At 38.7% G+C, this 288,358-nt stretch overlaps 3 protein-coding genes and 1 pseudogene across 6 annotated transcripts; 3 read left to right on the top strand and 1 right to left on the bottom strand.

Annotated features, from left to right (window-relative positions):
- Positions 1-42,856: 42,856 nt before the first annotated feature.
- On the top strand, positions 42,857-103,915 carry TNKS2 (tankyrase 2). Of its 3 annotated transcripts, XM_023546927.2 has the most exons (28): positions 42,857-43,070; positions 54,387-54,611; positions 56,601-56,696; positions 59,014-59,050; positions 59,221-59,296; positions 59,870-59,964; positions 61,977-62,043; positions 64,232-64,418; positions 65,915-66,036; positions 70,549-70,640; positions 70,728-70,806; positions 73,493-73,664; positions 74,020-74,055; positions 76,328-76,407; positions 79,368-79,513; positions 81,085-81,250; positions 81,902-82,121; positions 84,129-84,238; positions 85,187-85,375; positions 87,212-87,464; positions 88,260-88,342; positions 89,476-89,596; positions 93,172-93,269; positions 94,103-94,177; positions 95,589-95,694; positions 97,547-97,733; positions 100,669-100,825; positions 101,532-103,915. In XM_023546927.2, the coding sequence occupies exons 1-28, from the start codon at positions 42,872-42,874 to the stop codon at positions 101,592-101,594; spliced, it is 3,537 nt and encodes a 1,178-aa protein (XP_023402695.1). In that variant the 5' UTR covers positions 42,857-42,871; the 3' UTR covers positions 101,595-103,915. The 3 variants fall into 3 exon arrangements, with proteins under 3 accessions (XP_023402695.1, XP_003409285.1, XP_023402696.1); XM_003409237.4 differs by lacking the exon at positions 74,020-74,055; XM_023546928.2 differs by lacking the exon at positions 85,187-85,375.
- LOC111750306 (barrier-to-autointegration factor-like) lies at positions 56,706-59,007 on the top strand (annotated as a pseudogene).
- Positions 103,916-148,169: 44,254 nt separating the features above from the next.
- Positions 148,170-149,434, bottom strand: FGFBP3 (fibroblast growth factor binding protein 3). The gene has a single exon (XM_010589325.2). It carries the CDS (start codon positions 149,432-149,434, stop codon positions 148,667-148,669), a length of 768 nt encoding a protein of 255 aa, XP_010587627.2. The 3' UTR covers positions 148,170-148,666.
- A 15,478-nt stretch (positions 149,435-164,912) lies between these two features.
- On the top strand, positions 164,913-287,199 carry BTAF1 (B-TFIID TATA-box binding protein associated factor 1). Of its 2 annotated transcripts, XM_010589112.3 has the most exons (38): positions 164,913-165,215; positions 180,887-181,010; positions 184,452-184,566; positions 186,477-186,623; positions 190,629-190,792; positions 192,768-192,904; positions 196,560-196,689; positions 197,362-197,430; positions 198,767-198,856; positions 199,524-199,619; positions 199,718-199,894; positions 202,697-202,837; positions 203,665-203,789; positions 206,919-207,039; positions 223,506-223,610; positions 225,208-225,357; positions 225,651-225,793; positions 228,191-228,365; positions 229,821-230,024; positions 237,715-238,141; positions 239,420-239,610; positions 241,105-241,258; positions 242,112-242,221; positions 243,618-243,819; positions 245,098-245,246; positions 248,773-248,925; positions 249,138-249,259; positions 249,346-249,513; positions 251,304-251,381; positions 251,502-251,631; positions 253,453-253,594; positions 254,162-254,292; positions 256,449-256,574; positions 257,961-258,113; positions 262,172-262,383; positions 264,828-264,987; positions 265,539-265,709; positions 266,931-287,199. In XM_010589112.3, the coding sequence occupies exons 1-38, from the start codon at positions 165,202-165,204 to the stop codon at positions 267,072-267,074; spliced, it is 5,550 nt and encodes a 1,849-aa protein (XP_010587414.1). In that variant the 5' UTR covers positions 164,913-165,201; the 3' UTR covers positions 267,075-287,199. The 2 variants fall into 2 exon arrangements, with proteins under 2 accessions (XP_010587414.1, XP_064125644.1); XM_064269574.1 differs by lacking the exon at positions 229,821-230,024.
- Positions 287,200-288,358: the final 1,159 nt, after the last annotated feature.

Here is a 288,358-nt window from a genome sequence, read left to right as displayed (position 1 = left end):
CATATCCCTCATTCGGGTATGCTCAGCCAGCCTATTTGTCAAGTGACTCAAAAGGCTGCTAGTTTCGAGTGGTGCCCAGAACAAGAGAATGCTCTGCAACAGGTTCAGGCTCCCTTTGCCTAACTAACTACTCTGTATCCAGGTCTCAGTTTAGACATCACTTCCCACAGGAAATTGCCTCAATTATTCCGCTTTCCCATTCCTGGTTAGATTCTGCATTGTAATTGTCCATTTGGTTATCTACATCCCCCTCTAGATTATGACCTCAGTCCTGCATCTGTCTTGTCCACTGCTGTTATCTCCAAGACGTAGCGCAGGATCTGTCATATAGTAGGTGGTCAAAAAATATTTGTGGAATGAAAAAAGAAAGGTACTGGGCTAAGGTAAGCAGAATTCCAATCCTAAATGGAATCCAAGTCACCTGGTCAGGGTCAGCTAATGTTAGAGAACCTGCAGGAAGGTGAGAGAAGACGTGCTTCTACCTTCTTATATCAACAGTTTTCAACGTGGAAAGCATGTTAGGAATAGGAAATTCTAAAATGACACACTACTAGTCAGAATCACACTTTGCTGCTGAAAATCTTGCAAATTTTTCTGTTTCCCATCAGTGAGGTGGAAATAATCAGATTCTCTAAATTGGCCTTAAGGACAGTACCAGTGCTATTTATGTTAGCAAAATTTCGGACAAAAAAGCAACAGTTACGTAAGACAAAGCGTCCAGTTTTCCATGTAGTTCATTGGCTTTTTCAGAAGAGCAGCCTTAAAAGTATCCAGAAATCAATGGATTAGGTAATGCATACTCAGCAGACCCAAAGTTGGCATAGAGCTTAAATCATCAAATGAATACCAGGGGGAACTTAATAGCCACTATTCAAATAAAGCTATTCCTTCCTGAGATCAGAGTACATCAAGTGGGGATGACTTATCATGTATTGATACAAATTCTATCACCAATGGTATGGTATGTGCTATTTTTTTACAATGACTATGTTACTGGCACCATAGGTTGACTCACTTGGCATCCATCCCTACCTTTTCTTCCTCTGCTTACTATAGAAGCTAGAAAAGGCAAATAATCACTTTCCCAGCCTTCCTTGCAATCAGGGGTGGCTAAATAAATAGTTTTGACTGAATAGAACACTGGGAAAGAAAGCATTTCCTGACAAAGGAGACAGATGTAACTGGCCCTGCCCTTTCCCCCATCTTTCTGCCTAGACCATGGATGAAATGTCTGGAACAGCAGTAGTCATCTTAAAACCATAAGGCAACAAACCAATATGCTGAAGGTGAATAGACAGGAGCCTGGGAATTTCATGACCCGTGAGACTTTTACACCTACCCTTAACTGCTTTAACTGCCTACCTCTACATTTTTGTTGGATAAGTGAGATAGACCCTGGTTTGTTTAAACCACTATTCTTGCGCTTAAAGCATTCCTAGAAGATACTTTATCTACAACAGTGCTACTCAATGTGTGGTTTACAACACAGTAGCATCAGCATCAGCATATCTGGTAGCTTGTTAGATACACAAATTATCGTCTCCCTATCTTCCCACCCTCACCCCTCACAACTGTTCAAGTTCTGTTCCCTGCCTGGTCCTTCTCTTCCAGTTTTCATGATTCTGCTAACACTTGTTACTTATTTCTCTCCTATCCTTCTTTCTTCTTCTTCCTTGTATTTTGTTTGTCCATGCCACCAGGCTCCAAAAGGGAAATAGTAGATGTGCATGACACATTGTTAGAAAGAATAAGGTGCTAAAAAGAAAAAACAAAACTCCTTTAAATGACTTTGACATCTCAGATCTACCTGCTTCCTCCGAATGAGGATCTAGCTGCTCTTTCTAAGCCAATGCCTTTCAATGCCAGCCAGTGCTAGGGATAACAGTGATCTCCAAGGCATGTAAAAACCAAACCAAGCCCGTTGCCCTCACGTAGAACTGCCCCTTATTTTTTCCAAGGAGCAGCCGATCTTTTGGTTAGCAGTCAAGCTCTTAACCACTATGCCACCAGGCCTCCCTCCAAGGTATAAGACCTCCAAAAATAGTACTGTTTGAAAAATAAGTTATCAAAAAGCACTTAGCACAGTGCCTGGCAAATAGTAGCCACATGGTAAATTTTAGTTTTTCTTTTCCTTCTTGCTATCCCTTTTTACACTACATCTCCAATCAGGCATTTGTCCCCAGCACACCACCAAAACATTTCAAGGTCACCAATGACCTTCTCATTGCCAAATCAAATGGTCAACTCTCAGTTCTCATATTACTCAAACTTTCAACAGCCTTTGTCATAACTGATCACTCCCTTGTTCTTGAAGGATATCTTCACTTGGTTTCTCCTACTACCTCACTGGTTGCAGCTTTCAAGAAGATTAGATCCTTGTTATCTTCCTGACCTCTAACGAATGGTGTTTTCCAGGGCTCTTTATAGTTCATTTCTTCCTTAGATACAGTCCCTCCCTGAGTAATTTCATCCAATACCATGTATTGAAATACCATCTTTATTCAATTAACCCAAATTTTATATCTCAGACCCTGATTCCTCCTCAGAACTCCAGGCTCATATGAAAACATCACCACTTGAATATCTAATATGTGTCTCAAATTTTGTAAGTACAAAACCAAATTCTTGACTGTTTTCTCCCAACCTGCTCCTTCTCTGCTCTTCTCCATCTCAATTAATGGCATCTCCATTCTCCCAATTTCTTAGGTCAAAAACTTGGAACCATCCTTAACTCCACTTTCTCCCACATCCCACATCCAATCCATTAGCAAATTCTATTGGCACGACATTCATGATATATTCTAAATACAAACATTTCTCACCACTTCCATCGCTGCTTCCTTGGTCTAAACCACCATTAGGTATTGCCCGGGCTGCTGCAATAGTCCATTTGATCTCTCTGCTATCATTCTTATCTCCCTAGAATCTATTTTCCAAAGAGCAGCTGAAGTGATCTTTTCAAAAATGCAAATGTAGATTATGGTAAGGAGTTTGTATTATATTGTGTGTAAAGATATTGGAAGGTTTTGAGCAAGGTAGTGATATCAGGGAGCCCTGGTGGTGCAGTGGTTAAGAGATCAGTTGCTAACCAAAAAAGATTGGCAGTTTGAATCCACCAGCCACTCCTTGGAACCCCTATGGGTCAGAATCGACTCTATGGCAATGGTTTGTATGTATGCGTGTGTGTGTATGTGTGTGTGTGGTTTAGTGGTATCAGGGCCTTTCCATCTGCCATTTCCTCTACCTGGAACACTCTTCCCCCAATACACTTCCCTCTCATTTTTTCAGGTCTCTGCTCTTGACATCATCCTATCAGAAAAGCCTTCCCTGAATCTTATAACTAAAATAGCATCCCCCATCATTCTCTACGCTCTTACCTCCCTTTTCTTCATAGCACACATCTCTATTTGACTTTAGATTAAATATGTTTTGATTTATTTGTTTATCAGCTCCCCCAAAATACACACACAATTTTATTTACCACTGTATCTGCAGCGTGTAAAATGTGTCTGACTTGTGGTATTAGCTCAAAAATTGTATTTGTTGAATTAATAAACTTCCTGTCCACTTGTACCAAAACACGAGTTAAACTATATCACCATTCTTTTCCATTTTTCCACTTTTTTTAATTGTTATGGCAGGTATTGTTCATTGCATGTCCATCATGTAAACCACCTACGCTCCCTTCCATGACAGTAATATCCTGATTTGGTCAGGTAACATAGAGCCCTTGGTCTATCCCAGGCCCAAAGGATGACTCATGATTGGCCTAAACCAGTCATGGTAATTCTATTCAGCTTTGCCATAGCTTGTTCTACAGAAGATATGTGACTTAATTTTGTCCAGTGAGATGCAAGGGGAAGTTTCTGAAAGTTTTCCCTTCTCAAATAAAAAGGCAGAGTCTTGGAAGGAGCTAATCTTTTGTATCTGTCTTGTCTTTACTTCTTAGGATGTGAATGTGAATATATAAGGTCCAGAGCTGTGGCCTTGTGGCCACTGTCTTGCAACTATAAGGTGATAAGTATGAAGACTAAATGTCAGCCCAATGAGGACAGCAGAATGGAAAAATGGAAAGACCCTAGGTCCTTTATGGCATTACTGAGCCACTGAATAATCCTGTAACTTCCTGCTTCCAGAATTCTTCTTTAGTAAACAATAAATGTTCTTATGGTTCAAGCTATGGTTAGTCAGGTTTTCTTTTATTTGCAGCCAGATGAAACCCTAGCTGATTCAATTATTGTATTTATGAATGTGTTTGTGAGGATGAATGTGTTTTTTCTATAAGTAAAGCATTCCGGATAAGAAAAGAGAGAAGAGAGGAAAAAGGGAGAAGCAAACCCAACTAACTGGAAACGGAGTGAATTACAGGAAGGTTAACGACGGCACTGGGGTTTGGGGGAAGAAAGAAAAAAAGATTTTCCATATCTTCCTCACTCATCTCCTCATGTCTAGTCTCAGCTTCATCCAATGTGCCTTTATCTGTTTCTTCCACCAGTATAGAAGTTATCTAGTGCTGCCGTAACAGAAATATTACAAGTGGGTGGCCTGAACAAAGAGAAATTTATTCTTTCTCAGTCTAATAGGTTACAAGTCCAAATCCAGGGCATCAGCTCCAGGAGAAGGATTTCTCTCTCTGTCCGCTCTGAAGAAAGGTCCTTGTCCTCAATCTTCCCATGGTTGAGGAGCTTCTCAGGCACAGGGACCCCAGGTCCAGAGGATGCAATCTGCTCCCAGTGCTTCTTTTTTGGTGGTATGAGGTCCCCAACTCTCTGCTTGCTTTCCTTTCCTTTTATCTCTTGAGAGATAAAAGGTGGTGCAGATCACACCCCAGGGAAAATCCCTTTACATTGGATCGGGGATGCGGCCTGAGCAAGGGTGTTACATCCCACCCTAATCCTTTTTAACCACAGCAGAGATTATGATTTATAATACATAGGAAAATCACAAAATGGAGGACAACTACACATGGCCTAACCAAGTTGACATGTATTTTGGGGGGACACAATTCAATCCATTATAATCATAAACTAAAGCACTGCTTTCATAATCTACTGCCATACTGAAATCATCAACAGCTTCACATTATCTATCAGATAATGTTGGTCTAGTTAGCATTCAAACATGCTAAAACCCAAGAACACCAACCCATTAACCTTGTTGTTGTTAAATGCCATCGAGTTGGTTCTGACTCATAGCAGCCCTATGTACAACAGTACAGAACACTCCCCTGTCCTCTGCCATCCTCGAAATCATTGCTATGCTTGAGGTCATTGTTGCAGCCACTGTATCAATCCATCTCATTGAGGGTCTTTCTCTCTTTCACTGACCCTTTACCTTATCAAGAATGATGTCCTTCTCCAGGGACTGGTCCCACCTGATAACATGTCCAAAATATATGAGATGAAGTCTTGCAATCCTCGCCTCTAAGGAACCTTCTGGCTGTACTTCTTCCAAGACAGATCTGTTTGTTCTTCTGGAAGTCCACTGTATATTCAATATTCTTTCCCAACACTACAAATTAAAGGCATCAATTCTTCTTTGGTCTTCCTTGCTCATTGTTCAGCTTTCTCATGTGTATGAGGCGATTAAAAATACCACGGCTTGGGTCAGGCGTGCCTTAGTTCTCAAAGTGACATTTTTTATTTTTAACACTTTAAAGAGGTCTTTTTCAGCAGATTTACCCGTTTGATTTTTTGACTGCCTTCCGTGGGCATTGATTGTGGAGCCAAGTAAAATGAAATCCTTTACAGCTTCAATATTTTCTCTGTTTATCATGATATTGCTTATTGGTGCAGTTGTGGGGATGTTTGTTTTCTTTATGTTGAGGTGTAGTCCATATTCAAGGCTGTAGTTTTTGATCTTCAAGTCCTCTTTGCTTTAAGGAAGCAAGGTTCTGTCATCCATATAACGCAGGTTGTTTATGAGTCCTCCTTCGATCCGGATGCCGAGTTCTTCTTCATATAGTCCAGCTTCTCAGATTATTTGCTCAGCACACAGATCGAATAAGTATTGTGAAAGAATAAACCCGTAATGCCCACCTTTCCTGATTTTAAACACCACAAATACCCCCTTGTTCTGTTTGAATGATTGCCTCTTAGTCTATGTACAGGTCCCACATGAGCACAATTAAGTCTTCTAGAATTTCCGTTCTCCGCAGTGTTACCCATAATTTGTTATGATCCACACAGTCAAATGCCTTTGCACAGTCAATAAAACACAGGTAAACACATTTCTGGTATTCTCTGCTTTGAGCCAACATCTGTCTGACATCAGCAATGCTATCCCTTGTTCTGTGTTCTCTTCTGAATCTGGCCTGAATCTCTGGCAGTTCTCTGTTGATGTACTGCTACAACCGCTTTTGAATGATCTTCAGCAAAATTTTATTTGTGTGTGTGATATTAATGATATTGTTCTATAATTTCCACATTCTGTTGGATCACCTTTCTTTGGAGTGGGCACAAATATGCATCTCTTCTAGTAGGTTGGCCAGGTAGCTGTCTTCCAAAATTCTTCGCATAGACTAGTGAGCATGTCCAGCATTGCAACTGTTTGTTGAAACATCTTAATTGGTATTCCATCAATCCCTGGAGCCTTGTTTTTCACTGATACCTTCGTTGCAGCTTGAACTTTTTCCTTTAATACCTTTGGTTCTTGATCATATGCTACCTCCTGAAATGGCTGAACATCAACCAATTCTTTTTGGCATAGTGACTCTGTGTATTCCTTCCATCTTCTTTTGATGATTCCTGCATCATTCAATATTTTGCCCATAGAATTCTTCAATATTGCAACTCAAGGCTTGAGTTTTTCTTCAGTTCTTTCAGCTTGAGAAATGCCAAGTGTGTTCTTACCTTTTGGTTTTCTAATTTCAGGTCTTTTCACATTTCATGATAATACTTTACTTTGTCTTCTCAAAAGACCTTTGAAATTTTCTGTACAGCTCTTTCACTTCATCATTTTTTCCATTCACTTTTAGCTGCTCTACTTTCAAGAGCAAGTTTCAGAGTCTCTGCTGAGACTTCTTTCTTTCTTTCCCGACTTTTTAATAACCTTTCACTTTCTTCATGAATGATGTCCTTGATGTCATTCCATAACTCTTCTGGTTTTCGGTCATTAGAGTTCAACGCATCAAATCTATTTTGAAATGGTCTTCAAATCAGGTGGGATACACTCAAGGTCTCTCACGGACTTGTTTTAGTTTTCTTCAACTTCAACTTGAACTTGCATATGAGCAATTGATAATCTGTTCTGCAGTCAGTCCCTGGCCTTGTTCTGACCGATGATATTGAGCTTCTCCATCCTCTCTTTCCACGAGTGTAGTTGATTTTATTCCTGTGTATTCCATCTGGTGAGAATGTATAGTCGCTTTTATGTTGTTGAAAAAAGGTATTTGCAATGAATAAGTCATTGGTCTTGTAAAATTCTATCATGTGTTCTCTGGTGTCATTTCTATCACCAAGGCCATATTTTCCAATTACTGATCCTTCTTTGTTTCCAACTTTCTCATTCCAATCATCAGTAATTACCAATGTATCTTGACTGCACGTTTGACCAATTTCAAATTGCAGAAGTTGGTAAAAACCTTCAATTTCTTCATCTTTGGCATTAGTGGTTGGTGTCACTAATAATAGTTGTATTACCTGGTCTTCCTTGTAGGTGTATGGATATTTTCCTATCACTGACAGCATTGTACTTCAGGATAGATCCCTGAAATGTTCTTTTTGATGATGCGTGTGACACCATTCCTCTTCAATTTGTCATTCCTGGCACAGTAGACCATATGATTTTCCAATTCAAAATGGCCAATACCAGTCCCTTTCAGCTCATTAATGCCTGTTGTTGTTGTTAGGTGCCGTCGAGTTGGTTCTGACTCATAGCGACCCTATACACAACAGAATGAACACTGCCCGGCCCTGCGCCATCCTTACAATCGTTGTTATGCTTGGGCTTATTGTTGTAGACACTGTGTCAATCCACCTCACTGAGGGTCTTCCTCTTTTCCACTGACCCTGTACTCTGCCAAGCATGATGTCCTTCTCCAGGGATTGATCCCTCCTGACAACATGTCCAAAGTATGTAAGATGCAGTCTCTCCATCCTTGCCTCTAAGGAGCATTCTGGCTGCACTTCCTCCAAGACAGACTTGTCCATTCTTTTGGCAGTCCATAGTATATTCAATATTCTTTGCCAACACCACAATTCAAAGGCGTCAACTCTTCTTTGGTCTTCCTTATTCATTGTCCAGCTTTCACATGCATATCATGTGATTGAAAATACCATGGCTTGGGTCAGGTGCACCTTAGCCTTCAGGGTGACATCTTTGCTCTTCAACACTTTGAAGAGGTCCTTTGCAGCAGATTTACCCAATGCAATGAGTCTTTTGATTTCTTGACTGCTGCTTCCATGGCTGTTGATTGTGGATCCAAGTAAAATGAAATCCTAGACAACTTCAATCATTAATGCCTAGGACGTTGATTTTTATGTGTTATGTTTCATTTTTCACAACTTCCAATTTTCCTAGATCAATACTTCATACGTTCCACATTCTGATTATTAGTGAATGTTTACAGCTATTTTTTCTAATTTTGAATCGTGCCATATCAGTAAATGAAGGTCCCAAAAGCTTTACTCCATTTGTATCATTAAGGCTGACTCTACTTTGAGGAGGCAGCTTTTCCCCAGTTGTCTTTTGAGTGCTTTCCAATCTGAGGCACTTATCTTCCGGCACTATGTCGGATAATGTTTCACTATTCAAAAGGTTTTCATTGGCCAATTTTTTCGGAAGTAAAGCACCAGGTCTTTATTCCTAACCTGTCTTAGTGTGGAAGCTCTGCTGAAACCTGTCTACCATGGGTGGCCCTGCTGGTATTTGAAATACCAGTGGCATACCTTCCAGCATCACAGCAACAGGCAAGCAACCACAGTACAACAAACTGACAGTTGAGTGGTGAGGGATAAGTCAATGGTGGTGGTGGTCGTACCACCATTAACTTTATCTCCTAATCTAAATCCTCCAGGTCAAATTAAAAAGAAAACAAAAACTCTCCTTATCACCTTATCACCTGTAAGCCTTCCATCCCTCCATTCCCAGTGCTGGATGACCCAATAGGCAAAGTATGTAGGCACTTATACAATAGCAAAGCAGAGGGGAGAGAAAGAAATGGAGGAGGGAGAAAGGAAGAGATTCAACACTAAGGACTTATCCAAAATTTTGCAGCCAGAAATTCTAGAGCACAGTAAACTGTTTTAATTTCATCATATATGCACATTTTGTGCTTTACAGTTTTAGCATTGCTTTTACTCTGAATTACATGTGATACACGTAAGTCATAAATTTTCTTCTAAAGGTTCCACCAGGTCCTCAACATTTGTAATACATGACTTTTTTTTTCCTTCCTGTCCAAATCCTGCTCTATTCCTTAAGCCCAAGTCAAGTCCAGTCTTCTCCAAGAAACTTTCCAGACCACTCAAGTTTTCATTAAATGTATACATTTATTTGTATTGTAAAGTGTTCTGTGTGAATTCTAGTTTATCTGCCTTATTTTACACAAAGCTTCCTACTCCCAAGTAAATCCCCTAGAATGCATTGTACTTTTTTTTAATGTCCCACACAGCAACAAACACCGTAAGAATGCAATGACCATTTGTTGAATGGAAGAAGTACAGAACCCTTGTCCTGCCAATTTACCGGACCAGTGTGCAGATAAATGTTTGAATATGCATGGCTTATGTTTTAAGAATTATCAGCAATCTGTTGGGCCAAAGATAAATCTTGGCTTAAGTTGTAAAGTTGGACACTATGATCAGCATCAATAAATGAAGAACCAAGTCCTCCTTTGAAAGTTCTGTAGGAATTTTTTTTTTTTCTCTTTGCGAAGTCTTTCCTGACAGGCAAGGGAACAGTCACACAAGAACTTATTTGATCAGACCTCTACCATCCCCACCCAGCCCCATGCCTCTTCCTCCCCCACTGCTACCACACCATCGCCAAATCAAAAATATGTGTTGTAAACCAGAATGGAGATGGGCAAACAAAAGTGTTCATACCATATCGAAATTGATTCCAATACATGCCCACCTCCCTGCTGCCTTTAACAGTCTGCTACCAACTCAGGGACAAAGTTTGGCAGCCAGCAACCTCCTTCCCCCAATTCAGCATTAGCTGCCTAACCTGCTCCCTCACTATTTGGAAACCGAGGTCAAAGACAGTCTCTCAGTGAGTCACCTCCAACATGCCAAAGGGAAGGGAGTAGGACCTTTGGCACCCTAATTTTTAAAGATGCCAGCCCACGATGTAAAAGAAAGACTTTTTTCTTCTCCAAATGTGGATACTGCCTGTTTCCTTTATCACAGTCATTAGCTGATGTGTTTGGCAGTGAAAATGTAGAGTAAGCTTTTCCAGGATGGGCTTGTAGCCTTGGAAATATATCACCCAAAACAAAAAGCCAATCTTTGGACTGTTTCTCAGTTTGCATCCACACATTCATCAAGATGCTTCATTTTTTTAAAATATTTTTTAGCAAAGCAAAGGCCTTCCCAATGACAAGTCATTCAGATTTCTACTTCTCTCCTGTTTCCTCTCCATTTTTTTTTCCCCTTACTCTCAATTAAAAGAAGAAAAAAAAAAATTGTCAACAGTAACCATTGCATTTCCCCCTTTCTGGGCCCTGAACTCACTTTTCCTGGCTTTTACCTGAACTACACAAATTTAAAAAAATAAATTGTGGTTAATTTATAATTTTTGTTTCATTATACAAAACCGAATATGGTAAGAATTGACTCTATAGATTTTTTTCTTTATAAATCTTAATACAGACATGTTTAGTACTCATTATAAAGTGCTTTTAAGGAGAAGTGTAAAAATTTTTCTCGGGAAAACTTTTCTTTTGAGAAGTTGCATACACACATTATGCCAGCATCACATTATGATGAGAGAATACAAATGAACTAATATAAACTCTTTTCTGCTGGAATCAATGACATAAGTTTAATAGGCAATCCAGAGCCCCAGTTTCAACTTCAATCAATTCCAGCGTCACATCTCTGATTATCATATGCCCTACTTAATAAGTAACTAGTTAGAGAGTAAGATTTCAATTTGATTGCAGCATGATATGTACAAACCAGACCACTGGTTTTTCCATTTTTAACATGGTTGAAGATTAACAAATATACTTTTTAAAGGCCATGGGAAAGTACTACATTGCTGATAGAACTGAAAAAAATAAACGCTTCTAATTATGGGTTAAGTTACTCTCATATTCTGGGCTTAATTTTTACCCTTAGGGTTTCAGGAGGATACCATATGATATATTGAGCTACAGAAACAATAAATGATTTATATGACCATCTATGTTATTTCAGCCTCAGGCATCTAGTGTGAGGACCAGGCCACATAGATTCAAGCATAGCCAAGATTTTCTTACCTTTTCCCTAAGAATTCATGAAGATTCGAGCCCCAATTCTACCACTCAGGAGCTATGGGTCTCAGTTTTCGAATCTGTAAAATAGAGATAATATTCCACCTCACAGGATGGATTAAATGACAGAATATATATGAAATACCTAGTTCAGTGCCTTGAATCTGCTGCGTTCCCTTCCAACCCCTTTCTTATACCCCCATTCCTAAACTGATTATGAGTCAATAGACGTATGTGAATATCCTCTCCAATCCTCCTTATCAATGAGTTGAGTATCCTGTTTATTTATAGGTGTTCTTATAAAATATATTGCTTTGTGTGAATATAATTTCAATTTATATAGTGTTATATAATATAGGACCCCTGGTGATGCAGTGGTTAAAGTGCTCAGTTGCTAACCACAAGGTCGCTGGTTCGAACCCCCTAGCTGCTCTGTGGCAGAAAGATGTGGTGGTCTGCTTCTGTAAAGATTTACAGCCTTGGAAACCCTGCAGAGCAGTTCCACCCTGTCCCATAGGGTCTCTATGAGTTGGAATCAACTCTACTGCAACCGGTTTGGTTTTCCGATTTGCTGATTACATCGTTCCCTGTCCTATCTTCCATCACTTATCCCTACTAGCTCTCATTGTTTTCTGACTGCCTTTGCTTAGACTCTCGCACTCTCATCTGTACAGTTAAATGTGCTCTTGCCTTTCTCTTTGATTTGTCAGCTTTTAAGGCTATCCTTTGACACCACATTATTAAAGATAGAGATATCAGCGTATTACTCTGTAATCCATAATCCACCCTCCTCCTTTTCCCTCCTAATTTTGGTTAGTTATGTCGTTTCTAGGAGCCCTGGTGGCGCAGTGGTTAAGCACTCGGCTGCTAACTGAAAGGTCAGTAGTTCAAACCTACTAGCTGCTTCACAGGAGAAAGATATGGTGGTCTACTTCTGTAAAGATTTACATCCTTGGAAACCCTATAGGGGAAGTCTACTCTGTCCTATAGTGTCGCTGTGAATTAGAATTGACTCAACAGCAGTGGGTTTGGTTTTTTGGGTTTATTGTATATCTCGTATTTCTCATTCTATTCCATTCCTAGTTCTATTTTGGTCTGGGGATTTGGAGTGCTTTCCTGTTGTTGTGGTTTGGAAAAAATATAAAATCTGTTATAACTTAGTCTTTCACAGCTCTATTTCAAAGGCAAACTCAAAGAGAGATTTTTAAAAGAAGCTATGCCCAAACTTGCTTGGAACAACTTTATTTGAAGAGATTAGATATACATGCAAAGCAAATACAGGATGAAAGGGTGCAGGAGTTTTTTGTCATAGGCATTTGGGGGACAGGGTGAGGGGGTGGATGCTCCAGGTGAATAGAGTTGAGTTAATCATATTCTTCACTTCACCACCCACTATCATTGCTCTGTGCAAGACCTTTTCCTATTTTATTTCTTTATTCCCTTTAATACCCATTCCCCACTCCAATCTCCTTCATTCCACCATGGGCAAACATGGCAGTGAGCAGAATGGGTATCTTTTCATTTGTAGGCATTCTTGCAAAATATATTGTTTTTTGTGAAGGTAATTTTAATTTACACAGTTTGTCTTTTATTTTTATTTCTTTTTTTTTCACTTTTCCACTAAACTATGCTTTTAAATTCATCTGTATTGCCATGTGTAAATCTATTTAGCTGCTTCTAATTCCTGCCTCCACCACTTGTCTTTCAGTTTGTCATACTTTGGTGGCTTGCGTGATGTGGTGATGCTGGAAGCTATGCCACTGGTATTTCAAATAGCAGCAGGGTCACCATGGTAGACAAGCTACAGTGGTGCTTCCAGATTAAGACAGACTAGGAAGAAGGACCTGGTAAGCTACTCCTAAAAAAATTGGCCAGTGAAAACCTTACAAATAGCAGTGGAACATAGGCATGCAAAAGCTGGACAATGAATAAGGAAGACCAAAGAATTGATACATTTGAATTATGGCACTGGCAAAGAGTATTGAATATACCATGAACTGCCAGAAGAAGGAACAAATCTGGAAGAAGTACAGCCAGAATGCTCCGTACAAGCAAGGCTGACGAGACTTTGTCTAACGTACTTTAAATATGTTATCAGAAGGAACCAGTCTGGAGAAGTTCATCAGTGTGCTTGATACATTGATGTATTGACACAGTGGCTGCAACAATGGGCTCAAACATAACAACGATTGTGAGGATGGTGCAGGATGGGGCAGTGTTTTGTTCTGTTGTACATAGGGTCGCTATGAGTCAGAACGAACTCGACAGCTCCTAACAACAAGCTCACTCTATTTAAATGGCACTCTATTCCCTCAACCATGTACAAATTACCAATATCTCCTATCCCCAACTTTTCCACTTTAGTCCTGGACATAAGGTAAGAAGTTTCTGAACGCTGGATACTTTTTTATGCTTCTTTTTTAAGCATTAAGCCAACACTGTAATTTGCCATTGAGCTGAGTGTTCACGTTCAATTTGCCAGTCTTTAAAAATCAGTAGATCTGTTTCCACTAGGTGGCTGTCTTTACCAAGAACTGTGAGAGCTATGCCAGTTTGTGGCAATTTGCAAGAGTGTAAGAGTTTATCTTTCACATAGATAAGCACATATGTAGCCATTTAGTAAATATACCCATACAAAGCTTTCATCTATTATTCTGGTTTTTGGCCTTTACATTGGAAAAAGTCGATAAATGTTAAAATGCAATGTGTTTTAAAAAAACAAAAAAAGAAGGGAAATTTTGTTTGTTTCAGGTTGAAAAGCTTTCTTAAAGACAAAAGGAGTTCTTCCCCAGAAGAAAGACTGAAAGATATATATAAACATTGTCTCTGTGTATATGCTATTGATAGTGTCAGATCAAAAAGTATTTGTTGATTACAAAAATGAAGTTTCCTTAATGTTGGGAGAGGAGATTGGCTATTGCTATTTATAGTTGGCTTTTTTTTTTTTTTTTAATCTGTCCTCCAGGTGAGAAAGTTTTGTTTTGTTTTTGCATTTTTTTAATTGAACTTTAGATGAAGATTTACAGAACAAACTTGTTTCTCGTCAAACAGTTAGTACACACATTGTTGTATGACATTGGTTAACAACCTCACAATATGACAACACTCTCCCTTCTCAACCCTGGGTTCCCTATTACCAGCTTCCCTGTTCCCTCCTACCTTCCAGTCCCTGCCCTAGGGCTGGTGTGTCCCTTTAGTCTTATTTTGTTCCATGGGCCTGTTCAATCTTTGGCTGAAAGGTGAACCTCAGGAGTGACCTCATTACTGAGCTGAAAGGGTGTCCAGGGGCCATACTCTGAGTTTCTCCAGCCTCTGTCAGGCCGGCAAGTCTGGTCTGTCTTTTTTTTTTAATAATTTTTATTGTGATTTAAGCGAAAGTTTACAAGTCAGTCTCTCATGTATAAACTTATATACACCTTAGAGAAAGTTATTTTTAAGTAAATATCTAACCTATTGAGCAGAATTTACCATCATTTCTCCCACACGCATGCTTTGCCCTCACCTCTTGCTATTTGATTAGTATGGAAACTAAGTGTCATGTTTGGGGAGGATTGCTTGCTTAGTTATTTTCAGTAAACACTTTATTGAAGTATAACTTAACTAAAGTACACAAGTCATAAGCCTACAGCTCAGTTAACTTTCACAAAGTAAACACACCCAAGGAACCAGCAAGTTCTAGATCAAGAACTCGAACACTTAATAGCAACTCCCAGAAGTCCATTAATTCTTCCATCTAGCAGCTTACCCAAAATGGTAACCATGATTCTGATTACTTTTGCCTGTTTTTTAAATTAATATGACTCTTTTCACTTCTTTGGCTTACCATTATAGTTTTTGAGAATCACCATGTTGTTTTCACTACTGTAATCACAACTTATTTATTCATTTGACTACTGACAGACATGTATGTGGTTTTTAGTTTGGAGCTATTATGAGCGGTAGAGAGAGAGAGAATCAATACCTGCATGCGTTTCTTTGGGTGGGTATATACCTAAGAGTGGAATTGCCGGGTCATGGAATGTACACATACGTTCAGCTTTAGCAGATACTGCCAGCTTTCTGAACTGGTTATGCCAACTTACACTCCCACCAAGAGAATGGGAGAGTCCCGTTGTTCCACATCCTCACCAGTACTTGATATGCATTCCTGTCAGTCTGATTATAATGTGGTGATAGCTCATTGCAGTTTTAAATTGCATTTCCCTGACGACTAATGAAATTATTTATATCTTATTGGTTAAGAATGTTTCAGTCTTTTGTTCATTTTTCTATGGGATTATCCATCTTTTTTTTAAATTGACTTACAGGAGTTCTTTACATATCTAGGGCTTGTCAAGTCAGTGGTCCTGTATAAATATATCCTTACTATCTACTCCCACTTTGGGTCTTACCTTTTCACTCTCTTAATGCTATCTTTGATTGACAAAGTCCAGTTTATCATATTTTTCTTTATGATTAGCATACTCTTTGGGTCCTGTTTAGTAAATTTTTACCTATTGCAAGTGTCATGGATTGAATTGTGTACCCCAAAAATATGTGTCCCCTTGGTTATGCCATTATTCCCAGTATTGTAAAATAGTTTACCATTTTGTTATCTGAAGTGATTTTCATATGTGTTGTAAATCCTATCTCTGTGATGTTGATGAGATGGGATTAGCAGCAGTTACGTAAATTCAATCTGCATGATTAATCTACAATTTAAGCCAATCTCTTTTGAGATATAAAAGAGAGAAGTAAGCCGAAAGACAGGGGACCTCATACCACCAAGAAAGTAATGCCAGGAGAAGAGTGAGTCCTTTGGACCAGGGGTCCCTGCACTTAGAAGCTCCTTGACGAGGGGAAGATTGATGACAAGGACCTTCCTCCAGAGTAGACAGCGAGAGAAAGCCTTCCCGTTGAGCCAGTGCCCTGAATTTGGACTTGTAGGCTACTAGACTGTGAGAGAATAAATTTCCCTGTTAAAGCTATCCACTTATGGTATTTCTGTTATAGCAGCACTAGATGACTAAGAATTTGGCACTGGGAGTGGGGAGCTGCTCTAATAGATTCCTAAAATGTGAAAGCAGTTGCCTTGAAGAGACTGTTAGTGGAATTATGGATGACAGACAATTCTGTTAAGAACTCAGACAGAAGTAAGGAGAGAAATGGTAGCAGCAGAGAACCTGCATCAACAGAGGACCCATAGCAGCAGAGAAATGGCAGCAACAGAACCAGGAGACTAGTGCAAGGTAGCACTGGAGCTGACCCACAGAGCGAGAGACCTGAGTGTCTTTTAGCAGGAGGCTTCCTGGCAAAGTGGGGTACCTCCAGGACTTATCGATGGAGCTAGGCTTGCAGACCCATGGAGCAAGAGAGTTGAGTGCCTTCCAGCAGAAGTTTACTAGTGGAGTGGGGTACCTCCAGGCATTTATCGGTAGAGACACAGAGCTTTGGAACACTTGCCCCAGCAGGGCAGATGCGGGCTGTGAGGCCGGAGAGGCCAGCCAAGAGGCTAAGGAATCAGGAAGCAAAAGCTGAAGAGACAAGGAACAAAAGAAGCAGAGCTGCCTCAATCTCAAAGGGTGGAGCCGTGGCCTCTGGGGTTTCTAAGGGTAGAGTCACCGCTCAGATGGACAAGGAGAATGGTGCTACATTCCAGCGAGCCTGGAAGGCAGAGCTGAAACCCGGGGCAGAGGGGCTTCCACTCAGAATCTGGAGAGTGTGGCCAATATCTAGAGTCTGGAGGGCAAAGCCATTGTATAAATGGTCTCAGAGAACAGAGGATTATTTTCAAACCTTGAGAGCTAATGTAATGTGTTCTGTTGATTTGCTTGGTGCCTGTTATGCCTTCTTTCCCTCCAATTTCTCCCATTTGTAATGGAAATATCTAGCTTGTGCCTGTTCCACCATTGTACTTTGGAAGCAGATAACCTGTATTTTAAATTTCACAGATGTTTAGACAAATTTCTGGATTTTGGACTTGGAGTTGATTTAAGACTTTAGCTATGATAGGTTGGGGTGAATATGTTTTACATGTGGCAAGGATGTGAATTTTGGGGGACCAAAGGGTGGGATGTCATAGATTGAATTGTATCCCCACAAAATATGTGTCAACTTGGTTAGGCCATGATTCCCAGCATTGTGTGATTGTCTACCATTTTGTCATCTGATGTGATTTCCCTACATGTTTTAAATCCTATCTGTACCATGTTGATGAGATGGGATTAGCGGCAATTACGTAAGTTCAGTCTACAAGATTAATCTGTAACTTAAGCCAATCTCTTTTGAGATATAAAAGAAGCAGAGAGACAGGGGACCTCATGCCACCAAGAAAGTAATGCCAGGAGAAGAGTGAGTCCTTTGGACCTGGAGTCCCCGTGCTGAGAAGCTCCTCGACCAGGTGAAGACTGATGACAAAGGCCTTACCCCAGAACCAACAGAGAGAGGAAAACTTCCCCTGGAGCTGACGTCCTGAATTTGGACTTGTAGCCTACTAGACAGTGAGAGGATAAATTTCCCTCTGTTAAGGCCATCCACTGGTGGTATTTCTGTTATAGCACCCTAGATGACTAAGACAAAGTTCAGGAATATATTCCCCTATGCTTTCTTTTTGAAGCTTTATTTATATTTAGCTCTAATCCATCTGCAATTGATGAGCACCATGGTGTAAGGCCGGGGCAAAGATTCATTTTCTATATGGATATCAAATTATTCCAGGACCACTATTGAAAAGACCATCATTTCATTACTCTACTGCAGTTTCGTCTTCGTCATAAGTCAGGTCCCTATATACCTGTGGGTCTGTTTCTGGACTTCCTATGCTGTTTCATTGCTCTACTTGCCCGTCCTTTCACCCACAGCCTTCATTATTGTAGCAATATAACAAGTTACAATATCTGTTAATCTAAGTCCTATAAAAAAAAAAAAAGTCCTATAGCTTTGTTTTTTCAAGAAAGTCTCACCTATTCTTGGTCCTTTGCATTTCCATATAAATTTTAGAATTGACGTGTCGATTTCTACTGGGGGAACAAAAACAACTGCGTGTTTGTGGAAACTGCATTGAATCTGTAAGTCAATCTAGGGAAAACTGACATCTGTGGTGGCTTTGTGTCAGTCTACTTAGGCTGAACTACATCTCCCAGAATTCTCTTCCCTGAAGGTGTTTGGTTAGAGTGGGCCACAGAGACTTTTTTTTTTTTTTGGGCATGAGATTTAGAGGATAGAAGTAAAGCAACGGCTATAATTCTTATGTTCAGAAAGTCAGCACAGGCGTTTTTGTAGCACATGCCTATTGTGGCTTATCTGCTGCCTCACTTTGGTAGCTGAGGTAAGAGGCAGTCTTGTAATTGCTCCACCTTCCCCTGAGACCACTTTCAATATCTCCCACTTTTGGGCTAAGAGTGAGTTTAGCTCCATGACAAAGAGCACCAGCTTCTCTTGTAGAAAGCCCACTTCCTCAAGGATGAAGGCAGTGAGCTGATCTAGGCTCCAGTCTGTCCTCTTGTGGTCCAGCTTGTCTTTGCTCTGTTGTTCTTTGCCATCAAGTCGATTCCAACTCATAGCAACCACTTAGGACAAAGTTGAACTGCCCCATAGGGTTTCCTAGGTTGTAATCTTTATGAGAGCAGATTCCCAGGTCTTTTCTCCCGTGGAGTCGCTGGGCGGGTTCAAACCACCAAACTTTCAGATAGCAGCCAGGTGCTTAACCATTGTGCCACCAGGGCTCCCAAATTTTCCAATGGTTTCTCTGGCTTCCAGAAGCAGCCCTCTGTCTAAGCCCTTTACTGGGTTTTCAGCCACTTTCCTTGTTCCCAGAATTGTGAAATTCCCCCCTGGGAAAACATAGCTGCAGAATGTGAGCTCAGCTCTCCTTGGTCTCTTGTCTCCAGAATCTTGACTCTCAAGTTCTAAGGTGCCTTAGCAGCTTCGCAATGCCCATAAAGGAGTTTTTTGGATTTTTTTTACCCAGGTCTTCTAGTTGTTCTCAAAGCATGCATTGTTCTGCCACAAGTTACTCTATCACACTGAAAGTTGAAGTCCTGAGCACAGAGTTTTAGAGCTGCCCCTTGAATTAAGCTATTGATGGTGCATCTGCAATTTAGACTACTGAATAAGAGAGTTTCTCTCTTCTTTTTCATCAGGTATATGACGGTCTCTAAATCCTTACTGTGTAATCGCTAGTGTGCCTTGTGGAAAAATACACATTTAAATTAATTAAGAGAACTTGTCATTAGTCTATTTTGTCAATAAAGTTACAAAATAAATTATACAATTATAAAGCACACTGAAAACCAGCTTGATTCAATATTGAAGCAAAATGCTGAATTTTTTTTAATAGTGGCAAAAAAAACTTAACCTAACTACAATATTTACAAAATAAATATAGAATTCTTTCAAAAAGTGTTATAGCTCAGTGAATTACTAGCAAAGACTTTTTTAACCTTGGGTATACAGAATTGAGTTGATAACATTTATTTCTTGGCAAGCTACCATTACCTATCCGTGTTAAGCACCATCTTTTAAAAATTTTAATATAGTTATTATTTCTTCCTCATCCCAAATCCCCAGCCCTCAATTCTATTTTCCTTCTGCATGCCATCACAAATTCTCTTACATGTTTAATGTCTAGTCTTCCAATCTATTTGTCCTTGAAAATATGTAGTATTATTTTGTGTTTTTCTTAATTTACATAAATTAAATTGTTCTATCAATTGCATTTTTTAATTTTTTCACACAATTTTTTTAATGAGGTCTATCATATTTCTGGGGAAACCCTGGGGGTGTAGTGGTTAAGGGCTACACCTGCTAACCAAAACGTCAGCAGTTTGAATCTACCAGGTGCTCCTTGGAAACTCTATGAGGCAGTTCTTCTCTGTCTTATAGGGTCACTAAGAGTCGGAATCAACTTGACGGCAACAGGTACGGGTACAGGTATCCATATTTCTGGAGCCCCAGTGGCATAATGGTTAAAGAGCTCGGTTGCTAACCAAAAGGTCGACAGTGTGAATCCACCAGAAGCTCCTTGGAAACCCTATGGGGGCAGTTCTACTCTGAGTGGGAATCAACTCGATAGCAGTAAGTTTGGTTTTTTGGTTTATCCATATTGCTAAGAGCCCTGGTAGCTCAATGGTTAACTGCTGGAAGATAACTAAAAGGTCGGTGATTAGAACCCACCAGCAGCGCTGCAGGAGAAAGATGTGGCAGTTGGCTTCTGTAAAGATTTACAGCCTTGGAAACCCTATGGAGCAGTTCTACTCCTTCTTTTAGAGTCAGCTATGAGTCGGAAATGACCGATGGCAATGGGTTGGGTTTGGTTTGTTTTTATCCATATTGGTATGGGTTGGAATCGATTTGACAGCAGTGGGTTTGGTTTTGCTTTGGTCCATACTGCTGTGTGAAAATCTAGTTCATTTCTGCTGATCACTGGATCCTATTTGATCATATGCTTTCGTATTTTCATTATCATTCTCCAACTCATCTACCATAAACTACAATGAACATCTTTGTGCATGTCTCCTTGTACATCTAAGTAAGCGTTTCTATGGGGTAAAAACTCATGAGAGAAATTGCTGGATCATAGTATATACACATATTTAATTTCATTAAATATTGCCGATTATTCTCCAGAACGGAGCCGTGGTGGTGCAGTTGTTAACACCTACAGCTGCTAACCAAAACGTCAGCAGTATCAGCAGTACAAATCCACCAGCTGCTCCTTGGAATATACCCTATGGGGCAGTTCTGGTCTGTCTTACAGGATCGTTGTGAGTTGGCGTTAACTCAACCGCAACAGGTGGGTTCTCCAGAATGGTAGCACCATACCTTTCAACCATAAACAGGTTCCCAATATCCCCATCAGCACGTAATATTATCTTATGATGTAATGAGTACAAGGTGGTCTCTCATTTTCTTAATTTGTGTTTCTATGACTTACTAATGGGAACCCTGGTGGCGTAACAGTTAAGTGCTATGGCTGCTAACCAAAGGGTCAGCAGTTTGAATCTGCCGTGTGCTCCTTGGAAACTCTAAGGGGCAGTTCTACCCTGTCCTATAGGGTCACTGTGAGTCAGAATCAGCTTGACGGCACTGGGTAACACTGAGTATAACATACTAAAGAGCCCTGGTGATCCTTAAGCACTGGGCTGCTAATCAAATGTTTGGTGGTTCAAATCCACCAGCCACTCTTAGGGAGAAAGATGTGGTGATCTGCAGCCTTGGAAACCTTATGGGACAGTTCTACTCTGTCCTATAGGGTCTTTGTGAGTCAGAATCAACTCAACAGCAACAGGAAATGGTAAGTGAGGTTAAGTACTTCTTCGGTTGCTGTTTTCTTTCTCTTTCTGTGAATTGACTGTTCTATATGTGTCTGTTTTTTCTATTGAATTCTATGGGTTGTTGTGTTTGTTTGCTTGTTTTTAACCAAGTTGCTGGCATTTCCTGGAAACCGTTGATATTAATAATGCTTCTTCAGTTTTAAATGTACCAAGTAGCTGCTCCCAATCAGTGATACTCGTATTAATTTGTCTGTCGTGTCTTTTCTTGAAATCTTTCAATGGGATGTAATTAAATCTACTGATTTTTGTCTCTTCATTCTTTTATTCCTCATCTGATTAATCTTCTTTAATTTGTCCCTGCCTTGTTACAAATAGGTCTTCCTACATGTGTGAATTTTATTTGAACCTCTGCCGCTTCCTAGCTCTACGACATTAGAACGGTTACTCTAAGTGCCTTCATTTCCTAAATTTTAAAATGGAGAAAACCGAAGTAACCTACCTGATAGGGAGGTCGTGAGGATTAAATATATAGAGAATGCGCACAACAGTTACAGATATATTTCAAGTACTTTATAAGTGTTTGCTATTAGTAAAAAAAAAAAAAAAATTTTTTTTTTTTTTTATTAGTAAGGTATTCTGTTCATCTAGAGTTTACCTGGGAACCGTGGTGGCATAGTGGTTAAGAGCCACGGCTGCTAACCAACAGGCTGGCAGTTTGAATCCACCAGGCCCTCCTTGGAAACTCTATGGGGCAGTTTTACTCTGTCCTATAGGGTCGTTATGAGTCGGAATCGACTCAATAGCAACGGGCTTTGATTTTGGTTACAGTTCACCTTTCAATATGGTGTGAGATAAGGATCACCGTATTTCTCCTTGTAGTGGGCCCATTTTCTCAATACCATTTATTAAATCATCCATCCTTTCTGCACTGATTTGTGATGCCAACTGTTTCATATACCAAATTCCCTTATAGACATAGATTCATTTCCAAACTTTCTATTATATTCTGTTAGCCTGTTTATTTGTTCCTGAACCATACTGTTTCTTTATCAAGATTTTCAATATTTATCAATAACAGGGCAAGTCCACTCCCTTTTCTTTTTTTTTCAAAATTGTCTTAGTCATAAATTTTTATTCTTCCGTAAGTATTTTGGACTAAGTTTGTGAAGTTCCTCCTACATATTCTGTTGAAATTTCCATTGGGATTGCATTGTATTTATAAATTAATTTGGGAAGAATTTCTATCTTTACAGTATTGTCATCCCACCCAAGAATGTGGTTATTTTCCCAATATTTCAGGCTTCTTTTGTGTCCTTTAATAGATTTTTAAATGTTTTCTCCCTGAAGATCGTTTATATTTATGAGGTTAATTCCAAGTTATTCTATAGCCTTTGTTACTATTGTAATTGGTAGCTTATTTTCCATTACATATCTTATTGGTTGTTACTCGTGGAAAGGAATGCTCATATACCAATATTAGAAGCAACAAACTGGCCTAGCTCTCTAATGTTCATCTATTGTTAGGTAAATGTCTATATTGCCTGCAAATAATGACAATTTTGTATCTTCTCTTCCTTATTTTTTTGTTTTGTTTTGTTTTCCTCGTTGTGCTGACCAATACTAATCTGAACAGTAGAGATGAGTACCTGAGATTAGCTCTCAGCCCACACCCATTCTTTTGTACTTTCCTGCAAACCTGCAAAACTGCACACCACATTTCTAGACGCCCTTGCCAGCTTGTTCTGGTAAAGTTCTGTCAGTGGAAGGCACTACTACTAAATTAGAAGCCCAGAGGAAGGTAGAAGCCATCCCTTTCCCGGCAGTGCTGGGCAACACAACAGCAGCAGTGACGGCCAGAGCAATGGCTCCTGCTCAGCAGCAGCAGCAGTTCTACTTCGAACCCCTGCTGAGAATTTGCATTTCTAACAAATTGCCAGGCAACGCTAATGCTGCTAGTTAGGGACCAATTCTCAGAACCACTAGTAGAAATTTGTTATACATAAGAATCACCTGGGGATCTTGTTAAAATTCAGATTATGATTCAGTACTTCTGCAGTGGAAATGCACATTCTCACAGGGATTCAAACCCGAAAGAGCCAGTTCAAAGCACCAGTTCAAAGCCCAAGTTCTGTGTCAACACCAATCGCCATGCTCCTGGGAAACATCATGGCCTTCCTTTTGCTTCTTCAGCCCAAATCAAGCAGCAGCTTCCTTTTTTTTTAATTGTGCTTCAGGAGCAACTTTACGAACAAATTAGTTTCTCATTCAACAATTTATAAACAAATTGTTTTGTGACATTGTTGTAATCCCGTTGATGTGCCAACACTCTCCCCTTCCACACCCCAATTCCCCGTTGCCATCCATCCATTTTTCTTGTCCCTTCCTGCATTCTCATCATTGCTTTTGGGCAGGTGTTGCCCTTTTGGTCTTGTATACACGATTGAGCTAAGAAGCACACACCTCACTTGTGTTATTGTCTGTTTAAAAGACCTGTCTAATCTTTGGCTAAAGAGTGAAATTTGGGAGTGGCTTCAGTTCTGAGTTAAAAGAGTATCCTGGGGCCATAGTCTCAGGGGTTCTTGCAGTCTCTGTCAGACTAGTAAGTCTGTTTTTTTGTTTGTTTGTTTTTGTTCTTGTGAATTTTAATTTTGTTCCACATTTTTCTGCTGCTGTGTCTGGGACCCCCTATTGTAATCCCCATCAGGGCGGTAGGTGGTGGCAGCTGGGCACCATTTAGTTCTTCTGGTTCAGACTGGTGGAGGTTGTGGTCCTTGTGGTCCATTCACCTTTGGACTAATATTTCACCTGTGTCTTTGGTTTTCTTCATTCTTCTTTGCTCCAGATGGGATGGGACCAGTAAACGTATCTTAGATGGCCACTCACAAGCTTTTAAGACTATAGATGCTGTTCACCAAAGTTAGATGTAGGATATTTTCTTTATGAATTTTGTTATGCCAATTGGTTTAGATGAATTTTGTGACCATGGTCCCCAACCCTCAGCCCCAGTAACTCAGTCTCTCAGGGTGTTTGGTGTGTCTATGAAGCTGCTACGACTTTGCCTTGGTCAAGTTGTGCTGACTTCACCTATATTGTGTACTTTCTTTTCCTTCACCAAAGTTAACACTTACCTATTATGTAATTAATAATTTCCCCTTCCCAACCCTTCTGTTCCTCCTAACCATCAAGGTTTTTTCTTTAGGTATATAAACCTTTTCTTGAGTTTTTATAATAGTGGTTGCATACAGTATTTGTCCTTTTGTGATTGACTTATTTCACTCAGAATAATGCTCTCCAAATTAACCCATGTTGTGAGATGTTTCACAGATTCATCATTCTTCTTTATTATTGTGTAGTATTCCATTGTGTGTATGTACCATAATTTGCTTATCCAGTCATCTGTTGATGAGCACTTAGGTTGTCTACATTTTTTTGTTATTGTGAATAATGCTGCAATAAACATGGCTGTGTGTGACAGCTGTTATTTCTCCAGGATATATTCCTAGGAGTGGGGTTGTTGGATTGCATGGTATTTCTATTTCTAGCTTTTTAAGGAAGTGCTGTATTCTTTTCCAAAAAAAAAAAAAAAATTTTTTTTTTTATGTTCTTTTCCATAGTGGCTCTCCCATTTTACATTCCCACCAGCAGTGCATAAGAATTCCAGTCTCCCTGCAACCTCTCAAACACTTGTTTTTTGTTTTGTTTTGTTTTGTTGATTGGTGCCAGTAATATCAGGGTGAGATGGTGTCTGAATGTAGTTTTGATTTGCACTTCTCTAATGGATAAACATCGTGAGCATTTCCTCATGTGTCTCTTAGCCACCTGGATGTCTTCTTTGGTAAAGTATCTGTTTATATCCTTTGCCCATATTTTAATCGGATCATTTCTCTTTTTGTTGTTGAGCTGTTGCAGAATCTTACAGAGATTGGACCTTTATTGGATATGTCATAGACAAAATTTTTTTCCCAGTCTGTAGGTTCTCTTTTCACACTTTTGGTGAAGTCTTTGGATGAGCATAAGTGTTTAATTCTAGAAGGTCCCAGCTATCTAGTTTGTCTTCTGGTGTTTGTGTATTATTATGGTTTGTATCCTATTTATACCATGTCCCTACTTTTTCTTCCATGAACTTTATAGTTTTAGGTTTTATATATAGGTCTTTGAATCATTTTCCATTAGTTTTTGTGTATGGTATGAGGGATAAGTCCTCTTTCATTTTTTTACAGATGGACATTCAGTTTTGCCAGCGCTATGTGTTAATGAGACTGTCTTTTTCCCGTTTCATGGACTTTGGGCCTTTGTCAAAGAGCAGCTGACTGTGGGTGGATGGATTTAAGCCTGGCTTCTCAATTCTGTGCCATTGGTCTATGTGTCATTGTACCAGTGCCAGGCTGTTTTGACTACCATGGCTGTATAGTAGGCTCTGAGATCAGGTAGTGTGAGGCCTCCGACTTTGTTATTCTTTTTCAATAATGCTTTATTTATCTGGGGCCTCTTCCCTTTCCATATAAAATTAGTGATTAGTTTTTCCATTTTGCTAAAAAAAAAAAAAATACTGCTGGTATTTGGATTGGGAGTGCATTATATCTGCAGATCGCTTTGAGTAGAATTGACATTTTCACCATGTTGAGTCTTATCTGTGACTTCTCTTTTGGTTTCTTACACTAGTGTTTTGTAGTTTTCTTTGTATAGGTCTTTTACATCCCTGGTTAGATTTATCCCTAAGTATTTTATTTTTTTTAGGGGTAATTATAAATGGCATTGTTTTCTTGATTTCATTTTTGAAGTTCTCTTCATTGGTGTATAAATACTCAGCTGATTTTTGTATGTTGATCTTGTATCCTGCTCCTCTGCTGAATCTATTAGTTCCAATAGTTTTCTTATGGAAGCTTCCTTGCTGAAAGTGAAGAGAACTTGAAGCACTTACTGATGAAGATCAAAGACCATAGCCTTCAGTTTGGATTACACCTCAACATGAAGAAAACAAAAATCTTCACAACTGGGCCAATAAGCAACATCATGACAAACAGAGAAAAGATTGACGTTGTCAACGATTTCATTTTACTTGGATCCACAATCAACACCCACAGAAGCTGTAGTCAAGAAATCAAAAGACACATTGCATTGGGCAAATCTGTTGCAAAGGACCTCTTTAAATTGTTGAAAAGCAAAGATATCACCTTGAAGACTAAGATGGACCTAACCCAAGACATGGTGTTTTCAATTGCCTCATATGCATGCAAAAGGTGGACAGTGAAAAAGGAAGACCAAAGAAGAATTGATGCCTTTGAATTGTGGTGTTGGTGAAGGATATTGAATATACTATGGACTGCCAAAAGAAGGAACAAATCTGTCTGGAAGAAGTACAACGAGAATGTTCCTTAGAAGCAAGGATGGCGAGACTACATCTCACATACTTTGGAAATGTCAGGAGGGAACAGTCCCTGGAGAAGGATATCGTGCTTGGTAAAGTAGAGGGTCAGCGAGAAAGAGGAAGACCCTCAAAGAGATGGATTGACACAGTGGCTGCAACAACGGGCTCAAGTGTAACAACGATTGTGAGGATGGTGCACGACCGGGCAGTGTTTCATTCTGTTGTACGTAAGGGTCACTATGAGTCAGAACCAACTCAATAGCACCTAACAACAACAATGTATAGGATCATATCATCCATGAATAGGGATAGTTTTACTTCTTCCTTTCCAATTTAGATGTCTTTTGTTTCTTATTCTTGCCTTATTTCTCTAGCGAGGACCTTTAGCACTATTTTAAATAGGAGTGGTGATAAAGGGCATCCTTGTCTTGTTCCCATTCTCAGGGGAAGTGCTCTCAGCCTCTCTCCATTGAGAATGATGTTGGCTCTTGTTTTGTATAAATGCCCTTTATTATGTTGAGGAATTTCCCTTCTATCGATGGCACTGGGCGGGGTGGGGGGATTCCTATTTTGCTGAGAGTTTTTATCAGGAATGGGTGTTGGACTTTATCAAATGCTTTTTTGGTGTCGATTGAAATGATCATGTGATTCTCTTCTTTTGTTTTATTTATGTGGTAAGCTATATTCACTGATTTTGTAATGCTGAACCACCCTTGCTTAAAACAAAACAAAAAAAAAACCCATGCTTGCTTACCCTGTACGAATCCCACTTGGTCATGGTGTATTATTTTTTATTTTTTGGCTAGAATTTTGTTAAGAATTTTTGCATCTACACTCAGGAAAGATATTGGTTGGTAATTTCTTTTTTGTAGTGTCTTTGCTGGCTTTGGTATCAGGGTTATACTGGCTTCATAGAATGAATTCGGGAGTATTCCTCCCTTTTCTATGTTCTGAAATAGTTTGAGTTAATACTGGTATGAGATTTTCTCTAAAATGTTTGGTAGAATTCTCCAGTGAAGCCCTCCAGGCCACATCTTTTGTTGTTGAATTTTTTTCTGTTATCTCTTCAATCTCTTGTTATGGGTCTGTTCAGATTTTCTATCTCAGTTTGTCTTAGTTTAGGTAGGTAGTGTGTTTCTGGAAATTTGCCCATTTCTTCTACATTGGAATATAATTTTTCATAGTAAAATGTTATGATTCTTTTTATTTCAGTTGAGTCTTATAAAATCCCCCATCTTATTTCTTATTTGGGTTATTTGCTTCCTTTCCTGTTTTTCTTTTTCCAGTTTGGCCAATGGTTTGTGCATTTTGTTGATCTTTTCAAAGAACCAGCTTTTGGTCTTGTCGATTCTATTGTTTTTCTGTTCTCTATTTTATTTCTGCTCTAATCTTTATTATTTCCCTTCTTCTGGTGGCTGTGAACTTCTTTTGCTTTTCTGTTTCTATTCGTTTGAGTTCTAGGGCTAACATTTTTATTTTTGCCCGTTCTTTTTTTTTTTTTGATATGTACATTTATTACTATAAATAGACCTCTAAGTACCGCCTTTGCTATGTCCCGAAGGTTTTGGTATGATGTGTTTTCCTTTCTCATTTGATTATAGGAATTTTTTTTGTTCCCTCTTTGATTTCTTCTATTACCCAGTTGTTTTTAGGTAAAGTGTTACTCAGTTATCATGTATTTGATTTTTTATCCTTGCTCTCCATGTTATTGATTTCTACTTTTATGGTGTTGTAATCAGAGAGATTGACTTTGTATTATTTTGATATTTGGCTTTTATTGTGGGTTCCTTTGTAGTCTAAATTGTGACATATTTTGGAGAATGCTCCACGTGCATTTGAAAAGGAAGTATACTTTGTTGCTGTTGCGGGGAGTGTTCTGTACACATCTATGAGATTCAGTTGGTTGATTTTGGCCTTTAGATCTTCTGTTTCTCTGTTGAGTTTCCTTCTAGATGTTTTCTCCTTTACCAAGAGTGGTGTATTGAAGTCTCCTACTATTATTGTGGAGCCATCTATTTCTCTTTTCAGTGCTGTTAGAGCTTGTTTTATGTATTTTGGGGTCCCTGTCGTTGAGTACGTACTTATTAAAGTTATGCATTCTTGGTGGATTATCCCATTAATCACTATATAATGTCCTTCCTCACCTTTTATGGTTGATTTTGTCTTAAAGTCTATTTTATCTGAGAGTAGTATAGCCACTCCTGCCATTTTATGGTTATTGTTTGATTATTTTTTTTCCATCCTTTTATTTTTAATAAACTTACGTCTTTGTGTCTAAGATGTGTCTCTGTTACACAGCATACTGATCAGTCCTGGTTTTTTTTTGTTTTTTTTTTATCCATTCTACCACTCTTCGACTTTTTACAGGTGCATTTAAACCATTTACATTAAGTGTAATTATCCACAGGTATGAGTTTATTGCTGTCAAATTGTTGTGCTTTGTGTGCGTGTGTATGCGTTGCTGATGTTTTCTTTGTTTTTCTTATTCTCCTGTGCTAAGTTCCTTTTGTTTGTGGATTTTTTTTTCCTTTTCTTTTATTATTATAGATTTTGTGTTCACTGAATCTTAAAAAATCTTTTTTATTCTGATGACTAAATTTGTAAACTTTCTATGTGGTTACCTTGAAATTCACCCTTACCTTCTTAAGTATGAACCAGTCTTTTTTTTTTTTTTAATTGTACTTTAGATTAAGTTTTACAGAACTAGTTTTTCATTTAACAGTTGGTACAGATATTGTTTCATAGCATTGGTTAACAACCCCACGACATGTCAACACTCTCCCTACTTGATCTTGGGTTCCCTATCACCAGCTTTCCTGTCCCCTCCTGCCTTCTAGTCCTTCCTTGCCTCTGAGCTGGTGTGCCACTTTAGTCTCATTTTGTTTTATGGTCCTGTCTAATCTTTGGCTGAAGGGTGAACTTCAGGAGCGGCTTCATTACTGAGATAAAAGGGTGTCCAGGGGCCATACTCTTGGGGCTTCTCCAGTCTCTGTCAGATAAGTAAGTCTGGTTTTGTGTGTGTGTGTGAATTAGAATTTTGTTCTACATTTTTCTCCAGCTCCATCCAGGACCCTCTATTGCAATCTCTGTCACAGCAGTTATGGGTGGTAGCCAGGCACCTTCTAGCTGTACTGGACTCAGTCTGGTGGAGGCCATGGTTGATGTGGTCCATTAGTCCTTTGGATTAATCTTTCCCTTGTATGTTTAGTTTTCTTCATTCTTCCTTGCTCCCGAAGGGGTGAGACCAGTGGAATATCATAGATGGCGGCTCACAGGCTTTTAAGACCCCAGACACTGCTCACCAAACTAGCATGTAGAATATTTTCTTTATAAATTATGCTGTGCCAATTGAGCTAGATGTTCCCCAAGACTATGGTCCCCACAGCCCTCAGCCCAGTAATTCAGTCCCTCAGGGAGTTAGGATGTGTCTATGGAGCTTCCATGACCTTGCCTTGTACAAGTTGTGCTGGCTTCCCCAGTATTGTATACTGTCTTACCCTTCACCAAAGTTACCACTTATCTTTTGTCTATTTAGTGTTTTTCCATCCCACCCCTCCCCTCCCTTGTAACCATCAAAGATTGTTTCTTTTTGTATGTAAACTTTTTCATGAGTTTTTCAGTAGTGATCTCATACAATATTTGTCCTTTTGTGATTGACTTATTTCATTCAGCATAATGCCCTCCAGATTCATCCATGTTATGATATGCTTCACAAATCATCATTGTTCTTTATCATTGCATAATACTCCAGTATGTGTATACCACAGTTTGTTTATCATTCATCTGTTGATAGGCACCTAAGTTGTTTCCATCTTTTTGTTACTGTGAACAATGCTGCAGTGAACATGGGTGTGCATATGTCTACCTACTTGTGTGATGCCTCTTATCTCTCTAGGATATATTTCTAGGAGTGGAATTGCTGGATCATGTGGTATTTCTATTTCTAGCTTTCTAAGGAAGTGCCATATCATTTTCCAAAATGATTGTATCATTTTGCAATCCCACCAGCAGTGCATAAGAGTTCTAATCTCCCTGTGGCCTCTCCAACATTCGTTATTTTCTGTTTTTTTTGATTCATGACAGTAATGCCATGGTGATATGGTATCTCATTGTGGTTTTAATTTGCATTTCTCTAATATCTAGTGGTCGTGAGCATTTCCTCATGTCTCTGTTGACCACTTTAATGTTTTCTTTTGTGAAGTGTCTGTTCATTTCCTTTGCCCATTTTTTAATTGGATTATGTCTTTTTGTTGTAGAGGTGTGATTTTCCTGTAGATTTTAAAGCTTAGACCTTTGTCAGATTTGTAATAGCCAAAAATTTTTTCCCAATCTGTAGGTTCTCTTTTTACTCTTTTGGGTAAAGTCTTTTCATGAGCGTAACTGTTTAATTTTTAGAAGATTCCAGTCATCTAGCTTATCTTCTAAAGTTTGTGCGTTGTTGGTTATGGTTTGTATCCTGTTAATGCCATGTATTAGGGCCTCTAGAGTTGATCCTATTTTTTCTTCTATGAACTTTATAGTTTTTGGCTTTATATTTAGGTCTTTGATCCATTTTGAATTAGTTTTTGTGTATGGTGTGAGGTATGGGTCCTATTTCATTTTTTTGCAGATGAACATCCAGTTTTGCCAGCACCATTTGTTAAAAGACTATCTTTTCCCCATTTGATGGACTTCAGGCCCTTGTAGAAGATCAGGTGACCATAGGTGGGTGGATTTACATCTGGGTTCTCAATTCTGTTCCATTGGTCAATGTATCTGTCGTTGTGCCAGTACCAGGCTGTTTTGACTACTGTAGCTGTATAGTAGGTGCTGAGGTCAGGTAGTGAGAGCCCTCCTACTTTATTCTTTTTCTTCAATAGTGCTTTACTTATCCAGGGCTTCTTCCCTTTCCATATAAAGTTAATGACGTGTTTTTCTGTCTCTTTAAAGAATGTTGTTGGTATTTGGATCAGGATCGCATTATATTCGTAAATCATTTTGAGTAGAATTGTCATTTTCACAGTGTTGAGTCTACCTATCCATGAGCATGGTATGTTTTTCCATCTGTGTAGGTCTCTTTTGGTTTCAAAAAAAAAAATCCTGCAGTAGTATTTTGTAGTTTTCTTTGTATAGGTCTTTTACATGCCTGGTTAGATTTATTCCTAGGTCTTTTACTTTTTTTAGGGGCTATTATAAATGGAGTTTTTTATTATAAATGGTATCGTTTTCCTGATTTCCTTTTTGAAGTTCTTTCTGTTGGCATATAGGAATCCAACCAATTCTTGTATGTTTATCTTGTATCCTGCTGCTCTGCTGAATCTATTAGTTCCAGTAGTTTTCTTGCAAAGTCTTTTGGGTTTTCTAAGTATATTATCATATCATCTGCAAATAGGGACAGTTTAACTTCTTCATTACCATTTTGGATGCCCTTTATTTCTTTTTCTTGCCTTATTGCTCTAGCTAGAACTTCCAGCACAATGTTGAATAGGAGTGGTGATAAAGGGCATCCTTATCTTGTTCCTGTTCTCAAGGAGAATGTTTTCAGCCTCTCTCCATTAAGAATGATGTTGGCTGTTGGTTTTGCATAGATGCCCTTTACTATATTGAGAAATTTCCCTTCTATACCTATTTTATTGGGAGTTTTTATCAGGAATGGGTGTTGGATTTTATCAAATGCGTTTTCTGCATCTACTGAGATGATTATATGATTCTTTTCTTTCCTTTTATGTTGGTTCTCTAACTAAAGGACTCCCTTTAATACTTCTTGCAAATTCAGTTTAATTTTTGGAAATTTCCTCCATTTCTGTTTATCTGGAAATGTTCTAATTTTCAGTCATATTTGAGAAAGAGTTTTGCAGGATATACTATTCTTCATTGGCAGTTTTTTTCTTTCAAGGTTTTATATATGTCATCCCACTGCCTTCTTGCCTACATAGTTTCTGTCAAGTAATCAGAGCTTAGTTTTAGTGTTTCACCTTTGTAAGTGACTTTTCATTTTCCTTGAGCTGCTCTCACAACTCTGTCTTTGGTTTTGATGAGTATGATTATGACGTGTCTTTTGTACATTTTCTTTTGGAGTTTATCCTACATGGGGTTTGTTGAGCTTCTTAGATGGTCAGCTTTTCGTCTTTCATGATATTTGGGAATTTTTCTGCTAGCAAATCTTCAACAATCTTCTCTGTGTTTTCCATTTTCTCCTCCTGTTCTGGAGCTCCGGTCACACATAAATTGTTGCCTTTGTTTGTGTCCCACATAATTCTTAGGTTTTCTTCATTCTTTTCTCTAATTTTTCCTCAAACAAAATGGTGTCCATGGATTTGTTTTCAATCTTGCGGATTCTGTCTTTCGTTGCTTCAAATTTGTTCCTAAATTTTTACATTGAGTAGCCCATTTCTGAAACTTTGTTATCTTTTGGATTTCTAGTTTTTGTTTTTGTATGATTTCTAATTGTTTATTTTGATGTTTTATTCTTATATTATTTTCCTGAATTCTTCTATTGCTTTATCTTTGTTTTCCTTGATTTTGGCTATATTCTTAGTTTTTTCTGTATTTTCCATGACTTCACCTATTTTTTCTTTGGTTTTGTCTGTGTTTTCCTTCATCTGTTTCCTAATCTGTTGGAGCACCCTAAATATTAGTTTTTTTAATTCCAGGTCAGGTAATTCCATTGCCTTTTCTTCTACTAGAAGGTTATCTGATTCTTTATTTTGGTCACTTGCTAGAGCCATATTGTCCTGCTTTTTTATATGTTTTGATATTACCTACTGTCTCTGAGACATTATGATATTATTTTATTTATTGATTGTATATTCATTTCACCCTCCTTTTTTGTTTTGTCTTGATATGTCAAGATGGGTGGGCCAGGCATGTTTTGCTATTTGCTCATATGTGGACATGACAGTTCCCACCACCTTGTCTGGGTGGGCAGGGCAGCAGCAGGCAGGGAAAGCCTACTTGGCTGTACACTGGTTTGTTGAGGTGGCTGAGGCAAGACTGGGTACCGTCTGTCTCCTAATGTTGGTCTTGTGATGTGGGAGTTTTCACAGCCCCTCACCAAATAGGCAGGGGTGTTGGTTGGGGAGTAGTGCAGGTTGATTTTCCAACCTTCAGCAGCTGGTCAAGTTGTGGGGGAACAGTGTAGGTCTGGTGTGGCAGCTGGCCTGAGCACCAGTGGTGCTCTAGCCACAGTGGGACATCAGAGCTGGGGCCAGTAGGAAGAGGGGGGTAGCGTATGGGGCTAAGTGGTGGGGGGGGACAGAAAAGATTTTTTTAAGTAGCCCACAGGTAGTGGCTGGGTGGACCTGGTGGACCACAGGAAAGGGGAGGAGGTGGTTTATGAGGCTAGGTAGGAGTTAGAAAGAAAAGAATGAAAGTAAAAGGAAAATAAAGAAAACAAGTGGCTGCACGGTGGGGGCAGGGCAGACCTGAGGCAACGGTGGGCCAGTGGCTCTTCAGCTGTGGCAGTGCAGCAGGGTCCAGCAGGAGGGTCATGGCATATGGGACTATGCCCAAGGGAGAAGGAAAACGAAGAGAGAAAAAAGAAAAACATAATAAAAGAAAAAAAATTTTTTTAACTGGCAGCACAGTAGGGACCGGTGAGAGGGTTAGGGACAGACCTGAGGGCTGGTTGGAAGGGAGGGGATATGATGTGTGGATTTAGGTGGGAAGGAGAAAAAAAAGAGAGAAACAAAAGCGAAAAAAAAAAAAATTGCGGCACAGCAGAAGGTGCCAGGTGGGATTGGGATGCACCCAAGGCAGCCATGGGCTGGTGGCTCTCTAGCCGAGGCAGTGATGCATGGCCTGGTAGGATCGGGTAGAGGAGGCAAATAGGGCTAGGTGAGAGGAAGAACAAAAAGGAAGAAAAGGAAATTAAGGGGGAAAAAAAAAAAAGAAAGAAAAAAATGGTGGCATGGCAAGAGCTGGCAGAGGGGGTGGGGCAGACCCAGGTGGTCATGTGCCAGTGGCTCTCTAGCCAAGCAGCACAGCACAGCCTGTGTGTAGGGCACAGAGGTGGCACAGGGTGCTAGGTAGGAGGGAGAAAAAAAAAATGAAGGAAGGCAAAGAGAGAGAAAAAATGGCACTGCAGGACCCTAGAATTGGGGGCAGGATGGGCCAGGGTGGGGGTGAACCAGTGCCTTTCCAACCAAGCACTGTAGCACGGCCTGTCAGGAAGGGAAGAGGTGATGCATGGGGCTAGGTGGGAGAAGGAAAGAGAAAAAAAATATGGCACTGAGGGAGCCGACCAGTGGAGGCGAGGCAGCACTGGGGTGGCAGCGAGCTGACGTCTCTCTAGATGGGCGGCGTGGCACAGCCCGTCAGGAAAGGGTAGAGGCAGCTCAGGGGACTAGGTGGTTGGGAGAAAGAAAAGGAAGAAAGGGAAAGGGAAAAAAAATGGCTTAGTGAGAGCTGGCAGATGGGGGCAGGGCAGACCCAGGGTGACAGTGAGTGGTCTTCTCTGGCCAAGTGGCCATGGCCCATTGAGAAGTGGCAGAGACAGCATACAGGGCAGAAGGGAGAAGGGTGGGAAAGCATGTTTCTCTGGTTAACAGGTGCTCTGTCTCCTCTCCGGAGCTCTGCAAAGTTGCCTTCCCGTACTTCCCATCCAGGGTAGTTGATGGCTGTGCTTCAAGATGGCAAAGCTGTGCTCCATTAGCTGGCAAGGGACCTCCACTCTGTACTTCTCCTCCTTCTCTGTCAGTTTCTTCTTCCATCTGGTGCTTGATCTAGTTCTTCATCCCTTCATTTGATGCTTAGGTTTCCAGGATTGACACTTGTATCTGTTTTACTTAGTTTTTCTAGTCTTTGCTACAGTGGGACAGCTTGGTGCTTCTGTCTGTAGCGTCATGCTGGCTCTGCTTCCCAGGCAGCAGCTTCTTGATCTATGTATAACATATTCCTGTCTTTTCTTCATCCGGCTTTTCCAATCTTTTAAAACCAACTCTTTGAATTGAATCCTTCCCCGCTTAGAATATCTAAAACATTTTTTGTTTTTTTCTCTGAACATTGACCAATACAAGCTTTAAAACAGGCATCTTTGTCATGTTCCCAACATTTAAGGAAATAGAAATTTTACAGTTGGGTACCGTGGCAAAGACTATTTGTTGTTGTTGTTTTCGCTAGTTGCTGTCAACTTGGCTCTGATTCATGGTGACTTATGTGTAACAGAACCAAATTTGACTGGTCCTGCACCACCTCCATGATCTTTGGTATATCTGAGCCCACTGTTTTTGTGTCAGTCTATTCCATCCAGGGTTTTCCTCATTTTCACTGATCTTCCACAATACCAAACATAATGGACACATCATCAGGAAAGAACAATCGCCAGAGAAGACTGAAGACTGCTATCAACTATCTCAAATTCATTCTTTCCTCTTTCCTTCCTAACAGAACTTCAATTATGTTGGTAGGAGCAATATAGTCAGCTAAAAAAATAATACTACATATTTCCAGCCAGGTTATGAAATAATATTATGACACATTATGTATAAAAATATATCATACAAATATTCAAAATTTGGAAGGATTATACATAAAATAATAAATGCAACAAAAATTTTTAAGTGTCTAGGAATTAACATAACAAGAATGCAACAGTTTTAATGAAGAAAAAATAATTAATCTAATCAGACATAAAGACTTAAACAGTACACAATATTGGGGATGTCGGCACAACTTGACCTGGGTAAAGTCATAGAAGCTTCACAGACACATCCAAAATGCCCTGAGAGACTCAGCTACTGGCTGAGAGCTGGGGACCATGATCTCAGAGGACATCTAGCTCAGCTGGCATAACATAGTCTATAGATAAAATGTTCTACATCTGACAGTGTTGTGAAGCATCTGGTATCTTAAAAGCCTGCAAGCACCCATCTAAGATACAGCTACTGGTCCCATCCTGGCTGTAGCAAAGGAGAATGAAGAAGACCAAAGACACAAGGCAAAGATTAGTCTAAAAGATTAATGGAGCACAACTACTCCCATAAACCACCACCAGGCTGAGCCCAAAACAAGTAGATCGTGCCTGGTTACCATCACCGACTGCTCTGGAAGAGATCACAATAGAGGGTCCCAGACAGAGCAGGAGAAAAAATGTAGAATAAAATTCAAATTCACAAAAAGCAGAAAAGAACAGGCTTGCTAGTCTGACTGGAGAACCCCCCAAGAATATGGCCCCCAGACACCCTTTTAACTTAGTACTGAAGTCGCTCCTGAGGTTCACCCTTTGGCCAAAGATTAAACAGGTCTCTGAGACCAATGGGAACCCTGGTGGCATAGTGGTTAAGTGCTACAGCTGCTAACCAAAAGGTCAGCAGTTTGAATCCACCAGGAGCTCCTTGGAAACTCTATAGGGCAGTTCTACTCTGTTCTGTAGGGTCGCTATGAGTTGGAATTGACTCAATGGCAATGGGTTTTTTTTTTTTTTCCCTTGGTTTATTGGACCAATGATAACAAATGTGAGAGACATGCTTCATAGTTCAATCATGTATACAAGGCTAAAACCAGCCCAAAAGCAAAAACATGAAGACTGGAAGGGACCGGAAAACTGGATGAATGGAAACAGGGAATGTGGGGTGAAGAAAGGGAGAGTGTTGATACATTGTGAGGTTGGCAACTAATGTCACAAAACAATTTGTGTATTAACTTTTTTTAATGAGAAACTAATTTGCTCTGTAAACTTTCACCTAAATCACAATAAATAAAGACTTAAATAGATGGTATAAATGTTTACGGAGAGACACCTTAATATAAACACGTCAGTGCTCTCCCAGTTAAGCAGTAAAAGGAGTTCTATTAAAATTCCAGAACTTCTGAGAAAATCATTTTTTCATTCTTCGTTCCCTTCTTGCCTTTGACATAGTCTCACTATGGGCAACCATGTTTACCCTACTGACTCTGGGCTTGGCCATGGAACTTGTGGGCAATGAAATGTGAGTGGATGTGACATGACCAACGCCTTTCCATGTGTCCTGTGGTTTGGCTTCTCTTGTGTATCTGCCACCTGGCATGAAAAGAACATGGTCTGTAATGGACGTGTAATATCACAGAAATAGTGAATACAAATAATAATAGCCAATGTTTATTGCTTTATGACCCGGGAACTTTTCTTAGTGCTTTAGATGTAATAACACATTTAAACTGCCCACTCACTTTATGAGGTAAGTACTGTTGTTATCACCATCGAGGCAACTGAAATACGGGGAGGTTAAGTAACTTGCCCTAGATTATACAATGAAGTAGGGATTCTAGGTAGCACCATAATACAATATGAAAAGAATGGACTGTTTAATAAGTGATGTTGATAAAGATAGCTTACCATATTCATTTGCATCAGAGTCCCACACCAAAAAAAAAAATAAAAATGCTTGATATGGATCAAAGACCTAAATATGAAAGGCCGAGAGAATGGAGCAGTACGTTTTTATGGCTTTTGAGGAAAGAGGCACTTCTTAAATAAGACTTTGAAACTACAAATCATAAGGTTTGGGCTAAAGAATTTAACTTTACCCAAGAATTTGGTCTTTCTCTTTCGTTTTGGAGAGATAATCTCTAAAACCTTGTAATTTTCCCAGTAATCATGTCTTTGATAAGGGCTCCAGACCACACCTAACCTACGTTATGCTAATAAGGTGACTCCTGGATGATTCAATCAATAATGCCTTCCTAACGAAGTTCCTATAAATGTTCTAGACACAAGAGCTCCATGGGCTTCCCGGTTGGTAAAAGACATCAGTGTACATGGGAGGGTAGTGCATCCCTTTCAGGGACATGGAAGCTTTGCAGTCAGAACTCTCTCAGGCCTTACCCAATGGGTCTCCTCATTTCTATCCTTTTTGATATAATAAAACTGACTGTAATTGTAAATATAGTGCTTTCTGTGAGTTCTGTGTCGTTCTAGTCAATTATCAAATCCAAGGGAGAAGTAGGATATAATAGGTTGAAAGTGAGGAGGGCCTCATGACGCCCAAGCTTGCAGCTGGTATCCTGAGGGGGAAATGGGGGAAAAAACTGAATTTGTAGCAAGCAGGTCAAAAGTGAGGGTGTTGGGGAACTCCCAGGCTTGCAGCTCGCATCTGAGGTCTTTGGCAGACTTGGCAGTGTCCTGGACTGTGCCCTTTGTCTTGCAATATCTGACCTTGTGAGGGTCAGAGGAAGAAGTGCTACACACGGAGCTGGTGTCAGAACAGAAGTGCAACAGAGGAGAATTGAATTGGAATTAATAAACAGATTGAATTGACTCTCTATAGCGTGGTGTCAGAGAAAGATTTGAATTTCCTAGCATAAGGTAAAAATTAAAGGATTTGACTACATTAAAGATTATTTGCAACAAAAGAAATCACAAAGTTAACAGCCAGAAATCCAATTTGCAGAACATATTTGCCGTGCCAACAAGGATTTAATAATCTGGACCAGGGGTCAGCAAGTTTTTTCTGCAAATGGCCTGATACTTAAAATTTTGGGCAACTACTCAACTCTCCACTACTCATCTGTCAGTTTGTTGTACTGCGCTGGCTTTTGTGTTGCAGTGATGATATTGTCACCAGCATTTCAAATACCGGCAGAGTCACCCATGGTGGACAGAACTCATCAGAGCTTCCAGACTTAAGAAAGACTAGGAAGAAGGACCTGGCGATCTGCTTCTAAAATAATTGGCCAGTGAAAACCTTATGAAAAGTAGCAGAATATTGACTGATATAGCGCTCGAAGATGAGCCCCTCAGGCTGGAAGGCACACAAAATACTTCCGGGGAAGAGCTTCCTCTCAAAGTAGAATTGACCTTAATTATGAGGATGAAGTAAACCTTTCGGGACCTTCATTTGCTTATGTGGCACAACTCAAAATGAGAAGAAACAGCTGCAAATGTCCATTAATAATCTGAACGTGGAATGTACAAATTATGAATCTAGTAAAATTGGAAGTTATCAAAAATGAAATGGAACACAAAGAGTGATATCCTAGGCAGTAGCGAGTTGAAACGGACTGGTTTTGGCCATTTTGAATCAGACAATCATAGGTCTACTATGCGAAGAATGACAAATGGTGTCGCATTCAATAAACAATATTCTGTCGTAATCAATAATGTTTTCATTGGCTAATTTTCCGAAATAGATCTTCAGGACTTTCTTCCCACTAAGCTCCACTGAAACCAGTCTACCACAAGTAACCCTGCTAGTATTTGAAATACTGGTGGCATAACATCCAGCATCATAGCAATATGCACACCACCACAGTACAACAAAGTGACAGACAGGTGAGATATATTAAGTGTATTTTAAACTTATAGTACATCTCAATTCAAACTAGCCAGCGTAACCTTAGAAGAAACTCAATGGAAAGTCAGACTCCCAGCATCACTATCCATCAGGTGGCGTGAGCAGAAAGGCTGGAGCCATTCCTGAAGGCTTTTTTTTTTTTCCCTGAATTTCCCAATCACCAAGTTCTATTAATTTTATCTCTTGCTAAAAGTCACTTCTTTCCATCACCACCTCCTGCGGCCATCTTTCTAGTCCAAACTACCATCATCTTTCAGTTGATACTTTGCAATCACCACCTAATTGGACAGCCTAAGTTAACACCAATGAGTAACATCATGATAAACGGAGAAAAGACTCAAGTTGTCAAGGATTTCATTCTACTTGGATCCACAATCAACAGCCAAGAAAGCAGCAGTCAAGCAATCAAACGACGCATTGCACTGGGTAAATCTGCTGCAAAGAACCTCTTTAAGGTGTTGAAAAGCAAAGATGTCACCTTGAAGACTAAGGTGTGCCTGACCCAAGCCATGGTATTTTCAACTGCATCATACGCATGTGAGAGCTGAACAACAAATAAGGAAGACAGAAGAACTGACGCCTTTGAACTGTGGTGTTCATGAAGAATACTGAATATACCATGGACTGCCAAAAAAGCGAACAAATCTGTTTTGGAAGAAGTACAACCAGAACGCTTCTTAGAAGCAAGGGTGGCAAGACTGCATCTTACATACTTCGGACATGTTGTCAGGAGGGATCAGTCCCTGGAGAAGGACATCACGCTTGGCAAAGTACAGGGTCACTGGAAAAGAGGAAGACCGCAATGAGGCGGATTGACACAGTGTCTGCAACAATGAGTTCAAGGGTAACAACGATTGTAAGGATGGCGCAGGACCAGGAAGTGTTTTGTTCTGTTGTGCATAGGGTCACTATGAGTCTGAATGACTCCACCACACCTAACAACTTAACACCCTAACTCAGAATGTATCAATTCTTCTTTAGCCTTCCTCATTGGCCAGCTTTCACATGCATATGAGGCACACCTAAGTCCTCAAACTGACATCTTTGCTTTTTAACACTTTAAAGAAGTCTTTTGCAGCAGATTTGCTCAACGCAATATATTTGATTTCTTCACTGCTGCTTCCATGGATGTTGATTGTGGATCCAAGTAAGATGAAATCTTGACAATTTCAATATTTTCTCCGTTTATCATGATGCTGCTTATCATTGCAGTTATGAGGATTTTTGCTTTATGTCCAGGTGTAATTCATACTGAAGGCTATAGTCTTTGATGTTCATCAGTAAGAGCTTCAAGTCCGCCTTCAGCAAGCAAGGTTGTGCCATATATGCAGGTTAAAAGTAAAGTATGTATGTCCCCTCTCCTTTGGCACAGGAATGAGTCACACTCCCAAATACTGAATTTCCTGAAAAACAGGTTAAAAAGTTAATACCACGGTGGGGGGAATGCTTATCAACATGCCAAAGGTCAACATACCATTTTATGTAAGTATACCTTTCTTTCAAACTGCAGTTCCTTGAGGCAAAAGGAGATGGGGTGGGGAATGACCATAAATTGCTGCATCACTATCTTAATTAAGCATTTTTCCTAGGGTTTGTTGGCCACAGAAAAAAATTAAAACTCAAATAACGCTCTTGGCGAGGTATACGCCTCGCGTATTCGCATCTCAGCCACATCCAATACAACATCGAATTAGGTGTGAATTCTCTAGTCAGTCCTGTGTTAACTATCTAAAGAGTAACTACTCAGAGCCATCCCTCTTAATTACTATTACTTTAGAATTGGAATAAACTTCCATCGCTTTCCTAATTTCTTTAAAAGGTCTTGGGGCAGCTCATACAAACTTCTCACTGAGTGGAAAGCAACTCCTCCTTCCAAGAAAACCACAATAAAAAAGGCAGTTTCGGGGAAAGGGAAGAGTAAGGAAAGCGAAAAACAAATCCCCAAGGAGAAAAGGGCTGTGGAAGCTGGAAAAAAAGGGAAAACTTTCACACTAAGACTTCCGAAATTCCTATGTCAGGGTAAGACTTTCAAGGGTTCATTTTTCACTGTAGGAAACAGTGAGGAAATTCAGCTCGGAAGGTTCACTCACTAAGAGAGAAAGTACCGCTGTTCAGTTTCACCAAACCTCACCACAAAGATGGCGGTGGGACGAAGCCCCTTTTCTCGCCGCCAAGGACTCTCGCCTCACATTTCCCACAAACCCCTCCGTGCGGCCCCGCTCTCCGAAACCCGCCCGGCCGGTCTACCGCCACTGCGCACGCGCGAGGCTACGTCACGTGCGCTCCTGGGTCTCCGCGGAGCTGGCAGGAGTGGCCCTGCCAGCTTCCGCCGCCGCGTCGCTTCAGAGTTCGGACAGCGCGTTCGTGTTGCCTCCGTCACCGGGGGGCAGCCAGGCTGCACTGGGCCGATTGGGGAATCGCACAGCGACTAGACCGTGGGACTGCGTGGGGGCCAGTGACAGCGGGGAGCCGAGCGTCCCGGGCCCTGAGCGCGTCTCCTCCGGGGGGCCTCGCCCTCCTGCTCGCGGGGTCGGGGCTCCTGCTGCCGTTGCTGGCGCTGCTGCTGGCGGCGGCCAGGATCATGTCGGGCCGCCGCTGCGCCGGCGGGGGCACGGCCTGCGCGGGCGCGGTGGTAGATGCAGTGGAGCCGGCCGCCCGCGAGCTGTTCGAGGCGTGCCGCAACGGGGACGTGGAGCGAGTCAAGAGGCTGGTGACGCCGGAGAAGGTGAACAGCCGCGACACGGCAGGCAGGAAGTCCACCCCGCTCCACTTCGCCGCAGGTAACCGGGGCAGCGCCGCCTCGCCTTGCTCCGGACCCCACCTGCGCCTCCTCCCCAAGCTCCGGGGCCCTCAGGCCCGGAGACCAAACACAGTGCTCCTCTGTCCCCAGCCTTTCCCCCCAGGACGCCGGTCTTGGAGATCTCGCTCTTATTGAGTGGGGATTGAGGGGATTGGTGGCTGGGGGGAGCGTGCCGCGCTCGCTGCAAGTTTTTTGTTGTTGTTGCTTTGGCTTTGTTTTGTTTTACAGTATCAACAATACATGTACCAACTTCCGGTCTTGCTATTCTAATAGGCCTGTACACACAAGCAAGAGTAGGAATGTAGTAAGCCTTGTGATTTGAAAAACTATTTCCAGAATCTACTGTTTTCTTGCAAGTTCCGCAGCCGAGTTGCAAGCTCTCTTACCATTCCTTGGGTTAAGGTTTTAATGTTGTTGGTTGCCATAGAGTGGATTTCGTCTTATGGTGACCCCATGTGTGCAGAATAGGACTGCTCCGTAGGGCTTTCAAGGCTGTGACCTTTCCGAAGCAGATTGCCAGGCCTGTCTTCCTGGAGACCCTGGGGGGTTCAAACCGCCAACCTTTTGGCTGGTAGTGGAGCACTTAACCTTTTGTGCTACCCGGGGACCAAGGTCTTAAAGGCCTCTGTAAAATTCAAGGAAGTTATTTAGTAGGACTGGCTTTCTTGGCAGTTGACATATAAGCGTTAATTGGTCACCACTCATTAGCAAGCCTCTGGAGAGAATATTAGTGAAAATAGGTAAGTTTAGGAGAACTGAGATCTGACTTAGACCAGTTGGCCTTGTTAAGTCTCTGCCATACACAGGAGTTGAGCTGGAAAGTAGGATGAGAGTAGAGATTGTGTGGGTAGGCTAGCTGGAATCTAGAATTTAGGTTGAGATTAACTTTGCTCCGTCCTGAGGTTCAGATTGTTTGAATTTCTTTTAATATTTATTAAGTTCACTTTACATAAACGTGTGTTAAATTTAATTGAAAATTTTAAAAGAACTAGACTTACATAAAGGAGTTAAGGTTTTCACTTTGAGAAAGATTGTGACTATCTCTAATTATCAAGTGAGCCATGCATGATTGAAAGCGAGAGTAGGTTCTCATACCTTTGATTATCCTGGTTTCTTATTTCGTGTATTACATGATAATTTTAAATAGTTTTTTTAAAAAGTAGAGGGATACATTTTAAAGCATTCCCGATCTTTTGGGGCAGGGGTGATGAGCAAAGTTTTCCTTATTCATAGAGAGTGCTTTTACACATTCTACCGATCGGAGGCAGTCCCTGGGTGGCACAAATGGGTAAGCATTGGACTGCTAGCGTAGGAACTACAAACTCAGAGGCGCGCTGGAAGACAGGCCTGGCGAACTGCTCCTGAAAGAGCACAGCCTTCAAAATCCTTTGAAGCAGTTCTATTCTGCACACATAGGGTTGCCATGAGTCTGAATCGACTGGAAGGCAACTAGCAACAACCAGTTGGAGATTTGTTTGCTTTAATCTGCAACCGTTTTAAAATATAAATAGTACCAGGAGGCATAAGGAGCCCTGGTGGTACAGTGGTTAAGGTGATTGACTGCTAACCGGAAGGTTGGCGGTTCAAAACCACCAGTGGCTCCGTGGGAGAAAGAAGTGGCAATCTGTGTCCATAGAGATTTGTAGCCTTGGAAACCCTATGGGGGTCACTGTGAGTGGGAATCGGCTCAAGGGCAGTGGGTACCAGGAGGTATGCTTCCTGATCAGTTTTACCTTTGTTGAGTTCCCACTGTGAAGAATCTTTGAGAGAAGGCGGCTTGGGGGACCACTGGTGGTGGACAGTGGAAGGGGAAGGAAGAAAGGGACTAAAGCCAGATCTCACTTATTTAGCCATTTTGCCTGAAATTTTGATGGTCATTGCTGCCTTCGTTCAGCTAGTTTGGATTGCCCTGTTTGAACATGTAGTCAACATTTGAAAAACTGATTTGGCACAGTGTCATAACCAACTGATACTTAATCCAAAGGGTAGTGTTACTTAGATTCTGTTCACTTGATCTGTGGATAAAAATAACCAAGGAAGATCTTAGTTGCTACCTTTCAAGAATTTGGTATATTAATGAGTTCATATCTGAGAATAGTAATATTTCAAGGTTTAAGGTTGAGGGATTGTTTTATTGACCTTGTTCCCTACCTCCAGCCCACCCCCAGTTCTGTCCCAACATTTCAAGGTACCTTTTACATAGATTTCTTGCTGTTTTTTCAAATTAAAACAGAAAAATTAATATTTTAAGAACCGATCCACCCTACAACTTACCCACATTATCAGGTACAGGTCTTAAGGTTAAGAATTTAAAGTATAAAAAAGGGAGTAACAAAAATTATTCAGAGATCTGTATTTCAACTGGAAGTTTTAAAAGTCTACATTTAAACCTAGGTGTCTAACAGACTTTAAAAAAAAAAAAAGCTCTGTGAGATCATTCCAAGTGATTAATAAAAGAGAACCTATTTCCTTAATTTTTAAATAAGAACATCCAGCTGCATTTTCTTCTGCTATGTGGTGAGGACAGCTACAGCTGCTAACCAAGAGGTCAGCGGTTCAAATCCGCCAGGCGCTCCGTGGAAACTCTGTGGGGCGGTTCTACTCTGGCCTATAGGGTTGCTATGAGTCGGAATCAACTCGACGGCAGTGGGTTTGGTTTTTGTAGGTAGTGAATTATTAGTGTTAACATGCAGATAAGTGTACTGTTGGAAGTTCAGCAGAGGTGGTGGTACTGTGTAACTGCCTAACTAAGCAGTTTCTTGTGTTTCTCCACTACAGGGTATGCTTTGAAAAACACCCGTTCTTTTTGACTTTTTAGCCAGTTAAAGTTTGGAGTGTTTTTTTAGGGGGAGGCATGTTTTTGGTTTGTTTTGTTTTGATTCCTAGAGAATATTAGGAGTGACAGATCTGTGCAGATCACAGAAAATGAATTGTAATAAAACAGTTTAGAAAAAAAAAATTGGTCTGTCTTTTCATCTAAAAAATTTATTTCAATTTAAAGACTAATCAGTCACCAGCCCCAAAGGAGTTAAGTTCTTCTGTTATTAAAAAAGGTAGTCATAATAAAATAAACAGGATTGTTTCTTCTGTTAGGTACTTTTTATTATTGAACTTGGTAGGTTATATGCTTCTGGATAAGTGTGATTTAAGAAGTTATTTCTTACGAAAACAATTACTCTGAAAATTGTTTCCCCTTTAATCTGCCACCACCACTCTGCCCTTCCCCCATCCGCCACACACAGAGGAAACGAATGATTTTTTTAATGATACATCACAAACTTGCAGAGGCAAGTTGGTAGTAGGGAGGCTGCAGCTCTAATTTTGCTAAAAGCAAGAGCATCTGAAATTCTTGACAGTGAAATTGCCTAGAAAACAGCAGATTTCAGTGAAGGGAACTGCTTCTGTGAACTTATTTCTGAAAAAAATGAAGAGATGACAAACTTTGGAGAAAGTCATCTTGGTGTCCCTTGGAGCAAAACAATGAAATACATAGCATTCCCTGGAGTCTTGAAACTCTGCAAGAAGGAATGGTAGAATTCTGTGGTTTGATAGTCTTAAATATTCTTTAACGTCTGCAGAGAAGTATTATCTAGTAAAGAAAAAATATAAAACCTTTTATTAGATTCAAGGAGTCTAGGTATATATATAAAAAAAAAAAAACCCATCGCCATTGATTCAGTCCTGACTCAGCAATCCTGTAGCACAGAGTAGAACTGCCCCATGGGGTTTCCAAGACTGGAATCTTTAGGGAAGCAGACTGCCACATCTCTCTCCCATGGAGCAGCTGGTGGGTTGGAACCGCTGACTCTTTGGTAAGCAACCGACTACTTAACCACTGTGCCTCCAGGGCTCCTTTCCAGGTATGAAACCAAACCGATTGCCCTCGAGTCGATTCCAACCCATAGCAGCCCTGTAGGACAGTAGAACCGCCCCATAGCGTTTCTAAGGAGCAACTGGTGGATTCAAACTGCAACCTTTTGGTTAGCAGCTGTATTGCAGTGCTCCTTTCCAGGTATATAAAAGGTTGTGAAAAGAGAGATGATGTATAGGATATGTTATGGAGAATAAAATGAAAAAGTGCTTGCATCGTAGAGGTCTAGGTAAACAAGGTAACTCTTTGGGGCTGTGTCATGGATTGAATTGTGTCCCCCAAAAATATGTATATCAATTTGGCTAGGCCATGATTCCCAGTATTGTGTGATTGTCCACCATTTTGTCATTTGATGTGATTTTCCAGTGTGTTATAAATCCTACCTCTATGTACATAAAAAAAAAAAAAAAAAAAGTACATATATGATGTTAATTAGGTGGGACAGGTGGCAGTTATGTTAATGAGTCAGGACTCAATCTGCAAGATTGGATTGTGCCTGGAGCCAGTCTCTTTTGAGATACAAAAGAGTGAAGTGAACAGAGAGATACGCGGACCTCATACCACCAAGAAAGCAACACCTGGAGCAGGATGCATCCTTTGTACCCGTGGTTCCTGCGCAGAGAAGCTCCTAGTCCGGGGAAAGACTGATGACAAGGACCTTCCTCCAGAGCCGACAGAGAAAGCCTTCCCCTGGAGCTACTGCTCTGAATTTGGACTTGTAGCCTACAAGACTCTGAGAGAATAAATGTCTGTTTTTTAAAGCCATCCACTTGTGGTATTTCTGTTACAGCAGCCCCAGATAACTAAGACAGAGTTTGGTACCAAGAGAATGGGGTGCTGCTCTAACAGATACCTAAAATATGGAAGCGGTTTTGAAACTGTGAATGGATAGAGGACGCAGAAGGAAGTGAGGAGAACTGTTAACACCAGAGACAGCACAGATGGTGAGAAGCAGCAGCAGAGGACCACATGCAGCAGAGCCAGGAGACCAGCGCCAGACGGTGCTGGAGCCGACCCACAGAGTGAGAGAGTTGAGCGCCTGTGCACAGGAGTCTTCCTGGTGGAGTGGAGTGCCTCCAGGCACTTATCAGTGGAGCTGGAGAGCTTTGGAACACAACCCAGCAGGGCACTTGCAGGTGTGAGGCCTGAGGGGCCGAGAGACCGAGGAACCAGGAAGCAGAAGCTGAAGAGACAAGGAACACAGGAGGCTGAGCTGCCTCAATCTCAAAGGATATGGCTACAATTTCTGGGGTTTCGAAAGATGGAACCATGGCCTCTGGTGTTTCTAAGGGTGAAGTCCCCACGGAGGTGGATTAGGAGAATGGTGCACCTCAAGCCAAGGGAATGGAGTTGCTGTTCCAGTGGGCCTGGAAGGCAGAGCTGAAGCCCAGAGCCAAGGGACCTCCACTCAGAATCTGGAGAGTGTGGCCAATACCTAAAGTCTGGAGGAGAGGGCCATTGTGTAATTGGTCTCAGAGAACAGAGGATTATTTTCAAGCCTTAAGGGCTTTTTTTTAAGGGCTAATGTAATGTGTTCTGCTGACTTGCTTGGTGCCTGTTACCCCATCTTTCCCTCCAATTTCTCCCATTTGTAGTAGAAATGTCTAGGTTGTGCCTGTTCTGCCATTGTACCTTTGGAAAAAGATAACTTGTATTCTAGATTTCACAGATAAAGGGGAATTTTTGGATTTTGGACTTGGGGTTAAGACTTATGCTATGATATGATGAGGTGAATGTGTTTTACATGTGGCAAGGGAATGTATTTTTGGGGGCCAAAGGGTGAAGTGTCATGGATTGAATCGTGTCCCCAAAAAATATGTGTATCAGTGATTCCCAGTATTGTGTGATTGTCCACCATTTTGTCATCTAATGTGATTTTTCTGTGTGTTGTAAATCCTACCTCTATGATGTTAATAAGGCAGGATAGGTGGCAGTCATGTTAATAAGGCAGGACTCAATCTACAAGATTGGATTGTGTGTTGAGCCAGTCTCTTTTGAGATATAAGAGAGAGAAGGGAGTACAGAGTCATGGGGGCCTCATACTACTAAGAAAGCAGCACTGGCAGCAGAGTGTGTCCTTTGGACCCAGGGTTCCTGCACAGAGAAGCTCCTAGTCCAGGGAAAGATTGATGACAGGGACCTTCCTCCAGAGCCAACAGAGAAAGACTTCCCCTGGAGCTGACACCGTGAATTTGAGCTTACAGCCTACTAGACTAAGAAAATGAACCTCTGTTTGTTAAAGCCATCCACCTGTGGTATTTCTGTTACAGCAGCCCCAGATAACTAAGATAGGCTGTGTTTGTAGGATGAGGATGAGGATGGCGCAGGACTCGGCAACTTTTCGTTCTGTTATATGTAGGGTTGTCAGAACCAACTCAATGGCAGCTGACAATAACAACAATTAGGCCATGGAGAAGTAGCCCAGTATACATTGGACCAGTCACACTGAACTTGGGTTTTATATTCAATTGTGTGAATTGTGTATAAGAGAGAATTTTATTCAGAGGAGGGAATTGGAATTAGAGCATTTGGAATTTATCCTACAGACAACAGGTACAAAGACTGGGGTTGCTTATTCTTGAGATGAAAGAAGACTAAGGCTAGACTGTGTTAGTGTTTCACATGTGGAAAACCATCACTTAGAAGAGTTAGTAGATAAAGTTTGTGTGGCTTTAGCAGTCAAAGCTCGAACGTGTAGATGAAAGATTACAAGGAGTAAGACTGCCTTTAACAATCCATTCTCCATGGTGCTGGCTGGAAGTATCCAAGCAGAGGCTGGGTTGACATCTTTCAGAGATGATTGGGCCAACAGGTCAAAATCTGACTGGTATAAAAAAGTGGAATGAATACCCCAGTGATACAACTGAAGGTTTTGACAACTCAGCTACCAAAAATATGGGAACGTTTGTGATTACTATTCGTATATTTTCCTGAATGGTACTATGAAGGTATCTAATAACTTTTCAATAGCATTTCTTTCTGGCTATAGTCCAACATCATAATAATAGAAGATGCACAAGCCATATCCACATTTCATACCTAGGACTACAATTATAGATTATTGTTTTCAGGATTGATTTTTGCTGTGGGAGATAATTAAATCCTACATCAGCAGAAAATCCCAATATTAAACAAAGACCAGTCTATTCAAAGCCATCTAAAACAACAGAATCTTTCTTAGCTCATAAAATCTAGTATATAATAAAGACTTGAGGTACATCTTTTTCCTCAGCTCTTGTTGAACCTGGAGGTAACAGCTAGTTTGGAGTACTCATTTTAGTACTCCTCCATTTAGATTGTCAAAGTTATATCACCCCAGAGGCCATGGCCTTTTCCTTTGCAAGTTTCTTCTAGTGTGGCCAATACATACAGATAGTGTATCTCTCCAAAGTTGAGTTGGGCAAAGCCTTCTCCCTTGTATTCCTCATTCTAAAGAAATAAATGTGTAAAAGCTCTTTTGTGGATCTTAGTAAACTAAATTTAATAGTAAATGAGAAGTTTAAAATGACATCCCTCAGAAGAACCTGTCAACAAGAGCCCTGGGTATATGTGTTAAAGCTGAAGGCTGGTTGCTTTATACATTCCCTTCTTCCAGACCACAGGAGCTTTCTGTTTTGTGGCTTTTGTTAACATTTTATGTTTTGAACTTTTCCTTCTAACAAAGCCCTGTGTGACACCAGCCTGCTTTTACATTGGCAAGACATCACCATCATTTCATAATGGACCGGTTGTGTCATCAGTGGCCCATCTCAGGGCAACTTCCTGAGTCTAAGTTGGTTTCTCTGTAGTGACTTTAGCTTTCTGGTATCACAACTTTCTAGAAGCCATTCTAATGAAATCATGTTTCCAGTGTAGCAGCAAAATATACTGTTAACAATAATCATAGTTGACAAGACAGTTCCTGGGACTCCTAAAACTGGTGGCACCTAGATGTTAATGAAATTTGACAAGAGGGAAATTAAATAGACTGGTTTTCTCAGTGGTCACAAATCAACTCTGTGCTTTCTCTGCGGGTCTTCTGCTTGCTATTCACACAAAATACTCAACATTCATTGAATATTTATCAAGCTGCACTGTGTGTCAGACACTGGCCTTGCCCTTATATAAATGGTGATGAGCAGAACATAGTACCTGTCGTAAGGTGACACAGTGTATTGATCAGTAAATCTACCTTCCAAATATCCTGCTTTGCTTCACTGTCAGTGCTTTATGTTGTTATTGTTGTGTGTGCTGTTGAATTGCTTCCTACTCATAGCAACCCTATTGTACAGAGAAGTGCTGCATGGGATTTCCTAGGCTGTAAGTCTTTACAGGAGCAGATTGCTAGGTCTTTTCTCCCACAGAGCTACTAGTGGGTTTGAACCACTGGCCTTTCAGTTAGCAGCCAAGCGCTTAACCATTGCACCACCAGGATTCCTTAGTACATTCAAATTCAATGTGTGATTTCATCAGGATTTTCACACACAGAGCAGTGATTGGAGATGAGCACCATTTCAGAATTATAAAATAATCCACAATGTGTCCTGATTAGCCATGACCACTAGCTTTAGGCCTCTGGTTCCTATGTAAAGAGGTCCTTAGGATATGGAGGTTCATATTAAATATAAGGATATGCCTATTCATGTTTTACCTGGCCAGTGAGAACATGATCAAAATATACTTTGCAAAGCTGTTTTTCTTCAAGAAATGGGTATTAAACAGAGGAGCTTTGAACTATTCTTGAGACCGTAAGAATGGAGATTTCATCAGGGATTAGCCTTTAGAGTTTGAGAAGCATCTTTAAGTTTCACCAAACTCCCAACAGTGGGAGATTTTAATTTGAAATAGCTACCTACTGAATAATTTCTTTAATTCCAAGAAGTGGCTTCAAACATGAAAAATCTGACACCCTTCATTTACTGACTCAGGACAGCAACATAACCTCCACTCACATGTAATAGTCTGTCCAGTGAAAACATGTTGATCTCTGCTGTCAGTCTGCAGGCTGGTTTCAAACATCTTAATGGCTAGGGAACCCTGTTGATACAGACTCATTGAAGTAGAAGTCACTTGTGTCTTGGATTGTCAAAAACTGTGTCAACAGAATTGGTTTGACCCATTCTACCCACATCTCCTCTTCAGTTAAAACTTCACTTTCAGTATTCAGTCATAGTCAGTGTTGAAACTATCTTTTTAACAGTTAAGCAGCCATCTTTTCCTCCCAGTGATATTTTGACAGAAGGCAACTACTTGACCTTTCTTCAGCTGGATCATCAATCCTGTGGAACAGACATCTTCCTAGTTTTTATGCTATCTTTTGATGTTCCACTGTAGTTATTTCTCTGCCTTCCTTACTGTCCTTTTTCGGGGAGCTAGCCTGTAATAGTCACCATTTTGATTACTTCAGATGTGTGGATTGCTGCTGAAGAAATAGTGATACTTTTTCTGCAAGTGTTTGGGTACATGAAGTAACTTTCCAAAGGGAGAGATACCTTTACTAATTTTTCTTTATTTCTTTATTCTGAATTCTTTTCTCTTATTTTCTAATTTAAAGAGTCCTGAAAGTATTTCCTCCAGGTGGGTGCTGAATGGCTGGGATACTAAAATCACTGATTGAGGTAACTATGGATAGTTCACCTAGGAAGGGACAATATGATCAGCAGTGTGGGGGCAGGCCTGACAACAGGTTTGGCCTTTCCATCCTTGAAATTTTCCTCCTTGATTTCTGCAATACCATTCTTTCTAAGTTTTACTTCTCAGGCTCCTTTTTTCATACCATAATATATTCAGCAAATATCAAGGAATTGCTAATTATAATTTATGATAAATGCTGGGGATACTGCTGTAAAAAAAAAAAAAAAATCCCTACTTGTATGGAGCCTGCATTCTAGTGGGTGAAAGGAGGAGACAGACCAAATAAATAGTAGAGTGTTTAAGATACGGGTGGGCTGAATGGATTGCTTTAGATAGGATAGTCAGGGATAGCCTCCTGTCTTAATTATCTGGTGCAGCTATAACAAAAATATCACAAATGGATGGCTTTAACAGCAGAAATTTATTTTCTCACTGTTTTTTTTTTTTTTAGAAGGCTAGAAGTTCAAATTCAGGATGCTGGCTCTGGAGAAAGGGCCTTGTCTCTTCAGCTTGTTTCCTGGTTCCTTGGAGATCTCCATGTGGTTTGACATCAGTCTTCCCCCATCTCTGCTTCTCTCACTTTCTTCACACTCCCTACATAAATCCTGCCCATTTACGTAACAAAGACAGCCTAGTCCCAAATGCGATTATAACCACAGGCATAGAGGTTAGGATTTGCAACATGTTTTTGGGGACCACAGTTCAATCCATAACACCTCCTTAAGGTGACATTTAAACAGACAAAACACTGAGTAAAAGCTAGGGATGGGAAGAGCATTCCACTCAGAAGGACATCTTATACCAAGTCCCTGAAGGATTTCTGGCATACTTGATGAACTGAAAGAAAGCTGGATCGTAGTTGAGAAAGGCAAGGCAGTATGAAATAAAGTTAGAGAAGTAGGTGAGGCTGTTGAAGAGTGGGAAGTGTTTGTACTTTGGGCTTTCAGTCACTTTTTTCGTAACCATCTGTCTTAGTTATCTAGTGCTGCTATAACAGAAATACCACAGGTGGATGGCTTCAACAAACAGAAGTTTATTCTCTTACAGTCTAGTAGACACAACTCCAGATTCAGGGCATCACTCCAAGGGAAGTAAGGCTTTCTCTCTCTTGTCAGCTCTGGAAGAACGTCCTTGTCATCAGTTTTCCCTGGTCTAGGATGCAGGAACCTTGGGTCCAAAGGACATGCTCAGCATCCAGCCCTGCTTTCTTAGTGGTGTGAGGTTCCCATGTCTCTCTGCTCACTTCTTTCTTTTATATTTCAAAAGAGATTGACTCAAGACACAATACAATCTTGTAGGTTGAGTCCTGCCTCATTAACATAACTGCCATAGTCCCATCTCATCAGCATCACGGAGATAGGATTTACAGCATATAGGAAAATCACATCAGAAGACAAAATGGTGGACAATCACACAATACTGGGAATCAAGGCCTAGAAAAACGATATACATATTTTGGGGGGCACAATTCAATCCATGATACCATCTGAGGCATTGGAGAGATTCTTGGAGAGATTCTTTGGTTAGCAACTCTGTAGGACAGGGTAAATCTGCCCAGTGGGGTTTCCAAGGAGCAACTGGAGGATTTGAAATGGTGACTTTTTGGTTAGTAGCTAAGCTCTTAACTACTGCACCACCAGGGCTCCCGTTAAGGTTGGTTAGTGATATGTTTCAGGTCACCTTCATCAAGGAATTCTTGAGTTGTTAAATCTGTTATTTTCTATCCAAAAACAGTGTTGCTTGTACTTACTGATTCTGATTTGATATATTTCCTTTAGAAAACTCAAATATAGATAATTTGTTGTCTTCCAGGTTTTGGGCGGAAAGATGTAGTTGAATATTTGCTTCAGAATGGCGCTAATGTCCAAGCACGTGACGATGGGGGACTTATTCCTCTGCATAATGCCTGCTCTTTTGGTCATGCTGAAGTTGTCAATCTCCTTTTGCGACATGGTGCAGACCCAAATGCTCGTGATAATTGGAATTATACTCCTCTCCATGAAGCTGCAATTAAAGGAAAGATTGATGTTTGCATTGGTAAGATTTTTTAATTTCCCAGAATTCTCCTGCATCTGTAACTATTCTGAGTCTAGGTTAATTCATTCATTAGTGTGGTCACATTCTGCCAGGCTTAATTTAAATATTTACCAACACCTAATGATTTATTTAACTACTATTTACTGTGTATGGCACTGACTCATAAGTTCTTTGGAGAATAAAGTACAAAGTTCCCGTTCTCTAGAAACTTGTATTCTCTTGGGAGATAAGACAAAAAGAACCAAATAAAGGCATAGCAAGCAGGGAGTATTAAGAGACTAAAGAATGCAGTGACTTGGCCGGAGTCAAGTCTCTACTTCCTAGAGCCTTTCTAGGAAGTAACACGAGAGAGGTTGCGAAGGTAGGGAGGAATTTCTTCATAAAAAGCTTTAAATTCCAGGTCGAGGAGCTTGATATTTGTTATGTAGGCAGTGTGGAATAATTGAAGATTTTTGAGGAGGGTAATGGTATGATGAAAGCAGTGTATTTTAGAAAGAGTTATCTGGTAGGGGGTTACGTAGGGCATATGACATCAAGGAGACTAGTTGGGAAACTGTAGAGTAATCAGGTGAAAAATGGTGAGGACATGAACTAGAGTTATTGTAGAAGAACAGATAAAGGAGCACTTGAAGGAAAAATTTATCAGTCATTTAGAATACTTAAACTAACACGTGAAATAGGATTTGCCTGACAATTTGGTCACAATGCCAGAAAATTATAATTGAGAAGGTTGGCTGTTTCAGAATTTTCAATAATCTGGTCTTTACTTTTCTGAGCCTACCAGATTCAGGAATGTTGGACTCATTGCTACCTTAGTTCTCTTATTCCCTGATGCAGAACAGTTAAAACCTTTGAGACAGTTAGAAAGCCAGTTATGTGCATTAGGAAAGGCCGAGGGGCTCCATGGTGTTGTTAGGTGCTGTTGAGTTAATTCTGACTCATAACAACCCCATGTGACAGAGTAGAACTGCCCCATAGGGTTTTCTAGTCTGTAATCTTTATGGGAACAGATTTCCAGGTCTTTCTCCAGTGGAGCCTTTGGGTGGGTTCAAACCGCCAACCTGTTGGTTAGCAGCCCTTCAGGGGCTCCATACTAGACTTAAGTTGTTCCCCCCAAAAATCCCAAATCACTATTCATCAGCTTAAATTAGGTAATTTCTAAAGGTAAGAAACAAATTATCTAGTTACTCTGCCCAGTTTACTCCTTTTCTATTATATTAAGTTCAAATTGCCCTCAGCTCAAATCTGTTCTTTGTACCGCTTCTGTTGATGAATTTATTCTGCTTATGGAGAGATGATGACTGATGACCTCACAGAATTTATTGAAAGCATAAGAGCCATATGTAGTTTTTTGTTTTTTTAAGAATTTACTTAAGCAGTATTTTTTTTAATCCCATATATCCCTATTCCTCGGCTATCTATAGCTTTAGGAATTTCATTTCCTCATGATAGAACAGTCTTTGTAACATACACAGTGTTCTTTTGAAAATTGAATGAAATGAGAAAACAAGCTTTCAAGCAAACTTGCCTTTTCTTACACATTTTTAAGTGTCCTTAGTCACTTGTCACCAGCTCTATAAGTAGTAAAGGAAAATCCGGCATTGAACTTCTGGGGAAACTTGTTTAATATGTCTGTTTAGTACATTAAGGAGCCTTGGTTGCACAGTGGCTAAGAGCTCAGCTACTAACAAAAGGTTGGCTGTTCACACCCACCAGCCACTCTGCAATAGAAAGTTCTAGGGCAGTTTCTTCTCTGTCCTGTAGGGTTGCTGTGAGTGGGAATCAACTTGACTACAACGGATTTTATTTAGTGCATTAAACAATGGAATATCTTAAATATTGTTACCTTTAAAATATAACACCACGATATCAGGCTATGAAGTGTTTTTATGTAACTTTGAGACTTCTTCTGGACCAGAGTATTTGAGAAAATGATTAAAACCAGATTTTCGTGACTACCATATGAAAGGCGGTGTTGCTATTTTGCAGTACTCTTACAGCACGGAGCTGAGCCAACTATCCGAAATACAGATGGAAGAACAGCATTGGATTTAGCAGACCCGTCTGCCAAAGCGGTGCTGACGGGTAAGTCTGTGTACTCGCTTTGGTTATTCCAGGGAGAATATAGAGAACAAGATGCTAGGTAAATAGTCTGTCTCCTGCGGTTAGTGACCTCAACTAGATTTTTAAAGTAGTGTCAGTCAGCTGCTATTGTTTTCCACATCTAGACAGTTAACATTTGATTCTTGCCTAAGAAACATAAAGCTTTGTTTTTTCTCTTTCTGTATTGGTATTTAAATTTGTCATTGCTCTGTTGGGGGTGAGCAGAGAGTGATAGGTAATTGTGTTACTATCATGTATTCAGAATATTTTTTTTTAATCCTTGAGTTTTTTAGATAACTTATGCTTACCCCTTAATATGCTATTCTTTTTTTTTTAAGTATATTTTGATCATTTCTGACAGAATCCTTTCAAAGAGCACTAACCATTCTCTTGCTTTTTTAAAGAGGGTGAAGAGTGCCTATTGTACTCTGCTGTAACATAGTTATATCCTTGGGACCCATTAAGATATGTAAGGCTCTCGATCTCTATTCATTTTTGATTAGCAAGCTTTGATGAGTCGTAGTATCTATTTCACATGTTTCTTCCTTGTCAGTGTGCTTTCCTGTTAAGCAGCCCTCTGCCATAATTTTTACTGGATTCTTACCTGCCGTGAGGTGAACTTTACAATATGTGTAATCTAATAGGCAAGAGTCTGAGAGATCCTCCTGTGAGCTTTTTGTGCTTGTGCTTTGTGATATTTCTTCAGAAAATTTAGACTAGTCCCCCAAAAGACTTCTAGAAACATGAGCTATTTTATATCTCAATTCAGTGTTCATTTCTTCCTTCACTGTTCCATGTTTCTATCTTTTTAAAAAATCTTGAGGCTCAAAAGAAGTCTTGCCCTGACAGCCAGTACACAATTCTTACTGTAGGCAGCAGTTTGAGTTTGGTTTCAGCAAAACAATAAATGCTCTCTCTTATATTAAACTGTTAATTTAAATTTTATTGATTTTATAGTTTTTTTTCTTACAGTTTTTGCGTTCATTTATAAATATAAAAGCTGTAAACAAGGTACCAGCCAGGTGGTGGGAGGAGCAATTATGGATTAAGCCTGATCAAGATGACAACCTCCCAAAAGCATTGAGACTTCATGGCAGGGCCCGTGAAGGGCCTGGCTGAGATTGGTGAAGTCTTAGGCAAGAAGCTAGAGGAAAGAGACATTGACAAGGCCTATTTGGTCCTTGGCCAGTTTAAAGAAAGGTGAAGACCTCTTACAGGAATGGCTCAAGGACTTATGTGGTGCCAATGCCAAGCAGTCCTGGAACTGCTTTGGGTGCCTTTGGGAGTGGTGCCACACTTTCTTGTGATGCTCTCCAGGAAGCCCCCAGGCCCCAACATTGAGTCTCCAGAGTTTGCAGCCGAGTGAGGACTCATTCCCTGTCCTCTACAAAGGAAAAGATAGCTGTTGTCATACTCACCTCCAGCGTACTCCAGGGTCTTTTGGGAGCTCTCTCCCCTCACCATTTTAACTTATTTGGAAATTCTCACTCTTGCACACGTTCCCCTTCCTTGTCCTTCCTGTTCCAGTTCCATGGCGGCAGTTTGCAGCTTTCTTGAGTGGAGTCCTGGCCCCTTCCCTCACTCTCGCCCTTACCTCTGGTCTGTTTTATTGCCATTTGGCTCCTTTTTTGGCAGAGCAGTCATTGTCCATGTAAAGTTTTTTAAACCAAGAAAGTGGCCTTGGAAAAAAAAAAAAAGCTATAAACAAAGAGTTTTATTTAATTTAATATTTTTGTAAACATTTGTAGTTATTAAAGTATTGTAAAAAAAATCTTAGTGTTTAAAAATATTCTGGATTCATAGAAATGTTAATGATTGTGCTCAATTGGTGACACTGTAGATTTATCTTTTATAATTTCTATAATGTGAGTGTACTAAGCTTTGCATAGTTTTGCTTTTGAAAGAAATTATTGATGCATTTTGTTCCAAAAATACCATACTCATTTTAGGAATTTTGAGGAGAAAAAAAGAAAAGGAAAAACATCTCCATAATCCATATTCCTTCTGGGCTTTCCTTTTCTGTGGATATTGTTTTTGTGTAGTTGTCGTCATGCTTCATTATATAATACTGAATCATTCCTTTTTTTGTTTATCACAATAAAGGTATTCCATGTTCTTCATAAATATTTTTAAGCTGCATGATATTCTCAGTAACCATTTTCCATTTATTGGAAATTTATTTCCAAATTTACCTACCTTAACTATAGCTCAGTGAACATCTTTGAGCATAAAATTGTCATTACTTTTGTAATTACCTTTTTTTTTTAATTTCTGCTAATTTTTTTTTCCTAATTCACAGGTGAATATAAAAAAGATGAACTCTTGGAAAGTGCCAGGTGTGTACTAGTGCTATAAATATGTACCATGAATAATACTTCATCATTTAAAATTTTTCTTTATAATAAACTTCAAAAGAGAATGATTTTTTTTTAATCAACACGTACATCTTGCCAGGTAGGATCTGATAAAGAATACCAATTGCTAATATGTATCTTTTGTGTTCTAGGAGTGGCAACGAGGAAAAAATGATGGCTTTACTTACACCATTAAATGTCAATTGCCATGCAAGTGATGGCAGAAAGGTACTTCTTTTTACACTAGTTTTGTGCTTATCTTCTGGTACCATGAAGATGCATTTATCTTATTATAAATTAAATCATATTTGAAGAGAGTGCTGATGTTTTCTTTTAACCAGTAATTCAGGATTAATCCTTATACTTCAGTAAAACTTTATTGATAATAAACATTTAGTTGCTTGTGTCTTATGTGCAGTAGTGAATTTATAAACTTGTATACTGTGCCTTCAATATGTTGGATTTTATAAATTGGTAACAGCTTTTGTTGTGTTGTGGTTTGCTGTTGTTGTTGTTGTTGTTGAGAATATACACAGCAAGACATAACCAGTTTGACAGTTTCTACATATACAATTCAGTGACATTGATTACATTCTTCAGGTTGTACAACCATTTCATCCCCTTTTCTGAGTTGCTCCTCACCTGTTAACATAATGATAACAACTATTTATTTACACAGTGATGTTTAAGTTTTTATTCTGAGTTGTCTAGTTTTGTATTTGGGTTTTTACTTTTTCATACATTTTTAAAGCTAATATTATTTGACTTTCATTAATTTATTTAATTAATTTAACATTTCAGTCAACTCCATTGCATTTGGCAGCAGGATACAACAGAGTAAAGATTGTACAGCTGTTACTGCAGCATGGAGCTGATGTTCATGCTAAAGATAAAGGGTAAGCATTTGAACAAAAACGAGGATGCCTTAAATGTTATTCTTACGAAAATCTTTGTGGCCTCATAAAAATAGTTTCATCATATTTTTTACTAAACAGCATTAAGTTAACATTTTTTGAGTTTGTATAATTTGCAGATTGCTCTGAGGGTACAAATAGTTATAAAACATTAAGCCCACCACTTATAGAACTTACACTGCAGTTTAAGAGGCATGGAAAGACACCTAACAGTACAAGGAGGTCTCTGCTAAGTCCCAGGTGATAAATAAAGAGGGATAGTACTATAGGAGTTCCTAGAAGGGAATTGGCAGTGATAGCTGGGAAAGCTTTCAGGAGAATGTAGTACTTGACCTGGACCTTAAAGGCAGACCTCAATTAAAGAAAGCAGAGTTTGGGGAACATCACTCTGAAAGAAAATTGCTTTGAGTGAAGGTGCTAAAGCACATAGTACAGCAGGTTTAGGAAACAGTGATTAGACCAGCTTGACTGAAGCAAATGATTCACATAGGGGAGAAATGAAGATTAGGGTTGGCGTAATAAGAGAGAAACAGGCTTTAGAGAACTTGATATTCCAGCCTAAGGAATTTAAACTTCATTCTCTGAGCCCCAATAGCCATTGAAGGATCTTAAGCAAGGGGAAGAATATACTAGAAAAGAAGAGTTTTAAGAGGAGCGTTCTGACAGCAGTGTGTAGGGTAGACTTGAGAGGGAGGAGACTAGAGGCAAAAAAGGTAAATTGGGAGAGCGAGCATTATATGGATTCAGATGTAATAAGGATCTATAATGGTGGCAGAAGAGGTGCTACTGGTAGAGGTGGCAAATGAAATAGAAAGTGTAGATGCAAAAGATAGTACAAAGAAAGAGTGGGTAAGATTTATTGATTGTCTAGACATAATGAGACAGAAAGGAATAAAAAGATTACTACATTTCAGACTCTGAAGCTGAAAGAGTGAGACCCAGTGATACACATACTGACTTCCAGGAAGGAAAATTATTTTGGGGGAAAACATGTTGAGTTCACTTTTAGAACTCTTGGTTTTATGAGATGATGATGGGAATTCAGATGGAAGTGTCTAGTAAATAGTTGGGGATGAAATTGATGTTTAAGAGAAAGTAAGGAATCATGTGAGCAGAAATGGTGAGGAAAGCCATGAGCCTTTAAAGAAAGATGAAATAGAACTAAAGATTAAACTGTGCTAAGGCCATCATGATGGTGGCTATAGTAATTGGTGAGAGATCCCCAAAGGGAAGAAGAAGCTGAAAGGTAGAAGTCAGAATTTTAAGGTCCTGGTGTACCTTCCTATGTAAAAAATTCTCCTTCAGTTGCCATTGTAAATGAATTAGGTTTCAGTTTATTAAGGAATATAGCAATTTACCTTACAGGAGCCCAAAAAGTTTCAAAGAAGAACCAGTGTTTGAGCTCTGAGTTTGGAAAAAATAATGTGGTAGTAAGCCAGGCCAAAGGAGGGAAGGAAGTCTCTCCTGCACCCGGGTAGCAGTATGTATAGAGGCATTCAGGAAATTGCAAGTGGTTTGGCATATCATTATTGAAGGGTGAGGTTAGAGAGGGACAGATTATTGTGTGCCATGCTGAGAAGTTGGAATGGTCTCTTGAAAGCATGGAAGAACCACTGAAGAATTTTGAAACAGGAAGTAACCACATGAGATTTACCCTTTAGAAAACTGGCTACAGCTTGGGGGATAAATTGGAGTGGAGGCTGTTTCGCTAGTACAGGGGAAAAATAACATAGGCCTAACTAAAGCAGTGGCAGTAGCACTGGAAAAAAAAAAAGGAGATGGTTTGAGAGAGATTTGGGAGTTAGAATATTAGCACTTAGCATTCAGTTGGATGTTATTAAATTTCATATGTTTTTATTAGAAAGTTACATAAACTATTTGCTATTTCAGTTTAAGTGTAAATGTGAATTAAATAAAATAGGCTTTGTTGATGTTATTGTTGTGTGTCTAGGGAATCTGAAATAGCAGACTTTTTTCCCCTTATCATATTCCAGTGATCTAGTGCCATTACACAATGCCTGTTCTTATGGTCATTATGAAGTAACTGAACTTCTGGTCAAGGTAAGTTCTCTTATACCTTTCTAATAGTTATTTTCTATAATAACACAAAATTATTTGAAATATACCTATATTTTTCTGTGTTTTTTGTGCTTAGTTGGTATAGAAAGAGTATTTATAATTTTTATAAAAATGTAGATAATTGATAGGTCAGCATCTGACTGCTTTAAGACTTTTGAGATACCATACAATTTTAAATATAAAGTAGCACTGCCATTTTGGGTATAGCAGATAAAGTGGTTTTGTAATTTGTGGCTAAATGTGAAGTTTCAAAATTCTTGAAAATTAATAGCAACAACCAATTTTTAGTGAATCATGAATTATTATTTTACCATCAGTTATATTTGCAAGACTTGTCCAGTTATGCTGTGAGTTGGAGCTGGCTCAGTTGGCAAGCTTCACTTCTTTAAATATGCTGGATAGCTATTGTTTCACGGATAGGTCCCCAGGGCAGGCAAGAAAATTCTTATTTTGACACCTGTTAGGTGAGAATAAAGATAAATATTCCGTTTGAGAGTGGATCCTGTTACCCATACCCTTCCATTCTGTCTTCCAGTCTCTACCTATGTATTTGCCCAGGTGCTTCCCACATTCTTGAGACTTCTCTTACCAAGCACATACTCAGCCCCTTCAATACTTGTCCTCACTCTCTTATCTGTCATGGGAAGGGAAAGAGGAACTTGTTTCTGATGCCTGTATGCTTCTTTTTGATCATGTATCACTACAGAATGCATTTTCCCAAGGAAACAACTTTGTAAATAACAAGTAGACACTCTGAGTAGCCCATAAAAATAAAATAAGCCTCTTTAAATTTATTATGTGGCCACAATGTGATACATTTGTAGCAGTTAACACCTGTGCTGATTATAAAACCACATCTTGAATTCAACAGAACATTTGGAATATTCTTAAAGATGATAGTGAAAAGTACAGGTTGCACCGGGATTTACGGACAACTGAATGATGTGTTCTTAAGACCTGGCATTTAACTGAAGAATGAGAGACAGAAGTCATGCAGAGAGAGGAGGTTAGCTGAGGTGAAGGCACAGGCAGTTACCAAAGCATTCAAATTGAGGAGAGTCAGGAGAAAGCAAGTAGAGGCAGTAGATCTGGGCAATACTGAATCATTTGGCAGCCCTTGCTAAAAAGTCTGTCTACCAGAAGCTGGCATTTAATAGCAAATGTTCAGTGATTGCTTTTCATGACCAGGGCACTATGCTAGTTATGGAGGGCGCTCAGATATGGTCCCTGGCCAAGGTGTTCAAATAAGGTATGGCACTAATAGGCACAAGAATAACAAGAAATTCTCTTAACTTTCTTCTTCCTCATAGTCTCTAAGTGCAAGGGAACAAGTAGATTTCTCTAGATAGGGGACAAAATCTGCCAAGTAAATTTCTAGTTAAACAACTGTACAGAAAAGATTGATCAGTGTTTCTTTATCAGCTTAAAAGAGAGTATTGGAACTTCTAATGGATGCTACAGGGTCTCTTTGCCTTTATTATCTTGGTGCACATTTTTATGATTGACTTGATAAACAATTAGAAGGGATGGTTCTAAAAAATGCAGATTAATGGGAAACTGGGAGGGATAACCAATATTCAAATTGATAGAATCAAACTAATGATAATACAGTAATATGACTGAACACCAGAAATGTTATATGTACAAAAGAAGCTACACACAACAGGTACATACTGTATTATATTCCATTTGTAGGAAATTCAAGAACAAATAAATCTAATATATAGTGTGAAAAGTTAGAATCAGGGTAGGAATTGTCTATAAAAGGAACATGAGGGTACTTTCTGGGGTAATAAAATGTCATATATCTTAATTTGGGTGATGGTATCACTTGTCAAAACTCATCAAACTATACACTTAAGAACTGTGCATTTTAGCATATGTAAGTTGTGTTTCAGTAAAAGAAAAGCTGCAAGTTAAATCCAAAGCTTTATTCTAAAGCTTTTGTTCTTAACAATAAAAGAGTTAAATAGGCCTTTGTAGTCAGGCCTAGCAACCACCTACTGTTTTTCCATGAAGGAAAAATCTATGTCTTTCTGAACTAATTGGCTTAGAAAGTGAACTTTGGGAACATAATCTGTTTAAGCTTGTGTGATATTAAATTGCACAGTAGTAATAATTTTAAATTCTTTGTAAAATCGAATGATAAATACGTGCTTTCTCCCCGCAGCACGGTGCCTGTGTAAATGCAATGGATTTGTGGCAGTTCACTCCACTCCATGAGGCGGCTTCTAAGAACAGGGTTGAAGTATGCTCTCTTCTCTTAAGTTATGGTGCAGATCCAACACTGCTGAATTGTCACAATAAAAGTGCTATAGATTTGGCTCCCACACCACAGTTAAAAGAAAGATTAGCGTGTGAGTATGAAATGATGAATGTTCAGCCGGAATCTTATACCAGTAAACTAAAAATTTTTTCTTTCGTATTTGTTTTTAGAAATGTTTCAATTATAGAATATTTTCCTTAACCATGAGTGATTCAGACTAACATTTTATAATTTGGGAGTTTCTGCTTATTCACAGTTCTCTTAAGATGCTATAAAGAGAAAATATATTTGTTTTTTTCCCCCAAATCAAGCTATATACTTAATACATGTATTGATCTTATTATAAATGGTATGCTTTTGAAATGAAAGCATTTGTGTTTTATGCCTCTTTTTGAAATGACTTTCTAGTTAATGTGCCATCAAAATAAAATGTTATTTGTATGATTGCTATCTTGTGAACATAGTCCCCGGATCTTAACATCTGATGTTCTTTACTTTAATGTGCCATCAAAATAAAATGTTATTTGTATGATTGCTATCTTGTGAACATAGTCCCCGGATCTTAACATCTGATGTTCTGTACTTCCACAAAGGTCTGTGATTTTCCGTGTATAACTGAAATAAATGTAGTGAGAAATAGCCCTCTAGTTCAGATGTAGTATTATCACACATAAATTAAGAAACTTCTGTTAGATTTGTATTATTCTAAAATAATGAAGGATAATTAATGGCTTCACAATAAAAGAGAGGAACCTTGAGATATTATTCTCTTTTATTTGTCAGCAGGTGACTGTTGTTGGAGATATCCAACTTGTCTCTCATCCTCAGTTCTCTGAGAAGTGTGAGCAAAACCGTCTGCTCCTGTCATGATGTTATTGTAGGGGTCATGATCACTTTTATTTCATTTCTTTACTGAGAAGCATCCTGTGCTTTGGAAAGTTCTCAGAACTCTCTGGACTGGGATTGTATCACAGGACTCCAGATACCTCCAGGCCAGTTATGGCTTACAGCAGACTTTGAGTCTGCCATAGGCTAAATCTATGTATAGATAATCCCCAGTTTACAATGGGGTCCCGTTGCAACAACTCTGTCATAAGTCGGTTCTGATATAAGTCCAGTATTTCATTTTTTTTTTTTAGTTTTCATTATTATTGCCTTTTATCATAAGTATCATTATAAATCTGATCTTTATTTGTCTTTGGGGGATGAAAACATTGCACGTAAGCTTACAGACATGGCTACATCAGCAGATTACTGGCTGCAACGTTTATGTAGTATATATTACTAACAATAAGTTGTACCCTGAAAAAAAAAGGGCAGTTGTGAGTGAAGTTTGTCATAACTCAAATATGTCGTAAGTCGGGCACTGTCTGTGTACACTTGGGAATCTATTGAGTCATAACTGAGGAAAAGTGGAATACCACCGGTTGTGTTTTCAGGGTATACATTTGGAGAATATCTTTAGATCTTCCTGTTGTGGTAGATTATTTTGAAAATTTCAAGGAAAATGGTAGTGTGTTGTATACCAAGTAAACCCCATCAATTTAGTAATTCTCATGCAGATTTAAATATTTTTTCTTCCTCTAGATGAATACAAAGGCCACTCATTGCTGCAGGCTGCACGAGAAGCTGATGTTACACGGATTAAAAAACATCTCTCTCTGGAAATGGTGAATTTCAAGCATCCTCAAACGCATGAAACAGCATTGGTAATGTTTCAGATTTAAGTTTTTCAAATACGTAACGAAAACCATGCTAAACTTATCACAACGTCCTACTTATGATACAGAATCATAATGTACTGCTTGTATTAATAGCATTATTTTAAAAATCTTTGCTTTTTAAAAATGTTAATAGCTGCACATATATAAAGAAAAAATTTCAAACAGTACAGAAAAATAGTTTACCCCCCTCCCCACAAGGCAATATTATTATTCAGGCATCTTTCTAGAAAAAATTTTATTCATATATTGGCATATATTACGTGTAACTTTCTTATCACAGATGGTATATATCATTTACTTTTTTTGTATTATAAAAAGTATAAAGGCTTGTGGTAGAAAATTTGGAACCTACTGAAAATAATAAAAAAAAATAATCCCACCGTCCAGATAAAAACCACCTGGTGTTTGTCCTTCCAGTATTGTATTTATTTTCCTCCCAAAATTAGATCTGAAGTCTGTATATCTGCTGTCTACTGTGTGAATAAAGTATCTGTATCAGTAGAAGCTACTTCACCGATAGAGATGATAATAACTCTGTGAACCTGTAAGAAAGCAGATGAGAGCTGGGGAGTCTAAGGAAAGACAGAAAAGAGTGGGAGCTAGTAGGGATAACTGACAGAGGGTAGGAGAGGGAACAGTGTAATCAGCAAACCAGAAAACCAATCCCATTGCTGTAGTGTTGGTATCAACTCATAGTGACCCTATAGGATAGGGTAGAACTGCCCCATAGGGTTTCCAAGGCTATAATCTTTATGGAAGTGGACTGCTACATCTTTTTCCCGTAGAGTGGCTGGTGGCTTTGAACTGCTGACCTTTTGGTCAGCAGCCAAGCACAACCACTGCGCCACCAGGGCTCTGTTGTAATCAGAAGCTACCTTAAAATTAGAAATTTAGAAGGAAGAGTTAAGTCCTGTTGTATGAATTGTAGAATGTGCTTTGGGTGAGGGAAGATGGCCCGAAGTAAATTAATGTGTTTAGGACCAGCTTTAACTCAGGATAGCCATACTTATCTAGTATCTTTTTTATGGTAAATTTTTTTCCTTATGTTGCAGTATAAACTATGTGAAATTTTTATAGAAATCTGTCTATAAAATATTTTGAACTCTTCTGCTATTTGTAGAAATACCCAAGGAAAAAAAAAGAGGTAAAGCTTCAGGCTAATAAGAAATGCTAATGCAAAATTAAAATTATAACAGCATCAGACTTGAGACGGCACTGACATCATGAAAATTTTTCTGGTCTGGAAAGCTAATACTACATGTTATTTCCTCCTAAATCTTCTGCTATTAAACAACTCATATTTGTTATTAACTGTAAAACATAGTAGTAGTTAGATATTGGTAGGTAGTAATGGTGCTAGTTGGGTTTTTTTTAATGGTGCTAGTGAGGTTTCTTCCAGATTTCCGGAGATTACAGGCCCTGTCCAAGGATGGCAGAGGAACAGGGGTGTAATTCGAAAAGGATATGATGCAGAATTTTTGGAAATAAACTTTTTCCATTCTCTGTGGGATCTCGATCGACTTCCTGAGATGATTACCTTTAACAGACCAAAGAAGCTATGTTCACCAATTAGAAATGGTTTTATTGCAGATAAAGGTAGATTGTGGTCATAGCCACATCAGAAAAAGAATCTGAAGTAAAGTCATCGCAATGCTGTTGCCACTGACTGCGCCGTTACAGGGGCAGGATGGATAAAGCCCAGCTTTATCACTGACTGCTTGACAAGGATCAGTGTGAATTTCCACCTGGAGATGGATCCAGGCTTCACCTTCCTACATCTTCAAGATTTTCATTGCCAGCAACTTGTTCCGTTGCACTTCCTCTCTCACCCTAACCACCCAGAGTTAGGCCACACATCCCTGGCCGTACGAGGCCAGGTCATCAGGGCCCAGCCGTAGTCTCGGGAGTCTGGACAGCTCCTTACACTTTAGACCACCCAGCCCCTTTCTCTTCCTCTAGTGCCCTGGGGCTAGGTAACAAGCTAGAAGGACTCTGTTTTTCTTCGTTGACTGCCAATGCAGCCTTTCTTTGTCACCCAGCTACTCAAAGCTAGCTTCTCTCGAGTTTAGGCTCTGTCCTTAAAACTGTTTGTACAGCCTTCCTCTGAAGTAGCCACCCTGAGCTAAGTCTGAATCCCGTTGCCACTTGTGGATTTGTTTATTCTTTATAACAGCTCACAAAATTCACAGAGACTATCACCTATACTTAACAGTTATCCTTTTATTATAACTAGAAGGGATGCAAGTGAAGAGACACACCAGTCAAGGTTTGGGAGAGTTCCCTGCATGGAGCTTCCATTGTCCCCAGGGAGGTATCCCCCTCTGCCATTCATGGAGACTCTCACTAATCCAGGAGGCCCCAAAGAGAGAGCTCCAAGATTCAGGGTCACTTAGTCATTGGAGCCTTAATGAATATTCATGGCTGGGACCTTAATGCATACTTAAGTCATTGGGCCCTCATTGAATATGCATGGATGCATCATGCTTCCCTCCCTTTCTGAAGTTAAGTCTCCAAGTGTGGGGCTTGTGTAATCCCTACTGCCTGGCTGTTTTAGAAAGACAAGGAGCACCCTAATTGCTTGGCCTATTTTCAGAAGGGGGAGCCCTGGTGAAGTGGTGGTTAAGCTCTTGCTCCTAACAGAAAGGTCAGCAGTTCAAACGCCCCAGCCGCTCCACAGGGGAAAGATGTGGCAGTCTGCCTCCATTAAGATTTATAGCCTTTAAAAAAAAAAAAAAAGATTTACTGCCTAGGAAACCTTATAGGGCAGTTCTGCTTTGTCTTATAAGAGCGCTGTAAGTCAGAATCAACTCGACAGCAGTGGGTTTGGCTTTGGTTTTTTTATTTTCAGAAACCATATGTTGTTGTTAGGTACCCCATATAACAGAGTAGACCTGTCCCATAGGATTTTCATGGCTGTAATCTTTATGGAAGCAGATCATACCAGGTCTTTCTCCTCTGAAGAGGCTGTAGACTCAAACTGCCAACCTTTCAGTTAGCAGTGAAGCACTTAACCATTTGCACCACCAGGGGCTCCTTCAGAAACCAGATACAAAAGGCCAAACTTACTTCTTTGTCCCAGAATCATGAAGATTAAATAAGCTTTATAATTAACAGTATGATCAAATCAGAAAAAATTCATGTGTATTATGTATTTAGGTATATAGAGCAGCTTAGCGTAAAAGTTATCCAGAATTTAATTCCATGATTCTCGAGTTTCAATTTTAACATATTTGTATTGATTTAGGAGACCCTGATGACGTAGTGGTTAAGTGCTATGGCTGCTAACGAAAAGGTTAGCAGTTTGAATCCTCCAGGCACTCCTTGAAAACTCTATGGGGCAGTTCTACCCTGTCCCATAGAGCCGCTAGGAGTCGAATCGACTCAATGGCAACGGGGTTGTTTTTTGTTTGTTTTATATCAATTTAGGAGCCCTGGTGGCACGGCGGTTAAGAGCTACAGCTGCTAACCAAAAGGTTGGCAGTTCAAATCCACTAGCCACTCCTTAGAAGTACTGTGGGGAGGTTCTGCTTTGTCCTGTAGGGTGGCTATGAGTCGAAACCGACTCAATGGCAAGGGGTTTGGGTTTTGGAAACCCTAGTGGTGTAGTGGTTAAGAGCTATGGCCGCTAACCAAAAGGTTGGCAGTTCGAATCCACCAGGTGCTCTCCGGAATCTCTATGGGGCAGTTCTTCTCTGTCCTGTAGGGTCGCTATGAGTTGGAATCAACTCGACAGCAACGAGTTTGAGTTTTTGGTTTATATTAATTTAGTCATTTATTCATTCAGACATTTATTGAACACGTATTATGTATGAGTATTGTCTTGAGTGCTTGGGATACAAAGATATGGACAATAAGATACTTAGCAGGTTTAGAACTGACAAATCCCATTTTCTTTCCTCCTCGATCATCATAGACATAGATGCAGCCTCCAACTTCAGAGTGTATCATTTTCTACCACAGATTTTGCCATGTAGGTAGTCCAGTGTCCTTATTCTGCTGGAGCAGCTGGTTAAGAGAGGTGTAAATACTACTCATTTTATCAGCTGTTACATCAATGCTGTTACTAAGTAAAATCCGGAGCTGTTGAGTCCCCTGTTCTTCTTTGTGTGAAGAAACCCCAACCCTTGAGGTATTGTCTTAACCTTTAAAGAGTAACATATTAAACACCATGGTATTTGGAACCAGTTTTGAAAGGGGTGTTGATCAGATCAACTTAGGTTGTCATCAATAGTGGCTTTTTCAAAGATCTAGGACTACCATAGATTTAATCCAAGTATTTAATAACAGGTATCATTTGGTAGCTAGGATTTTCAGACCCTGTCAGAATTTGGTAGTTGTTGCACATTCTATCCAATTGTAAGTCTTTTCAAGAGCAAAGTTAGGTCAAAAACAAAACAAAAGTTAAATAACCTGCTGATGTTCTTAGTTGGAAACAAAGGTTCTTACTAAAAGTGACATGTATAGTCCTTGATTAATGCTGCAATTTAAATCATTTAGCATTGTGCTGCTGCATCACCATATCCCAAAAGAAAGCAAATATGTGAACTGTTGCTAAGAAAAGGAGCAAACATCAATGAAAAGACTAAAGAGTAAGTATACTTTTAATAAATAAATGTTATTGATATTCTGTTTTCTGGAAAATACATTCATTGTCTGGCTCACTTTTTCTCTTTAAGATTCTTGACTCCTCTGCACGTGGCGTCTGAGAAAGCTCATAATGATGTTGTCGAAGTAGTGGTGAAACACGAAGCAAAGGTATACTTCCTTTTTGGTAATCTTTGAGTAAATCTAATGAGTTATTCTCTATTTAGCAAATGAAATGCCTGACCTCCTGAAACTATTACTTGTTTTAAGTGTTACTTTTTTCCACTCTTGATCTATATTTAAAAATATACTGCAGGTGCTTTTTCTGTATCTAATTTTTTGCTAGAAGGCCTATTGATTTACTCAGAAGTACATCATTCCTATATGTCCTTCCTCCACTATTCATTTTAACCACACTCTGCTGGTCAGATTAGCCTGAAGGCCATTTTTTTAACAATACACTGTACAAAATATCTCCAGCTAGAGACATACTGCCTCTGAGCTATTTTCTGGTTTTCGGTATGTATATCCCCTGCTGTTACATAGTTACCATGGTAACTCCTGTTATTTACCCCAGTGTTACTCATTCCACTGTTATTTCTGTGACTAAGCTAAAGTAATAAATTTACCAGAAGTAAATAAATTATTTAAATAATTTGACGAAAAACATTATAGCCCCCCTGTTGAGAAGTCACTCTTCTTCAGTTGGCATTTACACACATAGCATTTTATTCGTAGAATAGTTTCCTCAAGACTAGAAATCATCATTTCTTAGCCAGGAACTCAGTGAAAGATACACATAGTATCTTCAGATGGGAAGAGATGACAATCACCTAATTTAGTAGTTTCCATAGTTTTTGCCACAGATCCTTGCTTTCTTCAAACAAAATCTTTGGTAGAAATTCAGTACATAACAGAAAGAATGAAGCTGTTCTGGATGAAGGGAGAAGAAAGGAATAGAGACCCTTGACCCTTGGGTGGTCTCTGAGGCAGTTCCCTAAATGGGCTTTGTGGGATAGTTTGGTGATCTGTCCTTCCTTAGGTTCTTTCCTTGGGTTTCCACTCAAGGAACCACTTAGAATTCTGCAGTTCCTTTTTGTGTTGCCTCTCAGTGTCCTAATTTCTCTTTGATTTTTGAGAATTCTTCGTAATGTATAATCCTGATCTTTCCTACTGTAAATTGTTGAATAAAGTAAAGTTTATTTCTGCTTGACTGCTTGGTATATCTCATTTGTCTGCCTGTTCTGTAACTTTGTTGACTGCATTTCTAATAAATGTGGTGCATTGCTTGAAGAGCATCTGGATGCATATTAAACTTGAGTTGTGAAATCCAGTGAAACCATCTTGACTGGGATGACCCACCATTCGGGTTTGTCCATGACTGAGGAACTTCCAAGAACACGGGGCTGTCAGTACTAAAACCTGGAAAGTCCTGGGCAAACCAGAGGTCGGTCACCCTAATCTTAACAGAAAACGGTACTCAGAGTTTTCAAGTGGATGTATCTCACATTACAGTGAGTTTTGGTATGTGAATAAATAAATTGCCTCGAGCATTTTTAATTTCTCAGGTTCTTTAAGCATGGAGACTAGCTATTGGTAGTCAGTTTTAGGTTAATTGAGAAACTCTTGCTGTATTCCTTTTGAACTATTCTCTAGTCTCGTGAATATGAATTGACCAGTGTCTCAAAACACATCAGTAACTACATGATTAATTTCTCAGTTAATGTTTTGAAGAACTGTTTCCCTGGGTGGAATAGAGAAGGATGAGGTGGGAGGAAGTCTTACAGGTGCTTCTTTTTTATTATTATGAAATTTTTGAAAAAGACAAAGTTGAAAGAATTTTACAAAGAACTGTATGCCCATCACCTCGATTACGCCACTAAAATTTTAAACTGTATTGTTTTATTGCATATCTATCAATATATCCATCCATTAATGTATCTTATGACACATTTCAAAGTAATTTGTAGATACTTGTACACATCCCCCAAAATACTTCTGATGCACATCAAATAGAGTTCACTATTTGTTAACAGTTTTTCTTTTGATATAAAATTCACATGCAATGAAATGCACAAATTTGAAGTGTACATTTGCTGAATTTTGACTAATGCATACACCTGAGTATCCAAAACCCCTGTCAAGATACAGAACATTATCTCATGGCAGAGGTAATGCCCCATCAGTTACTCTCCACCCCTAGAGGCAACAACCATTCTGATTGTTTTCAATGTAGGTTTAAGCTTGCCTGTTCTAGACCTTCCTATACACAGACTCATGTATACTCTTGTGTAAAGCTTTCCACTCAGCATAATGTTTGGAGCTTTGGCCATGTATCAATGGTTTGTTTCTTTTTTTGGCTGAGAAATTTTCCCATTGTGTTAATACATGTTTATCTGTACAGATTATATTTTACATAATAAATAAGGCAGAAGATTGAGCCAATAGAAATAAGTGTTTTAATGCTAATTTAGTCTCTGGTTTTGTTACTGATTGTCTGTCTTGGGGTTAGTCTCCACATTTCTGGACCTCAGAGATCTGTAAAAACACATGGATAGTGCAATTAGCATGTCTAGCTCTGTATGTGGTAAATCTATGAATGTTCTAATGCTAAGCAACTGTTACTCAGTATCTCACTTTCAACCCAAAATTGGGTCTTCCTTTTAATGTCAACATTCATGAATTGGGGACTTTATGCTCTAGATTTGAGCAAAAATACTTGCTTTGGCACTGGATGATAATAAGGAATAATTCAGATTTTTACATTAGTAAAATTAGTAGCAAGTATTAAAGACATGGTTGGATGGTTTTAAGTTTTGCATTGTAGGCTAATTTCAACTGTTTCTGCACTGTTAAGGTTAATGCTCTGGATAATCTTGGTCAGACTTCTCTGCACAGAGCTGCACATTGTGGTCATCTGCAGACCTGCCGCCTGCTTCTGAGCTACGGGTGTGATCCTAATATTATATCCCTGCAGGGCTTCACTGCCTTACAGATGGGAAATGAAAATGTACAGCAGCTTCTTCAAGGTATTAAATGCTTTCGTGAGAACATTTTTTAAAATTCACCCTTTCATCTTTTCACAGTTGTTAAATGTAGAAGTTGGTAGTAAAAAGAAAAATTTTGAGTTTTTTTAGCTGTTTCTTCTTAACTCATTATATTCAGTGTTCACTTGTTGGGTTATGATTTTTGTTTCAGTAATATTTTCTGTCCAATTTCTCTTGAGTAAACAGCTGGCTTTAAGTTTTTATCAAGAAAATTTTTAAGAGTAAGATATAGTAGTTGATATTTATTTTAAAAAAGGAAAATTTAGAAAGGCAGGGGGTCTCTTAGTAGATAAATGATACCCTAAATACTGGCCCTGCTTCTTCACTCCTCTTTTAGATCCTTTATATAGAAGGCATGTAGAGTTTATACAAGGTAAGCAATGATTTGATTTTTTAAAACATATTTAACCATTGAATGTTCTCATGTTTGCTACATTTAAAATATTTAGATCGTATATCTACACAATTGGCATAAACATTTCAGCCTAGAAGTCTGGTCCCATAAGTTTCTTTTTAGTTGTGGTAAATATGTATATTACAAAACTATTGCCATTTCAGCGTTTTTTACATGCACAATTCAGTGATTTTAATTACATTCATCATGTTGTACAATCACCACCACTGTCCATTTCCAAATAGTTCTCATAAAATTTAAAGTGTCCTTGTCTATATCTTGGGAGCCCTGATGGTGCAGTGGTTAAGAACATGGCTGCCCATCAAAAGGTCAGCAGTTCGAATCCACCAGCTGCTCCTTGGAAACCCTATGGGGACAGTTCTCCTCTGTCCTGTAGGGTCGCTATGAGTCGGAATCGACTAGTGGCAATGAGTTTGGTTTGTGTTTTGTCTATATCTCTAACATTTATTAGAATTTGATGGAATAGCTTTGATGTCTCAAAGCTCACATGGGAAGAAATGTAACAGATCAAGCCTTTTGTATCTTTAACAATCGCCCTTGATGATTTTTATGCCTGTGGTCTGGAAGCCACAGTTGGAGAAACACTCATTGAATGGATAAGGGCAGATTGATAGAACCTTCTGGGGTCTGCCAAAATTGAACTAATTATAAGACTGCTTTCAAGATTCCCTTTACCCCCACCCCGCCATACCACACATCCATTTCAGTGTCAGTTTTTGGGGTAGTAACACTAGTCCTATTCAGTTGCCTGGAGTCCCTGGGTAGTGCAGACAGTTAACATGCTTGGTTAACTGAACAGTCAGAGGTTCAGGTCCACCCAGAGGTGCCTCAGAAGAAAGGTCTGACGATCTGCTTCCAAAAATTAACTATCAAAAACCCTGTGGAGCACTGCTCTGACACACGTTAGAGTCAGCTCAACAGCAACTGGCTGGTTATTCAGTTGCCTAGTTATGGACATTTACAGTCTTTCCAATTTTACACTAACTGCTATTACATATATCTTTACTTACCTCACCTATTAGTTTCTTAGACTAAATTATCAGTGAAATTTCTAGGTCTAAGGGTAGCATATAATTATCAAATTGTCTTCTAGAAAGGTTGTATGTACCATTTCACTCTCCTGTTAATGTTTGAGAGAATCTGTTCCCTCATCAGCAGTAGGTATTATCATTCCTAATATTTTCCTTGGGTGAATGTGCGTATGCTAATTATAGAAGTAATGAGTTCTTTTGTAATGCAAACCATAGAAATATTGTAAGTGCCCCCATTATCTGTTTGGCCACTAGTGAATGAAAAAAAAATGCTATCTTAATTGGCATTTCTTATTGTAAGTTTGAACATACTTTTAACATGTTTTGTTTATTGGCATGCGCGTGCGTGTGTGTGTGTGTGTGTACTGCTTATTCATGTCCTCAGCCTATTTGTTGAAGTCTTCTAGGGTATTCGTCTCATAAAAACTCCATATATACTAAATATATGACTTATGTTGCAATAAGATTTTTTTCCATTTTGTTCTTTGCTTTATATCTTTATTTAATGCTGTGTTATGACAGATATTTTGCCAAATCAATTTTATTTTTAGGTTCTGTCTTTGAGCTATTGCTCTAAGAAGCTTTTCTATTTTGAGATATAAAAATATTTGCCTGTATTTTCTTCTAGCACTTTTAAGGTTTAACTTTTTATACTTTAGTATTTAATCCATCTGGAATTAATTTTGTTATAAGGTACAAGGTAGATGTTTTCTTCCTCTTCTGTGAAATCTTAAATGTGCTATAAAATACAGAATTTCAGAGCTTTTCGAATGACTTCAGATATCTTCTAATCCAGCTTCTCTTTTTAAAACTGAAAATCTGAGATCCAGAGCAGTAGCTTGCCTCACGTCGGATAGCTAATTAATGGCAGAAGCACTCTTAGATCCCTGGCCATTGTGCCCCTAATGTAACACTTTTCTGCCATTCTACATGGCTTTCGTATAGACAGCGCCACCTATCATCATCATTTTATGTCCCTTTATATTGCTTAAATCGAATTTTAGAATTACTGTAAACTTTTACATACATGGGTTTATGTACCTATTTCCAAAAAAGTTTTAATGAGAAGAATGTATTTTCCCCCTGCCGTGAAGATTTCCTACATGATTTACCAAACTATAAAAGAACTTTACTTTCTGATCTGTTGCTTCTTTCAAGCCTTTTGGACCTGACTTCTAATCACTTTTTCTCTCTTTTAGAGGGTATCCCATTAGGTAATTCAGAGGCAGACAGACAGCTGCTGGAAGCTGCGAAGGCTGGAGATGTAGAAACTGTAAAAGTAAGATATGATCTTATGTTTTTGCTTATTTGGGGGTTTTATTTTGACATTATTTAATCTGAACTGTTATAAAGAACGTAGTTATTTATATGTGCCTTGTCTTAAAGGTTAAAAAAGTTCAGCCAGTTCTGTGCAAATAAAAATAAAGGGGCATTAAATAATGAAAATAATGAAAGAAAAAGAAGTCTTAGTTTCACGTGCATCTCAGTGAGCCATATTCACAAATTTAAGTAAGCTGCATATAATACCAAATGGATTTTGCTTAAAGCACCTATTCATTTGTCCCTTTAAAAGAATGAAGTGTATCAAATTATTGTCCATTACTGTTTGCATACGACACATAAAACAGGAAAAAACTAAGCTATGAGTCACTTCTGTCTACGCATTCCTTTCGGTTTCTTCATTTCTCTGCTCCTCTTATTAAAGGAGTGAAAATTTTACAATTCACCTATCATGAAATTAATTCCGCATGTTTCATAAATAATTCTTCAATAATTCAATAATGTTATTTTAAATTTCCAAAGCTAGTAGGGGAGAAAAACCCATGGTGGGTTTTCTTTTCCTGACGGACTTTCTCAAAACAGCGCACTATTTTGATTATCTGTCAGGGAGTACTGACAGGTAATAAGTTTTATAAATTTATGGAAGAAGCAGCTTTTGAAGCAATTCCGCATATTTCTATATGGTGTTCTCAATCTTGAACAGACCCACCTAACAAAGTTAATTTTAGATTTTCTAAGGAAGAGGTATGAACGCTGGTCTCATCTGAACTTGAGCTCTTCGGGAATCTATTCACTGCCCTTTTAAATGAAGAGCTTTCTGAAAGTTGATTTAAAAATCTACGAGATCTTTTTGTACAGTTTTATGTTGTGTAAATACTAGTCACCTCTAACTTCAGGTTTTATTTTTCATTTTCATTTTTCAAAGAAAAATCCTATTTTATTACTTGACATTTTATATTTACATTTTCTTAAGTAGGAGCTAATAAAAAAATAGGATACTAAAAAGAGGATTTTCTATTACTGACTACCGATTTTTAGAAAAAATAAATCACTTGAGTTAAAAGGTAGTGGGCTGATTTTTTTTGGTGGGGAAAGTGATAAAAAAGTAAGCTAACTAGTTAAAGAGCATCTAAAAGATTTTTTTTTTATGGTAGGGGAATGATAAATTTAAAATGTTCATCCATTTGTATATTAGAACATAAAACTGTATTCATTAAACATGATATTAAAGACCATTTCATTTTCATAAAGACAGGAGTCTGGAGGAAGAGATTGATGAAGAAGAGATGAGGCTGAGGATAGGAATTACAGAACAAACGTAATGCCACTAAGTCAAAGAAGACCTTCATCTTTCCCCTACTCTCCCTGTGATAGCTATCACTTGACAGCAATGTATCTCCATCAGTCTTTCTGTTACTTACCTGTCTCTAGTCAAGCGGCTCACTGTGAATCACTGGGACATGAACATATGCATATTACACAGCCCAGTCAAACCTCCACCCTATGAGTCAGAATATTACACAAAGAACATTTAATTATGTACTCAGTTGTTTGCTTACTGGTGATCCATCAAGCTAAGTACTTTATTGGACACCTAATACTAGAAAACCTGTGCCAGAGTAGACAAAATTAAACTAAGGTTTTGAGAGTAGAGTGGCCTGTGATCACTACCAAACTTAGCAGTACCTAGCATAACCAAAAAATCACACTGCCGTTGAGTCGATCCTGACTCATAGCAACCCTATAGGACAGAGTAGAACTGCCCGGTAGAGTTTCCAAGGAGCCCTGGTGGATTCGAACTGCCGACCTCTTGGTTAGCAGCTGTAGCACTTAACCACTATGCATACCTGTTAAAAATAATCATTTCAGACCCACTGAAATACCATCTCTTGTATGAGACCCAGAATCCGTATGTCTCACAAGCTCTTGTTTTGAAGCCTAGAAGACTTCACCAGTCTTGTGATTAAGCCCTTGAGGTAAATCCACTGATAACTGGTTCCTTTGGTTTATTGGGCTTAGGTTATCCCTGGTTTTAGGATAGGATACTAAAAAGGGGGAATGAGTTTTCCTAACATTGATATTCTTTTGCCTTTTTGAGCACCATGATTTATTACTTCCCCAAACTTCGATGTTTTGTATAATACTCAGGACTCACTGAATATTTTGAGTCTTATTCTTACAGCTTTTCTCAACTAGGCGTCCTCATCTGAACCAAAGAGCACAGAAAATTGAGTGACTGTTTTCTTAATTTTCCCAAGAATAGTACATAACTAATAGCATTCTATTGTTGTTGTTAGGTGCCATTGAGTTGATTCTGACTCACAGAGACCCGTTCCATCAGTTAGTTCATTCCATATAGTACAGTATGGCTAATTCCAAATATAGTTCCTTAACCAGTGGCATCAACATCAACTGGGAACTTGTGAGAAAAGATATTCTCAGGCCCCACCTCAGATCTACTGAACTAGAAACCCCAGAAGTTGGGCTCAACGCACATGAAAGTTTGAGAACCACTGGTCTGGAGCAGTATTTCTCAAACTTTAATGTGCTTACGGATCACCTAAGGGTCTTGTTAAAATGTAGATTCTGAACTTTTAACAAGCTCCAAGGTGATGCCACTGTCACAATGATCCAGCATACATTTGCCACAAAATGGAAATTGTTATTGCTGACATTTGATGCTTAGGTAACCTTTATGTAAACAGGAGTAGTGCTGGTCATGAAATTTACCTACGGGCTTTAGAAAAAGTTGAAGATACAAGCATGGATGAGAAAACCTGAGGGGTTCTCATAAATGACAAGATTAAATAAGAGGAATAAATAACACAGATGGTTTCTGAGAACGCTGATTTGATGAGACAAGAAAATAAATACATTTGAGTTAAAACAAGAAATGTACATGTTAAACCGTTCATCAGAGTACATAGCATCATATGTATACTGTATTCCATCCTGCAGAAATTGTGTACTGTTCAGAGTGTCAACTGCAGAGACATTGAAGGGCGTCAGTCTACACCCCTTCATTTTGCAGCTGGTTATAATAGGGTATCTGTGGTGGAATTTCTCTTGCAACATGGAGCCGATGTGCATGCTAAAGATAAAGGGTATGTACCAATCCTTGCAGCCCTTTTTGTCTGATCTGATCCTTTTAAAGAATGTGAAAATATTTTTATGATAGTTGGTGTTATGGATTGAGTTGTATCCCCCCAAAACGTGTGTCAATTTGACTAGGCCATGATTCCCAGTATTGTGTGATTATCCACCATTTTGTCATCTGATGTGATTTTCCTATGTGTAGTAAATCTTACCTCTGTGGTGTTAATGAGGCAGGATTAGAAGCTGTTCTGTTAACAAGGCAGGACTCAGTCTACGTGATTAGGTTGTGTTTTAAGTCGATCTCTTTTGAGATATGAAAGAGAGAAGTGAGTAGAGAGACAGGGTGACCTCATACCACCAAGAAATAAGAGCCAGGAGAATAGTGCATCCTTTGGACCCAGGGTCCCTGCGCTGAGAAGCTCCTAAACCAGGGGAAGACTGAGGGCAAGGACCTTCCCCCAGAACCGATAGAGAAAGCCTTCCTCTAGAGCTGGCACTCTGAATTTGGACTTCTAGCCTCCTAGGCTGTAAGAAAATAAATTTCTCTTTGTTAAAGCCATCTACTTGTGGTATTTCTGTTATAGCAGCACTAGATAACTAGACAGTTGTACCCTAACATTGGCGTAAATATAGCTTCTTCATTTCAGTTAAAATTTTGTGATGATTAGCATTTATATAGACTTATTTGCATGATGCTTTTTAAGAATTTTAGTCAAGGAGCTTACAACATTAGTGTGATATACTGAGTTTTAATGTAAAATTTTCAGTTTTCTTGGAGGATGGTTTAAATTCTCCCAATTTATCTTGAAATTATTATTCATTAAAAATACACAGTTCTCAACTACCCTGACAGGGAACACAACAGAGAATCCTTGAGGGAGCAGGAGAGCGGTGGTATGCAGACCCCAAATTCTCATAAAAAGACCAAACGTAATGTTCTGACAGAGACTGGAAGGACCGCAGTGATCATGGCCCCCAGACCTTCTGTTGGCCCAGAACAGGAACCAGTCCTGGGCCAACTCTTCAGACATGGATTGGACTGGACAATGGGTTGGAGAGGGATAGCTGGTGAGGAGCGAGCTTCTTGGATCAGGTGGACACTTGAGACTATGTTGGCATCTCCTGCCTGGAGGGGAGATGAGAAGGTAGAGGGGGTTAAAAGCTGGCAAAATGGACACGAGAAGAGAGAGTGGAGGGAGAGAGCAGGCTGTCTCATTAGGGGGAGAGTAAATGGGAGTATGTAGCAAGGTGTGTATAAATTTGTGTGAGAGACTGACTTGATTTGTAAGCTTACACTTAAAGCACAATAAAAATTGTTAAAAAATATATATATATATAGTTCTCGATTCTAGGTGATAGAGGTATACAGATTTTTTTTATATTTTCTGTATTTTTTAAATATTTTTGAAAATTTCCCCTTACAGAAGTCACTTTCTACTTTCAGTAGATTTAGGTTCTACAGAATACAATCAGTATAATTCTTTACATAGCTTAAGAAAAATTTTTCATCAGTTACGTGTAATTATTTAAATTAAAACATCTCCATTTGTTGGACTGCTCATCTGACTTTGTGTTTCAGAGGCCTTGTACCTTTGCACAATGCGTGTTCTTACGGACATTATGAAGTTGCAGAACTTCTCGTTAAGCATGGAGCAGTAGTTAATGTAGCTGATTTATGGAAATTTACACCTTTACATGAAGCTGCAGCAAAAGGAAAATACGAAATTTGCAAACTTCTGCTCCAGGTATATTTAAGTACTTACTGTGGATAGTGTGTATTACATAGAATATGTTTATTAATTCATTTTGACTGAAACTAGTAAAGAGGTGGGAAGCAAAGTTACCTAATTCTGTACCTAGACCTCAGAATAAATATCATGACATTATTTTATATTTCAGTCTACATGTATGTAAATACCACACATAGATTATTGTATGAAGTCAGCTAGCATCATATGGCAGTTCTTTGATTATTGTCTTAATTTTTCCTCTTTAGTACTTAACCTCAAAATATTTGAAATTTATGGTACTGTTTTAATACAGGTACCAGTATAGATATTTTACAGTAAAAATAAGAAGATAGGTTTATACTCCAGTGATTGTGAAAACGAGAAATAGTCCATTTTTAATAGATATTACTTTATTTTTCTTGATACTGCTTTATTTTGAATACAGTTATAGTTTAAACTTTGTATTATTGCATAATAAAAACCCAATAATATTTAACTATATTCTTTTTATTATAATTTTTTGTGTATAAACTAAACATTAATAACAAATCATGTCATCCTTTAAGGTTGTCTCAGAGTGATTTTCTTTGGTATAGTTACATCAACTATTTTCTCATGATCAAGGGCAAACTTAAGCTACTTCCTTTCTGTTTTTCATATGTCTAGCACGGTGCAGACCCTACAAAGAAAAACAGAGATGGAAATACTCCCTTGGATCTTGTTAAAGATGGAGATACAGATATCCAAGATCTACTCCGGGGAGATGCAGCTTTGCTAGACGCCGCCAAGAAGGGTTGTTTAGCCAGAGTAAAGAAGTTGTCTTCACCTGATAATGTAAATTGCCGTGATACCCAAGGCCGACATTCAACACCCTTACATTTAGCAGGTAGGTGAATTAAGTGTCACAGATTTCAACTAGTGACACCTAAGGGTCATTTTATATGAGTAAAATATTTCCTGTAAATAATGCTACCATTATGCTCTTTAATGTATTCACACAGGTGAACCATACTTCACGTGTGTTAGTTAAGTTCCAGTTCATTTAGCACTGGTACATGACACTCAGTAAAAACAACTGACACAGTCTCTGCCATTGCTCATGTGCTTTGGAACCCTTCATGCCAGGTCACCATATAGTTTGAATTATCTTTGATGAGGAAATTTTGGCTACAGCTTGAAAAATATGCCTGCTTGAGTCAGCCTTCCTAGTAGAAAGCTAAAGCTTTTCATTCTTCTGATGGTAGCTTTCGAGCACAAGCAGGAAAAAAAAATCTTAAAGGCTTTTAGAAGTTATACAAACCTCTTCCCGAAGTTCTTTGTTCTGAATTTTCACTCATAAAATTGGCGTAGTGCACCTTTGCTTTTAGTGCAGGTTTACAGCTTTGTATTTTCAGTACAGCTTTTTCAGCTGTGTTGAAGATGCCTGGGAATGAACCATTAAAACCGAGCCACAGCTGATACCTCATTGGAGTTGTATCATTGGTGCATTTGACTCCTACGGTTTTATCCAAATGCACTTCGTTTAAAAAAAAATTAATGTAGATATTTCTAACACTGTGAGTGGAAGATGGTGGTCAACTGTTTTCTCAGTTTGTTTCAGACTCATAATGTGAGTAACCAAGTATGTTGCTAGTGTTTAAGAGATATTTTGGATTTGTGTGATTTTTACCTTTAAAATCTCCCTCCATGTAAGTTGAGGCCCCACTGTCCAAGAAAAAGAATTACTCCATCTGCGTGTGGAGGATTTTGGACTGATAAACTACAAATACGGATGTGGTAAGAAATAGCTTTTCTCCTTCCACTGCCAGTCAGGAATTTCTGGCCCTACAAGACAAGATATGATCTGATTGGAAATTGTGCCGTGCACATTTATATTAGTTGTTTATGTCTTTATGGTACTTAGCTAGAACATTTAATATTACTGTTTGAGTCTGTGTTGTCTTCGTTAGTGGAAAACCCTATGTACAGTATATTTCTGCCCAGTCGTGCAGTATTGTACTTTGAGACCTGGAAGGACTTCTGGATTCAGCGTAATATTTAGTTTATGATAGTTTTGTTTTTCCTGACTTGGTCTTACTAAGCTCTTTTGCTGTGGATCCTTTAGGAAAATGATAAAAACTATAGTAAAATATTTTGACTTATTTTAAAATCTCATGTGATGTCTGTTTTTATGTTGGTAAAGTTAAGTTCCAGATTTAATTTTAATCTATGTATCAAATAAAATATACTTTACCATAAGAGAATGTATTTTCTAAGATAGCTGGTAGTTCCCAAGATAGTTGACAGCTGGGATATTGTGGCACATTTATAATTTATTAGTTTTTATCTCGTTTTATTATTTTTATCTCACAGCTTTAGCAACACATAAGTTTCACTGCCAAACTTATAGAGATACGCACCCCTAAGTTCTCTCCAGCAAATAAAATGTCCTGTGGCCTTCTTGGGAAAGGACCCTGAGATCCACTCTGCTGTGCTGCCTCTTCCTCTGCCAGCGGCTTGTATTTCTCACTTGACTTTTATATGGTTGGATGCCTTTTACTTGTAGCCCTTTAGACCATGTACCTGAGTATGTAATAACAGTGAAGGCAGGGACTTTGGAAGGAGAGTTTTAAAAGGAAAGATAAAAGCAAATCAGTCTCTCTCCAAAGTGAATGGATATCATCACTGAAACCTTTCCACCTTGAAGCCAGCGGGAAATTTTTCTGTAAAATTTTCATAGACTTAATGTGGAATTTGAGGCTTACATAAAATTCCTTTCATGTATTTTTTCAATAATGTCTATGCTTTGTAAGTTTATATATCTTAGATATAGGGATGTCCACATCTGGCTTCAAGTGTAACTATATTTTTTATATTAAGGAGTAAAAGTAATTTTCTTTCTTTTCTAAATTAGCTGGTTACAACAATTTAGAAGTCGCAGAGTATTTGTTACAACATGGAGCTGATGTGAATGCCCAAGACAAGGGAGGACTAATTCCTTTACATAATGCAGCGTCTTATGGGGTAAGCTCCTTCTGTGTTACCATTAAAAATCTATAAAATTTTCAATATGGAAGTCATTATTGCAGTTTAAAGGAAATTTAAGTTTGATTTCTCATTTTACAGAGAAGTAAATATGAGGGCCAAAGAGGTTAAATAACTTCCAAGTTCCAATTCTGAGTCTTCTGTAAGCTTGCCTGTGACATGCAGCCTGTTGTTGCCATTTGTTTTATTACTTTCCTTAGCACCTGTCTCTTGTTCTTTATTTTTAGTGAGATTTTGATGATTTTGTTTGTTTTATTTGTTGGTGCTGAAAAACCCACTGGGATTCCTAGGAATCAGTAGAGATTCAGATACACTGTTCCTAACTTATAACAGCCCTAAATGTTAAATGCACTCAGTATTGGCCATCTTCAATGGTATAGTTTAAATAAATGATACCATTTATGCACTATTAGTTCATACATAGGAGCCCTGGTAGTACAATGGTTAAGCACTTGGTGGCTAACCAAAAGGTCGGTGATTCAAATCGACCAGCCATTCTGTGGAAGAAGAGACTTGGCAGTCTACTCCCATAAAGATTATAGCCTAGGAAACCCTATGGGGCAGTTCTGCTCTGTCGTACAGGGTCACAATGAGTCAATCAACTTAACAGCATACAACACAATTTATAAACTGATGTTCAACAGTGATAACACTTGAATAAATTAGGAAGGATTAAAGTCATCTTAGTTTAGTTCCCTACTGTGTACCATTCTTAGCTATTTTGTAAAAGGTTTCCTCAAGTTACTGAAATGTCTACTGTAGTTTTTAATAAACTACTCATAAATTACAGTTTTGGGGAGAAACATTTTTCCTTTCATTTCCAGAGTAAAATTGAAAATATGGAAGTAGGTATATAGCTAGTTTCTTAAGAACTAAAGTGTGATAAAACAATATTTCAGACGATAACAGGAGTATTTTCTTTTACAGCATGTAGATGTAGCAGCTTTACTAATAAAGTATAATGCATGTGTCAATGCCACGGACAAATGGGCTTTCACACCTTTGCACGAAGCAGCCCAAAAGGGACGAACACAGCTTTGTGCTTTATTGTTGGCCCACGGAGCTGATCCTACTCTTAAAAATCAGGAAGGACAAACACCTTTAGATTTAGTTTCAGTAAGTGATGGGCTCTCTGAAAAATCTCAATGCTTTCCTGACTTTAAAATTCACTTGGTGTATACATAAAGTATCTTCATGGTGACTGTGGCAGAATCTGATTGTTAGTTCAGTTTTAACTTTGGGACTTCTTGGTATTAAAAGATAATAAGTAAGTAATAGCATTATTAATCAGTTATTTATACTGAGTACTTTTGGAAATAGAAAAAGAAGTACAAGATATAATTGCTTACATTAGTTGGGAAACAAAACAGGCACAGGCCTTCAATAAATACCGTTACAGTGCGTGTAATGCAGGATAATATGGGCCACGAGTCTTTATGAACTTCCCCAGCCAGGAACATTGCCCTCAAGGTGCAGCCACAAAGCCTGCTGCTAGTAGAGATTTCCGTCCCTCCCACACTGCTTCATCCACAAAGTTCTTGTTGTTTACCCCACCAGAACTGTTGGTAAAACAAACCTGTTGCTCCAGTTTTCTGTGGAGGTCCTTTTTTCCTTCCCCTCCCACAGGAACTCATGTAGGAGGCTCCAGTATAGCTTCCACCTCTGCTTTGGCCACTGTGACAAAAGTGCCTCTCTTGCCTCAATTACTGAGAAAGTTGACCAGAGCAGTGGAGGGCAGGGAGAAGAAATTCTTTCTGAGGTGGGAAGGAAGAGGAGTCCCTTCTACAGACTGCCTTCTACTGAGAGTCCATTGTTCCAAGTTACAATGAGAAGCTGATTTAGTTCAGCTGTACTGGGGTTAAATAGGTTTTTCTCAGAAGATTGACAACCCGACCATATTTGCTACATTATTTCCTCAGGAAATTGTCTTTCTAGTTCCAAGCAATTCACTTAGAAGTGAACTTTGGAATTAAATCTGCCCATATGTTAGTCCACCAGATATAATTGACAATGAAACAAAGTCCTCTAGAGAACATGCGTGGGCTTTAGAGTCAAACAGACCTAGCTTAGAAATCCAGCTTTATCACTTGTAGCTGTACAGCCTTGCATTTGCCTACCATCTAAGCCTTAGGTACCTCATCTATAAATGGGGATAAAATATACCTGGTTAATAGTAGAATTAAATAAGATCTAATGTACTTAAAGTCCTTGGCATGGTATCAGGTACATAATAAGCACCCTATAAATGGTGCTGTTATTATAAACAAATCTAATATGCACACCGTGAGTGCCATGGAAGTCCTCAGACTAGGGGAAAGAAAAAGGTGAGGCTTGCAATAGGCAGTATAAATAACTCAGAGTGAAACAAACACTGATTTACTCCTTGCTGAATGTTAATTACTTAATATTCTACTTCAGCATTGTGGAAGGATGGTATATATCACTAATTAAAAGAAGTAATGTGCCAGTAAATTTGGGGACTTTTTCCCGTTCTGGCAGATTTGATTAAAATGATTATCTTGTTGAATATTCTCCGAGAAAAGATCATACTGTTTGCTAAAGTTCCATGTAGGTTGAATTAGGTCTTTCAGAGTAATAATGATGAGTTTAAAGGTCTTACCTTTTTTAACTGATATTTTCTGTAATTCCATTTCAGTGCTTTTCAGTCACGATATCAAAGTTGGGATATTCATCATTGCCACACGAGCAATATTTTGATTCTGTGTGTTGGAGGTGTTCTGAATTGTTTTATATTTTATAACAATTTAGCTGAATGTCAGCTGGTTTGTTTGACTTTTTAAAGTAATTAGAATAATTATTATTTAAATAATCCTAGTGCTACAAATCTGCTATCATTTTGTCACATGTTTATAATACATTCTATTATGTGTAATAGAATTTAAAACTAGCTTATGGCAGATTTCATCTCTCTCTCTCTGACATATACCCTAGGCAGATGATGTCAGTGCCCTTCTGACAGCAGCCATGCCCCCATCTGCTCTGCCTTCATGTTATAAACCACAAGTGCTCAATGGTGTGAGAAGCCCGGGAGCCACCGCAGATTCTCTGTCTTCAGGCCCATCCAGCCCATCAAGCCTTTCTGCAGCCAGCAGTCTTGACAACTTATCTGGGAGTTTTTCTGAACTGTCTTCAGTGGTCAGTTCAAGTGGAACAGAGAGTACTTCCGGTTTGGAGAAAAAGGAAGGTAAGACATTGTGCAGAAATAACTGACTTATAGCCCCACATTTGTCCCTTGGAATGCTAAAAAGTCATTTTTAAACCTAAAATACTATTAGTATCAAATTAATTAATGTAGCCTAAAAGTTTTAGCCCTTTATTACTTTGTTTACAATATTAATAGAGTTTCTAATGAACTTTCTCCTTCCAAGTTGAGATTTGATGAGTCTTAGGCTGCTAATCTACCCCTTAGATGTAAATACGCTTTCTCAAGGTTTAGAAGCCCTTTTGGTTGAGTAGTTTGCTTTTTAGTATTTACCTCTTCCAGTGTACTGTTACAGAGTTATGTAATACCTTTGGCCCCATGTCAGAATACCCAACTTTGAAATTTATTTTTTAAAAAGAAAAGGAGACACACATATCTGCAATGTCTGTAATGCAAATCTCTTTTCTTTTTACCTGTCCAAGTTTATCTCACCCTATGCAAGATTATGGAACTTGTTTTCATAAACTTCATTGGGAAATACCTTACATCCTGAAAGATAAGGAGACTGACTTTAAAAATAAAGTGAAAAGTAAACTTTGAAGTACAAAATTTTTTTTAACCTGAGAATGTCCTATTGATTTTTCTAATGATGTTGAAATTTTATAGCTTTCTCTTTGCAATTATCGATGTTACGTTCAGTATTATATCCCAAATAGTTATTATTTTCCATCATCTTTATGTTCTTTATGTATATAGTAGTATCATGAAAATTTATCATTACCATGTTGACATACATTATTCTGATGTGAAATTTTGTTCTGGATTTTTATTTCCCAGTTCCAGGAGTAGATTTTAGCATAACTCAATTTGTAAGGAATCTTGGACTTGAGCACCTGATGGATATATTTGAGAGAGAACAGGTGAGTAGATGAATTATACTGCTTAATTTGTGTTTAATGGAACCTCAGTTTATGGAAAAATTGAGGAATACACGTGGGGTTGCTATGAGTCAGAGTCAACTCAATGGCAACTTTTTTTTTTTTAATGCCCTGAACCATTCAAGCTATTGGAAGCAGTGGTTTTTAAGAGATGGAAATCAGTTACTCTCTTAATTTGGCTTGATCTTGGAATTTCCGTTCCGTTTATAAGCACAGAAAAATTGACTCTCAGGTAGTAATACTAAATAGCTATCTTGAATCCAAAGTTTAGTTTATTCAGTCCTTGAAGTTACCCTTCAGCTCTGTTGGTTCCGTTCTTTTGTGTCAATCACTATCCTCTAAGCCTGACACACCCCTAGCTGCTAGAGGGAGGTATGTGGATATGCCAGCCATATATCTGGGCTTTTCTAGTACAGTCCCAGTTTAAAGTATTTTGTCAGAACACAATTACTGATTTTTGTGGTTCAGAAAATGTAGTTACTGTAGACTTGTACCCCGAAGGAGCTTTTGATCTAGTTATGGAGCTAGAACAAATGAAAAGTTTAACTTTTGGAATAGATTTTAGAAATGCAAAGAAGGAAAAAATTCCTGTGAGCTAGACTATTCAGGGAAAACTTCATGGAAGTCCTGTAAATTAAACAGGATTTTAAAGACTAGCTTCAATTTCACAAAGTGAAAAAATTGTATTTGGGGTAAGAGGGTGAGTTTGAGCAGTGATGCAGAAGTACCAGTTAGCATAGTCCAGACTCTGAAGGAACCATTGAAGGCATTGTATAAGAGGTGCAAGCAAAGTGATGATGGAAAAAATCTGCATTTCCAAGATAAAATAGTGTACCTGAATACAGTTAATTTGCAAGCGCATTTTTGTTGTGCAGTTTAGTTCTTCTCGGTTTCTAATGTTAAATGTAAATAATGAGAGTTTTAGTTTGTCATGACTCAGCTTTCTGTTCATTTACCGCCAACTTTTTATTTTCCTTTAAGTGGTTTGTTTTCATTTTTAAGCTGCTCAAAATAACTTGAAGTAAATGTATGAATCTAATACTCTGTGGGAACATGGTATATGAATATCTCTCATATGAGTAAGATTCTAAACTGTTTTCATTCTCTTTTATAAGATCACTTTGGACGTATTAGTTGAGATGGGGCACAAGGAGCTGAAGGAGATTGGAATCAATGCCTATGGACATAGACACAAACTCATTAAAGGTGTTGAGAGGCTTATCTCTGGACAACAAGGTAGGTCGTTTGAAATAATCCCTGTCATCAGTTTAACAATTTGCATAAAGGCAGGCCTCGACTTACTAAATGATAATTCAAAAACATGTTTGGAAGAAAGAATATAATAGGAAAAGCACTAATTAGGATTCAGGAAACCTGGGATTAAGTCTTAACTCTGCTACTAACTATTCAGCTTCCTAGGCTTCTGGTGTTAACTTCGTGAGACTGAGTAAAATTTCTGAGCTGTTACTGCTTTAGCTCCCAAAAATTAGGAAGTTGGATGAGATCATTTCTGAAGTAATTGTAGCTCTAAAGTTTTATAATTCTAAATGATCTGAAACTGTGTACCTCATTTCTTGCGGTAATATAATAGGTAATTGGTAGATGTTCAGGCTAGCTCATAAAATAATGTAGTAAATGTCTTACATAGGTGAAATTCTAAACACTTGCAATGAAAATACTGGAAAACAATAATGTTGCAATTGAGATCAAACAGAGTTCAGTAATTATTTCTCCTAAATGTTAGTGCTTAAGGAAAATGCAAATTACATTCATTCAGCAGATATTAACATTTTCTTTGTGCCAGGTCCTGATCATAAAAAAGATAAGTTATATTAAGTGTCAGAACACATTTTAGCTTCATTGTTAAACTGATCAATTGGCTTACCCTTGAATCAGAAGCATCCTGTAATTGAAGTCCTGGCCATACAACTGGAATTGAAAATTCCATTAACAAAAATGAAGGGATTTTCAGGGAAGAATGTATACTAGCCAGGGTGGGGTCCACCTCTTGATGAAGAAATGAGAGCACCTCTCAGGATTAGGTGTTTCAAGCTAAGGAATGCTTTAAACTGGTATTCTAAAGTAAGCTCAATTAAAGGTAGATGCACTTTTCTTGCCTTGTAGGGACAAGTTTAAAATGTGATACATAGTCTTGGGTATTTCTAGCATAGATGACATTTTATAAGATAGAGAAGAGGGGAAACTCATGGCTCCCTGGGATGTTAGTATACAATATAAATAGCATAGAAAATGAAGAGGAAACAGAATCCTTAGTTATGGACTGCCGTGATTCTACTGGAATGATATCAGTAATTATGATGTAATACTGAGATAATACTATGATTTAGGAAAGAGTATAAAAAGAAGGCAGGTGACGTTTGTACATTAACATATTATAGTGTCTGGCACATAGCTGAGACGGTAGAAAGGCTCAGGAAACAAGACAATGTACACTGCCTGCAGGTGGCACGTGGCAGAGGTTCCTCCATACCACCTCTGGTCCTATAATCACTGATACATTCAGCTACAATTGGGTAGGAGCATTCGTTCCTACGTAGAGAAGAAAGATGGTCATGAGACAGAATGTGCTAAATGTATGATTTAACACAACGGGGTCACTTTGCTATATAAAGAGTTAATATCTTCCTCATCTTCATTTAAGCCAGGATTCTATATGTTATACCTAATTCACAGTGTGGAACCAGTGGTGGCTGCCTGTGGTGATCTACCAGCAATCTCTCATCTTGCTGATTTAACAGCCTTAGCTCTCATTCAGTGTACTAACTCAATAAACTGCTTATCCTGATCTTTCAGCACTGATAAACCTCTTCTCGGAGAGATCTACTGATACCTTAGTCAAGCGTTTGTCATGGTCTGTCCTGTAAAATAGTGTCCTCTGTACGGAGTCCATAATTCATGCAGATGCTGTAATTCAGCCATTCCTATAAGTCTCTTTCAGAGTCTGGCATGTTGCTTTTCAGATCACAGCTCAGAGCCAGCATAGTGCTTTAATTCCCAGAAGCAAACCCCTGTGCAGCAGTAAAAGATTTGATACCTACCTGGAAAAACATCAGAGCTTTGGCAATCCTGTTGTAGAGATTAAAGGAGAGAGTTGTGTTACAAATATACCAAAGAAATTAGAAAATCCCATTTAAAGAGCATTTGTGAGAGTAAAAATGTAAAACATCACAAATTCATTGCTGAATTTTAAAGAATCCATTATGGGTCAAAATAGGCATTGAGTAGTTAGGTTGTTGTTGTTGGGTGCCGTCGATTCGGTTCCAACTCATAGCAACCCTGTGTACAACAGAATGAAACACTGCCTGGTCCTGGGCCATCCTGTTATGCTTGAGCCCATTGTTGTGGCCACTGTGTCAGTCCATCTCGTTGAGGGTCTGCCTCTTTTTCGCTGACCCTCTACTTTACCAAGCATGATGTCCGCCGCTAGGGATTGATCCCTCCTGATAACATGTCTAGAGTATGTGAGACGAAGTCTGGCCACCCTCACTTCTAAGGAGCATTCTGGCTGTACTTCTTCCAAGACAGATTCATTCTTTTGGCAGTCCGTGGTGTAGTCAGTATTCTTTGCCAACACCATAATTCAAAGGCATCAGTTCTTTAGTCTTCCTTATTCGTTGCCCAGCTTTCACATGCATATGAGGTGATTGAAAACACCATGGCTTGGGTTAGGTACACTGTAGTCTTCAAGGTGATTTTTTTTGCTTTTTAACACTTTAAAGAGGTCTTTTGCAGCAGATTTGCCCGATGCAATGCATCTTTTGATTTCTTGTTTGCTGCTTCCATGGGCATTGATTGTGGGTCCAAGTAAAATGAAATCCTTGACAGCTTCAATCTTTTCTCCGTTTATCATGATGTTGCTTTTTGGGCCAGTTGTGAGGATTTTTGTTTTCTTTATGTTGAAGTGTAACCCATACTGAAGGCTATAGCCTTTGATCTTCATCAGTAAGTGCATCGAGTCCTTTTCACTTTCAGCAAGCAATGTTGTGTCATCTGCATATCCCAGATTATTAATGAGTCTTCTTCCAATCCTGATGCCGCGTTCTTCGTATAGTCCAGCTTCTCAAACTATTTGTTCAGCATACAGATTGAATAAGTATGGTGAAAGGATACAACTCTGAAGCACACCTTTCCTGACTTTAAACCTTGGAGTATCCCCTCGTTCTGTTCACAATACTGCCACTTGATCTATGTACAGGTTCCTCATGAGCACAGTTAAGTAGTTAGGTAGTAAACTTTATTCTAGGGTGATTAAAATTACCTTGAGGCTATGTGAATCACTATCATAATTTTTCATACTTCAGAAGAATAACAAGATTTGTATTGAAAGGGCTGCATAGTTAGTAAATAAAAAAAAGTAATTTAAAGAAAATGTGTGACATAAACTCATTACAAATAAGAGAAAGAATAAAAAATTTTTCTGAAATATTCCTATAAAACTGTTATGGCTTGCCAGGTCAAAAATTAGTCTAAATGCAATGTGGTGTCCTGGTTTGGATCCTAGGACAGAAAAAGGACCTTAGTGGGAAACACTGGTGAGATCCAAATAATTTAGTTAATCATTTTTGACAAGTGTTCTAGGGCTATATAAAATGATGGCATTCTGGGAAGTTGGGTGAAGGATACACAGGAACTCTGTGTACTGTCTTTCAGCCTTTCTGTATATCTGAACTATTCCAAAATAAAAAGGTTTTAAAAATTAGTACTGAACATCAGGTTAATCAGGTAGTTATTTTGGGTTGATATTGTTTTGTTGGCTTTTTTTTTTTTAACCTTCAAATTTTATTTCCTAGGTCTTAACCCATACTTAACTCTGAACACCTCTGGTAGTGGGACAATTCTTATAGATCTGTCTCCTGATGATAAAGAGTTTCAGTCTGTGGAGGAAGAGGTAGGTTCATATACCTTAAATAATTGGAAAAGGTAGGTCAGCAACATGTGTTGTTGTTTCAGTTGCTGAATTTACTGGAGAATTCCACATCTGATGGAACTCACAGTATGGTTTTAACTCTTACCACCTGGAAACTGAAAATTGGCGTTTAAGATACGTTCCCTTAATGAACCTTGGTTCCGGTAACTTGGTTCAGTGTTAAAATTAATAACACAATTCTGTTGGAGAAGAGGTTGCTGCCATTTGAAAGAAAATGCTGTTGTTCCCTCTTTTCTCATGAAGGCAGTTGCAAAGCCTAGTATCTTAAAGACCAGAACGTGGGTGCTACTTAAACAGGAAAATTTTCCTCCAGCTGTCTTCACACAAAACTAAACTCTTGAATCCACTAAAATGTTTGAATAGTGCCCTCCTTACTCTATGAAGAACACATACCCTATGTATGTGAGTTGAGCACAGAGATAAAAGCTGAGTGAGACTTGGTTCTAAACTTAGGAGATTCCCACTCTCAGTAAAGTATAAGTGGTACTTTATTAGGGTAAAATGAACGGGAACAAACAAATCATCATTTTGTTTCCTTTTTTAATATGTTTCTTTTTCTTCCTTTAGTTTTCATTATATAATTTTCACCTATAAATACTTTTTCAGGTTGATTATACTAGCTAGCAGCTGTCTCTAAAATATAATACTCGTGAACTTAGAGAACTCATATTCTGTAAACAAAATGTTAAAACCTGTCTTGTATTCTCAAAGATAGATGAGTCAAGAGCTATGTTCCCCAAATCAGAAAGACATAAACGCTAATATACGTATATTTGAAATAATTTTTCCATCAGATGCAAAGTACAGTCCGAGAGCACAGAGATGGAGGCCATGCAGGTGGAATTTTCAACAGATACAATATTCTCAAGGTAATACGTTAGTGAAAATAAAGTTTGCTGAAATCAGTTTTCAGAGCCTGAAGCCAAAAGCAACTTTCATAAGAACATAGTATATCCAGCCCAGTAGGTCTGTGACATGGCATCAAGGGATGTTTTGGGGAAGAATATATCCTTGGAAGAATACAGTATAAAATCCCTGTAGTAGCCAATAATCATCAGTAATAACCAATAATCCAGCCCTTGTTGAACACATTCAGGTCTAGAGATTATGCTTTATCTTGGGATAATAATAAATCCTGTAGATTTAGGACTTTAAATATAGAAAGTATTATTAAGGTAGATACCCTATGGTAACGAAGTTGAATTGTTTTGTGGCTCACAAAAGGAGATATGTGCGTGCGTGCGTGTGTGTTTATATATATATATATATACTTTTTTTTTTTTTTTATAAGACAATTATACCTATTATAGGCAAATTTCAGCCAGGTCCACTTTGTCTACAAGTAGTAATAAATACATGGTGGCTTGTTAAGGGTGAAGGCAGAAGAGAGATAATGTGTTTGATTTCCAAAGTTCTTAGAAGTTGGATTTGAGAAAGAAACATGCTATATTTTCTTCTCTCACAAAAATATATTCATGCAATATTTTATGAAACATTTTTCAATAATGAATTCTATTTTTGTTCTGTTTTATACATAAATGAAATCTTTTTATGCCAGTTGTCACCCTTGATTATGTCTGTGGCAGTACTTTGAGCCAAGACTGAAACCACAGTTCCCAGATGTGCTCCAGGGACCAGCAGGGGGCTGTAGCACCTTTAAACTAGCTAAGAAACAGTGCTAGAATTGTGAATTTTGACCAAGAAATACTAATGAGACCAGATTCTGTCTTTAAATCTTCTCAGAACAAAAATGTCAGGAATTGGAGAGAAAGAGATGTAGAGGGAATAGTAGGTATAGAGGTATGTGTGCTTGAAGAAATGTTTTTTGTGTGTCTGTTTCAAATTATTTTGTAATTAAAAACAGATTAGAATGACACTTTGAGCCAGAAAAAGCAGAGAAAAAAGATACTTTTCTGATACATATATACAGAACTCAGCATGTCTGACTTGGAGATGTTTTAGTAATAATTTTAAGTTAATGAGAATGGAAGTCATTTTAATCAGTTGACAGTATTCTTGACCTTCACATATGCTTATGTGTAGTTTTTTTTCCCTTTGAAGTTTTTGATTTCCAAAACATAGTTATACTACCAACTTTATAGTTGGAATAGAGCATTTTTAGTTAACTGAAATAACACATATTTTACATTTCCTAGAAAAGTTTTGTCTCTCTTCCTGCTAAGTATGTGGCCCATCTTTTAGTTAAAATGAACAAGTAGGTAAGTAATTATTAAGACCTAAAGATTTGAAGATTTGAATTTTCTGGTTTACATTTTACAGATTCAGAAGGTTTGTAACAAGAAACTATGGGAAAGATACACTCACAGAAGAAAAGAGGTTTCTGAAGAAAACCACAACCATGCAAATGAAAGAATGCTATTTCATGGTAAGATTCCTTTCCTTAGCCTCCCCCTACATTAGCGTAGCTTTTTGTCAGATATGAAATAAGAATGAATCTGTCTATTCCTGATGTCATTTTAAAAAAGTAAACCTAGTAATTTTATAAATTTTACATTCATATTCACATCTTCCACTTCTTTTGAATTTGTATGTTTATAATGGATGGTTTTAAGTAGGATTTCCGTAATGAAGAAAATATAAAAATGAGGATGTTGCCTATTCATGTTCTCCTTCTTTCTTTATGTAGTAGATTTTTCTTGTTATGATTACTCTAAGGAATGGTGTGTTTTAGTTGTATCTAGTCAATTGAATTAAAATAAGGCCTCAGATCATCTCAGGAGAGTTGTGTATCCTATTCTGATTTTGATTCAAAGTGTGAAAACCACATGTAACTTCGATGTTAAAAGAGCCATTGTCTTTGAACCAGTGGAAGTTTCTGATAACTTTTGTTGAATGGAGAGCACCATTACACATAATTTTTGAAATTTTCTGGCTTTTTGCTTAACAAGCTGGCAGGGATTGATTGGTCTTTCAAGTTTGTAACAAAGATGAATATAGATATTAATACAGTGTTTATCAAGTTTTCAAGCACATTACCTATGGTAACTCCAGCCTGTTCCTTTATTTGGTCATGACTGCAGAAAATTTTTAGAGACATGTAACATTCTATAAAGGAGCCGTGGTGGTGCAGTGGTTAAGCACTTGGGTCCTAACCAAAAGTTTGGGCAGTTTGAACCCATCACTGCTCTGCAGGAGAAAGATGTATCAGTCTGCTCCCATGAAGATTTCAGCCTATGAAACTCTACGGGGCAGTTCTACTCAGTATCATAGGATCACTGTGAGTCAAAGTCAACTCGACGGCACCCAACACACACACACAGTTTTACAAAATACAGCATTTAAATTTCACAGTCCCCTGGAAGAATGGTTATAGCAGAATAAATTCATGTGCAATATCTAAATGGTATTTCTCATTCCAAAACCCTACAAATCATCATGATAATTTCTTGACACAGAGCATAGTTGGCATATGATACGTACTCCCTGTGTATTGACTTGATGGTTATAATGAGTGATTTTTCCATTTTATAGTACCAGTGGTTTTGGTTTTTCCAAATTAAATCAAAGAAGTGATTCTATTCATCAGTAGTTCTGTAAAGTGGAATTTAGTGTTTTGGGTTTTTTGTCCCTTTAGAATCAGGGACCTGATTTTATTGAATCAGCTGTGTTGTTATTTTGGCCTTTTCCAACCACCACCCTCACCCCCCTCTTGGCCTGGTTCCCAAGCTCAATACCTCCTCTTTGGCTAAGCTCCGCTTCTTGGCACACAAGCAAGAAAGAAGGAGAAAGAAGTTGATATGGAATAGGAGAAAGCCACATTTGCAGATAGAATAGCAGGTGATAAAAGGCAGAGAAGTGGCAGGATAGCAGAAAAGAGAAAGAAGAAAATAAGAACATGAGGAGGCTACTTGGCCACTTTTGAGATCTAGAAAAAGTACACAGACATGGGCATCATTGTAAGACCTAATTACATTTAGGCTTGCTATGTGAAGTGAATTATGTGACTCTTGGTTCTGGGTTTGTATAGATTTGGGGTCTAGAATTTGATAGCCCGTTTAGCATTGATATTTCAAGTGATGTTTGTTTTTCTAGTTAGATCTCCACCCTATTAGAAACACTACTTGATAGTAGCAGTGTTCTTTATTCAAAAGTCGTGAACTGACAGTTAACTTTTTTGTTTTTGCTTTGTGGTGGTGGCATGGATGTTTAAGAATTTAACTCCTAAAAGGCTTTAGTTTTTCTTGTAAGATTGTTATCCATCTATATATGTATTTTAGGATCTCCCTTTGTGAATGCAATCATTCATAAAGGCTTTGATGAAAGGCATGCCTACATAGGTGGAATGTTTGGAGCTGGGATTTATTTTGCTGAAAACTCTTCCAAAAGCAATCAGTATGTATATGGAATTGGAGGAGGTACTGGGTGTCCAGTTCACAAAGACAGATCATGTTACGTTTGCCACAGGTAAGAACTCATTTGTTCTGATTTGTTTTGATAAGACTCAGATAAGAACTGGTTAGATATTTGAGAAATGTTCTAGGTAAGGCATTATCTTGGACAATTTTAGGAATCCAAGCTAGGCATGTTTTAGGTTGCTTTTAGCTCTCTCTTACCAGTTATAATAATAGCTAATGTTTATTAAATGAGCTCTATGAGCTAAGCGCAGTTTTAAGCACTTGACCTGTTTAACTCCTTTAATCATTAGGACACTTGGTGCTTTAAAGAATGCTGAATAGAAAATAATATTGATCATGAAAGAGATTTTATTGTAGCCCTTAAATATTATAGGACTGTGGACTCTTAAAAAATCTAGTATTCAAATGCTAAAATGGCATTACTTGTCAGTCCCCTCAGATGCACAGTGATGAGTCTAATCATTTCGTGGCAATGCCTGAGGGAGTCTCTCTTCCCCTGTGGCAAGATCCTGAACCTCAGTTTGTGATATTACTACTCTGAAAATTATAATTAAAACACAAAATCCCTTTAGAAAATACATAATTATCAAATAACTACTTTGCACTAATTTTTTTTTCCCGCACGTTTAGTTACTGGTTTTAACCAGTAGTAACCAGTTACAACTGGTTAAAACTATTCAAATACAGTTAGGGCGTTACTTAAAAAACCTGCAGCAGTAGTTACTAAACATTAGCATGCATCAGAATTACCTAAAGGGCTGGTCAAAACACAGATTCCAAAACTCCACCTCCTGAGTTTCTGATTGAAATGGGTCTGAGCTGGGGGCCTAGAACTTGAATTTTACCAGTTTCCCTAGGAGGTTCTGATTACCCAGTAAGCAGTGTGATAAAAACCAGGTGAAATTGTTCACTACAGATTAGTATGTAAACACAAGTAAGCCCTTGCGTCCTTGCTAACTGTAAGCTGGTGCATACGATTGTTACTGGTTAATCCACCCCTGCTGCTGACGCTGTTTGCTAGAAAGCCCTAGAGCAGTAGTTCTTAACCTTGGCTGCTCGTTGGAATCACCGGGGAGCTTTAAAAAAATCCTAAAGCCTGAGTTCCACAGAGATTTTCCTTTAATTGATCTGGGGTACGGTCTGAACATCAGGTGTTTTAAGAGCTTCCCAGCTGATTTCTAAAGGCTGCCAAGTTTAGGCATGGCAGGCCTGGAGAGAAAGAGCTAGCTGGTATTATTTTTGTTTTTTGTTCTAGATTTAGACTTGTGGGTGTGTTATACATAGGCGCTCTTCCGCCTGCCATCTCACCCACTTCATTTTTGATCACAAATTGGACTGGTGAGGAGGCTTGTAATTTTTTGAGATTTTGTAAATTGAACGCTGCTGTTTTTACTTGTCATATAGTTCTTGGAAAACTAAATAATTCTGATAATTAGTAATAAGCAATGTTCTGGTGCCTCCCCTAAACTAACTTTAGGACAGAATGCTTGGTTCTCTGGAGATAATTTTAACCTAACATTATTCTGTACATTAGATTATCAAGGGACTGATTGATAAAATACTAGAAAATCTGTTAGAAATACTAAGAAGGCTTCCAAAGGATCAACTTAGAATGAAAAGTACATAGCCTGTCTTATTTGGAGAACAGGACCATTAACTGGGCCACCAAAATCTACTACTCCTCTTTTAAAAAAATAGAGAGATTGAGGAACAATGAAGTACAGGTAGTCCCTGACTACCAGTTCTGTCCTGACAACTACGTCATGAATCAGTTCTGACGTAAGTTGAATACCTCTTTTTGTTTATTTTTTTTTTTAGCTTTCATTCTTATTGCTGTTTATTATCGGTGTCTTTATAAATCTGATCTTTGAACATGTGTGAGTGAACAGCTGAGAATGATAAAATCAGCAAATTTTGTGCTGCCCCGTTGTGTGTAGTACCTATTACTAACGATAGTAAAAAAAAAAAAACCAAACCCAGCGCCGTCAAGTGGAATGATAGTATGTACCAAAAAAAAGTTCTAAGTGCAGTTCATCATAACTCAAACGTGTCAGAAGTTGGGGACTACCTGTAATCCTAAAAGGTTCATTGGAGCTAAGGAAGGTCAGTCATGCCCGGAAGGAGTGGCAGAGTAATCAATTTAGATTGATGGTAAGAGAAGACCTATTTAAGGTAGTAACGTATCAGCTGAAATCTGAAAAATAAGTGGTAGTCAGCCAGTTTAAGAGTGGGGAGAGATTCCATTCCAGATGGTAGAGGAAGCTGTATGTATGGAGGCCATGAGGTGAGAAGTTTGACCTGTGTGAAGAAAGAAAATTAATATGCGTGGAACATAGTGAACACAAAGTGGGATTAGAGAAATGGAATATTATAAGAAATTTGGATTTTATTCTAAGTACAGTATGCAGCCTCTAAAGCAGAAAAGTCACGTGATGTGATTTATGTTTTCTTTTAAAAATCACTGGTTGCTTGGATGGGAAATGGATTGGGTGGGAATTACAGTAGAAACAGGAAGATTAGTTAAGAGACCACTGTTACAGTTCAGGTGAAAATTTTTGGTGGTTTGGACTTAATGGCTACAGTAGAAATTGAGAGGTAAATGGATTTGAAATATATTTTGAAGGTAGCATCAACTGGACTTAGTTGGATAAACCTCCAACTTGGCAAGCCACCTCATGAAAGCCCCTTAAACCTCCAACTCCCACTTTGCAACTATGGTTTGAGCTCTTGCTGGGATACAAACAAGATAAGGTTTAATAAGGTTTTCAGGTTTTAGAGTTAAAGTAAGGATTAATTAAATTGACAGATTCTCTCATTAATAAGCATAGGAGAAAAATTCTTACTGAATTATTTTCAGGATGAAATGATAAAAACAGTGAGAAATGTTTATGCATTTAAAAAAATACATTTAAAAGCTTATGGAGTGTAAACAAAGAAATTGTCATACCCAGCTTTGTCTTCAGGGTGTTCTTTTCATCTTATAGGCAGCTGCTGTTTTGCCGGGTAACCTTGGGAAAGTCTTTCCTGCAGTTTAGTGCAATGAAAATGGCACACTCTCCTCCAGGTCATCACTCGGTCACTGGTCGGCCCAGTGTAAATGGCCTGGCATTAGCTGAATATGTTATTTATAGAGGAGAACAGGTAATTTTGTTTTATTTGTTCATCTTCAAAAATGCCTTAGAGCCATACTTTAACCTCTTCTTACTAATCACTTAAATTGACAAGGCGTATTGCCTTAAGAACTGTATCTTTTTTTTTTTCTTTTTAACTGTTACTTGGAAATTATTTCCGTTTCACAGAAAAGTTGCCAATAAAGAGAATTCCCTTATATCCTTCACCCACATTTCCCAAATGCTAATATTTTATCATTCCCTCTCTCCCACCCTCTGTGGGTATGGAGCTGGGGGGGGTGTACATATTATTTTTTTCTGAACTGTTTGTGGATAAGTTACAGGCATGTCCTATCTTTTTTAACTTCTGTAAAATACAGTTAATCTGAACTCTGTATTTAATAATCTGTCTGTGGCAAAGAATGCATAATTCTTTCCTGCTCTCGGTAAGGCAGATCCCGTCAGAATTCTGGAGCAGTGTTCTGAACGGGGGTCTGCATCACAATCACCTCGAGTATTAAAAACACACATGCTTAGTACTCATCCTAGATTCACTGATTCCAAGTCTAAGGGATTGGAGTTCAAGTAAGGATGTTTTGAGAAAATGCCTTTCAATGACTGATCTACAACAGTAGTTTAGAACCTCTTCCCTAAAGATCAGGAATCCTTGTGGAAAGTCATTTTATCTTTTGAAAAAAATCCGTTTACCAATATTTGAATTATTCTTTCTCTTTCAGGCTTATCCTGAATATTTAATTACATACCAGATTATGAGGCCTGAAGGTATGGTTGATGGATAAACGAAGAGTTAGTTGTTTTAGGAAACTAACTCCACGGAACCTAAAATCATCTAAGCTGGTGGTCTCTAAGTTTTACTCCTTGGCTGGAAAAAATCATCTTGTCCACAGGCCTGCGACAAAAGCATAAAAAATGTGAAAGAAGAGTAGCATTCTGACTTGATAAAGCTTTAATGATGTACAGTGTTTTCTAAATATTTCCTGTTTTTCAGCACTTTAACAGATGCCATTCCAGGTTAAACTGGGTTTGTCTGTACTAAATTATAAACAGAGTTAACTTGAACATTTTATACGTCATGCATTGATTCTAACAGAAACTGTAATGTCCTCAACAGAACTCATTTTACTAATACAATACTGTGTTCTTTAAAACACAGCATTTACACTGAATACAGTTTCATTTGTAAAACTGTAAATAAGAGCTTTTGTACTAGCCCGATATTTATTTACATTGCTTTGTAATATAAATCTACTGTTTTAGAACTGCAGCCATTTACAAGACTTTTTCATATGCATTGCTCATCTGGACTTCATCTTGTATCATCATGATTGAGTGATTGTTACATTTGACTCCAGAGGCTATGTTGAGTTGTTAGCAGAAACTTAGTTGGGAAAGATTGATTTATCAGATATGATTTGCTGATGGAAGCATTTATCTCTCATTAGAAGTCTCTCCTATTTAAGAACTTGTTTCATGAATACTCTGGGATTTAATTTGTGATATCTTTTTATGCATAAGACACACATTCCAAAGAACTCTCGCTTTGATAAGTCCTGCTTGCCAAGAATCCTCTTAACTGACCTCGACCTCTGGGTTTAGTGCGGGAAAATTTTCTGCTGTCATTCTGTGAAAATTAGAGCAAGTGCTCTTATTTTTTAGAGAGGCTACATCTTGCCATTGTACAATTATGGCGTTCTTTTGGTGGAATATAAATAGGAAGTTAAGTTTCAGAGGTGGGAAGGGTAAGCCTGGATAATTTCCCAATCTGTTCTATTTACCTTAAGTCTGAAGGAAAAAGGAAAAAAAACATAGCAAATGGCAGTGGGTAGTGTTTTGCCCTAGAATGCTTCCTGTTCCTTTTTCTTGGCCTTATTGTTATACTTAGAGCCAATCCGTACACCACGGGTAAACTCAGTCCAGAACCATAATAAAATGTAGGCGTCCCAGCTCTCTCCTGCCCTCCCCGAGGTAAGTGCAGTGAGGCTGGTGCTTCCTGCTTCTGTGTGGCCCACCACCACTCTGCGCGCCCAGTTGGAGCTCCACGTTCACTTTGTGCACCATGCGGTGACCAGGCTTGTGTTCGGATGGCAGCTATGGAGGGGTGTGCTGTCCCCATAAAATGCCATTCCTGTTTTCTAAAGTAAAGCTGTTTTTTTCCAGGAAATATGCTAAAGTATTTTGGAACAAAGCCACACATTACAGCTTGGCAGTCTTTTTTGTTTGTTGACTCCAGCTCCCAGCAGAAGTTAAGGAAGGATTTTTACCTATGAAAGTCTTTGTGAATGAGGATGTTCCCCTCCACTCTCTGTACTGGCTCACCTTTGTTGTTTTGCATTTTATTCAGTCTTTAAATTTACTTGCCCTTTGCAGTAACTTGTACATAGAGTGCTAGAAAATCATGTTTCCTGTCCTGAGTAAGAATTAATCACGTAAATGCATATCTGGAGTTGTTTTTATGATATAGATTGTGATCGTTACTTAAGAGGTCAAATCCTGACATTGAAGTGCTTTTATACAGTTCTTTAATAATTGCAAATATGATTCTAAAGTTATTTCTTGGACACGAATGGAGTGTGCCAAATTTTATATAATTTTTCAGGTTCTGCAAGCTTCCGGATTTTATAATTAATAGATAATGAGATGAGTTCATGGAGTTTATATTTACATACCTTACCTCTCAACGTTTAGCCCATATTACTCACCCTATGAGTGATTCTGGAATTCCTTGTCATGTAAAATCATTGTGGTCTATGCATTTAGAGTATAGCTGTTTGTGTTCTTTCATCTAATCCATTGTTTAATTAGTGTATTCTTTTTTTTATGAGTGATTATATTGTGGTTAATATGTTAGCATGGCAGTATTTTCAGATAGCTTTTTGTGTTTTGGGGTTTGTGGGGGGTTTTTTTTAGTACTTTGCATGAAATATCTTACTTTACAATGATGGAGGTTTTTTTTTTTTTTTTTTTGGTCTTGCGATTTTTTTTTTTGTTTGAAGTGAAACTTTTTGTGTGATTAGTACTATTACGCCCATCTTGAGTGTCTTACTTGTACTGTATCACATTCCATACCCTCATTTAATTCTTAATAAACTCTTCACTTGTTTTTCTGGGTAGCATGGTAATTACTGGAATAGTATAGATGTGTTGAATGGTCTTTGAGAAAATGGATTAAGATAACAATAAACCACAGTTGCAGGAAAACAATGTAGTTCTGAATTTAATAAAGACTGCAGTTTAAAGTTTGAAATACTGAATGTCACAACCATACCTGCTCAAATGCTTTAAGGTGAAAGTAGCTGTAAGACATTTTTAGACATTTAGTCCATCCAACACAACTTTTTTTTTTTCGCAGCACCACTTTTGGTAAGCCTTAAAGCTCACTCCTAGGAAATCAGTCTTCTTAATTTTTAAAGAGAAATATATTTTTGTTTTCTGTCTCATATTTAAAAAATCATTGGTAAGTTTTCAAAGCTCCAAGTTAGTGACATACATTGCTCTTAAAAGAAAGTAATTTATGTATTTTAGAATTCAATATGCTAAATGTCCGTGTGTGTGATCAGTTCTCTGCTTTCCATAAGATTGGTGGTGCATATAACTCATAAATCATTTCACTTTGAAATATATTTCAGCTGCTTTATCTTACTGCTTCAATTAGGATAATATTAAAGTGTTAGCTCTTTCCTAAGCATGCATGCCAGTGTATCATATGATCCAGTTGTTGGCAGGGCAGTGAGGAAAGAAAACATAGAAATGAATTTTCTAAGCTTTCGTGATTAGTATTCCCGACTGTGCCTTTACCTCCTGTCCTGTCCTGTCCTGTCCTGTCCTATTACAGGACCAGCGTGACAGAGGAAGCAAGTAGTGGTACCTATCCTTCACTAGGAAAACTGTGGATTTCCATGTTAGACTATAATGTGGCTTTCATTATCTTCTGAATGTTTACCACCCTCCCCCACGACACACACATTTTTTTAATGCTTTCCAGTTTAGGCAGACTGTGACCTAAAATACCTAATTTTACCCTCCTTAGAAAATTCTTGCTCCCCAGACAACCCACCATTAACAAAAGTGTCACCTTCGATTGATCACCCACACACAGTTGTCATCCCCATTCAGACCAGTATACACAGAGCCCCCAAAATGGTCTAACTATGCTGTAGAACAGTGCTGCTCAAAAAGTATGGTCTACAGATAGTGTTGGTCTGCATACTATGTTACCAGTCCATAGAAAGATGAATTTAAAAAAGCGAGAATAAACTTTTAGAATCTTTTATAACAATTTGACATTGCTGCAATATGTTTAATGTATTTCACAAAAATATTACTCTGCAACAGATTGGAAATTAAGAAGAAAAAAAAATGGTTCTTCACAGATACTTTGAGAAGTATAGAACAATATCTTTTTTTGCTTACCACTAGACCCAGTACCTAGTATATCCTGGCACGTAGTGTTTCCTCAGTAAATTTTTGTTAAAATGAACTTTTTTTAAAAAAGTGGCTAAATAATTAGACTCTAGGGTCAGATTAACCTGGATTTAAATTTGTGCTGTATCCTTCACCAGCTATTTGACCTTGGATGAAACACATTACCTTTATCCATTTTGTAGTACTTAGGCTTTTAGGGTTGTCGAGAGAATTAAATGATTTTCCATGTGTGCCACTAAGTGCTGTGTATGGGTTTGAGTTTTTCCACTTGTCATGGAGACATGGAATATAATTTTAAAGCTATGGGATTTATGAACCACTGAATCCTTTGTTCAAATGAAATCTTAAGAAACACAAGTTTTAAAACATATAAATTTGTAGGTACCTTTTTTTTTTAAGACCTCAGTTTGAAAATGGCTGATGTAAGCACACAGACATCATGGCAGCCTGGTTGGGGAAGAAAGACAATACTCATAGCCCAAGCTGCATCGTATTCCTACAGAAAAAATAAGCCCCACTCAAGTGGGCTCATGACCAAAAAAATGCATAACAAGCCATTTCGAGCATGAAATGGTAGTCACAATATTGGAGGATTAGCACCCCCACTTGAAACAGAATAACAACAGAATAAGTATGTTTAAAAGCATTTGGTGGAAAAAGAATGCATAAAAATTATTAGAAAAAAACGACAGTTTGAAAAAGCAAAATAGACTTGAAAAGCTAAGTCTTTTGAAACTAAAAAATAAAATTAGTGAAATTTGAAACTCAGAAGGCATATTAAACCACAGATTGGGCATATCTAAAGAGAGAATTGGTGAACTAGAAGATAAATCAGGAAAATACCCAAATTACCGTGGAAGGAAGAGATGGAAAATATGAAAGGTTGAGAGACAAGGAGAACAGAACGAGAAAATCCAACATAAAGAACAGGAGCGGAGAGATTTGAAGAGTTCCAGAATTTATAAAGGATATAAATCCTCAATCGAAGAACAATAACTAGGAGGGTGAATAAAAACAAGTCTACATCTAGACATGTAGTGGAACTGCAGAACAGCAGAAGACGAGAAAAATCTTAATGGCAACCAAAGAGAAAAAATAGATTATCTACAAAAGGAATAGGTGGCGGAGCCAAGATGGCGGACTAGGCAGACGCTACCTCGGATCCCTCTTACAACAAAGACATGGAAAAACAAGTGAATCGATCACATACATAACAATCTTCGAACCCTGAACAACAAACACAGACTTAGAGATGGAGAACGAACTAATACGGGGAAGCAGCGATTGTTTCCAGAGCCTGGAGCCAGCGTACCAGTCAGGTAGGGCACAAGCACAGAGAGCTACTCCACCCCCCTGAACTAACCCCAGGAGGGGGACCAGCCGGTTCTGCGGGCGACGTGGGACACAGCCGGTAGGAGAAGTCCCCGGGAGGCAGTGACTGGTCTTGGAGCAGAAAGAGCAGTGTCCGAGCCGGGGAACCGTCCCGCAGGGATTTGGACTGGACGCAGGTACGGCATAAACACGGAGAGTTGCTCCACCCCCCTGAACTAACCCCGGGAAGGGGACCAGCTGGGTCACACGGGCGGCGTGGGACTCAGCCGGTAGGAGAAGTCCCTGGGAGGCAGCGACTGGTATTGGAGCGGGGAGAACAGCGTCCCAGCCGGGACACTCGGTCACGGCCCAAGCACGGGGAGCTGCTCCACCCATCTGAACTAACCCGGGGAGGAGGCCCAACTGGTTCTCAGGTGCGGCACGGCCACGCGGCTGGAGGGACGAGAAGTCCCCGGGAGGCAGCGACTGATTTTGGAGTCGAGAGTGCACCGTCCCAGTAGGGGAGCCTTGACGCTGGGCGTGGGGCTGGAAGCGGAGGATCTGACCGTGACTCCAGCGGGCCAGACCCCCCAGGGGCAATCTCCACACAGCCAGCACACATAGGCGACGCGCCCGCGGGAATCTCAGATATAATAGTCATTCCAAGCAAGACAAGCAACTCTGGCTATATTCTGAGGTGCTACTCTCCTATCTCTCTGTTCCCTCCCCCACCCTCCCCAGGTGGCTTCATTAACATCTGAATAGCCTGAGCCAGAGGGAGAACTCTGATAGGGATCTGACTGCATTTTTTTTTTTAGCGGATTTTCTGGAAAAACTAGTTTCCCAGTGATGGCTCAGAGACAACAATCCATATCAAACCACTTAAAGAAGCAGACCGTGACAGCTTCTCCAACCCCCCAAACAAAAGAATCAAAATCTTTCCCAAATGAAGATACAATCTTGGAATTATCAGATACAGAATATAAAAAACTAATTTACAGAATGCTTGATGATATCACAAATGAAATTAGGATAACTGCAGAAAAAGCCAAGGAACACACTGATAAAACTGTTGAAGAACTCAAAAAGATTATTCAAGAACATACTGGAAAAATTAATAAGTTGCAAGAATCCATAGAGAGACAACATGTAGAAATCCAAAAGATTAACAATAAAATAACAGAATTAGACAACGCAATAGGAAGTCAGAGGAGCAGACTCAAGCAATTAGAATGCAGACTGGGACATCTGGAGGACCAGGGGATCAACACCAACATAGCTGAAAAAAAAATCAGATAAAGGAATTAAAAGAAGAAACCCTAAGAATTATGTGGGACTCTATCAAGAAGGATAACCTGCAGGTGATTGGAGTCCCAGAACAGGGAGAGGGGACAGAAAACACAGAGAAAATAGTTGAAGAACTCCTGACAGAAAACTTCCCTGACATCATGAAAGACGAAAGGATATCTATCCAAGATGCTCATCGAACCCCATTTAAGATTGATCCAAAAAGAAAAACACCAAGACATATTATCATCAAACCCACCAAAACCAAAGATAAACAGAAAATTTTAAAAGCAGCCAGGGAGAAAAGAAAGGTTTCCTTCAAGGGAGAATCAATAAGAATATGTTCTGACTACTGAGCAGAAACCATGCAGGCAAGAAGGGAATGGGACGACATATACAGAACACTGAAGGAGAAAAACTGCCAGCCAAGGATCATATATCCAGCAAAACTCTCTCTGAAATATGAAGGCGAAATTAAGATATTTACAGACAAACACAAGTTTAGAGAATTTGCAAAAACCAAACCAAAGCTACAAGAAATACTAAAGGATATTGTTTGGTCAGAGAACCAATAATATCAGATATCAGCACAACACAAGGTCACAAAACAGAACGTCCTGATATCAACTCAAATAGGGAAATCACAAAAACAAACAAATTAAGATTAATTAAAAAAAAAATACACATAACAGGGAATCATGGAAGTCAATAGGTAAAAGATCACAATAATCACAAAGAGGGACTAAATACAGGAGGCATTGAACTGCCATATGGAGAGTGATACAAGGCGATATAGAACAATACAAGTTAGGTTTTTACTTAGAAAAATAGGGGTAAATAATAAGGTAACCACAAAAAGGTATAACAACTCTATAACTCAAGATAAAAACCAAGAAAAACTTAACGACTCAACTAACATAAAGTCAAGCACTATGAAAATGAGGATCTCACAATTTACTAAGAAAAACGCCTCAGCACAAAAAAGTATGTGGAAAAATGAAATTGTCAACAACACACATAAAAAGGCATCAAAATGACAGCACTAAAAACTTATCTATAATTACCCTGAATGTAAATGGACTAAATGCACCAATAAAGAGACAGAGAGTCTCGGACTGGATAAAGAAACACGATCCATCTATATGCTGCCTACAAGAGACACACCTTAGACTTAGAGACACAAACAAACTAAAACTCAAAGGATGGAAAAAAATATATCAAGCAAACAATAAGCAAAAAAGAAGAGGAGTAGCAATATTAATTTCTGACAAAATAGACTTTAGACTTAAATCCACCACAAAGGATAAAGAAGGACACTATATAATGATAAAAGGGACAATTGATCAGGAAGACATAACCATATTAAATATTTATGCACCCAATGACAGGGCTGCAAGATACATAAATCAAATTTTAACAGAATTGAAAAGCGAGATAGACACCTCCACAATTATAGTAGGAGACTTCAACACACCACTTTCGGAGAAGGACAGGACATCCAGTAAGAAGCTCAACAGAGACACGGAAGATCTAATTACAACGATCAACCAACTTGACCTCCTTGACTTATACAGAACTCTCCACCCAACTGCTGCAAAATATACTTTTTTTTCTAGTGCACATGGAACATTCTCTAGAATAGACCACATATTAGGTCATAAAACAAACCTTTGCAGAGTCCAAAACATCGAAATATTACAAAGCATCTTCTCAGACCACAAGGCAATAAAACTAGAGATCAATAACAGAAAAACTAGGGAAAAGAAATCAAATACTTGGAAAATGAACAATACCCTCCTGAAAAAAGACGGTTATAGAAGACATCAAGGAGGGAATAAGGAAATTCATCGAAAGCAACGAGAATGAAAATACTTCCTATCAAAACCTCTGGGACACAGCAAAAGCAGTGCTCAGAGGCCAATTTATATCGATAAATGCACACATACGAAAAGAAGAAAGAGCCAAAATCAGAGAACTGTCCCTACAACTTGAACAAATAGAAACTGAGCAACAAAAGAATCCATCAGGCACCAGAAGAAAACAAATAATAAAAATTAGAGCTGAACTAAATGAATTAGAGAACAGAAAAACAATTGAAAGAATTAACAAAGCCAAAAGCTGGTTCTTTGAAAAAATTAACAAAATTGATAAACCATTGGCTAGACTGACTAAAGAAATACAGGAAAGGAAACAAATAACCTGAATAAGAAATGAGAAGGACCACATCACAACAGAACCAAATGAAATTAAAAGAATCATTTCAGATTATTATGTAAAATTGTACTCTAACAAATTTGAAAACCTAGAAGAAATAGATGAATTCCTGGAAAAACACTACCTACCTAAACTAACACATTCAGAAGTAGAACAACTAAATAGACCCATAACGAAAAAAGAGATTGAAACAGTAATCAAAAAACTCCCATCAAAAAAAAGCCCTGGCCCGAACGGCTTCACTGCAGAGTTCTACCAAACTTTCAGAGAAGAGTTAACACCACTACTACTAAAGGTATTCCAAAGCATAGAAAATGACGGAATACTACCCAACTCATTCTATGAAGCCACCATCTCCCTGATACCAAAACCAGGTAAACTCATTACAAAAAAAGAAAATTATAGACCTATATCCCTCATGAACATAGATGCAAAAATCCTCAACAAAATTCTAGCCAATAGAATCCAACAACACATCAAAAAAATAATTCACCCTGATCAAGTGGGATTTATACCAGGTATGCAAGGCTGGTTTAATATCAGAAAAACCATTAATGTAATCCATCACATAAATAAAACAAAAGACAAAAACCACATGATCTTATCAATTGATGCGAAAAGGCATTTGACAAAGTCCAACACCCATTCATGATAAAAACTCTTACCAAAATAGGAATTCAAGGAAAATTCCTCAACATAATAAAGGGCATCTATGCAAAGCCAACAGCCAATATCACTCTAAATGGAGAGAACCTGAAAGCATTTCCCTTGAGAACGGGAACCAGAGAAGGATGCCCTTTATCACCGCTCTTATTCAACATCGTGTTGGAAGTCTTAGCCAGAGCAATTAGGCTAGACAAAGAAATAAAAGGTATCCGGATTGGCAAGGAGGAAGTAAAGTTATCACTATTTGCAGATGACATGATTATATACACAGAAAACCCTAAGGAATCCTCCAGAAAACTACTGAAACTAATAGAAGAGTTTGGCAGAGTCTCAGGTTATAAAATGAACATACAAAAATCACTTGGATTCCTCTACATCAACAAAAAGAACACCGAAGAGGAAATAACCAAATCAATACCATTCACAGTAGCCCCCAAGAAGATAAGATACTTAGGAATAAATCTTACCAAGGATGTAAAAGACCTATACAAAGAAAACTACAAAGCTCTACTACAAGAAATTCAAAAGGACATGCTTAAGTGGAAAAACATACCCTGCTCATGGATAGGAAGACTTAACATAGTAAAAATGTCTATTCTACCAAAAGCCATCTATACATTTAACGCACTTCCGATCCAAATTCCAATGTCATATTTTAAGGGGATAGAGAAACAAATCACCAATTTCATATGGAAGGGAAAGAAGCCACAGATAAGCAAAGCATTACTGAAAAAGAAGAAGAAAGTGGGAGGCCTCACCTTACCTGACTTCAGAACCTATTATACAGCCACAGTAGTCAAAACAGCCTGGTAATGGTACAACAACAGACACATAGACCAATGGAACAGAATTGAGAACCCAGACATAGATCCATCCACGTATGAGCAGCTGATATTTGACAAGGGACCAGTGTCAATTAACTGGGGAAAAGATAGCCTTTTTAACAAATGGTGCTGGCATAACTGGATATCCATTTGCAAAAAAATGAAACAGGACCCATACCTCACACCATGCACAAAAACTAACTCCAAGTGGATCAAAGACCTAAACATAAAGACTAAAACGATAAAGATCATGGAAGAAAAAATTTGGACAACCCTAGGAGCCCTAATACAAGGTATAAACAGAATACAAAACATTACCAAAAAAGATGAAGAGAAACCCGATAACTGGGAGCTCCTAAAAATCAAACACCTATGCTCATCTAAAGACTTCTCCAAAAGAGTAAAAAGACCACCTACAGATTGGGAAAGAATTTTCAGCTATGACATCTCCGACCAGCGCCTGATCTCTAAAATCTACATGATTCTGTCAAAACTCAACCACAAAAAGGCAAACAACCCAATCAAGAAGTGGGCAAAGGATATGAACACACATTTCACTAAAGAAGATATTCAGGCAGCGAACAGATACATGAGAAAATGCTCTCGATCATTAGCCATTAGAGAAATGCAAATTAAAACTACGATGAGATTCCATCTCACACCAGCAAGGCTGGCATTAATCCAAAAAACACAAAATAATAAATGTTGGAGAGGCTGTGGAGAGATTGGAACTCTCATACACTGCTGGTGGGAATGTAAAATGGTACAACCACTTTGGAAATCTATTTGGCGTTATCTTAAACAGTTAGAAATAGAACTACCATACAACCCAGAAATCCCACTCCTAGGAATATACCCTAGAGATACAAGAGCCTTCATACAAACAGATATATGCACACCCATGTTTATTGCAGCTCTGTTTACAATAGCAAAAAGTTGGAAGCAACCAAGGTGTCCATCAACGGATGAATGGGTAAATAAATTGTGGTATATTCACACAATGGAATACTACGCATCGATAAAGAACAGTGACGAATCTCTGAAACATTTCATAACATGGAGGAACCTGGAAGGCATTATGCTGAGCGAAATCAGTCAGAGGCAAAAGGACAAATATTGTATAAGACCACTATTATAAGATCTTGAGAAATAGTAAACCTGAGAAGAACACATACTTTTGTGGTTACGAGGGGGGGAGGGAGGGAGGGTGGGAGAGGGTTTTTTATTGATTAATCAGTAGATAAGAACTGCTTTAGGTGAAGGGAAAGACAACACTCAATACATGGAAGGTCAGCTCAATTGCACTGGACCAAAAGCAAAGAAGTTTCCGGGATAAGCTGAATGCTTCAAAGGTCAGCGGAGCAAGCGCGGGGGTCTGGGGAACATGGTTTGCGGGGACTTCTAAGTCAATTGGCAAAATAATTCTATTATGAAATCATTCTGCATCCCACTTTGAAATGTGGCGTCTGGGGTCTTAAATGCTAACAAGCAGCCATCTAAGATGCAGCAATTGGTCTCAACCCACCTGGAGCAAAGGAAAATGAAGAACACCAAGGCCACACGACAACTAAGAGCCCAAGAGACAGAAAGGGCCACATGAACCAGAGACCTACATCATCCTGAGACCAGAAGAACTAGTTGGTGCCCAGCCACAATCAATGACTGCCCTGACAGGGAGCACAGCAGAGGACCCCTGAGGGAGCAGGAGATCAGTGGGATACAGACCCCAAATTCTCATAAAAAGACCAAACTTAATGGTCTGACTGAGACTGGAGGAATCCCGGTGGCCGTGCTCCCCAGACCTTCTGTTGACACAGGACAGGAACCATCCCCGAAGACAACTCATCAGAAATGAAAGGGACTGGTCAGCGGGTGGGAGAGAGACGCTGATGAAGAGTGAGCTAATTATATCAGGTGGACACTTGAGATTGTGTTGGCAACTCTTGTCTGGAGGGGGGATGGGAGGATAGAGAGAGAGGGAAGCAGGCAAAATTGTCAACAAAGGAGAGACTGAAAGGGCTGACTCAAGAGGGGGAGAGCAAGTGGGAGTAGGGAGTGAGATGTATGTAAACTTATATGTGACAGACTGATTGGATTTGTAAACGTTCACTTGAAGCTTAATAAAAGTTATTAAAAAAAAAAAAGGAATAATAATTAAACTGAACAAGCTTTTCAGTTACAATAATAGAGACCAGAAGACAATGAAATACACTTGAGAGTGCTGAGGGGAAACCTCTGTTGGCCTGGAATTCTGTGTATAAATAGACAAGTACTCAAAAGAGGGAATGAAAAACACTAAGTGCAGATTTTGCCAAAAGATTGTTCTTCAGGAAAAAGGTAATTAATTGGGTGCAGAAGAAAGGAATGTGGTGCAAAAGAAGCATGGTGGACAAAAACTGGTGAACAAGTTTGTAAATAGACAAATGATACCCAGGTATAAAAAGACAATACAGAAGTGCTTATTAACTGATACAGAATAATTTTCAAGACTGAAAAAACAAGGGGTTGACCAATGTGTATGAATATGCTACTATTTGTAGAAAATGAAAACAGTATGATTTGCATTTGCTTGTTTTTCATAAAATACCTGCAAGATACAAACTGTTAACATCAACTATTGTGAGGAAACCTGGGTGGCAGGGGGACAGAAGTATGAAAAAAATTTTCATTGTACATCTTTTATTCCTTTTGAATTTTATAACAAGACTTACCTATTTAAAAAGATTCTGTAGTTAAAATAAGCATTGTCTATCATAAAATGCAGTAGAAGTGATAAAATGTGAGAGTTTTAAAACAGAACTAAAATACTAGGTGACAATATTGGGAGAAGAGAGAAGCTTTAAGATATTGATGAACTTTAGACTTCAAGCCGAGTATGCATATTAAAATTTTAAAGATAATCGCTAAAAGAGTAAAAATAGAACTGCAAAGGTGAAAAAAAGGTGATAAAACTGAACACTCCAGTAGAAGATAGGAATAAATCATGGATACCTAGGACTTTTACTCCATGAAATAGTTTGTTTCCAGAAACATTTAAGACAAGAATTTGCGTGATGGATCAAGGAGACAATAAAAATACAGAAGACCTAAATAACATAATAATGTAGATATAACAGCTGTATGTAAAACTTTGTTTCCTAGAAGGCTATGTTTTTCCCAGGTGCTTTCATGGAACATTCACAAAAACTGTCCATGCATAGAACATAAAGAAACCTACTAAATTTCAAAAGGTAGAAATTATGCAGACATTTTCTAATTAAAATTTGACAAAACTAAAAGTTAGCAATAAAACACACAAAGATCCTAAATACCTGCCTGCCTACTTAAGATGTTTCCTTGGTTCAAAGAGAAAATTAAAGCTGAAATTGCAGAGGAGTTAGTAAAATAAGGAAAACTCTATTAAAATGTGAGTCACACCTAAAGCAGTGCTGAAAATATTTGAGACTTGAAATACTTCTGTTAAAAAACAAGAAAATAAAAATCTAACTAAAGAAGCAAGAAATTTTTAAAACCCGTTGCCATCCAATCAATGCCGACTCATAGTGACCCTATAGAACAAGAGTAGAAAAAGAGTAGAAACCCTCCCCACCCCCCACCCCCCCCCACCCCCCATGCCGTAGGGTTTCCAAGGAGTGGCTGGTGGATTCAAACTGCCTCCCTTTTGGTTAACAGCCAAGCTCTTAACCACTGCACCACCAGGGCTCCAAAACAAGAATGAAAAATAAACCAAGATACGAAGGAAGAAATAAGTAAAATAAAAGTAGAAATTAGATAAGAAAACAATTTGGTAGAAGCAATTAATATAAAAACTGGTTTATTAAGGGAATGGAAGCAGCCCTACTGAGGCAGTGGTTAAGCGCTCGGCTGCTAACCAAAAGGTCGGTGGTTTGAATCCACCAGCTGCTCCCTGGGAGAAAAGACCTGACAATATAATCCCCTAAAGATGTTAGCCTAGGAGACCTCTATGACGGTTCTACTGTGTCCTATACAGTCGCTATGAGTCGGACTCGACAGCCCACAAGGAAGCGAAATAGATAAACTGTTGATTAAGGTAATTTGGAAAAATGACTAAATGAAATCCACAGTATAAACAAGTGGGAAAATCATCACAGAGATCTCTGGAAATTTTTTAAGAATTTTAAAAGACCACTTTGCTCAACTCCATGCAAATTAATTTGAAAATGGTTGGCAGTTCGATTCTACCAGCGGCTCTTTGGAAACCCTATGGGGCAGTTCTACTCGGTCCTATAGGGTCGCTATGAATCGGAATCACCTCGACGGCAATGGGTTTTTATATGAAATGAGTGATATTCTAGTGAAACATAAAATAACCAAAATTTACCCCAGAAAAGAAAGCAAATGTAAACTAAACACCAAAGAAAAAGTACAGAATTGTCAGACCTTTTACCAAAAAAACCAGACCCAGCAATTTTCACAGGTAAAGTTTCACAAACCACTAAGAAACAGATAACTCCAATGTTATTTGAACTGTTTTAAAGCATAAAAAGGAGTCCTGGTGGCAAAGTGGTTAAGAGCTCAGGCTGCTAACCAAAAGGTTGGCAGTTCGAATCCACCAGTCACTCCTTGGAAACTATGGAGCAGTTCTACGCTGTCCTACAGGGTCGCTATGAGTTGGAATCGATTTGAAGGCAACAGGTGTTTTTGTTTTGTTTTTAAGCATAGAAAAGCAAGGGAAGATTCCAATTTCTTAAATTCTAAAAGCAGCATAGAATTATCAAATTTCAGCAAGATAACAGAAAAGAATGGATATTAACGTACACGTAATTACAAATAGAACCCAGCAGAACATTGAAATAGTAAGACCCATGGGAGCAGGAATTAACTGCAAAGGGGCATAAGGGAATTTTGGGGAGTAATAGAAATGTTCTAAAACTAGATTCATTACCTTAAACCATACACAAAAACGAACTCAAAATAGATCAAAGACCTAAATGTAAGAGCTGAAACTATAAAATTTACAAGAAAACCTAGGGGGAAGTTTTCATGATCTTGGATTTGAAAATAGTTTCTTAAATATGACACCAAAAGCACAAGCAACAAAAGAAAAAATAGATACTAGACTTAATTAAAACTAAAAACTTTTTGTGCATCAAAAGATACTAGCAAGAGAAGTGAAAAAACCCACAGAACAAAAGGAAATATTTGTGAATTACATATTTGATAAAGGTTTAATACCAGAATATATAAAGAACTCCTAAAATTGAACAGGAAAAAGATAATTCAATTTTAAAATGGGTAGGGAAATGCAAATCAAAACCACAATGAGATACCACTTCATAGCTACTAGGGTAGCTGTTGTCAAACAAAACAAAAAACAAGTGTTGGCCAGGATGTGGAGAAATTGGGATCCTCATCCGTTGCTGATGGGAATCCAAAATGGTACCACCGATGTGGAAAGCAGTTTGGTGGTTTTTGAGACGGTTCCTTAGAAAGCTAAACAGAGTTGATATCACCAAAAAAAACCAAACCCAGTGCCATCAAGTCGATTCCGACTCATGGCGACCCCATAGGACAGAGTAGAACTGCCCCATAGATTTTCCAAAGAGTGCCTGGCGGCTTCAAACTGCCGACCCTTTAGTTAGCAGTCATAGCACTTAACCACTATGCCACCAGGGTTTCCAGAATTGGTATATGATGCAGCAAATCCACTCCTTAGTATATACCCAAAAGAATTGAAAATAGGGACTCAAGCAGATACTTACACATCGTTGTTTATAACAACATTAAACACAACAGCCAAAAGGTGGAAATAGCCCAAGTGTCCACATCAGCAGATGAAAGAACAAAATGTGGGATTTGCATATAATGGGATATTATTAATCTATAAAAAGAAATAAGTTCTGATACATGCTATAACAAGTATAAACTTTGAAAATATGCTAAATGAAATAAGGTATAGACAAAATGAAAAATACATGATCCCACACACTAAATATCTAGCATAGGCAAATTAGAGGTTACCAGTGACTGAGGAGAGGCGGAAATGGGGAGTTAGTGCTTAGGGAGCCTGAGGTGATGAAAAAAATTTGGAAACAGATGGTGATGGTTGCACAACTTTATGAATATGATTAATGCCCCTGAATTGTACACTTAATGGTTAGAATGGCAAACTTTTTGTTACATCTGTGTTGCCAGAATAAAATTTAAAAACAAAAAACAAGCCGGTAATGGCTCACCCTTTGACTTAGCATAAAATGTTGTTTTTTTAATGCTCCAGCTAGAGCTCAGGAGTTAAACTTGCCCAAGGCTGGAAAGTGGAGAATCTTTTTCAATTCCCTGTCCACTGCATTCCACCACTCTCCTAAATGTGCAGTGCTCCTGGTATGCAGTAAATCAGCCCTGAGGAGAGGGAGGCCTTCCTCGTGAATCTGTGGGAGTGTCATTGGTTGCCTGTACCACAAAGAGATGTAGGATGGATTGTTGTTTTTGTTAGGTGTCGTTGAATAGATTCTGACTCATAGCAACTCTACAGGACAGGATTTTCTGGGCTGTAATCTTTATAGTAGCAGATGGCCAGGTCTTTCTCCTGCAGAGACACAGGGTGGGTTCAAACTGCCAACCTTTCAGTTAACACCCAAGCTCTTAACTGATGTGCTACCAGGGCTCCCTGCAGGATGGGCAAGTCTCTGATTTTTTATGGTGCTTCAGTCTCAGATCATGGGTAATAACTGCTGAGTGTTTCTCCTGGAGCCACCACCCCTCCCCACCCTAGGCAGTGTACAGAGAAGATCAGAGGAGCTAAAGGCTGAGAACTCCTTCTCCAGCTTGCCTCCAAAGAGGCTCAAACGAAGGAGGACGTTGAGGAAAAACTGGCTGCCTCAGTGCCTCTCCTTTTAAAACGGCTACTCAGCAGGATGTTTTTACTTAGAATCCCTAATCAGCTGAATTTTAAACTGACTGAGAAACAGTGGATTCTGGATGAAACTATAATCCGGAGGTTGAAACTGGTTTCTGTTGACAGTTTCAACCCCACATATTTGTCCAGGGGAAAAAGTGGGAACTCTTAGAGGGAAGATGAAAACTTTGGTGTTCTGTCCCAGAAAGAGGAGAATGTTTCTATCTGACCACTGAAAAGGAGAATGAATCTAGCCACAACCAACCTGACTGAAGTTTAATAGATTTTAATATAAAAAGGCTAGCAGATTTCCACTGGGAGCAAATATAGTCAATTTGTACTTACAGACAGGGATTAAATAAACTAATCCGATGGAAGTATGTGCTGGCAATTGTTTGGGAGCAAGACAGATCCAAAGAAATTACGTGCAAAGAATTGGGAATGAATGAGGATCCTAAGCTGAGTGCACAGGCTGGGCGCAGGGGAGACCACCAGTCCAGATAATCAGACATTCACATTGGCCCCTGTTTTGTTCCATTGTATCCAAATGTGAGAAGCTGTTTCCAGTTCCCCACATACAAAGCTCTTTATTGAGGCATGATCCTGGCTGCTTTACTCAACTGCCAGTCACAGAAAGAGCTTTGCTTGATGGCGTGTCTGGCAGCTTGGCTTTGCCCTGAGTAGATTTATGAGCTGTGAAAGATGGTCAAATTAACACCCTAAGCACTCGTGATAGGATTAGAGGGTAAGAGACATGCCAGCATTTGCATATGGCTCTGACTTACCATATCAGCTTTGTGTCTTCCCAACCTTTCTGGGTGGGGCGTGATGAGAGGAAGTACCAGGTGACATCACACACCCTCCCAGCTGACAATGCAAAGGTGTCACCGTGCAATTCCAGATGACGTTATTTGGCATTTGACATCTTCTAATAGCAGCTTGGAAACACTGGTGGTGTAGTGGTTAAGAGCTATGGCTGCTAACCAAAAGATCGGCAGTTCGAATCCACCAGGTGCTCCTTGGAAACTCTAGGGGGCAGTTCTACTCTGTCCGATAGGGTCGCTATGAGTCGGAATCGACTCGACAGCAGTGGGTTTTTTTTTTTTTTTCAGTTTAATAGCAACTTGTAAACCTTGGTGACATAGTGGTTAAGAGCTATGATGGCTAACCAAAAGGCTGGCGGTTCGAATCCACCAGGTGCTCCTTGGAAACCCTGTGGGGCAGTTCTGCTCTGTCCTATAGGGTCGCTGTGAGTCAAAATCGACTGGTTGCGACGGGTTTGGGGTTTTTTGTTGTTGTTGTTTAATGGCAGCTTAAGGGGCCCTGGTGGTGCAGAGGCACTGGGCTGCTAACCTAAAGGTTGGTAGTTCAAATCCATCCAGTGGCTCCAAGGGAGAAAGACAGGATGATCTCTTTCCCTTAAAGATTACAGCCTAGGCAGTTCTACTCTGTCACATGGGGTGGCTGTGAGTCAAAATCGAATCGACAACACCTGACAATAACAAGGGCAACATCTCCTAATCAAAAGGACTGAATTGAAGCAGTAAACTCATCCCCTTTCAGGGCTGGATGTTGGTCGGCAACTCCCCTTGGAGAGAAATAACAGGGTCTCTGGGGTGGGACTGACTCCTCTAACAAGCCCTGGAGGGGAGGCGAAGAGCTCTGAAACATCCATTTAAGTAATACAGGTAGCCCCAGATTTGCCACGTATTCAAGTTACCACAAACCGCACTTAGAACCGTCTGTTTTCGGGGCGGGGGGGGTGTACGTTTTATCATTAGTAATATGTTGCAGCATGTAACTTGCTGATGTTATCATTCTCAGGTGTCCATTTGCAGATGTTTATATGTAATATTTCGAAACCCCAAAGACAAAGATCAGATGTATAAAAATAGTGATGATAAAAGGCAATAACAATGGAAACAAACAAAAGAGGTATTTGGTATACATCAGAAGCGGCATACAACAGAGTCATCGGGATGGAACTCTTCGTACATAAGTCGGGGGCTACCTGTACTTATTATGATTGTTCTGATTGCAACAGTTAAGCACATTCATTATAGAAAATTTAGAAAATTCCTACAAAGTAAAAATCATTCATCATCTGGGTACCTAGATAGTTTGGTGAATTCATTTACAAGCTGTTTTCTATGTGTATGTACAGGTAATTTGTTTTTATTTTAACAAAACCAGATCGTACTATCTATTGTGAATCTTTTAATATTAGATTCAAAACATTTTCCCATGTTACTAAATAGCTTTCTTTGAAAAAGTTATTTTTAATGGCTGCCTAGGACAGAGCACTTGCCCCGTAGGGTTTCCAAGGAGCGGCTGGTGGATTTGAACTGCTGACCTTTTGGTTAGCTGCTGAGCTCTTAACCACTGCACCACCAGGACTCCAGTTATTCTGTCAGGTACCTCAAATTAGGTAGCTTTAGCCAAAGTAACGTGTTTTAGTTCCGAGATAATATTCATGAACAAGTGTGTGCTACACAAACAAAATGAAATATTAAGACTCTCCCTCTGAATTTGCTCTGCCTGATATTAAAGCATATTGTAAAGTTACACTAAGTAATTAAAATATGTGCTATTACTATCAGAAGAGACATTGAAAATCTTTGAAACAATAGGAAATGGTATTTCAAACAAATGGGGAAAGAATGAATTATATATGACCAATGGTCCTAATGAACTATGTGACATCTAACTTGCTTTTCAAATTCCTGTGTTCACAAAGAGAGACTGACAGGCACAATTATCAGGCCTTTGTTTTGTGTATTAAAATCAGCAAACAGTATCAGGACCCTTTCCCCATCACAAAGCAGCATTTCCCAGCCCTTCTTTTCAGACATTAAAAGAAATCATAACAAATATCATCTACTGTGTGGTGTCATGTACCAGACACTTTACCTAGATGATCTCCATTAATCTTCATAGCAACCCTATGTTATTATCTATAATGATGCCTGTTTTACAGATGTGGAAACTGGGGGTTAAATATTGACGAAACATGTTTTTCATTGTTCGGGCACTATCTTCCATGTGTTTTTTGTTTTTATTCTGTTTTTGCTTTTTCATTTGACCTTATTAGACACCCATGGAGATGATAAATTAAAAACGTAAATCCCTCCCCAGCCTTATAAAACCAAAATAAAACTTAGAGAAAAACTTCATTCACAGCTCTTCAGCTGCTTTCTCAAACCTTCAGACCTGCCCACCAGAGACTATAGGGTCGCTATGAGTCGGAATTGATTCGACGGCAGTGGGTTTGGTTTTGGTTTTTTGGGTGCCTACCAGAGAGTGTGGGAGGAGTGATGATCTCTACTGTGAGGCCCAGTGGCTGAAGAGTTACATCACCACATACTCAGGCCATGTGACATTAAGTAACACTCCAGTGTAGAAGCAAGCGATGACTCAGGTACTAGAAGGTTATTTATGTCATTGAAATTTCATGGAGTAAAGCCAAGAAATCCAAAACCCTATGTGTTAAAAAACCAAACCCGTTGCCGTCGGATCAATTCCAACTCATAGCAACCCTATAGGACAGAGTAGAACTGCCCCCATAGGGTTTCCAAGGAGTGGCTGGTGAATTCAAACTGTGGACATTTTGGTTAATAGCCGAGCTCTTAACCGCTGCATCACCAGGGCACCATGTCCCTTTCTAATTCTCTAGGACTCTCACCACCAAGGTCATCCATTCTGTCTATGGATAAGCCCTGACCACCCTATGGTTTGTTATGATATTGTAGTTCTGCCATTAGATATTTTTTCTTTTTTTTTGTTTGTTTATCGTGTTTTAAGTGAAAGTTTACAAATGAAGTCAGTCTTCCATATAAAAACTTACATACACCTGGCTGTGTAACCTTAGCTGCTTGCCATTAGATATTTTTTTTAATAATTTTTATTGTGCTTTAAAAAAAAAATTTTTTTTTCTTAAGTGAAGGTTTACAAATCAAGTCAGTCTGTCACATATAAGCTTATATACACCTTACTCCATACCCCCACTTACTCTGCCCCTAATGAGTCAGCCCGCTCCCTCCTTGCGGTCTCTCCTCTTGTGATGATTTTGCCAGTTTCTAACTCTCTCTACCCTACTATCTCCCCTCCAGACAGGAAATGCCAACACAGCCTCGAGTGTCCACCTGATACAAGTAGCTCACTCTTCGTCAGCATCTCTCTCCAACCCATTGTCCAGTCCCTTCCATGTCTGATGAGTTGTCTTCGGGAATGGTTCCTGTCCTGGGCCAACAGAAGGTTTGGGGACCATGACCGCTGGGATTCCTCTAGTCTCAGTCAGACCATTAAGTCTGGTCTTTTTATGAGAATTTGGGGTCTGCATCCCACTGTTCTCCTGCTCCCTCAGGGGTTTTCTGTTGTCCTCCCTGTCAGGGCAGTCAGCAGTTGTGGCCAGGCACCATCTAGTTCTTCTGGTCTCAGGATGATGTAAGTCTCTAGTTCACGTGGCCCTTTCTGTCCCTTGGGCTCATAATTATCTTCTGACCTTGGTGTTCTTCATTCTCCTTTGATCCAGGTGGGTTGAGACCAGTTGATGCATCTTAGATGGCCGCTTGTTAGCATTTAAGACCCCAGATGCCACATTTCAAAGTGGAATGCAGAATGATTTCATAATAGAATTATTTTGCCAATTGACTTAAAAGTCCCCTTAAGCCATAGTCCCCAAACCCCCGCCCTTGCTCCACTGACCTTTGAAGCATTCAGTTTATCCCGGAAACTTCTTTGCTTTTGGTCCAGTCCAGTTGAGCTGACCTTCCATGTATTGAGTATTGTCCTTCCCTTCACCTAAAGCAGTTCTTATCTACTGACTAATCAGTAAATAACCCTCTACCATCCTCCCTCCCTCCCCCCCGCCTCGTAACCACAGAAGAATGTGTTCTTCTCAGTTTATACTATTTCTTAAGATCTCATAATAGTGGTCTTATACAATATTTGTCCTTCAACCTCTGACTAGTTTCACTCAGCATAATGCCTTCCAGGTTCCTCCATGTTATGAAATGTTTCACAGATTTGTCACTGTTCTTTACTGATGCGCAGTATTCCATTGTGTGAATATACCATAATTTAACCATTCATCCGTTGATGGACACCTTGGTTGCTTCCAGCTTTTCGCTATTGTAAACAGAGCTGCAATAAACATGGGTGTGCATATACCTGTTCGTGTAAAGACTCTTATTTCTCTTGGGTATATTCCGAGGAATGGGATTTCTGGGTTGTATGGTAGTTCTATTTCTAACTTTTCAAGAAAACGCCAGGTAGATTTCCAAAGTGGTTGTACCATTTTACATTCCCACCAGCAGTGTATAAGAGTTCCAATCTCTCCACAGCCTCTCCAACATTTATTATTTTGTGTTTTTTGGATTAATGCCAGCCTTGTTGGAGTGAGATGGAATCTCATCGTAGTTTTAATTTGCATTTCTCTAATGGATAATGATCGAGAGCATTTTCTCATGTATCTGTTACCTGCCTGAATATCTTTAGTGAAGTGCGCGTTCATATCATTTGCCCACTTTTTGATTGGGTTGTTTGTCTTTTTATGGTTGAGCTTTAACAGAATCATATAGATTTTAGAGATCAGGCGCTGGTTGGAGATGTCATAGCTGAAAATTCTTTCCCAGTCTGTAGGTGGTCTTTTTACTCTTTTGGTGAAGTCTTTAGATGAGCATAGGTGTTTGATTTTTAGGAGCTCCCAGTTATCTGGTTTCTCTTCGTCATTTTTAGTAATGTTTTATATTCTGTTTATGCCTTGTACTAGGGCTCCTAACGTTGTCCTTATTTTTTCTTCCATGATCTTTATCGTTTTAGTCTTTATGTTTAGGTCTTTGATCCACTTGGAGTTAGTTTTTGTGCATGGTGTGAGGTATGGGTCCTGTTTCATTTTTTTGCAAATGGATATCCAGTTATGCCAGCACCATTTGTTAAAAAGACTATCTTTTCCCCAATTAACTGACACTGGGCCTTTGTCAAATATCAGCTGCTCATATGTGGATGGATTTATATCTGGGTTCTCAATTCTGTTCCATTGGTCTATGTGCGTGTTGTTGCCATTAGATATTTTTTAAAGCATATATTTAGGTTTCTTGTCTTTTATTTTCAGGGTCATGTTGTTTGTGGTATGAAATGAGTTTTCAGAACAGTACCCCAGTTCCTAGCCTTATAAAACCAAAACCAAACCCATTGCTGTCAAATCAATTCCAACTCATACAACCATGTAGGACAGAGTAGAACTGCCCCATAGGGCATCCAAGGATCGGCTGGTGGATTCGAACTACCGACCTTTTTGGTTAGCGTCCAAATGCTTAACCACCTTGCCACCAGCCTTATAATCCAATAAATAAATTCAGTTGTTATGGCTCAATTAAGGTCAGTGTCCTAGGAACAAGGACAGATTAACCAGTAAGCGAGATATGCACAGGTTTACAGTAAGCAAGGTACTCACAGGCTTAATTGTGTTTACTTACTTATCTGTAGTGCACAAGTTCACATGGGCTTCATCACACCTTTGATGTGGTAAAAACCAGGTGAAATGGAATTGTGCTCTACAGATTAGTAAATAAGCACAATTAAGCCAGGGCATACCTTGCTTTTGGCTAATCCATCCCTGCCTGGGAATGATTATCCTTTGATATTAAACAGGAGGTTGCCTGTTAATCCATTGTGTCAGAGCAGAGGTTTTCAACCCTGGCTGTCATTAGAATCACCTGGGGAGTTTTAACAATACTGCTGCTTGGGCTGCACCCACAGAAATTCAGATTCAATTGGTCAAGAGTAGATTTAGAGTGTTGGTATTTTTAAAAAGCATTCCAGGGAACATAATTAATGTCACTGAATTGTATAGGTAAAAATGATCGAAATGGCAAATGTTCACCACAGTAAAAAAAAAAAATATATATATATATATATATACATATATCTCCAGGGCAGAGGGTGGGAAGATGGGAGGGGTGCATCCCAGGAAATTGAGAACTGCAGTATTTGATCCCTTCTTAAATTGCCTTCCCAATTGCTGCCGGCCCCATGCAGACAGGAACCATGTCAGTCTTGTTCATGACTGTCTTCCTAGCATCCAGCACAATGCCGGGTACATTTGTACTAAATGAATGCAATAATGCCTTTGGAACTCATTGATTAAGGACCTAAGTGGCAGCTTCTTTAGACCCACCATTGGCTACTTGGGAGGCTGGAGGCCCTGAGAGGTAGCTTGAGCCAAGTTTGGAGGTAACTGCAGGAGGCAGGTGAGGATAAATGCACAAGGGACAACCAGGATACACTGGAATTTTAACAGGGGTTAGGCCAGGCTCAGCTGGCCTTGAGTGTGGGAAGACTGATTCAGAGTAAAGAGCATCTGTTTATCCCTTGAGGGACCCTGGAATGTTAATTGTAGGCGGAAAGTGAGATGTGGGGCCCATGCAGAGCTTGTAACAGAGACAGTTGGTCAAGTCTAGGGAGCTGTTGGGACACCCATGTTCAGGGCTGACCTTTTGCTTTCCTACAATTCCAAGCACGAAGTTGGGCTATAAATCAGAGCTCTGGGGGCTACAGCAGTATTCAGAGGGGAGGCCCAGGGAAGACTGCTGAGAACTGGGCAAGGGAGAGAGGAGGGGTAGGAGAGAGAGAGGATCAAAAGCTGGCATGGAGCAGTTCTGAAGACCCGGAAGCCTGAGGGAAGAGATGCTTGCTGAATGGGATTTTCAGCAAGTTACTCTTTGAAAGAAACAAGAGGGGCCCAAGGCTGATTTCTTTAAAACAGTGTTTGTTTGTTTTTTGGCCCTGAAGCAAAAATCATAATGGCAGTGCTTGATGTAAAAGACGGAAAAGCTGAAGTGTAAAATTTGTTCTTTTTTCAATATTAGTTATTTAATTTTTGAGTAGATACTGTATTTACATGGTTCCAGAATATTAAAGTACAAAAGGATAGTCAATAAACTCTCCTAATCCCATTCCCCATCCGCTGAATTCCCCACATTAGTTAAATAGTATTTCTTTTTAGTACATCCTAAAAGAGGTTTTAATGCATATGTAAATAAATAGGAATATATGTTTTAGCCCCTTTCGAATTCATGTTATACACAGCGTTCTTCGTCTTCCTATTTTCATTCACCAACTGATGGATCTTTCCATATTAGTACATAACTTCCTCAGCTTTCTTTCCAATTGCATAGCATTCCATTTTGTGGGTGTGCCACAGTGTTACTTCAGTGAACAACTCTGTGGTCATGTCTTTTTCATTTTTTGCATGTGTGAGTGTATCTGCAGGATCTATTCCTAGAAGTGGAATTGCTGATGAAAGGTCAAAAGGAGTCAAGGGGAAAACCAAGTGAAGCTTAAAAAAGTGAAATGCAGATAGTACAAAACTTGAAAGGTATATGAGGGTGTAGATCCCTCCCACCCCATCCCCTGCCACTCAGTTCCCTTCAGAGAAGCAACTAGATTCCTGTGTATTTTTCCAGAGATTCAATGCATAATCAAATGTGCGTGGATTTCTTCTTTCTCTTTTAACACAAACAGCAATATACGAGATGCTTTACTTTCTGTCTCTCTCTCTCTCAACAATGTACCTCTAAGATCCTTCCATGTTAGTATAGGGCTGACTCATTCTGAAGGGAAATTTTCTAATTATACTCCAGCGTGATACAGTCATAGTGTTTCTTTCTAATTTATTTTCTTATTCAACTAGAAAGCAATTTAGCTCAAGTCTAAGACTCATAGACTCACCAACTGTACAAGCTGGCAGAACTTAGAGGTCACGTCCGTTTCCAAGAGTGTGATTTTGGAGTTTATTTTTATTTGCATTTCCATTTCTGTGAACCGTGAAATAGGGGGAAGAAAGATGATTCAAGGAGGTAGAAATTGAAATGAAGCCCTTCATGTGCTCTGCATTCTCCACTAGTTAAATCCTGTAGGTCTCCTACTGGATTCAGCCTTTATCTCTTTTCACATTGGTGTTTAGCATAAGGTTTTGTTAGAAATAACAGTTAGGGTCTGATACACTCCCTTGAATTTCAAGAGAGCATAGTGAGGCCCCAAGATGTTGAGCACCTGGTAGAAGCAGGGTCAGAACCTGGGCCTTCCAAGCAATACCCACATCCTTCTCCTCACCCCGCAGGATCCTCCTCCATCCCAGTCAGCTGGGCTAGAGCTGATCATCTTGGGACAGCTTATATCCTAAATTGATGGTTATCAGAGGGGTTAACCAGCCCTTCCAGCTGTCATTCGTGCATGTTATCACCACCTGGACCCAAAGATCTGCTTAGAAAGTGGACATTCCAACCACTTCCAGAAGAACCACTGGGAAAGCGTTAGGGGAGGAGGCAGCAGGCATAGGTGTGTCTGTCCACTTTTGCAGCTCAAGGGTGTGATTCCAACAAGACCAAAGAAATGGGAGATCCAAGAGCTCCCCAAGAGAAACATGACTAGAAGCACTCTGGGTCTTGTCTAGATGTTGCAGGTTAATTCCCAAAACGCATTCTTATCCGAATCACCCCGGGGAATCTGTAGGTTAAAAATACAGGCTCCCAAACTTTGCCCCAGAGGGTCGGATTCAGGAAGTCAGGGTGGGGTCCTGAAATCTGTATTTTTCACGAGTTCCCTGGGTGTTTCAGATACAGCTAATGCCCAGCCCACACTTGGAGAAACTCAGGGGAGTGGAGACTTTAGAGTTAGACCTGGGCTCAAGGGGACAGGTCTTCCCCTCAAGTCATTTATTCACTCTGAGCCTCAGTTTCCCATACTGAAAAATTAAGGGAAGGGTCATCTATGCCCTCTCCACCTCACAGGGCGGCCCCGAGGCTGAGATGAGGTAATGTCTGTGGAAACACTTGGCAAATTATAAGCTGTATATAAATGTGAGGAGCTGTTACCTCACTTTGCTCAAGAGGAAAGATATCTGGAAAAGCCCGATTTATTTTCAGGGCTCAACAATAGCTCCCCGCTGTCTTTGGGGGAGCCTGCTCAAAACCTACACTTATTTTCCTACTAGACACATTCTCCTTCCTCGTCAAGGAGCCCTGGCGGGCTATGGTTAAAGCATGCTCAGCTGCTAATTGAAAGGTTGACCATTTAAAACCTCCCAGCGGCTCCTGAGAAGAAAGACTTGGCCATCTGCTCCCATAAAGATTAAAAAACCAAAAAAAAAAAACAAAAAACAAACCCAGCGCTGTCGAATCGATTCCGACTCATAGCGACCCTATAGGACGGAGTAGAACTGCCCTACAGAGTTTCCAAGAAGCACCTGGCGGATTCGAACTGCCGACCCTTTGGTTAGCAGCCGTAGCACTTAACCACTACACCATCAGGGTTTCCCCCATAAAGATTATAGCCTAGAAAATCCCGTGGGGCACTTCTACTCTGTCGTGTCACTGTGAGTCGAGATCAATTTGATGCCACCAGCGACAACTTTCCTTGTCAATGGGCTTTACCTGAGACACTTATTTGAGGTGGGCTTTTGCTGCTTTTCAGTGCTTTGTGCTGATCCCACTCGGCTAGTTTCAGTGGCTCCGACTCCTTATTGTATTGGATATGGGCCTAATGAAAAGATTTTTCTCCTTCCAGATCTGTTCCCAGTCCTGTCCCTTCAGAGTTCCATGGATTTGGGAGAGACTTTGTGACTTGACTCTAAATTACATGGCTGCTCTGGTTAATCCCAGTGGGTCACAGTTGAACTCAGTGCTTTAGGGAAGAACCAATGAAACAGAAGCAATGCCTTACACTTCCCTTCCCAGTTCCTACCTACAGATGCAAAGGTTCCTAGAGATTATTAAAAAAGGGACAGTACGGGGTGGGGGGGGCGGTCAGGAAACCACCATAGTGGTTAAGCTATAGCTGCTAACCAAAAGGTCAGCAGTTCGAATGCACCAGGTGCTTCTTGGAAACTCTATGGGACAGTTCTGCTCTGTCCTATAGGGTCACTATGAGTCAGAATCAACTCAATGGCAACGGGTTTGTTTGTTTGTTTGTTTGTTTGTTTTTAATGGGGAGTTCAAGGAGCTCTGGTGGTGCAGTGGCTGAGCGTTCGACTGCTAACCAAAAGGTTGGTGGTTCAAACCCACCCAGCAGCTCCGTGGCAGAAGGACCTGGTGATCTGCTCCTGTAAAGATTACAACCTAGAAAACCCTATGGTGCAGTTCTACTCTGTCACACGGGATTGCTATGAGTCAAAAGAAGACTCTGCAGTACCCAGCAACATGGATATTTTGCTTCCTGGGGCTCCCCATGAATGGTGTGACTTCATGTTCTTTATTTAGTCAAAGCTTCTGTGGATCTTTCAGAAGGTCAGAGAATAGCATCTACATCCCCGCAACCACCCATTCCCCAGCCCCCTGATGCTACAGCCTGGGTCAAAAGCCTGTTTTCTTCTTTCCTTTTCAAAATGTCTATGGGCTTGGAACTACCATTTAAAACAGGAGATAAATTACAAGACACCATTTCATGCCAAGGTACATTAGGGAGGAGAATCTCAAAGAGTGCTTAGCTAGGAGGGGGTGATGGGCAAATCATTCCCCGCCCAAAGGGCAGCTCCAATTAAAGTGGCTCATGGGAAGAGGGAACCTTGGCTTCCAGCCCTCACCATTTGTCTCGACCAACACAGAATATTCTTCCATGTGGTTCCTATCTTTAGGCCATTCTTGACCTTTCATGATTTACACACATAATTTTAGCAGGCCTTTTTAATAAAGAGAGGAAGCCCTTTGAATATAAAAACAAAATTCCTGTGACTTAGGCCCATGTAGTTACAATCACAGCGCGTGGCTGGAGAAGGAGCAGATGAAACTGAAAGCAGACTAATTTTTTACCAGTTGTCAAAATGCAGCATTTTATGTCCTCTATTTAGGCAAGAACCTGCCTTGTAAGTTTTAGATCCTAGTTAGTCGACAGTAAGTGCTAGAGGGCATTCTTAAGGAAGGCCTGGATTTCTAATACGTCTAGGTACTTATTAGCATTTGTGCCAACTTCAATAAGCATTTTTTTACTAGAGGCAGGCAATGCAGAGAGAAGGAGGAAGAAAAGAAAAACGACAAGGCCCTACTCTTTGTCATGTATCCTGCTAGGCAAATGTTTTCCTTCCAAAAACTTAAAAACCATCAGCTTCCTTCTCTTTATCACATTAGTCATCTGGGATCATTAAGAAACATTGGCCATAGGGTCCCACTCCTAGACATTCTGATTTCACAGGGATGTGACCTGGGCATGAGCAGTTTTTAAAGCTCCCCAGGTGTTTCTAATGTGCAGGAAAGTTGGGGGAACCACTGGCCTACCTTCTTTTCTTTCTGCAGGTTTTAGCTCAGTATTTCTTACTACAGGAAGCCTTCCTCACCACCTGGTCACACACGCCCAAGGCCCTGGCCCTGTGGGGTGCCCCTGCCCATGCTCCTGTGGTACCCGGCACTTGTGTTCTTGTGTAACACTCACTGCTTTACTCAACGCTCTTCATCAGGATCCTGGAGAGTGGCACTGCTGCCCTTTTCACCTTTGACTCCCCAGAGCCTGGTTCTCAATAAGCGTTAGATAAATGAGTCATTTTCTATTTGGATATTTCATTTTATTCTTTCTGTAAATGCCAATTTACTTTCTCTGGTGATACTGTTATTTGCTGACGAGTAGATTCTGACTGGAGCCCTGTAGACTCAGTAATTGAGAGCCACGGCTGCTAACCAAAAGGTTGGCGGTTGGAATCCACCAGCTGCTCCTTGGAAACCCTTTGAGGCAGCTCTACTCTGTCCTACAGGGTTACTGTGAATCAGAATCGATTTCATGTGTTGTTGCAGAGTAGAACTGCGCTATAGGGTTTTCAAGGCTGTGACCTTTCAGAAGTAGATCACCAGGCCTGTCTTCTGAGGCACCTCTGGGTGGGCTCCAACCGCCAGTAGTCCAGCAGTTAACCTTTTACATATGCCACCAGGAACTCCCTCTCTGGTGATACGGTTATGTTGTATTACCCACTTGATACACATTCTCTGATTTTCAAGGTCATTGGCTAATATAATAAGAATAAAACATTTACACTATTTTATGTTTTATATATTTTACAAAATATTTTAGGAACTATTGCCAGTTGAAGCTATCAAATAAAAGATCCACCAATATGGTTTCTCACAAGCGATTAAATGATTAGCTTAGTTCAGGAGCGCTTTTTGTGGAAACGTGTATTTTAATTTAGATTTCAGTCGTCTGAAAATCTGGTTTTTCTCCTATAATTAAAAGTTTATAGTCTATAAAATATGATTTATAAAAATTAGACAAACGCAAATCTGTACAAGTGTATCTTTTTTGTTTGGTTCATATGGGTTTAATGAAAGGGCCACACACCCACCCTCCACCCCCTACATTTCTGAAGTTGTACCACGCTTTATTTCCCAAATTCGGACAAAGAAACAGATCCCCAAACACAGGCCCCCTCTAACATCACGGAAAGGGTCAGATTACAAGATTTGGCGACAGGGGGCCCTATCAGAGCCGCGGTAATTGTCCCCACGTTCCTGGCACTGCATTTCGCGTAGCTGCGACGCCCGAACACTTCTCAATGTCCCGCTTTGTAACCCCATCGGGCCGCGTGAATGGCGGCGAAGGTAACGTGACTGCGGGGCGCGGGGTGGGCCCGGGAGGGGCGCGGGCCTGGCCAGTGGGATGGTCTGATGCCGAGCGGCCTAATCACCCCACCGACATCAGACCACCGCTTCCATTCAGCGGCGGAATGTGGGCGGGCTGAGAGCGGCGCGCAGAGAGCAGCGGGCAGAGGACGCGAGGGCCCTCCGTGCGCCGTTAACCCTGTGCGCGCCCGCGCCCGGACCACGAGCAGGCGCGCGCCGGAGTACCTGCCGGCTAGGATTCCCCTACACAAACGGTGGCTATTTAGTGGTGTCATGTTTTCAAAAGCTCACTATTTAATCGCCATGCTAGTATTTCCCAGAGCCACATCCTCTGACCACAATTCAAATCATTTAGAAAACATTTCAAGGTAATAGTGGGGCGGGGAAAGCCTATGCAACGGAGATGGCTTCCCTTGCTGGGAGTCCCAGCACTGTGCCCAGGAGAGGAAGCCAGTGCCACTCGCGCTTAGAACTGCGACCTCCTCCACACTTAGCACGCGGAGGCAGCCTGCCCTGTCTTTTACTTTTCTCCCCCTCTACCAGTTTATCATCTTCGTAGATGGACGTGTGATCAATCTCCAGTTAGTTTTGCCTGAAACTTTATTGAGAAAATGTTCAGATCGACAGAAAAGTTGAAAATGTAGTAAAAGAATACAATGAGCATCCGTATATCCTTCACCTAGATGCACCATTCAACATTTTGCAGTATTTGCTTTATTGCCTATCTGCATAGATATCCTTCTCTTGAATTATTTGCAGATCTCATGACATTTTGCTATGAAATAATTCACATGCAGCAACTAGGAATAAAAACCTTTATCGCACCTGGGAAAAGTAACGCTGATTGAATAAAATCGTTGAAAAAAAGAACAAAGCGGTTGCCGTCGATTCCGATTGAAAATATAGGACATATTTAAGTTTTCTTAGTTACAAAAATGTTTTTAAGTATTTGTTTTCTAGATTCGCATTTCAGTAAAGGTTCATGCACTACATTTACTTGTTGTTTTTTATGGTTGTTTCTTTTACAATTTGTGTTACTGTTTTAGACATGCATAGCACATTTCTGAAATTTAAATTTTGGGGTCGTGGCTATGCTAGATCTGTCTTCTTAAATCTGTCTTCTCCCGAAAGCCAGTTAGCACATTCTTCAACCAGGATTTTGAGAGAAATTCTTTCTGCTGAGCTTCTGGTACGAATCCTGAGTTTCATATGCAGACCAATAGGCTTCCCTGTCCTAGGCCCTGATCAACCTCAGTGTAACAACGTTCTTTCCCAGGCCCTCTCCAGACCCAAGTCTCACAAAGACTTAGTCCTTCCACTTTCTCTTACCTCACCTATTGGATCTCAGTGACTTCCTTCCTGCAGTACAACAACCCTGACCAAACTTAAATTAGCCTGTTCTGTTTTTTCTTAATCGTACAGACCTTTTAAAACTTCCCGAAGTCCTATCACTCTTCTTGCCGCCCCATATTTGGACCTCAGAATTATTGTCTTATACGTAGTCTTATTGCCTTTATTTCTCTACTGGCTTATCTTTAATAAGTATATATCGAGTGCTTGCTATGTGCCGGACACTATGTTAGATGCTTTATACGTATCAAATTTAATCCTCAGAACAGCCTTATAGAGTTGGCACCATTAATATTACTTCCATTTTAAAGATGAGGAAACAGAGCCTTTGGATAAGTAACTTGTCTAGTAGATGTGACATGGTAAAAAGTAGAGCAGGGACTCAAACCCTCGCTATCTGACTCTAGAGTTCTTAAGGCTGTGTACTACCTTTGAGGTATTAGCATGTCTAGAGCCCTCCCTTTGTCCAACATGTTAAGAGGCATGCATAGTATAAAAAAGTAAGCCTGTATAATTGAGAGGTGTTTCATCAATTAGACTACTCTGCTGTGTCATTATTTTCCTAAATCATTCCACAGAAATTGGTGACGCTTGTGTGCGAGAGCTGTGTATTGAGTACAAGGCTAACATTTTAACCAACTGATGTTTGGGGAGGCCATATTAGCTGTAGACAGGTGTATAAGCCTCATCATGAGGTTCATACATCCACGGGAGAGGGATGTGACAGTCTGCTTCCGTAAAGCTTACAGCCTTGGAAACCCTATGGGGCAGTTCTAACCTGTTCTATAGAGTTGCTATGAGTTGGAATCAACTTGACTGCTACAGGTACTGATAATTGTCTTAGGTTGGGTTCTCTAGAGAAGCAAAACCAGTAAAGTGCATAAATATATATAGAGAGAGATTTATGTAAAGGAAATGGCTCACACATTTGTAGAGGCCAAAACATCCCAAGTCTGTGGATCAGCATAGAGGCTCCTCCTGATTCGCCTAGCCACAGGGGCTGGTGCACCCAAGATTATCAGGTCAGAGAGCAGAGCTCTTGCTCACAGGCTGCAAAGGTTGACAAATTCCGAGATTGGCAGGCGAGACTGCAGGCAAACTGCTAGCTCAAGTTCCATGAACCAAACCGGAGTTCAGAACAGGAGCCAGCTGCAGGATCCAAAATAAGTAAAGCCACCCACAAACCTTGCCAGAATGTCCACTTGTAGTCAGTGCAGGCCACACACCCAACAAAACTCTCTCAACTGATTGGCTACTTACAGCAGATCCCAGCATGGAGGTGATCACGTATATCAAATCTCATTGTGGAAGTGATCGCAATATCATATGGCTGCCAAACCACTGAAAATCAGGGCCCGGCCAAGTTGACACACAACCTTAATCATCATAATGTTTTCAAAACCTTACCAAAAAAAAAGCTTGTGAGCAGCCATCTGAGATACTCCACTGGTCCCACCCAGTCTGGAGCAAGGGAAAATGAAGAAAACCAAAGACACAAGGGAAAGATGAGTCCAAAGGACTAATAGACCATAAGTACCACAACCTGCACCAGACTGAGTCCACCACAACTAGATGGTGCCCAGCTACCTCCACTGACTGTTCTGATAGCGATCACAATAGAGTGTCCCAGAGAGAGCTGGAGAAATATGTAGAACAAAATTCTAACACACACACACACACAAAAAAAACCAGACTTATTGGTCTGACAGGGACTGGAGAAACCCCGAGGGTATGGCCACCAGACACCCTTATAGCTCAATACTGAAGTCGCTTCTGAGATTCACCCTCCAGCCAAAGATTAGACAGGGCCATAAAACAAAACAAGGCTAAAGGGGCACAGCAATCCAGGGGCAAGGACAAGGAGGCAGGAGGGGACAAGAAAGCTGGTAATGCGGAACCCAAGGCTGACAAGGGGAGAGTGTTGATATGTCGTGGGGTTGTCAACCAATGTCATAAAACAATATGTGTATTAATTGTTTAATGAGAAACTGGTTTGTTCTGTAAACCTTCATCTAAAGTAAAATAAAAAAAAAGAAAATAGGTTTAAGATTGCCTATCCTTTTAAAAGGATTTCAATATTTTCATATTAAAGAGAATCATTTATTTAAATTGAATGAAACTGCATGTGACATATAAACAAAAGCTACATTCCAAAAAAATTTAAGAAAACCAGAACCAGGAAAGATAACATATGCATGACTTTGAAGGAAACGATTCATTCACAAATAATCCTGAAACTAATTTCTGGCCATTATAGAACAAGGTGCAATCTCAACTAAAGAGAGATTTGAACAAATTAGAAACTTAGAAAGAAAAAAATAATAACATGAATTTTGTTCTGTAAACCTTCATCTAAAATATAATAAAAATACTGACCCATCATGCACCAGCCATCAACAAAACACCTAGACATGCATCATGATAATTAAACTTTCATTTGACATCCTACCAACTTTCATTTATATAAAAATCATAGCCCTTTCCTATATTTTTTTTTAAATTTTGTTGTTACAAAGGTATAGTCAAGATGTTGTTAGGTGCCTTCGAGTCGGTTCCGACTCGTAGCGACCCTGTGTACAACAGAACGAAACACTTCCCGGTCCTGCGCCATACTTGAAATCGTTATTATGCTTAAACTCATTGTTGCAGCCACTGTGTCAATCTAGCTCACTGAGGGTCTTCCTATTTTTTGCAGACCCTCTACTTTACTAAGCATGATGTCCTTCTCTAGGGACTGATCCCTTCTGACAACATGTCCAAAGTATGTGACACATAGTCTTGCCTTCCTTGCTTCAAGGAGCATTCTGGTTGTACTTCTTCCAAGACAGACCTGTTCCTTCTTTTAGCAGTCCATGGTATATTCAATATTCTTCTCCAACACCACAATTCAAAGGCATCAATTCTTCTTCGGTCTCCTTTATTCATCATTCAACTTTCACATGTGTAGGAGGTGATTGAAAACACCACAGCTTGGGTGAGGCATACCTTAGTCTTCAAGGTGACATCTCGAAGTCAAGATAGAAGGATAAAATATATTTATTAGCTCTACTTATGATTATTTAACATTTTGAAATATGATATGTGGACTTCCCTGCATGGGAACTCTTGCCCCACCCCCTGCAAACGTTGAGGGAGGACCTAAAGAGGCAAATGGGCAACTTTTAGGATCACCCCTCTTGCAGACATCCTGTGGCTGCTATTTAGTGTTATGTCTCTGCCTAATTAATCTCACTACTTGTTGTTGTTAGCTGTCAAGTCGCCCCCCTTCCACAACCATAGCAAAACCATGCTACAACGGAATGAAATGCTGCCTGGTCCTGTGCCATCCCCATGACTGATTGTGATCTGACCATTGTGATTCATAGGGTTTCCTTGGCTGATTTTGGGAAGTAGATTGTCAGGCCTTTCTTCCTAGTCTGTCTTAGTCTGGAAGATCCATCTATTCAGCATCATAGCAATGTGCAAGCCTCCACTGACAGACAGGTGGTGGCTGCACATGGAGTACATAGATCAAACCAGATCTCCCACGTGGAGGGTGAGAATTCTATCACTGAATTACCACTGCCCCCAATCTCAGTACTACCCATTCCTGTTTCCACAGCTCTGAGAACCAACCCCATGACCTCAGGGGCCTCCCTGGTGTCTTGCCCTGCCCTTCTTGGGTTCCCAGAGTTCCTTCTTTCTGATGTGCTCCTCAGATTAGTGCAGCCTATCCCTCCCTGGGAACCTGGCATAGTTTCCCGGGGTTAGATGGGTAGTGGGGTTAGATGGGAAGTCAGTTCGAGCAAGACCACACAGCGCTGGGACTCTTTGATCCCCACCAGCCCCTCCCAGCTGGTATGCCTAGGCAGCAATTATTCCCCAACCACATGGGGGTTTCAGGCTTGGGAACTAGCCCTCAGCACAAACTGATAGAGCTCACTGAGGACCCTCTCATCCTTAGATCTTAGCAGTCATGGTCAATATTTAGCAAGTACTAAGAAGTCTATGAATTTCAATTATAAGCTAATGGCAAACTTTGAGATAAACAATAAAGTAATATGTCAAGACACTTTTATATTATTGATGCTGAATTCTGCATTACCAAAATCATATACCGGTCATGTCTAAGTTATTTTCTGAACAAGATCAAAATTCAAGAAAATTATACACTAAACAATAGTTGCTGTTGCTGTTATCGTTGTTTTAATGGTAAATGAAACTGCATGGCTCTTAAAAGAGGAAGCCTTTTTTGAATAAATTTGTCTTAAGTGGTAGCCAAGTTTTTAGACTGCTAGGATTTTTTTTTTTTTTTTTTTAGGAACTTGAGGCTTCAAGCCAAATGCACCTGCTGGTCCCTTCCCTCTTACCGATGATCCTACTAGCTGGTCCCATGAGGCTATTTATCTGTCTTGTAAATAACCGGTTCTCCAGCCTTCTCTCTGCCCTTAGCCTTCCTGTAACAGCCTTCCTAGTATTAGGCACACATGCCCTAATCACACAACCAAGGTCCTCCCTCATTCTGGGTTCCTCACGAAAAGTCTTTATAAGATCATAGGTGTCAGTCATTCACAGTTACTCAAAGGTTTCATACTCCAGATTTTCCATAATTTTTTTTTTTTTTTCATGTTAGGAATTTTAATACGGCTTTGCAGGAACACCCAAACCTATCCAAGAAACTGGGTACATACCCACATGGTTGATATTGGTGGTATGAACTAAAAGAAATCAAAGATGTGCCTGTCCTAACCACCCTCTTCTAGGCACACTGCCGTTGGCAAGTTTTTAAAATGCTCCAATCCATGCATCTACGGAAGGGGTGTGTGTGTTGTGTGTGGTTTTGCTTTGCTTTGTCTTTTTTTTTTTTTTTTTAATTGAAAACATTCCTGAGCCTTGGGGCAGTAACAGGAAGAGATAAGAAGAGAACAGGGTGAATAGCTGCCTCTGAATCCTGGTAAATATTTCATCCCATGGCACTGCCAAGGAATACTAACACACGGTTAAACATAAACTGTGGCATCTCGGCTTCCCAGGGATCCCTCATTGGCTCTCTTCCCTTCACCTCTCTCCCCACCTCTTAAACGTCAGTGACAAGGGGCTGGCCTATCTCTGGCTTGATTTGGAGAAGAATCATTCTCATTGTAATCATTGTGCATGGGAACAAAAGAACATATGGATCAAAGGTTTAGGGTCTTCATCCCACCATGATCACATGACCACCCAGCTCAAAGGCAGCAACTGTCCACTGAAGTGCTGGCCAGGAGTTTCTGGCCTTTGGGGGGAGTCTCTGTGGTTACCTAGAAACAGCTTCCCCCCACCTCATTTACATTATCTTACACTGTGCTGAAGACATTCTTTTGAGAGAGTCTGCATCTAGCCATTTCAAGTTGTATCCCTTAATAAAGGCATTCTTTCATTTTTTTTCTCTGAAACATAGAAACACCCCCCCGAATTCATTTTGGTTTTCCATTGGAACTTTAGAATCAGTTTGCCTAGTTCCTATTCTCCATAATCCTGTTGGGAGTTTTATTGTAACCACATTTAAATTTATAGATTAATTTAAGGAGAATTGACATTTTAATAATGTTAAGTAATTCAATAATAGTAAATTCATACATGTTTTCATTTATCCAGGTCTTTCTTTTCTGCCTTCAAAAGTATTTCAGCGCTTTTCATATGGCTATTGCATATTTCTTGTTGAGTTTATTATTAGGTATTTTTCTTTTGTGCTGCTCTCATTAATGGCATCTTTCATCATATTTTCTAACTGCTTATTGTCTATATATGAGGACCATCCAATGGTTTTAATATAATGAAAGCAGCCTTCTTGCTTTAACAAGGGAGGAGGGCTTTGGTCTGCTTTTATGACTTCTTTTTAAAATTGAAATGGGGAAAAGTTTGAATGTGGTGAGCCAGAGGTCAAAGGAGGGACAAAACTTGGTGTAAGTTCATCAAAGCCCTGCAGCTGTAAGCATTGGCCAGGAACTAAGGAGAACCGCTCTTTGAAGTTGTAAGAAAGCCATGGAGCTGAAATATCAGCTGTGGTCCTCTAGCCTCCAAGACCACATATATACTCTCCTGGACAGAAACATTCTCATTTCCTTTCAAGTCCTCCATGTTGAAGGAGATCTCAAAATCTCCCTTGCTTCCATATTAGGGATACAAGTTCTGCATATCATTCTCACCATCAAATAAAATTATCTTTTCTATAACTACCCATTTCTTGCTTATTTCCTCTTATGCTGTTCCTAGCTGAGATGAAGAGCTGCTGATCATCACCATTTTTAATAACTGAAAGTTCTCTTTAGATGCCTCCTTTGTATACTAATGAAAATGAGACCTCTGAGAATATATTTACTGCATGCCTGCAGTGGGCCAGGCACTCTGTTTACATGAGCATCTCATTTCATTCCTCCCAACAACCCTATTATTATCCTCTCTATTTCACAGACAGAAAACTGAGGCTCAGAGAGGTGAAGTTAATTGTCCAAGGCCACACAGCTTGTTAATGTGGGGTCGAAAGAAAATTTTGATTAATGAGTTTATTAGAGTTAACAGGGTTTATCGAGCAATAAGCTGTTTGTGAATGTCTTAGGCTGGGTTCTCTAGAGAAAGAAAACCAGTAAAGCATATAAATATAGATAGAGAGAGATTTATATAAAGGAAATTGCTCACAGGATTGTAGAGTCTGGAAAGTCCTAAGTTCGTGGCTCAGGCTGAAGGCTTCTCCTGGCTCACATAGCTGAGATCAGCAGGTCAGACAGCAAGCCTCTGGCTCACAAGCTGTGGAAACCGATGAATCCCAAGATCAGCAGGCAAGACCGCAGGTAAGCTGCTAGCTCAGGTCCCAAGAACTGGATGTCAGACGAACAGGAGCCAGCTGCAAGATCCAGAGTGAGCAAAAGCCCTTAAGCCCTTTCAGAAAGTCCACGTATATTACATGCAGGCCACGCCCCCAAGGAAACTCCCTTTCAACTGACTGGCCACTCACAGCAGATTCCAGCACAGAAGCGATCACGTTATGTCAAATCTCATCATGGAGGTGATTACGCCGTTATATGACTGCCAAAGTATTATCATAACTGCCAAACCACTGAGAATCCTGGCCTAGCCAAGCTGACACACAACCTTAATGATCACAGTGAACAAGGAGCATCCAAGAGGGGGCTCATTCAAGCGGTGCAAGTGCAGGATTTTTAAAGGCAGTTAAGAGGACTTCCACTAGGGAAGTTACAATGATTGGGTCTTAGGCTTGTCCTTAATTGAAGGGAGAGCTTTACAAATTGAGGGTCTTTCTGTCATTGGTTTCATAAGATAAACTTCTCTGGTGGGAGTTGGCTGTTCTGGTATGGTGATTCAGAGGTCTGAACCCAACACAAATGGTTATTTGTTTTTTATTTAACAGCAGTAACACCAGGACTTTGACCCATGCATGTTTCTCTCCATTGCCTCCATTCTTAGTGTAGCTTTTAGTTAGAATAAAGTTGTGCAATGATGCAATAAAAAAAGACCCAAATCATGCCTCAGTCAAACTAAAGCGTTAACCTTTTATTACCCTTTTGTGGCAGCCACGGGGTCCACTGCTCAAATCTCTCTTCCCGTGAGAGCCTGCCGTGAGAAGTGCACTTAGCTAACGGTGTCCAGAATGCACCAGTCTTCACACCAAGAGCGTGCTCTTTCTGGAGTAGCCCAGCCAATGACTGAGCCTGCAGGAGAACTAGAGCCAGGCCATTCCTAACCAACGTGGAGCTCCTCCAAAAGGCTGCGGCCGTGCCCGTGCCTGTGCCTGTGCCTGCGCTGGGGCTCCCCCCGCCACCTCCCAAGCCTGGCTCAGACTTTCTCTAGTTGCACTGCGGCCTGAGCCTCTTCCTGCCAACCCTCCTTCTTCCAACTCTCCCTGTCCTCAGAGGTTCTCTCCACCTATTCCTGCTCTCTCCCTCTGTATTCCTACAGGCATTTCCCCCAATAAATCTTGCTATCTGCTTCTCAGAGAATCCACACTGATATACCTTTCCTTACTGATATTATGCTCTTTGTACCTGTTTTGTGAACACTCTTCAAAGTTTCTATATTTCTCATTACCCTAGAATGGGGCATAATGCTACAGTCTGACCAGAACTGAGCATCAGTGAAACGGGTCACAGGTGTTTTCCACAAGCGTGACCCCTGGTCCAGTCCTCAACGTATCTGACACCCCGAGTATGTACATCTCAATAGTAAAAATTCATTTGTCATTCGAACTGCACTATTAACATATTCTTCACATGTTGCTGGTAGCTGCCAATAAGCCAGCCTTGAGTCATGGTGACCCCATGCACAACAGAATTAAATGCTTCTTGGTTCTGTGCCGTCCCCATGATGGGTGGGACCATTGTGATCTATAGGGTTTTCACTGGCTGATTTTTGGGAGTAGATTGCCAGGCCTTTCTCCTAGTCCATCCTAGTTGAGTCTCCCATATGGAAGGCGAGAATCCTACCACTAAACCAAAATGCCTCATAGTAGCAAAGCATATAAGGCTCTTCATGATCTGCCTCACGCCCAGCTCCACATTTCTGGTCTCAGAGCCCACCTCTTCCCTTCTGAGGGCCCCCTGTAGCCTGCTCGTGCTCTTATGCTCTTAGGGAGTCTGGTTTTGGCCTTGAACCATGTCCTGCTGAATATCAAGACTAGAAGTTTCCCCCCTAGGGTTTTCTTTCATGCAGCAGACAGAAGAAAGTTAAGATACATTCTTCAGGTGACGGTATGCCCAGGAAATGAAATGTAGGCAGTTGGCATGTTATAACCTTAACGATTTTTCCTGTACAGATTTGCTGTCTGGGTGGAAAATACAGAGCAGACAGACAGCATACCAAGCACGCTATGACTAGTCATTTTCAGTGTCTATCAAGCAAATTTACAGTCAAATTGGACCAGTCTCTTAGAGCAGGTGTCTTTCTCTAGTTAAATAATATTGAAAGAAAAAAAATAGAAGCAATATTCATACAAAAAGGGAATATGTTTGTGCATAATAACAAAGGACTAATTATTTGTGGCCATGAAGGGCAAGGAGATATGTTACTATTTAAGGAAGTAAGAAAAAAAAAAAAAACTCATTGCCATCCAGTGGATTTCAACTCACAGTGACCCCCGATAGCACAGAGTAGAACGGCACCACGGGATGCAGCTTCCAAGGCTGTAGTCTTTACAGAAGCAGACTACAACATCTTTCTCCCAAGGAGCAGCTGGTGGGTTCGAACTGCCGACCTTTTGGTTAGCAGCCAAGCACTTAACCACTGTGCCACCAGGGCTCCTAAGTATAAAACATAGAATAAAACTTTCTGGAAGTACTAAGATGATTTCAATCTTGAGATCATTTCCTATGAAGCTAAAATTCTTTAGTTTTTGTCCATCAATAGGGAAGTGGTTAAATAAAACTATACTTAAGTTCGTACTTAGTGATAATATGTGATATATGATATATATGTGATATAAAAAAGAATGAGGTATATTTATATTCACATGTGCTAATTTAGAAAGATCTCCAAAATATATTATTATGTGAAAAAGCAAATTATAGGGCAGTATTTACATACAGCATGATTCTATTTATGTAAAAAAGAAAAAATCAACATATTCGCAAACCTAACTATATGTATGCAGTTCCGTAGAACAGGGTCTGAACCTCTGCACACACCCCAGGTTACAAACCTCATCTCTAGACCACTGAGAAGTAGTCTGAATGTCTATCACACCCATAGGTAAAAATCTGGTGGTCCAAAAGCAAAGAAGGTTCCGGGATAAACTGAATGCTTCGAAGGTCAGCGGAGCAAGGGCGGGGGTTTGGGGACTATGGCTTAAGGGGACTTCTAAGTCAATTGGCAAAATAAATTCTATTATGAAAACATTCTGCATCCCACTTTGAAGTGTGGCGTCTGGGGTCTTAAATGCTAACAAGCGGCCACCTAAGATGCATCAATTGGTCTCAACCCACCTGGATCAAAGGAGAATAAAAAACACCAAGGTCACACGATAACTATGAGTCCAAGAGACAGAAAGGGCCACGTGAACTAGAGACTTACATCATCCTGAGACCAGAAGAACTAGATAGTGCCTGGCCACAACCAATGACTGCCCTGACAGCGAGCACAACAGAGAACCCCTGAAGGAGCAGGAGAACAGTGGGATGCAGACCCCAAATTCTCATAAAAAGACCAGACTTAATGGTCTGACCGAGACTAGAAGAATCCCCGCGGTCATGGTCCCCAAACCTTCTGTTGGCCCAGGACAGGAACCATTCCCGAAGACAACTCATCAGACATGGAAGGGACTGGACAATGGGTTGGAGAGAGATGCTGATGAGGAGTGAGCTAGTTGCATCAGGTGGACACTTGAGACTGTGTTGTCATCTCCTGTCTGGAGGGGAGATGGGAGGGTAGAGAGGGTTAGAAACTGGCAAAACGGTCACGAAAGGAGGGAGCAGGCTGACTCATTAGGGGGAGAGTAAATGGGAGTATGTAGTAAGGTGTATATAGGCTTATGTGTGACAGACTGACTTGATTTGTAAACTTTCACTTAAAGCACAATAAAAATTATTTAAAAAAAGTAAAATTATCTCTTTTGTATTGTCCTATGTAAAATCAAATGGCAAATATCAACTAAAAATAAAAACACCCAAAACTGATATTAAAAAAAAAAAAAAATCTGGTGGTTCACACCAAACTGTAGCAGTTAGTGGTTACTGCTAGAAAGACGCGAGAAAGTCAGAAAGTGAGAGAGTAAATAGGAATTTTTATGTATTATTCTCTATATGGAGGAGCCCTGGTGATGCGGTGGTTAAGTGCTTGCTTGCTAACTGAAGACTGGTGGTTGGAACCCACTGGCTGCTCTGCAGTATAGCAGTCTGTAGGAGAAAGATGTGCCAGTCTGCTTTTGTAAAGATTTACAGCCTTGGAAATCCTGTGGGGCAGTTTTCCTCTGTCTTATAGGGTCACTACAACAGAATCAATTTGACAGCAATGGGTTACTCTCTGTATGTCTATATATTTTTTTAATTTAATGAAAATGTCTTTCTAGTTTTAACTGATAAATGTTATGGAAAATAATTTAGCAATATCTTTTAAAATCCTAGGTACATATATTCTTTAACTCACAAATTCCATATATAAGAATTTACCTTGCAGATATACAGGCATACATGTACAATAAAATAAATCCAAGGTTTTATGGATATGGATATATGATGTTTATACACGTATGTGTTTGTGTAACCCATCTTGCAAACTGCTGAGCACCTTGTTTTCTTGTTTTACTTAACTGTATATCTACGATAGTGTTACATCTATCATTACATATAGAGATGTTTCATTTTTTGAATGGCTACATGGTATTAGATTGAATCATATAAATTGCCTTTTCTGTAGGTCAAAAAGGTCAAAAGCAGTTTCCTGTGGTACGATCTCATATAAATGAACTATAATTTACTTAGCCAGTTTCCCATTGATTGAATTTGTTTGTTATTTGATTCTAATCTTTTGCCAATATAAACAGTGCTTTAAGTAATAACTTTATATGTGTTTCTATGTGTTCTTGTACTAATATATCTTTAGGGTAAACTCCTAAAAGTGGGACTCTCAAGTCAAAGGGTATGTGTATTTTAAACTTTGATGAAATAATCTGCCAGTGTGCCCTCTGTTGAGGTTATACCATTTTACACTCCCACCGATGTTATCTGAGAGTACTTGTTTCCTGGAACCTGCAGCAGCAGCATATTATATATTTTTTCCTTTATGCTATCTGAAACACAAACATTTTTCTGACTTGCTCAGAATTGGAGTCCAGGCTTGGCCCAGCAATTTTAGATTTACTTCATTTCTTTTCTCCCTTCCACCTGTTTCCTGAGTTACATCAAATTTTACCTCAAGTCCACATGCCCTAGAGAGCCTTCCTAGACTACCAGACCTGCAATCATCTTTCAGCTTCCTAATTTCTTACATGTAGAAACTTAAATTCTAATGGCTTCATGGTGTAATCCTAAATCACAAGCTTGTTAAAGGCTGGTATTATGTCAAGTTATCGCTGGCTTGCAACAACGCGCTCAAAGATAGCAATGATTGTGAGGATGGTGCAGGACCAGGCAGTGTTTCGTTCTGTTTAGGTAGGGTTGCTATGAGTCAGAATTGACTTGACAGCACCTAACAATAACAACATCCTTGTCTACTTTCCCCAGCAGGAAACAAAGTCCAGGGCATTTGGCACAGTTTAAAAAATTATTTTTTTAAATTAAATTAATTTTGATTTTTAAAAAATTTATCAGTCTTTCCGGAAAGGAGAAACCAAAACCAAACCCACTGCCATCAAGACAATTCTGACTCATAGGAACCCTACAGGACAGAGTAGAACTGCCCCATGGGGTTTTCAAGAAGCACCTAGTAGATTCGAACTGCTGACCTTTTGGTTAGCAGCTGTAGCTCTTTACCACTACACCACCAGGGATTCCTGAGGAAAAACCAAAAATACCAAAGCAGTTGTTGTCAAGTTGATTCCGACTCATAGTGACCCCATAGAACAGAGTAGAACTGCCCCATAGAGTTTCCAAGGAGCGCCTGGTAGGTTTTAACTGCTGACCTTTTGTTTAGCAGCTGTAGCACTTAACCACTACTCCACCAGGGTTATTATGTGCCAAGAACTGTGTGGTGCTGGGGATCTCCAATATGTCACATGATTTATTCTTCACAATAACCCTGCAAGGTGGCCATTATTTTTATTTAACAAAAAAGAAAAGAGGAACACGGAGAGATGAAGCAACTTTTTCAAGGTAACCCAAAATTAAGTGGCAGGTAGAATCAGTATTCAAACCAGCTGTTTGACTTCAATACCAGTGCTCACCCACCTCAGCAGAGCTGCCTCCTAAGGCTGGGCTAGGAGGAGGTGAGGGAGATGGATGAATGGGGCTCTTGCCTTAGGTACAAAATATAAGGGAGAACCAACAAACTCATTAACCAAGGTGAAGAATATTTTAACACAATAGTTTATAAAATCAAAATAAATGCAAAAAAGATTCACGATCAACAAAATAACAAAATTTTAAATAAAGACAGGACCTTTATGACTGATTTTCCTTTTGTCTCAGGTTCCAATACTGCTTGGGTGGCACTATTACTGACCCTGTCTTTAATTAAAATTGTAAGCTGAGTCATTGGAGGACAGTGGAGTTTAGGAGGAGTAATAAGAGAGAGACTAGAGGACTTTGAAGGTTGAAAAGATTATGCATAGTCCAGGTGAGGACAGGAATGCAAACTGGGTATATAGTGCATAGATACAACTCCACTTTTCCCTGTCATTTCTCTGCTAAAAACTTGGACAACAGAACCAGAACAAAATGGTCTAATATTTTAAACAAATTCTCTGCCTCCCGTGCATCAAGCCACAGTGCTCTGCCACTTCTGATGCCCCTGATGATCCCAGCTCTGTCAGTAAACTTTCCCCTCACTCTTGATGGTAACTGCAGGGGAAAATACCCACGTTCCCCATGTCCACCCTACTCGTTATTTTAGAGATTTTGATCCTGTCCTCTCCCAACTACAGGCTTGTCCTTCTAGCCTGCCTTTCTAAATCTTTCTGTATGCTCTAGATATCAAAGCCTCCTATTTCCCTGGCCATTTTGGTTGTCTTTCTCTGAATCTTTTCCAACTCCATGACCTTTCTTGGGTTATAGCATGTAGTATACTACACATACCAGTTGTCGATGTTCACATATCATCTCTATGTAAAACTATGTATAGGATTCTAGAATACTGGCAATGTGCCTTAGGGACCTCACATTTAACCCAGTCTAACTCCCCTCAACGTACAGACTCAAAGACACTGGGACTTAGCCAGGGTCACTCAGGAAGTTGGTGGTAGATGGGACCATTGCCCTTTCTCTGCAAGCAGCTGGCCTTTGTCAGTCCCTACTCTCTTCCAGAGGCAGAGTCCTAACTGTTCTCATAGAGGAGCAGAGGAGAGGCAGTAGCAACCCACACTATATACTTGTGCCTACAGTGTTTGTCCTTTCCCTCTTTCATAGAGGTAAGTTCATCAGACTGCCAAAAAGCACCCAGAACCCAGTGCTGTCATTTCAATTTCGACTCATAGCGACCCTATAGGACAGAGTAGAACTGCCCCATAGAGTTTCCAAAGAGCGCCTGGCAGATTCAAACTGCCTACCCTTTGGTTAGCAGCCGTAGCACTTAACCACTATGCCACCAGGGTTTCTGTCAAACAGCACAGAGGCAGGGATTAGCAGTTGTTTTGTAAGGACAGGTAAAACCATGATTCTAGCCGCGGTTCTCACACATGCTTAAGGTGTCCTCAAGAGCTAGACCAAGTGCAGGCAGAATTTGCATTGCCCTAACAGTTCTTTAAATCTATCCATAGTTTTTATTGAACACCAAACATGTGCAAACTGTATCATTACATCATATTAAAAATGAAATAGGTTAACAATTAATTACGTGAAACAGATACAACTTCCATAATGGTTCAAACAACTCTGGGATATACACTTAAATTTTAGCTGGTATTTAAAATATGATCAAATATCAAGATAATAATTTAAAAAATCTTCTGGAGCACTCAGCTTCTACAATTCAGGTCTGAATTTAGAAAGTTGCTGGGAAAGTTGCAGGACATCATCAGCATGACTCCTTTAAGAAGTAGTACTTCTGAAAGAATTAATTGAAAGTGAACCATACTCAAAGTCTTTCCTTGCAGTCAGTTTTTACTTCTGAATGGCTTCTATCCCTACAGAGATCATCTATGACATCAGGCAGCAGCCAGAGTCACACTAATTCAGGGGAAAAAAAAAAAAAAAAGGCAGCAAACCTGTTCAGCTGATCAGCTGAGAAGTCACTATGAACAATTCATCCTGACTCGGGTCATCAATTGCTTGTGATTACATTTTAATAGAAATGTGTTAAACAGTACATTGTATGCTGCTTCCCACCCAAGATTCGCATCACTTTAGTCACTCTATTTCCCCCTTATTCTCAGCCTCTCTATGTGCCCATCTCTCTCCCCCGTCTATAGTTTTTGCATATTTTTTTTCTTCTGTTTCCACTATTTCTTCTGCTCTTAATCAAGGCTGAGACTCTTAAAATTTCTCTGCTGTCTCAGAGGTTCTCCGTACCTCTACACTTTCATCCTAAGCGCCCTTTCCCATTCTAGAAGCTGGACTCCTCCCTACTCTCTATCCCGGGGTCCTTTGCCCTAACAATGCCCTTAGCTTCCCCTCCCCGTTGCGCTGCCCACCCCCCACACTCACACCCCAATCCTACACACACACCATCCCCCTCGTCCGTCCCCCTTCCCGGGGCCAGAAGCCTCAGCCATTCCAGAAATTGACAAAGAAGTTGCAGAGGGAGTGCCACTTCTCAGCGCAGTAGGTCTCGGTGAGCCCGGCGTTTTCGTCCAGCCCGTCGAGGTCTGGCCCGGTCCCCAGGGGTCGCTCCTCGTCAGGGCTCGAGACCCCCTTCCTCTTGCCCCCTTTGGTCTTCTTCTCAGAAGGCCTCTTTTTGGACGGCGTGCTCACGGGAGGCGGGGCCCCTGCGGCTGGGCCGGGCGCGGGCTCCCGGGGCCGCCCCCGGCCTCTGGCCCGCGGTTTGGGCTCCCCTGGGAAGCCCGCGGTGGTGGGGCCCGCGGGAGGGGACTGGCGGGGCGCGAGGCGCAGCTCGGTGCCGTGGCCCCTCTTGCCCGAGCACATGCGGGCCCTGAACCGCTCCGGGTCGTGGCAGGGCAGCCGCTTCTTACGCAGCCGGCCCAGCACATGCTTCCAGTAGTGCGCGCCGCGGGCCGCATAGGCGGCGCAGCGCTCGGGCTCCGCGTGGTAGGCGCACTGGTAGCGCGCCCCGTCCGGGCTCTGGCAGCTAAGCGCTAGCTCGCTGCGGATCGCGGCCTCTGGGGCGGGAAGCAGGAGCTGCCAGCTGCACGCGTGCTTCTGGGGGCTGACGAAACGGCCCGAGGAGCCGCCCGCGGAGACCGGAGCCGGCTGCGCCACGCTGCCAGCCGACCCCTTGTCCCTCCCGGCGGCCGCGAGGAGACAGCCGCCCAGCACCAGCAGCAAGAGCGACGCCTGCACCCTCGGAGGAGTCATGGCCCGCGGAGTCCGCCTCTGCGCTCCGCTCCGCTCGTCTGGGACCCCGGGAGCTTCAGCGGAGACAAGGCCGGGCGAGGAGCATCCCCCAGACCTGCGGACAGAGGCAGGGACCGCCACCAGCTGAGCCAGGGCGCAGCGCTTCGCCCAGGCCTATGCACCTGCGAATCCCCCCTCCCCAGACTTTCTACATGCTGGTTTCCAGTGCGAGGGGCCCCTCTGAAGAGCTTTCCTGAGGGAAAACAAATTACTGCCTAAATAATTGTTTTGAAACAAATTGTGCACTGGGATTGTCTTCCCCATGCAAATATAACAGCTAAGTGATGTTTGATAATTACATCTTCCACCCCCTTCCCTCTCCACCCTCAAACAAACTATCTACCAAACCATTTCAGATTATTTCTCAGAAACATGCACTTTTACTGCACTTTGAACTTACCGAGTTCTGGGAGAGGTGGCGGGGCTTTATTAGGATAGAGGGAATGACTGCATGAGAGATTAGTCTGCTTTAGCCAGCCGCCTGTGAATGAACGTGTTCTCAATGGGACAGGAGGGACCTCCCCACTATGCCCCTCCCAGACTTCTGTCACTCTGGGAGATTTCCCACCACCCTACACACACACACACACACACACACACACACACACACACACACACACACGAGATATGAAGTGGCACTGTAACGTGAAATATAATTCATGTATTTTGCTTTGACTGTTTACAACACAGATTTTACCAAATCATCCTTTAATTTTCCTTTGCATATTTAATCATCTGAAAATAGTTAAACAGAAAGATCTAAGTTTTAAGAGTTAAGCAAAATAAAATGAAACAAGTGTTAACATTCTAAATGAGGCACAATTTACACAATTGCACTATTTACATTCTATTTTTCATTTCTTTTTCAGTCCTATGTGTTCACCCGTCTTTCCTGACGGTCTTTCCTATCCTAATAACTTAATAACTATTACTACCAATAAAAACATAATATCCTAGTTCATTAACATGCCATAGTGTTCAGCAGTTCACCCAGGGTTGGTCATTCGGCTTTTGACTATTTTTAGGTATTATGAATCAGCTGTAAACATTTTACAAAAATGAGAAGGGATTATAGTTACAAGGTAATATTACTGATTCAAATGGTTATAACTTGTAAGAATGTGTTCATAAACCTTGAAATTTTTATATTTAAGCAAAGCTGTCTCTTTGAACTTCAGGATAGCCTATCATTAAAAAAAAATTCTCAATAATAAATGTGATCTATTTTTAATGTCAAGAGTTTATACCTCTGACTATAATTATTTTACAGAAATAAATATTTTCCTAAAATACTTTTCCAACATGTCAATAAGTCTCATTATATTTCCTAAATGTCTTCTTGGGGAGAGTATTTTCTATTATTGAACCCACATTGGTATTGTATTTGAGAGTTATAATTTGATTACTACTTTAAAAATCAAAATACTTTAGAATTAGAAAAATGTATTTAAATTTAATTATATAGTAAAAAAAAAAAATCAGTTGCCATTGTCAGAGTAGAACTGTGATCTATATGGTTTTCAGTGACTGGTTTTTTGGAAGTAGGTCACCAGGTCTTCCTTCCAAGGTACCTCTGGGTGGACTCAAACCACCAGCCTTTCAGTTAGCAGACAAGCGTGTTAACCATTTGCAAATAAATAGTAGTGTATACGGACTTAAGAAAAGAAGTTTATACCACCTTGATGAAATCGGAGGGATTAAATGACTTGACTGAGATCATACATCTATTAGTGGTAAACCCACAAACCACCTGACTTTCAATGATGAATCTTTATATTTTAGCTGTGTATTTCACTACTACCATGTTCAAAGTTCGTTATATCTTTACTGGTTCTCGCTAGTTTCCGTCAAGTCAGCTTGGGTCCATTGTTGTGGCCACTGTGCATTTTGAGTGCCTGCCAACCCAGCGAGCTCATCTCTCAGCAGTATATCAGACAATATTCTGTTGTGACCCATAGGGTTATCACTGGCTAATTGTTGGAAGTAGATCACCAGCCCTTTCTTCCTAGTCGGTCTTAGGAAGTTCCGTTGAAGCCCATCTACCATGGGTGACCCTGCTGGTATTTGAAATACAGGTGACATAGCTTCCAGCATAGTAGCAACATGCAAGCCACCACAGTACGACAACTGACAGACGGGGTAGTGGGTATCTTAACTACACCAATACAATTTGTAATGAAAACTAGTTAGTACCTATGAAGTTAAGAAATATTAACATGCTCTGTAAACAAGAATAGCTAAATTAAAGATTTCACAGATGGAAACTCTCTCTTCCCCCGAAGACTGTATTTGTGTGAGTAAAGGCACTGACATGTCTTTTGTCTATTGCTCTGGGTGTGTGTTGTGTTCTGGGATTAATTGGAATAATTTCCCAGCCGAAGAGTGACATCTTGTGGCATTCTGCACTATTACAAAGGAAAAGCTTATGCGAGCAGTCATAATTGTTATTCCAGAGACTGTACTTTGTTTTGAGAAACATTTTACCATAGGAAAAAGTAAGGGCATACAGATGGGCCTTGCCATGTCAGAAAGGGGAAGTTACTTTTCAAAACTAGTAACTAGTTCATGATGCGCAATGTGTGAAAAAACACAAAATATGTATCTTAACATCGATTTTTAAAAATAATCTTTTAAAAATGTTATTGTGCTTTAGGTGAAAATTTATAGCACAAATTAGTTTCTCATTCAAAGGTTTAACCACAAATTATTTTGTAACATTGGTTGCAATCCCTGCTATGTGACAGCACTCTTCCCCTTTCCACCCCGGGTTCCTCATGTCCATTCGTCTATTTTTTTTTTTTTTTAATCTTATCACTGACTCAGGCCTGTTTGGGTTCCTACCATACATGACTTATTAGCTCATAAAAAAATAATGGGGTGAAATTTCTTGATGATTTCAGTGACTGCCTGCTTGGTCCTGGCCTCTGAGTTCCACAACGGGGAAATCCTACCATAAGGAACAGAGTCCATGTACAGCCTCCTTCCCTTCTTCCCCTCACATAAGGTAAGCTGCAGCGCTTGACCCAACAAACTTCTATGGGAGGGTGCGAGGGGAAGCTCCTGCCTATCAGTGTCTTAAGACTATATGATTCTTCCTGAATGTAAAATCAGCTTTGTTCAGTTTAATACTCAATTTTCTTTGTTTCATGTATATTAGTATAATCTCCCAAATTAGATTGTCAACTTTTTAGATAAGGATAATTTCTTGTAACCTTTTTAGACAAGGATAATTCCTTAGACCTCTTTTGTACCTAATATAGTGCTTAAGTCAAAAAATTGATTGGTTGAACTCTCATACATTGCTGATGGGAGTATAAAACAGTGCAATCACTTTGGAAAATTGTTTGACATTTTCTTATAAAATTAAGCACACACCTGTTCCATGATCCAGCCATTCCACACCTAGCTATTTACCCAAGGTAAATGAAAATAACACAAAAAGATATTTACAAGACACTGCTCAGATTAAGTTATAAACAATACGGTGACTTCTGTCTTGGGTGCTCTCTCGCCGGCATGCACTCTGTCCCTCACTTCTTGAATCACTCACTCTGTGGCAGCCAGGTGATATGTTGTGGGCAGCCCTATGGAGAGGCCCACGTGATGAGGAACTGAAGCCTCCTGCCAACAGCGAGCAAGGAACTGAGGCCTGCCAATAAATAAATACATGAGTGAGCTTGGAAGCAGGTTCTCCAGCTCCAGTGGAGCCTTGAGATGACTACAGCCCCAGCCGACAGCTTGACTGTAACCTTGTGAGAGACCCTGAACCACCCACCTAAGCTGCTTCAGGATTTCAGGTCCTCAGACACCGTGTGAGAGGGCAAATGTTTATTGTTTCAGGCATCTAAGTTTTAGAGTAATTTGTTACACAGAAATAGATACATAATTTTATTAGTTTCTTACTTTCCAGTGTTTATGTGAATAAAAGCAAATAATAAGTTTAAAAAGACATGTATAAGAATGTTCATAGTCACAATAGCCAAAAGGAGGAACAACCTACATGCCCATCAACAGATGAATGGATAAAAAATGTGCTACATACATACAAAACCCAAACCCATTGCCGTTGAGTCGATTCTGACTCATAGCTATCCTATAGGACAGAGTAGAACAGACCCATAGGGTTTCCAAGGAACGCCTTGTGGATTCAAACTACCAACCTTTTGGTTAGCAGCCGTACCACTTAACCACTGTACCACCAGGGCTTCCAATGGAATATTATTCAGCCATAAAGAGAAATGAAGTTCTGATATATGCTACATGGATGAACCTTACGCTAAGTGAAATAAGTTGGACAGAAAAGGACAAATATAGTAGTATGATTCCACTTATATGCAATATCTAGAATAGGCAAATGCATAGAGACCAAAGTTTCTTGGTGGTGGGTGAAAGGGGGAAATGGAGAGGTATTGCTTAAGGGATACTGAGTTTCTTTCAAGAGTGGTAAACAAAAATTTGAAAAGGGATAGTGGTGATGTTTGCACAACATGGTGAATATAATTAATGCCACTACATTGTATGTGTAAAAATGGCTGTGTCATGGATTAAATTGTGTCCCCCAAAAGTATGTGTCAACTTGGTTAGGCCATGATTGCCAGTATTGTGTGGTTGTCCTCCATTTGTGATTGATGTAATTTTCTTATATGTTGTAAATCCTAATCTCTGCCTGTGGTCCGTGAGGCAAGATTCACATCATGCTAAAGAGGATTAGGGTGGAATGTAACACCCTTACTCAGGTCACATCCCTGATCCAATATAAACGGGGTTCCCAGGAGTGTGGCCTTCATGGCCTTTTATCTTACAAGAGATAAAAAGAAAAGGAAGTGAGTAAAGAGTTGGGGACCTCATACCATCAAGAATGCAGTGCTGGGAGTGTAGCATGTCCTATGGACCTTAGGTTCCTGTGCAGAGAAGCATCTAGACCAAGGGAAGATTGAACAAAGACCTCCCTCCAGAACCGACAGAGGGAGAAAGCCTTCCCCTAGAGCTGGCGCTCCGAATTTGGACTTCTAGACTGTGAAAGAACAAATTTTTCTTTGTTAAAGCCATCCACTTGTAGTATTTCTGTTACAGTAGCACTAGATAACTAAGGTTGAAATGGCAGTTGTTTCATTATATATATTGCAACACAATTAAAAAAAGACATGTCAAAGAGGTAACACAGCATTTAAATTGTGGTACATCTGCAGATGGATTGAATATTGTCTTTAAAAATATATACCATGGAATAATGAGTCATTATATGTAAAATTCTTAGAACAGTCCTAAACCTATAGCAAATGCTATGTGTTTCTTTTAGCAATATCATCCTTATGGAAAATGATTATGTTATAATGTTAAAAAAGAATAAAATAGGATACAAAACTGAAAAAAAAAAAACAAAAACAAACTGTTCATAGTATTTTATACATAATAGCCCCAAACTGAAAACAACACAAATATCCATCAGCAGGTGACTAGATAAACAGATTATGATACTATTTGTTTAGTACTCAGGAATAAAAAGGAATGAACTACTGCAAGAGTCAACAACACAGGTGAAATCTCATGACCATAATATTGAGCAAATGAAACCAGGCACAAAAGAACCCATATTGTATGATTGTGTCAGAACAAGCAAAACTAATCCACAGCAGACAAAAATCTAAACAGGACTGCCTGCGGGTAGCGGGGTGGTTGTTGGATTGACCAGAAAGGGGTCTAAAGAAAATTTCTAGGGACTATGGTAATATTCTATATCTTAGTAAGGGTTTGAGTTACACCTAAAATATGTGTACTTCATTGCATGCAAATTTTACCTCCCCCCCGAAAAAAACCCTCTAAACAAATGTTGAACCTAGGTTAATGATATCCATGGCGATGTCTGCAACTTACTCTGAACTGCATAAAAAATAAGATGGATGTATATGAACAGAGGGAGATGAATAAAAGATATGTTGTTGTCCTTAGGTGCCACCAAGTCCATTCTGACTCATCGTGACCCTAGGTACGAGAGAACGAAACACTGCCTGGTCCTGCAGCATGCCCACAATCATTGTTATGCTTGAGCCCATTGTTGCAGCCGCTGTGTCAATCTATCTTATTGAGTCTTCCTCTTTTTCATTGACCCTGTACTTCACCAAGCATGATGTTCTTCTCCGAAGACTGATCTCTCCTGACAACACGTCCAAAGTACGTAAAACGTAGTCTCGCCATCCTTGCTTCTAAGGAACATTCTGGTTGTGCTTCTTCCATGACAGATTTGTTTGTTGTTTTGGCAATCCATGGTATATTAAATACTCTTCTCCAACACCACAATTCAAAGGCGTCAATTCTTCTTCCGTCTTCTTTATTCATTGTCCAGCTTTCACATGCATATGTTATTGAAAATACCATGGCTTGGGTCAGCATATCTTAGTCTTCAGGGTGACATCTTTGCTTTTTAGCACTTTAAAGAGGTCTTTTGTAGCAGATTTGCCCAATACAATGTGTCTTTTGATTTCTTAACTGCAGCTTCTATGGGTGTTGATTGTGGATCCAAGTAAAATGAAATCCTTGACAACTTCAATCTCTTCTTCATTTATCATGATGTTGCTTATTGGTTCAGTTGTGAGGATTTTTGTTTTCTTTTTGTTTTGAAGTATAATCCATACTGAAGGCTGTGGTTTTTGATCTTCATCAGTAAGTGCTTCAAATCCTCTTTACTTTCAGCAAGCATGGTTGTGTCATCTGCATAACACAGGTTGTTAATGAGTCTTCCACCAAACCTGATGCCCTATTCTTCTTCATACAGTCCAGCTTCTCAGGTTATTTGCTCTGCATACACATTGAATGGGTATGGTGAAAGGATAAAACACTGACGCACACCTTTCCTGACTTTAAACCAATCAGTATCCCCTTGTTTTGTCCAAACAACTGCCTCTTGATCTATGTACAGGTTCCTCATGAGCACAATTAAGTGTTCTGGAATTCCCATTCTTTGTAATGTTGTCCATAATTTGTTATTATCCACACAGCTGAATGCTTTTGCATAGTCAATAAAACACAGGTAAACATCCTTCTGGTATTCTCTGATTTCAGCCAAGGTCCAGCTGACATGAGCAATGATATCCCTGGTTCCATGTCCTCTTCTGAATCTGGCCTGCATTTCTGGCAGTTCCCTGTTGATATACTGCTGCAGCTGTTTTTGAATGATCTTCAGCATTGTGATATGTGATAAAGCAAATGAACAAATATGGTAAAATTTTGATTGTAGATCCAGGTGATAGGTATATGGGTGTTTACTACATCGTTCTTTAACATTTTCCATATTTTTTGGAAAATTTCATAATAAGATGTTGGAAAAATAGAAAAAACAAAAATAAACATAACTGTATTCCTAACACCCAGAATTAACATATATTAATATGGTGTTATATCTGTGTTCCATAATTTTTTCAGAAAAATAAAAGATAACTTTTATTTTCATCAGCCAACTCAAATCCCATTTTTCTCCATTTTCAAGCTTCATCCTTATTGGCATATGTAGATCTAGTTTATTCACTTTAACTACTGTCATTTGGTGTCCCATCATATGACTATACTACTTTTTATTTATCTATTACTCTGCTGCTGGATATTTAGGTTATTTCCAAATTTTCTGTATGATGAATACTGCTGCAGTGAACACCCTTGTAGAGATCTTGTATACATGAGTATTTCTCTAGAGCAGTAGTCTTTAAACTGGGGACATGTACCCTTGGGGATACCCAAAAACTTTTCAAGAAATGTACAGGTGTGAATTGTTTTTAGGAAATCAATTTCTAGATTCTCTGCCTCCATGTGTATATGGGCCTATATAGGTTATGCCAACCCTAGGCCTCAGAGTGAGCCTATGGTTGACGTACTACCCTGGTTCTCCTTTTCCACCTCTTTTCACAATTGCCCTTCTCCCACTTTCCTACAGAAAGAAGGAATAGTTCTCATCCATCCCAGATATCATCAGAGATTTTGTACATAAATTCAATACATATGCATTTATTTATTTTTAAAATGTTTACCCTGTTAACCCATTTAAAATTTATTTTTGTGTTTGGCCTAAGACAACAATATCTGTAACTGCAGCTCTCATAATTTTGATCTGAAAGTGTAAATAATTTAATCGGATAATCCATATTTTTACATTTATATGTAAATACCTTTGATCATACGAGAAGTATAAAGTTAGTGCAGGTATCACTCCATGAGCTTCCCAGAATTCCTGCAGTTATAGTGGCCATGTGATACAATTCTGGCCAATGAGATTTAAGTACAAATCTTATAAGAACTGGTGGGAAGATTTTTGCCTTCTTGAGGTGGTCAGTACCCCTTCCTTCTTGTTCTTCTTGCATGTGTGATGCCAGCAGGTGAAACAGCCCACTTTCCATCTCTCTCAGTGTATCCTTGTGCTTCAGGGGAAGCTGATTCCACTCTCATCTCCTCTGTGATCTAAGGATAATTTCATTCCCATTGGATGTGACCTAATCCTACACACTTTGAGACGTTTGCTCTTGGCTTCTGGAAAAGTTCTTCCTTGTTCTTAAAGGACAGGCATAGAAAGCCAGTCTTCCTTCCCTGCCCCTGGATATTTTCCTTTTGCCATATAGAAGTTTTACAGTTCAGTGGGTTCAAGTTTATCTAGTTTTTACTCAGTGGTAAGTACTATTTGTGCATTAAGAAATCCTTTCCTACCCCAAGGTCAAAATATTCTTCAAGATAGTCTCCTAATAGTTTTAGAGTTTTGGTTTTCATTTTCAGATCTTTGGTCCATAAAAGATTTATTTCGGCATATGGTACGAAGAACGGATCTGATTTTTCCTTCCATCTGGAGAACAAATTGTCCAACCTTCTTTGTTCAATAGTTCTTCCTTTCACCATTTTTTTTAGTTGAAAAATTTTTTATTGAGGTAATTGTAGATTCATGTGCAGTTGTAAGAAATAATACAGGGAGATCCCTTGTACACTTTACCTGGTTTCCCCCAACAGTAACATTTTGTAAAAGTGTAGGTAAAATATCACAACTAGGATATTGACATTGATACAGTCCATCGATCTTATTCAGATCTCTCCAGTTTTACATGTACTTCCCTCTGTGTGTGTATTTGGTTCTATACAATTTTATCACCTGTGTGGGTTTGTGTATCCACCACAGTCAAGACACTGAACAGAGACAGATCCTTTTAATGAAGCTTTTCAGCATTAAGTATGTAAACAAATAATTTCCTGGCAAAGACTAGTTTAGCACAGAATTCAATAAAACAGAAAAGCCTTCCTCAAGTGTTCCATTTTACATCTTGTACTTCTCTCATAATACGTCTCACGCTGTTTTATATAATTGCTCACTTATTGTGCGTAATTCCCACTAAATAATATCCTCCGATATAGGGTCATTGTAGGGTTGCTATGAGTCGGAATCAACTCGACAGCACTTTTTTTTTTTTTAAATAATTTTTATTGTGCTTTAAGTGAAAGTTTACAAATCAAGTCAGTCTGTCACATATATATAAATCTTACTACACACTCCCATTCACTCTCCCCCTAATGAGTCAGCCCACTCCCTTCCTCCAGTCTCTCCTTTTGTGACCCTTTTGCCAGTTTCTAACCCTCTCTACCCTCCTATCTCCCCTCTAGACAGGAGATGCCAATACAGTCTCAAGTGTCCACCTGATACAAGTAGCTCACTCTTCGTCAGCATCTCTCTCCAGCCCATTGTCCAGTCCCTTCCATGTCTGATGAGTAGTCTTTGGGAATGGTTCCTGTCCTGGGCCAACAGAAGGTTTGAGGACCATGACTGCCGGGATTCTTCTAGTCTCGGTCAGACCATTAAGTCTGGTCTTTTTATGAGAATTTGGGGTCTGCATCTCACTGTTCTCCTGCTCCTTCAGGGGTTCTCTGTTGTGCTCACTGTCAGGGCAGTCATCGGTTGTGGCCGGGCACCATCTAGTTCTTCTGGTCTCAGGATGATATGTCTCTAGTTCATGTGGCCCTTTTGTCTCTTGGGCTCATAGTTATCGTGTGACCTTGGTGTTCATCATTCTCCTTTGATCCAGGTGGGTTGAGACCAATTGATGCATCTTAGACGGCCACTTGTTAGCATTTAAGACCCCAGACGCCACACTTCAAAGTGTGATGCAGGATGTTTACATAATAGAGTTTCGGTTTGGTTTTGGTTTTTTATATTGTCCACAGAAACTTGTTGGCGTAGGGGTTAAGTGCTATGGCTGCTAACCAAAAGGTCAGCAGTTCAAATCCACCAGGCACTCCTTGGAAACTCTATGGGGCAGCTCTACTGTGTCCTTTAGGGTCACTATGAGTCAGAATCAGCTTGATAGCAATGGGTTTTATATTGTTCACAACAGCATTTACTCTGTCTGGCTTAGTTACTACTGTATTTCAATTTCCCAGAGGCAGCCATTTTCAACTTTTCTAGATGTTTCTTTGGGTATTTATGTCAAAATTTCTAAACAATATGTTTATAATGAATTAAATTTTATTTTCTATTGAGACAATATCAATTGACTCCTATTATGGTCAATGAATATTTGCCTTTCTTATATGACCCCATGCACACACATTTCACAATCCTCCCAAACTGTTTCACATTATTTAAATTAACATTTGGAGTTTACATTATTCTGATATGTAAGTATTCCTCTCAGTGGAGTCACAGGGTGCAGTGTAACTACATTCCCTTCCTGCACAACTGTTGATTGTCCTAAAGTTAATAATCACTTTGTTTTTTCTTAATTGTCTATGTACCTATTATTAATTCTTCCCCCACGTTCTATTGGTCATACACATAGAAACCAGTTTCTTTTTCCTTTTAGGTCTCTTTGTCCCTTACTCCAATCTGGATTGTTCTTTATGCTTACTGCACTGCCATTGTCTCAAGAAGTCTTTCTCTACTTTTCTCTGTTATATAACCCCATTTCTATATCTTCTTCATTCTTGCCCTATTCCTTCATTTTAGTAGTTTCCTAAAAGAAGATGCATGGCAGCTAAAAACATCGAGACCTTTTATGTCTTGCCTTTATTTTCATACTTGTTGATGGTTTAGATGGGAATTAAATTCTAAGATGGTACATATGCCACGTCTGTTTTCTCATCTTCCATTTTTCCCAAACAGCCAACAGTTCCAAAAAGGCCCACATTTACTTTCAGGGGGGTACAAATTATCCAAACCAATGTTGGTTCTCATTCCCTTTAGCCTTTTGAAATTCTCACTTCCCGTGACTTTCCAAGGTTATTGTTGCTCTACTTATTCCAACTGCAAACCTGGAAAGTCAGGGAAAGTGAGAATTTCAAGATGTTGAGGCGAATGAGAACTAAGAATCATAGCAAATTATGGATAACATTGCAAAGAACGGGAGTTCCAGAACACCTAATTGTGCTCACGTAGACCCTGTACACAGAATAAGAACAAAGACATACTACATGGTTTAAAATCAGTAAAGGTATTCATCATACTTATTCAATCTGTATGTTGACCAAATAATCCGAGAAGCTGGACTATATGAAGAACGGGGCATCAGGAATAGAGTAAGACTCATTAACAACCTGTGTTATGCCGATGACACAACCTTGCTTGCTGAAAGTGAAGTGGACTTGAAGCACTTACTGATGAAGATCAAAGACTACAGTCTTCAGTATGAATTACACCTCAACATAAAAAAAAAAATTTTTTTTTTGAGAATAAAAATCTTCACAACTCGACGAATAAGCATCATCATGATAAACAGAGAAAAAATTGAAATTGTCAAGGATTTCACTTTACTTGGATCCACCATCAATGCCCATATAAACAGCAGTCAAGAAATCAAATGATACACTGCATTGGGCAAATATGCTGCAAAGGCCTCTTTAAAGCGTTAAAAAGCAAAGATGTCACTTTGAGGACTAAGGTGCGACTGATCCAAGCCATATTTTCAATCACCTTGTATGTATGCAAAGGCTGGACAATGAATGAGGAAGACCAAAGAATTGATGCCTTTGAATTATGGTGTTCACGAAGAATACTGAACATACCATGGACTGCCAGAAGAATACGCAAATCTGTCTTGGAAGAAGTACAGCCAGAGCGCTCCCTGAAAGTGAGGATGGCAAGACTTTCTGGAGCCATGGAGGGTAGATGAACTCCTGAAACTATCACCCTGAGATAATCTTTAAACCTGAAACCAAAAATACCCTCTGAAGTCTTCTTAAAACCAAACAATAATTTAGCTTAACTAGTAAAAAAGGCCTACCTTGAGTATTATGCTCTTTTAAGAACTATCTATATGGGATCAAATTGACAACAACTCAAAAGGTTAGAAAGGAACCTTAGGGGGCAGTGAACTTATGTTAATGAGGGAGGAACAACTCAGAAAAAGGAGGGTGAGAGTGGTTGCACAACTCAAATAATGTAATCAATGTCAATAAATTGTACACGTAAAAAAGCTATACACAGAAAAAACTATGTTTTGCTGTGTATATTCTCAACAACCACAACAAAATAAAAAAAATTGGGGGGTGGGGAGGAACTTGGCCTGAACTGATATGTGGCTATGTATATAGTCTATTATTCCTCTTAGTATGACTACTTATATATTTTGCTGCAGAACTATAAATGTATTTGATTATAGGGTGTTTCCATAGTAGCTGCTGGTATAGGCATTAGATTACTTTTCAAAATCTGAAAAAAATCTAAATTCAGAAAAACATCCGGTAGGGGTTTCAGATAAGTGTTTAAACCAGTACTATTATTATCCTCATTTCACAGCTGAGGAAATTGTGACGTGTAAGTCAACTTGTTCAAGGACACATAGTTAAAAAGAATAATAGATGTGGTTAAAAATATTTTGGGTGCTTATTGTGCCAGTAACTTGGTTAAAAATTTTATATGATTGTCTCCATACAACTCTTTGAGGCACTATTAATATCGCCATTTCTCAGATGAAGAAATTGAAGCTTAGAGACGTTATACAACTCACCTGGACACACAGCTCTTAAGTGCTATGAGACAGAATTTCAAAATAGGTCAGTCCAACATCTACATATTTGATTTTTACACTATCACTTACAAATCTATAATACTAATCTTTTCCTCTTTTCTAAATGCCATTTAAAATGATATCTCTAATTACCTCAGATATAAAAAAGTAGTATTTTAAAAGTGTAAATTAGATAATTTTATGCCCATGCTTAAAACCCCCCTATGATTTCTACTGCATCTAGAATAAAATCCAAAGTCCTTACATTGGCTCCTTTCAGCCTCTTCCATATTGTCTCCCAGAACAGCAGCTTTCTCTTAGGCCTTTGTGCTAGCTGTATTCCTTACCTGGGAGGCTCCCAGATCTACACAGATGACTCCCTTTTGTCATTGAGAGCTCAGCTTAATCACCTCCTCAGTTTTTCACTGATTGCCTAAGCTAGGGTAGGTCCCTAATCACTCTCTCCATCCCATCATTCTATTTTACATAGCACACCTATTTTATCTGTTTGCTTTCTTTTTCCTTCCATTAGTATGTAAACTGAACCAGAGAAGGCACTTTGTCTCTTTTGATCCCATCTGAAGTCCCAATCTCTAGTACAGAGTTTACCTTGTGATAAAAAACAAAACAAAAAAAATGCTTAATTTTGGCTGGATAAATGAAGGCAGTCCACACCCCGTAAATAGAACCTGCTTGTTTGTTTGAACTGTGGGAGATTAACTGGGGAAGCCCAGCAGGGAGGGAGACATCAATTGTTCAGTTATCTTTAACAAGATACTCAAACATCAGCGTAATCAGATTTTGTCTAGTACTAGTATAAAGCTTATACTAGTATTAGTATACTAGTACAGTAGTTCTGGTTCAAACCCCTGCTGAGAATTTGCATTTCTAACAAGTTCCCAGGGGATGCTAATACTGCTGGTTAGGGACCAACACTAAGAACCACTAGTAGAGCAGTGGTTCTCAAAACTTATTATACATAAGAATCACCAGATGAATCTTGTTAAACTGTAGCATCTGATTCAGTACATCTGCAGTGGAAATACAAATTCTTAGCAGGGGTTCAAACCTGAACCAACTGGTTCAAGTCCCTGGTATAAACAGCACCTAGCAGTGTCTGACATAGAAGAGGTGCCAACTAAGTATTTGTTGAACCAGTGAACAGTGAATATTGCTAGCTTGGATCCTGGGCAAATTGCTTAACCTTTCTAAGCTTACTCACCTATAAAGTGAAGATTAAAGCTACTTTACAAGGTTGGCCTACAAGCTATATGAGATAAAAAAAATATATATATATAGATAATGCATACCAAATGCCTAGGACGTAGTAGGTACTTTAGTGTCTTTCTCCTTATATTTATATACTACCTTACAGTTTACAAAACTCAAGTTCTTCCGGATACATGACCTCGATTTATTCTCACAACAACCTTCCACGGGACTTCTCATCAGACTAATTCCATTTTATAGATGAGAAAACAGACTCAGAGGATGAGACATAGCCTCTTCAGGTAATGAGAAGCCAATGGACATGTTTTATCAGCAAAGGAGTGACATGAAAAAAGCAGTGTTTTTTTAAAGATTAATCCTTTGCTGGCCTATAGAACGCACTGGATTGAAGCTGGAGAAATGTTACTTTGACCACTATCATAAAAACCTAGGGGCAGAAAAATGTTTAAAGACTAATAATTTAAACGACTGAATAGACAGATCCAAAACTCAAAAAATCAAACTCACTGCCGTGGAGTCGATTCCAACTCATTGCGACCCTATAAGATACTGTAGAACTGCCCCATAGAGTTTCCAAGGAGCACCTGGTGGACTTGAACAGCTTACCTTTTGGTTAGCAGCCGTAGCACTTAACCACTAAGCCACCAGGGTTTCAACAGAAAGATAAGTGGCGGGGCGGGGGGGGAGTGGGTGAGTTTTCAAATCCCGCTGACTTGAGAAAATCATGGTACGAACAACATAATTTTTAACAAGTCAAACTTGCCAAACTTGTTGGCAGAAGCTTCCCTCCAATACCTCCACCTGCGGCCCACTGCCAGAATTTCTGGAAAACAGGCAAACATTTTATAAGTGCCGTTGCACATGTTGATTTCACCCCTCCCACTGGCATCGCCACCTGGACTAAAGCACGTTAAACGAAGTCCTTTCAGTCCTGCTTTCTCTAGAGGCAGCCTGGTGTGAAGAGGCTCAAGGCAGTGCGGAATTAGAGACCAAGGTTTTGAACTTCCAGAACCTTGGCTAAATCGCCTTTTTCCTTCTTCGGAGATAAGGGGAACCCTTACTTCTCGTCCCTGCTTTGTTGCAAGCCTAGTGGTCCTCTCCAGATGAGCACACAGGGCTTTTTTTTCCTGCACGCTCCGCTAGGAAAAACTTGCTCGAGCTCCGTTCGCGCACTGACTGAGCGGAGCCCCTGGCGGCGCGCTGATGTCACTTCCGGCGCGCTGACGCTCAGGCCGGCGTGCTGACGCCTGCGTCAGCAAAGAGCGGAGCTGGGGGCACCCGGTTTGAAGTCGTGTGGGCCGGAGGACTGCCTCCGTCGCTGTCTCGGACCACAGTTCCCCGGCTCTGGCGGGGACGAGCGCGGGTAGGCGGCCGAGCAGATGCCCGAAGGCCCGAGTTGGGACGCCCTCCGCCTCACCGGCCGCTCCCCTGTGCTCCGCGGCCTGGGCCTGCGCCGCTCTGCTCTCTGGAAACTAGCGCCTCAGCGGCGCGTCGCGTATCTCGCGGGGAGCCCCGAACCGCCGGCGCCCGGACATGGCGGTCTCCAGGTGGGTTTTCCGGCTCCTGACGAGCTGACGGGAAGGCAGCCCGGGCGAGGCACGGTCTACTCTCTGCACCCCCACTCCTAGAAGGGAGCGGTTCCCATTGTCACTGGGCTCGGACGCCTCGTTCCTCAGACTTCGGAGTTCGCCTCTTGGTCTGCGGGGGTTTGGCCTCGGGTTACTCCTCGTAAATCGGCTCAAGAATGTCTGTCTTTTTTAATAGACCCTTTGGCACGTTAGAGTTAGTTTCTCTTATTACCCACGTTGTTTTCTCTTCTGGTTTCCCTTCCTTCTTTCAGTTCTAGGAGAGTGAGTCTCTTATCTTTCTCGGTATACTAAGGATAATTCCTATCTTGTATTTCACGAGAAAACTTGGGTACTGAATGTCGAAATAGGGAAAACTTGAATGACTGTTATCAACTGGCCTTCTAGTTATATTACTCTTTGAAAAATTTATAGCTTAAGGGATATGTTCTTTCCTGAGACCTTTTTTGTTTATTACATTACAGTGTAATTCTTCCTTTTGTTTGGCAGTAAACTTTCAGTCTCCAGCATTGTAATCTTGAATTTCTTGTGTTAGCACCATTTTATTGAGCTAAGGCTTGAGAGAAAGATTACAAGTCTTAAGTTATTTTAAAATATTGCCTGTGAACAGGCAAGTCTAGGAAAATTATAGAAAAACCAAGACAAGTTTTCAGTGTGTAGCTATAGGAAGAAAGTTCTTCCCTCCTAGATAATAGAATGGCTGAAAAAGTGGAAAAAAACATTTTGTCAGAGGTTTCGTTTTGGTGACTGTACGTATGTACGTGTATGTAGGGAATAGTTCCTCAGTGACAGGGATCAGAAGGACCCACCAAGTTCCTTAGAATTGATGAGGTAAGTTTTTATGAGAATCGTGTCCTTCTGCCACAGACGAAGGAGTCCTGGTGGTGCAGTGGTTAAGTGCTTGGCTGCTAACCGACAGGTTGGTGCTTGGAACCCACCAGCCACTCCATGGGAGAAAGATTCAGCAATCTGCTTCATAAAGATTGCAGCCTTGGAAACTCTATGGGCCAGCTTTACTGTGTGCAGTAGGATTGCTGTGAGTCAGAATGGACTCAACAGCAATGGATTACAACACAGACTAAAGGAAAAAGTGTTAGCTCAGAAAACAAAAAGTTTTTATTCATTTTTCATAATTAAACTCCTTTGAGTGCATTATGTGCTCAAGCTTTATCAGTTTTGCAAGGGAAAGGATAACCCATCCTTCACAAAACCCCTAGATAACTGATGAAATAGTGTGCGGGAGAAGCCCATGGGGGTTGGGTGAAGGGGGTTGCTAGGTACCTGCAGTATAGGGCATTTAATTTTTATTTCATAGATTAATTAAGTCCATTCACATGTGAAGCAACTCTTATTTTGTGATGTATAAAACTGCCTGAGAGTATACAAGTGGTGTTTTCAATTTTTGGAAATACAGAAAGATGTACTTTTTAACTTGTTACCTCATATAAATACATAAATATGTTATAAATACATTGATACATAAATTTAGTATGAGATTTATTAGAAGATACAATGTTTAAGGAATAAATAGCTCTTGAAATTCCTTTCTTAGAGCAGACTGCGTATTTTCACAGTATTGGATATAGTTTTAACAGAGACAAAATGAAGGTATTTGAAAAGAGCCTAACCTGCTTTAGAGGAGTCCTAGTGACGCAGTGGTTAAAGTGCTCTGTTGCAAACCAAAAAGTCGGCAGTTCAACCCACCAGCTGCTCTGCTTCTGTAAAGGTTTAGTCTTGGAAGCCCTATGGGGCAGTTCTACTCTGTCTTGGCAAATGATGATCTATTTGTAGAAGTTTAGGACACCTAATATATTTTTTTTTTTTTTTGCGCGTTAAGTGAAAGTTTACAAATCACATCAGTCTCTCATACAAAAACTTATGCACACCTTGCTGTGTCTCCTAGCTGCTCACCCCTAGTGACAGCATACTCCGCCTCTGCACCCTGTATTCCCCATAGGACACCTAATATTTCTAAATGAATGATAGAATTTTGAACGCTACTGTCTTCTGTTCTCAACATTGGGTTTCAAAGGATAGTGCTCTTGTTCTGTAGATTGTTATTCACTTTGTCAAAATTCTATTAAATGGCATGTTGAAAAAAAGACTGGCATGTCCTTGTGAGAGAGCTACTCCTGTGCTTAGTTTGGTAATATAGTAGGTTCAAGGAAAACACTTGAGACATCTTCCATGTTTTTGCAAAAGTAGTTCTTGACTTTTTCATCTACAGATTTCACTTTGGATGGCTAACTTTCATTTTAAGCTGACCTTCTCAATACACTCCATACACATAAGCTTATCTAAACTTTCTCTGATGGTGATATAAGTCTGTGGAATACTGACTCATTTCGATACTATTTTATGTAAAATAAGTACAGAGTTCAGGAGATAAAAATCATATTTAGCAAAATCAAATCTAAAATATTTTTGCATTTATATCAATGTGCATAACTGGAAACAAACGAATATTTTTAGGACCTAGTAAACTTTTCTAACACAAGGAAAATAGTAAGTTGGTATTGTCTTTTCCACAATTGCCAAGTCCAGAACCCTGGGAATAGTTTTTGACTCCTCTCTCTTGCCTCTCTCCCCATCCAGTCAGTCACCAAATCCAGTACTGTCTATTCTACTTCTAAAATCTTTCTCCAGTCGGTATTTTGTCTTCCCATACCAATTACTACAATCTTACTCCTGGCTACCATCGTCTCTAGTCCAGACACTTGCAGTAGCAGCCTCTCAGCTCTTCCCGCCCCTTTTCAATTTATTCTTCACTTCGGCCTGAATGAGCTCTCTAATATGCATATTTTAGTGTGATCACTTCTCTGCATAAAACTCTTTAACCAAAAAAAACCAAACTCAGCGCTTTCGAGCCCATTTCGACTCATAGCGACGCGATAGGATAGAGTAGAACTGGCCCATAGAGTTTCCAGGGAGCGCCTGGTGGATTCTAACTGCTGACCCTTTGGTTAGCAGCCGTAGCACTTAACCACTATGCCGCCAGGTTTTCCTAAAACGCTTTAGTTGCTTCCTATTGCCTTAGGATAAAGTCCAAATTTCTTAATGTATCTTACCAGGCTCTTTGTGATCTGATTCCTGCTTTACCTTTTTAACTTCATTTTGTGTCAGATAGTCTGTAACACACATACTCCACCCTTACTGAATCTGTGTTTTCCCAACCTTTGCACCTACAACAATTCTTTCCCCCATCTCAAGAGTGGCTAATTTGGGTTTTGGGTCTAAGCCTGTATGTCACTTTGGGAAGCCTTCTCTGGTTTTTATATAAACTACTTGCACCAGTGTGTACTCCTGTCAATCATAGTATTTATCGCATTTTGTACTTGATTGTGTAATTGTTTATCTCCCCTGCTGGATTAACATAAACTGTGTAAGAGAAGGAAATGTGTCTTTGATCTATCTCCAGCAGAGTGCCTGCATCCTGGTTAGGTGCTCAGTACTTTTTTTTTTTTTTTAAAAAGGAGTGAGTGAGTGATTTTGCTACTTGCTGTAGTACCTGTTGTGATTTACCATAGTTTATACAGTAGAATATTTCCAGTGTTCTTCAGTGAGTGCTTCTGAGCTTAGCTAGTTTTTTCTCAAGAAGAAAAACTTTTCACTATAGCTTTGAGTATAGGCCAAGAAAAGTATAGAACCATTTTTTAAGTTCATAATATAGTACAATTCTCTGATAACATGACCTTTTATGATGTGTATTAAAAAAAAAAAATTATTACCCTGCATTTTGTGTGATCCCATGTTTTAGACCTCACTTAGAGAATTTATAAAGGTTGGGTTTTACTCTAAATTTTAAGAACGTGGCAGATTCTGAAATGTAGTCAACTCTTGATTTGTGGATGAACTAAATCTTCTAAATAACTTTGTCACTCTAAAATTGAAGTTAGAATCATAGCATTTGATATTCTTTGTAAAATATCATTGAAAAAATGTACAACTCCTTTAGACTCTTAATAAGAGAGACTGCATGCACATGCAGGAGTAGAAAAGTATGTTGCCCTTAAAATGTGGATGCTGGGAAGTCAGCTAAGCTCACTTACTAGCTACTTGACCTGCTCCCACAAAACTAAGTTCAACAAAAAAAGACACGTTAGTATATATTACAGGCTGTCACGAAGTCCTGGTCGCACAGTGGTTGAGCTCTTGGCTGCTAACTGAAAGGTTGAAAGTTCAAACCCACTGGTGGCTCTGCATGAGAAAGATGTGGCATTCTGCTTCCATAAAGATTACAGCCTAGGAAACCCTATGGGCCAGTTCTACTCTCATATCGGGTCGCTCTGAGTCGGAATTGACTCAGTGGCACACAACAACAGGCTTTCAGTTCAGTTAGTTGTGAACAGTTGAGATTATAATTGTTAAATCTTTGAATACCATTATTTTGTTTTATGAGCCTTTCTCAGTGTTATCTGTCACCTAGTTGGGGTTGGACCACCAACAGTAAAGGCAGCCTTAGAGGGGCTGTTACATCTTATGCTAATTATAGAAAATGGCAAATCTGTGACTGACTCTGTTCAGTTCCAAGCCTAATACAGGCCTGTTGTTTTAAGATTGTTTTTAATACACTTGCCTGTTGATGCTGCAGCTAATTGAGTTGTCAGTTTTGTATTGGCTAACTAATATGAATATAGTTTTTCCTTGATTGTATGCTATAGAGAAAATTTCAAAAATATGATTTAGAGAGCTTTTTTTCTCATTGATCTATGTAAAGCTCCTGTCTAAAATTTGTTGTTGTTAATTGCCGTCGAGTTGACTCCAGCTCATGGCAACCCCACGTATGATAGAATGAAACCTTGCCTGGTCCTGTGCCGTCCTCATGATTGTTGGTATGCTCAAGTCCATTGTTGTGGCCACTTCATATTTTGAATGCCTTCCAACCTAGGAGGCTCAACATCCAGCACTTGATCAGATCCATTGTGATTCCTAGGGTTTTCATTGGCTAATTTTTGAAAGCCAGGCCTTTCGTTCTAGTCTTAACCTGGAAGCTCCACTGAAACCTGCCCACCATGGTTATTTGAAATACCAGTGGCGTACCTTCTAGCATCATAGCAACACATAAAGCCACCACAGTATTACAAACTGACACATGGGTGTGGAAATTTTCTAGACAATACTTAAGATTTGACTGTTTTAGAAGCCATAACTTAGGCTTGTGAGAGATGTCTTTGTCAGCATCTGAAAACCATGCAGTTGCTCAGAAAGGATTCAGAAAAAAACAACACACCCTCTTATGGAAGTAACAGTTGCTACATGTGATCAGAACTTTAAGAATTTTGTTAATTCTCTCTCTGCACTGTTGATACTTCCCCAAAACATTACTTTAACAGGCCCGTAGGGTGGCTGTGAGTGGGAATTGACTAGACAGCAATGGGTTTGGTTTGCTTTTATTCTGCCAAATAAAAGGAAGTTTCTTCATGTGGAAAATGTAAAAAAAAAAAAAAAAAAAACCTGATTTTAATTACCTATAGGACAGCACAGGTTTCTTATATTTGCTGGGTGATTCCTCCTTACTGTCAATTTGAATTATATTATAAAGTTGACAGGTTGTTATCGTTGTTAGTTGCTGTCTAGTGAATTCTGACTAGTGGCAACCCCATGTGTGTGGAGTAGAGCCGCTTCCCATAGAGGTTTCAAGGCTTTGACCTTTTGGAAGCACTTCGTCAGGCCTGTGTTCCAAGACACCTCAGGGTGAGGTTGAACCAAGGACCTCTCAGCTAGTCGTCAAGCACTTAACCATTTGTGCCATTATTAGTTACTAAAATATTTGAAAGTTAAAAAAATTGGTTGGTTGATGATATTAGGTGTGATTGAGTCAATTCCGACTCATAGCAACCCTGTGTACCACAGAACGAATCGCTCCCCGGTCCTGTGCCATGCTCACAATTGTTGTTATGCTTGAGCCTGTTGTTGCAGCCACTTGTCAAGCCATCTTGTTGAGGGCCTTCCTTTTTTCCACTGACCCTCTGTTTTACCTAGCGTGATGTCCTTCTCCAGGGACTGATCCCTCCTGACATGTCCAAAGTATGTAAGATGCAATCTTGCCATCCTTGCTTCTAAGGAGCGTCCTGGTTGTACTTATTGCAAGACAGAATTGTTCATTCTTTTGGCAGCCCGTGGTATATTCCGTATTCTTCACCAGAACCACCATTTAAAAGCGTCAATTCTTTTTCCATCTTCCTTATTCATTGTCCAGCTTTCGCATGCATATGATGCGATTGAAAATACCATGGCTTGGGTCAGGCGCACCTTAGTCTCCAGAAAAAAAGATTTAGGGATCATAAAACCAGGAAAGGTAGAAAAAACCCATTGCTGTCGAGTCGATTCTGACTCATGGTGACCCTATAGGAAAGGTAGAGGAGCATTATAAAAAGCTTTTCCGATTCAGTCCTTATGGTAAATTCTTCCCTGTCTCTGGTTTTTCCCTCAAATTACTTGTATGACGTTTTTAATCTTTATTTTTAATTGTGGTAAAATACACATACCATAAAATTCACCATTTTAACAATTTTAAAGTATACAGTTTCATATGAAGTTTCAAAACCACAGATATTTCTGCTAAAGAACCCGGACTAGCATGTTTTGTCTTTAAGATAAAGTTATACAAGAAGCTATAGGTTGTTGGACCATGGATGGAAGATAGAAAAAATTGTCCTTTTAAAGCAAATAACATGGCTTGGTTATACTTTTTCACCAGTCAGCGTTCATTTAGCAAGTATTTACTGAATGTGATCTATGTTATAGGTGCTGGATTCAGCGGTGCACAAAAGTGGAGCCCCCATTGTCATGGAATTTATGTTCTAGTGGGGGAAATTTAAGGAACCCTGGTGGTACAAGGGGCTAGGCACTCAACCCACCAGCTTAGGAGAAATACGTGGCAGTTTGCTTCCATAAAGATTTATAGCCTTGGAAACCTTATGGGGCAGATCCACCCTGTCCTATAGGGTTGCCATGAGTTGGAATCCACTAGATAGTAATGGGTTTGGGTTTTGGGGAAAATGTAACTTTTGAAGCATGCACCTGGTCTTGCCACCTGGTTTTGGTGTGGTTTCACATCTTCATGTTGATTCTTAGTGTTCTGTGTGGCATCTTAATCTATTTTCTTATTTAAAACAACGTGCTTATTACATAGTTTCAAATTACAATAGGAACTAGAAGGTATACGTTGTAAAACACTAGTCTAGAGAATTTACTAAGTTTTTTCTTTTGACCATAACTTTTTTCCTTAATGACTGTATGTGAGAATTAATGCAGTGTTCTTACCAAATATCCATTCTCTTATTTCCTGAGTAACACAAAAAGAGTAAAAATTCAAATAACAGTCTCTTTCACTAAATGTAAAAAATGGGTAACAAAATGGACAAACTCAATTGATCATTCTCTTTTAGTTAAAATTATGGAGTCATCCTTCTGAGCTATTGTCAGTTGACTATTAACAGTTTTTCAGAGAAATTAAATTTACTCTGAGAACATCAGTGAGACTGGAAGTACACTGAAAAATTTGTGTCTTTATACTGCCTCCTTTTTTTTTCAGATCCGTCCAGATGGCCTAGGAGTTGAAATGCAACATGTACTTGCTTATTAGTTATGAAACAGTGATCTAGGATGTTTCATAGTTCAAAATGTATATGATTTCTTTCAGTTTCTTTTCATATTTTTACAATTATGAATTATCATAATGTAAACCACTGGAGGGAAGATTAGGTTTTGACCACCAGCATAGCCTCTACAAACATTTATGTACTCTACAAATATTTATGTACTCTTTGCCTTTTCCAGGCAGTCTTTAGAGCTATTGCCTGATATTACAGGTTGATAAAATAAACATGAGTTATGTCTTATGTAGTTACCTCTCTAAATTGAAGTCCAGATTGAAGATGGAATAGGTTTGTTTTTATCATCAGTAGATTTATAACCAGTGGATATTGTCAAAATATAATGCTTTATGTTTTATTGAAATTATTCTTGTATAGTCTGTGATACCTTTCATTCAGCTTGACATCTGTTAACTTCCTTCTGCCCCATCTGTCTGTCCTTCAGAGAATGAAGAATGGCCTTTTCCTTTGCTAGCTTTTCTGCAAGAGCAAGTTTAGTCAAAAGAAGTATTGTGTGGTAAACACTGTGTTCCTTCAGTCAGCCCTTCTTTTAACTTTGTTTCTCTTCTGACCATATAGTTTCCTTCAGACCCCTTCCTCACCAAGGACCTTGTCTACCCTCCAACATAATACTGACCCTGTTTCATGTCACGTTTCTCTCCTCCACCAGTTCACTATACCAGCCCTTTTCCGTTGTGGCCTGGCCCTGGATGCTTACCTGCTTGCCTTTTAGTAGGCTGCCCTGGGGTAACATGTCAGACTGCTCTCTTGTTAGATCCTGGCCTGCTCATCCCTTTGTTTCTCCTTTTGCATAGTGTCTAATGTGTTGTCCTGGGAACAGGAATGGAAAACTCAAAAAGGGGCTTTGAATCAAGAGGATCAGAAAAGTATTCTTGTGTCCCCATTCCTCTTTTTAGGGAGGCAGGTATAGCTGCCACCAAGGCAGAAGGTGGTGAGGATAAACAGGCCTGGAATTGGATGAGAGAGTGAGCTGATCTGCTCTCCTCAGAACAGTTGACTGACAGTGGAGCAGAGGTGACATGATGTGGCATTGGGATAAAAGGCTCTGCAGAAAGGAGAGGCAAGAGGAACTGTGTGGCTGTGGGACAAGATCAGCATTAGGTTAGAGAGAAGTCTAACCTAATGGCAGGGGACTAAAAGGAACATTTAGGAAAGGGTACAAATTATTGAAGGACTAAAATGTGTACTGTATCACTCTTTAAGCTTGTTTGGGGTCAGGCAGAACTGCTTTGTTCAGAATGCTGGAGTACTACTATGTTACTTTCATTTGTTGAAACATTATCTTAGTATCAATTCTGTTATAATTTGTTTTTGTGTAATATTGCTATTATAGATTAAAGATGTTTCTCAAAGGAAGCAAGAAAAACTTGTAAATGCATGGCACACTTTGCTTATAATTGGTCCTTAAACTTGTCCCCAAGAAACTCTGACTTTTCTAATCTATAATTTTAATTACCACAAGTACAAACTACTTAATAAATATTCGAATATTCTGCAGATTAAAAACCAGTTACCATTGAAATGATTCTGATTGATGGTGGCGACCCCGTGAATGTCAGAGTAGAACTGTTCTCCATAGAGTTTTCAGTGGCTGAGCACATGAACTGTTTTTACCATCTAGGGACTCCTGTGCAATGTGGTGTTTTTAGTTGCCAAGTTGATTCTAACTCATGGTGACCCCACGTGTGTAGAGTCAATTGCTCCATAGGGTTTCCAAGGCTGACCTTTCGGAAGCACATCACCAGGCCTGTCTTCTGAGGTGCTCTGGATGGGTTCAAGCCACCAACCTTCTTGCTAGTAGTCAGGTGGTTAACTGTGCTGCTGAGCCACCTGGTGCAAATATAGTGGAGGATAAAAAGGTTTATTGAAGGAAGTGAAATCTAGCGAGGAGCATAAGACTTCATGTGACAGTTTAACGTAAGAGTCAATTTAGTTCAAGGGATGGCACAAAACAAAGCATAGTAATACTGAAATAGTTGTTCAAGATGAGAATTCATATGGATTTCAGAAGAGGAAAATAATCTCTATAGTAGTCTGAAAGAGAAGAAGGTAAAAGATTTTAGCTGGTTAGTATTGTCCCTTCCTTAGAGTGTTCGTTTCGTAACTAGTATGCACAATAAGCAGAAACTCCATCATGGAAAAAGAAATTATGAAATAGTTAAAGTCTTCCCAGAGGAGCATTTTCTGAAACTTTGCATCAAGCAAGTCAAAGTTTTAACAAACATTATGTTATATGAGGGGGAAAAATACAAAAACAAAACTCCACAATGATGTAAAGCTGTAAAATGTGGCTAGTTTATTTAGTTTTACCCTCCTAAATAAGAGGTTAAATAAAGTTAAGTGAGCTTCTTTAAGTCTTCTAATGAATAACAGAAAACCAACCAAAACCAAATCCACTGCTGTCGGGTCGACTCCTATTCATAGCTACCCTATAGGACACCGTAGAACTGCCCATAGAGTTTCCAGGAAGCACCTGGTGGATTCAAACTGCCAACCTTCTGGTTAGCAGCCGTTGCACTTAAATGAACAACAGAAGGTGGTCTTTCAAGGGTCTCCTGACTTCAAATCGGAGCCCTGGTGGCTGTGGTTAACAGCTCAGCTGCTAACCAAAAGGTCAGTGGTTCGAATCCACCAGCCACTCCCTGGAAACTCTATGGGGCAGTTCTACTCTGTCCTAGAGGGAGGGTCACTATGAGTTGGAATTGACTTGATGGCAACAGGTTTTTTTTTTTTTTTTAGTTAGTGCAGGAGCCCTGGTTGCGCAGTGATTAAGAGCTCGGCTGCTAACCAAAAGGTCAGCAGTTCGAATCCACCAGCCGCTCCTTGGAAGCCCTTTGGGGCAGTTCTGCTCTGTCCTGTAGGGTTGCTATGAGTCAGAATCGACTTGATGGCAACAGGTAATGACTAATGAAAGGAGCCCTGGTGGAGCAATGGTTAAGTACTAGACTGCTAACCACAAGGCTGTGGGTTCAAACCCACCAGCAGCTCCACTGGACAAGAGATCTGGTGATCTGCTTTTGTAAAGATTACAATCTAGTAAACTCTATGGGGCAGTTCTGCTCTGTCATATAGGGTTGCTATGAGTCAGAATCAGTGGCACACAACAACGATGACTAATAATGTTGAACATCTTTTCATGTGCTTGTTGGCTGTTTGTATTTCTTCTTTGATGAAATGTCTGTTCAAGTCCCATTTTTTGATTGGGTTGTTTGTCTTTTTGTAATTAAGCTGTAAGAGTTCTTTAAATATTTTGAATATTAAACCCTTATCAGGTATGTGATTCACAAAAAGTTTTTACCAGTCTGTAGGTTGACTTTTCACTTTTTGATAAAGCCCTTTGATATCAGAATGTTTAAATTTTCATGTCCTACTTATTTGTTTTGTCTTTTGTTACTGCTTGTGCTTTCAGTGTCATATCTAAGAATCTGTTGTTAAAACTAGGTTCTAAAGCTTTACCCCTGTTTTCTTCTAAGAGTTTTATGTTTATAGTTCTTACATAGAGGTCTTTGATCCATTTTGAGTTAGTTTTTTATATGCGGTGTGAGGTATGGGTCCAGTTTCATTCTTTTGTTTGTGGAAATCCAGGTGTCTCAGAGCCATTTATTAAAGAAACTGTTCTTTCCCCATTAGGTGGCCTCAGCGTCCTTGTCAAAAATCAGTTGCGTATAGATTTATTCCTGGACTCTTGATTCTGTTCTGTTGGTCTATATGTCTGTCATTATACCAGTACCAGACTGTTTTAGTCACTTAGCTTTGTACTGTTTCGAGATCAGAAAGTGTGAGTCCTCCTACTTTGTTCTTTTTCAAGATTGATTTGGCTCTTTGGGACCCTTGCAGATCCATGTAAATTTGAGGGTTGGCTTTTCCATTTCTGTAAAGAAGGCTGTTGGAATTTTGATGGAGTTTGCGTCAAACGTATAGATTGCTTTGGGTAGTATTGACATTTTCTTAAAATTTTTTATTTTGTTGTTTTGGTTGTTGAGAATATACACAGCAAAATATACAGTGATTCAACAGTTTCTACATGTGCAGTTCAATGATATTGATTACATTGAGTTGTGCAACCATTCTCACCTTCCTTTTCTGAGTTCTTCCTCCCCCATTTAGCATAAATTCACTGTCCCCTAGGTTCCTATCTGATCTTTTGAGTTGCTGTTGTTAATTTGATCTCTTATAGATAGATCTTAAAAGAGCATAACGCTCAAGGCAGACATTTTTTACTAGTTAAGCTAAATTATTGTTTTGTTTTAAGAAGAGTTTAGGGGGTATTTTTGGTTTAAGGTTTAAAGATTATCTTAAGACAATAGTTTCAGGGGTTCATTCAGCCACTGTGGCTCCATAAAGTCTGAGTCCATGAGAATTTGAAATTCTGTTTTCCATTTCCTTCCTTTTGATCAGTGTTATTCTATAGAATCTTTGATCAAAATGTTCAGTAATGGTAGCCAGGCACCATCTAGTTTCTCTGGCTTCATGGCAGAAGTATTGACATTTTAACAATACTGAGTCTTCTGATCTGTGCACATGGAATATCCTTCCATTTATTTAAGCCATCTTTAATTTCTTTCAGTCGTGTTTTATAGTTTTCCATGTATAAGCCTTTCATTTTCTTTGTTTATTCCCAGGTATTTTAATTCTTTTAAGTGCTATCGTAAGGATGCCTGCAGGCGATGGTTAAAGTGCTTGGCTGTTAATTAGAAGGTCAGCAGTTCACATCCACCAGCTGCTCTGTGGTAGAAAAGACCTGGTGATCTGCACCACTAAAGATTACAGGCTAGGATACCCAGTGGGGCAGTTCTACTTTGTCCTAAGAACCACTGTAGATGCTATTGTAAATGGGTTTGTGTCCTTTTTTTTTTTTTTTTCCCCAGATTGCTTATTGCTGATGTATAAAAACTTGACTGATGTTGGTGGGTTGACTTTGTATCCTGTCACTTTTCTGAATTTACTTATTGTGGATTCCTTGGAGGGTCTTCTCTGTATGTCATTTTATTTACAGAAAGGGATAGTTTTACTTCTTGATTTGGTTACCTTGTATTTCTTTCTTTTTTCCTTCCTCCCTCCTTCCCTTTCTCTCTTTTTTTTTCCACCTAATTGCTCTGGCCAGAACTTCCAGTACAGCATTGAATAGCAGTAGTGAGAGTGAACATTCTTACCTTGTTCTTAAGGGGAAAGTACTCATCGTTTCTCCGTTGAGTATGATGTTAGCTGTGGGTTTTTCATAAATGCCCTTTATCATATTGAGGAATTTTCCTTCTCTTTCTAGGTTGTTGAGTATTTTTATCATGAAAGGGTATTGGATTTTGTCAAATATCTTCTCTGCGTCGATTGAGATGATCATGTGGTTCTTTACCTTTATTCATGTTGTACAGGCAGTTCTGTTCCTAAGTCTGTCTTTAAGTTGAATTTGTACATGAGTTGCAATAATTAGGTACAGTTAGTATCTAACATCAGTTAGTCAAATGTTTGTCTTAGTAGGTACACATAATCCCTCCTTATCCGCAGGGGATACGTTTCAAGACTCCGTGGATGCCTGAAACTTCAGGTAGTACCAAACCCTATATATGCTGTGTTTTGTCTTATACATACATACTTATTATAAAGGTTAATATATAAATTAGGCACATTAAGAGATTAACAGTAACTAATGATATGTAACAATTATAATATGTTGTAATAAAAGTTAAGTGAATGTGGTTCCGAGGCCGGGCAAAGCAGGAAGGCGTGAAATTTCATCATGCTACTCATTTAACATTTTTGGACTATGGTTGAATGTGGGTAACTGAAACCATGGAAAGCAAAACCACGGATAAGGGGAGACTGCTATAGTATACACTGTATTTTTCTATACGTAAAAAACATTAAACACTTCCAGATTCACTAAAACATCTTTAACATAATAATACAGTAGTAATAATTTGATGCACATTGCAAAGTAGTGCCCATTTGTTATTACAAACCATTGTATGTGCCTTGAATTTTTAATATAATAGGTTTTACGAAGGCTAGTTCATAGCTGCAGGTGATAAGTTGAATGTTCATGACCTGGGGACTGCCTGTATGACATTGATTCATTTTCTAATGTTGAACCATGCTTGCATTCCTGGGATAAGTCCTAGTTGATCATGGTGTCTTATCCATTTAATGTGTATTTGGATTTGGTTTGCTAGTATCTAGTTAAGGATCTTTCCATCTGTATTTATAAGGGATATTTATCTGATGTTTTCTTATGTCTTTGTCTGGCTTTAGTATCAAAGTAATGCTAACTTCATAGAAGGAGTTAGGAAGTGTTTCATCCTCTTACTTTTTGGAATAGTTTAAGAATGATTAGAGCACTCCTTTACATGTTTGGTAGAATTCCTCAGTGCAGCCATCTTGTTCAGGATTTTTCTTATTTGGTTTGTTTTTTTTATTACTGATTGGATCTGTTTACTTGTTAGAGATTTGTTAAGGTCTTCTATTAAGTCTAACGGAAGTAAGACTCATAGGAAGTTTGTGTTTCTAGGAATTTGTCCATTTCATCTAGGTTATCTAAATTATTGGTATAACAGTTGTTTAATAGTATTCTTTTAGGACTTTTTTTTAAAATTTCTGTCGGGTTGTTGTAGTGTCCTCATTTTTATTTCTGGCTTTAGATATTTGCATCTTTTCTTCCTTGTCAGTTTAGCTAGAGGCTTGTGGCTTTTATTCCTTCCTACTGGTAGCTTTAGGCCTAGTTTTCTATTTCTAGTTCCTCAAGTTGTAGAGGTATGTTAATGGTTTTAGTACTTCTTTTTTAATGTAGGTGCTTATTGTCTTGTGCTGTCGATTAGGTTCCAACTCATGGCAACCCCATAGGACAGAGTAGAACTGCCTTATAGAGTTTCCTAGGCTGTAATCTTTATGGGAGCAGATTGCCAGGTCTTTTCTCCTGCAAAGCGGCTGGTGGGTTTGAACTGCCAGCTTTTTGGTTAGCAGCCGAGTGCTTAACCATTGCACCACCAAGGGCTCCTTTGTAAATGCTTACTTCTATGAATTTCCTTCTGAGCACTGCCTTTGCTGCATCTCATAAGTTTTGGTACGTTGTGCTTTCATTTTCATTCAATTTTAAGTATTTTCCAAACTCTTTCTTGATTTCTTTCTTGACCCATTGGTTGTTTAGTAGCATGTTCTTTAATTTCCACATATTTGTGTATTTTCCAGTTTTCTCTTCTTAATTTCAAATTTCATTCCACTGTGAAGGGAGCAACGAGAGAGGCAGCTTTGCCAAAACATCCACTTATATATGGAGGCAGGCCACACTCCCAGAGAAATTCCCTTTTCAACTGATGGGTTGATCATATCAGATCACATAATGGAAGGTGATTACATTATTTTAAATTATGGAAGAGCAGCCAGTCTAATATCTGCCAAACCACTGAAAATCATAGTCTAGCCAAGTTAACACATAATGTTAATCATCACAACGTTTGTGGTTGTACTGTGTAATTGAAGGTCTCCACAATAGGGTTCCAGCTAATTCTGCAGTTTTGTCTCCCACTGTTCCTTTAAGTATACTCTGAATTCTAGCCAAGCTGTGTTATTCACTATTCCCTAAATATACTCTCCCTTTTCTTTTTGCTGTGCCCTTTTTATTCCCTTTCAGGTGTTTCTCCCCTTTCCTTTTTACTACCTTATCTCTCTCAGTATTGAAATCTTATTCTACCATTAAGGTCCGTCTCATACACCATTTCTTTTATGAAGCCTTTTCCGTATTACACAGTTGGGAATATAGTATTTGCTCCCTTCTTTAACACTGCTTAAAGCAGTTTGTACACCTTTATGACATATACCTTATTGAACCCTATATTATAATCATCGTGCACTTGCCTAGCCTTCTTTCTCCTATAATAAGTTCTTTGAGAGAAGAAATGAGCTATCTTTTGCAGGCTTAGCAGAGGTCATTGTTCATAGATGCTCAATGTATTTATCGGCTCAAACTTACACACATGAGGAAACACATCTTAGAATAACCATTATGTTTTTGTTGTTTCATAGGCTTGATCGTCTTTTTATCTTGCTGGATACTGGCACTACTCCAGTTACAAGAAAAGCTGCTGCACAGCAACTTGGAGAAGTGGTGAAGCTTCATCCTCATGAGCTAAATAATCTCTTATCTAAAGTAAGCATTCTTTTTTAAAAAAACATAATTGTAGAGACTTATCCTTGAATAGAAACATAGAAGTAAAGATAGAATTATTTTAGGGACAGTTTATAATCTCTAAATTCCATTAAATAACTTAGTATTTCCCCATTTTTTAAAAATTTCGCTGTTTCTTATTTTTTTGTTTGTCACAGATTTAAAATTTTTTTTTACTCAATTTTAATTGCTCACACTGTCAGTGATAGAATATCCATATGCCTACAAGGAAGACCAGTTAATATGACCATTATTCAAATTTGCATACCAACCACTAATACCAAAGATGAAGAATTGAAGATTTTTACCAACTTCTGCAATGTGAAATTGATCAAACATGCAAACAAGATGCATTGATAATTACTGGTGGTTGCAATGTGAAAGCTGGAAACAAAGAAGAAGGATCGGTAGTTGGAAAATGTGGCCCTGGTGATAGAAGCAATGCTGGGGATCCCATAATACAGTTTTATAAGACCAACGACTTATTCATTGCAAATACCTTTTTTCAACGACATAAATGGCAACTATACATGTGGAGCTCCCAGATGAAATACACAAACCATCAAATCAGATACATCTGTGGAAAGAGATGATGGAGAAGCTCAATATCATCAGTTAGAACAAGGCCAGGGGCTGACTGCAGCACAGATCATCAGTTGCTCATATGCAAGTTTAAGTTGAAGCTGAGGACGATTAGAATAAGTCCATGAGAGCCAAAGTATGACCTTGAGTATATCACACCTGAATTTGAAGACCATCTCAAGAATAGATTTGACACAGAACACTAATAAATGAATACTAGAAAAATTATGCGGATGACATCAAGGGCATTATACATGAAGAAAGCAGAAGCTTATTAAAAAGACAGGAAAGAAAGAAAAGTCCAAAATAGATGTCAGAAGAGACTGTGAAACTTGCTCTGGAACGTAGAGTAGCTAAAGTGAATGAAAGAAATGCTGAAGTAAAAGAGCTGAACAGAAGATTTCGAAGGGTGGCGCACGAAGACAAAGTAAAGCGTTATCGTGAATTGTGCAAACACTTGGAGTTATAAAACCAAAAGAGAACATTCTCAGGATTAAATTAAGCTGAAAGAACTGAAGAAAAAATTCAAGACTTGAGTTTCACTATTGAAGGATTCTATGGGGAAAATATTGAACAATGCAGGAAGCATCAAAAGAAGGTGGAATACACAGTCACTGTACTGAAAAGAATCAGTTGTCGTTCATCCATTTCAGGAGGTGGCACATGATCAAGAACTGGTGGTATTGAAGGAAGAAGTCCAAGCTGTATTGAAGGCATTGGTGAAAAATAAGGCTCCAGTAATTGACAGAACATCAGCTGAGATGTTCAAAAAATGGATGTAGCACTGGAGGTACTCATTTGTCTGTGTCAAGAAATTTGGAAGACAGCGACCGGGCCAGCCGACTGGGAGAGATTCACATTTGTGATCGTTCCAAAAGAAAGGAAATTATTGAACAATATCACATGCAAGTAAAATTACCCTGAAGATAAGTCAGAAATGGTTGTTGCAGTACATTGACAGGGAACTGCCAGAAATTCAAGCCAGATTCAGAAGAGGACGTAGAATGAGGGATATCATTGTTGATGTCAGATGGATGTTGGCTAAAAGCAGAGAATATCACAAAAATGTTTACCTGTGTTTTGTTGACTGTGCAAAGGCATTCAACTGTGTGGATCATAACAAACTATAGGTAACACTGTGAAGAATGTGAATTCCAGAACACTTAATTGTGCTCATGCAGAACCTGTGCATAGATCAAGAGGCAGTCATTTGAACACAACAAGGGGGTAACTGTGTTGTCTAAAATCTGGAAGGGTGTGTATCGGGGTGTATCCTTTCATCGTACTTATTCAGTCTGTATACTGAGCAAATAATCTGAGGAGCTGGAGTATACGAAGAAGAACATGGCATCAGGATTGGAGGAAGACTTGTTAACAACCTGTGATATGCAGGTGACACAGCCTTGCTTGCTGAAAGTGAAGATAACTTGAAGCACTTAGTGATGAAGATCAAAGACTACAGCCTTCAATATGGATTACACCTTAACGTAAACAAAAATTCTCACAACTGGACCAATGAGCAACATTATGATAAGTGGAGAAAAGATTGAAGTTGTCATGGATTTCATTTAACTTGGATCCACAGTCAACACCTATGGAAGCAGCAGTCAGGAAATCAAGCAACGTATTGCATTGGGCAAATCTGCCGCAAAAGACCTTTTTAAGTGTTAAAAAGCAAACATGTCACTTTGAGGACTAAGGTACGCCTGACCCAAGCCATAGTATTTTCAGTCATCTCATATGCATGCACAAGCTGGACAATGAATAAGGAAGACCAAAGAAGAACTGATGCCTTTGAATTATTTTGTTGGTGAAGAATATTGAATACACCGTGGACTGCTAGAAGAATGAACAAATCTGTTTTGGATGCATAGGCAGAATGATCCTTAGAAGTTAGAATGGGAAGACTCTGTCTCACGTACTTTGGACATGTTACCAGGAGGAACCAGTCCCTGGGGAAAGACATCATGCTTGGTAAAGTAGAGGGTCAGTTAAAGAGAAGAAGACCCCCTCAACAAGATGGATTGACACAGTGGGTGCAACAGTGAGCTCAAACATAGCAACTAATTGTGAGGATGGTGAGGGCTGGGCAGTGTATCGTTCTGTTGTACACAGGGTTGCGGTGAGTCAGAACTGACTCAACAGCACCTAACAACAACAACAAAACTCATTGCTGTCAAGTTGATTCCGACTCAGTAACCCTGTAGCACGCAGTAGAACTCCCCCATAGGGTTTCCAAGGAGCCGCTGGTGGGTTTGGACTGCCAGACTTTTGGTTAGCAGCCAAGCTCTTAGGTTCCATGGGTGGCGCAGATGGTTACGCACTCAGGTAGGTGCTCACTGAAAGTTTGGCAGCTAGAACCTACCCAGATGCACTTTGTAAGATAGGCCTGACAATCAGCTTCTGAAAGGTCACAGCCTTGAAAACCCAATGCAGTAACTCTACTCTGCACATACGGGGTTGCCATGAGTCGGAACAACTTCAGGGCAACCAAGGACAACCCAAAAGAAAACAAAAAAACTTTTATTCTCTGTGTAAAGTAATGGGACTTAATGAATAATGTGTACCTTGCCATTTAGACTGTTAAATAGCTACGTTGTTTTTTAAGTGAACTTATGCATTTTTTTCTTAAAAGTTCCTGCTTCTCTTTTAGAAGGTAGTAGTAATATTTCCTGTGAATGATAGAATTTTTTACATGATTTTAATAGTACCATGATATTTTATATATATTTGGATAGCTACTAAATTATAAATTACTAACAAGTAGATTTGTATTTCTCTATTCTGGCTACATTGACCAAGAAATATTTTTTGATACATAACTATTTTATAATTTTTAAGGTGTTGATATATCTAAGGAGTACAAATTGGGATACCCGGATTGCAGCAGGACAAGCTGTTGAAGCTATAGTGAAAAATGTACCTGAGTGGAATCCTGTGCCGAGAATCAAACAAGGTGCTTTAAGTGGAAAAATAGTTTGCAGAAAAACATAACTGTAGAATTAACTATGATATGTATTTTATATAACTTTAATTTTAATTCAGTGACTTAATTTTCATGCTCTTAGGTGCAGCCTTATCTGGAAATTACATTGAATAAGATGGCTTTCACCATACTTTTAAAAAACTAATGAGTCAACTAGTGTTTTCATGTATTTCTTTAAAAAAATTAATTCTAGTGTGCTTGGTTATGGTGATTATTACTTTCATCAAGGAATTTGTGTCCTTAAAAAAGGAATTAAAGCCATATAGTGTAATTATTTGAAACAGTTTATTTTTTCTTGTTGCTGAGAGAGTAAAATAGTGAAATTATTTTCTAAATCTAAGCACAGTATATATGTATATTTGGAGGTGTAAGTCTTTAGTTTTTTTATGTGCCCTTTAGATGTCTTATATTGGAAAAAAAATATTTTCTCACTGCCTGTAACGACACTTAAAAATGAATTATATGTTTTTGGAAAGTTTCAAAATGTACGTTTTAATTAAGTGAAAATCTAATATGTTGCAGCTGGAGTTTTCCTTGCAGGTTACTTTGATAAATACCACTTTTTTCATGTCTTATTCGGCTTGCCTCAAATTTTTGCTTTTTATTTGATGACACCTAATATTTTCAGTTCGAATCCGCCAGGTGCTTCTTGGAAACTCTATGGGGAAGTTCTACTCTGTCCTGTAGGGTCGCTATGAGTTGGAATCGACTCGACGGCAACAGGTTATTTTAATATTTTCAGTGATTGTGCTATCTTCTCATTAGGTGAAATATATGACAAGAAGTTATAACTCATTTTAGAAAAGAGCTTTTTTTCTAGCATGGTATCCCTACTTATTTAAGTAAATAGAGACACTAGAACTCAGATTCTTTTTAAGTTATTCATACGTTAGCATAAAGATTTATAGTGAGGTTTCTCATCATCTCTAAAAATCTTACAATGTTCCTAACAGTTCTCTTTAAGTAATTATGTTGTGGTTTATAGATACATTAGGTGCAAATGCCAGCTATAGAAACTAATAAGTAAATGAACAATTTTATTTACTTTCATATATATATAATGTAAATAATAAATTATATATATATAAATATATAACCTTTCTGGGGAGGGATACAGACCACTTTATAGATATTTTTTAGGCCTCAGATGGATATATAATTTTAGCAATTTACCAGGAGATAATAATTTGCTAATATTATGGGAAGTGGGTCCTAATGGTGAGTAGTTGGTTTGTGTCCTAAATATTCTTCAGGTGTAGGCAGGGATGATGCTTATTAGCTTTATTAATAAATTCAGTGAATATTTTTGTGTTTTAATTTAACAGTTTAACATGCTGTTTCCTTGATATTTTAAAACTGATTTAACAGTAAGTAAATTTTTTAAAGACAGCATGATATATATATATATTTCAAAATGAGAGTGCATTTTTTCATATAACATTGTGCTTTTGTATTCAGAAACAGCTACACATATGCCCACTAATACTCTGATGGCTTATGGAACGGGAGCCATCAACCTAATAGTTCATTTACAGATAACTAAGAGCTAACTATAAATAAATCCACAATAACTCTTCTACTTCCCCCAACTTTTACTTTTCTTAAAATATTATCTGCGTATCAGATGTATTGGAAACCCTGGTGGTGTAGTGGTAAAGTGCTACGGCTGCTAACCAAAAGATTGGCAGTTCGAATCCATCAGGCGCTCCTTGGAAACTCTATGGGGCAGTTCTACTTTGTCCTACAGGGTTGCTATGAGTTGGAATTGACTCGATGGTAACGGATTTGGATTTTTTTGATCACACGTATTAATATGCTATTTTCTTTTATTCCACACTTTGGTTATGTGGTCAAATTAAATATTTTTAAACCTCATCTAGAACCTACTTCAGAAAGTTCTATGGAAGATTCATCTACTGCAGATCGATTGAATTTTGACAGATTTGATATATGTAGATTGTTACAACATGGGGCATCGCTTTTGGGGTCTGCTGGCGCAGAATTTGAAGTCCAAGATGAAAAATCAGGTATGTAATAGTCCTACAGGAGAAAGTCTGAAATATGTGTGTGTGTTTTTAAGCTAATTTGTCACTTGGTATGCTGTGTAGTAGTCATGCATAGTCTAAGAGATGTCATTAAATGTAAATTCACTTAATTTATGGGGTAGGGGCCATTCAGAGAGGCTATGGATGGGAAAAGTAACCAGAGTACTTGATCTAAAGCTACCATATCAGTATTTTGTTCCCCTAAGTGAGTATGTATTTTATATATTTCAGCAATAGTTTTTTATCATGTAGAAATTAAAAAATGTGTTACCCAAGAGCCTCAGTTTAATAGATTTTAAAATCCAGAAATAATACAAATTGGTAATGTTTTCATAATTATGGAAATTTGAGAGGCTATATGATTGTTTTCTTTTTGCTACAAGCGTTTATAGTTGGATCTACTCATGCTGGTGACCAAAGCAAAAACTAAAAATAAAACAAAACAAAACTTGGGTAGATAACTGTCCCATTATCTTTAAACTTACAGAATCTATCTGGATATAAAATAAATGTTTTGGCCATTCAAGATTGATGCCTTGAGTGGAAAAAACCTTGATGTTTTTAATGAATTTTTGTAAGTAAATAAATTGCCTTTTTGACTAAGAACCAAAACAGAACGGTGTTTTGTTTGGTTGCTAATTAAATTAATCATTATCCAAAGCATAGCTAGTTAAGTTAATCTTGACTCAATTTTCAATTTGTTCATCTTTAAAAAATGTCAAATACCCATTTCTTTTTGCTTAATATGGCCTCTATTGGAAGATAAAGTTTATTTTTGGAGATAATTAAAAGGACTAGTTAAGTTCCAGAAAAGGACTAGTTTTTCTAATCAGGGAGGTAGAACTTTTTCCAAAAACTGTCCAGTTTGGAAAAAAAGTTACGTCTAAACTATAATTTTACTAATCTTAACTATCCTACTAGTGTACCTGTGAACATTATCAGAGATCTTTGGCCCTTATCCACAAGTAAAAGACGGTGTCACCCGTACCACTTTTAAAAATTTGTGTTCAGATTTTATTTTAGATATTCTGATTTAATAGATGTGAAGTGCTCTAGGAAATTGTATTTGAAACAAAAAATTCCACAGGTGACTCTGATATATAACCAGGTTTGGAAACTCCAATTTCTTGGTAACTCAGTTTTTGGTGCTGATAAGTCATAGTATTCTGAGTAGTGCTCATTTAAAACCATGTTATCAGGTTTTCCTTAAATGTCTCCTGATCTGTGTTTGTCTCCTCGTATTTATGAATGACATGTGTATGATTAGTATGGGTGCTGGTCTGACTTTACTTTGCAGTTGCTTAGGTTGTTTTCCCCAATATGACTTGCCTGGAACGGGAGGACCAGTTTTGGGCTCTGTGTAACTGTATTGGGCCTATGAATTAGCAGGCATCACATATGGATACCTAATGTTTTTTCCCTCATTGATAGAGCAGTCTGTGCCCTTTTTGTTCTCTTCTGCGTCTTTGATGAAGTTCTAGGTGACTTTAAGCTTTGCATTGCTTCTCTCTTGGCCTCTATACGCATTCTAGGGACTCTCCATTGGCAGGTACCGCATGTTCCTTAGAGTATAGCTCTGATATTTTGGCTTGAAAACAAATACCATTGCTCAGTATAAACAGGAGTGGGGAAGAGGGTTAGTCTTAACTAGTTTGCTATTATATATTTAAATTTTAGACTGATGATTTTAGTCCAGAAAAAAACAAAACCCAAACCCACTGCCTTTGAGTCAGTTCCAACTCAAAGTAACCCTGTAGGACAGAGTAGAACTGCCCCATTGAGTTTCCAAGGCTGTAAATCTTTACAGAAGTAGACTGCCACACCTTTCTCCTGTGGAGCAGCTGGTGGGTTTGAACTGCTGACCTTTTGATTTGCAGCTGAGTGCTTTAACCACTGCACTGCCAGGGCTCCCTGTGATTGTGGTCCAGGGCCCCTTTTTTCTGTTTGTTCACTTTGACTTTACAGGATTTCTACTCTGTTCTTCTGTAAGTATGTGTGTGTTTGGGCTTTTGTTTGCTCTGTTCTTGTCAATCTGATGTCATCGGTTTTAGTTTCCAGGAATTCTTTGTATGTTTCAGTATTTTGATTACATCTCTTTAAAAAAAAAAAAAAAATTTTTTTTTTTTAGAGCACTTACAGATTTATAGAAAAATCGAGATTATCTGGAGAGTTCTTACACACTCCACACCCATCTCCCCTATTATTATCTTACATTAGTATGATACCTTTGAAGCAGTTAATGAAGAATACTGGTTATTATCATTAACCAGAAGTCCACACTTTATTGAGATTTCCTTAGTTTTACCTAATGACCTTTTTCTGTTCCGAGGATCATATCTTAGATACCTGTATCTGTTATTGTTTTTATGGATGTGAGGTGAGTGGAAAAGTACAGGTAGTCCCCGACTTACCACGGGGTTCTGTTCTGACAGCTCCTTTAAGTCAATTCTGACAAGTTGAATACCTCTTTTTCTTTCTTTCTTTGGCTTTTATTATTATTGCCTTTTATCATCAGTATCTCTATAAATCTGATCTTTGTTTGTTTTGGGGGGCTGGAAACATCCCATATAAATTTACAGGTATATTTTAATACATTGTTGTTGTTCGGTGCCATTGAGTCACTTCTAACTCATAGTGCCCCTGTGTACAACGGAATGAAACACTGCCTGATCCTGCGCCATCCTCACAGTTGTTGCTATGTTTAAGCCCTTTATTGCAGCCACTGTGTCACTCCATCTCATTGAGGGCCGTTCTCTTTTTCGCTGACCTTCTGCTTTACCAAGCATGATGTCCTTCTCCAGTGACTGGTCCCTCTTGGTAACATGTACAAAGTACATAAGACGAAGTCTCGCTATCTTCCCTTTTAAGGAGCATTGTGGCTGTACTCCTTCCGAGACAGATTTGTTCATTCTTCTAGCAGTCCATGGTGTATTCAGTATTCTTCCTCAATACCATGATACAAATGCGTTAATTCTTCTTCAGTCTTCCTTATTCATTGTCCAGCTTTTGCATGCATATGAGGCGATTGAAAATACCGTGGCTTGGGTCAGGCACACCTTATTCCTCGAGGTGACATGTTTGCTTTTTTAACACTTTAAAGAGGTCTTTTGCAGCCGATTTGCCCGATGCAATACATCATTTGATTTCTCAGCTGCTGCTTCCATGGGCATTGGTTGTGATCCAAGTAAAATGAAATCCTTTTTCCGTGTATCGTGATGTTGCTTATTGGTTCAGTTGTGAAGATTTCTGTTTTCTTTGTGTTGGGGTGTAATCCATACTGAAGGCTGTAGTCTTTGATCTTCATCAGAAGTAAGTGCTTCAAGTCCTTCGCTTTCAGCAGGCAAGGTTGTGTCATCTGCATATTGCAGGTTGTTAATGAGTCTTTCTCCAATCCTGATGCCACATTCTTCTTCATATAGTCCAGCCTCTCAGATTATTTGCACCTCAGCCTACAGATTGACGAAGCGTGGTGAAAGGATACAGCCCTGATGCATACCCTACCTGATTTTAAACCGTGTAGTATCCATTTCAGAATACATAAAGGCTACACTTGGAATAAACATTCATTTTGTTGAGATCTTTTTCTGCCAAATATGTAAATTTTGTTTTTTAGCCTAGTTAGATCTTCTTTCAGAGTGTGTACATGGTGTAGCTGTAAAACAAGAGTGATTTATTTGCATGGAAATGAATCTTATCACTGAATTGACTCAGAATTTCAAGATGCTGCGTAATTAGTAGTGGGGTGACGGGGGGATCACAATGAAAATTCCTAGAATGTTTTGGTAACTAGAATACTGTTTTTGAATCATGAGTAGGTAATATAGTTTCTGACATGCTCAGGAGTTATGAGTGTGGTTTTTAATTGGCAAGAGTAGTGTTTTAATAGTTTGCTTTTTTTTTTGTACTGGAAACGGATTTGAATATATTAGAAAATTCTTAGCTGCTGATATGGAGGAAATGTAAAATGTATTTTTTTTCTATCTAAAGGTGAAGTGGATACTAAAGAAAGGATAGCACGCCAACGGAAACTATTACAGAAGAAACTTGGCCTTAATATGGGAGAAGCAATTGGAATGAGTACGGAAGAACTGTTCAACGATGAAGATTTGGATTACACCCCAACTGCAGCAGCCCTTGTGAACAAACAACCTGTAGGTAAAACTTTTGGTTGTTTGATTGCAAGTAATAATACAGGGGCTTGCTTGATTTTGCTTATGCAATTGCAAGTTTTTTTTTAATTTTTTTAACGCTGTGCTTAATTCTGCTTGTTGCTGATTTGTGCTACCATAATTAAATGCCATTGTAAATTGGATTTTTGGTGACAGATTCTACAGAAACAGAAGTTTAACCTACTTCATGAACACTGGGCTGTTAAATAAAAACTGTGGTGAACCCTTTAGGAGCCACTGGTATTGAGAGATGCTAGATGGACTAATTGCTCTTTCCTTTGTTCATTGGTAAAGGAAAAAAAAGTAAATTCTTGGGAGAGTGGGCAATAGTAAGGGCTATTATAAGTCAGATATGATGGTACTACAAATCTTTAGACCTATTCTTTTATTTTAATTGAGAAAGTAGTAAGCATGATTTTAAAAAATTTCAAATATAAAAGGGTATACAATATGAAATAATAATAAATTTGTTCCTAGTAATCAATGGACACACATGTCCCCACTGGGACCCTTTTTAAATTGAATCCTTCCTGAAATTTTCTGTGTATGCACAAGTCTGTGTGCATCCTTTTAAGCCAGGTTCACCTTTTCCTGCCTAATACAGCTTAATACGTGAGCATGTACAGATTGATCACATTCTTTTTGACGGCTTTATGCTATTTTACTGTATGGCTACTTCGTAATTTTACTCCTTTTTCCTCCTTTTGATAATTTTCTAATCCCAGTGGATTTTCCTGTGCATCTTAACTTTTTCTTTATGCCACAGACTTTTTTGAAGTTCTAATAAAAGCTGTCAGTCTCTCCTCAGAAAAAATGCACATACAAGTGAAGTATTGCATTTCAAGTGATTCGATACTCTTCACTCTTGTCCTGCAATCCTTTTAGGGGCCCATGGATCCCATTAAGAATTCCTGCTCTTCTCATTCCCTTGGCCTTTACCTTTGCTTAAGTGGAGAATGGTCCTATTTGTCTTCTTACTAGTTGTCTTCTAAACCAGTGGGTTTTGTAAAGGATACTTTTTAGGACTGGGAGTGTGTGTGATGATGCATAACTTTAGCATATAGGAAATAAATAGCAGATACGTGAGGGGAAAAAGGGAGAGAATATAAAGAGGCAGAAAATATAATGGCAGCCAGGAAGGAGTGGAAGGATATGAGGTAAAAAGGGAAGAAGAATAAGATATAAGTAAAAAAATAAAGAGGAAAATAGAAAAAAATAAGAGAACTGAAAAATGCAGTAATGTGATCACAGTGTGGGACATGCGAGAAAATGAAAGAGCAGGTGTATTGGAGAAAGTGAGCTTGGAGCATCAGGATAGTTGGATAGATGCAATGGGCAGTAGCCAGTGGGGGTTTGTAATACGTAGGCTGGGTTGGCCTTGTATGTTATGGACCTTTGAGAGGGAATTTTTTAACATTAGTAGTTGTCATAGGCTCATCTCAGCTGCACTGCCATGTATAAAATGCTAGAGGTTCCTGGACCAGGTTTGTAGCAGGGCATCCACACCAGTGACTGTAATTGATTGTAGAGGTATAAATTTTAGTTGAACCTTACAGTGAGGTACAGAAAAGATTTTTAGGCTTGGGCAAAAAACCTTTCTTATCACACAGCCACAGTCTTTGTAGTGTTTCACATGAATGGAAAAGAGAGTGAAAGGAGTAGGCCTGGTTGAGAACAACAAGGTGTATAGGCCGTGACTACAGGATTCTGGAACAATCACTTATGGCTGTAATTAAAAAAATTTTTTTTCAACAGATGATGATCACCACCAGTTTCTTTCATTCTTTATTCTTGTAACTTTCAGTGATACTGTGGTTATTTTGAAGTTTCACCTCCTGAAAGCCTCCTCTGGGTTAGGATCATGAAATTTATAGCCTTAGTCATCTTCTGAGGCTGAGACCATGAATACTTATTTTAACTTTGGAAGTTCAAACTCAGTATTTTTTTATTCTTTTAGACTCTCCAGGCAGCTGAATTGATTGACTCAGAATTTCGAGCAGGAATGAGCAATAGACAAAAGAACAAAGCTAAAAGAATGGCCAAGTTATTTGCAAAACAGAGATCCAGGGATACAGTGGAGACTAATGAGAAGAGGTAGCGATCTTTTTCTGCTTATTCATTTAAAAGAGTAATGTTGTGTCGCTTAAATCTGTGTCTGCTTTAATTTATAAAAAACATTTTGCTGACATTGTTTTTAGTTGTGGTGTACCATTTAGATTGTCTTGCTCAATCGTTAGGGAAACTTATTTACTATCTCTATGGACTAGAACCGCTTCCTCAGAAAAATCCGTATATGTAAATTTTTTTTTCTTATTATCAGCTCAAAATGAGGGCTGAAGATCTTCAAAGGGGAGAGTAACTCAGAGGAAACGTGCAAATGCCTTAATCATGGAATGTTCAAGAAACAGAAGGAAGGGCAATATGGGTGGAATGAGTGGAGAGAAGGGAGAATAGTAGGGAGTGAATTCAGAAAGGTGGTCTGGAGCCTCAAGTTAAGAACACTGCCTTAGGACGGTGAAAGCCGTTGTCATAGTGTTATGTCACCTATTCTGTAGGCCATGTGCTATACCGCATAACAGGTAATAACCCAGGCTTGCTTACCTTCTATTGTAGGAAAGAATTATGTGGATAAAATAAATAAGTAAAAGTAAGATCTGTGCATGGCTTGGAGCAGTGTTTATCAAAGAGTGGTTCAAAATTTCTTGCTTTAGAAGCACTTTGAGAGCTTTTTAAAACACCGTATTTGAAATTATGGTATATTCACACAATGGAATACCACACATTGATAAAGAACAGTGACCAATCTGTGAAACATTTCATAACATGGAGGAACCTGGAAGGCATTATGCTGAGTGAAATTAGTCAGAGGCAAAAGGACAAATATTGTATAAGACCACTATTATAAGATCTTGAGAAATAGTACAAACTGAGAAGAACACATTCTTTTGTGGTTATGAGAAGGGGGAGGGAGGGAGGGTGGGAGAGGGTTATTTACTGATTAGTAGATAAGAACTACTTTAGGTGAAAAAAAACCTAGGTGAAGGGAAGGATAATACTCAATACATGGAAGGTCAGCTCAACTGGACTGGACCAAAAGCAAAGAAGTTTCCGGGATAAACTGAATGCTTCAAAGGTCAGCGGAGCAAGGGTGCGGATTTGGGGACTATGGCTTAAGGGGACTTCTAAGTCAATTGGCAAAATAAATTCTATTATGAAAACATTCTGCATCCCACTTTGAAGTGTGGCGTCTGGGGTCTTAAATGCTAACAAGCGGCGTCTAAGGTGCATTAATTGGTCTCAGCCCACCTGGATCAAAGGAGAATGAAGAACACCAAGGTCACAAGATAACTATGAGCCCAAGAGACAGAAAAGGGCACATGAACTAGAGACCTACATCATCCTGAGACCAGAAGAACTAGGTGGTGCCCGGCCACAACCAATGACTGCCCTGACAGGGAGCACAACAGAGAACCCCTGAGGGAGCAGGAGAACAGTGGGATGCAGACCCCAAATTCTCATAAAAAGACCAGACTTAATGGTCTGACTGAGACTAGAAGAATCCCGGTGGTCATGGTCCCGAAACCTTCTGTTGGCCCAGGACGGGAACCATTCCCGAAGATAACTCATCAGACATGGAAGGGACTGGACAATGGGTTGGAGAGAGATGCTGATGAAGAGTGAGCTACTTGTATCAGGTGGACACTTGAGACTGTGTTGGCATCTCCTGTCTGGAGGGGAGATGGGTAGAGAGGGTTAGAAACTGGCAAAACGGTCACGAAAGAAGGGAGCAGGCTGACTCATTAGGAGAGTAAATGGGAGTATGTAGTAAGGTGTATATAAGCTTATATGCGACAGACTGACTTGATTCGTAAACTTTCACTTAAAGCACAATAAAAATTATTTAAAAAAACAAACCATATTTGTGGGCCCCACTCCCATGTATTAAATCAGAGTCTTTAATGGTATTGAAGAAATATTTGCATAAATGACAAATTAAACACTAGGAAACCTATGAAAATAGGATTTTGCTGCAGATGACAAAATGTTTTACTTTGCATTCAGATAAAGCTAAAAAATGATTGGATGTTTATTTAAAAGCAAGACACAAAAGAGGATAAATAAAAATATACATCTACTTGGTAGAAATTTTTACTTGGGGGTTAAGTGTTTTTAAAGAGTGTAAACTCTATTGAGCTTTTTAACTACAAGGGCTTTTTAAATTAACAGCTCTTTAGAATCATATAGTAACCTAGTAAGTGTTTCTGCTGGCTTTTATTCATGCAAGTATTTTTTCCAAAAATACGAAATATTGGAAATATGAGACCTTATTTTTCAGGAATCATGAGTCTTTCCTTCCATAAACAAACATTTATTGAATGCCTTTTATGTGCCAGGCACTGTTTTAGGCCCTGGGGATACGGTAGTGAATAAAATAGAGAAAAATTCCTGCTTTTTAGGAGCTTACATTCTAGAGGGAAAGATAGATGAGAAACAAGATAAGTTAGTAAAATGTATAATACGGTAATGATAAGGGCTAAGGAAAAAGAAAATAAAGCAAGGAAAGAACATATGAAATGTCTTATGGGGAGAAGGTTTGAAATTTTAGATAGAATGATAAGCAGGGGGCTTCACAGAAGTGACTTTTGAGTAAAGACCTGAAACAAATAAGGATGCTAGATACCTGGGAAAAGAGTGTTCCAAACAGAGGGAGTAGCAACGGCAAGTGCCTGGAGGTGGAAACATGCCTACCAAGCTCAAGGACAGTAAGACGACTGATAAATATGGCTAGGTAATAGAGAATTAGGAGAAAAGTAATAGGGGATGAGGTTAGGGAGGCTCAGATTTCTTTCGTCATCTTATAGGAAAAATAATTGGTCAAATAAATTACACAATTGATACGGAGTGGCGGGGGGATATTTATAGAAAATAATACTGTATTTGACTGAAAGTTTGCTAATTGTTCTTTCTTGCTAATACTGAATAAAGGTAGTTTTGCTTGTCCCCACCTTTGTAATATTTTGCTATTAGGCTAGCCTTGATATTTTTGGTCTTTTTTTTTTTTTAATAATTTTTATTGAGCTTTAAGTGAACGTTTACAAATCAAGTCAGTCTGTCACATATAAGCTTATATACACCTTACTCCATACTCCCACTTACTCTCTCCCTAATGAGTCAGCCCTTCCAGTCTCTCCTTTCGTGACAATTTTGCCAGTTTCTAACCCTCTCTACCCTCCTATCTCCCCTTTTGGTCTATTTAAAGTCAGAACATTTCCTCGGATTTTCTGTACACAGTTTTCATTGATCAATTGTCTTATTTCCGTATTTCTCAAGAATTAGTGAGACTATACTGTATTACTCGGTACATTTTCTCTAGGGTACCAAAACCTTAATAAAAAGTTAGTGTTAAGCTGGGTCAGTTGTATGTAGGTTGTTGGACTAATGGAGTTTAAAATAAAAAGGGGAGCTGCTGTTAACAAGGGAGAAAAAACAAGCATTGTTAAATTTAAGATCCCATTTGAAAGCGAGAATTTACTAACCTATTTTGTATTTGACAGCAAAAGTAGTAGAATATTTTTTGTTGAAAAAAATTTAAGCCGGTAATCTTAAATATTCGGTACATGAAATTTTAAGTAAACCGTGTAAGCAAGAATGTGGTTAAACATTTGTTCAAATGATAGATTCTCTTACATTCATTGTGGTTCACATTTATCTTTTGTTCACTTTTTAAAGGATGACTTTTCTTTTGTAGCAATGATAGCACTGACGGGGAGCCAGAAGAAAAGAGACGGAAAATAGCAAATGTTGTTATTAATCAGTCTGCAAATGATTCCAAAGTCTTGATTGATAATATTTCAGACAACTCTTCCTTAATTGAGGAGGTACTGTTCAAATGCCCTGAAGTGTCCATCGTAATTGTGTTTTTTTCTAACATTTCGATAGATAGTATTTAGTAATCTTGCAATTGAGAAATTTTGTTAGTAAAAATCTTATATGTATTTTTACTTAATTAAAAAATTTTAAAGCCTGACTACTATTACTGGAAGATACCTAGGTAGTGCAGATGGTTTGCACTCGACTGCTAGCCGGAAGGTTGGCAGTTTGAAACCACTCAGTGGTACTACAGAAGAAAAGGCTGGTGATCTCCTTCCATTAAGATTTTTTTGTTGTTAGTTACCATCAAGTCGATTTTGACGCATGATGACCCATGTGTACAAAGTAGCACTGCACCACAGGGTTTTCAAGGCTGTGACCTTTTGGAAGCAGATTGCCGGGCCTGTCTTCCAGCATGCCTCAGGGTGGGTTTGAACTGCTGGCCTTTCAGCTAGTAGTCAGGCACTTAACTGTTTGGGCCACCTAGTGGATCCCACAGCCAGGAAAATCTATGGAATAGTTCTGCTCTGTAACAAATGGGGTCGCCATGGGTTGAAATCGACTTGATGGCAACTAACAGCAACAATAACTATTACTAGACCTATATATAAACAGTTTGTTAAATTATTAGCATAAAATAGACCTTTTGGACTGGTAGTAATTCTGTTTTTCTTATTCAGACAAATGAATGGCCTTTGGAAAGCTTTTGTGAAGAACTTTGTAATGACCTTTTTAATCCTTCCTGGGAGGTAAGATTTCTTCATTACAGTTTCTCTCAGCTCTATTTTTTGTGCCAACGAAGGGAACAATGTCAAGAACAATCTACTTTGTCTACTTTATTTTCCCCTTGTCCATTTCAGTATTCACTTGTCAGGGCACTTGGTACCATTGACTTTCTATGCAGAAAATTTTAGACTAATTTTCACCTTTCATATCCTTTTTATTGTATTTGTTTAGTGAATTGTTAATTTTTTTTCATTTGTTTAGCTATAATCTAAAAGTCTCTAGGTTGGCATATTTCCCCCAGTTGGTAGAAATTGCCTTCATTTCCTTTGGAAGTAGACAGTTTTTATTGATCAAGAGCAGTAGTTTTCAAACCATCTTTTTAACCTCAGAAATAATTTCTTCAAAGGAATCTTGAACAAGTCCCAATATGTAAAAGAGATGAAAGTGAAGCACCTTCCATTTAAGTTGGAGGTTGATGATCTAAAGCTATTTTGTCCCCCTTCTGTTGGGCTCTGGGTAATTTAAAACTTCTTTGGAATGCTTTTTCACAGCCTTTCCATTCCTTGATGTTCTTCTATTTAAAGCTATTCAAGTCTTATCTCAAACTGGGTCTTGAATAGGTGAGTGCAGGGTTACTGGCCTGTTTTCCTCCCTTCTAGATGATGCTGCAGAAAATATCCTCAATCTATCTAAGGAAGGCAGTTTATCCTAGAACTACAGGGAAGCATTGATCACAAGATATATTTTGTTTGGATTGCCTTCCTTTGGTGGTTACAACTAGGAACTTTGGGGCTTAGTTTCGATGCATCTATTTCTAAAATATTGGTGTTGGAGGCAATGGAGAACAATATATGTTCTACATTCCTTTTCCTCCCTTGCCATGGGTAATGCTGAATGAAAGGTAGAGAATAAAGTAGTAACAGCAATGTAGATTTATCTCAGAAGGATTTTAGAATAGCTGTTTTCTTACTATTTTTAAAAATTCCACATAACCAAAAGAAGTTTTGAAATTAACATATGTATTTCTTCTTGGATCAAAACCACCCACTGCCGTCGAGTCAATTCCAACTCATAGCGACCCTGTAGGACAGACTAGGACTGCCCCGTAGAATTCCCGAGGAGCGCTTGGCGGATTCGAACTGCTGACCTTTTGGTTAGCAGCTGTAGCACTTAACCACTATGCCACCAGGGTTTCCTCTTCTTGCACGGTAGAAGAAAAGCACATTCTTATAAAGTACTCTTTAGTTTATTCTAATTTCTTAAAAATACGATATCCTTTTTTCATATTGGAGGAAAGTTAAACTCAGTTTCTTAAGCATTTAACACCTAACACTGGCTTCTTGGTGCTTGCACTTTTAGGTTCGACATGGTGCAGGCACTGGACTTAGGGAAATCCTTAAAGCTCATGGGAAAAGTGGTGGTAAAATGGGAGACAGCACTTTAGAAGAGGTGAGTGTTTTAAAGCAACAATTATTACCAGGTTTCAGTAGTTGGCCTCTTTTTCCAAAATAAGGAAGCCAAAGAGAGTATGTGTCATGAAGTAGGAATGAGAGGTAACTAAGAGGAAGAAATGTGGAAAGGTGAGTAAGAGAGAAAAAAGTAAAGATAAGAAGTCTATGGACAGAGGAAGAATGAATTAAGGGCAAAGATGTTTAGGAACAGAGTGGAAAAACAGTATGTGGAGGCAAGGGTATTTGAGCAGGATATAATGGATTAAAAAGTAGAGTGAGATGAATATGATGAGATAAGAGGATAGTTGAGAGGTCAGTGAGGAGCATGATTGATGTGGCATGGAGAGACAACTGGTAAATAGGGAAGCAAGTTGATAAGTAACAAATACAATAGCAACCTTAAGTAGTTTCTTAATTTCTCTTAGAGTACAATAACAATAAAATTCATGAATCTTAAGAATTTTGATTTAGTATATCTGAATCAGATTTATCATTAAAGAGGATATGGTTAATATTAAGGATATTAATTGGGACTATTCTGTTTTTACAGCTAAAATAATCTGTCCTACAATTTTTTAGGGGGGATCTAAGGTGTCCCCATTTCTCCCCTCCTCCCTCAGTACAAAGTGTGATCTTTGTTATGAAAAATGATTATATTTTAACAGATGATTCAGCAGCATCAAGAGTGGTTGGAAGATTTGGTTATTAGACTGCTTTGTGTTTTTGCATTAGACAGATTTGGAGACTTTGTTTCAGATGAAGTAAGTATCACCTAAGGGAGGCTTTGCCCAATCAAATTTCAGATTGTACAAAATAAATTTGTTTGCAAATGTAAGTTTTCTTCCCTTCTCTTCTATAGGTTGTGGCTCCAGTTCGTGAAACTTGTGCTCAAACATTAGGTGTGGTGTTGAAACACATGAATGAAACGGGAGTTCATAAGACTGTCGATGTGCTGCTTAAATTACTTACACAAGAACAATGGGAAGTTAGACATGGTGGTCTGCTGGGAATAAAATATGCTTTGGCAGTTCGTCAGGTAGACACTTCCATTTCTGAAGCATTTGTGGGAAGGTTTTTTTCCCCTGTTCTTTTATTTTCATTAATTTTGGCTATCTGAAGTGACCCCCGATTCTTAGTGCTACAGATAAGCTGGTCCTTAAGATTTGGCTTCTTGAGGCAGTTTCTTAGAGATAGGTGGTATTAAATAAGAATTTAAGTATAAATCATAAGATGGTGAAGTACGTTGTTTACTCTTTAAAGTCAAGGATCATTTTCCCCCTTTAATCCATGGCTGCGGTTAATTCAGAGCCTATCATTACTTGGCTTAACTGTTCTAACTTATTTAAATATTAAATACTCTGAGTGCTACAAGATATTCTGCTGAGTGATGCAGGATACATACTTACAGTAAGTGCATAAACAGGCAATCTGTATGGTCATGTACTTTTGCATGTTAACTGTTAATGTTTTCTTATTTGATCCTTTATAGCAAGTCTTCTAAGAAGCAAATGCAGGTAGTATTACCATTTTTATATAGGCAAACAAGTTCTGAAAAGTTAGATGCTTTGCTAAAGATCACAAGACTTGTTAGAGTTAGAACCAGAACTAGAAGTTAGATAGTGTGTCTTCTAGTCGAGTGTTTTTTTGTATTGTTACACTTCATCCAGGATAAAATACATGCATATGTACATAATCTATTTATAAGCCCTTATGCTTGTTTAGTAGGATACTGAGAACTTTGACATGCTGTTTCTCATCTTATGGTTGGGATTTAGGTTACTAGATTGATCCACAAAAGCCTACTTCATTTGTAACGTATCTGAAGTGTATACATAATGTATCATTGTACATTAGTACAATATAATTTAGCTACATGCATAACATTGTTTTTGTGGAAAAATTAGCTCAGAATCCCAGTGTGAAATGTCAGTAAAACATCTCTCCCCTTATCTGTACTTGCCCACTGTCTTAGTTGTCTAGTGCTGCTGTAACAGAAATACCACACGTGAGTGGCTTTAATGAACAGCAGTTTTTTTTTTCTCACGGTATCCTGTCCAGGGCTCTATTACCATCAAGTCGATTCTGACTCATTAGGACCCTATAGAGCAGAGTAGAACTGCCCCCACAGGGTTTCCAAGGAGTGACTGGTGGATTCGAACTGCCAACATTTTGGTTAGCAGATGTAGCTCTTAACCACTGTGCCACCAGGGCTCCTCTCACAGTTTAGAAGGCTAGAAGTCTGAACTCATGGCACTAGCTCTAGGGGAAAGGCTTTCTTTCTCTGTTGGCTTTAGGGGAAGGTCTTTGTCTCTTTTCAGCTTCTGTTCCTGGTTCCTTGGCGATCTTCATGTGCTTTGGCATCTGTCTTCTCCCATATGTGTTTGCATGCTTCTGTGCCTGATCTGCCCTTTTATATCTCAAAAGTAATTGGTATCGACAACATACTATACTGATAACCGCAAAAAACAAATACGTTGTTGTCGAGTCGGTTCCGACTCATAGCGACCCTATAGGACAGAGTAGAACTGCCCTGTATGGCTTCCAAGGAGCGACTGGTGGATTCAAACTGCAGTTCTTTTAGTTAGCAGTCTGAACTCTTAACCACTGTGCCACCAGGGCACCCACTATACTGATATGACCTCGTTAACATAACAAAGACGACCGAATTCCCAGGTGAGATTACATCCACAGATATGGGAACTAGGACTCCAGTACATATTTTGGGGGGACACAGTTCAATCTGTAACTCCTACCATACAGTTGGTTTTAGAATGAGAGACTTCCACTGTCCTGAGCAGCTGATTTGACCTAGAGATAATGGTGCTAGAAGAATGTGTGTGTTGAGGACAAAGAAGATGTGTGAAAATAAAAGGAATGTGGAGGTAGAGAACAGGACCTTTTATTAGTTAAGTCCCCTGACTACTTCCCAGACTGGGCCAGCACCCTGTCAGGGCCTTAGGGATTGGTCTAGCCATTCCTGCAATCTTCTTTCCTATTCATAAAGGCAAGCTCATAGGCCTTTTGAAGGTTTCTAAAGTTGCCTTTCTCTCTCTCTCTTTTTTTAAACTGCCAACAACAAAACCTTATCTACTGATTCTGCTCATATACTTGAGCTCTCTCTCCAACTCATTTCCCCCCTTCTTCCTTCCTTGTTTCACCTGACTCATCAGCCCCTTCTCTCCTTGACAACCCTCCTTCCCGCATAAATGCACCCATCTTTTCTCTGTCTCCTGCTAGCCTTTGTAGAGAACTGTTGAATTACATGCAAGTGGTAAGTGCCTTACTGGTTTTTGAAAAGCTGTCTTTATTTCATAACAAGACCAATTTTCAGTGAAACTCCTAGTATTTGATCACAGGAGTAACCTCTTGGGATTTCCTGTGTTACGGGGAATGCAGAAAGAGGAGATTGGAATAATGAGAAGCAGGAAGGAATGGCTTTCCCTTCTCTCCTCTCATACCCTCTTTGGTTGCCAGTGACTTTGAAAAAGAATGAGAAATGGAAGCTAAGTTTCTGGCACTATGTATGTTATGTATTTACTGTGTATGTATTTACACAGAGCATTCTAGTTGCTTTTTGTATTCTTACCGAGAAAACATGTTTTGGTGTTTTAGGTTACATTTAATAATACCATTCACTTGCACTTACATAGCACTCAATACCCGTGTAGACTTTTAAAGATGAGAATAGTTACATATTGATATTATTTTTCTGTTTATGTGATTCATTTTGCACAAATATTGGACTTTATGCTTTCATATATAGAAAGTTTGGTAAGAATATTTAAGCACAGTAATTGTACAACAGGAAATTAATCTATTTTGATGTACTGTTTTACAGGATGTAATTAATACTTTATTGCCTAAAGTTTTAACTAGAATAATAGAAGGACTCCAGGACCTTGATGATGATGTCAGAGCTGTTGCGGCAGCATCGTTAGTGCCTGTGGTAGAAAGTCTTGTCTATCTTCAGACACAAAAGGTAAAGTAAATATTTTTGCATTTTCTTCCTATACAGCTTGTTTATATTTGGGGTATAGAGTATTAGGAAAAACAATGAGCTCCTTTTTCTCCTTCATCCTAAATTTTCTTGTGACAGACATCCCTCTGACGCATGCAGTCTCAATTATACATTGTCCTGGGAAAGAATTGCAGTAATCTACTTCCCCTTCGTGTATGGAATATATAGGGAACTTCGCTGAGAAGAAAGCAGCCGTTTCTCCTTTATTTCACTCCTGGTTTTTAGACATACAGGATTTTTGTTTGTTAAGAATTTGGTTCTAGCTTTCGGTTTCTTAGTCTGGCCTCATTTTCTGAAGTGCCTTTTTAAGGTCTAACTGAATTTCCTTTGTGTTATCAAAAACAATATATGTATTTGGAAGTACAAATATTTTAAAAGCTTAAAAACTAAATTTCTTTTCATGATGGCTAGTGCCATTTTAAATGCATTAAAATTGCTTTACATAGAGGACCATATCTTGTGTTTCTATACTGTATAGTTTTCAAAGTTAGATTTTTACACAGAATAGAGCATTGGCTATTTTATTTTCTGAATTCCCTATGAGCCTGGTTAGCAAAGGAAGCATCAGAGTAGATAGAGTTGAACAGCACTAAAAAGAGGGGTAGAGAGTTGTTAGAGACAAATACTACCTCCTCCTTAATTTTGCGCAGAACTGGCACTGTCGGGGGTCTTTGGGATTGTGCATGTCACTGAATCAGCAAGGGCCCCTGGCGTGCAATTTGGCAAGGCTAATGAATATTTTGTATTTATAAAATTGATAATTGTTTTCTTGGTAACTGATCTTATAGGTACCCTTCATTATAAATACATTATGGGATGCTCTTCTGGAACTAGATGATCTGACAGCTTCAACAAATAGTATTATGACCCTTCTTTCATCCTTGTTAACTTATCCTCAGGTCCAACAATGCAGGTAATTATTTCTACTTAGTAGAATAAAGAAAAAAACCTTTACATACATTTCCAGATAATTACGCCTAAAAAAATTATATTGTAGTACTTTAAGAACAGTATTACAAGTTTGGGATGCCAACCAAAAACCAAACCTCTTGCCACTGAGTTGATTCTGACTCATAGTGACCCTGTAGGACAGAGTAGAACTGCCCCATTGGGTCTCCAAGGAGTGCCTGGTAGATTTGAACTGCCAACCTTTTGCTTAGCAGCTGTGGCTCTTAACCACTATACCACCAGGGTTTCCTTGGGATGCCAAAGACCACTATTTGCAGGATGCCTTTTCTTTGCTTTCTGGCCACCTGCATATTTGGGGCTAGAGCTTTAAAAAGCCATGTTCCTTGGGTTACTTCAGTTATGTAATTCTTCTTCTTATTCATCCTATAATAGTTTACTTTAGAAATGCAATCACTGTATATTATTTCCAGCTCCAGTCCCAGAATATAGAATTTTGGCCTTATTTAGTGACACTTTGTTAACAGGATTATAATTGACCGTGAACTTTATGTTTTCCAAAACTTGCTCCTCTGTAAGCTTTTTCTTCGTGATGTTTATTTCTGCAACTCTTGTACTTGATTTCAGTAATTACATCAGGAAGAGAATACACAGTAATGTGATATAGTATCCAAAGGCAAAGTTCTGGCAAAGCCAAAAATATATACCAAAAATTTAAAGTATCACCTCTTTTCCTATTTTGATATTTGAAGAGAAGCTCAGCTAATCAATGTATTCTCTATCTTTTGGAGTGGCTTCTGAATATTATTATTTATATTAATAGTATCCTAGGAGATACAGAAGAAAAAATTCTTCTGCAACTTTTAGAAATTCACAGGTGAGAAAATTAATTACTGATCTTAGCCTAGTGAGATCTTCAGCACATATTCATATGATTATAGGTGATTTCTGGCTGAGTGAGTCTGTTTCCGGTGAAAACTATAGATGTATGAAAAATGTAGAGAATGTCTCAAATAATACTGGCCTGCCGGTAGTACTTTAATGCTAAATTTAGACTGGTAGCATAGTCTACAAGTTGGGATAGCAAAACAGTTGCGTGTAAAAACAAGAGAAAAACTAAAGTGGTAGTACATATCTGTGGAGTTTCCTAATTTTCAGATGTTTCCATTAGTAATGAAAATTGTAGGGATTGAATGAGTTAATATATGTGAAAGCCCTTCTCCAACTGCAAAATGCAGGGTTTTTAATGATCCTATATCAGGGGTTGGCATATGTTTTCTGTAAAGGCCTAGATAGTATTTTTTGGCCTTTGCCATAGAGTGTCAGAACTACTCACCTCTACTGTTGTAACATGAAAGCTGCCATAGATAATACGTAAAGGAATGAACATGACTGTGTTCCAATGAAACTTTATTTACAAAAACGGGTGGCTGGATTTGGCCTGCAGGTCTTAGTTTGTTGCTACCTGCACTAAATAAAGGATTTAACTTTTTTTTTTATCAAGTACATGGTGTCAGAAAAGCTAGTTAATGTAAGAAAATGAAAGATTGTAGTGAAAATTGCGTTAATTCAATGTGAAATGCTGTAGCTTTTGATCATTTTTTCCCCCAAAATTGTCTTATTAGAAAATTTTCTTCCTATGTTGTGGTATTTGGTGGATACTTTTCGGCTTATGTAAGAAGAAATGCAGCATGCTATTTGGGGCATGAACAGTTACACTGTTGACAAGAACTTGTTATAATGCTTTTATGTACTTTGAGTCTGTTTGATGTCTGTGTGTGCACGTATTCAAATTACAATTTTATAAGTAAATTTACTGAACATGTAGACAAGTATAAGGAATGATATTTATACAAACCTGCAAGTAATGAAACTAGTGGGAAAAGATAGACTTCCTGAGAGGAACCACAGAAGAACAGTAAGTAGTTATTTACATTAGCACATTCTTATTTGTCCGTGCCTTTTTCTGCAGAGGTGTATACTTCAAATAGTACTTACGAATCTTTTCATAATTCCAGGTAACTTTTATAAATTTTTTTTTTTTTATAAATGCTTCATAGATGTGACAGGAATCCTATGATCCAAGTTAGCCTAGACTTGGCTTTCCTTGTTTCCGCATTGAAAATCTGACCTGTGAAAGGGAGGAAATTTGAGTTTTCTGAAGTTGATAATGCTAAACCAGGATAGCAAATTTCAAAGCTACCATCATACCACTTCTTGCCCTTTTGATATGTGGCAGAGAAGGCTCCAAAACAGGGCTTCAAACTGGTTCTGATTCAAACCTCTGCTGAGAATTTGCATTTTAACAGGTTCCCAGGAAGTTATACATAAGAATCACCTGGGGAGCTTGTTAAAATGTAGGTTCTAATTCAGTGTGTCTGAGATGGAAATGCAGATTTTCAGCAGTAAACTTGTTAGAAATGAAAATTATCAGCAGGGGTTAGAACCAGAAGTAACTGGTTCTAAGCCCTGCTCTAAAAGGGGATGGAAGTTACTCACATTAGTGGTTATCCATTGAGGTTAGCTATGGGAATGGAATAAGGATTAGCAATGCTGATCTCCTGGGCTGACTGCCAGCTAGGATTCATGTCCCATTTTCACTGAGTAAGAACAGGTTGGAAACCCTGGTGGTATAGTTGTCAAGTGCTACAGCTGCTAACCAAAAGGTTGGCAGTTCGAATCCAGGAGGTGCTCCTTGGAAACTCTTAAGGGGCGGATCTACTTTGTCCTATAGGGTTGCTATGAGTCGTAATCAACTCGACGGCAGTGGATTTGGTTTTTTTTGTTTGTTTGTTTGTTTAAGAACAGGTTGGGAGTATGGACAGTTATTTTGGAAAGCTCTAACTTGATAAAAGTAATACACGGTACTCATGCCATAGAAGAACCCTAAAGTTAGTATTTCTACCCTTGTTTATGACCATGTTTGCCCTGGCTTTTCAGGTGATATAACAGTAGTTTTGAATGAGTGTATTAAGTGAATGTTCATATGAAAATTATATTATCTTTTAGGAATTTATTCATCAAAAAAGATACTTGATGTCGACATCATGAGGTCCAAATGGGAATGATATAAGATAATGTACTAATGGAGTTTCAAGTGAGAATGAGTAAGATTAATTTGTATTTTCTTTATTAGTATTCAGCAGTCACTCACAGTTTTAGTTCCACGTGTCTGGCCTTTTTTGCATCACACTATATCATCAGTTCGAAGAGCAGCATTGGAAACTCTGTTTACGTTATTATCAACACAGGACCAGGTAAGAACTAGTAACTATATATAACAATCTTGAAATTTATATAATTTAATTTTATAAAATAAATGTGACCACCAGTTTACACTTGCTACATATCCAGAGATCAGGAAAATGACACACCTAGTAGAAGTATGGTGATCATGTAGTCACACGATAATATAATCACCATGAGGGCAGAAATATTTTGATGTTTTGTTCTAGGTTATATTTCTAATACCTAGAATAGTGCTTAGCACATAGGAGCCCCTCAATAAATACTTGTTGAATGAATGTTTGAATAAATAGTCCTTTTCTGCTGGGGACCTGTTATTCAGTTTTTACTTTGAATGGTTGACAATAAGGTGGTTGACAGAAGTCATCCCAGGTTAGACGCTACACTTGAAGCTCTGCAGTATAACTCCTACAGACTGACAGTGAAATTCGCAGGCACTTGAGTAATCTTAAGGATTACTCAATCTTGAGAGCATGGTATTTTCAAGAATAGTTTACTTCAGGGGCACACACTGAAATGCTTACAGAGATTTTTTTAGGTAATATCACTGTGTGAATGGAGCTTGTGATGAGCTAGAGTCTTTATTCTGCCTATAAAAAGCTTCACATTCCTTTATTTAACATAACCTGATAGTCAAACAGAATACCTAGAGTTGGGGGGATACTAGTGAGGAACCCATTCTTCTAGTGTGCTGTTATGCATAGGTACTGCAGTTTTGGTCAATTATCTTTAAAAAGCAGTAGTTGAATTATTTAGACAGTAGATTATGGGATGCATAAATGTTTTTGTGTGTTCACTAACCACGCATTTCAGTGTGAATTAGGGAAATTCCACGCAGACTTGCTTTAATCTGCAGCATGGTATTGTGTTGAACTTCTGTAAGTCACCATCTGTAAATCTGGTTTTGCATTATCCTTTTGGTTTTGTCTAATCAGAATCTTCTCTGAGAAAAATCTATAAGGTCTGTTTTATAATTCTCAGTTGATTAGGCATGAGCTGATCTGATGAAACTGGCATGGCTGTTCTAAATTTTTATTTCATTTTTGTTTTACTTTTTTTATTTTTGCCTAAATGTTTTTGATGTGTATATTCTTAAATTCACTTTAGATGGGCCTCATGAACTTACCAGATTTCTTCCCTTCACATTGTTCTTTTAAGCGCTTCCGTTCCTTGTAAGGTGATTAAACCAACAGGCTCTTTTTAACTTTTGTGGCTTTTTATTGTTTATATATTAATATCAACTTTATTTGACATTATTGGGAAATAAGGTGTTCGTATATAAATTAATTATCCAGAATATTTAAACATACTTTTTGGTACCAGGCAGTTAACCATTTAAATGATTGACATGTCTAATCATCATCTTAAAGTATATTAAATTATAAGTTAATGTTTTTTGCCCAGTTACTAATATTATTTGTTGGTCAGTAGTTTTTATACTGTGCTCGTTATGATACACTGTGGGAATATTGAAATATATAAGTCACTGTTCTCCAGTGATTGAACTGTTCTTTTTCAATTGCTTTTTTTTTTCTCTTTTAAATTACAGAGTTTATTTATTTTTTTTATTAACTTTTATTGAGCTTCAAGTGAACGTTTACAAATCAAGTCAGTCTGTCACATATAAGTTTACATACATCTTACTCCGTACTCCCACTTGCTCTCCCCCTAATGAGTCAGCCCTTCCAGTCTCTCTTTTCGTGACAATTTTGCCAGCTTCCCACTCTCTCTATCCTCCCATCCCCCCTCCAGACAGGAGATGCCAACACAATCTCAAGTGTCCACCTGATATAATTAGCTCACTCTTCATCAGCATCTCTCTCCTACCCCACTGTCCAGTCCCTTTCATGTCTGATGAGTTGTCTTCGGGGATGGTTCCTGTCCTGTGCCAACAGAAGCTCTGGGGAGCATGGCCGCTGGGATTCCTCTAGTCTCAATCAGACCATTAAGTATGGTCTTTTTATGAGAATTTGGGGTCTGCATCCCACTGATCTCCTGCTCCCTCAGGGGTTCTCTGTTGTGCTCCCTGTCAGGGCAGTCGTCGATTGTGGCCGGGCACCAACTAGTTCTTCTGGTCTCAGGATGATGTAGGTCTCTGGTTCATGTGCCCCTTTCTGTCTCTTGGGCTCTTAGTTCTCGTGTGACCTTGGTGTTCTTCATTCTCCTTTGCTCCTGGTGGGTTGAGACCAATTGATGCATCTTAGATGGCCGCTTGTTAGCATTTAAGACCCCAGACGCCACATTTCAAAGTGGGATGCAGAATGTTTTCATAATAGAATTATTTTGCCAATTGACTTAGAAGTCCCCTTAAACCATGGTCCCCAAACCCCCGCCCTTGCTCCGCTGACGTTTGAAGCATTCATTTTATCCCGGAAACTTCTTTGCTTTTGGTCCAGTCCAATTGAGCTGACCTTCCATGTATTGAGTGTTGTCTTTCCCTTCACCTAAAGCAGTTCTTATCTACTAATTAATAAAAAACCCTCTCCCACCCTCCCTCCCTCCCCCCCTTGTAACCACAAAAGTATGTGTTCTTCTCAGTTTTTACTATTTCTCAAAATCTTATAATAGTGGTCTTATACAATATTTGTCCTTTTGCCTCTAATCTCGCTCAGCATAATGCCTTCCAGGTTCCTCCATGTTATGAAATGTTTCACAGATTTCGTCACTGTTCTTTATCGATGCGCAGTATTCCATTGTGTGAATATACCACAGTTTATTTACCCATTCATCCGTTGATGGACACCTTGGTTGCTTCCAGCTTTTTGCTATTGTAAACAGAGCTGCAATAAACATGGGTGTGCATATATCTGTTTGTGTGAAGGCTCTTGTATCTCTAGGGTATGTTCCGAGGAGTGGGATTTCTGGGTTGTATGGTAGTTCTAACTGTTTAAGATAACGCCAGATAGATTTCCAAAGTGGTTGTACCATTTTGCATTCCCACCAGCAGTGTATAAGAGTTCCAATCTCTCCGCAGCCTCTCCAACATTTATTGTTTTGTGTTTTTTGGATTAATGCCAGCCTTGTTGGAGTGAGATGGAATCTCATCGTAGTTTTAATTTGCATTTCTCTAATGGCTAATGATCGAGAGCATTTTCTCATGTATCTGTTGGCTGCCTGAATATCTTCTTTAGTGAAATGTGTGTTCATATCCTTTGCCCACTTCTTGATTGGGTTGTTTGCCTTTTTGTGGTTGAGTTTTGACAGAATCATGTAGATTTTAGAGATCAGGCGCTGATCGGAGATGTCATAGCTGAAAATTCTTTCCCAGTCTGTAGGTGGTCTTTTTACTCTTTTGGTGAAGTCTTTTTTTTTAGATGAGCATAGGTGTTTGATTTTTAGGAGCTCCCAGTTATCGGGTTTCTCTTCGTCATTTTTGGTAATGTTTTGTATTCTGTTTATGCCTTGTGAGTTGTCCCTATTTTTTCTTCCATGATCTTTATCATTTTAGTCTTTATGTTTAGGTCTTTGATCCACTTGGAGTTAGTTTTTGTGCATGGTGTGAGGTATGGGTCCTGTGTCATTTTTTTTGCAAATGGATATCCAGTTATGCCAGCACCATTTGTTAAAAAGACTATCTTTTCACCAATTAACTGACACTGGTCCTTTGTCAAATATCAGCTGCTCATACGTGGATGGATTTATATCTGGGTTCTCAATTCTGTTCCATTGGTCTATGTGCCTGTTGTTGTACCAGTACCAGGCTGTTTTGACTACTGTGGCTGTATAATAGCTTCTGAAACCAGGTAGAGTGAGGCCTCCCACTTTCTTCTTCTTTTTCAGTAATGCTTTGCTTATCCGAGGCTTCTTTCCCTTCCATATGAAATTGGTGATTTGTTTCTCTATCACCTTGAAAAATGACATTGGAATTTGGATCCAAAGTGCATTATATGTATAGATGGCTTTTGGTAGAATAGACATTTTTACTATGTTAAGTCTTCCTATCCATGAGCAAGGTATGTTTTTCCACTTAAGTATGTCCTTTTGAATTTCTTGTAGTAGAGCTTTGTAGTTTTCTTTGTATAGGTCTTTTACATCCTTGGTAAGATTTATTCCTAAGTATTTTATATTCTTGGTGGCTACTGTGAATGGTATTGATTTGGTTATTTCCTCTTCGGTGTTCTTTTTGTTGATGTAGAGGAATCCAAGTGATTTTTGTATGTTTATTTTATAACCTGAGACTCTGCCAAACTCTTCTATTAGTTTCAGTAGTTTTCTTGAGGATTCCTTAGGGTTTTCTGTGTATAAGATCATGTCATCTGCAAATAGGGATAATTTTACTTCCTCCTTGCCAATCCGGATACCTTTTATTTCTTTGTCTAGCCTAGTTGCCCTGGCTAGGACTTCTAGCACGATGTTGAATAAGAGTGGTGATAAAGGGCATCCTTGTCTGGTTCCCGTTCTCAAGGGAAATGCTTTCAGGTTCTCTCCATTTAGAGTGATGTTGGCTGTTGACTTTGCATAGATGCCCTTTATTATGTTGAGGAATTTTCCTTCAATTCCTATTTTGGTAAGAGTTTTTATCATAAATGGGTGTTGGACTTTGTCAAATGCCTTTTCTGCATCAACTGATAAGATCACGTGTTTTTTGTCTTTTGTTTTATTTATGTGATGGATTACATTAATGGTTTTTCTGATATTAAACCAGCCTTGCATAACTGGTATAAATCCCACTTGATTGTGGTGAATTATTTTTTTGATATGTTGTTGAATTCTATTGGCTAGAATTTTGTTGAGGGTTTTTGCATCTATGTTCATGAGGGATATAGGTCTGTAATTTTCTTTTTTTGTAATGTCTTTACCTGGTTTTGGTATCAGGGAGATGGTGGCTTCATAGAATGAGTTGGGTAGTATTCCGTCATTTTCTATGCTTTGAAATACCTTCAGTAGTAGTGGTGTTAACTCTTCTCTGAAAGTTTGGTAGAACTCTGCAGTGAAGCCGTCCGGGCCAGGGCTTTTTTTTGATGGGAGTTTTTTGATTACTGTTTCAATCTCTTTTTTTGTTATGGGTCTATTTAGTTGTCCTACTTCTGAATGTGTTAGTTTAGGTAGGTAGTGTTTTTCCAGGAATTCATCCATTTCTTCTAGGTTTGCAAATTTGTTAGAGTACAATTTTTCGTAATAATCTGATATGATTCTTTTAATTTCAGTTGGGTCTGTTGTGATGTGGTCCTTTTTGTTTCTTATTCGGGTTATTTGTTTCCTTTCCTGTATTTCTTTAGTCAGTCTGGCCAGTGGTTTATCAATTTTGTTAATTTTTTCAAAGAACCAGCTTTTGGCTTTGTTAATTCTTTCAATTGTTTTTCTGTTCTCTAATTCATTTAGTTCAGCTCTAATTTTTATTATTTGTTTTCTTCTGGTGCCTGATGGATTCTTCCGTTGCTCACTTTCTATTTGTTCAAGTTGTAGGGACAGTTCTCTGCTTTTGGCTCTTTCTTCTTTTTGTATGTGTGCATTTATCGATATAAATTGGCCTCTGAGCGCTGCTTTTGCTGTGTCCCAGAGGTTTTGATAGGAAGTGTTTTCATTCTCGTTGCATTCTGTGAATTTCCTTATTCCCTCCTTAATGTCTTCTATAACCCAGTCTTTTTTCAGGAGAGTATTGTTCAGTTTCCAAGTATTTGATTTCTTTTCCCTAGTTTTTCTGTTATTGATTTCTAGTTTTATTGCCTTGTGGTCTGAGAAGATGCTTTGTAATATTTCAATGTTTTGGACTCTGCAAAGATTTGTTTTATGACCTCATATGTGGTCTATTCTAGAGAATGTTCCATGTGTGCTAGAAAAAAAAGTATATTTTGCAGCAGTTGGGTGGAGAGTTCTGTATAAGTCAATGAGGTCAAGTTGGTTGATTGTTGTAATTAGGTCTTCCGTGTCTCTATTGAGCTTCTTACTGGATGTCCTGTCCTTCTCCGAAAGTGGTGTTGAAGTCTCCTACTATAATTGTGGCGGTGTCTATCTCACTTTTCAATTCTGTTAAAATTTGATTTATGTATCTTGCAGCCCTGTCATTGGGTGCATAAATATTTAATATGGTTATGTCTTCCTGATCAATTGTCCCTTTTATCATTATATAGTGTCCTTCTTTATCCTTTGTGGTGAATTTAAGTCTAAAGTCTATTTTGTCAGAAATTAATATTGCTACTCCTTTTTTGCTTATTGTTTGCTTGATATATTTTTTTCCATCCTTTGAGTTTTAGTTTGTTTGTGTCTCTAAGTCTAAGGTGTGTCTCTTGTAGGCAGCATATAGACGGATCGTGTTTCTTTATCCAGTCCGAGACTCTCTGTCTCTTAATTGGTGCATTATTCCATTTACATTCAGCGTAATTATAGATAAATAAGTGTTTAGTGTTGTCATTTTGATGCCTTTTTATGTGTGTTGTTGACAATTTCATTTTTCCACATACTTTTTTGTGCTGAGACGTTTTTCTTATTAAATTGTGAGATCCTCATTTTCGTAGTGTTTGACTTTATGTTTGTTGAGTCGTTATGTTTTTTGGGGCTTTTATCTTGAGTTATGGAGTTGTTATACCTCTTTGTGGTTACCTTATTATTTACCCCTATTTTTCTAAGTAGAAACCTAACTTGTATTGTTCTATATCGCCTTGTATCACTCTCCATATGGCAGTTCTATGCCTCCTGTATTTAGTCCCTCTTTTTGATTATTGTGATCTTTTACATATTGACTTCCGTGATTCCCTGTTATGAGTATTTTTTTTTTTTAATTAATCTTAATTTGTTTTTGTGATTTCCGTATTTGAGTTGATATCAGGATGTTCTGTTTTGTGACCTTGTGTTGTGCTGGTATCTGATATTATTGGTTTTCTGCCCAAACAATATCCTTTAGTATTTCTTGTAGCTTTGGTTTGGTTTTTGCAAATTCTCTAAACTTGTGTTTATCCGTAAATATCTTAATCTCGCCTTCGTATTTCAGAGAGAGTTTTGCTGGATATATGATCCTTGGCTGGCAGTTTTTCTCCTTCAGTGCTGTGTATATGTCGTCCCATTCCCTTCTTGCCTGCATGGTTTCTGCTGAGTAGTCTGAACTTATTCTTATTGATTCTCCCTTGAAGGAAACCTTTCTTTTCTCCCTGGCTGCTTTTAAAATTTTCTGTTTATCTTTGGTTTTGGTGAGTTTGATGATAATATGTCTTGGTGTTTTTCTTTTTGGATCAATCTTAAATGGGGTTCGATGAGCATCTTGGATAGATATCTTTTCGTCTTTCATGATGTCAGGGAAGTTTTCTGTGAGGAGTTCTTCAACTATTTTCTCTATGTTTTCTGTCTTCCCTCCCTGTTCTGGGACTCCAATCACACGCAAGTTATCCTTCTTGATAGAGTCCCACATGATTCTTAGGCTTTCTTCATTTTTTTTAATTCTTTTATCTGATTTTTTTTTCAGCTATGTTGGTGTTGATTCCCTGGTCCTCCAGATGTCCCAGTCTGCATTCTAATTGCTTGAGTCTGCTCCTCTGACTTCCTAGTGCGTTGTCTAATTCTGTAATTTTATTGTTAATCTTTTGGATTTCTACATGCTGTCTCTTTCTGGATTCTTGCAACGTATTAATTTTTCCACTATGTTCTTGAATAATCTTTTTGAGTTCTTCAACAGTTTTCTCAGTGTGTTTCTTGGCTTTTTCTGCCATTTGCCTTATTTCGTTTGTGATGTCTTGAAGCATTCTGTAAATTAGTTTTTTATATTCTGTATCTGATAATTCCAGGATGTATCTTCATTTGGGAAAGATTTTGATTCTTTTGCTTGGGGGGTTGTAGAAGCTGTCATGGTCTGCTTCTTTATGTGGTTTGATATGGACTGCTATCTCCGAGCCATCACTGGGAAACTAGTTTTTCCAGAAAATCCGCTAAAGAAAAAATGCAGTCAGATCCCTATCAGAATTGCCTTTGGATTATAACCGCCACCTTGTTCCCTGTAAGGATGAAAGTCTGAGATTTGGATCATATATGCTTGGCTGTAGCTGGTTCTGTGTTTTTAGTCCAATTAGGGGTGGATTTTTGGTCCCTGGGTTTTTTTTTTTTGTTCCTTCTCTCAGGCCGAAAGAGTGGGTTAGAAAAAGACCAAAAGAAAAAAAAGGGGGGGGAAAGCAAAGCCACCGCGGAGCCGGAGCTGTTCTCCCTCTGGCTCAGGCAATTCTAATGTTAATGAAGCCGCCTGGGAAGGGTGGGGGGAGGGATCAGGGAGATAGGAGAGTAGCACCTCAGAATATAGCCAGAGTTGCTTGTCTTGCTTGGAATGACTATTATATCTGAGATTTCCACGGGGCATGTTGCCTATGTGTGCTGGCTGTGTGGAGATTGCCCCTGGGGGTCTGGCCCTCTGAAGCCACCCGCTGCCAGTCTAAATCCTAGCGTGAAGGTTCCCCTGCTGGGATGCTTTACTCCTGGCTCCAAAATCAGTCGCTGCCTCCCGGGGACTTCTCGTCCCACCAGCCGATTCGCCACGCCGCCCCCGTGGACCTGCTGGGCCCCCTCCTGGGTTAGTTCAGGGGAGTGGAGCAGCTCTCCGTGCTTGTGCCGTGCCAGCGCCTAGTCAAATTCCCGGCGGGACGGTTCCCTGGCTGGGACGCTGCTCTCCCAGCTCCAATACCAGTCACTGCCTCCCGGGGACTTCTCCCACCGGCTGCATCGCCACGCAGCCCGCGCGAACCGGCTGGGCCCCCTCCCGGGGTCAGTTTCGGGGGTAGGGCTGGGCCCCTTGTTTGCGCCATCAGTTCCCCTGGGCTCTGCCCTAAATCGGGCGCCAAAGGTTTCCTGACTGGGACGCTGGCTCCAGGCTCCGTAAACAATCGCTGCTTCCCCGTATTTGTTCGTTTTCCATCTCTGAATCTGTGTTCGTTGTTCAGGGTTCGTAGATTGTTATGTACTTGATCGATTCACTTGTTTTTCCGAGTCTTTGTTTCAAGAGGGATCCGAGGTAGCGTCTACCTAGTCTGCCATCTTGGCCCCGCCGAGTTGCTTTTTCCTAGTTTTTTCTCTTTCTATCAATTGTAATTTTTTGCTTTTGTTAGTCTTATTATTTGATGCCTTCTCCCCTTGTTTAAAAATTTTTTGGTACCGTATAAGTTTAATTCATAAATAACACCAGTGTTTCCTGATATGAATGTTTTTGGCATAAAGTTAAATGCCGCATCCCTAGGGTTTCTCAGTCATACTGCTACCAGCCTTTGAGGATGGAGAAAACATTACTGTGCAGGACTGTTCCACACATTTTAGGGCATAGAGCATCCTTGGATCCCAACTATTAATGCTGGTAGTATTCCCAGCCACTGCAAAACCAACAGTGCCCCTCACATTTCAAACTCCCTGAGAAACTCCCAAAGAAAACTTATCGCACACGGCTGTAGATCCCATTTTTTGTTCTTAGCCGTGAACCCAACTGTGAAGTAAGCCTGGCTGGATCCAGTATAAAGTTTTTGCTTAGGTAACCACTGGTAACAGAAAAGGCTAGATAGAGTATCTTCAATCTGATACGTTCCCTGCCTTCTGGCAGACATCCCAACACAAAATTCAAAAGATATATATCAAAGTTGAGATAGACCTCAAAAGTTTCTTAATACTAATTATTAGCACTCTGTGCTTTAAAGGGTCAGTATGTCAAAATCCAGAAACTGTTGTAGATGATCACTTCTACACAGTTGGTAGGGGGGAATAAGACAAACTAAGAAAGGTAATTCCAGCAGTACCAAGAAAACCATAAGAACTTGTCAATAAAGAAATCTGAAGAAAAAAAAAAATCAACACTAAATTAATTGCATTGATTAACCTTACAAACATACCTATAAGGTTTAAATTTTTAAGATAAATTGCCTTAGAAAAATGGCAACATGGTTTCTATAAGGGGAAAATAACTTTTCTCTAACCTAATAAAGTACTTTGAGATTTCCAGTATCCACCCAAGTAGATAGAGAACTTCGAGTTAATAAACTTTATTTTAAATTTTGGTATTATATAACCAACCCTGTCTGAGAATGGAGACTTGTTTTTGAAGGAGATAGATGTGATTATAAACAGTTTCTCCAGATGAAAATGTTAAATAGACTGCTTCCCAGTCCTGAACGTAAATGATCTGGAAGGAGGACTTTGCCTGGATTGAAGAACCGTTAATGATTAAGTGGTCAGAGACGTCAGTATAGACAAGGTACACTTAGGGAAAAGCCCAGATGTTCTAGGGCCGTGGACTCCATGCAGCAGAGAGAATTACAGTCTCTTGCATTGCTCAGGATTCTAACATCATCATCAAAGATTCAGGGAGAAAATTATCCTATTTTTATATAAAACAAGGTACATCTATAAAAAAGATAGTGGTTCTAGTCCATATACAGACAAAAAAATAAGAGAAAATGACTCTGGATTATTAAAAATAGCATATTGACCAAGTCAACGCAATAGGTACTGTTCCTTCAATATTTTCAAGTCCTAGATATGATTATTAGTAACAGTAATACCCATCAGAAACTTCAGTGAGTTAGACAGTTAGACAGGGTTACTAGGAGTCAGTTAAGAACTAAGTCCATCCAAACCACAGGCTCACTGCTATCTTGTTCTCTATCACTGTAATTCAGCATTAGTCTCTCAAAGGTTTAGAATCACTGTATTACTGTCATTATGTTCCAGAACACTGTGGTGAGGATGATCCCCCCATCAAGCCCAGGGTAGTAGTTACAGGTAGTGGTAGTAGGATCTAGATAGCCTGGCTAATAGAAAGTTATGAGACAGAGTCACTTTTTCTATGAAGCTTAGGATGTTGTAATTTAATAAGGATCTAGAATGAATATTTACTCTCTTGCATATGTACCTACCTTTAACCTTTAAAAAAAAAAATTTTTTTTTTTTTTTTTTAGCTTTCCCTAAATTACTTTAAACTACATCTAGAAATCACACAGTGGGAAAATTTATAAGTGAACTGTCTATGATATCATATTATAACTCCTGCACAATGAATAGTGTAGTACATTGAAACACAAGAGTAACAACACTGCCTTTTATACAAAATAAAAGATCTGGTGTCTTCCTGCTTAAGTCATTCCCCTCAGCTTCTGAGGAGATGAATGTTCTTGGCCACTTTTACAAGCTTTACAGAAAAGTGAAAGCTGAGTGGTCAATGGCAGAGTAGATATTCCAGTTCTTCGTAGCACCTGTTGTGCGTGTTGCCCTCCTAATCCAACCTCTTCGGCAGCAACTGGTTCTGTTCCAGCTCGGCACCAGAACCTGGACTGCTCTCTGACAGTGTCTTGCCCATAGGTCCTGGGTGGTGAGAAAGCATACCTCTGACTCAGTGAGGGGCACTGGGTGTCAGGTGGGTGAGGGGTCCGCCATAGCCGTGCACAGGGCAGGAGGCAGGAGCTGGTGAGCGAAGTGTGTAGGCTGCACTGAGGCCTGACCAGGCCGGCATCCCCTCAACCTCTGTCCCGCCGCTGCTGCCGCCTCTATGCCATGCCAGGTTTTTTTTTACAGTTCAGATAAGATCCCAAGATTGTTCCAGTTCCCCTTCTATATATTTTTAGCTCTTCATTGATTGTTGATACTGGCTATTAAAATTACATGGCTCTCTGTGTTCTGTAATGTTGATTTTCATTACAGAGATTCTTTGTCTTTTGAATTTGCCTTTAGTGGCTCATGAGTGAAGGTTTTGGCATTAGCGTATATAAGAAGAATTGGTGATGGTGACCCTTTATCATCTCTTATATCAGAACTCTATTGACTTTGTATGTAATTTGTGACATGTTAGCTACCACTTATGATTAGGCCCTCGTATTTGCTAAATAAATTAGCGTGAAGTTCTGAGTGTTGTGTTAAAAAAAACAAAACCAAACAATAAAACATGATTCTTACCTTGGGAAAGTTTATAGTGTGAGTGTGATAAGACTGGTACAAAGTAAGTTTAATAAACTCTGCAAAGCGATAAATAATGACACCAGAGCATGAGAGATACCAAGAAGTATTGAAGGGTAGAGTAAGTGCTGAAAGGTCAGGAGTATTAGGGTAATGAGATTAAAACAAAAAACTAATTTTCCCTTACCTCTCCCTATTTAATACCTAGTACTTTTTTTTTTTTTTTTTACTTGGTTTTTAATGTATCTGGGTACCTTCTATATGTGCTTTCAAAAACGTCTTTTCTGAGTAATATGTCAGTTTCAAATTAGGCAAGTATACAAAATATGTTTTCGAACAAAAGAGCATTTCCAGTCCACTGCCTTTAGACTTTTAAATACAATTTTCCTCTTTCCATATTTTCCTTTCAGTTATTCTAATACATTCATTATTCCTTTAATTTTTGAGCTTTAATGCTTATCGTCTTTCCTTTATCTCTTCTTTTGTATTGATTATCTGTGTCTCTAATATCTTTTCCTTTTTAACTTTTTAAGTAGCATCATTAATGAAACTTCCCATTGTTTTTATCTAGCCTTTTCTTCAGGGTATCACTTTACTGAAAGTAATAAAATTTAATGTTGCTACATAATTGCTTTGTGCTCTGTCACTGTGCTGACCCCTGCTTTTGGCCTACATTTAACCTTACTACTTTTGTTTGTTCTTTCATTCTGTCTTTTCAAATAATAATATTAAGCCAAACTCTTTTAGAAGGTTTTTCTTACCATCACTTGTTTCCTTCTTTGGAAATTTTTACAAAACAGAAAAGAACAGGAAATTATAAAACAACATTCATGTTCCCACTATCCATTATTGGCATTTGTTATGATTTTGTCTTACTTGCTTCAAGCTTTTGTAATAATAATAATAATAATAATAAAAAGGTTTGTAATCACTTTAAAAAAGCTGTTTTTTAACTCACCTACATTTTTCCTTCTATATGTTTATTAAAACTAATATCTTCTTTTTCTTAGTTCGTTTCTTAAAGTTTGGAATCAGGCTTAGTATCTTTAGTGCTACGCAGTCATAATATTTCTAAAAGGAAGGAATTGAAGTCTCAGGACAATTTTAGGGATCATAGCCTCAGTTACTCACAAATAGTAATTTATCGTTACCTACTACATTAGAATTAAATTCCTCTTTCTTGGTTTCCTATTATCTGGTCCTTGTCAACATTCAAACCCAAAGCCCACTGCCATCGAGTTGATTCCAATTCGTAGTGACCCGTAAGGTTTCCAAGGCTGTAAATCTGTATGAAAGCAAACTGCCACATTTTTCTCCCACAGAGCCTCTGGTAGTTTCAAACCATCAACCTTTTGGTTAACAGTCAGTTGCTTTAACCACTGTGCCACCAGGGCTTCTTGTCAACTGTATCCTCTACTATTTCCTAATATCTACCCTAGAGTCAAAACTTCCCAAGTTTATCGCTGTATTCCGGGTGTAATCACATCTGATTCATTTATCTATTATTGTATTCCTCTTCATCTGCTGGTTACTTATTGACTGATTCATAACTATAGCATTCTTGTAATACAGGTCCGTGATCCCTTACCTATGATTTTGAAATCCAAACATTTTTTTAAGTTGGGTCAACTTATAAAAATGACCATATGGTGGCAAAACCTGGCCAGTCTGAAGAGTGGCTATTTATACTCCTTATCTAAATTCCCTGAGGCCAGATATGTTTCAGAACTCAAAATTTTTCAAAATTTTAGAACAGTAATAAGACTGTATACACTTAATACTCCCAACAGGGCCTGAGGTAACACTTGAATAAATTACATTAATATTTCTGCAGCAAAATGTGAACAGGCACATTAAGTAGGATGAAAACCAAAAAAAAAAAAAAAAAAAATCAAAACCCAGTGCTGTCGAGTCGATTCCGACTATAGGGTCACTGTTGAGCCAATTCTGACTATAGGGTCACTGTGAGTCGGAATTGACTCGACGGCCCTGGGTTTTGGTTTTTTTTTTTTTTTTTTTGGTTTTTATCCTACTTAATGTGCCTGTTCACATTTTGCTGCAGAAATATTAATGTAATTTATTCAGGTGTTGCCTCAGACTCTGTTGGGAGTGTTACGTGTATACAGCCTTATTACTGTTCTAAAATTTTGAAAAACTTTGAGTTCTGAAACACATCTGGCCTCAGGGAATTTGGATGAGAGATGATAGACTTGTGGCGATAAAATCTGCTCTAACTTGCCTTTCTTTTTCTGCCCTGCTTGCTTGTCTTTTGATGCCTCCCTGGTACTGCTGATTAGTCAGCATTCTTTTATGGAAGAAATCATAATGTAAAGAGCAATCTACTAGAGTTTTATTAGCATTGTTACCTCTTCAATGATATGAAAAGATCCCTCAACTAGACAGAGGACCTGGGTTCTGACCTCAGCACTACCATTTATAAACTTTATGACCTTGGCAAAGTTTATTTAACCTTCTCTGGTGATAACCCCTACCCAGCCTTTCTCAAAGTTAAGGGTCAAATGAGATAACATATATGTGAAAATGCTTTGCAAATGCGAAAGCTATACAAATATAAATAATAGTATAGGTAGTAAGAGTAATAATTAGCACTTCCCGTTCTGGGAATTCTCTCCTAATGGCTTGGAAATTTCATTTTCTGGGATATAGAAATGATATTTAATTGTGATAACAATCTGAGCTGTTAAGGCTCACTTTATACCAGGTACGGTGCCAACCACTGTATATGAGGTGGCTATTGCCATTCTTATTTTGCAGATGAGAGAACTAATGATCAAAGATTAAGAAACTTTCTTAAGCTCACATAGTTCTACAGCTCAGTCAGAGGAAGTGGCTCAGCTCGGATTCAGACCCAGTTTTGGCTGACTTAAAATTTTAACTAAATTTATACCTGGAAACAATGCATTAAGTGTTAACCGAGTTAGCTTTTGTACTTCCAAATATGAAGTCATCTTAAGTACAAAGTGAAAAAATGAACCTCATCTCTGAATTACCAGTAGCTGTGTTCTGGTTTCAGTTTCTAACTTTTCAAGCTATTCCTCTCAATTCCAGAGTCATTTGGTGAGGCCAGACTTGGCTGTAGCTCATCATATCACTACCTCATAAAAACTGTTGGCTCTGTTCAATGTCCTTGTGATTATTGTTAGTAATTTTTTTGTTTTGCCTTATAAAACCAGATGACTTTATAGGGAAGATGTCCTTATTCTTAAAATTTATCCCATTATGAGGATATATGCAGGCATGCACATAGTTATTATAGTTACTTATGAATCTTATTTCCATTATACTTCACTGTCGCCTACCATGGCATCTGTGAAATTAAATTGCTAAATTTCTGTGTCTTTATTAGTGATGTTAACATGTAACAATGTATGTATAAGTTTTTGTATGAGAAACTGACTTGAATTGGAAACTCTGCTTAAAGCACAATTAAAAAAAGAATTACAGGTAACTTTCTAACCTGTGGAAACCCTGGTGGTGTAGTGTTTAAGTGCTACTATGGCTGCTAACCAAAAGGTCGGCAGTTCGAATTCACCAGGCGCTCCTTAGAAACTCTATTGGGCAGTTCTGCTCTGTCCTGTAGGGTCGCTATGAGTCGGAATCGACTCCATGGCAGTGGGCTTTTTTAGGTTTTCTAACCCGTGCATTATCCCTAAAGCTTCTGGCTTTCATCATTTCAGTTAAAAATTTCAAATTTCTCTGTATCCCCTTCCAGATACTATATTTTTTGCTTAAAAAAATCATGGTGGGAGTTCAGGTGCTATGAGCTAGTCGTTACGGGAATTTTTATGTTGGTCAGTCCTATTCAGTGAATTTGTAATTATATGAACAGTAATAGGCAGCATGTGGGATTCCTTGTTCAGAGCATCCTGGGCACATGGTAGATATTTAGTTAAGTACTATTTGGTTGCTTTATTTGGCTAGCTCTTGAATTACTGAAAAATCACTAAGACTGAGGTTCTTAACCTGGGATTAAGGAAATCCCTGAAACCCTGAAACTGGCAGGAAAATTTTGTACCTAAATTTGTGTATATGTATGTGTTTTTCTAAGAGTGTTCATAGCTTTCATCAGATTTTCAAAGGGTCCCTGACCCAAAGTAGATTAAGAATCTTTGCTTTAATTTTGTAGTGAATTCAAAGTAGAATCTTCTAGGTTGGATGCCATTTTATAGTTAGTTACTTGTATTACTGGTGAGCACACAGAGTTCAAGCTCTAATCACCCAGCACAGAAGCAGTAATCTGATCATTTGTCAGATTTTCTTGACAAAAAGCAGTGATATATGGTGTAACCAAGGATATACTACTGGTTAGAGTTTTGTTCCTTATGAATGATGGTTTCAACTTACTTGAGGCAAAAATTCAGTGTTGTTAATCATAGTCCGACTTTCTCCTGTTCCTCACAGATTACATACTATTTAATTTCTCCAAACCACTGGAATAATAAATATGGTACTTGTTGATCCAAAATCTTATAAAATTTTACCATCAGTTGATCTTTTTGATAGTTGTGTAACTTTTTCATGGTAATACCTGTATTATTTAATTAACACCTCTTCATGTAAGCTGATACCCTAAAATGATATGCTATAGCTTTGATTCTGTTTTTTTTTTCAGACCTCTTCGTGTTGGCTCATACCCATCCTGCCTGATATGCTGCGACACATTTTTCAGTTTTGTGTTTTAGAAAGCAGCCAGGAAATTCTGGACCTCATTCACAAGGTACACAATAAAGATGCCTATCTGTACTCCTTTTCCCAGTAACTTTGTAGATTTTTAAAAGATGATTTTCGTAATTGTTATACTGTTGATCAGGAGTTTTAACAAATTAGAAACCATCCAAGATGAGATGAGAAAAACGGTTCTTATGGAATGTAATATTTCAGTCCTGATTTGCCATATTTCTTTCTCCTTTTACTATGTGATCTACGAGGAAAATGTTTTAAGTACTTTCTGATAGCCTCAATACAAAAAAAAATGGAAACTGCTGTTCTTTGTCACTTATTTTGCTATTTATCAGTATGCTTATTGATCCTGCAAACTATCTATTGGTGATATATGGAGTCTGATTGTCATAGTTTAGACTTGTACTTTTTTTCCTTTACTTAGCAAGGTTGGCCATGATGTGTTGGAATCTTTAAAGAAAGAGCCATTTGACATATTTAATGGCATTTATGGAAAAATGGCAAAGTTGTATCTTTAGAATCTGTTAAGTTAGTGTTGAATTGTTGGCCTCTGAGGTGACTCATTGTTAACAAACTTGGATTAACAATAGTGTTACTTCTACATGCCAGCCATAGTCCATTTAATATTTGGCAGGAGGAAAGTTACCTCACGGAGGAGTAAGATTGTGAATAAAGACTTGTACTGTTCTTAATTTATACCAGGATATTTCTACCTCTGAATTTATTTAGCAGAGGATACGTATCAGGAGCTGTTTTATTTTGAAATGTGTGTTGAATATAGGACAGCTTTTATATTGAGCTTTATGATATATGCAGAGGATTTCAGTGACTTACTGAGATTTGAAACGCCATATTATTTGAAACGCCATATTTCATTTTAAATGGTTTTCGTAAAATATTGAAGGATACTTTTTGTATTTTTAGTTATTTTTTTTTTTTAGTAAATATGCCTATCAAAAATTACGGTATTTGAAAATAAGTCTCTACATTGAATTTTAAAATTAATCTCTGTGCTATTTCCTACTTTTTTAAAATTAAGTATTTTTTAAAAGTAAGTGTCGTGGATTGAATTATGTCCCCCCAAAAATGTGTGTATCAACTTGGTTGGGCCATGATTCCCAGTATTGTATGGTTGTCCTCCGTTTTGTGATTATAATTTTATGTTGAGAGGTTTAAAGTGGGTTGTAACACCACCCTCAATCAGGTCACCTCCCTGATCCACGGTAGAGGGAGTTCCCCTGGGGTGTGACGTGCACCACCTTTTATCTCTCGAGATAAAGGGAAACAAGCAGAGAATTGGGGCCCTCATACCACTAAGAAAGCAGCACCAGGAGCAGAGTGCGTCCTTTAGACACAGGGTCCCTGCGCCTGAGAAGCTCCTAGACCAGGGAAAGATTAAGGACAAGGACCTTTCTCCAGAGCCAACAGAGAGAGAAAGCCTTCCCCTGGAGCCGATGCCCTGAATTTGGACTTTTAGCCTGCTTTACTGTGAGGAAATAAATTTTCTTTGTTAAAGCCATCCACTTGTGGTATTTCTGTTATAGCAGCACTAGATGACCAAGACAGTAAGTATTAGGTTTTATTACCACTTATTAGAAAAATTGCGTTTTCATGTTTCCCTTTTTTCTCTGTAGGTTTGGATGGAACTGTTGAGCAAGGCTTCAGTACAGTACATTGTAGCAGCTGCTTGTCCATGGATGGGTGCTTGGCTTTGCTTAATGATGCAGCCTTCTCATTTACCTATTGATTTAAATATGTTGCTAGAAGTAAAAGCTAGAACCAAGGTATGATTAAAGGGACATAATGTATTTATATGTTCAGCTCATAATTATTAATATGCTAACCATATAATGACTGTGTATGCCTTTATTATAAGTGTCATTTTATTTAACATAAGTAAGAAGAAGTTATTTTATTAGAACCTTCACAAAATGCATAGTAATTTTTATCCATTAAAATTTTGTGAAAAGAACTGTATTTTACTAGAATTGTAACAAATGGTAGTATTTTTAGTCTTGCCTTTTTTAGTGATTAATCTTTAATTACTGGGTTTTTTGTTTTTCCTCTTTCCCTTTAGGAAAAAACCGGTGGTAAGGTGCGCCAAGGCCAAAGCCAGAGTAAAGAAGTACTTCAAGAGTATATTGCAGGTGCAGACACTGTCATGGAAGACCCAGCCACCAGGGATTTTGTGGTTATGCGGGCCAGAATGATGGCAGCCAAGTGAGTATACACCAAGTGCCAGGTAGTCATAAGTTCACAAACCTGGCCCTCAAAGGTCACTTAACCAAGTGATTCCTGTGATGTGTCTGTCAGTCCTTCCTTTATCATATTACAGAAGAAGAATCAAAGAGTAAGAAAACATTTTTAATTAAAAAAACTTTTTTTTTTTTTTAATTTTATTGTGGTAAAATACATATAACATAAAAATTGGCCATTTTAACCATTTTTAAGTGTACATTTCAGTGGCATTAATTGCACTACACAGTATTGTGCAACCATCACCACTATTTCTAAAACTTTTTCATCACTCCAAACAGAAAGTAGTAACTCCCCCATTCCCTGCCCCCAGCCCCTGGTAACTTCTAATCTACTTTCTGTCTCTATATATTTGCCTGCTGTAGATATTTCACATAAGTAGAATCATACACTATCTGTCCTTTTGTGTCTGGCTTATTTCACTTAGCATAATTTTTAAGATTCATCTGTGTTGTTGCATGTATCAGAACTTCATTCTTTTTTATGGCTGAATATTTCATTGTATACATAAACCAAGTTTTGTTTATCCATGCATTTGTTGATGAACACTTGGGTTGTTTCCATCTTTTGGCTTTTGTGAATAATGCTGCGATGAACTTTGGTGTACAAGTATTTGTTTGAGTTCCTGCTTTCAAGTTTTTTGGATATTTGCCCAGGAGTGGAATTGCTGGGTAATACGATATTTCTGGTTAACTTGTTTTAATGTTGAGCATCTTTTCATGTGCCTATTGTCCATTTGTATGACTTAAGAGAAATGTTCGTTCAGGTCCTTTGCTCATTTTTTGATTGGGTTGTTTGTCTTTTTGTTGTTGAGTTGAGATGTAGAAGTTCTTTATTTCTAGATATTAAACTCTTACCAGATATATAATTTCCAAATATTTCCTTCCGTTCTGTAGGTTGCCTTCACTTTCTTGATAATGTCCTTTGATGCACAAAAGAGTTTAATTTTGATGAAGTCCAATTTATCTATTTTTTCTTTTGTTGCTCATGTACTTTTCAGCTGCAGAATTTGTTTGGTTCCTTTTTATGTTCCTTTATTGATCCTCATTTTGTTCATGTATCATTTTCCTTTAGCTCTTTTCATACATTTAAGACTGTTGTTTGAAAGTCTTTGGAAGTCCAGTGTTTAGGCTTCAGGAATGGTTTCTGTTACTTTGTTCCTTTTAATGGGCCATTCTTTTCTGTTCCTTTATATGCCTTGTTATTTTTTTGTTGAAAACGGGACATTTGAATATTACGTCATAGCTCTGGAAATTAAATTTCCTTCTTCCCCAGGATATGTTCTTTCTTTTTTTATGGTTGAAGGCTATAGTAGTCCATTGGTTTAGTGACTTTTCCAAACTATTTTTGCAAAGACTATATTACTTGTCATTTGTGGTCAATGAAGTCTCTGTTTCTTTAGCTTGTGTTCAGCTAGTGTTTTGACAGAGATTTCCTTGAACACCAGTAGCTGAAACAAGACAAAGACAAATAAACTAAATAACAACAACAAAAAACACCTCTCTCAGTCTTTGCAGATTGGCTCTTTGCTGGGGTGCTCCTTCAACATTTAGCCAGGCTTACATTGCGTTTAGAGATCAGCCCGAGGTGAAAGCTTAAGGTTTTCTCAGGCCATTTCTGAACATACATCTCGTCCTGGATATGGCATGGCTTTCTAAATTCTCCCCTATACCCAGATGCTTTTAGATACTCTGATTTCTCAGACCCTCTTTGGTCTGTTATATGTCTCAACCTTATTCGTTTGCCCTAGGCAGCTTCTGGTTGCTCATTGGCATTACGGTGTTCTTGAGCAGTGCCCAGGCTGTTCGTCTACCCTGAGTGAGTTCCAAGATGGACAAAACATAGAAACATACCTTGCATCAGTCCTTGGGGTAGCCTCCAGACAGGTTAGAACAAACAAACACAATAATTTGCAAATAAAGTCTTTTCTGTTCCCTCCAGAACCAGGGGACAGTGTCCCACACTGCGAACTCAGGCTGCCGTCCTCAAGATCGCTGTCAAACCAAGGAGTGGGGCGGGGGCACAAGCAAGTAGAAAAGTCACAGAGCTTTACTATGGTTTTTAAGTTGCCTTTTTCTTGATTCAGCATTTGCTTGGTTGCTATAAACCTTTGACAGTATTCTAGGGTTCTGACAGAGTTGTTTCTGGCAGCTTCCGCTTGTTTTTTGATGTTTCCATGGGGAGATGGGAACTTGGAGGTGCCTGCTGTGCCATCTTGCTTAATGTTTTTAAGTTTTAAAATATAATTTTATCTTTTTATGAAGATAATTGTTACATCTTCTTTGGAAAACATTATGGCTTCGATGGGGCATATTTTACTTCAGATAATTTTTATAGCAACTCCTTTTCTCTCCCTCTTAGGTTATTAGGAGCACTTTGTTGCTGTATTTGTGATCCAGGTGTAAATATGGTAACCCAAGAAATTAAACCAGCTGAATCCCTTGGTCAGTTGCTACTGTTCCATTTGAACTCCAAGTCTGCCTTACAGAGGATTAGTGTTGCTTTGGTAATCTGTGAATGGGCTGCTTTACAAAAGGTAAGATTTTGCCCCAAAAGTAAATAGGATAAATTAAGTAAACTGATTTCCACTAGCTGTTAGGATTATTTACATTATCTTTTACAACAGAAAAATGAAAATTTTCTGTGTATAAAAAGCTAACAGCTATAGAAAAGTGTTCCAAATTATATTGGAACATTCTTTTTCTCCCATTTACCTTTAATCCTAGACTTTTTTCATAAAACCCTCACACTCGTAACTGAGACTTCTAGTTATACCCATACTTAATACTTGTTTTTTATCCTACAGGCTGTTAAGCAAAAAGTCCCTATTAGAAACACATGTATGTGTGGAGGCAGTCTTCCTCAGATATCACTGAAAACTGCAAAAGAGACTTGGAGTACTAGAGATTCATTTCTGTGGGTAGTAGCAAGGGCAGAATTTTTGGTCACAGGAAAAATAAAACTTCCAATTTAAATCAAAATCATGTTTCCAAATAAGCCATTCCCTTGCAGCCTCTTTAGCTTTTAACTTCTAGTTAAGATGTTTAATTTTGTATAAAACTTGCTTTTGTAAATCAGAGAAACTTCCTGCAGGCTTTGTTTATTCCATTGGCTGGAATTCTGGAAATTTAACTGTCTGCACTTGCTGTGAGAGTTGCCTGTTACTGCCTCTTAGCAGTTTGTCAAAGCTGTGTCTAAAAGTAATTGAGCCATGCTGTGTTGCAACTGAGACCCCAGCTTTGCCTCTGGAAAGAAGCAAGGCTCATCTGTTTTTAGGCAGGATTCGGTGTGCTGGAGAGGCAGTGATGCTGTGTTTTTGTGCCTCTCAGACTCAGCAGCAAGTGTTGACAGTTCGGTTTCTGGACCCTCACAGAGCTTCTCTGGACTTACTCTGTGAAGCCCAGGCTGGTCACCCAGATCCCACAGAACCCCTCATGGCTCACCACTGAGGCCATTCCCCCTCTGGTTGGGGCAGGCAACAACCAGAGAGAGAGGGAAGGGTTAGTTAAATTTGGGGGCAGGTAAGTAGCTTTTACATTATATATCCATTTCTACAGTATGGCATGTGAAGCTATGGGCTCAACTGTAAAGAAATCTGATAATGAGTTTTTAAATAATAGTTTTAGTGCATGCCGAGTATTCTTTTCTGGCTGATTTCTTTTTACAGTTATGTACTCGTAAATCTATGGTCTGTATGTAAACCGTGAATAAATTGTTTGAGTAAAGTGAGAATAATTAGGTAGAAAATTGAATGGAATTATAATAGTTCCATGTGCATGTTCCGTGGTCATTCATATTGAAATATTAGAGTCGCTTGGGTGTAATACTTTTTATTTTTGTGCAACTAACGATGTTGTTCTGGGAGATAACAGACAAATTCAAGATCAATAGGAATTTAGAACGTGGTAGTCTGCAACTAAAGATCTATGCGTCTGTAAAACTGCGTTTCTGTATTACATTCCCTGAATATTTGTTGTCTGTTATATTTTAGGAGTGTAAAGCTGTTACCCTAGCTGTGCAGCCACGTTTACTTGATATCCTTTCAGAACATTTATATTATGATGAAATTGCCGTTCCATTCACACGAATGCAGAATGAATGTAAACAGCTTATTTCATCATTAGCTGATGCTCATATTGAAGTTGGTAATAGAGTAAACCACAGTGTTTTTACAATAGATCAAGCTAATGACCTGGTGAGTAAAGAGGTAACTTTTAAAATTTTAGAGAGAGCATGAAATAAAGATTACAAGTTTGTCCTGTCATGTTTACCAGAAAAACACACTAATTTGTTGAGTCTTTTTATGGCTTGGTAGCCTGTCTTCCCTGTCCTTCAGAAAGGTTACTTTTAATTGTATTAACTTTTCTTAAAATAAGAGAATGGGGAAATGTCTTCCTTATCTAGTGCTGCAATAACAGAAATACCACAAGTGATTGGCTTTAACAAAGAGAAATTTATTCTCTCACAATCTCAGAGGCTAAAAATCCTAATTCAGGGTACTGGCTCTGGGGGAGGGCTTTCTGTCTCTGTCAGCTCTGGGGGAAAGTTCTCGTCATCAATCTTCCTCTGGTCTAGAATCTTCTCAGCACAGGGACCCTGGGACCAAAGGACACACTCCTCTTCTGGTTCTTCATTCTTGGTGGTACGAGATCCCCCATGTCTCTCTGCTTGCTTCTCTCTTTTATATCTCAAAAGAGATGGACTCAAGATACAACCTAATCCTGTAGATTGAGTACTGCCTCATTAACATAACTGCCTCTAACCCTGCCTCATTAACACCACAAAGGTTAGGGTTTATAACATATAGGAAAATCACATCAGATGACAAAATGGTAGACAGTCACACAATACTGGGAATCATGGTCTAGCCAAGTTAACACAGGCTTTTGGGGGATGCCATTCAATCCGTAATAGGAAGTTTTTTTATTTCAAAATCTGACATTGCCAACGAACCTTTATTGGGAAAAGCTGTTCAACATCTTTTCATTGGAAAAACTGCTTCTGCAAGTTCCAGAGTATTCCCCTCCAACAGTTTATAATGAAAACATTCAAATGTATAGAAAAAGTGAAAGAAATACACAGTGAACACTCACATATCCACCAGCTAGATTCTGCAGTTAACATTTTAGTAAATTTGCTTTATTACAAACCAAAAACCAAACCCGCTGCCATTGAGTTGATTCCAACTCATAGCGACCCTATAGGACAGAGAACTGCCCCATAGAGTTTCCAAGGAGTACCTGGCAGATTCAAACTGCTGACCTCTCGGTTAGCAGCCGTAGCACTTACCCACTACGCCACCAGGGTTTCCTGCTTTATTACATATGAATTATGTCTACCTCTTATCCAACCATCAGCCCATCTCATTTTTTGATGCATTTCTAAGTTGCAGAATTAGTATACTTCAACACATATATTATTAACTAGAGTTCGTTATTTCTTTTTATTCTTTCTTGAGGTAAAATTTATATAGTGTGAACTGTACAGATGTTGAGTGGACCATTTGATGAGTTTTGACAGTTGCATCCATCTGTGAAACCCAAACCCTATCGAGATACCAGGCATTACCGTCACCCTTTCCCAGTCAGTTCTTGCTTCTCCTTGCCCCCACATAACCATTGTTCTGATTTTTCCCTCACCATCGAATAGTTTTGTCTGTTCTAGAATTTCATAGATATGGAATCATATACAATGTGTTCTTTGGTGAAGGATTTTTTTCAGCATGATGTTTTTGCGATTCATGAATGTTGTAAGTATCAATTTTTTAACTGAGGAACTGAATTTTTAACTTTTTTCTCTTATTTTTTATTGTGCTTTAGGTGGAAGCTTACAGCTCAAGTTAATTTCTCATTCAAAAATTTTTACACATATTGTTTTGTGACATTAGTTGCAATCCCCAATGTGACAGCACGCTCTCTCTTTCCACCGCAGGTTCCCTGTGTCCATTCAACCCGTTCTTGTCCCTTCCTGCCTTCTCATTGTGCCTCCAGACAGGAGCTGCCCATTTGGTCTCCTGTATCTGATTGAACTGAGAAGCACATTCCTCACGTGTATTATTTTTTGTTTTATAGACTTGTCTAATCTTTGAAGAGTGAGCTTCGAATTTTTAGTTTTTAGAGACTTTATTTTTTAGAGCAGTTTGAGGTTTACAGAAAACACAGAGTTGCGATGTATTCCTACTCTTTCTCCTGTTACTGACATCTTGCATTTCTGTGGTACATTTGTTATAATTGATGAAGCAGTTATAACACCTTTATTACTAATTGAAATCCATTGTCTACATTAGGATTCACTTTTTGTGCTTTATACTCCTGTGGGTTTTGGCAAATACATATCATGTGTCCATCATTACAGTATCATAGAGAATAGTTTTACTATCGTAACCATGCTCTGTGCTTTACCTGTTCATCCCTGTCCACCTCCTCCTGAAAACCTGGCGGCTACTGATGTTTTCATTGTCTACCGTTTTGCCTTTTCCAGAATGTCCTATAGTTGGAATCATACCCGAACCCAAACCCAAACTCGTTGCCGTCCAGTCAATTCCAACTCATAGCAACCCTATAGGACAGAGTAGAACTGCCCCATACAGTTTCCAAGGAGCGCCTGGTAGATTCGAACCGCTGACCTTTTGGTTAGCAGTCGAAGCTCTTAACCACTATGCTACCAGGGTTTCCATGGAATCATACAGTATGTAGGTTTTTCAGAGTTGCTTCTTTCACTTAACAATATGCATTTAAGATTCCACCAAGTATTCTTGACTTGATAGCTCACTTCTTATTGCTGAATAATACTCCACTTTATCAGTATGCCACAGTTCATTTATCCATTCATCTGTTGAAGAACATCTTGGTTGTGTCCAGATTTTGGCAATTATGAATAAAGCTGCTTTGAACATTCGTGTGCAGGTTTTTATGTGGATATGTTTTCATTTGGGTAAATAATGAGGAGCACAATTGCTGTATCATATGATAAGTCTGTGTTTAGCTTTGTAAGAAACTGCCCTACTCTTCCAAAGTAGCTGTATCATTTTGCATTCCCAGCAGCAATGAAAGGGCGTTCCTGTTGCTCCATATCCTCACTAGCATTTCATGTTGTCAGTGTTTTGGATTTTAGCCATTCTAATAGGTGTGTCAAGAAAAACAAAACCTGTTGCCTTGAGGTTGATTCCGACTTGTAACAACCCTATAGGACAGAATAGAACTGCCCCATAAAGTTTCCAAGGAGCAGCTGATGGATTTGAACTGCCAACCTTTTGGTTTGCAGCCATAGCTTTTAACTGCTGTGCCACCAGGGCTTCAGTAGGTGTGTAGTGGTATCTAATTTTTCCCTTCATTCTTTTTTTTTTTTTTGCTAAGCTTTACTCCATTGTATGACTATACCACGATTAGTCTAAGCCATTCTCTTGATGGGGGATACTTGGACTGTTTCCAGTTGTTGGTTATTATGAATAAAGCTGCTATAAAAATGTTGGTACAAGTCTTTTAGTAGAGATGTGTTTTCATTTCTCTGAGGTATATAAATAGCAGTGGGTTACTAGGTCGTATGTTTATTTTTATAAAAAACGACAGGCCCTTTCCCAAAGTGGTTGTATCATTTTACCCTCTGAGGGACAGTATGTGAGAATTCTGGTTGCCCCACATCATTATCAACATTTGGTGGTATTAGCCTTCTAATGTTAACTACTCTGCTGGGTATGTCATAGTGTCTTTGTGGTGTAATTTGCATTTACTGATGACTAGTAATGTTGAACACTTTTTCATACCTTGTCATTTTTACATCTTCCTTTCTGAAGTATCTGTTCAAATATTTTCTTAAATTAGGTTGTTTGTCTTTTTATTGAGTTGTAAGAGTTTGATTTATCAGTTGCTTTCTTTTATGGCTATTGTGTTCTGTGACCTGTTAAAGGAACTTTTGTTTAACCCCAAGTTGGGAAATCATTCACGTTTTCTTCTAAATCTTTGTAGTTTTAGACTTTATTTTTAGATTTATCCATTTTAAATTAGTTTTTGTGTATAGTGTGAAGTAAAAGTTACTCTAAGTTTTAAAAATTAGGCAGTCCATAAAAAAAAAGACAAACTTTATTAGTCCATTGTTACAGGCTTTTCTGACCAATATTAATCAGACTGGATCTATTTGTGAAGGCTCTTTATGTTTGTAGTTACCGATCAAACAAGACTAGTTTTGTTATATAGGTCATTACACATTTTGTTTTTCATGTAGATACTCAGTTTCTCTAACATTTATTGAAAGGACTTTCCTTTCCCCATTGTATTGCTTTGGCACCTTTGTCAAAAATCAGTCGACAATATAAGTGTGGGTCTATATCTGGGGTCTCTGTTGTGTTCAATCTTTTTGTCTCTCCTTATGTTAGCACTAATGTCTTGATTGCTGCAGTTTTGTATGTAGTAAGCCCTTGAGGTTCAGTAGTGTAAGTCATTTCTTCCTGATTTAGTAGGATCAGAAACTGAGCCACTTAAATTGGGTTGGTTCTAGTAAAATTCCAATCTTCATTTCTTATCCCTCTTTCTAATTGAAGAATAATATAGTTGAAATTTTTTTGTTCTCACCTATAATAGAAGTCTACAGTTGCTGCTATTTTTTCTGAGTTCACAGTTTTATAAAGTTACTTTTCTGCCCCCCGACCCCACCCCTTTTTTTCCCTGGCTGGAATTAAATCTTTCAAAATTTCTTTATGGTCTAGAGTCCTTTCCTGTTATTTCTGGGAACTTTTCTTTTTTAAGCTCATTAAATGGCTCTTTCCTTAAGCTTTTCTTGTCCAAACTCCTTACCCCTCAGTGAAGCTCTGCTGTTCTGTTTCATCAACTTTATTAATCCAGTAGTTTTGACCTGGGATACAAAAAAAAAAAAAAAAAAAACCCAAACCCTTTGCGGTTGAGTCAATTCTGACACATATCAACCATATAGGTCAGAGTAGAACTGCCCTATAGGGTTTCCAAGGAGTACCTCGTGAATTTGAACTGCCGACCTTTTGGTTAGCAGCCTTAGCTCTTAACCACTGCACCACCAGGGTTTACTGACCTGGGATCCCAGTACACCCAGTGCCATTGATCTGGGATAGAAGAGCATTAATACCGGAATCTCTGGGAGAGAGTACTGAGGGAAGAGAGTTTTTAAAAGGTACCTTGGCTAGGTACCACTGCCCTTTGTACTTCACTGAACCACTACTTTCCTGCCAAAATTTGGATATTTCTCTGAGATGTATTGTTCTCTCTTTCGTCATTCTCACTTTTTAGTTCTTACCTATTGCTATACTGTATCCTTTTGATCTTTTATATTCTTCTATCTATTATCTATTAGGCATTCTACTTGAATATCTCACTATCACTTCAAACTCAACACAACCAAAACTGGATTATTTTGTATTTGAACAGAAAAATGCTCCTTTTATCCACAGTCACAAATCTGGTCAACTTTTCCTTTGAAAAAGCCTCATGTAGTTATCTTTCTGTTTCCATTGCCTGATTCATCTCTGAAGCTCCAGGCAGTCTTTGATCTGTTTCATCCTGCATGCTGTGCCAGACTAGTAGTGGTCTTTTAGTGCCACTGCAGCTACATCCTTCCCCTGCTTAAAATCTTCTTCCTTTCTCACTGTTTTTTTTTCTTACTTCCAACACTTTTTCTAAATTCGCTATCTCTTCTCTCTGCTTTATTTCTCGAACTTCCTCCACTCTAACCAGTTAGCTGTTCTTTTGCAGAAGTATACTGCACTCTTTCACTTCTGTGCCTGAGTTCCTGTTTCCTTTGCCAGGAATTCCCTGCTCTCAAACTACCCTCATCCTAAGTTCATTACTTTACGCTCCTCCATCTGCAGCCTGTGCTCAGGCCATGATAAACTGTTTTCGATTCCTTGGACAGTGCCAGTGCCCTGCTTTCCACTGCCTATTTCACTTTGTCTGCTTACCGAGGTATCCCTACCACCCTCGACTTATCCATTCTTTAGAAACCCAGCACAACCTCCTCTGGCCAGCCTCTGCTAATCTCTTCCCCTGAGAAGAGTAATGCAGCCCTTACGTACTAGCACAGCACCTGGCACTTAGCTTCAGTTATGTTGCATTGTCTTAATTGTTTTATTAGACATCTATCTTCCACATTAATCTCTGCATTTTTTGAATGTATTAAGCTTTTGAGCATACTCATCTTTTGATAGTGCTCAATAAGTATTTGTTGAGTGAATTACTTTGAGGTAGCTTTTTCTCAGTTGCCTGAACTCTTTGAAAATTGACAGAAGCATAATGTGTCATACAGGACGATGTTTTCAGACTTAGCAGTGAAACCTTGTTTCAAATAAATCTGGTGCAGAACTCAAATATATAGAGCAGACAGAAACAAAGTATAAGCTAGAAGTGGTTTGTGATCTTTTTCCTTAATGGTGAGCAGATCAACAAGGTCGAGCAGATAATAACTTAAAGACTTTGGTATTTTATAATGATCAGAGAAGATCTTATTTGTGAGCCTATTTTGTTTTTGATCAGTGTTGTTAATAATAGAATTGATAATTTCTAAGTCTTAAAAATTAGGCGGTCTGTTAAAAAAAAACTGTACTACTGCATTATTACAGGCTTTTCTGACCAGTATTAATCAGACAGGATCTATTTATGGAGCCTCTTTATGTTTATAGTTACCTATCAAACAAGACTATTTTGTTATGTAGGTCATTACACAGTCTTTAAATGGTAATTTAAAAAACAGATAAGTAAAAACTTGTACACAGATGTCATAGCAGCATTATTCATAATAGCTAACCAATGGAAACAACCTAAACGTCATATCCATCAACTGATGCATAAATAAAATGTGATATATTCATACAGTGGAGTATTATTCAGAAGTAGAAAGGAATGAAGTACTAATACTTGCTACAATATGGATGAGCTTTGAAAGCATTACGCTAAATGAAGGAAGCTAGTCATAAAAGATCACATACTGAATGATTCCATTCATGTGAAATGTCTAGATTAGTTAAATCTATGAAGACTGGAAGTACATAAATGTAGCTTAGGGCTGGGTGGGGGTGGGGGTTGAGGAAATGAGGGGTGATTGCTAATGGGTATGGGTTTTCTTTTTGTGATAGCTATACAACTCTGGGCAAAATAACCATTGATTTGTCCATTTTAAATGGATAATTTGTATATGAATAATACCATTCTGTTGTGCATAGGGTCACTATGAGTCCGGAACCAACTCGATGGCACCTAACAACAACAGCAAAGCTACTTAAAAAGATGGATTGAACTGCCTTTTAATGGAGCTTGTAAAATGATCTGATGCAATAGTCTTGAAACCTTAGGCTGCTCTTGGTGACTAAAGAGTTAATGACTGTTGTATCCTCCCTCCCCCCCTCTTTGCTTTTTTATTTCCACCAGAAGGGAGGTCAAAGAGAGAATGAAATAATACAGTTAGCAACACTTAACCAGCAGCTAGGCACTGGGTTTTTTTGGGGGGTTAGCTACCCAGAAGTTTTTGAGTTGGGGAGAATCTTTTTCTCAAAGGAAGTTTGTAAATTTTGATATTCCATAATTAACAGTTTATATTTGCTTATAGCATTCTCAGTTCACCAAAGTGCTATGTGGGCATTGAGTGTGATTTTCAAACTCATTAGATACATTGAACAGATAGATAATTTTGTTCTTCTCAAGAGAATTTCTTTCTTGAAGAGTATCATGTTAATGTTAAATTAAGTGAGATTAAGAAAAGTTTAGTTAAGAGGTTTGAGACATTGGTATAACCTAACTGAATGTTAGAACCATACTAGATATTGTGGATCTTGCAATCAAAACAGAAAAGCTTCCTGTCTGTTCTTTAGAAATTTACAGTCTACTTGGAGTCGATGTAATTAATGATTTTTAATTTCCTTTTTTTAATAGGTCACTACAGTTTTTAATGAAGTCACATCATCTTTTGACTTAAATCCTCAAGTGTTACAGCAGTTAGATAGTAAACGACAGCAGGTCCAAATGACTGTTACAGAGACCAACCAGGAGTGGCAGTTGTTGCAGCTGAGAGTGCATACTTTTGCAGCATGTGCAGTTGTGAGCTTGCAGCAGCTTCCGGATAAATTAAATCCTGTCATAAAACCATTAATGGAAACGATTAAAAAAGAAGAAAATACATTAGTGCAAAACTATGCAGCTCAGTGCATAGCTAAACTACTTCAGCAGTGTACAACAAGGACACCCTGTCCCAATTCAAAGATTATTAAAAACCTCTGTAGTTCACTTTGTGTGGACCCATATCTAACACCTTGTGTCACATGTCCAGTACCAACACAAAGTGGCCAGGAGAATTCTAAAGGTAACGTATCTAAACCTTCATTTGGGGTGGAGAAAGAATTAACCATTTAAATTTGTTTTCCTTTATTTATAGGGATAGTTTAAGCACAGATCCAGTTCATGTTAGAGCTGTTTCCCATTCTGAGGGGCGGGGGGGAAGTTTGGGCATAACAAAACTTCTTGTTCCATGAATTTGAACACACTGCTGATCAAATCACACCCCCTTAAACTATCAGAGACCTGATTTCTAAGATGACTGAAATCTGTGAGACAGGTGTTCATCCTCACCTTCTCCTTCAAAACCATCGTTAAAGGATTTACGTTAACTAGGACTAGAAAACTTTATTGTATCAAATGTTATTAATGAAAAGCTCTTCCTATAAAACCTCTGCTTTACAAAATTCAGTGCATGCATTATGAGGTAAGTGAACTCCATTACCTTTAGCAAATAATACTTAACCAGCTTCTCCATTTTCATCTGGAGAATTTATATGGAAAACAAGAACTTCTGTGTGTAGCCTGGTCTAAGAACCAGTGTTTTTCTATATTCTCAATCCTGTATGATTCATTTTGTAATAAGACTGTGGAAAAGCAAATTATTGAAAACATGTAATGGATTTACAACTTTGGCACAATATATATCTTGAGAAAAATGTGAAAAATCTGGAAGAAAAAGACATTTTGAATGTTAACATCATAAAAATGTAATAGGTAATTTTTCCCTTCTAATGCTGTGTGGGAAACCCTGGTGGCATAGTGGTCAAGTGCTACGGCTGCTGACCAAGACATTGGCAGTTCGAATCCTCCAGACGCTCCTTGGAAACTCTCTGGGGCAGTTCTATAGGGTCGCTATGAGTCAGAATCGACTTGACGGCAGTGGTTTTGGTTTTTGGTCAATGCTGTGTGAGGCAAATATTTTCCAGTGGGTGAATTTTTTCCAATGAAATACTTCTTACTGTTTCTTGTTATGCCTAGGCAAAACCATTCTTTTTTTTAAAATGAATATACTTTAAATGAAATATAACAGGCACAGTTATTCTTACATGTGATGTTTCTCCTTGATAACGTGATTCTGCAACTTTGATTATATTGGGTATGATTCTGTACAGTTATCAAAACATTTAACTTAAGCATCATAGACTGTTTTGTTACCATTTCATTATCTAAAGAAAATGTCATTGTGCTATAAAAATTGAGGATTAAATGACAGTCTTAAAATATGTTGTCTCTTTTGGAGTGGGAAGCATTTGGTCACCTATATTATGATACAAAGAAAGTTATTTAGCTTTTTTCTTATTAGGCTCCAGCTCAGAAAAAGATGGAATGCACCATACTGTCACCAAGCACAGAGGTATAATTACACTCTATAGGCATCAGAAAGCTGCTTTTGCTATCACAAGTAGGCGAGGTCCTACCCCCAAAGCAGTCAAAGCTCAAATAGCAGATCTTCCTGCAGGAAGTAGTGGAAATATCCTTGTTGAACTTGATGAGGTAAATACTCTCTTTTTTTTTTTCTTTTAAATACTCTGGTTTTTAAACAAATATCTGTCCCAAAGATTGAGAGCTGAAGTTGTTATGCCAGATTCTAGAATTGTATATTTACATTTTTAAGTGGTAGGACTGGGATTAATAACCTTTTAGAGCACTCCAGCAACATAATCCAGAAAAACTGAACTTCTTCAGATTACCCATGCCTTTCGTAATTTTTACCAGCTTAACATTTTTATCTTCCTAGGCAAGAAACTCTGTTGATAGTGGGTATGTAAGTTAGCAGAGAGGGTGTTAAATAACAATGAAGGCTAACTTTTCCCCAGTCCTGTCAGTGTCAGGAGTTCCTCTTGATAATCAGAGGATAAGTTTACAAATGTTGAATAATTGTTACCCACCTGACTTTTAAGCAACCTGAAATTTATTAAATTTGTGGTATTAGGGATTTAAACTTACTTTTCTACATCAACAGCCAGTTAGCCGATTATCACATATTCAATTCTTTCCCCCACCTCTCGATTTTTCATAGCACCTCTGTTGTATATCGTGCTTCACGTATGTGAGGGTCTAGTCTAGCTTTCTGTTCTTTTCCATTGATTGGTATACTTGTTCTTGTGTGATAGTACAGTCTTCTTTAAAGATGAATACTAATCAGTGATCAAAAAAGTGTTTGGTTTTGAAAATCTTATAATCTTATTATTAAGAGTGAAATGAAAGCTCTAGTTAGCTGTCTTGGTTGAAGGGCATAGGAACTTACCTGAATTTAGCAGTAAGCAGGTAATGCTAAAAGACTTGTGTTTAATACATTTTTATAAAATGTAGGCGTATTAAGTTTCTTTTTTAATCAAAATCTTTATTATTTGTATTTCTTTTAAAACATTCTGTCAATAAAGGCTTTTCCACTGACTATAACTCCACATAATAATTTTAATCAAAATTTTACTGTGATTTTGATATTTATACATCTATGGTTTGCATACTTTTTCTCCCACTTAAGAAGTATTTAAAAAATATATATGTATCTCTTCCTTTTGGGATAGTTTTATGGATTGTGATTACTGCTGAATAAGAAATTATTGACTGGGGCTATCTTGAGCAGATGCTCTTATTCTATCCCTTAAGTGAAGAGAAATAAGACACCATTTTATCTCCCTACCTTCTCTCTAGCTGGTGTCTTTGGGATAGAGAGAAGAAAAAAACTTGTCACTTAGATCTCTCTCTGTCAGTAAGCACATATCTTTCTATTTCTTGCCCCAGAACCTAAAAAGTTCTTTTACTTTGGCCAAAAATACCTAGACGGGAGTTTTATGCCTGTTTAAATTTAATTATTGAGAAATGTTTATAGTCGTGATAAATATATCTAATAATTGCTAAAATGGATAATCGTAATAGTATGAATTCTTAGATGGTGAATTTTTAATTCTCTTGATAAAATTTCAAATACATTATGTTTTTTTCTGAAATACTGCCTTTAACTAACATTTAATTTAATTCTAGGCTCAGAAGCCTTATCTAGTACAACGGAGAGGAGCTGAATTTGCCCTGACAACTATAGTGAAGCATTTTGGTAATGAAATGGCAGTGAAGTTGCCACATCTCTGGGAGGCTATGATTGGCCCATTGAGGAATACAATTGACATAAATAATTTTGGTATGTACATATTTTTCTGAGTCTTTTTTTTTTTTTTAAGTTTATGTCAACTAAGTATATATAAAATAAAAATGCCTGTACCCACAGGGATCACAGTAGAGAGTCCTGGACAGAGCTGGGAAAAATATAGAACAAAATTCAAACTCACAAAAAAAAGACCAGACTTACTGGTCTGACAGAGACTGGAGAAACCCCAAGAGTATGGCCCCTGGACACCCTTTTAACTCAGTACTGAAATCACTCCTGAAGTTCACCCTTCAGCCAAAAATTAGACAGGCATATAAAACAAACAGTAACCCACGTAGTTCAACCACTTATATGAGACTAAATGTGTATACCAGCCCAGGGGCAAGGACGAGAAGGCAGGAAAGCTGGACGTATGGAAATGGGGAACCCAAGGTCGAGAAGGGCAGAGAATTGACACGTTGCATGGTTGGCAATCAGTGTCACAAAACAGTATGTGTATTGTTTAATGAGAAACTAATATGCTCTGTAAACTTTCACCTAAAGCAAAGTTAAAAAAAAAAAAAAAGCCTATACTTATTTATCCCAGACGAGACTGGTAAGTTTTAAGATGGAAGGTTGGTAAAAACATTTATTTTGATTTATTTTCATGTCATTCTATATCCTTTTTGCTTTTTATTTTTTCTATTACATACTTAGTAGTATTTGAAATGGATTATGTTAAACTACCCCAGCACTTAAATTAATGGCATGGCACTTAATTTTACATTAAAAAGCAAAATAGACTTCTCTCACACTAGGTGGAAAGGTGCTGAAAATTTTTGTAGGCTCTAGACCTTGAAACGTTATTTGCAAGGGGATATGGACTTAAAACAATGTATTTTCATAGATGGAAAGTCCCTCCTGGAAAAGGGAGATGGCCCTGCCCAAGAACTGGTGAATTCTCTGCAGGTTTTCGAAACAGCAGCAACTTCAATGGATTCCGAGCTTCATCCCTTGGTAACTAACTCACGCAAGTGTAGCAGTTCTTCCGACAAGACAGGTGTTCGTATTAAAAACCCTAAGACTTGACAAATGCAGCTTTGCTGTCGTCCCTAGTAATGGCATTGTTCCCTTACATGGGGTAACTAGATCCCTCCTTTACAGCACAGCTCTTTGTGGGCTTTGAGGCAGAGCTGGTCGCATGAATGATAGACAACCCACTCTGGGATCTCAGAATATGGGGCAGTAGGAACAAGGCTCTGATGACGCAGGAGCCAGGGGTGAACAGGGAAGAATTTGCACTCTTTGTTTTTATCATCCTGACCATATTAACAATACAGCACCAAGAAAGGGAGAGCACAGGTAATAAACCTCTTTTCAAGATAAGTATAAGGTAGAGGAAAGTCACCTGCCCAAGATGAGTCAGTGGTAGAGAACAGAACACTAGTTTGTGGTTTTTGACTCAGAATATTTCTTACAAAAGAGTTAGGACAGAGTGAGTGGGGGAAATAGATTATAGAATTAATGATCTGATTTTTCCAGAGAAGAGAGTGGTAGTAGTATTTCCATACAGCTGGAAGCTTTCAGCAATTTATGGCATTGTAAAGGTTCCTAGCTCCAAATCTCTATTTGTATCTAACATAAAAAGGGAGAATCTAGAAGAAAATAGAGAGGAATTAAGTTACTCTGTTTATGTGGTAAATAAAGCATGTCCCCTTACTTGTTAAAATTTTGCTGATTTATCACTGGTGAAAAAGGTGCAAAATCCATCCATATCCTGTTACCCTCCATGGTCAGCAACAAGCATTCAGCTGAACTGTAAGGCTAGCCTGACTGTTAAGCACATACCTGGCTCTCACCAACAGTTATCCTCGTGTTCCATGCAATAGATGTTTAATAATGGGATATGTCATGGTATAACACCTTTGGTAGGCCAGGAAATTAAAATATCTACCAAAGTATGGTACCTAGAACAAAACCAGGAACACTCAACCTGCTTAATAAAAAGTGTGTACCGAAGCCTAAGCCAATGGTACCAAATTTGGAGGGGACTGGTATTGTGTGGTACCATTTTTCCAGCCTCAGTAGGAACATCTTACAAATGCCTTGTGGTGCGTTCCCTGTTAATTTTGGAAAGAACTGAGTGTTCCAAGCGAGGCTGTTAAACAGGGGAGAAGTTCTATAGTTTCCTATCTTTTCTTTATAAAAGAGTTATGGTACCTTAGTTTGGATTTAGGTTAATTTTCTATTAAGGATATTTTGACAGTAATTGTTCGAGGTAATTGGAGATACTCAAGGATTCAGAGTCACTTAGAATATTGAGAACCTCTGTGATTATGAGCTATTATAGTTTCATTTTAAACAGTAGATTGCCTAATGAGTATTCTAATTGCTTTCCACTTTTTGTTTTTAGTTGGTACAGCATTTGCCTCATCTTTATATGTGCCTTCAGTATCCCAGCACTGCAGTGAGGCACATGGCTGCTCGTTGTGTGGGCGTCATGAGCAAAATAGCTACCATGGAAACAATGAATATCTTTTTGGAGAAAGTTCTTCCTTGGCTGGGAGCAATTGATGACAATATCAAACAAGAGGGTGCAATAGAAGCACTTGCCTGTATCCTCCTTTATTCTGACAAACTATTGGGAAAGTATATTAATTTTACTTCAGAATGGTTAAAATAGATTTTAGTTATGCAAGCATACAGATAACCTGCCTTGTTCCCCCCCCCAAAAAAAATCTTTTAATTTTTATAAAATTTTATTATGAAAAGTTTTATACAATTACTATTCGAGATCTTTTTAATGGACAAAAATAATTTTATGTTTTTTATGAATTGTATATTATAAACCGAACTGTTATTGTTAACTGTCATCAAGTCAGCTCCCAACTTACGACAACCTATACTCAGTGAAAAGAAACACTGCCTGGTCCTGCACCATCCCTATGATGAGTTACAGATTGGATCATTGTGATCCATAGGGTTTTCATGGGCTGATTTTTGCAAGTAGATAGCCAGGCCTTTCTTCCTAGTTCATCTTAGTCTGGAAGCCCTACTGAAACCTGTTCAGCATCATAGCAGCATGCAAGCCTCCGCTAACAATGTGGCTGTGCATAAGGTACATTGGCTAGGAATCAAGCCTCGGTCTCCCACTTGGAAGGTGAGAATTCTACCACAGAACCACCAATGCCTCACTATTAGTTTATAATCAGTGTTTTATTAACATTAATCAGGTACTATGTAGGTGGTATCTATATTATAAATATATTATGTTTCCAAAGTTTGTTCATTGTCTTGTGGGAAAATGACCAAAAGTACCAGATAATTAGAAATATACAGGTACCCCCTTTTCCAAGGGTATGGCAGGCACTGATATTCTTTAACTCCAAGTATTTTGAAAGACAGTTTCTAAGAACACAAAAGGTGGATAAAGATAAAATCAGCAGAAACTTTGTGGTTCAAAATGGAGAAGATTTCAGGAGGACTTGGCCCTCAATGTCCGCTTTGTGATTGTCAGGTCCTGGTGGGAAATTAGTTTTTGAGTGACACTGAGTGTTTCCTTGCTTACAATATGACTCACTTTATTTTGGCATTGGAATTTCTCTGTGAAAAAAGTCTTATTGGTAAGGCTTCCTCCATCCTTCCCCAGATGAAAAACATTACATTCTTAATTATGAAAAAGTTATATAATGTTTACAAAGGAGTAACAATGTATAGATAAATGCTCTTATAATCGAATCATGTAGACCTGGAGGAACAGTCAATCTGTTCCCTCATAATACAGACAAGAAAATGAGGAACCTGTTTTGGAAGTTACAATCCTGGTGTATCAATTCATTTGAGAAGACGTCTATATCACAACCATTTGGAAATTTCCTTAATCACTGTCTCAGGTGTAATGGAACAACTGGATGTTGGTATTGTTCCATATATTGTCCTTTTAGTTGTGCCTGTATTGGGAAGAATGAGTGATCAGACAGACAGTGTAAGATTCATGGCTACACAATGCTTTGCAACACTAATTAGACTCATGCCGCTTGAGGTAAGTGACGGCACCTCGTTGATGAACTTCATGTTTTCTGTAAGTTCATTTGTAATAATTGTAATCCTTTTGAAAAAACATGTTGAGTTAAAAAAAAAAAGCATTACTTTGAAAATGTTTACATTATAAGCATTGAGATTCTTACACTTTTTTAGCTATATATGTACTTTTTTTAATATAACCCTTTGTGACAGCTTTTTATTTAAATAAAAAAAAGAAATCAGACACTATGGTTCCTAAAAGAATAATTCATTGATGCTCTTCTAAAAATAGAATAAATATTAGAATTTTTTTTAAGGTTCCCTGATAATATCTAGGTAAAGGTTCTGGGCTGAAGGTTATATGAAAGGTAAATTTTAGAGTAAAGGTGGTAATGGAAACTGTAAAAAGCAAGTGAAGTCTGTGTGGCAGTGGAATATTAAGACCAGAGGCTGAAGTTGGAGCATTTCGAGTATATTCATGGGGCAGAAATAATATATGAGGCCAATGTAGGAAATAAGTGGCTTGAAGTAAAGAAGAGCCAGGATCCTGCCACTAAGCTGCTTATAATATTTTGATGGGATTTATGTGATTGAGGAAATAAGTAGATATTTCCATTTTGTAGCATATGTCAGTACTTTTTTTTTTTTAAAACTGCTGAGATAGTATTCTGTTGTATGAAGGTACCACATTTTGTTTCTCCATTCACCAATCAATGGACATTTGGATTGTTACCATCTTCTGGCTGTTGTGAATAATGCTATAATGAACATGCACTTAGAAGTCTTTGTGTGGATACATGTTTTTCTTTCATTTGGGTAGATATTTAGGAGTGGGATTGCTGGGTCATTGAGTAACATTTATGTTTAACTTTTTAAGAAACTGTCAAACTGCTTTTCCAAGGTAGCTGTGCTGTTACATTCCTACCAGCAAAGTATGAGTATAAATTGAATAGTTTCTTTGGAAAAACAGCTTGATTTTATCTAGTAAAGTTGAAGATACCCATCCTCATGACCTAGCAAATCCACTTCTAAGTGTATACCCTAGAGAAATTCATACAGGTATGCTAGGATACATATTCAGGAATAGTTACTGTAGCTTTATTTCTAATAGTCTAAAACTGAGAACCAGTCAGATGTTCATCAGTAGAATAGATACATAAATTGTGGATTGTGCAATAAAGATGAACGAACTATGGACACATAAAACAATATCAATGAATCTTTAATATAGAGTTCAATTTTTATTAAGTTCAAAACTAGGCAGAAGTAACCAGGATGCATATCTAGGTGATAAAGACATAAACAAAGAAGTAATTACCTCTTCGCGAGAGGAGAGTGGTTTGTGATTGGGAAGAAACATTACGGGGTCTTCTGGGGGTGACAGCAGGTTTATTTTTCTTGATTTGGTAATGGTTATAAAGTTTTTCTTTTTTTTTTAAATATTTAAATTTTAGTGTGTTAACTGTTTGAACATGCATTAGAACTGGAAGGACCCCAAAACAGCCCAGTGACACTGTGAGGTGATAAAGGGTCTAAACTACAGTGGCAACAATAGGCGTTCAGGAGCCTATTTTTTAAGGGAGGATGACAGTACTTGATAATAAATTGGTAAAGAAAAGAGATTTTAAACTTTACCGAAACCAAACCAACCCTGTTGCTGTTGAGTCAGTTCCGACTCACCGACTCTGTAGGACAGAGTAGAACTGCCATGGGGTTTTCAAGGCTGTAATCTTTACAGAAGCAGACTGCCACATCATTCTCCTTCAGAGCAGCTGGTGGGTTCCAACTGCCAACCTCTTGGTTAGCAGCCAGGCACTTAACCACTGCACCACCAGGGCTCCTTGATTGCCTCAGTCCTGTTGTTCACATTAGCCCTTGACTAGAGGCTAATCTGAACCCGCCTTAACAAAACTTTATAAGCAAACCTTGGAAGGGTCAATCTGACTCCAGAAAAAAGAAAAAATGAGCACCCCAGGAGAAAAGTCCCCAGATATTTAAAGGAATACAAAAAATTCTAGCACCCAACGATGTAAAATTTATTATGTTTGGCATCCAGCCAGAAAATGACCAGACAAGAAAATATGTCCAATGACCAGGAGAAAAATCAGTCAGTAGAAAAAGCCTCTGAAATGACACAGATAACAGAATTAGTAGACAAAGACTTTAAAGTGCAAAAGGGTAAGTCTGTTGTAATACATCATTTTACAGTCCAGCCTCACAGTGATACGTAGTTGAAAAAAGGATTCTTATAACAGCCTTTTTAAATAAGTGTGGATATTCATGTGATAGCACACCAAAACTAGAAAAGAGGAAGTCTGTCAAATTCTTTTTGCAATGTAGAATCTAAAATCCTACCAGTGAACTTCACTTACTCTGTTACATTATTATTCACTGGTTTATCTTGCACTTTTGAATGGGTTTTGTAACATAGGTGTTTTGTAACATATGCCTTGGCCATTTGGAAAATACTAGTTCACTAAGTTCTGTAGATTTTTCAAAGGTTGACACATTTTGTTACACAATATAAATCATATTCATTAATATCCCCAGCTGAAAATTCTTTTTAAGTATTAGGAAACTGTCAAGCTTAAATTTTTTTTTTTTTAAATCTTGAAAGCTTGAATTTTATCATTGGTAGTAAGTTATATCAGTTGTTTTCCTTAAGTGACAGGTTTCACTTTGTTCATTTTTGAGAAGATGTCAGCCAGTTACCTAAGTTGGAATAACCATAATTAGTTCTTTCAAGTAAAATTTTGTTTCATAAAAAATGGCTAGTTCAGCTGACAATTTAAACAGTCTCACAAGTGCTTTTCTTCATGACATTGTACTTAGACATGCAGCAGAAGTGCTTTATCACACAGCGTTAAAAAGATGTGTACTTAGGTTTGTGAAATTAATCATTTTTACTGCTTCATCAAGAATATTCATAGGTAAAACCGGCTTTTTTTTTTCTTTTTTTTAATGCTAGTGCAGGTCTATGAGGAATACGGTAACTACTAGTACATTTTGATGTCATTTGACTCTTGCCGAGGCATCAGCAGTTTTGCCCACCATTACTTTTGCACCATCATTGTAAATGTCAACACAGTGAAAAAAGCAAATGATGTCTTCGTTTTTTATTAGGAAATAGTTTTGACCTCAAGGACCCTTTGAAAAGGTCTTGGGGGACCTCCAGGGTTCTGCAGATTACATTGGACATCATAAAACTTAAACTGAGAAGCTCCAGTAACAGCATTTAGTTTGAAATAAACTATACAGCTTTATTCACCTCTTTGTCAAATAATGCATTGTGTGGAAAAATTAAATTGTAGCGGGGTTCTTTAAAATACCGTAAATGTTTTTACTTAGTAGTCTCTTTATAGTGCCTTTGACACCTGTCAGATTCTTTTAAGTTCTGCTTGTTTGTATTCAGGTCTTTATACTATTTCTGAGTTACTTCTTTCTCTGCATTTATATTTTGATAAGACTTGAAATGATTTGGTATATCTCAGGCTGAGAAAATTGTCAGTAAATAGTTTTAATACATTTTAAAAAAATCATTTTAGGCAGGCATTCCAGACCCTCCAAACATGTCAGAAGAATTAATCCAATTGAAAGCCAAGGAACGTCACTTTTTGGAGCAATTGTTAGATGGGAAAAAATTAGAAAATTATAAAATTCCAGTACCAATCAATGCTGAACTCAGAAAATATCAGCAGGTAAAGTTTTATACTTATGATTAGTAACTTTTCAAGTTTACCTTGAAGTGCTTTCAAATTCAGTTAGTAAAATCTTGTGTTTAATGTCTTACTCCCATTTTTATCTCTTTGCCTGTAAAAGTACATATTTTTGGTCTGTGCACGTTTTTTATGAGAAAAAAATATTTTATGATCTGTTCACATTTATAATTTTTCTCTCCCCAACTTTACAGGATGGTGTGAACTGGTTAGCATTTCTTAATAAGTACAAACTTCATGGAATTCTGTGTGATGACATGGGTTTAGGGAAAACTTTACAGTCCATTTGCATCTTAGCAGGAGATCATTGTCACAGGTAGTTTAAAATGTTTAAAAATAAGGCTTTCAGATTCTGAAAAATGTTAACAAGCTGGTAATTTATTGTATTTTGCTCTTGCAAAGGGCCCAGGAATATGCAAGATCAAAATTGGCAGAATGTATGCCACTTCCTTCCTTGGTAGTTTGCCCACCAACATTAACAGGTCATTGGGTGGATGAAGTAGGTAAATTTTGCTCCAGAGAATATCTAAATCCATTGCACTATACGGGACCTCCCACTGAAAGAATAAGGTAAGAGCCATACAACCAAAAACTTTTTTAATCTCGTTTTAAGTAGTTTGATAAAATAAAATTTATAAAAAATGAAATGGAGGTTCTAGGTAGGTTTTTGAGTTAAAAGACATAGAAACTTACTAAAATTATTTAAGAAAGGTGGGTATACATTGTAAAGTTATAAGCAGTGAGGCTCATCAGAATTTAAGGGCTGTAGCCATTATACAATCAGTTGGGCTTCCTAAGTATTGGAGATGGAAAACCATCAGGAAACAGGGACATTCTGAATCTCCTTTTTGGGAGCCATGCGATCATCTCTGCTTCTCTCAGTGCTTCTATTCTCATTCTCTACCCACTTCCCTAAGAGTTTCCCTTTGCCCTGCCCCTTGCTCTTTCCGTTTTCTTTCTTCTCTCCTAAAGTCAGCTGCTTTTGGTCCACAGTGGCGAGTCTGGCTGCCCCTGTAGCATAACAAGCTTTGCTCCCTCCCTATGAACTGGTACATTTCTTATGTTCCCAAATACAAAATTTTAAAAGTTGAAGCTCATTGATTTCATTTTATCTTTTAAAACTTAGATAGTCATAGGTTGCTGACTAGTCCATGGATTTGCTGCCTTTCTGTATTAATACTAGCTAACATCTCTTGGGAGTCCCTCGGTAGTGCAAATGGTGAACACACTTGGCTGCTAACTGAAAGTTTGGCAGCTTGAGTCCACCTAGAGTCTACCTTGGAAGAAAGACCTGGCTATCTACTTCCAAAAAATCAGCCATTGAAAACCCTATGGAACACAGTTCTGCTCTGACATACATGGGATCGCCATGAGTTGGGATCAGCTCAGTGGCAAATGATTTAACATATATCGAGCACTTACTGCCCAGGCACTACTGCAAGTACTTTTAAATTTACGTAAAATTGTGTGCTGTATATTCTCACGATAACCTTATGAGGTGCAAGTACTATTATTGTTCCCATTTTACAGATGAGAGTCTAAGACATGGGGCTTTGGTCAAAAATCACTCTGCTATTTAAGTGGGCAGAGTGTGGATTTGAACCCAGGCAGCTCAAAAGCTTGCATTCTTAAGCAGTTAGCTGTAGTGAGTGATAGAAACTCAACTCAAACTTAGGCAAACAGGAAATATATTAACTCATTTAATTGGTAATTTCATGGATGGATTCTTGCTTCACACATAGCTACTCTTACTTGCTCTCCTCTGCATAACTTGTTCTATTTGACTTTGCTGAACTTTAGAGATAATCATGGTAGTCCTAGGCCCGCTTCCTTCTTTCTTAGCAACTTTAATTGACAGAAGATCTCCTCTCCCCTATTATGTGTCAATACTAGGGTATCTAGTATCAGTACAAGAGATGGTCATGCACCGAAATCAGCCTTTGTGGTCGGGGGATAAAATATTGTAAATGGCTCAACCTGGTTGAAATGCCTCATCTCTTTGGTGATTATGGAAGCATGTGATCGATAAGACCCCCCCGCCCCTGCAGGATATAATGGAGTGGTGAGGGAATAGTGCCCCCAAGGAAGAGATGTTGGCAAATAAAGATACCACATTTTGAGTCAAGTGCCCATCTGTTTTCTATTCAGACTGAACTAGGGCAACAGGGCCAAGTCATCAAAAAGAATCACCTTCAGGTAGCAGGGCCGTAGTTAATAGAGTAAGCAGAAGGGAATGTTGGGCTTAGCGGGCAAATTGAAAGCACCTTATATGATGGGTAGCTGTAGCTTCCCTTTGAAATTGTCTGTGTTACAAACTGTGTGTGTTTCCACTTTTTCATTTTACTTATTTTTAAATAAAGGTTACAGCATCAAGTAAAAAGGCACAATCTGATTGTGGCTTCATATGATGTTGTGAGGAATGACATAGATTTCTTTAGGTAAGAATTAAAATTTTTCTTTAGAAAGACATAGTATCAAATTTAAAGATGCTTAATATTTTTATATCTTTCCTGATACACAGTAAAAGATGCTGAAATTTTCTCTTTATTCTCCTTTAGAAATATTAAATTTAACTACTGCATTCTTGATGAGGGCCATGTCATCAAAAATGGGAAAACAAAATTGTCAAAAGCAGTAAAACAGCTGACAGCTAATTACAGGATTATTCTCTCTGGAACACCAATCCAAGTAATTATTTATTGTTTTTCCTGCGTTCTATATTTGCTGTGTGGGGAGAGTATTTGGTATTTGACAGTTCTTCTTAGCTTATAGGTGGGATAATAATTTTCTAGTAATTATCTTTTCTTTTTTATAATGGTTCATTTGGTGTGTAGCAGTATCTGAACCAAACCAGGTCCTAAAAGTCATACTTAAAGTATGCTTTTAGGCTAAGTAAATAAATTTTTGTGCCCGAAGTATGGGAGAGATTACTCAGACTCTGTTCTGCACTGGCCATTCCCCTTCCGTACTATCAAACCACAATCTGATCTAGTATTGAAAAGCTCAAGCTGGTTCAGAGGTGAATTATCATACATGTAAAGGTGTGAATACCTGATGTCAGGAGACGAAGGGAAGCGATGGTAGAAGTTGATCTTGGAAAAGGAAGCAGAAGGAGATGGTTTATGTCAGTGTCTGAAATACTTTTGAGAAATTCTCTTGTGCTCCAAAGGAACCAGAATTTGGCTGGAAATGTTCACACCTAGCCTGGATAGCAACTCCAGTGGGGAGACACCCTTAATCATTCTGTTAGTGAGAGGGTACACAGCAAGTTACCACTAAGCTTCCTTCCAGCTCTGAGAATTGATGGTTATTTTTCTTTTAAATTTATTGTTGGTGATGAACTATTTTAATATTAGAGTTTTGTCCATTAAGCGAACACTGTGGATTTTAATAGCCATGAGGGAAACTTAATTACAAGCCTTTCTAAATTTAACAAACGTAAGAAAAAGTACATTAAAAAAAAAAAATTACTTTCACTTGACTAAAAAATTAAAAAAAATATATATATATATATATATTTTATTTAAATGCCCTATTTTTTCCCCCTTTCCCTACCTGAACAGTTTAGTTCTAAAGCTTACTGTAAGGTGAGGTTTCTTCACTGCAGAGCCATGGCGGCCCGGGTAGGGGGACAGAGCCTGAGTGAGATTAGAAGGGTGTCCGTACGGGAGGGCAGCCCAGCATGGTGAGCCAGAGCCTGAGGAGGGCTTCTAGGGGAGGCCGAGGAGTGGATGCAGTGCTTGATGATTTAGACCTGTGTTGGGAAAGCCTCCAAAATGAAAAAGCCTTGTTTTTTTTTTTTTAAATGAAACTTTAACCATAGAATTGGAAAGCACTTGCGCCTTTGCCTCGTGGTCTGTAAACACTGGGTAGACTTGACCTATAACCACACTCTATTAGGTTTTCTTTTCTTGAACAAGTGGTGATGTTGGCCAGATTCCTTAAATCTCACTATTAGAGTGTCAGAAATATATATATAATCAGAAACTTTATTCATCTGTATGCTCTTCTGTTTACTACTTCATAGCTGTCAGTAACCAAAAACCAGTTTCCATCTGGTCGTTTCCAACTCATTGTGATCCTGTGTGTGTCAGAGCAGAACTGTGCTCCATAGGTTTTTCAATATCTCATTTTTTGGAAGGAGACAGCCAGGCCTTTCTTCTTTGGTGCCTCTGGATGGACTTGAATCTCCAACGACTTTTGGTTAGCAGCCGAGCTCATTAACTGTACCAGCTAGGAATTCAATAGATGCCAGTAGTAGGGTATAAACACTATGGAGCAAGGCTTATTCTGGTGGAGGGGACTTGAGAATTTCCCCCAAATAGACTTTTTTCCAAGGATACTGACCTGAATTTTAGACATTAACATGTAGACTTATAGCATATACCTAAAAATGTGGTGATAACCAATATCATCATGAGAGGCTTTCATTAATGTTCTGTTTTTTTAAGTGTAAGGAAATAACCCCAGTACAAAAGAAAATAACTGATGTTCTTTTTTTATAATCAGAACAATGTTTTGGAGCTGTGGTCATTATTTGATTTCCTCATGCCAGGATTTTTGGGTACTGAACGCCAGTTTGCTGCTCGATATGGTAAACCTATATTAGCAAGTAGGGATGCTCGAAGCTCCAGTCGAGAACAAGAAGCAGGTATGAAAGAGTGTCATGGATTGAATTATGTCACCGTGAAAATGTGTATCAATTTGGCTAGGCCATGATTCCTGGTATTGGGTGATTTTCCTATAGGTTGTAAAAGCCTGCCTCTATGAAGTTAATGAGGGAGGATGGGCGGCAGTTGTGTTAATGAGGCAGGACTCAATCTGTAAGACTGGATTGTGTCTTGAGGCAATCTCTCGAGATATAAAAGAAGTGAGCAGAGAGACAGGGGGACCTCATGCCACCAAGAAAGCAGTGCTGGGAGCAGAGTGTGTCCTTTGGACCTGGGGCTCCTGCTCAGAGAAGCTCCTAGCTAGGGGAAGACTGATGAGAAGGCTGACAGAGAAAGCCTTCCCTTGGAGCTGACGCCCTGAATTTGGACTTTTAGCCTACTTTACGGTGAGGAAATAAGACTTCTCTTTGTTAAAGCCATCCGCTTCTGGGGTTTCTGTTACAGCAGCACTAGATAACGAAGACAAAGAGATATAACTGTAAATCCTGTGCAGGTGCATATAGTTTATTCGTAACTTTTTCGAAGCCATTTTCTTTTGTTTTTAATAGGTGTTCTTGCAATGGATGCACTTCACCGCCAAGTCCTGCCATTTCTTTTGAGAAGAATGAAAGAAGATGTTTTGCAGGATCTTCCACCCAAAATTATTCAAGACTATTATTGTACTCTCAGTCCTCTCCAGGTTAGGAATATGGTGATTTTGGTTGTTAGTGGTATGTTTGTCAGCAGAATGTTTCATATAAGTAGTCTAATAAAAACAACTCAAACCTGTTGCCGTTGACTACTGCTCTCAGCGACCCTATAGGACAGAGTAGAACTGCCCCATGGGGTTTCCAAGGAGTGGCTGGTGGATTCCAACTGCTGATCTTAACCACCAGGGCTCCAAGTGGTGTAATACTGGTTGGCAACAAATGTAAAGGGGCTTAGACTTTAGCTTTATCACTCTAATCTAGCTTCTACTTCCCTAGACTTTAGAAGGAGGACCTAAATGGATTTAGATAGGTGCGTTTGAATATAATTAAAATGAAATCCTGTATCATAGTTCCTTCCTTTTTATATCTAGCTAATTGAAAAATTTGAAAGGGTATAATTGATGAGGAAATAAACCTGTGTTTTAAGGGCCAAATAAAAAAAATCCAGCGCCATCGAGTCGATTCCGACTCATAGTGACCCTATGGGACAGAGTAGAACTGCCCCACAGAGTTTCCAAGGAGCACCTGGCGGATTCGAACTGCCGACCCTTTGGTTAGCAGCCGTAGCACTTAACCAGTACGCCACCAGGGTTTCTGAGGGCCAAATATGTGCCTATTAATGTCATATCACCCTCATAATAATAATATAAGGTATTGTTAATCTCCAATTTTGCAAATAAGAAAAGTTAAGTAACTTGCCCAGGGTCGTACATCTAATAAAGGGCTGAGTTTCAAACCTAGGTCAGTGAGACCTCACCCCTTCTAAAGTATTATTGCACTGACTGAATGTTCAAAATAAAATTTGGCTTCTGCACAGTTCTGATTTTATGCATAGAGATCATTATCAAAGGAATTCATTATGTGTCTTTCTTTGTGTTGTACTTTTCTAAGCACATAAATGGAAACTGTCCCTTGTTTTAGTAAGACATACCCTACCAGTCAGAATTTTCTGTTTGAATGTTTGGTTTATCTCTAGTTAGTGAGTATCAATCTATTTTAATATTATGGGCAGGGTACTAGTCCAGATGCTTGCTGAGAGTTCAGTGATCTATATTGCCATTTCTCTGGACCTCTATTCCTTCTTTTGTAAAAATTGGATTAATTCTTATTGAAAGGAATGTTTTAGAAGTAATGAGATTAATACTTTTTAAAGTAAGTACAATAAAGAAAAGGTGCTATATTAAAAAAATCTGATGATATACTGGTCATGGTGTTACATAACACAGGCATAAAACATTTAAGTAGACTGGATGAAGGGAGCTGGGGAGGGCAGTGAATTTTTGGCATTGCTTACATTTACAGCTTTTTATTTTCTGATTTCCATTCTTTAGCTCTCTAGATATTCTTCTTTCACGTTATTTTAGCATGTACAAGGCAGGAACCAAGACCCCAAAGTAGTCCTTCAATCTTGGCATGAGTTGCCATTTAAACTGGCAGTGTAACATTCTTTTAAGATAAAGGTCTCTTGGAAAGTTCTTACAGGGTCTTGGCCATATAATTTCAGTTAAAAAAGATTTTCTCATTTGTTTGTAAGGGCTTAGGCTCTCTTTTATTGATAATATATTTTTTCTTCCTGAGCAGAGTGGAAGATTGGATCTAGGATTATTTGATATCTTAGCAGCTAAACTTAATGCATTATACATGTTTTCCAAATGTAATTTTAAAGGGATTTACCAAGAAGCAGTTGATAATCTGTAACATCAGTAGTGAAGTATATGTATCATAATTTATTCCCGTTAATGGGAACTGATTTAAATTACTCTTATTGACCTTTGCTAGCTAGTGATTTGAACAACTGAAAATCTACTGCAAATAATAGATTGCTTTAGGAAATAAACAGTATCACCCATGAGTAATGTGCGTCCTTAAGGAATCAACTATATGAAACCAAACAGTCATTACCCAAAAGCAAAGATGAGAAGAAAAGGAGGGGAAGGGAGGCTAGATCAATAGAAACAGAACAAACAGAATGGAAATAATGAGAATGCTGACACCATGTGAAAACTGTAACCAATGTCAGGGAACAATGTGCATAAAAATTATTAAATGGTAACCTGATTTGCTGTGTAAACTTTCACCTAAAACACAATAAGATATTATTTATAAAAGAAAATATACTTACTGCTTTTATGGGACAATTTCACAGGTTCAGCTCTATGAAGATTTTGCTAAGTCTCGCGCCAAGTGCGATGTCGAGGAAACAGTTTCTTCAGCTGCACTTTCTGAAGAAACTGAAAAACCAAAGCTTAAGGCTACAGGCCATGTATTCCAGGTATGCTTTATATATAGTCTGCTTTTTAAATATTGTTGAAGAATAATATTTGTTTACATGGAACGCTGAAATACGAGTTTATTTAAAAATTTTTTCAATTTGCGTATGTTGTTAGTTGCTGTTGAGTCGACTGCGACTCACGGCAACTACATCCTTAAAAATACTTAAAAGTACAGAAAGTAAACAGCTTTGCAAGTTGTTTAGAATGGCTGTTAGTTGACCTTGTATATTAAAATTACATTTATACGATGCAATGTGTGTTTGTATATTACACAAAAAGAAAAGTTTTAGAATAATCTTTTGCTTTTCATTCAAAAAACACTGGAGCACTTAGCACATAGCAGTAATTTTTCCAAGCCTTGGGGCTAATTAAAGCAGTGAACAAAACAGATTCCTTCCCCTGTGGAGGTGAAAAATAATAAGATACATATTATGTAAGAGAAAATAAACAGAGAAAGGAGGTTTTGTGGTATAGAGGTGGAGGTAGGTTGTGGTTTTAAGGTGTCGTGGAAGGCCTCACTGAGAAGGTGACAAATGAGCAAAGATCTAAAGGAGAGCACCAAGGTATGCGGGTATCGGAGGAAGGGATTCCAGGCAGAGGATACAAAAAATAGAGAAGCCCTGAGATAGGATCATACCTATGTACTTGAAGGAACAGCAAATGAAAAAGAGGAAGTATCAACTCATTTTTTTCCTTCCCTCTTGAAATAGTCCACAATAGAAAACTTCCAAAACCTGCTTACTACTAATAAAATTAAAAACTGTGGCATTTTTAAAAATAAAAGGGAAAGTGTGGTTGTGAAGACTTACATCCTCCCACTGTTTTTGCTGTAGTGGTCGGCAGCAGTCTTTTGAGCATTATCAGTGGAGTTTAGTAATACAAAACTTTGTGCCAAGGAAAAGATCCAAATCATGAACCAAGTAAAAGGGAGAAAAAGAGTATGGCTAAATCAGAGAAAAGAAGGAAGAGACCTGTGGGGATCTGCTTCTCAAATACAACCCCTTGGTACAATCCCCTAGCCCCCTCCCTAGCCCTACTGAAGTAGAATATTGTGTAGAGAGAGATTTGCAGATTTATAAGGTCCTCGGGGAATATGATGCTTTCTGCCGTGAGAAAGAAACTCATTGTCTAGTGGGGGAGACAGACATAAACAATACAATTTATATAAATAATAAATGCCATCATAGAAATATATACAAACTGCTCAAGAAGCACAGAGGGACGTTAGTGAAGGCATCACACATGAGACATTTGTTCTGGTTCCTAATGGATACAAGTTTGCCAAATAAGAGGGGGGAAAATGGAATAGCATAGGAAAAGCTACAGAGATAAGAGTATTTGTGGTATGTGAAGTGGACTTGTATATACTTTTTTCCCTTATAAAGGCATTACAGTACTTACGTAAACTGTGCAACCATCCAGCGTTAGTCTTAACACCTCAACATCCAGAGTTCAAGAGCACTACTGAAAAACTGGCAGCTCAGAATTCTTCTCTTCATGATATTCAGCATGCCCCTAAACTCTCAGCTTTGAAACAAGTAAGTGTATCTTTTAGGTGTTAGATGTGTGTTGCACGTTCTTGATAGGTAACACTAGGTAAATTTGCTTTTCCAAAAGATTACCAGTGTGTTTCACCAATTATTTTACTTTTTAAATTGGTTTGTTAAATTTTCGGTATAGCTTTTTAAAATGGAATTAAAAAAAAAATTCTAAAATTTCAAAAGGTTAAATTAAGCTAATTTCAAGAACCAAAATATTAGCAGTAATAATCATTTAGTTCTAACTAGTTTTAAAAATTAATATCTTACTGAACTTTAGTAATTGCTTAAGCTTTCAGTAGTCATTCTAGCTTAAAGTACATTGAGAATAACTAATGAAGATTTTAGACTTGGCACAGTTCAGTATAGACAATGTTATATAATGGTACATCTGACATATATGATATCCTGTTATGCATCCCTAGTAATCACTAAACATAAACTTTCACCAAAAAATTAGAGAATGACTATTACCTTTAGATTGGATTATATTCGGAATGAGTTTCTTATTTGACCACGTTTTCTTTGCTATAGGTGTATATATAAAATTTTAATGATTTTCTTAACATAGCTAATACATTAAATAAAGCTATAATGTATACCTAGTCAAGGAATCAGTTAATTAGATCTATTTTCAAATAAAAATTAAATTTCACCCACCTTTTAATTATACTATAGGCTTTATTTTTAGAGTTTATCTTTTTGCAAATTACTTTTTTCCAGTAGTTAGTACTGAAACTGTACTCTCATTTTAGGGTGCTTATTGTTACTCTGTAGCGTCTGGTGGTATTTATTTAGGAACTCTGCAGTTTAAAAGAGGTCTGCTTGCTTCTGGCTGTTCTCAGGGAGGGCTTTTCTAGTAGCAGCCTTCTATTCTGTTTTCTCAGTTCTTTCAGCCTTTCAGAGCGAAGGCTCTGTCTTGAGAGATAAAATTCTTTGTCTATTCTCTGAAGTAGGGGAGAAGTTTTACTTGTTTTCTAAAAATTTGCCCCTAGAAATATAGAAACCTGTTTATCAGCAAGTAATAGTTAAACAAGAAGTGTCTAATATTGCCAGAGTAAGAATTCAAAAATTTCAGGAGGCTTGAATGATGAACTGAAACCCAAGGTCAAATTTAATGGAAATAAGCAGAGTCATTTTTAAAAGAAACTCATAAAAAACCCATTGCCATCAATTCCGACTCAGAGCAACTCCATAGGACAGAGTAGAACTGCTCCATAACGTTTTCTTTCAAGGCTGAAATCTTTACAGAAGCAGTCTGCCGCATCTTTCTCCCGCAGAGCGGCTGGTGGGTTCGAACAGCCAACCTTTCAGTTAGCAGCCTGTGGTTTTAACCACTGCACCACCAAGGCTCCTTGAAGAGAAAACATTTAGGTACATATTTTATGTGAGGGAAAGTTGAGTTTGACTGGAGGGCAAGTTCACTATAAGCCTACTGTATGGATTAATTGCCAATAAATAAAGCTATGTGACCGTGAGTGGGATTTATAATAGTGGAATGGCCACATGAGGACACCATAGTTTTCACTGTATTGTTTGTCAGGTCAGTTTTTTAGTATCATTGATAGTTCTGGGTATACTAAGTGAAGATCAGAATGGCAAAAGATATAGAAGCCATTTCACGTGAGAGGTGATTGAAAAATCTGGGGTAATGTAACCTATGCTGAAGTTGTTGCTCTTGGTTGTCGTCAGGTTGATTATGACTCATGGTGACTCCACGTGTGCAGGGCAGAACTGCTCCATAGGGTTTTCAAGGCTGTGACCTTGTGGATACAGATCGCCAGGCCTGTCTTCCAGGTGCCTCTGGGTGGGTTTGAACAGCCAACCTTTTGGCTAGTAGTCAAGCATTTAACCGTTGGACCACCCAGGGACTTCTTACGCTGAAGTTAGGGCAAGATAAAATATAAACGGTATCTGTGGGGGCTGCTGGCCTCTTAGATACCCATATAAGGTGGCCTAGGTAACTATTTTATAGAATCTAGTGATCAGCTTTTCATGGCTCCAAACTAGATTTGTCAGGATAACTGGAGTTCATTAGTCTCTCAGAGCAGACTCAGGTTATAAGAGATTATGAGGAAAACCAGAATGTTAGTTCTACTGGCACACATGAATACTCATGTCAGATGATCTGTGCACATACCCAGTAGGATAGCTACACTGAAAGTACATTGTATTAGGAAAATTGGTACGTATGAATTTGGAGAATAAGTCATAGTTGGATGATCCTAATGACTGATTTTCTTCAAGGTTTGTGATCTTGCTACTGATGGGATTGAGAAAATTGAGTGCATACACAGACGTTCTAATAAATTCTCATTCTCTAAAACTCCCTTTCTATAGAACCCATGCAGAATGTCCCACTGATATCATATTCTTTATATTGGGTACAACAGAGTGGGGACTTAGTTCAGTCATACTCTCCAGAGATACCCTAGGTGAGACTTTAAAAAAAAAAATACAAACCACCTAGTTTGGATAGTAATCTGATTACAGATTTGGGGCGGGGGTGGGTGGGGGGAGTTGGGGATAATTACATGATCAGATTTCTTTATTCCCTTTGGAGAGTAGCTCTCTTTTACACCATATGCCTTACTCAACTATCTAGGAGGAGGGGGAAAAAAGCCTAGGGTACTCTAGTAAAAATTTGAATTTTATGGGCTGATAGGTGGAAAAGAGAAACTTTGCTCTTTGTTGTTCCAGATGGACAACAAAGAGGTATGTTTGAGCTGTTTCAGAATATAAAGAAGGACCTCTGCCACTGTAAGTGTTCACCCAGAAACAGAGTGGTCACTGTAAAGGATACCTATATCAGAGAGTCCCCAGGGGCACCCCAGGTTTCCTGATTCTCTAGGAGGGCTAACAGGACCCAACATACAGTCAGTCATACACATGGTTATGACTTATTACTGTGAAAGAGTACAAGCAAAATCCAAAGGAAACCAGGTGCAAGCTTCCAAGAGTCCTCTCCCAGTGGAATCACGTAGGACACACTCAATTCCTCTAGTCCGGTGTCAAATTGTGACAACATGTGTGAGGTGTTGTCTACCAGGGAAGCTCATTAGAGACTCAGTGTCCAAGGTTTGATTGGGGGCTGGTCACATAGGCACCCTCTGCCTAGCACATAACAAAATTCCAGACTCCCAGAAGGAAAGCACATATCAGCATAAATCATACTGTCTGTACAAATAGTTTTGGCACAGTAAACCTCCCTTATCAATTAGGAAATGGTAGGCTCACTCCTGAAATCCAAATTCTCAGATTTAAGTAAATGGCCACCCTCGCATTCAGGCCTTTCTAAGGACAACATGCTCAGGCCTGCTATGGTAACTTTTCTGCACAATACCCTGAGAGTTGTAGACTGAATTTGGAGTTTGCCTGCTTGGCCTTTTGGTATCTTTCTCGTCTGAGATTTCAGCTTTCTAAGTAGCCTCATTAGCAGAGGGGAGAAAGATCTTACATTTTGAGCAGAGTTCAGTATCTAAGATTCTAGATATGAAGGTACTATTTGTACACTAGTTTCCCAAACTGATCTAAATAAACATTTTCTTGGATTTTATTTACTCATTTATTCATTTTACTTGCCAGACACTTGTACTTATGTAGCAAGAAATACAAAAGATCTGTAGCAGTGTGGTTCCTGCCATTTAAGATCTTGGTCTTCAGTAGTAAGCTCTTTCGTCAGGTAGCTAGATGCTTTGGTTCTCTTTCTTTTTTGTATTTTGGATCCTTGCCAAATTTAGGTGCTCCAACCTTTTACGAACTACTTTGCCTGGGCTGTCTTCATTGTCATCACTTTCAGCAAACATTCATCGAGCACCTATTCCTCTAGAGAGCCTCAAGGAATTGAGGAAAGGGGAGAAAAGCTTGTTAGATAGCCTTCTGAAGAGATGACCAGGAAATTTTAAGGGCCACTAAGCTTTGCAGGCAAAAATGCTAATCTGGTTTCCACATAATAGGTAAATTTAACCTGTTCTCACCACAGAGAAAAATATTTGTCACAGTGAGATTGGTTGTCTGCTTTTACTGAATCTTTGTAACAATTGCTGTTTTCCTTCAAGTTGCTGTTGGACTGTGGCTTGGGAAATGGCAGTACTTCAGAGGGTGGCACAGAGTCTGTTGTGGCCCAGCACAGGATACTGATCTTCTGTCAGCTTAAAAGCATGCTTGATATAGTAGAACATGATCTCCTTAAACCTCACTTGCCCTCTGTCACTTATTTGAGATTAGATGGCAGCATACCTCCTGGTCAGCGGCATTCCATTGTTTCACGGTAAGTGGCTTCTAAAATTCTGTTCTAAATCAAGCTATAGTACATGTATTATTACTTACATAGAAATTTGCCTCAAAATATTTTCTACTTCAGAGTAGCAGGGACGGGGGTTTGGGGAACATGGTTTCAGGGGACATCTAAGTCAATTGGCATAACAAAATTATTAAGAAAACATTCAGCATCCCACTTTGGTGAGTGGTGTCTGGGGTCTTAAATGCTACCAAGCAGCCATCTAAGATGCATCAATTGGTCTCAACCTATATAGAGCAAAGGAAAATGAAAAACACCAAAGGCATAAGGTAAAGATGAGCCCAAGAGACAGAAAGGGCCACATATATCAGAGACTACATCAGCTTGAGACCAGAAGAACTAGATGGTGCCTGGCTACTACTGATGACTGCCCTGATGGGGAACATAACAGAAAATCCCCATGGAGCAGAAGAACCGTGCGATGCAGATCTCAAATTGTCATAAAAAGACCAGACTTAATGGTCTGACTGAGACTAGAGGGACCCCGGAGGTCACGGTCCCCAGTCCATTTGTCAGCCCAAAACTGGAACCATTCCTGAAGTCAGCTCTTCAGACAGGGATTGGACTGGACTATAAGACAAAATGATACTGGTGAGGAGTGAACTTCTTAGCTAAAGTAGACACATGAGACTATGTGGGCAGCTCCTGTCTGGAGGCGAGATGAGAAGCCAGAGGGGGACAGGAGCTGGTTGAACGGACACAGGGAATACAGGGTGGAGAGGAGGAGTGTGCTATCTCATTAGGGGAAGAGCAGCTAGGAGTACATAGCAAGGTGTCTATATGTTTTTGTATGAGAGACTGACTTGATTTGTAAACTTTCACTTAAAGCACAATAAAAAGAAAAAATATTTTCTACCTCTAAATAAGATACTTGCAAATTCTTTTTTTTTTATATAATTCAGCCTAACATAATCCATTTTTAAATATAGAACTACAGAAATATAGTTGTTTAGTAAGTGAAAAAATGTAATCATATTAGGCAGGCATAACCATATTAGGAAAGTAATCTAAAGGACGTGAAAGAAACTTAAGGTATCAGTAAACAATAGAGATAACTACTTTTCCCCTTACCTTTTTTTTTTTTTTGGAATTGGAGAAAGTAAGAAACGGCTTGGCTAAAATCTTTCTCCTGATTCCTGTTCAGGGACCAAGTTGGAAACTGACCCAGCTAGGAAGCAGAATCAGTTGTGCAGTGTTCAGATGTGGTCTGCACCCTCTTTAGAAATCTGCGGAACTGGTTTTTTTTAAAATGCAGATTCTTAGGTTCCATGCTAGACCTGCTGACTTCAAGAGTGGGCATTTTTAACAAGCATCGATAGGAGGTTGTTATCCACTGTACAGTTGGAGACACACGAAGGGACTTTGGAGGCAGACAGACCCAGGTTTGATTTCTGACTCTACTATTTAAGCAGTGTTCTCTTAGTCTGGTTTATCATCCACATAGCCTCAGTCTCTCTTAAATAGGGATGATGATAATACCCTCATAGAGCTGTTGTACCAATTAAATAAGATAATGCACTCATAGTAAGAATGTAATAAATAATAGCTGCTATTATTGATGATTATGGAGCTCTGGTGGCACAGTGGTTAAGAGCTACAGCTGCTGACCAAAAAGTCAGCAGTTCTGATCTACCAGCTGCTCCTTGGAAACCTTATGGGGCAGTTCTGCTCTGATCTATGGGGTCACTATAAGTTGAAATCGTCTCAATGGCAATGGTTACGGGTATTATTAATGTTTATAATAATATTAGTTTTCCTACCTGCTGGAAGCTACTGGATATCCCTTATCAACACCTTTATGACTAGTACAATAGTAGCAACGCTCAACACCTTCATCTTCTACCTTTTCTGAATGATCTAGTCTGTTTCCCAACCTCACTTTCTGTCTCCATACTTTAAAGATTCATAGTTGGGTTTTGTCGTAACTATAATTATTATTATATTTTTGCAATTTAGTCTTTGTCTCATATCCTAAAATATACCCCAGTTGTCTTTATTATTTCTGTTCATGAAATTTCTGACAAGTTTTAAAACACATTCTCTCCACTAGTGAAGATTTTGAAAAATCAGTACCAAACCCGTTGCTGTCGAGTTGATTCCAACTCATAGTGACCCTATAGACAGAGTAGAACTGCCCCACACGGTGTCAGAGGAGTGGCTCGTGGACTCGAACTGCGGATCTTTTGGTTACCAGCCTGAGCTCTTAACCGCTGTGCCACCAGGGCGCCAGTGAAGATGTTAGGTATATTAAAAAAGGATATTTCCATCTGAAATGGTCATAGAAATGCCTACTCATGGATTTTTAAAGCATTGTTCTCATTTGTGCACTTTAATTTTTATTAAACAGCTCAGTTTACGTTATAGGAGCCTTAGAAAGAAATGTATTAACTTTACTTTTTAATATCTATACTCAGGTTTAACAACGATCCATCCATAGACGTCCTCTTACTTACAACTCACGTTGGTGGCCTGGGGCTTAACTTAACAGGTGCTGACACAGTGGTATTTGTGGAGCACGACTGGAATCCCATGCGAGATCTACAAGCCATGGACCGGGCCCATCGTATTGGACAGGTAAGATTCAGCCTCACAGGTGTTAACCTCTGCACTGGGAAGAATACTGCTAAAAAAAGTCAGGGAGCCTTGGTTCAAGTCCCTGATCTGATGTTAACAAGTGTTATGGCCTTGATCAAGGTACCACTTCCTCATGAAGCATTAAATGAAGTGCTTGGGTTAAGAAAACCTGAAACAGAGTCCATCTCTAATGTTCTGTGATTCTCTGCAAACATTTTGAGTTTATGGGACAAACCAAAAAAAAAAAGCCAAACCCCTGTTGCTATTGAGTCAATTCTGACTCATAGCGACCCTGTAGAACAGAGTAGAACTGCCGTATAGGGTTTCCAAGAAGTGACTGGTGGATTCAAACTGCAGACCTTTTGGTTAGCAGCCGTAGCTCTTAACCACTGCACCACCAGGACTCCCCTATGAGGCCAGATAAATAAATAAAATCTAACCTTAATTAGGTAGTAGTATGTATTTAGTATGAGTATGCATGTCCTCTGACTAAGCATCAAAATATACCAATTCATTTGTGCTACAGTAGCTTAACTGTTTTTCTCATTCAGAAACGTGTGGTTAATGTGTACCGATTGATAACCAGAGGAACGTTGGAAGAGAAAATAATGGGTTTGCAGAAATTCAAGATGAACATAGCGAATACCGTTATTAGCCAAGAGAATTCTAGTTTGCAGAGTATGGGGACGGATCAACTTCTTGATCTGTTTACTCTCGATAAGGTAAAGAATTTGTACAATTTGTTGTGTCTTTAGTGAGTTCACAGATATCCTCGTTCTGCTTAGTAAAATTGTTCAAGGGAGCAGCAAAAAGTATTTACTTTACTACCATCTAAATATCCCTTGGAGGGAATTTTTGGTGCCCAGATAAAAATCTTGAGGATACTAGGGGATGTTTGAAGTATCTTCAGTTTCTTACTCCAAGGTGTCTTAGTCTTCTCCTGCTAAAGGACTACTGATAGAACTGGGTCGGGGTTTGTGGCCCTGCCTCATATAAACTGGTGACTTCAGGCAAAATAACTTCTCTGAGCATCAAAGCCCTTGTGAAGCTAACAATGCCTATTTTACTACATGATTATGAGGATAAAATGAAATAATATATGTAAGCACTAGTTGTTTTTGTTGTTGTTAGCTGCTATCAAGTGAGCCCCCGCTCATGGTGACCTCGTGCATAACAGAACAAAATGCTGCCCGGTTCAGTGCCATCCCCATAATCGGTTGTGGATTGGACCGGTGTGATCCATAGGGTTTTTGTTGGCTGATTTCCAGAGGTAGAGCACCAGGCCTTTTTCCCTGTAGCTAGCCGTTGTTATCGCAGATGTCTTCCAACAACAAGCCATAATCAAAAAGCATGCACCAGCTGGAAATATCAGTCTAAAATGTAAAACTATTATAGGGTTGGATGTAAAGCCCTGCATAGGTTTAGAAAATCAACTCCACATTCAGTGTAAATTATGGTGAGAAATTTGCCTTAGATAGTGAAATTAAATTAGCTATAAATTTTAATTGGTTCTGTTGTACTCTGTATGTACTAAACCACATTAGGAATATGTGTCTGGGTGCCACATCTTACACACTTGACAAATGAGTTAGCCCCCAAAAGATAGCCAGAGTTCAATCATGTCATATAAGGTAAGGTTGAAAGAACTAGGGAAGTATAATCTAGGGGAAGAAAGGCTGCATGAGAAAGAGAACAGCAAAGCAAATGTGACAGAATTAACAAGTTTGTAGTGTTTTTATGTTCTTATAATTTTGAAATTCTTTCCAAATAAAAAACTAAAAACAGTAAATTTTAGAGCTGTGGGAAAGAGAATGGGCTATCCTGTGAGACCATGAACTTCTCACTCAGTAAGCACAGTGTTAAAGGCAAGTGTGGTATTTTAAAAGAAGATATAATTTTTGAAGTTAAGAACCTTTCATTTTCTCTTTTCAATCTTCCTTAAGGATGGTAAAGCAGAAAAAGCTGACGCCTCTGCTTCTGGAAAAGCAAGTATGAAATCAATTCTCGAAAACCTGAGTGATCTTTGGGATCAAGAGCAATATGATTCAGAGTACAGCCTGGAAAATTTTATGCATTCTCTCAAGTAACTATCAAATATTGTAAATGCAATTGCTGCTAGTTCAGTTACATTTCTGCTGATATTCAGCAAATTTCAAAGTTTATGGCGAACTTTTAGCTCAATGTGTAAATAGATCTGAAGAATATTCAGCATACGCTGGCACTTGTTTCACTGGGGGGAACAAGTTATTCTCAAATATTTGCACTGTATTAAATTGAAATGTTAATGTGAAATGGTTTAAATTTTACATGCTGAATAGCTGCAGAGCAGAGGAACCAAACCAGGTTTACATGTGCTACCAGGAGGTGTTCTTACTGGGAACAAGCCTCCTATCTTTACATAGTGACTTTGTACAGGATAATATCCATGAGTACTTTAGTGTTCATGTACATTTTTTTATTTTAAATGGAACTTGTTTTTATAACTGATTAAAAAGAGGGCTTTTTTTTTGTATAAAAGCCTTAATGAGCCATAATTTTAAGAAATTATTGGTCAGTCTTGGAACATGACAGAATGTTAGACAATGAATTGAACCAAGTACGTGGTGAAAACCTTTATATATTTAATGCACAGTGTTTTTCAAATCTTTACATCATTTTGTCAACTTTTAAAATATGATATCAGCTATTCTAAATACAGGTAATGGTCTATTTAAGGCTACCATAACATCCTATTAAGAGGGTGTTTTTTTAATTTATCTAAAGGCTAGGATATAGCCAAATTCAAAGAACGTATGTATTCAATAGGTTTCAGTCTTATATATATATATAATATATTTTTTGTAACTATGAACATATGCAGTTTTCCAGAAGTAGATTTTACACTGTTTAGAATTCTAAAACCTATGCTGAAGACTGTTTATTGTAGTAATGCATGACTGAAGCATAAAAGGGAAAAATAATTCCCTTATACACAAACATACATAAATACACATATGCACAGATGTACCTATCCCACATCCAGAAAGGTGCCTAGTATTGGCACTAAAATCATGTAGTTATTCTGGGCAGCAATAATAATTGGGCATGAAGCTGATTAACTAGTGTTAGAAAAGTGAGCTCAATGGTGAGGGTGAGTATATGTATGTATATATTTTATAAATTTCACACTCATAACACTCATAAATTAATACATTGCCTGTGTAAACACATAGATGGGCTATATTTGTGTGTGTGTGTGTATGTATGTGTTGTGTGTACGTGTGTGTATATATATATGTGTATATATATATATATATACACACACACATACAGATTCATTAATAAACATCCCCAAGGTTTGTGGCTGGCCATATACATAGGCATCAGTTTAAAAACCGTCAGACCTCAGCTGTAAAATATGTCGTTTAAAATCATTAAAGTTATATTGTTCTCCAGCATTTAGATGACACGGACATTTGTCATATTTCAGTACTTTGACAACCATACTGTAACATTAAACCTAGCATTCCATAAAAGAATAAAATATCAAATTGAAACTGTAAAGTATATGCAACTGTGTGTTATTTGTAGGAAATGGTCACTAGAAAAAGCAAAAGATTAGAATTAGTTCTGATACAAAGGTTCTGAGGTTTATCACTTTTTTCTTACTAATTAAATGGTTATTTCTTCACTGTTTAGGGTTTATATTCAAATTATAGAAAACCAAATGGAAATTCTTGACTTTGTGTAGAGTAGCCATTGTATACAGCATTAGATACCTGAGCCAGTGCACTTGTTTTTTTTTTTTTTTTCTGGGATCCATTGTACACAGCATTAGATACCTGAGCTAAGTTGAATGTTTTTTTATTAACCATTTATTATTTTCACAAGCCAGTTATTTATAGTATAGCTCACAGTAATTGACATTTCCTAATCATTAATGTACTGTAGTTGTTTTCCCTTGATCTTTAATATAAGACAGACTTTAGATTGGGGGAGGGTGCTTGTCAGATGTAAAATTATCGTTTTCTAATGACCAAAGAGACACTGGTTGTCTTATCTTCTGTGGCTGCCAAAACTTTGCGGTTTTTTTCTAGGAAAATTCTCTACATTTGGGATAGTAAGTTGCCATAATCCCCAATTCTTGTCAGTACTCCATGTAGACCAGTTGGTAGGAGTACAGTATCTACTGTATGTATGTGAAGTAGCTATAAGAATATTTAAGGAACAATATGTCATTAAAGAGAGAGAAGCGGGCAGAGAATTCATACTGTAAAAAGGCTAAGGTGCCCCCCCCGCCCCCCACCGATTCGTAAGGTTAGATAAAGAGCTGGAAGTCGGATATTTAGGAAGTATAAATTTTAAAAGAATTTCATCCGAAAATGTATGGGTGTGTTTAGTAAACTATTTCTAGACAAACAAGAAAACAGTAATAGTGGTTCCTCATAGAGGAAAACAGGGCTCAGGATGAGAGGACAACTTAGTGTGACTATAATTAAAAAATAACCTTGTGAACTTTGAAAAATTAAATCATATTCTAAATTTCCAAATAAAGAAAAACATGTACACAGGTAAGAAGTATACTCAGTTAAGTGACTCATTTAAGGTCATAGCAGTACAGTTTAAAAATAATGGATACATGGGGAAAATTGAACTGAGTGATGAATGATATTAAAGATATGTTTAAAAATGTGACTGCATCCACAAAATAAAGACGTTTGACTGGAGAATGAACAAGTATAATAGAATGTTGATAAATATTTTCAGCTGGTTAATGGTTATAGTGATTCATTGTATATGCTCTCCCTTTAAAAAAAATTTATTATAGAAAACTTTAAATAATTTAAAAATAATTGCAGAATTACAGATTGAGATTATATCAGAGCCTATTATTGCTTCCCTACAGGAAATTAAGTTTTTAGCACTAAAGAAATATTAAAATTTGGGTTTCTCATAGTCTCCATGAGTCAGAATCAATGGCAACAGGTTTGGTGTATGTGTGTGTGTGTGTGTGTGTATGTATATATATCTCCGCATACACTTCTCAAAAAAATGTCTTTCAACAAGAACTTGTTATATCTGGTAATATAGTTGAAACTCTTTGATGTTGAGACTAGTTGAACTGGTATACCTTCTGAATGGCTTATATGAACTTACTCCAAAGTGAATTCTCCAGTGAAGCTGTGGAGAATGTAACCACTTCAAGGCAAAAGTGGGGGAACTATAAGAGCATATAGAAATCATAGAAAAGTAACAAGCATTCCATCATGTATTTGTCTGCTCCAAATATTTAATTCCAATGCAGTCTTCCACCTCCTGGTTAAATACAGACCATCTCAATTTCCCAGAAGATATGCTGGCATTTGTGGACTCTAAAGTTAAATTGATTGTAGGAACATCTGTTACCAAGTGCCAGAGTACTCAATGTGAATCAATAAAATAAAAACTTGAGTTATGGCAGTTACTAGAAGATGTCTGCCATTCACACATGCAGTGTCAGCCTCCATCTCTAAGAAGATAAAAATGGCTTCCTGCCACAAGAAAGAGTCCCTAAGATAAATTCACTTAGACCAATGAGAGTTCTGCTGAGGAATATAGGAGTTGATCCTAATGTGCATGTAGGGACAGAGAGACATGGCTTCAGGCCTACAGGAGAAGATGAACTACAACTTAGTCCTATCTATAAAGCCCCAAAGAGGTCAGGTACAACAAAAAGACAATCCAATTTAAAAATGGGCAAAGGACACTTCACCAAAGAGGACATTCAAGCGGCAACAATCATTAGCCATTAGAGTGAGGCAAATCGAAACTACAATCAGATACACACTCACCTCTGCAAAAATGGCACTGATAAACAGAAAACAACAAATGCTGGCGAGGATGTGTGGAGATTGGAACCCTTATCCACTGCTGATGGGATTGTAAAATAGTATAACCACTATGGAAAATGGTGTGGCACTTCCTCAAAAAGCTAGAAATACCCAGCAATCCCATCCCTAGGTGTATACCCCTGACATCTAATAAGAGACATGAACAGACAGATGCACACCTATGTTCATTGCAGCAGTACTCACAATAGCAAAAAAATGGAAACAACCTAAGTGCCCATCAACAGATGAATGGATAAAGAAACGTACATACATGCATGCAACGTATGCAACAATAACGATGAGTCCTCAAAACAATGTGGATGAATCTGGAGAACATTATGCTGAGTGAAATAAGTCAATCACAAAAGGATAAATGTCTGACTGCACTTTTATAAGAACACAAGACTAGATACATATACAGAGACCAGTGCTCAATTGGTGGTTACCAAGGATGGAGGAATGGTGATGGGAGAGGGGGAAGCACTTCAAGATAATAGACATTTGTTATTTTTGGTGATGGGAAGGGAAGCATCGAGTGTGGGTGAAGTGCACACAGCTTGACCAAAGTAAATGATGTCACTAAGAAGTGCACAAGAGAAAAGGACATTTTTGGTAAACGATATGACATAATTCTGCAATAACATCAACAACCAAAAACTATGAATATGTGGGTACGTGTGTGTGTGTGAATATGTGAGTATATATGCATGCACAGATAGATGTATCTATAGGCATATATACATACAGGTATGTGTGTGCTTGCATATATGTCCATATATAATAAACCACATAGTGGACATGGTTATAGATACTTCTTAGACATAAGCAAACACCTCGGAAGATTGGTTTTCTGGGTTTGAAGGCTTAGGACCATAGTTTTGTGAGGACAAAAATCCTCAGTTAATTGGCATAATACAGTTGATAAAGTACATGTTTTATATCCCAGTGTGGTGAGTAGTGTCTGGGGTCTTAAAAGATTGAGAGCAGCCACCTAAACTATACCTGTCAGTCTACCTATGCAGAACAAAAGAGAAAGAAGGAAACCAAAGGCTCAGTGAAGAAAATAGCCTACAGGACCAATAGTCGACTCAAACCATGGCCTCGTCTACCCTGAGACAAAAGATTTAGATGGTGCCCAGCTACCACTACTGACCATTCTGATCAGGGCCACAATAGATGATTCCTGATAGAATGGGAGAACGATGTGGCACAGAACTCAAATTCTTAAAAAGTCCAGAGTTATTGGACCAGTTAAGACTAGAGGACTCCCAAGATTATCATCCTGAGGTACTTTTTACCTAAATAACAGACTGGTTCGTAAAGAATATCACCTGTGAGTAATGGGCTCCTTTAAAAAATCTGTTTGAGACCAAATAGTCAAAAATTAAAGCAAAGAAGAGAAGGTAAGGGGGCAGGGAAACTAGAGCGCTAGAAATGGTACAAACAGAGTGGAATAAATGAGAATGATGACACATTGTGAAAAATGTAACCAGTATCAAATATTACTAAGAAAAAAATGTAAAAAAAAAAAAAAGCTTATGTATTCTAAAGGAACTAGAAAAACTGCCCATGGACCCAGAAAACCATCTATAAGAAATTAGAATTCCAGGCCTGCACCCCAGATTAGTTTACAATCTGGGTTTATACTAAGTGTATACTCTCGAAATGTGTACTATAGGAACCACAAATTAAAAAATAATCAACTCTGAGATTACAACAGAAGGAAATAACAAAACTGCCCTATAGGCACAGTTTCAGACAGAGTCTCATAGGGATTACCAGAGAGGGAAAAATCCACCGTAAAAACTAAGCTCATAAAACAAAGCAACAAAACAACCTGTAAGAGGAAATGAGCCACCAAGAAGAGTAAACGGATGCAAAGAGGAGAATAAGCTATCTCAAAACTACTAAAAATTTGAGAGGTCATAAAATAAGTTACGTTTAAAATAATTGGATATAAAAATAGGAAAAAAAAGGCTATAAAGTTAGGTAAATTTGTAAAATAGTTCTCGGAATTAAAAACTTGATGGTTATCACTTCAGATTAGACAAATTTTGTGAACGCTAAGCTGGATCTTACAAAATCACCCACAATGGGATACAGAACGATGAATTGACAGAAAATATGAAAGAGCAGGTGAAAATCATGGAAAATAGAAAATCTAATATATACTTAATAGGAGGTTCAGAAGGAAAAAGGAGGTCATGGGAGAAAAGACAAGTTACTTTTGACTGTTTTTTACATACCTCTGTATCCAATTCATCAACAAGTTCTACCTCTCTAGCTCCAAAACATTCCAAATCTGTCCACCTCTCTCCATCTCAACTATAATTCCCACCACATCATGACTTTCCTAGACTACTGTCTTCTAATTGGTTTTCCTGTTTCCAAATTCTCCGGTAGCTTCCTATCACACACTGATCAAATCTGAACTCCTCACCATGGTCTACAAATCCTACAAGTTCTGGTCTCTCTTTATTTCTCTGACTTTGTCTCTTGTCATATTCAAGCATACTTACCCAGTCAAGTCAGTCTGCTGTCCTTGATATACATCAACATAAAGCCAAATTTGACTGTGTGGATCATAACAAACTATGGATAACACTGCGAAGAGTGGGAATTCCAGAACAATTGTGCTCATGAGCAACCTTTACATAGATCAAGAGGCAGTTGTTCAGACAGAACAAGGGGATACTGATTGGTTTAAAGTCAGGAAAGGTGTGTGTCAGGGTTGTATTCTTTCACCATACCTATTTAATCTGTATGCTGAACAAGTAATCCGAGAAGCTGGACTATATGAAGAAGAACAGGGCATCAGGATTGGAAGAAGACTCATTAACAACCTGTGTTATGCAGATGACACAACCTTGCTTGCTGAAAGTGAAGCGGACTTGAAGCACTAATGAAGATCAAAGACCACAGCCTTCAGTATGGATTACACCTCAACATAAAGAAAACAAAAATCCTCACAACTGGACCAATGAGCAACATCACGATAAACGGAGAAAAGATCGAAGTTGTCAAGGATTTCATTTTACCTGGACCCACAATCAACAGCCATGGAAGCAGCAGTCAAGAAATCAAAAGACGCATTGCATTGGGCAAATCTGCTGCAAAGGACCTCTTCAAAGTGTTGAAGAGCAAAGATGTCGCCCTGAAGACTAAGGTGCGCCCGACCCAGGCCATGGTATTTTCAATCACATCTTATGCATGTGAAAGCTGCACAATGAATAAGGAAGACCAAAGAAGAGCTGACACCTTTGAATTGTGGTGTTGATGAAGAATATTGAATATACCGTGGACCGCCAAAAGAACGAACAAATCTGTCTTGGAAGAAGTGTGGTCAGAATGCTCCTTAGAGACAAGGATGGCGAGACTGCGTCTTACATACTTTGGACATGTTGTCAGGAGGGATCAGTCCCTGGAGAAGGACATCATGCTTGGCAGTGTACAGGGTCAGTGGAAAAGAGGAAGACCCTCAACAAGGTGGATTGACACAGAGCTGGCAACAATGGGCTCAAGCATAACAACAATTGTAAGGATGGTGCAAGACTCGGCGGTGTTTCATTCTGTTGTGCATGGGGTCGCTATGAGTCAGAACCAACTCGACCGCACCTAACAACAACAACAACAAAGCCAAATTTGTTTCCATCTTGGTTTTGGTTCTTGTACAGCTGAGTGAATGGTGTCACGGGGAGAGATGTGGAATATTGAACAAGGAACAAATTTCGGGGGTTGGAAGGTAGGAAATCAAGAATTCTCTTTTGGTTATGCTAAATTTGAGGTGTTGAGTAGGCAGGTGATATAAGAGTCTGAAGCTCTAGAGAAAGGGTCAAGATGGAAATTATAAATTTGGAAGACAGTCTTTTAAGCTGTGGGACCTAATGAAATCTCCTGGGGTGTATTTCTATTATGGAATACTATACAACATTGAAACAAATCAATGAGTAAGTTAATCAAAAATGGATGAATCTCTCAAACAATAGTGAAAAAAGGATAAAACATACGGTTTGAGTCCATTTAGATAAAGATCACGAGTAGACAAAAAACATTGTCTAGGGATATACAAACACCATCATAAAAGCAAGGGAACAATTAATACATTTCAGAAGCATGGTTAGCAAGATGCCAGAGAACGGTGAACTGAGATGAGCACACCAAGAGGTTTCAGATCAAAGCAGTGGTCTATCTCTTATGCTTCTTACGCTGGTAGGGGTGGATATGTGGGTGTTATTTATTTTTTAATTTTTATGTGTATGTTATATACTTTGATGCATATTTCAAATTAAAAAAATAAAAATTTAAGTGACAAATATTTACTGAGCAACTCCTACTAAATACAATGAGAGAAGCTCAAAGTCCTATGAGAGAGTACGATATCAAAGTCAACAACTGGTATAGTTACATTAATTTCAGAAAAAATAGCTTTCAAGACAAAAGGTATTACTAAATGATAGTATGTCATAATAAGAGATTCAGTTAGAAAGATAACTCTAAATTGATGTACACTTCAAAATACGTAAAGCAAAAATGGACAAAATTATAAGGAGCTATAAACAAGCCCACTAATCATAGTGGGAGATTTTAACACACCTCTCGGTAGAACAAGCAGACCAGAAGAAAAATGTAATAGGATGTAGAAGATTTTAATAGTACAATTAAAAAATTTGACCTAATTAACATATATATAACATTCTACCCAACTATAGAATATATTCCTTTGGAGGTTCATATGGAACTTTTACCAATACTGGCTATATGCTGAGCAATAATGCACATCCAAACAGATTTCCAGAAATTAAAATCACTTCCAGCCAACATGGTGCCAAAGAAGCACCATGCTGTCCTCCACAGCAAAGACCTGAAAAACTAAGTAAAACAGACAAACAATCCTGGAACCTGAAGTATCAAAGAGCTAAGCCAAGCACCGAATGGAATAAGAAACTGACAGAATAGAGAGCGAGGAGAGATAACACACAGAGGTCCCCTATCAGCTAATGCAGCATGAATTGGCCATCTTCGACTCCTGTCAGAGATGGCGGACAGGGAGCATGGGAAAGCAGCTTCACGGAGCTCCCAGCAGGAGACAGAGCACCTGGTAATCAGCAATACATGCTTTCCCACCTCCCCCATCCTCTTCCCCACTGGTCTATGTCTACACTTCCTGGCTGGCAGTGGTGGCTCGGCCAGCCAGGAAGTGCAGCATCCGTGCTGCTTAGATTTGTCCTGCCCACATTGGAGATCAGCAGAGGGAGTACGGGAGAGCAGCTTCATGAAGTCCCCAGCAGGAGACAGATCACCCAGTAATCAGTGATACATGCTTTCCTAACCTCCACCCTTCTTCCCGACCTCTTCTGCTGACCTCTTCTGCTTCCCACCAGCCGCAGTTCTTGACTGAGAGGCAACTGCTTCAGCCCCGGGCCATTTGGATTCACCCCGCCAACACTGGCCGGCTCCCTGAGTGCCATTTCTCTGTTGCCAATGTTTTTATTCCATTTCTTTTGGTTTCTTATGTGCCTCCCACTAGCTTCCCCTCCTTTCTCTCAAACACCTGGCTCCACGTGCTATCTTTGCTTCCTCTTGAAAGGCTGTGAAGTTCTGCTTTACTGAGTAACCACTCCCCTGACCTCGCTGGTGGGATCCCTGTGGGGTTTTTTGTTTGTTTTCTTTTTACGGCTTGGGAGCCGCTTCTAGTTGGGCTGAATTGCACGGCTTAGAAGCCACTCCCTAGTCTGCAAAGCCACGTTGGTGGGATCCCTGGGGACATTTTTCTTTTTCTCTTTTTTCCTTCATTTCTCGGTTTTCATCTCTCTGTATTTAGCTTCTTTTCCTGTCTCCTGAATACCTCGTGCTGTGTGACATCTGTACCCCCTCCAGCCAGGCTGTACTGCAGCCTGGGAGCCCCTTCCCCAGTTTTTGCAGCCACATCGGTGGGACTCCTGGGGACTTTTTTTTCCAAATTTTTATCTAGTTCTTTTCTTTTTCCCCTATTCTTTCTTTTCCTTTTTTTCCTCTGTTTCTCGGTTCTCATCTCTCCACTCCAATGGCAAGCTCCCTTAGCACACTTTTTGTTTGTTTTTGGCTCCTGTTTCTCTCTCCTCTTTCCCATACCCATATTAGCTCCACACATCGCAACCTCCCCCTTCCTTCCTGCCTACCTGCACCATGTGCTGAACATCACACCCCAAGCAACACAGGCACAGCCTACTGAAACCTGCCCAGCACTGATTCCCTGCCTCTCCTGTCAGCCCTAGTACATGCCACAAACAACCCATCCCAGCCCCTCCCCTTCAGGTGGACCTGCTCTGCTGCACCATAGCTGAGCAACTGGCCCTGCCCATTGAACAAAGAGGTAAAAAGTATCGTGACTACAGATGAGCAAACAGCAAAGAACACACAGCCCGCCTGCTCAGACATAACCAAATAAAACAATAAAGCAGGACAAAACAAACAGATCTACAATCAATAAACGAAGAAGATAACTGCTGGTTGTCCTGAAGACAGCAGACAATATAAAGACTTATATATAAAAAAAAAAAAAGCAAAAACCAGGAGAGGATGGTTCCAGTAAGCGTCCAAAAGAAAACACAAGATGACTTTACAGTAGAAGAAAAGGCACTAGAACTACCTGGCAGGGAATTCAGATCTAAAATATTCAGAGCTATCTAACAGTTGAAGTAAAAAAAAAAAAAAGCAGGCAAAAATGAGGGAAAAATAGACAAATTCATGGAAAAGGCAGAAAAACTCATGGAAAATACAGACAAAAAATGGAAGAATTCTGGAAAATAATACAGGTGCAATATACCAAAATAAATTCACAACTAGAAATACAAAAACAACAATTAGAAATCCAAAAGATAAACAAGATTTCAGAAATGGACCGTGTCATAGAAGGGCTGAGGAGCAGGTTTGAAATGATGGAAGACAGGATCAGAGAAATTGAAGACAAACACTTGGCTACAACTCCGTCTGAGGAAAAATCAGAAAGACAGAAGAAAAATGAAGAGACCCTGAGAATTATGTGGGATACAATCAAAAGCAAAAATTTGCAAGTGATCAGAGTTCCAGAACGGGGAGAAAACAGAAAACACAGAGAAGATCATAGAAGAATTGCTGACAGAAAACTTCCCTAATATCATGAAAGATGGAAAGCTGACCATCCAAGAAGCTCAGCAAACCCCATATAGGATAGACCCCAAAAGAAAATCACCAAGGCATATCATAATCACACTCGCTAAAACTGAAGACAAAAAATCCTGAGAGCAGCTCAAAAACAAAAAGTCACACAGAGAGGAGAAACAATAAGACTAAGCTCTGATTATTTGGCAGAAACCATGCAGGCAAGAAGGCAATGGGGTGACATATATAAAACCTTGAAAGAAAAAAATTGCCAACCAAGAAAAATATATCCTGCAAAACTCTTGTTCACATATGATGGTGAAATTAGGACATTTCCAGATAAACACAAATTAAGGGAATATGTAAAAACCAAACCAAACTTACAAGTATTATTAAAGGAGTCCACAGTCTGAATCTAGGATGCAAGATTGTACCAGCCAGATAACAGCCTAGGAAATGAACCCTCAAGGACTATCCAAAACCAAAAGAATTACAACAGGGAATCAGAGAGGTTAATCTGTAAATGACAACAACATCAGAACAATAAGAGAGGGAATAAACAGTGTAGATATGTTGTCATTGTTGTTATGTGCCATCAAGTCAGTTCTGACTCACAGCAACCCTATGCACAACAGAACAAAACATTGCCTGGTCCAGAGCCATCTTTACAGCTATCGTTATGCTTGAGCGCATTGTTACAGCCACTGTGTCAATCCACCTTGTCGAGGGTCTTCCTCTTTTCCACTGACCCTGTACTCTGCTAAGCATGATGTCCTTCTCCAGGGACTGATTCCTCCTGACAACATGTCCAAAGTATATAAGACACAGTCTTGCCATCCTTGCTTCTAAGGAGCATTCTGGTTGTACTTCTTCCAGGACAGATTTGTTTGTTCTTTTGGCAGTCCATGGTATATTAAATATTCTTCGCCAACACCACAATTCAAAGGTGTCAATTTTTCTTCGGTCTTCCTTATTCGTTGTGCAGCTTTCACATGCATATGATGTGATTGAAAATACCATGGCTTGGGTTAGGCGCACCTTAGTCTTCATGGTGACATCCTTGCTTTTCAACACTTTAAAGAGGTCCTTTGCAGCAGATTTGCCCAATGCAATGCGTCTTTTGATTTCTTGACTGCCGCTTCTGTAGGTGTTGATTGTGGATCCAAATAAAATGAAATCCTTGACAACTTCAATCTTTTCTCCGTTTATGGCGATCATGTTAATTGGTCCAATTGTGAGGATTTTTGTTTTATGTTGAGGTGCAATCCATACTGAAGGCTGTGGTGTCTTTGATCTTCATCAGTAAGTGCTTCAAGTCCTCTTCACTTTCAGCAAGCAAGGTTGTGTCATTTGCATAACACAGGTTGTTAATGAGACTTCCTCCAATTCTGATGCCCCATTCTTCATATAGCCCAACTTTTTGGATTATTTCCTCAGCATACAGATTAAATAGGTATGGTGAAAGGATACAACCCTGACACACACCTTTCCGGGCATTAAACCAGTCAGTATCCCCTCGTTCTGTCCAAACAACTGCCTCTCGACCTAGGTAAAGGTTCCTCATGAGCAAATTAAGTGTGGAATTCCCAGTCTTCTCAATGTCATCCATAATTTATTATGATCCACACAGTCGAATGCCTTTGCATAGTCAATAAAACACAGGTAAACATCCTTCTGGTATTCTCTGCTTTCAGCCAGGATCCATCTGACATCAGCAATGATATCCCTGGTTCCATGTCCTCTTCCAAATCTGGCCTGAATTTTTGGCAGTTCCCTGTCGATATACTGCTGCAGCTGCTTTTGAATGATCTTCAGCAAAATTTTGCTTATGTGTGATATTAATAATATTGTTCTATAATTTCCATATCCAGTTGGATCACGTTTCTTGGGAATAGACATAAATATGGATCTCTTCCAGTTGGGCAGGAAGCTGCCTTCCATATTTCTTGGCATAGAAAAGTGAGCACTCCAGTGCTGCACTGGTTTGTTGAAACATCTCAATTGATATTCTGTCAATTCCTGGAGCCTTGTTTTTCGCCAATGCCCTCATTGCAGCTTGGTCTTCTTCCTTCAGTACCATCGGTTCCTGATCATATGCTACCTCATGGTTGAAATGGTTGAACGTCAACTAAATCTTTTTGGTATAATGACTCTGTGTATTCCTTCCATCTTCTTTTGATGCGTCCTACATCATTTAATATTTTCTCTATGGAATTCTTCACTATTGCAACTCGAGGCTTGAATTGTTTCTTCAATTCTTTCAGCTTGAGAAACGCCAAGCGTATTCTTCCCTTTTGTTTTTTCTATCTCCAGCTCTTTGCACATGTCATTATAATACTTGATTTTGTCTTCTCAAGCTGCCCTTTGAAATCTTCTGTTCAGTTCTTTTATTTTGTCATTTCTTCCTTTTGCTTTAGCTGCTCAGTGTTCTATAGTAAGTTTCAGAGTCTCCTCTGACATCCTTCCTTCTTGGTCTTTTCTTTCCTATCTTTTCAATGACCTCTTGCTTTCTTCATGTATGATATACTTGATGTCAGTCCACAACTCATCTGGTTTTTGGTCATTAGTGTTCAGCGAGTCAAATCTGTTCTTGAGGTGATCTCTAAATCCAGGTGGGATATACTCAAGGTTGTATTTTGGCTCTCGTGGAATTGCTCTGATTTTCTTCAGTTTCAGCTTGAACTTACATGTGAGCAACTGATGGTCTGTTCTACAGCTGGCCTTGTTCTGACTGATAATGTTGAGCTTTTCCATCTTCTCTTTCCACAGATGTAGTTGATTTGATTCCAGTATGTTCCATCAGGCGAGGTCCATGTGTAGAGTCGCCGTTTATGTTGGTGAAAAAAGGTATTTGCAATGAAGAAGTCGTTGGTCTTGCAAAATTCTGTCATTCGATCTCCAACATTGTTTCTGTTACCAAGGCCATATTTTCCAACTACCGATCCTTCTTCCTTGTTTCCAACTTACACGTTCCAATCACCAGTAATTATCAGTGCATCCTGACTGCATGTTTGATCAATTTTAGACTGCAGAAGCTAATAAAAATCTTCGATTTCTTCATCTTTGGCCTTAGTGGTTGGTGCATAAATTTGAATACTAGCCACATCAACTGGTCTTCCTTGTAGGTGTATGGATATTAACCTATCACTGACAGTGCTGTACTTCAGCATAGATCTTGAAATGTTCTTTTTGATGACAGATGCAACACCATTCCTCTTCAAGCTGTCATTCCCGGCTATATGCTTGTCCAATTCAAAATGGCCAATATGTCCATTTTAGCTCACTGATGCCTAGGATATCGATATTTATATGTTCAATTTCATTTTTGATGATTTCCAATTTTCCTAGATTCATACCTCGTACATTCCAGGTTCTGATTATTAATGGATGTTTGCAGCTGTTTCTTCTCATTTTGAGTCATACCACATCAGCAAATGAAGGTCTGGAAAGCTTTACTCCATGCACATCATTAAGGTTGACTCTACTTTGAGGAGGCAGCTCTTCCCCAGTCGTCTTTTGAATGCCTTCCAACCTGGGGGCGTTCATCTTCCAGCACTATATCAGGCAGTGTTTAGCTGCTATTCATAAGGTTTTCCTGGTTAATTCTTTTCAGAAGTAGATGGCTGGGTCCTTCTTCCTAGTCTGTCTTAGTCTAGAAGCTCAGCTGAAACCTGTCCTCCATGGGTGACCCTGCTGATATCTCAATACCAGTGGCACAGCTTCCAGCATCACAGCAACACGCAAGCCCCCACAGCACGGCAACCTGACAGACACCTGAAGGGGTGTACGTATAGAACTTTCTAATGGAGAGGAAAGCAAGGCAATACCAAGTAATAATAGGCTGGTATGAACCTAGGAAGATAAGGGTAAATTTCAAGATAACCACAAAGAAAGTTAAACCTTCTCATCAAATGAGAGAAGAAAAACATAAAGTCTCAATCAAAACAAAATCTACAAAACAATAGAAATCCACAAACAAAAGGAATTAAGCACAGGAGAGTAAGAGGAACAAAGAAAGTCTCAGCACCATGAAAAAAGTACTACAAAATGACAGCAATAATCTCACACCTCTCAATAATTAAACTGAATGTAAATGGCCTAAATACACCCATAAAGAGAGAGTGACAGATGGATAAAAAGGCCTAAATGCACCCATGAACTAAAAAACCAGATCTATCAATATGTTGTCTACCAGAGACACACCTTAGAAACAAAGATGTACATTTATTAAAATTCAAAGGATGGGGTGGGGGGGGGGAATTAGGCAAATAACCAGCAAAAAATAGTAGGAGTGGCAATACTAATCTCAGATAAAATAGACTTTAAAACAAAATCCACCATAAAAGACAAAGAAGGGCACTATATTATGATTAAAGGGACAATCCACCATGTAGATATAACCATAATAAACATCTGTGCACCCAATGACAGGGCTCCAAAATACATAAACTCTTAACAGCACTGAAAAGAGAAGTTGCCAGCCCCACAATAATAGTAGGAGACTTCAACACATCACTCTCAGTAAAGGACAGAAAATCTAGAAAAAAACTCAACAAAGATACAGAAGAGCTAAAGGGCACAATCAACCAACTTGACCTCATAGACATATATAGAATACTACTCCACCCAACGGTGGCAAAGTACACATTATTTTCCAACACATCTGGAATGTTTTCCAGAGTAGACTACATCTGAGGCCACAGAGCAACCCTCGACAAAATCCAAAACATTGAGATAATACAAACGTATCTTCTCTGACCACAAAGCCATCAAGGTAGAAATTAACAACAGGAAAAGAAGGGGAAAAAAAACCAATTACATGGAAACTGAATAATACCCTGCTTAAAAACTACTGGGTAATAGAAGAAATCAGAGGTGGAATAAAAAATTCCTAGAACCAAATGAGAATGAAAACACATCATGCCGAAACCTTTGGCACACAGCATAGGCAGTCCTCAGAGGTCAATTTATAGGAATAGATGCACACATCAACTTGAACAAATAGAAGCTACACAACTTGAACAAATAGAAGGACAACAGCAAAAGAAGCCCACAGTGACCAGAAGACAGGAAATAATGAAGATCAGAGCAGAAATAAATGAAATAGAGAATAGAAAAACAATAGAAAGACTCAACAAAACCAAAAGTTGATTCTTTGAAAGGATCAACAAAATTGACAAACCACAGGCCAAAGTGACAAAAGAGAAACACGAGAGGATGCAAATAACCCAAGTAAGAAATGAAATGGGGGACATTACAACAGACCCAACTGAAATAAAAAAGGGTCATAACAGTGTTATGAAAAACTATACTCCAACAATTTTGAAACCTAGAAGAAATGGACACATTTCTAGAAACACAATACCTACCCAAAGTAACACAAAATGATGTTGAAAATCTGAACAGACCCGTAACAAGAGAAGAGATTGAAAAGGTAATTTAAAAAAAAAAAAAACCTCCCAACAAAAAAAGCCCTGGCCCAGAGGGCTTCACTAGAGAATTCTATCAAACATTCAGAGAAGAGCTTATGCCAGTACTACTCAAACTATTTCAGAACATAGAAAAAGACACAATACTTCCGAATTCATTCTGTGAAGCCAGCATATCCCTGATACCGAAACCAGGCAAAGACACCACAAAAAAAAATTACAGACCAATATTCCTCATGCATATAGATGCAAAAATTCCCAACAAAATTCTACTCAATAGAATTCAGCATCATATCAAAAAAATAATACACCACCACCAAGTAGGATTCATACCTGGTATGCAAGGATGGTTCAGCATTACAAAATCAATCCACCACATAAAGAAAAGGAAAGAATCACATGATCATCTGAATCGATGCAGGAAAAGCATTCGACAAAGTCCAACACCCATTCCTGATAAAAACGCTGAATAAAATAGGTATAGAAGGGAATTTCTCAACATAATAAAGGGCATCTATGCAAAACCAATAGCCAACATCATTCTTAACAGAGAGAGGCTGAAACCATTCCCCTTGAGAACAGGAACAGGACAAGGATGCCCTTTATCACCACTCCCATTTAACATTGTGCTGGAAGTCCTACCTAGAGAAATAAGGCAAGAAAAAGAAATAAAGGGCATCTAAATTGGTTTTGAAGTAAACTGTCCCTATTTGCAGATGATATGATACTATATATAGAAAACCCAAAAGACTCCATGAGAAAACTACTAGAACTAATAGATTCAGCAGAGCAGCAGGATACAAAATCAACATACAATAATCAGTTGGATTCCTATACACCAATAAAGAGAATGATGAAAAGGAAATCAGGAAAACAATACCATTTATAATAGCCCCTAAAAAAATAAAATACTTAGGAATAAATCTAACCAGGGGTGTAAAGGACCTATACAAAGAAAACTACAAAACACTACTGTAAGAAACTAGACGAGATCCACATAAATGGAAAAACATACCATCCTCGTGGATAGGTAGACTAAACATTGTGAAAATGACAGTTCTACCCAAAGTGATTTACAAATACAATGTAATCCCGATCCAAATACCAACATTCTTTAGAGAGATGGAAAAACTTCCCATTAACTTTATATGGAAAGGGAAGAAGCCCTGGATAAGTAAAGCACTACTGAAGGAGAAGAATGAAGTAGGAGGACTTGCACTACCTGACCTCAGAACCTGCCATACAGTTACAGTAGTCAGAACAGCCTGGTACTGGTACAACAACAGATATATTGACCAGTGGAACAAAATTGAGAACCCAGATGTAAATCCATCCACCTATGGTCACCTGATCTTCTATAAGGGCCCAGAGTCCATCAAATGGGGAAAAGAGTCTTTCTAACAAATGGTGCTGGCAAAATTGGATGTCCATCTGCAGAAAAAAGAAACAGGACCCATACCTCACACCATACACAAAAACTAATTCAAAATGGATCAAAAACCTAGATATAAAGCCAAAAACTATAAAGTTCATAGAAGAAAAAATAGGACCAACGCTAGAGGCCCTAATACATGGCATTAACAAGATACAAACCACAACCAACAACACACAAACTCCAGAAGATAAACTAGGTAACTGGGATCTTCTAAAAATTAAACACTTATGCTCATCAAAAGAGTAAAAAGAGAACCTACGGACTGGGAAAAAAAATTTGGCTATTACAAATCAGATAAAGGTCTAATCTCTAAAATCTATAAGAAAATCCAACACCTCTACAACAAAAAGACAATCCAATTAAAAAATGGGCAAAGGAAATGAACAGACACTTCACCAAAGAAGACATTCAAGTGGCCAATGGGCACATGAGGAAATGCTTGGGATCACTAGCCTTTAGAGAAATGCAAATCAAAACCTCAATGAGGTATCATCTCATCCCAGCATTACTGGCACGAATCAAAAAAATAGGAAATAATAAATGTCGGAGAGGCTGTGGGGAGATCGGAACTCTTATGCACTGCTGGTGGGAATGCAGAATGGTACAACCATTTTGGAAAAGGAAATGGCACTTCCTTAGAAAACTAGAAATAGAAATACCATATGATCCAGCAAACCTACTCCTAGGAATATATCCTAGAGAAGTAAGAGTCATCACACTAACAGACATATGCTCACCCATTTCCATTGCAGCATTGTTCACAATAGCAAAAAGATGGAAACAACCTAGGTGCCCATCAACAGATGAATGGATAAACTGTGGTACATATACACAATGGAGTATTACACAAAAATAAAGAATGATGAATCTGTGAAGCATCTCATAACATGGATGAATCTGGAGGGCATTATGCTGAGTGAAATCAGTCAATCACAAAAGGACAAATATTATATAAGACCACTACTGTAAAAACTCATGAAAAGGAAGAGGGGGGTAGGGATGGAAAAACACTAAATAGAAAATAGATAAGTTGTAACTTTGGTGAAGGGTAAGACAGTGCACAATACCGGGGAAGGCAGCACAACTTGTACAAGGCAAGGTTATAGAAGCTCCATAGACATATCCAAATTACCTGAGGGACCATATTGCTGGACTGAGAACAGTGGGGACCATGGTCTTGGGGAACATCTAGCTAAATTGGCATAGCATAGTTTATAAAGAAAATGTTCTACATTCTACTTTGGTTAGTAGCGTTTGGGGTCTTAAAAGCCTGTGAGCGGCCATCTATGATACCCCACTGGTCTCACCCCTTCGGGAGCACAGAAGAATGAAGAAAACTAAAGATACAAGATGTCATGGATTGAATTATGTCCCCCCAAAAACGTGTGTATCAATTTGGCTGGGCCATGATTCCCGGTATTGTGTAATTTTACTATATGTTGTGAATCGTGCCTCTCTGATGTTAATGAGGGAAAGTGGGTGGCAGTTGTGTTAGTGAGGCAGGACTCAATCTACAAGATTGGATTGTGTCTTGAGGCAATCTCTTGATACGTAAAAGAAAGAAGTGAGCAGAGAGACAGGGCAACCTCATACCGCCAAGAAAGCAGTGCCGGGAGCAGAGCATGTCCTTTGGACCCTGGTCCCTGCACAGAGAAGCTCTTAGTCTGGTGGAACATTGATGAGAAGGCTGACAGAGAGAGCCTTCCCCTGGAGCTGATGCCCTGAATTTGGACTTTCAGCCCACTTTACTGTGAGGAAATAAATTTCTCTTTCTTAAAGCCATCCACTTGTGGTATTTCTGTTATAGCAGAACTAGATGAATAAGACACAAGGGAAAGATTAGTCCAAAGCACTAATGGACCACATCTACCATGGCCTCCACCACACTGAGTCCAGTACAACTAGATCGTGCCTGGCTACCACCACTGCCTGTTCTGACAGGGATCACAATAGAGGGTCCTGCACAGAGCTGGAGAAAACTGTAGAACAAAACTTTAACTCAAAGAGAAAGACCAGACTTGCTGGCTTGACAGAGACTGGAGAAACCCTGAGAGTAAGGCACCTGGACACCCTTTCAGCTCAGTAATGTAGTCACTCCTGAGGTTCATCCTTCAACCAAAGATTAGACATGCCCATAAAACAAAATGAGACTAAAGGGGCATACCAGTCCAGGGGAAGGACTAGAAGGCAGGAGGGGACAGGAATGCTGGTTAATCGGGAGCCCAAGGTTGAAAAGGAAGAGTGTTGACATGTCATGGGGTTGTTAACCAATATCATAGAACAATGTGTGTGCTGTTTAATGAGAAACTAGTTTGTTCTGTAAACCTTCATCTAAAGTACAATAAAAAAAAAAAAAAGAAAACCATACACAGCATCTACTTTCAGCACTTCTATTCAACAGTGTACTGGAAGTTCTAGACAGTGCAATAAGGAAGAAACAAATAAAGACATACAGATTAGAACTTAAGAAATAAAACTCTCTACTTACAGACCACATGATTGTGTATGTAGCAAATCCCAAAGAATCTACAAAAAGAAACTAGAATTAATAAGTGAGTTTAGCATGGTCATGGGATACAAGGTAAAAAATAAAAATTGTGTTTCTATATACTAGCAGTGAAGAATTGGAAGTCAGCGTGGCGAAAGACTGATGATAATACCAACTGTTGAGAACGTGAAGCAACTGGACCTCCTACTTTGCTGGTCAGAGCATAAAATGGTACACCCACTTTTAAAAACTTACTTCCTCTGAAAAGGGGAATCTACAAAAAAAAAAAAAAAAACTTCAATAATAAAATGTTGAAACCTTTTTCTTTGAGATCAGTGGTAGTACATGTTTTGCTGTGTATATTCTCAACAACAAATTAAAAAAATATTAAAAGCTGCTTTAATGTTATTACAGCTATAAAATTCAAAGCAATAATAAACAGGGTGGATTTACTAATAAGGGTAAATCTTACATTTCAGTTACTTTTGCCTCCATGTATGGGAAAGCCTTTGTATTTCACCATAAGTTCAGTTTTCATCTTTTCACATACTGAAGTGGTAATAAATTGTTTCCAAAAGAAAAAAAAATCTCAACCTTATTAGAAATCAGAGAAGTGAAAAGTAATACCACAATGATATACCACTACATACACACCAGAAGGGCTAAATAGCTTACCTTTGGAGAGGGGATGGGGCATGTACTATACTTTGATTTTTAAAGTGCAATTAAACAATCTCAGGTTTCTGTTTGGAAATGAAAATCAACAGCAACAGTCAAAGCAAACAAAAAACACAAATAAAATCCACATGCACCCACCAGAAAGGCAATGAGATTCTAGATACTAGATACGTGTTAGTTTTGGTGATGGGTAAGGCAATACTGAGTAAGGGTGAAGTCAGCACCACTTGACCAAGGTAAAAAAAAAACACTAAGGAGTACACACAGGAAACCCTGGTGGCATAGTGGTTAAGAGCTACGTCTGTTTATCAAAAGGTCTGCAGTTCGAATCCACCACGTGCTCCTTGGAAACTCTATGGGGCAGTTCTACTCT

The sequence above is a fragment of the Loxodonta africana genome, chromosome 16, assembly GCF_030014295.1.
Source record: "Loxodonta africana isolate mLoxAfr1 chromosome 16, mLoxAfr1.hap2, whole genome shotgun sequence".
Classification (NCBI taxonomy): Eukaryota; Metazoa; Chordata; class Mammalia; order Proboscidea; family Elephantidae; genus Loxodonta; species Loxodonta africana.
This window is presented reverse-complemented; position numbering and strand designations above follow the sequence as displayed.

What these genes read in the sequence shown, in the direction of transcription:
- FGFBP3 (XM_010589325.2), bottom strand. Translation starts at nt 149,434, where the DNA reads ATGACTCCTCCGAGGGTGCAGGCGTCGCTCTTGCTGCTGGTGCTGGGC.
- TNKS2 (XM_023546927.2), top strand. Translation starts at nt 42,872, where the DNA reads ATGTCGGGCCGCCGCTGCGCCGGCGGGGGCACGGCCTGCGCGGGCGCG. An exon ending in ATGCAAGTGATGGCAGAAAG is followed by an intron (nt 59,297 to 59,869) that starts GTACTTCTTTTT and finishes TTAACATTTCAG; the next exon opens with TCAACTCCATTGCATTTGGC. An exon ending in TCATGTTACGTTTGCCACAG is followed by an intron (nt 97,734 to 100,668) that starts GTAAGAACTCAT and finishes TTCATCTTATAG; the next exon opens with GCAGCTGCTGTTTTGCCGGG.
- BTAF1 (XM_010589112.3), top strand. An exon ending in TTCTGGACCTCATTCACAAG is followed by an intron (nt 223,611 to 225,207) that starts GTACACAATAAA and finishes TTTTCTCTGTAG; the next exon opens with GTTTGGATGGAACTGTTGAG. An exon ending in AATGACATAGATTTCTTTAG is followed by an intron (nt 251,382 to 251,501) that starts GTAAGAATTAAA and finishes ATTCTCCTTTAG; the next exon opens with AAATATTAAATTTAACTACT.